General features: G+C 40.8%; 1 protein-coding gene, 2 long non-coding RNA genes and 1 other non-coding gene across 6 annotated transcripts; 3 read left to right on the forward strand and 1 right to left on the reverse strand.

The window, feature by feature from the left end:
- The first annotated feature begins 84,111 nt into the window (after nucleotides 1–84,111).
- On the forward strand, nucleotides 84,112–84,302 carry LOC138750047 (U2 spliceosomal RNA). The gene has a single exon (XR_011349039.1). It is a non-coding gene; the product is annotated as a U2 spliceosomal RNA (small nuclear RNA).
- Nucleotides 84,303–86,373: 2,071 nt separating this feature from the next.
- On the reverse strand, nucleotides 86,374–91,538 carry LOC138749651 (uncharacterized). Its single transcript, XR_011348803.1, has 2 exons — nucleotides 90,737–91,538; nucleotides 86,374–87,234 (listed from the first exon to the last, which is right to left on the reverse strand). It is a non-coding gene; the product is annotated as an uncharacterized lncRNA (long non-coding RNA).
- On the forward strand, nucleotides 91,202–101,423 carry LOC138749650 (arrestin domain-containing protein 4-like). Its single transcript, XM_069911329.1, has 8 exons — nucleotides 91,202–91,582; nucleotides 94,376–94,445; nucleotides 94,538–94,685; nucleotides 95,412–95,514; nucleotides 95,596–95,852; nucleotides 96,467–96,629; nucleotides 98,589–98,743; nucleotides 99,353–101,423. Exons 1-8 carry the CDS (start codon nucleotides 91,222–91,224, stop codon nucleotides 99,410–99,412), a joined length of 1,317 nt encoding a protein of 438 aa, XP_069767430.1. The 5' UTR covers nucleotides 91,202–91,221; the 3' UTR covers nucleotides 99,413–101,423.
- Nucleotides 101,424–129,127: 27,704 nt separating this feature from the next.
- On the forward strand, nucleotides 129,128–240,031 carry LOC138749294 (uncharacterized). 3 transcript variants are annotated; one of them, XR_011348542.1, is made up of 5 exons: nucleotides 129,128–129,219; nucleotides 140,542–140,628; nucleotides 181,745–181,840; nucleotides 234,161–234,239; nucleotides 239,904–240,031. It is a non-coding gene; the product is annotated as an uncharacterized lncRNA (long non-coding RNA). The 3 variants fall into 3 exon arrangements; XR_011348543.1 differs by lacking the exons at nucleotides 234,161–234,239; nucleotides 239,904–240,031 and adding an exon at nucleotides 183,071–184,028 and having other exon boundaries at nucleotides 181,745–181,845; XR_011348541.1 differs by lacking the exons at nucleotides 234,161–234,239; nucleotides 239,904–240,031 and adding an exon at nucleotides 183,071–184,028.
- The last annotated feature ends 3,762 nt before the right edge of the window (nucleotides 240,032–243,793 follow it).

Below are 243,793 nucleotides of genomic sequence, written 5' to 3' on the forward strand. Positions count from 1 at the left end.
CACATTATTTATTACTGAACATTTATCTTTTGAGTATTTTCACAGTTAATTTGCTTACATGTCTTTCTTTGTTGAATTTTTTCTCTTTTGTAACCATTTCTTTGTCTTGAGTATAGTTTGCAGAAATTCCGCCCGGCCTGCAGGAGAAATAATCTCAGGGTCCTATGTGACATCATGGATGTGCTCCGACCATAAATTTGAACACTGTCTTTGAAGCATCCCATCCCAGGTAACATACCCAGCAAATCTCCTCTCTCACCTTTCAAATGCAATCACATCTTTCCTCTGACTAGATTTGAACTAAGTATTCCAAACCGGTGGCCAAACCAATATTTTACAAAGAAGTACCATAACGAGGTGAAAGGAGGTTGAGTTTTCTCTGCCTTGAAGGACCATTGTAATTAGCTCTATCTTCATTTTAAAAAATGAATTTACTGGGATTGCTTAGAAACTGCTTTAAATCGTGTAAGGTGATGGAAACCAAACATTGTGCTGGAGGTCCAATTAAAAACATAGCAAACATGATTCACTCCAGGTTAAAAGTAGTTTCAGTGTTATATGACGCAAAAATCCCTCACTATTTAAAGTTAATAGATTTTCTTTTTTTATCCCCCCTCTAGAAATGAATTCCACACTTTGTTTGCTTCCAAAATTGCCTTATTAACCCATTTCTGTATTTTAGACCACAGAAATTAGGCTCTTGAAAAAATGTTTTAATTTAAAATCCATTCCATTCTGAATTATTTATTTGAGAGAACACTAATCCAATGTAAAACTTGGTAGTTTTTAGGGCTAAAAGAATTTGTTCAGCATGAATTATTAGTTCTTAAACCACTAGATAAATCAGTATATTTTCACAACATTTGACAGTAACTATTAGCTCATAAGTATCTTACATTCACATCAATTTAGCTGATTTACCTTGATTTTGTCAGAGAATATTGTATATGGCAGGGTATGGGGAAGTGGTGTAGGCAGATAACTTCAAAATTTTCAATTTAACTGAGGCATGTGTGGTAATCGGTCTTGAGATAATCTCAAAGTTGTCAGTTTCAGACTGCAGTATCAGTGCTCACTGATAACGTTAAGTCCACAGGATCTGGGAGGGTTGTCAAGTAAAGATTTACTTTATACGACTGGTGACGATGGTATAATATATGGGTTCAGGGTCATCATACAGGTGGTCCCCTGCTTAGGCTGGTCCGACTTACAATTTTTCAAAGTTACAATGGTTCAAATCCATACTTTCAATTTGAATTCTGATCTGTTCCTGCGCTTGTAATATGCGATACGCTACGCTCTCATGATGCTGGGTGATGGCAACATTGCACGAGGAAATAGTACAGCAGGGGTCGGTGGCCCAGTACCTTCAACAAGTGTCAATGATGCAGTGCGTTCTAGGAGCTGTTCTCAAGCATCCTCAGAAGAGTGAAATTGATGACCCTGTCATGACCCGAGCATCCTCACCATCCACAATTTTAGTTCAACGCTTCAAACATTCTTCATCCCCAGTGTGCTTTCAGCTGTGTACGTTAATAGTTTTTTTCAGTATAGAATAAAGGTATTCAATATTTAATTATTAAAAAATGGTAGGTGCAGTATTCTTTTGACTTAATGATTTTTCTAACTTACAATAGGTTTGCCTGAATGTAACCCCATCATAAGTTGAGGCGCACCTGTACCTATCACTGATCTACAAAAATTTAGATCCGCAATTGGCGTGGGATACCGATGATTCTTTCCCATTGAAGGCCTCGAAGAAGGGCTCAGACCTGAAATTGTATCTTTACCTCCCGAGGACACCGAGACCGGCTGAGCTCCTCCAGCATGTCTGCGTGTTTTTACTCCAATCACAGCGTCTGCAGACTTTTGTGTTTCACTCCAAACAATTGGGACAAGGCCATACATGGCATGGAGGTGAGGGAGGTACCTACAGACGCACAAAGAAATAACAGCTGGCTAAGCTGAAACTCTCGGCTTTGTCCAGCTTTCAAAAGTCTCAAAAACAATTTGCTTCTAAACATTTCTAGCAAAGAAAAGCTATCGTCATTTCTAAAACTATTGAAAATGTTTAAAACACATTTTTTTAAATATATAGAATACCTAAAATGAATGCAACCACAACAAACTAGATAAATTAAAAACAAATCTAACGCATTCAGTCCTTGCAGCCATCTCTTTGATTAACAGCAATGGAATAACTTTCTGAAACAGGAAGGACCAGGGATGGGTGATTCCAGTAAATACTCCAGAAGTGGCAGGAAACTTCCAGACTAGGCAACACTAGGATTCCACCAGAGTGTCATCAAGGAATGATCAACCAACTACTGTTTGGGAGTTTGCAGCTTCTGCCTTAATGCCCTTGCACAGACAGAAACCCCCTCTCTTGGCACTTGTGGGGGAAATCAATCATGGTTCATAGAAAATAAAACATCTCTTTGACCTTCTCCAATAAAGCTCCATTTAGAATCTTCCAACAAGTTCCATAGTTCACAATTTGACTCAAACTGCTATGCACCAACAATATTATCAGATCCAACATATTTTCTTTGAATTTATCCATAAATAAAAGAGCTCTGTGAATTAAGTTAAGGCAATTTTTCCCCATTCAGTTTCAGTTGTTGCTCTAAGAGTTTGATTTATTTTGATCTGTCACTTTTAATGACAGATAGCAAATTTCCCTGTGCTGGCAGATCACATTTGCATGCACCTTTTCAATGCAACTTTTCCTTGCCTCTCTATTTGTTCTATTACATTCAACTTTTATTGTGTTATTCTATCTAAAATTGTACACCTTCTTGTGGAATTAACAAACACCATATTTACTGAATCACAGGGGCTGGATAAAATGCGTTAATTTGTTCCTCCACAATTCAGTCCACAAGCATCGACTTAGCCAGTTTCCGAATTTGCTGGAAAGCTATTGTGTGCGAATGTCACCCATTCACCGTTCATAAATGAACTTTTCATCTTTCATAAGAACACAAGATATAGGAGCAGGAATAGGGCACCTGGCCCATTCAAAGAGATCATGGCTGATCTGATGATAGGCTCATCCCCATCTAACTGCCATTTCCCCATAATTCCTCTGTAAAAATTCTTGTCTTAAATGGATTTACTGAGGTAGCCTCCACTGCTTCAATGGCAGAGAATTCCACCGATTCACCACTCTCTGAAGAAAGCAGTTCCTCCTCATCTCTGTCCTAAATCTACTTCACTAAATCTTGAGGCAATGTCCCCTATTTGTAGTCTCACCTACCAGTGGAAACAATTTAACTACCTCTATCCTATCTATGCCCTTCATAATTTTATACATTTCTACAAGATTTCCTCATATTCTTCTGAATTCAAGCAAGCCCCAGATGACTCGATCTCTCCTCATAGGCTAACCCCCTCATCTCTGGAATCTATCTAGTAAGCCTCCTCTGCACTGCCTCCAAAGCCAGCATATCCCTCCTCAAGAAAGACTAGATTGCCAGCAGTACTCCAGATGCAGCCTCACCAGAACATTGTATAGTTGCGGCACAACCTCCCTACTTTTAAATTCAAACCCTCTAGCAATGAAGGCCAACATACATGTACAAGCTGCTAAACATTGTCTTTTTTTTTTAAAACGTCCATCTCTTAGGGCATTGCGGAGATCCAAAGAACCAATTTCAACAGCTTCACAAAGGAACTAAACACTGCTACTATTAAAAACAATTATTCTCTCTCTTTGCAGGAGCTCTTAATCCCATGATTAAATAATCTGTTTAAAACTATCACTTGAAATTGTGCTCTGTATTTTTCTATGAAATATGGGAATCACATATGGTATGATATGGAGTGGTTTAGAAGGCAGCTCATAGACAATTAGCCATAAATGCTGGTCTTATCAGCCATAATGAGTTCTACAAATTAATTAAAATAATAATCTTCTGCATTGAGCTTCACTGAATTCTGACATTTTCACAGAGCTGTAGATTACAGAGAACATAGGGAAATGGCTAGATTTGTAGTTTTCCCCATCTTTTTCTTTTATTAAATGGTGAAGTCTCAGATGTAGACTATACAAACAAATCTAAATGCAATTTAACTCCAACAATAAAATGGATACATTTTAAAAGAGTCTTAATCAAACCTGCTTCAAACCAGTAATATATAGAGTTCGAGTTAATTGGTCACATTGGTGTATATGGACAGGACAGACTCATGGGCTAAAGGGCCTGCTACCATTTCTAAATTTAAAAATAAATTTGACATAGTTAGGCTTTAATTTACATAACCGAGCATGTGTTTTCATAATGGTTAATGAATTTAAGTAATAACTTTTGTTTTATCTTTCTCAGTAAAACCTGGTAACTGAAGTGAAGTAAAAACTATATCTTGGAGATCTGTGCATCAGTTTTCCAAGATTCTACTTTATTTATGTTCACGTGCTGAAAAATTGTACCATTATTTGGAAAATATGCTGGTAGACAAATCATTCTATAGCTGAAGACTAACAAATATCCACATCCAGAAAACCATGGATCACTGCAACACAGAAACAGGCCCTTTGACAGTCTGTGCTAAACTATTATTCTGTGCAGTCCCACTGACCTGCACCCAGAATGTATCTCTCCATACCTCTCCTATCCATGTACCTATCCAAATTTTTTCTTGAAGTGTCAAAATTGAGGCTGCATTTAGCAATTCAGCTGGCAGCTCATTCCAGACTCCCACCACTCTGTGTGAAGAAGTTCTCCCCTTTCACACTTAACCCATGTTTATTAGTTTTTATCTCTCCCAACCTCAGTGGAAGTCGGTGATAAAGAAATCTGAACAAGGCTGCGACAGTTTACAGTCTTGCATTCACTGCTGCAGTAACTTCCATCTTGCGCAGGGAGGGTTGTGTTCCACAAGAACTATTTACGTACGACACTTCTACACTAAGTTATCAAAGGAAAGTATATATTGTAAGTCATTGTACTATCAAATTATTTATTTATACTTATCATAATTAACAATTTGTGAAAATTGACAAACATTTTACAGCTTTCACTTTATCTTTTTTAAGACATACAGTACTGTAAAGGCCCTCTTCTGGCCCATGAGCCTGTTCTTCCCAATTACAACCAATTAACCTACAATGCCCAGTATGCTTTGAAGGGTGGGAGGAAACTAGAGCACCTGGAAGAAACCCACGTGGACACGGGAGGACGTACAAACTCTTTACAGACAGCGGCTGGCGCTTAATAGTGTTGCACACACCACCACGCTAACTGTATGTTCATTCTTCACGCCCAATATTTGCTTCTCGCTGTAGATCAGCCAATCTCCATTCAATGAGGGCCCTATGCTCTCTCTTCCCCCATGACTCCCCCCCCCCTTCCTTGGAAACACAGCACATTCAAGGAAAAGCCTCGTTTTCTTTTCACCAGCATAATGGTCAGCGCAACGCTGTTACAGTGCCAGTGACCGGGTCTGGGCTTCTAACCCCGCTTTGTCTGTAAGGAATTTGTATGTTCTCCCCATGTCTGCATGGGCTTACCCCAGGTGCTCTGGCTTCCTTCCACTGTACAAAATGTACAGCGGGGGTGGGGATTGTAGGTCAATTGGGTGTCATTGGGAAGCACGGGCTCATGGGCTGAAAGGGTCTGTTACCGCGCTGTATGTCTAAAAAGTAGATATATATTTAATTATTTTTAAACATAGTCATTAGGAGAGAAGTGCGGAAGAAACCAACTAAATCTTCACAGGGAAGGGGGCCCATAAACGTTGAGCCGAGTCCTTGGGGGCCCGTAGCCAAGGTTGAGAATGACTGGTTACATCATCCACCTGTTTACAAATACTGCAGGTCATCAGGCAAAATAAAGTATTTGAAACCTGGGACATCAAGGCAGAAAGGTTTGAACTTCAACACAATCGTCGTGAATCTTTAAGGACCATTTTTAATTTAGTGTTCTTAGTAATATTTTTAGATTTCTTATTTCCTTTATCCAGAATAAGGTGACTGAAATGTTGATGGATGACTAAAATATAATTCAAGCTCTCCCACTCATCGCTTTGGGGCTTATATACAAGTCTAGTTCTCAAAGGAGTCCATTTCTGTACATATCGATACAGCCTGGTCACTGTTGTTGAAAATCAAGTGTATGTCTTGGCAATGAAATTTCCCTGGCAATTTTTCACAGTTATGTGTAACTGTGTTACAGGATGGGACATGACCTAGACATCTCTCTAACCTGAGGGTCAGAGGGCAGTCAGGCATATCAAACAACTGGGTACATTTTCTCTGCATCCATGACTTCATTTCTCTTCAAAAGCTTAACAGAGAGAACTGCCCAACAGCGGCCCCTGAAGCACCTGTCTGCTGATCAATACCAAGTCAGAATGCAGAAGCAGCTCCGAGCAAAGCTTCATTCCCAAACACATTCCCTGATGCTCAAACACTTCCCCAAACTGGAATCAAGGTACGCCAAATATATTTTTAAATGTACGCTTTACTCTTGATAATTGCTTCATGTCTGAACATGAGAATTGTTAAAAAATTAATTAAACAGCTAATGCCTATATATGTGGACTCCAAGACTTGTGGTTTTGATCTGCACTGTCTTGACTTGCAACAAAATAAAATTTCAGATACTTTTGCTAGAATTTATGGAAAATCATAGGTTTGAAGACAATGTTTATACGTCAATCAGTGTTCAAAATAGCTTCGAATGCATTACTGAATGGCTCAGCAGGGTTACTTAGTTTGCATCCAATCTATAGATGATAATCAGATAGTGCGGACTAGGAGATGAGTGGGAATGATAGAGGAAGTGGGATGATAGGGGTGGAAAAATGTGGTTTGGTGCAACCGTCATCACTTCGTTGATATGCATATAACAGTTGCAGTCGAAATGTATACAAATGCATCAAACCAGAATGTAAATTAAGTGTGATTTTGAGACAATGACCAACAAACCTAATGAACAGATATAAGGGAGGGAGGGCTCAGACCCACAACCTCGCTAATACATCTTTACCTCTTATGGACACCATGAGGCCAGCTGAATTCCTCCAGCAACTCTGATTTTATAATCCAATTGGTTGGATTGACAGTCTCAACATTCCATATTGAAATCTGGGGTATTTTAAGGCAACAAAAGCTCTCAAAATCTGAATGGACTCTGTGACAGTTAATCCAACCAAGAAAACTGAATAACATTAGTCCATCTGGCCCCTCAAGCCAGCCATTGAATATGATCATAATTGATCTATTTTGGTCTCAATTCCATTTCTGTGCCATTTTCTCATAGCTCTCAAAATATTTTTAAAATTGTGGCCCTGGTAGACTTGGTTTCAAGGGAAATTCATTTTTGACTGCCTACCTTCAAAACTAATTGATGTACCTACCTCTACTTGTGTCCTCTTATTACGAGCAAAGCTGGTTATAAAAAGTTGTTCACATGCTTCGTGCACAGTTCTTCAATGGTAATGCAAAATTAGCTGAACACCTTTGTTAAGATTGTGAGACAAATCTTTCAAAAATGAATCTACTCCCATTTTGAATACTTCCAATTATCTAGCCGAAAGAGTGCTGGAACACAGTACAGGTTATGTTGTTGGAAGAAGTGAATAGATTTTCCAGTGATTCCTCTCTCTCTCCATCAAGAGGGGAAAGGGTGCAGCAAACATTATAGGAAATTTATTTCTCTGGCACAACATTAATTCACTTTTGGTTGAGTTATCATAAGTCATAAGTCAGCCATATATCTTGGAACCTATTCAGTTTTGCTTGTAATGGAAGAGACAAGTGGGGAGGTACATGAAAAAAAAATGCCCTTGCAAACCAAGTTAATCAAAGTCAGGAAACAAATGATCAAATTGCTACCCTTTCTCATTATTAGCCTAGTATGGAATCCGAGTCACCAGTTTTTGTGCATCCAATCTGTGTTTTATCAAATCCAAAGGTATGGTCCGATTAGTTGAGGTAATAGAAGTAAGGATGGGGGTGGGATGCAGGAATGCTCTATTAAAAATTGGTATGACTGATTGAAATAAGGAAGAAGCCCAAAAAAAAACACATTTAAATGGGTGTCTGAACTTCAGTAGTGAGATTTTTTTGGAGCAAATTCAATTCAAAATCAACACGACTCATTCTGAGAAGATGGGGAAACGTCCATTCCTAGATCTTCCACAGTCCACTTGGTCTCTGCAATGGGTATATTTGTACAGTTTAATCTCCATTAAATTCTTCAGGCTATCAAATTTATCATGTTTGGATGGAAGGCCTCCAATAACAACAGCCATGAACTGGACCATGATTTGTAAGAGGGAATTGGGGACCAATAAAAACTGAAACAATTCAATGAAAATATCATGTTCAGAAGTTTTATTCCAGCTACAATCATTTTTATGAGCAAGAAATACTCCTTACTTCTTGAATTCATGAGGCAAAAGGATCAAACTTAAATATATCAAATGTCGCAAATATGATTCATTGCCTGAGCTTTTATAACATGCAATGCTTAAATAAAATAGTTTCTCCAACAAAACAATTGAGGATGTAAAAGTATATGTACCAGTATACCATATCAGAAATCTGTCAAATTCACTAGTTTTCAACTGGATAGGTATACTTTATAAATCAGATCCATCCTTTATTTGTCATCCATTTGCTGTGTCAATAGCGCACTCTGCTGTACAGTGCTATTGCAGAGTAAAGCGAAATGGATTCAACTGTATGTAGTCTTTAACTGTTAAACTTTATTGACCTTAAACAGAATGCAAAGACTGCTGATAGATGCTTGCAAGAGATGGAAAGGACCATCTTAGCCTGCAATAATAGTTTTAGTCTTTCTGACTAATTATTCAAACCAATTCCATATGGCAGAATCCAGACACTTGCATCTCTTTCAAAATGACAACTGAATAGCAAGCACTGAATTGAATTGAAAAGACTAAGTCAATTGTATTTTTCCAGACAGTAACAGAATCTTTAGTCAGACAAAAAAAACTTTGATATTGTTTCTCATTTTCAATACTTTAGTGTGAAGAAAAGACTTCATTTTAGCAAAGATGCAATGTGATGCAAGCAGATTTTCTGTATCAATGGAATGTCTAATCCATGTTACAGATATGTCTTTTCTTCCTTCTGTTAATTCTTCTGTGATTTTATTCACATCCAGGAAATAACAAGAGTTCATTTATAGAATGCTAGAGATCTCCATGGTTACAGTTCATAGATGTGGTAAAAAGCAATTAAGTTCAAACAGCCAGGAAAATATGTCTCTTCATCAGTATTCCATAACAGCTGTAACTACACTAGAGCACCATAACAAATGAAAAATTACTGAAAATCATTGAAAATGAAACACCAGAACAGTGCGCCATAATACTTCATTAAATAATAATTATTTCACATTTATAATTAAATTTTGCTTTTGAGGATGTTCCAAAAGATTTTGATTTTATTTAATAGATCAAAATGAACTGATAGAATAACAACAAGATTAATGTGAATGATGTCATTAATGCATAAATCATTCAGCAATTTATGAAAAGAGAAAAGTTCGGGGTTGCCACAAATTGCTGAACAATTTGGATCACACCACCATTAAACTTGTGAAGGCAAGATCTCATTTCCCAGCTCTGTGGGAGCTTCATTTGCAGTTACGCCCACCACAGAGAGGTAGGGCAGCCATTCACAGGTCAAGGACAGTTTTGAAGAGGTTTTTCATCAACATCTTTAGCAAAGGAAAGGAACAGTCAAAATTGTAGAATCTCATTTAGGTTAGTTTATTTTTTTTAAGATCCAACTTGTTACATCCATCTTCCTTTTCTAATCTGCTCTCTCTTTCACTCTCTTAATCCAAACTTTCTTTAAAAAATCTTTTTACTTATTTCTCTTTCTGTCCCCACTGTCCTCCTATTTCATTTCTGTCATTCTTTTTTTCCATTTTCAACTTAGAAGAGCACGCAAAATCATTATTAGCTCACATTTACAGCTCACATTTTAGATTTTATTACACTTTTCATTGGTTGTTTTTTTTGTGAAAACAACATGGAAATCTAATGTCAACATATTTATTATCTCAAACATTCAACAAGTAGAGGTGAGAAAACCTATTTTCAGAGAAAAATTTCGGTCAGAGAATAAATGTTATAAATTTACATTTAGACATTCAGCATGGTAGCAGGCCCTTCCAACCCATGCTGCCCAATTACACCCAATTGACCTATAACCCCTGTAGATTTTGAAGGGTGGGAGGAAACAAGCATCCAAAAGAAACCCACGTCGACACAGGGAGAAGGTGCAAGCGCCTTACAGACAGCGCCGGATTCAAACCCAGGTCGCTGGAGCTGTGATGGCGTTGCACTAACCGCTACGCCATCCACGTTGCCCTAGTCCTCTTTCAATGCCTGCAACTTCTGGACAAAGCCTGGTCCCCTGCATTGATTAATATTATGATTGTGAGTGAGATTATGTTAAGATCAATAAGCATTTTCATTTTAATTAAGTGGAACTTGTTAATTTGTGCCCTGATGGAAAAATAACCATTAGAGCTGATTTTTGTTTGACTTTTTTTAAATTCAGCATATTTTCAAAGAAATTTATCCGAATGAGTACAGTTCCAAAAGCAGGCAAGAAACCTAACACCACCCAGAAAAAAAACAGCCTGTTGGATGGAGTAACAACTTCCTCCTTATATATTCACACACTCTACCATTAGCACACTTTGGCTGCAGTGAACACCAACTGCAAGGACACACACAGAAGTCTTTTCTGGGCCAAACCTCAACCATTGTTTTAATCCCCCCACGCCCCCCCCCCCCCCTCATGATGCTGCTCAACCTGCTAAGTTCTTCCAGCACCAGCCAATTATTCTTTTAAATATAAACAATAAGTTTTCCTAAGCTAACAATGCTAATATTCCAAAAGTAATAAATTTTTTTCACAAATTTTGCTTCCTTTCAACTCCCTAGTTTTCTGCAATCTGAGTTGCACTAGGTTATAGCTAAATTTTCTCGTCAGTTTCCCAATAATGAAGATAAAATCAGAGGCTGCAAAAAATCAGTTTCTAGAAGAGGAGGGGACAGAACATCATCCCTCTGTCCCACCTCTATTTAAGACTAGATATAGGCAGGTTTGGCTCACAACTAGGAAGTTTCACCATGTCACCTGTCCAAACTAATCCTCCATTTCATCAGGAAGTAAAATTCTTTCAATGCATTTCCAAGTCTTAATATATATTGTTAGGACTCAAGAGACAACTTGATTTTTATATCCTTAACCTTACCTGCTTGGAAAACAATCGATATATGGTTGCTTAAGTTTAGTAATTGTCCATTTATTGGTTTGCTATTAAAAAAATCTATACAATAAGTTAGAACGCAAGTCATAGTCTTCGAGAGTATTACAGTAATTCTTCCAATTTTATGAGGTCAAGAGAATCAAATGCAAATGTGATATATCATGCAAGCTAAAATTCAGTGAGAAACACTTAGATCCACTGGATATACAATGTGCAAATAACAGCATCAGAATGAGTCACTGTCCACAGGTCGGGAATACAAGGCTGCCTGCATAATTCTTCCAGTATTTAATATTATTTAGTTCTAAAATGTTTACACTCTTCTTAAATATTTTACTCAATAGATATGTACATACTTACAAGTGAGCACAGTGAAAATTGTTTGTATTGAATTATATGCAAAGTTCATAGCGCTAGTTTTATGTAAATATCCAATTATTTAATGTTGGATCATGCATTTTGCATTACATGCTTTAGCATAGAAATTACTTTTGGCTGTGTCACTTGAATGCTTAACGTGTTGACATGATATTCCTTTCTCTGATGTGTTAGTAAAGGTGCCAGCCCGTTTATAATAAATAGGTTAATGCATGGGTTTAAGTTACTGGAACAAAAATGGCAAACCAAAGTAATCAAAAGACATTTATTTTATATCAACATAGTAACTAACGTGAATTTTGGTAAATTATACCAGGTGTGTCAGACATCGTGTTTGCAAGAAATTTTACCATATTCATTGAAATACAGATCAGGCAAAGTCCCACAGAACCATCACTGATTCAAGCATTAATCTAATTAAAATGCTCTCACTAGTTTTTTTTTTGTTCAAGTAGTTTTGACGCCCTCTGACCCTACTGAACATTTAAGGTAGGAATAAAGAAAAAAAAATTCTGTTAAAGTCTAACCCAATAAAATATTGTTAACAGCACCTATAAGAACTTTCACTGTATTTGGCCATGGCTGGAATCTTCTGACATTTCAAGGATATTGGGCGCTGGCGATTCCCAGTCCTTCTGAAGAAAAGCTGATGGATCATTCAAATATTTCCCAGGGCAGTTAAAACTAGGCCTCACAACAATGGTTTTGACATGACGATTAGATGGAGAAAGATTGAAAGTTCTTCTAAGGTCCTTTCAATTTTTAAGGATGGGCATTGTTGCTTTTCACCTTGCAATGTCCAAAGTATATCCCCTGTCACATGATAAAAGCAGTTACAAGAATAACAGACTACAATGATGAGCTATCAGAACAAAACATTGGTAAGAATATGTGAATGTTTTCCAGTGCAGTTAAACAGTTTAAGGCTGAAGTAAAGCTTCAGACAAAGGAAATGCTCCTTCTCAGATGTGAACCAATTGCATTCAAATATTTGATGAGGAAATGTGTTTTATATTCTTTCCATTGGCAGAGATGTTGTACAATTACACTTTGCAAAAATGGTGGTGCACAAAGCTCTTTTAAAATGGGATATTTTCTTGGAAACAGCGCCCTCTTCAAATTGGCAACATTGAGCTCAAATCTCAGAAGTTGCTTTCCACAGATTATAACATTCATTATTTAGCTGTGAAAGAATTAGGATTACCAAATATAAGAAGCATCCATCACTCTCTGTATTTATAAAAATGCATCTCGTAGAACCATTTTAGTGTGCAAGAGACTTTAAGATAGATGCATGAATATGTAGGAAATAGAGGGATATATATCACATACAAGTTTCATTACAGATTTGACATCATGTTTGGTTTAGACATTGTGGGCCAAAGAACCTATTTATGTTCTGTATTATTTTGTGTTACATGAAACAGGTACACATTCAAATGATGCACTCCATGCCCTAACACTTCTGCTCAGGCATGTAACTCATGAGTTATGGTGAATTCATACTTGTGGTAAAGATATGCTGTCTGGCTGCCCCATCACACCCCAATGCCAAGCAAGCACAAAGGAAGTTAGCGCACGTGGTGATCAAACTAATGCTGGGGCACAGAACCCAGAGAAGTCAGAAACTGAAGAAAGAGGATAATGCAAGTATTCAATCAGATTATCATCTAGACTTTGTCCAGTGTAAATGATCCAGGATACATTAGAATTTCTGGGCCATGAGATCTTCATGAGCTCAGTTTTCCCCTTCCATTTCTTCTCCCTACAAAATGAAGTTGTACGTGGCTAGAGTTGTGCAGGAAGAGTAAAGAGTATATTGCCTCCATCAGGAGTGCATATTGAATGGAAGGTGTGATACAAGGTGAAAGTTTAGGGATATTTCATTTCTCAGTTTATGAGCAGGTCATAACCAGAGCAAAATAAAACCCTCTCAACAATGGCCAGTCACATCTTCAAGTTTACACAGGACCTGATCAAACAATAAATCTATGTTGTGTTGTAATGTAGTAATATGCAAAGGGGAAGGGTCATTCCCTGGGTACAGTGATACAGGACATATGATTTCTGGCCATACGAGAGCTCAGGTCCTCACATATTGACCAGGAGGATGATTGGTGACTTTGCTTGTTGTGTCTCAAGTTCATCTGTTCAGTGCTTAACAATTCAAGTCATTTATTGTTTACAGATTTTTTCAACATTTGTAAAGGAAAGAATCAACATTCTTCACTTAAAGAGAAAAACACAGGCAGGGTTGCTCAGCATTGCAATTATGGCATTTCTGTATTTATCATTAAATGGTATTGTCCATTCCTCAATGCCACTTTGCTCTTTCCAGAAGTTTCAACTAAGAAAAACTCTCTTCTCTATTTTTTAAACCTCTGAAAAACTTACCTTTTATACTTCACTGATCAAATCCTCCTTTAAACAATCATTGTATTGGTACCCAAGTCAATCAGTCCCCCCCTGCCTTCCACCTAGTGCAGAGCATCCCTTTAGTTTTCTCTGCACCTCTATCTTCTTGGCTCAATTCAAAACTTGCTTCATTTGTAACTTCTCAGTTCTGATGAAAGGTCATCTTTCGCTCTCCACTGATTGTAGAGCGCGTGGAAAGAATCAAAGACTTGCTGACCCAAACCAGGGATTTTATTAACTAGAAGACTGGAGTGTATCACATGTAGGTCGACCAGTCCAGAATGATCTGGTCTGGCTAGGAGCAACCCTTTAAGACCTGCCAGTAGGCGTGGCTACGCTCTCAGCCAATCACAGTCATCCTACGCTACAATCTAGACATATACACATTGGTGATAGAATCTGTCCTATCACACTGAGAATAGAATGTTTTCTATTTCAAATTCCAACACATGGATCAACGCCAAAATGGCACCTCTTCAATAGTAAGGACGTCTCTTGACATCCAATTTTGCTTTTGGGTATCAAGAGAACTCTGCTTTTATTTTTAAAAAATGTCACCAGATCCAAAACATCCACCACCATAACTAAAGCAGACAAGCAGAAGAGTGCAGGTGACTTTGTGACCAGCTTGAAGTACATGCTTGTATGACCACAAATATATGCATGGTTTACCAAAGAAACTAGCTTCTTAGCTTCCTGAATCTAGATCAAGACATTCTTCAGTCAACACTTGATATGAAAACAATTCACCTATGGGCATTTTTCATCTTCAAAATGGACCAGAAGCAAATCATTGTTTTTGAAGGCTGAGATGGAGGCAGAGAAGAAAGAAAAGCCAGGGTAAAACTAACAAGATAAATTATGACAATGGTCAAACTGAAGTTCTTTCAGTTTAACGTAACAAGCAAAGTATATCCATTCACAATGACTTCTGCCACTCCAGGAGCCTCTCCATCATCAGCCTGTGATTGGGGAATAAGTTTGAAACAATTCCAAAATCATTGAAGATTATGGACTACAATTATCTGGCCAAATAAATATTCAACATTTGATTTTCCTTATTGAATCATTGCTTTATCGCCAAGGTTTTATTCAATAGTACAGAGAGGGTGAGCAGATTATATCAAGATTATTTACTGCAAATACTGTCAGAACATTTTTGCTCCTCTTTTTCATTTTGCTACCTGTTCACAAAAAGGCAAATCAGACAAAATATGGAGTTTGTCTTTTTTAAAATATAATTAAGCATGAGGTTTGGGTATTGACAGGGCTTGAGTGCAGCAGAGTTGATGGCTCAGTGAGCAATGAAGTGCCCAGCTGGGTTATCTGAGAAACATTTTCGGTCTCTGTTCCCCTTGACTGTCTCATTCGTGATTATTGAGCCATCTTACAACTGCTCTCCTATACAAGCGTCAAGTTAGCAGATTGTGAAATCAGCTAATAGAGTGGTGAAATTTGGTGTAGGTCTTGTCCCTTGAATATAATTCAACAGCCATGTACACGCAAAGCATTAATGATCTTAAGAACAACGAGGATATAATTCCAGCATGATTTACAGTCTCCATATCTCAAAAAAGTGGCATCAAATTCTTGGAATGGTTTCCCCAGACATTGCATGTGCTGACAACATGGGGTGCTCATGATCAATTCTGCCTTTGTACTTGCAGCCAAGTTGTGTTTAATTTTACTTGTCAGACTTCTGCACTGCTCTCTTTTGACGAAGCATGCAATTTCACTGAAATGGAAAGATGTTGCCCTGCCTACTCACGATCGGTGGTTGTGTGACATCATGTCTTATTTGAATATGGAAAAATGTTATTCAATTAATAATTCAGATATAAAATTTCAGACGTTATGGGGGGTCATTTATGACTCGCTATCTTATTTTAAAATTTTACTCCAATGTAATTAAATTTTCTGATGCATCTTTTCCACGTTCTTTATATTCATTTTTTTAACCATCATTTTTCTTTTAATACCAATCGTATACAGCATCTGGCAACACGGTTAGGTAAGAGGGTTAAGTTTTTCTCCTTTCTATTTTCTCCTTTCCTTGAGAATTTTTTTTTCCTAAAGGAATATAGTATTTAGAATTAAGGATACAATCTACAATTTATGTAAGCTATTGTTAAACGGAATGTCTTATTTAGTTTGTGTACCTGTTCATGCTATCTTACTGAATTGTACCTGCTTTGTTGGTATAAAAGATTTTTATTAAAATCAATTAAAAAATATTTTAAAAGAAACCTGCTCTACCATGACCATTTTCAGAAAGAGCTAATGACTGCTGACCCCCCACTCCCATCACAGGGAAAGTGAACATTGGAAACTGAGGGGGAATTATACAAGTGCAAAAGCTTGTCCTGAGAAAGGAAAATTTCGCCAAATCTTGAAATTAAAACTGGCTCCTAATATCATGCCTGGTGACTTCCTTGAAGCTGCAGATTCCACCAGATCTTTGCAGGTTGCTGATAGAGAGTTTATACACCTATCACAGAGATCTCCCTGATTACCAATTAAAGGTTAGAATGAGCGAAATAAATGAACGTCAGTTCATTAATAAGATGCATATAGCCCGTACAGAGAAATAGCCAGACATTACACAGCTAGAATTTGTGCTAAGAACAGAGTTGGGTTTCTATAGACATTGGGCTGACAAAATTCTAAATTTCAAAGGAGACAAAGATTTTATAAGTTTTGATAAGGCCAGGATTGTTACCAACAATTTTAATTCAAAATGGACTCTGTGGTTAGAGCTTTACATGTTGAGTTAAACTTTAGGCCTTTTTTATAGTTTAAAAAAAAAAGCGAATGTCCTTAGACTTTACACCGCTTTACTCCGAGGGTGGATTCAGCAGGAGAACTCCCATCCAACTAGAGGATCTACTCAGAGGTGGAGCGAGATCACTCCACCTCCTCCATATATGCACTCGGCAGTGAATGTTGGGCAGTTGATCTGCCTGAGTCCTAAGACTCCTTGAACCAATCTCCACCAGCACTCTTACCTGTTCTTCAGTCGCCATTTCTGGTATAGGTTGGTTTCTCTTCTTTCTCAGCTCTGGAAGATGGCTCCTGACACAACTCAGTATGAAGGAAATGCTGGATTAGCCTTATAGGCCTTCTCCATAAATTCACTTTTTTTTTGTTGAGCTGGCTTGCAGGATTTTTCTGGTGAACTGCTCCATGAGCCCAGGATACCAGCCTAACCGCATTTTCGAACATTTCCTACTGCAATAAAACTCTAATAATTAGGCATCTGATTGCTCAGAAATCCCAATGGGTCGCTCATTAACCCAAAACACGAGGTGCGGACCATAGAGGGCAACCTGCATGTGCAGAATACTCGAACTGTGAAACCCAGGTAATACCTTGGGCAGAATCCAGATCTGGATCAAGAACACCAAGAATCAAGAAAATGATGGATTTGGACCCTGAGCATGTTTAACATGCAAAACAAAATGAAATTAATGCATGTTTGAGTATTATTAGGATAATATCCAATAGCGAGGAAAATCTGCTAATCCGGTGCTACCAAGAGCATAAGATTATGGGAGTTTTATTGTATTATCTCACACACTTCCCATCATCAATGTTTCTTCGACACCAGTCTCACCTGCTTCACATTTCAGATTTACATGCATGACATCACATACAACCCTGGTGTTCCTTTACTGCAGGGAAGGCAGAATTATCACTTATTGGTCATGCAAAAAAAAACTGTACACCATGTACACATGTAAACAAATGTAAAAATGTAATACAGAGAAAAATAATCAATAAAATGCATAAGTAAGGCTCCTTAAATTGAGTTTATTGTTGAGGAGTCTGATAGTGGAGGGGGTAGCAGCTGATCCTGAACCTGGTGGTGCGAGTCTTGTGGCACCTCAACCGCTCTCCTGATGATAGCGGCGAGAACAGAGCATGTGCTGGGTGGTGTGGATCCTCGATGTTTGCTGCTGCTCTCTGACGGCCCGCCCCCAAAAAATTCCCCTTAGATGAAGCACAGAGTGCGAGGTGAGATGGAGACCAATCAAGATAATAGCTAGCAAAATGATGCCGATTTATCTATTCTTCCTTCCTTTCTTGTTCAGCGATCAAAGAAATCCAGGAGGTATTGTTCTGTGCAGCAGCTGAGGAGAAGATTGTCACATATGCAATCTAGCTGTCAGATCTGCCACATTTTGGGAGATTCACAGTGATGTTGGAACCACGAGCTGTCCGCTGCTTAAGCTGTTTTTCTCCTTGGAGTTGTTGGGGTTCATTTGCAGCTTAAATCTAAATGCATTTTCTAGAATATAAAAATGCTTAAATGATTGCTTAGCAGTTGGTTTTACAACAAATTATAACATTCCTTTTTGTTTATTCAGTATTTTAGAAGGTGCATCAGACACTCAAATTTAAAATTCTGAAGTGAGCATCCATGGCAAAATGAGCTTCAATATGTTCACACTACATAATCAACTCTATTTGTATATCCTGTCAGATAATCAAACAGTTGCACTTTTGGCGTCAATGCCAAAATGGATTTGCATTTTGAGCGCAAATCAGATTACTCTCATGTTTCTTAATGAAGCTTTGTAGTTTAATCACACAATGTATGATAATAATTCTCACATTCTTTTAAAGTTGCTGAGAGGTTATTAATGTTTTCCCGCCATAATATTTCCCTCCTGCATTAATTTGGATATTCTGCCACCATGCTTGAGAAATGAAATGTTAAACTTATTATTGAGCATCAACAGACTATCCATGTGTAGTAGTCATACAATTAAAAGCAGCAGCCACATTTTTACTTTTCTAGTGGGGTCATTGCACAAGCAACTTTATTATCTGAAGACTTTGCATCTAATGCCAATTTCTCTAGCATTCTTTCAAATGAAATAACTCAGCACAAACAGCCATTACTAACAGCCACAATGTTGGCCAGCCAATTCAAATCTTGCTAGACCCAAAGGCAACTTTTAAGAGCCTCCTTATTGTTTAGTAAACAACCAGTGGTTCTCAACCTTCTTCAGTCTCAGGTCCACCTGGCTTCCAGCCTAACACGCCATGGCCCAATAGTGGCAATGACTGAGCGATCTTTTCAAGCCAAAGGTAGGAAACACATCGAATTGGCCCACTGGTTTAGAATGACTGGAACTTTAGCCCACACATTTCCAAGCCATTCCTGTTCAGCCCGCACTTCACTTGCCCAAAAGTTGACTAGTCCAACTATTGCCTGTTCCAGGAGAGCAACATCAAAGAGGAATTAGGGGATATGGGGAGAAGGCAGGTAGGTGGAGTTAGGCCATAAATTAGATCAGCCATGATTGGCGGTGCAGGCTCGATGGGCCATTTTTAGCCTACTCCTGTTCCTACTTCCCATGTTCCTATTTGGTCATGAAGCCACACAAGTAGATAGTGGAACAATGAAGTGGACATCAAGGCAATGCGATCAAAGAGATCTATTTCAAGCAATGTATTACAGAAGCGTAATATCGTGGAAAGGCTTCAGGATGGAATTTCAGCCTTTTCAGTTGAAACTGGGAACACAAATTGAAAAGGACTTAAAAGCGAGGATGGTCAACAACAAAAATCATTGAAGAGCAAGGGTTCGGAAAGGATTGGTAAAGGATGTGCATTTCACAGTCAAGTCTGGGAGCTAAAGTCATTAACAAAAGCAGAGTTAAATTGCGATAATGTCAAAAGAAAATAAAATGACGGAAGCCAGCCAGGGGTGCATTGCAACAGTCAAACTGAGGAGGTAATAAAGCCGTAAACAGAAGTTTTAGAAACAGAGGAGATGATAGACTAGCATAATTATGCATGTGGGCTTAGCAAAGTCAAGAAAAATTACCTTGCCTTAAATATCATATCACTGATGCATATACACAAGATCCATCTTAATGTTTTGAGACATGCATGAGATTATGACATGGAAATGTCATTTTTCTTGATTTCCAAAATTCGATAAACCATCTCCAGCCTTTGAACAAATGGGCAGTGAGATTAATATACATTTCCAAAGTTTATTTCATATCATAAAGGAGAGTGTCCAAGGAACTCAAAAAATGCAAATATTGCACCGACATGGAAAGAAAGAATTGAGGGATGGAAAAGTATAAACCAAACAATTACAAATGAGTCAACCTTGAAGCAATTATGGGATAACTTTAAAAGGCAAAAATACAGATCAAATTCAAGATGCCCATATAATAAGTGGGTTAATAAATGAAAGTTAGAGTTACTAAAAATATTGTTGATCAAATCCTCAAAAACATGTAAAATTTGCACTGCATAAGGGTGATTATGCATAAAGTGTAATGTCGATTACAAAAACAAAAAACCAGAAATGCTGGAGGAGCTCAGCAGGTCTCGCAACATCAATAGGAGAATTTAAGTCTCTGGCCTGAGCCCTTCTGGAGTAAAAAGTGGGAAGGTGCCTGAATTAAGAGGCTGGACAGAAGGGAAGAAAGGGGAGGGGGGGGAGGAGCGCAGACCAACAGAAAAAAGGTGACAATTGGACCTAGATTGGAGGAGAGGAAAGGTGAGAATTGATCAGGGGAGGGGCTAGCTCTGCAAATGGAGAGCTGGAGGAAAGATGACAGAGGGAAAAGGAACGAGAGAGAGAGAGTGAGAGAGAAAAGGATAAATAGGGATACATGGGGGGTGGGGGCTAACAGAAACTGGAGAAGTTGATACTAATGCCATCTGGTTGGAGGGTGCCCAGATAGAATACAAGGTGTTGTTCCTCCAATTTGCAGGTGGTCTCAGTCCAGAAATGCATGGGCCCATGGACAGACTGCATGGATCCTTTGATCCCCCCCAAAGGCCTACAGCCAGTATAGTCCTTCCTCACTGGTTCACTGCCATATTTACATATTAGAACCATATTCACAAATTAGAAAAACAGTGATCTTAAAAGAATGTATTGACAGAATATACAAATTACACAAGACTTATTTTATAATAAAAATAACACACAAGACATTGGCGAGGCCAAATTTAGAGTATGGTGTTCATTTTTGGTTATCTAATTACAAGAAAGGTATCAGTCTTGCCTAGACATCAGGAACTGAGTTACAAGGAAAGGTTAAACAGGTTAGGACATGGAGCATAGATGAATAAGGAGAGATTGGATAAAAGTTTTTTTAAAATGACAAGAGGTATAGACAGCGTAAATGCAGGCAGGCTTTTTAACAGAGGGTAGGTAAGATATAAATCAGAGGACAAGAATTAAGGGTGAAAGGGGAAAAGTTTAGGGGGAACTTCAAAGAAAGAGTGGTGGGTGTGTGGAAGAAGCTGCCAGCTGAAGTGAATGTGGGTTCAATTTTAACATTTAAGAAGAATTTGGACAGGTACATGGATGGGAAGGCTATGGAGGACTATGGACTGGGTGCAGGTCAGTGATACTAGGCAGAAAAATACTGACTAGAAAGCTAAAGGACCTATTTCTGTACTGTAATATTCTACAGTTCTGTTGACAACATCCTTCTTCACATTTTAATATCTACATTTTTCCTTCTCATCTTGTATTCCTCGTTATTAAGTATTTCAGCTATTGGGAATATTCCTACTTGTGTGCTGGTTAACCTTTCATCACATTTGGATGTGAGAACACTGGCTGTTGTGCCAAATGAGCTTACTTCGTTCTGCCTGAGCACTTAAGGTTATCTCTTTCCTTTCACAGACAGCAGATGGAGCTTTGAGTGCTTTGAAGAAGCACTTGGCCCATATTAATCATGACCACACTCCTTTTATGATGGTCATTTCAAATGGATGCAGGTCAGATGAAGTTGCTTGCTTGACTAGGTGGACATTGCATTTCACAGGATTGATCTTCTAAGGCTGTAATGGGAGAAATCTGAATTTTATGCATTTCCCCACAATGTTCCTTGGATTTGTCACACCACATTAAACACAAATCATTTGTTCACAGGCTACTTTATATGCAAAAAAAACCCTGCAGATGGCAGTGTTCCTGAGTTCATTCTTCCACTATTTGCCTTTTTACAAACTGACTCCTTTTCTGCTTTATTTTCCGCTTCTGAATCATTGGGCCCGGTGGGAACTTTCAAGTCAGTTCAAACTTCTTGTCGTCATAACTGTTGACTGGTGGTCGTGTGACTGACCTCACCGTATGTGGAACACCAAGCAGCATAACACTCTGGGATAATGGATATTGCAAGTGTGGAACTGAAAATTTACTAGAAATCTATGTGAGCAAATTATATGTCAGTTATGAGCAGATCTATAAAAATCAAACGTAATGGTTAGCACCAATTTGGCATCACTGGTTGCATGCTAGATATGATTTTGTTGATCGAGACCACTCAATCCCGAGAACCATATACTTTCCCTTAAAATCTGTAGTTTTCGCAAATGCTTGAGTGTTTTTTGTGTGATGTTTCTATTCATGACTGTGGGTACTCATGAACGTAAATACTTTATTGCACCAAGTCAGAAGCAAGCATAACCAGGGGTTCTATACAGGCGATCTAAAAATCCTTGCATCAAAAGAGGTCAAATTTTAAGTTTCCACAAGCAGCTGATGATGTGCAACAAGAGCGCGAACTTGCAGCTGTGATTTTACTTTGTGCCTTAATTTTAATGTCTGCATTTGCACTAAATCAGCTAAGTGTTCAGTAACTTAGTGGCCTGGTGGGGTCATTGGAACCTCAGTAATCCCTGCAATGTAAAGATTGTGATGTTATCAAAACTCAAAAGAGTATCACAAGCAGTTGAGATGATATACATGATAAAATGTCTGGTTCTGAATGTTATTTACAATGAAAATTCTTCCAGGTTTCTCAAAGGAGTAATGCAGTTTTGAGGAAATATCCTGATGCTGCCTCACCTAGTTAAGGTAGAGCAACAATGAAGTTCATTCACAATGATCAATGCAATTGTGAAAACCCATACAGGTAGACAAATAAAAGCCACATTCACAAGTTGCAGATGTTCACATCTACCTGCAATGAAGAGGCAAGGTGGCGTAGAAGAAAGACGTGTATTCCACGCTTCCCCAGCTGGATTACTAAATACCCGGTTTTAAAAAAGCATAAAAGTGGCTAAAATCAATATTTACAGTTGTTTAAATAACAGTGATTTATTATGGCAACTAATTTGAAAAAATCTAAACCTCAACTTCAGAAAAAATTACCATACAAAAGTGTAGAAGAACTGAGGCCTACCTGCATAGCTGAATCCACGGAATCGTCGTTGGGAGCCTCCAAGCCGCAGAGGACTCCAGACCATTCGAGTTTGACCTCGACGCCGATCCTCCCTCCGCAAGATGGTGCCGACACTTTGGTAAGTTTGGCCATTGCTGACCCGCATTCATGTGAAGCCGTGTGCGTGGGCGGCACAGCCAACAAGGGGACCCGCGAACCCGCAACCTGGCTAGGCGGCCTGGGGATGCGCAGTGTAATGTTGGAGGACGCTCCTGCGCGTCTGGCTGCTTTGCCTGGCTTGCATGGGGCATCCCACGTCCGAGAATTGCTGGACAAAGTATGGGCTGTGGGGGAGCCCGAACGCCGGTGTTGGGTGTCCAGACCCGCAGCCGTTCAGCTAAAGGATTTACGATGACTGACGAAGAAGACGAACTTACCTTATTGGAATTTGCCCAGGAGGAGGAGCCTGTAGTTAAAGAAGATAGACCTCAAAAAGTGGTGGTGGAATCTGGAATGGATTAAGTGTTCACTGTTTTGGAAGGGATTACTTGTCAAATGGACAATATGTCAAAACAATTATCAACTCAGATGAACCAAGCATTTATGGAGATGAAAATAAAAATGAATACCTTGTGTGATGAAATGTCAACTATGAAACAGGAAATGACTGTAGTTAAGAGTGATATAATAGATGTATAAAATCAGTTGATACTGTGCAAGATAATTTTAAGAAAATTGAAACAGCCTTTTCTGAGTGTCAAAATCAGGTGGAATGTAATAGAGAAAAAATGGAAAAAGTGGAAGGTTCTTTTGTAGATTGGGGATTCAAAGAAGAGACTTATTGAAGAAGATTGATTCATTGGAAAATCAAAGCCAAAGGAATAATGTGAAAATAGCTGGACTTCCAGAAGACATTGAAGGTTCCGATCCTATAAAAAATTTTAAGCATTGAACCCAGAGGTGCTGGGTGAACAGCTTTTTCCTGAAGGCTTGGAATTGGATCAGGCTCATAGAGCTCTGAGAAGAAAACCACTTCCAGGACAAACACCGATGGCAGTCTTGGTTCATTGTTTAAAATACCAAGACAGAGAAATTATTCTATGTATGGTGGTACAGAAAGCATGGCAGAGTCAGTCTCCATTAATGGTTCAAAATAACAGAGTGTTTTTGTATGCCAAATTGATCCAAGAGGTTATTAGATGATGAGAATTTAATACAGCTAAAGATGTTTTGTGGTGAAAGAACTACAAGTTTGCTTTTCAATTTTGAAGGATTTTTATGGAAATTTTCAATCTCAATTCTTTGAGAATGATCAGGATGCTTTGGTTTTTGCTAATTCTTTGCCGGAACTGCAAAGAAATGGGTGTTCTCCTCCCTTGTCTCCTAAGAGGATGGTAAATAGAAATGGAAATGGGTATGGAAAGAACGGAAAGAAAGACGAGTTGACACAAAGTCTTCTTTATGTTGAAGATCCGGAACAGTTGTTGGGTTTGGAATCATTGGATTGAATATATGGATTATATTTGATTAATTAAATAATAAATATGTATCTGGCTGGGAGGGTGGATGACACTGAAAACTTTGATCGTCATCTGCTGCTAGTGGGTTTACCACACCCAGATTTTTAGGGTATTACTACCTTTGGGTGTTTTATTTTGTGTTTTTATGGGGTTTTTTATTTTTTTTGAGGGGGGTTTCTTTCCCCTTTTTTTGAAGAATTATAAAGGGGAGCATTATTTTATAGTGTGTAAATATATTAGTAGTTAAAAAGGTGTCTAAGTTGAATTTTGCAACTTTTAATGTTCAGGGATTAAATAATCCAATTAAGAGAAAGAGAATATTGGCTTATATTAAAAAAATGAAAATTGACATTGCCTTTTTACAAGAAACACATCTGACTGAAAAAGAACATTTGAAATTGAAAAGAGATTGGGTTGGCCATGTTTTTTCTTCGTTTTAATTCTAAGGCAAGAGGAGTAGCGATTTTGATTCATAAAAATTTACCATTTGAATTGGAATCTTCAGAGGAGTATGCTGGCAGAGTATTAAAAGTGAACTGTAAAATTTTTGGTGAATCTTGGACTTTGCTGAATCTTTATGCCCCTAATATAGACGATGAGCAGTTTATTTCAGAAGCTTATTTACTGGCAACTCAAGTTAATGAAAATGTCTTAGTTGGTGGTGATTTTAATTGTGTTCTTGACCCCTTATTGAAGAGAAATCCAAAAAGTATAAGGAAATCAAAGAGAGCAACACAAATTAATGTGTTAATGAAAGATTTAAATTTGATGGATATTTGCAGAAAAGTTTATCCTACAGAGAAAGATTTTTAATTTTACTCTTCACAACATGATTCATTTTCTAGAATTGATTTATTTTTGGTATCAACACATTTACAAGGTAGAGTATTATGAGCTGAATATAAAAGTAGAGTTATATATCATTCATTATTACTTTTTTCTTGTGAAATTTTGGAGGTAGTACATCCGTCAATTAGATGGAGGTTTAACGCAATGTTATTGAAAAAAAAACAGAGTTTGTTGCTTTTGTTAAAGAACATATCTCATTATTTTTGACCAAGAATGTTAATTCTATGGAGAGTCATTTTGTAATATAGGACACTTTAAAAGCTTATTTGAGGGGGAAGATTATTAGTTATTCTACAAAAGTTTAGAAACAATATATGGCAGAGAGTTTAGAGTTAGAAAATCAGATTGCTGAGTTAGAGAAAGATTTTCAGAAAGGTGTAACAGAAGATTTTTAAAAAGCCGCATTAGCGAGGTTGAAATGACTATATAATACTTTACAAACTTATCAGTTTGAGTGCTTAATTAATGTTATTATGAGTTGGGGAAAGAGCTCAAGGTACTTGCTTGGCATTTGAAAGCTGAACAGGCATCTCGGTCTATTAATGCTGTTAAGAAGAATTCAAAAGTTACATAAAGCTCAGGAAATTAACAACCAGTTTTATTCAATTTATCTAAAATTATACACTTCTGAGGGGAAACAGGATAATGGTTCTATTGATCTTGCATATCTAAATTAAAGTTACTGGTATTAGATGAGAATGATGTACAGGAATTTGAATCTCCATTTATGGATTTTGAAATTAAGGAATCTATTCAGGAAATGCCTAATGAAAGTCCACAGGGGATGATGGATTCCCTGTGGAAGTTTATAAACATTTTTTATGATGATTTCTCTAATGTATTTGGAGAAGTGTTGAATCAAGTTACTGAAGATCAGAAGTTATCAGAATCATGTTCAAGTGCTTTAATAACTGTTATTCCAAAAAAAAGCAATGCATTAAAAGTGTCTTCATATAAACCTATTTCTTTATTAAATGCAGATTATAAAATTATAGCGAAAGTATTAGCTAATAGACTTGCTAAATATTTACCCAAATTGATCCATATTGATCAAACAGGTTTCATTAAGAATAGAAATGCATCAGACAACATATTTCAATTAATTACTTTGGTCAACACATACAGAAAGCAACCTAACTATTAGATGCAGAAAAAGCTTTTGATAGGGTTGAGTGGGATTTTTTATTTAAAGTGTTAGAGAAATTTAAATTTGGCCCTTTTTTTATTGGTTGGGTTAAGGCTTTATATACGAACCTGACTGCTAGGGTGGTGACAAATGGAAAGATTTCTTTACCATTTAAATTGACTCATTCAACTTGGCAGGGCTGCCCATTTTCACCAGCCTTATTTGTGCTGGCTATTGAACTGTTAGCTCAGGCTAGTAGACAAAATGAAGAAATTAGAGGGATGAGGGTTAAAAATGAAGAATATAAAGTTAACTTATTTGCAGACGACGTGCTGATATACTTTACGGAACCGGAACGATTGTTGTAACAATTGCAAGTGTGTTTGTCAAAATTTGGAGAATTATTGGGATATAAAGTTAATTGGGATAAAAGAGAAATTTTACCAGTTGGAGAGGGAGATTATTCTGAATTTAAAACTATTACAAAATTAAGGTGGACAAGTAAAATTAAATATTTAGGTGTGTTTATGGATACTAATTATCAATCACTATATCAATTAAATTATGAGCCTATATCAAGATGGATTAATGCAAATTTGATTAAGTGGAAAGATCTTCCATTAACTTTGATTGGTAGAGTTAATTGTATTAAAATGAACATTTTTCCTCGAGTTTAATATTTATTTCAGTCAATACCTTGTTTACTTCCAAAGGGTTTTTTTTCAAGATTTGAATAAAGCAGTGCAAGAGTTTTTATGGAAAGGTAAATTAGCTTGAATGGCATAGCATAGACTTACATGGACGTATGCACTGGGCGGACTACAGTTACTATATTTTCAAAATTATTATGAAGCAGCCCAGCTGAAGTTTATTAGTAGATTAATGGATTTAGATCAGCTTCCTAGCTGGGCTAAAATGGAGATGGCATGAATTTCTAGGGTTGACATACATTGATTTATATTTCATTGGAATTTTATTTTATTACAGCAATATGATATACCGATATTGAAACATTTGTTAAGATTTTGATTTAAAAAACAGGGTGATAGGGTCTAAGGATAAATTATCAATTCTAACTCCATTGTATAATAATCAGCTTATTCTTTTTTGATGTTTAATAATCATTTAAAGATTTGGGACTCTAAAGGTATAAAGACAATACAAGATTGTTTTGAAGAGGGGAAATTTCTTTCTTTTAATCAATTGAGAGAAAGATTTGATATACCTGTAAATTCTTTGTTTGTGTATTATCAACTTAGAGCTTTGATAAAAGATAATTATGGTAGAGAGATGATTTTACCTACTTTGTTGAGATTTGAATCTTTGATTTCCTCTATACTGAAAAAGGGTTATATTTCAGTTATGTATAATTTGTTACAAGGTAGTATGGATAAGTCAGATTGGGACAAATCTAAACTTAAACGGGAGAGTAATTTAGTATTTATTTTTCCCGAAGATGATTGGGTGACTATGTGTCAGGACAATGTAATTAAATTGACTAATATAAGATATGGAATGGTTAATTATAATTTTTTACATCAATTATATTTGACCCTGGAAAAGCTAAAAAAAAATGGGTTTAGTAATTTGGTTTCTTGTTTTAGATGTGGCTCATGTATTGGAACTTTTCTACATGCCGTTTGGACTTGTGTTAAAGTTCAATCATTTGGCAAGGAATTAAAGTAGTTTTGGAAAAATTATATAATTTTATATTACCATTAGATCCAACGATTTTTTGTTGAAAAATTTGTATTCATTAAGGGGAATGGGATTGGATAAAATTCAAATTGCTTTTGTACGTTTGGTGTTATCAGTAGCACATAAATGTGTTGCTAGTACTTGGAAAGATGATACTGAGATTAATATATTATGCTGGCACAATGAATTGAAACTGTGTATGGTCATGGAAAAAATTACCTATAATTTACATGATAATTATTCTTCTGTTAGTAAGTGGTCTCTGTATTTGAAATATATGCATTTAGATATACTTTGAAATGTTATTAACATTTATATTTTCTTTTTATATATACACACATATATAGATATAAAATCTATTTTTTTTTGCTCCCCTTAAGGGAGCTGACTGAAGGGGTGGGAAGGTGGGGTGAGGTTTTTTTTTCCCAAATTTTTTAAAATCATTTTGGGTTTTTTTAAATATATCTTTGTAAAATCATTTTTTGATTATTACTATACTGTATGTTATGTTTTTTCTATCTTTTAAATAATGTTCAAAAAAATACGAAGAGGCAGGAGGAGTATGGTGGATAACAAATGCTTCAAGATCTTCAGAATTGCTTTCGACCTTTGCATTAGCTTCAACACTCATTTCATCCCTTGATGCACTTTCCTGGTGAATGAAAAACATGCAAGGAACTGTTGAATTTTCAACATGGCCTATGCCAATTCTCCACACAGAACATTCCTCTTTGTTTGCTGGTTGCCATCAAAACCAGTGCACGGTTTTGATTTCTGTATATCTCTGTCCTGGTGTGATATCAGCAGAGCACAGGAATATACCCTTTGGCCTACCTGTTCAACCCAATACCCAAATCAAACTAATCTCAACTGCTTGCACTTGATAGATATCCCTCTGCACCTTTCATACTCATGTGTCCACCTATAAGCCTTGATGCATTTTCAATAATCACAAAAGACTTACTAAGATGATGTTTTATTAACTATAGGCTGGAATAGCCATCAACCTCCGATCAAGGCAGAATTGAATGGGGAGTATGCAAAGGGCTATGGGTAGGATTTCTCTCAGGGGACTTGTCCAGCCAGCAGCAGCCAATCATAGCATAACCGTGGTTTACCATAAGCCTCACAAATCCAACCATTGTATCCGTTTCCATTTACTACTTCTGGCTGCCTTGAGTGGAAAATTTGGTCCTGGTGTTAATGTTATTTTCAGAGTGATTTGATTTTCTTAGAGGAGTGGAATATTGATCCTTTCATATCTAGCTTTATGCAATTGGAAAATTGTCCATTCAATTAAGGTTTTGTTCGTTTATAGGTGCGCTTCAACTTATGATGGGATCATGTTCTGGAAAGCCCATCACGTCAGAAAAAGGAATTCAAGAAAGAACACCATTAAATTCGGAATACCTTTATCCTACCTTGAAAAAAACAAGCACACTGGGCATGAAGAATGTTTAGAAAAATTAATGTGGAAATTTGATCAGGATGGATTAAGACTACCAAATTTTAAGAATTATTTTAAAGCAGCTCAATTGAGGTTTTTGTCCTCCTGTTATCAATGGGGTGACAAACCCAGCTTGGATTCAAATTGAAATGAATAAAATTGGTGAAATTATTCCAGAGCTATTTTTGTATAAATGGAAGAGTGAGTTGTTTAAAGGAATTAAAGATTTTTCTGTATTGAAACATTAAAAATATGGAATAGAATTCATATTGAAAGAGGAATTAAAAACGATCAAACACCAAAAATGTTGTTAAATCAAAATCAACTTCATTTTACTTTGAGTAATTCTTTATTTGACAATTGGTATAGTAAAGGTATACAGAGAATAAAGGATTGTTTTTTCAGGATAATTTTTCTTAACTTTTGATCAACTAAAAGATAAATATAATGTACATAATACAATTTTTGCATATTATAATTTAAAAATGTATTCAAGAAAGAGACTAGGAGCAGATTTGAGACTCCATAAACAAAGTAAATTTGAAGACAAGATACATTTATTGTTAAGAAATTTATTACTAATATGTATAAAAATTACAAGAAACTGGAAAGAAAAAATGTATATAAATCAAAAATTCTATGGGAGAAAGATTTAAATATACAAATTAAGGAGGAGTTTTGGTCAAAATCATATTATGAAAGTGTTAAGAATGCAATAAATGTTAGATATCAAATGGTTCAATATAATTTTCTTCAATATTCTCAACCTCCTTTTGGCTATGGCTCCCTTAGGACTCTGCCCTTCTCTGTGAAATTATCAAGTTTTGTTGGTTTATTCTATACTCTCTCCTCCCGACTACACAAAAAAAATAACATTTCAGTCTGTGGACCCCCAGGAGGGGGCCATCAGCCCCCATTAAAAATACACTCTACAAAAGGCATTAGGTTGCATTGGGCATCCCAATAGAATGCAAGGCAATAAGTGTTTATTTAAATATATACTTTCAGCATGGTTTGCATTTAATTTTTTTTATTTTTAAATTTAGACATATAGCATGGTAACTGGCCATATCGGTCCACAAGTCTATGCCACCCAATTAACATACAGGGTAGGAATCCAGAACAAGTAACAACAACTGGATACAAGGGATGAGGTAAAAAATTATCATGTTTGTTTGAAATGATACTGAAGTGAGAGACAGGGCTAGGGGAAGGTGATGGGAGAAGAAGTGAGTTGGGTAACAAAAGCCAGAGAAGTTGATATTAATTCATCTGGTTAGAGGGTGCCCAGTCAGAAGACAAGGTATTGTTCCTCCAATTTGCAAGTGGTCTCAGTCTGGCAGTGCATGAAAACATGAACAGACATGTCAGCAAAAGATTGAGATGGGGAATTGAAATGGGTGGCCACTGGGAGATCCAGGTTATTTATGGTGGAGAGACCCAAGGTACTTGTAAATTCCTACCTCATCCTTTATCCAATCAACACCTTTTGTTGGTCCAGATTCCTCTCCTATTTTTTTTTTTAAATTCTGCACCTTTCTGAGATTTCCTGCTTCTGGCTTATTCCTTGAAGCAGGGCTCAGGCCTGAAACATCAGCAATATGTATATGTAGCTGAGATCCTCCAGCATTTCAGCATGTTTTTACTACAATCAGACTTTTGTGTTTACTGAAGTTTTTAACTTAAATGTGCTCCTGGGGGCCGGGACAGGGGTGTTAGAACCCCATTGAGAATAGCTAGTGTAGAGAATGACCAGGATGTGTTGAGTCTTTTAATATGTTGGCTGCTTTTCCAAGGTTGTGGGACTGATAAGATAGTGGTCAATGGAGGAAGGGGTTACAAGTGATGGCCTAAGCTACATTCAAACCCTATGCAGGTTTTTTTTGACATCTTGGGTAATGCCTGTACCAAGCAGTGATACATCCTATCAATAGTACACCTGCAGAAATGGGAGAGAGACTGAGAAAAAAGGTAAAACAATGGAGAGATTTGAAAGACACTGTTTGAGAGGGTGGATAAGCAGAGTTGATGGAAAGCATCTTAATAAATATCTGTAATGGAAACATTTTCAGTGTTGCAAGAGCAAGGGTGTGGGATGAATAGAAAATCTCTGGCTCAGTTCAAGCACCATGCACAAAATGGCCTCCATCCATTATTTACCTTAAAGCTACTTCCACTCCAATTAGTATCTGCACAAAAACTTTTGTTTGAAAAACATCAAGATGATGGAGTTCCATCCTGCGAAGATATTTGAGATTCTTAAAAACCTGTTCTTCTCTCCATGTTTTCTTTGGCTTGGCTTCGCGGACGAAGATTTATGGAGGGGGTAAAAAGTCCACGTCAGCTGCAGGCTCGTTTGTGGCTGACCAGTCCGATGCGGGACAGGCAGACACGATTGCAGCGGTTGCAAGGGAAAATTGGTTGGTTGGGGTTGGGTGTTGGGTTTTTCCTCCTTTGCCTTTTGTCAGTGTCCATGTAGAAAGCATCAAAAATGCATGAGCATTCTATTAATACTAAGGTTACAACTGCATAAAATACATGGGCATAAATAACACTGGACAATGAAAATTTTGCTTTCTGAATGTATTTTATGGATTTTGGGATGCTGATCACAACAATTACCTTAAAATTTTCCTATCAGATTGATTTTTAGAGTAGATTTGTCACTCTCTTCATGGGGGCTCCAGGTTCAGCACCAATAGAGAAAGAAGGCAGGGACTACAAGTTGGAAATCATCAGCAAGTCAGGCCACAGCTACGGTAAGAGAAATGGTAGTACTAAAATCCTTCATCAAATGCTGAGCTATTATTGGGAATTATTGGGAATTGAAACCTGTTTCCACTCAGTACTTGTCCAGATGACAGCTAGTGTCAAAGGTTGACATTATTTGGAAACTATACTCCCCTACTTTCAGATATCCCACTATGGGAAAACATTGGCCAAGGATCCATCTTATTTATTGCTCATCCCCTCCAAAATGATCGAATACGTTTCACTTCGCATTGCTTGAAATTCCTGTGAGCACAGGCCCAACCTTCTCTAATACACAAATCTCCTGTATCTCCTTGTGAACCTTTACTGTGCATCCTCCAAAGCTGGTACAGCCTTCAGTAAATACAGAGGTTAAAATTGTATGTTGTATTCCAGATGCAGCCTCACCAGGGCCCAGTGAAGTTACATCACCATTTTATATTCTATACCCAATGTTTCCTCCAATTTTTAGTAGTCAACGTGCACAGAAATCCTAGGCAGTATTTTTTTCTCTGTGACAACTCTATGTGCGCACTGAATGCTTGAGAAAATGTAAACTTGAAATTGTTTCAAGATAATTTTGGCACAGCCTACCTCTCATGGCTAATAAAACTGTATTTGCACGTTTTGATATAATGATTTGTAGGGGCAGCTACACAGCTCCTGCAATAACACACGCAACCAGACGGGTTGAGCTCAGTGAGCAGACTAGTTTATTGCAGGCTGCTGGGCTGCACTTATACTCCCAGCCTGGATCTGGCTGAGAATTGCACTGGAGGGTTCTGACGTCACCCAGGTGTCACGTGGGCCCCAAGTGCGGGTTTCTGAGCCCTGAGCTGGAAGGAAGGGAAACCCCCGACAGCGCCATTTTGGCCAGCTGCCCCATCACGTGGTTTATAAGCGGGGCCGGTTCGCCTGGCTTGTGAACCGGCACCGATGTCCTTTTTTTGCCAGGCAGCCTCACTTCTTGGGCTGGGCAACAACCACTGGCTCGGTGGGATCCAGTTGCGCTGGCTTCAGCCTGTCCATGGTAAACAGCTCATGCCTGCCACCCAAGTCCAGCGTGAACATCAAGCCGGAACACTGTATAACCCTGAACAGACCCTCGTATGGTCGCTGCAGACATGCCACGGTCGGGCCCCGCCGAACAAAATTGAATTCTGCAGAAAGCAGCTCGCCAGGAACATGAGTGCCATGTCTGGGTGGCGGTGGGAGTTTGAAAGAGTCCAAGCGTGCCCTGAGGTGAGGAAGTAGTTCGTGCGGCAACCACTGGCGATTGTGAGGTGCGTTGACGAACTCACCAGGTAGTGCCAGTGGCGCACTGTAGACCAGCTCAGTTGATGACACCTGCAGATCTTCCTTGGGAGTGGAGTGGATGCCCAGGAGCACCCAAGGCAGTTCATCCATCCAGTTGGGGCAGTGAGGCAGGCCATGAGCACCGACTTAAGGTGGTGGTGCAGACGTTCGACCAGTCCATTGGCCTGCGGGGGTAGGCCGTGATGCGGGGTAGCTGTATCCCCAAACTGTTGGCGAGCTGTGCCCAGAGCCCAGATGTGAACTGGGCACCCCGATCGCTGGTGAGGTAAGCTGGGACGCCGAACCAGGCGACCCAACCATGCAACAGGGCTCGGGAGCAGGAGTCGGTGGAGGCGTCTAGCATGGGGATTGCCTCTGGCCAGCGAGTGGTGTGGTCCACCACCATAAACAGGTAATGGTTAACCCGGGAAACAGGTAAGGGCCCGACGATGTCCACGTGAATGTGGCTGAAATGTTCCCGGACGTGCTCAAACTCTTGTACGGGCGCCCTGTTGAGCATGTGCACCTTGGACGTCTGGCAATGGGTGCATGTTCTGGCCCAGCCCGCGATCTGCTTCCGCAGCCCATGCCATATGAACTGTTCTGCCACCATCCGGACCGTGGACCAGATGGACGAATGTGAAAGGTCGTGGATGTGACGGAAGACCTGCCTGCGCCACTGCTGTGGAACCACTGGCCACTGGGTCCCCAAGGAGATATCGCACAGGACAGTGCCTTTGCTGTTCAGAGTCGGGAGGTCTCGGAACCCCAGGACAGTGATGGCGATCTTGAAGGCTCTCATCTCCTCATCAGCTTCCTGGTCCCGGGTGAGCTGGTCGAAGTCGAGGCGAGGCATCAGCGCGCAGATGGCCAGTCGTGAGAGTGCATCGGCAACCACATTGTCCTTCCCCGCCTTGTGCCAAATGTCAGTGGTAAACTCCAACACGAAGGAGAGGTGACACTGCTGCCAGGCTAACCAGGGATCTTTTGCCATCACAAGCACCTGGGTGAGGGGTTTGTGGTCCTCCCCTCCAATAAAACAGCAGAAATGCCACACCGCCAGGTACATGCCCAGTAACTCGCAGTCAAAGGCACTATACTTGCGTTCCAGCAGGCGGAGCAGGCGGCTGAAGAATGCCAGCGGTTTCCAATGCCCATGCATCTGCTGCTCCAGGACGACACTGACGGCTGTGGCAGAGGCATCGACAGAGAGTGCCATATGCAGGTCAGTGTGTGGTTGGGTGAGCATGGCGGCCTTCACGAGGGCACCCTTGGTGGCCTCAAACGCAGTGCATGCTTCTGGGTTCCAAGCGAGCGTCTTGTGCTTGGCTGTGATGAGGGCGAACAGTGGCTGAATGATGGGCGCAGCTCCCGGGATGAAGCGGTTGTAAAAGTTTACCATACCCGCAAACTCCTGCAGCCACTCGAGGCTGTTCAGGCGTGGGAACTCCCTGATAGCAGCAACCTTCACAGCGGTGGGCATGGCTCCTTCGGCCATGATGGTATGGCCCAGGAACTGCATGGACTCTTTCCCGAACTGACACTTGCAGAGTTGATGGTATGGCTGAAGTCGGCCAGCCGAGAAAAAAGGGCATATAGGTGGGCCTTGTGTTGCACCCGGTCCTTGCTGGCAACAAGGATGTCATCCAAATAAATAAAGACAAAATCCAAGTCTCTGCCCACAGAGCCCATGAGGCACTGGAAGGTCTGAGTGGCGTTCTTGAGCCCGAAAGGCATGTGCAGGAATTCGAACAGGCCAAAGAAGGTGATGATGGCCATCTTGCGTATGTCCTCAGGGTGCACCGGGATCTGGTGATATCCACGCACCAGGTTAACCTTGGAGAAAACCCTCGTGCCGTGCAGGTTGGCTGTAAAGTCGTGGATGTGAGGGATGGAGTAACGGTCAGGAACATTTGCCTCGTTGAGCCATCAATAGTCTCTGCAGGGACACCAGCCACTGGAGGCTTTCAGGACCAGGTGGAGTGGCGAGGCCCACGGGCTGTCGGACCGACGAATGATTCCCAGCTCCAACAGGTACAAAAATTCCTCCTTTGCTACCTGGAGCTCATCAGGCAGGAGCCAGCGTGCCTTGGTGTGAACTGGCAAGCCCTGGGTGGGGATGTGGTGGAACACCCTGTGGTGCGGCGAGGCAAGGCAGTGGAGAACTGTGGCTTGAGGAGTGTTGGGAACTCTGGGCATGCTGATCGTGACCATCTGTGGTTGCTCCGAGCTGGAGGCATCGAGGCAAATGGTCTGGAAGGTACAGGCGTCTACCAGGCACCTACCTTGAATGTCCACCAGAAACCCATGTGCGAGGAGGAAGTCTGCACCAAGGATGGCAGTCGGGAGGAACGAGACAGTGAACCTCCATGCAAAATTCCATTGGCCGATCTGGAAGTGGACTGTCTTGTCTCCATACATCCGGATTGCCATTGCGTTGGCCTCACGGAGGGGAGGTCCACGAGGTTGGTTCCTGGATTCGATGGTCATGGCTAGGATAATCCTGATCTGGGCTCCAGTGTCAATGTGGAACCGCTGGCCACTGACCGAGTCCCGCAGATAGAGAAGGCTGTGTCCTTGGCCAGACCCTGAAGCCATTATCAGCGGCCAGCCTGGTCGTTTCCCTGGAATGAGCAGGGCTGATGACACTTCCGAGCCTTGGCTCCCCAGTACTGGTGGAAGACGCAGAGGCCTGAATCGGATGCTGTGGCCTTGGTTATGCTCTTGGGGCCCCCTGCAGGGGCCAGGTGCTCTACCGCAGCACTAGGGGAAGGCTTAGCGTGCCTCGTGACCTGCTGGACCACTGAGTATTCCGAGCCCATAGCTCTTGGGCATTCTAGGCGACCTTCCTCAGTTCAGTGAAGCTCTCCTGAACCAGCAGCGGGCGGATGTCCCCAGGCGTAAGTTGAAGGAAGATGCACTTGAAAAGTGGGCAGTGGTGTGCTCACCCATGAGCGTGAGCATCTCGTCCATCAGTTCCATCGGGGAGCTGTTCCCCAGGGCGTCGAGGTGCAGCACCCGAGCGGCATGCTGGTGTCTGGATAGTCCGAGGGACCCTGTAAGCACTCGCTTGATGGTCTCATACTTGTCCTTGGTGGTTGGGTGCTGAACAAGGTGCAGCACGTGTCTGGCGGTAGCTTGGTCCAGAGCAGCGACCACATGGTAGAATTTGGTCGTCTCAGACGAAATCTGGCGGAGGTGAACCAGGTCTCCGGCTCCTGAACCCCGAATTCAGGCAGTTTCACGGCTATAGCGCTGATCCCAGGCTCGCTCATGATGGGTTCAAATATGTTTGAACCAGTCAGGGTCACCAATTGTAGCAGCGGCTACACTGCTTCTGCAATAACACACGCAACCAGACAGGTTGAGCTCAGTGAGCAGACTAGTTTATTGCAGGCTGCTGGGCTGCACTTATACTCCCAGCCCGGACCTGGCTGAGAACTGCACTGGAGGGCGCTGACATCAATCGGGCATCACGTGGTTCCCAAGCACGGGTTTCTGAGCCCTGAGCTAGTAGGAAGGGAAACTCCTGACGGCGCCATTTTGGCCTGCTACCCCGTGGATCGGTTTGCCTGCCTTGTGATGAGCAGCCACAGATTATTATATTAAATCTTAACTAAATACAATATTTATGATTGCATTCTGTGAAGTAACATATTTAGTTTAGATTTTATTCTATACTTTGAACTACTTTGTTCAGTTTGTTCCATTAAATAAAACATCAATGAGTATTTCTTATTTTTATGTGATGAAATATCTAAATAAGTTAATAACAATGTCTAAATTTAAAAATAAAAAATAAATAAATGCAAACCATGCTCAAAGTATATATTTAAATAAAACATTCAATTACAAAGCTAGTCAACAAACTATCCAGATCCTTAATATAAAACAGTTTATGTAGGTTTCTTTGGCTTGGCTTCACGGACGAAGATTTATGGAGGGGGTAAATGTCCACGTCAGCTGCAGGCTCGTTTGTGGCTGACAAGTCCGATGCGGGACAGGCAGACACGGTTGCAACGGTTGCAAGGGAAAATTGGTTGGTTGGGGTTGGGTGTTGGGTTTTTCCTCCTTTGTCTTTTGACAGTGAGGTGGGCTGTATAATTATTAACTATATTATTTTAGGTAACTAACTTTTTGTACGCACCTTCATTTCCGTTGTACACACAGCTTAGAGGGAATAACGCCTATACCCCATGCAATAATGAACAGCATGCTATTTGCTTTTCTGATTGCTTGCTGTGTCTTGTATACTATTTCTGAGCATATGGATTCCCAAGTAACTTTATGTCACCAAAAGATACACATCAAAGTCTTCCTTCCAACGTGATCATCTCACATTTTCCCTCGTTATACTCCATTAATATTAACTACTTATTTAACCTTTGCAGGCTCTTGGCATACAAAAATAAATAAGTTAGCAAGTGGTGAAGAGTATCAGCAAATTTGGCTGCCGTGGACTGGTTCCTTCATCCAAGTCCGCAACGCAGATTGAAAACAACGGAGGTCCAAGAGCTGGTTTCTACTAATTGAGTTACAATTGGAAAATGACAAATTTATCCTGAGTTTCTGCAAGTTCACCGTTTCCCTATCAAGGCCGATGCATTACAGCATATTACCCCCAATCCCATGTTCTCATATCATTCATGGTAATCTTTCATATGGCACCTTAGTGAATTTCTACTGGAAATCCAAATATTTTGTCCATACTGTTTGTTACCATCTCAAATTACTTTTAGAAAATTTGTCCAATATGATTTTGCTTTCATAAAGCGATTGCCTTACAATTTTTTTTATTTTATTTTATTTTTTTTAATATATATATAAATGTCCTGTTATCAACTCCTCAAAATGGATTTCAGAAATGGCAAAAAATTAGGTTATCCTGGTCTCTTTGGCCCATTTTTCTTGAACAATGGAGTGATATTTGTAGTTTCCTAAACTGCTAAGACTGCTCCCGGACTCAGAATTGGTTACAAATTGATTATAACTAATCAGCATCACTTCCATTAAATTTAAATTTTAAATTTAGTCAAACAGCGCAATAACAGGACTTTTCGGCCCACAAGCTCAAGCTGCCCAATTACATCCAATTAACCTACAACGCCCAATACATTTCAAACAGTGGGAGGAAACCAGAGCCCCTGGTGGAAACCCACGTTGACACAGAAAGAATGTACAAACTTCTTACAGACAGCGCGGGATTTGAACCCCAGTCCTGATCACTGCACTGCACTAACCATAATGCAGGACCAGATGACCTGCCGGCCTTTGGCACTATTAGTTTGCCGAGTACCCTTTTAGAACCATAGGACACTACAGCACAGAAAACAGTCCATTCAGCCCTAGTACTCCGAGCCAGCTAGTCCCACTGACCTGTTCCCACTCCATAACCCTCCAGACCTCTCCCATCCATGTATCTATCCAATCTATTCTTAAAACTCAAGATCAAGCCTGCATTCAACACATCAGATGGTAGTCCATTTCACATTCCCACCACTTTCTGAGTGAAGAATTGTCCCTTAATGTTCCCCCTAAACCTTTCCCCTTTCAGCTATGGCCTCTCCCCCAATCTGTGGAAAAAGCCTACTCTAGCTTTACCTCTCATAATCTTGTAAGCTTCTATCAAATCTCCCCCCATTCTTCTTTACTCCAATGAGTGGTTTAACCTGTTTAATCTTTCCCCGTAACTCAACTCCTGAAGACCCAACAGTCTAGTAAATCTTCTGTGCATCTTTCAATCTTATTGATATCCTTCCTGTAGCTAGGTGACCAGAATTGCACACAATATTCCAAATTTGCCTTCACCAACGTCTTAAACAACATAACATCCCAACTCCTATACTCAATACTTTGATTTATAAAGGCTAAGTGCCAAGTACTTTCTTCGCTCCTCCACAGTCCTCAGTGTCCTACCATTTACTGTGTACATCCTACCTTAGTTTTCCCTTCCAAAATGCATTACCTGACATTTGTCTGCATTAAACACCATCTCCTATTTTTTTGGCCCATTCTCCCAGTTGGTCCAGAAACCTCTGCAAGCTTTAAAAATATTCCTCACTCTCCACAGCGCCTCCTATCTTTGTGTCATCAGCAAACTTGCTGATCCAATTTACCGCATTATCAACCAGATCATTGATATAGTCCACAAACAACAATGGCCCCAACACAGATCCCTGAGGCACACTACTAGTCACAAGCCTCCCTTTTGAGAAGCATCCATCCACTACCACTCTGTTTTCTCCCACACAGCCAATTACCAATCCAGTTTACAACCTCTCCATTGGATACCAAGTGACTAACCTCCCATGTGGGACCTTGTCAAAGACTTTACTAAAGTCGATGTGGACAATGTCCACAGCCTTTCCTTCATCTATCTTCTTGGTAACCTCGTCAAAAAACTCTCAAGATTTGTTAAACACCATGTCGTGCTGACTGTCCTTAATCAGCCAATGGCTGTTCAAGTAACCTATATATCCTATCTCTTTGAACTCCTTCCAATAATTTACCTACTACTGACATCAGGCTCACCAGTCTGTAATTACCTGGTTTATTTTTGGGGCTTTTTTTTTTAAAAAAAAACAGGACAACATGAGCTACTCTCCAATCCTCTGGCACCTCACCCGTGGCTAAGAACATTTTAAATATATCTGCCGGGGCCCCTGTAATTTCTACACTAGTCACCCTCAAGATCCGAGTGAATATCATATCCAGCCTGAGGATTTATCTGCTTTTATTCGCTATGAGGCAGCAAGTACTTCCATCTCCTTGATCTCCATATGTTCCATGATCCTTCTGTTTGTTTCCCTTCCTTCTTTATGCATTACATGCGGTTTGACACTTAGTTGACCACTCCGATCCTCTAGGGCAGGGGTTACCAACCTTTTAGTTCCTCTGTACCCCTTGGGCATTTTTATAGGTTCCAGAGTACCCCTAAAAATTAAGAATTAAAAAAAAATGACATTGTGCAATCTGACTGCAGATTACAATACCATGTATTGTACAGTAGTGGTTATTCTCTCAGACCCAATGTACCCCCTGAAAAGTGCAAATGTACCACTGGGGGTACATGTACCCCAGGTTGGGAACCCCTGCTCTAGGGGACCAATTTTGTCCCTTACTATCCTTTTACTCTTAATATACTAGTAGAAACCCTATGGGTTTACCTTCACATCATCTCCCAAAGCAACCTTTTGCCTTCCTGATTTCCTTGAGTATTTTCTTACGTTTTCTGTACTCTTCAAGCACCTCATCAGTTCAGATATCTCACCAACTGCTCCAACATTCTTAATCCCTCCTTCTGCAAATCTAGTTTAAACCCATCAAGACAAGATTATAAAACCTAGCCACAAGGATATTAATCCCCTTCCAGTTCAGATGCAATCTGCTCCATCGGTAGAGATCCCACTGACCCTGGAACAGAGTCCAATGATCAAGAAATCTGAAGCCCTCCTTACTACTTCATGATGCCAGCCACAAGTTAAGCTGCCTTATTCTTCTATTTCTAACCTCACCAACATGTGGCACGGGAAGCAATCTTGAGATCACTACCCTGGAAGTAGTCTTCAACCTCGCGTCCAGCTCCCTGAACTCATGGTGCCTTCATGGACCACGGTCATCCTCCCACCTAAGAATGTCATGAACTCCATCTGAGATATCCAAGACCATGGCACCAGGGAGGCAACAGATCATATGGGTTTTACAATCTCCTCCACAGAACCTCTCATCTGTCTTCCTATGGTGGAAGACCTATCACTACAGCTCACCTCATTTTACTTCTTCCTTTCTTAACCACAGCACCAGACTCCATGCCAGAGGCATGATTGCCATGACTTGTACCCAGTAGGTCATTGCCCTGAACAGTATCCAAACTTGTTTTTCAGGGGGATGCCTACCAGGGGGCCCTGCTCTACCTGCCTGTTCCCTCTCCTAACTGTGTATCCCATCTACCCTCTTCCTGTCTCCTAGGTGTAATAGTGTCCCTGTAGCTCCTATTTTTCACACCTTCTACCTCTTGAATGCTCTGGAGTTTCTCCCACTTCTACTCCAAAGCCTTAACACGGCTTGTCAGGAGCATCAGCTGGATGCACTTCTTCCATTTATAGTAATCATGGAAACTACCAACTTAACTAACAATCCACATCCAACAAGAGGAACATTCCCCTGCTCTGGGCTCCATGTCCAACCACTCCCCGCTATGCTGGTAGTGTGGCTCCTGGGGGAGGCAACAAAAAAAAAAAACAAATAAAACACCTGCGGCAAATTTCAGGAAAAAAACTTTGGAAAATTTCTCAACAACTCACCAGTGGCAATTGAGAAAAGTTCCAGGAGATCACTGAAAATAGTGATACACTACCAGCAATACTATTTCTGACAATTTAGACCAATAACAAAAAGAAAGACAAAGAATGATTGACTGAGTTTTCTGCTCGCCCCCACCCCTCCCATGATTAATTTTGGTAGTTATCTCGAGTTATGCAGCAAGGCCAGATCAACAAGATAAAATTACCACTGTGAAGTTAGAAATTCACCTTCACAAACCCCTAAAACTGATCCAAATATCCAACATACAACAAACATAAAAGAAAGTGCTATTTAAATGTTTCAATTAATGATAATTTCAGTAATTAGACATAAACAGGTAGAAATCATGATTAGGTATGCCCACATGAATTCTGAAATGATTGAAAGAGTAAAAATGGCTTACGCATGTAGTATTATAGTAACACACTGTGCTTAGACCTGCAAATTTGTAATTGTTAATGTTCTAACATTTATTAGTCTCTATTTCAGTGCATTAAGAGATTTGCAGCAACTTAATTGTTTTTTTCCACTTTATGGTGATTAATTCTTGAAAAGATGTACTGAAACTATAAAATAGATTTTTTGGATAAAGGTGTTTGGCTCCAACTGAAAAAGAAACAATACACAATACATATTCCAGGATTTGAAAAGATATTGCTGAACATAGTTTCCAGTTATGTAAAAATGTAATATCCAGTTGTGACGCACGTAATATATTTTACCATGTTTCTCAGTGCATTCAACTCTCAAAAATGTTACATATTCAAGAACCACTGGTTTATAAAGGAATAAAAATCTGTGTGCCAATAATAAATCATAAAGATATCAAAGAGGGTAACAATATGAAGATAGTCTCAAGATAATACAGATAAACACTACTCTCCAAGGGAAGACTTGCCAGTTTCCTGCAAATACTCTGATTCTTCCTTATCCAACTTCATGGCCCTGTACAGATGCTAGCCTTGAGGCCATAAAGTTCAGTATTTCCATCACTCCACCAACCATCGGCTCTGTGAAGGGAAGATTGTGCCTCACTAGTCTCATTGAGTTTTTCCAAGAAGGTAAAAAAAGAAATTGATGAGGGTAGGGCAAAAGATGTGGTCGACTTGGATTTTAGTAAGTGGAGATCACTTAAATCAGTATGGACTAGAGGAGCAGAGATGGCCTGTTTCCATACTGTAATTGTTATACGATTCTATGGCAAGAGCCCTCATGAGAGGTTCATTCAGAAAGTCATGAGGCATGGGATGTGTGGCTGTGTGGATAAAAAAAAATTGGCTTGCAAGTAGAAAGCAGAGAGTAAGAGTGGAAGAAAGTATTCCGTTTGAAGGTTGGTGGCTGGTGGAGTTCCACAAGGATCTGTTCTGGGACCCATGCTCTTTGCGATTTTTATAAATTACCTGGATGAAGAGGTAGAAGGATGTTTAGAAAGTTTAAAGATGATACAAGGTTGAAGGATACAAGGTTGTATCCTTCATGATACAAGGATGAAGATGAAAACTGTCGAATGTTACAAGAGGATATAGACAGGTTGCAGAGTTGGTTGGAATAGTGGCAGATGGAGTTCAAACTGAATAAGTGTAAGGTGATGCATTTTGGAAGGACAAACCAGAAGGTTGAGTATAGGGTTAATGGTCAGTTATGTAAGATTGTGGATGAACAGAGGTACCTTGGAGTCCAAATCTATATATCCCTCAAGGTTGCTGCACAGGTTGATAGAATAGTTAAGAAGGGCTATGGAATGCTAGGCTTCATTAATAAGGGGATTGAGTTCAAGAGTAGAGAAGTCATGTTGTAACTCTACAAGTCTCTGGAGAAACCACACTTCAAGCATTGTTCAGTTCTGGTTAATTCATTACAGGAAGGATATCGAAGCTATGGAGAGAGTACAGAAATTTACCTGGATTGGAAAATAAGCCTTGTAAGGCAAGGTGAGCAGAGCTGGGACTTTTTCCTTTGGAGTGTAGAAGGATGAGAGGAGACTTAATAGAGGTCTACAAGATTATGAGAGGACAGCCAGCACCTGTTTCCTAGGGCAAGAATACCAAACATGAGAAGACATACATACAAAGTGAAGGGAGGGAGGTTTAGGGGCTTACATCATCAATAAGTTTTTTTTTACTCTGAGTTGTGGGTACTTAGAATGCCTTGCCAGGAGGCTGAAACATTAGGGGCATTTAAGAGACTCTTAGGCACATGAATGGAAGAGGGTTATGGAGTAGGGAGGGTTTAGTATGCTGTAGATTTCTATGTTCTATGTTTTAGCTCCGTCTTGTTAGGAACCAAAATAATAGTTACATTTTTCACTTGTTTTAATTGAATTCACTTAAATGTACTTGTATTAAAATCTTCTGAGTGAGCAATTTAACTTATTTTAGTTCTACAGGTTTCAATAAACTTTAATGTTTAGAATTTCTAATTCAAAATAAGGGGACCCAGATTCATTTGAACATTAATGTTTCTTCATTTTTGACCATTGAAATATCCTAATTTTTCTGGTTTGTTCACCAAAGTGAACGACATCACTTTTTTTAAAATAAATCATTCCATCAGCTAAGGTCTTGTCCCACTACAAATTGTGCATAATCACTTGAGGTCTCTCTTCATCTTGCACATGGTTATGGATCCCAGCGAATTATCAGGATTGTTCACAGAAACAGGTGTTTTGGTTCACCATCATGTGCTACTTGTTTTAAAATCTACACCACTCAGTTTAGTATTGTTAACAATCTTGTAAATATGAAATTTGATTCTCTCATTCAAACTTTTTAAATACTTTCCATCAATCAGATTCATCGCAGCTTGCCAACCCAAGGAGCCCATTTATTCACAACTCTTTAGTTTGTCTATTAATCAATCTCTCACCCCAAATCCAAATTCTCCAGTTCCGTTGATGAACTGTTCATGTGAGACTTTATTTAAAGTCTTTTTAAACACCTAAAAATGCCTCATCCATTGATCCCTCTCATCTATTCTATAGGCTACATCCTCATGGAACTCAAATAGATTTGTCAAACATAATTTTTCTTTCATAAATCCATGCTAATTCTGCTTAATCCTGTGTTTTTCTTTTGCTTCACTTAGAAATGTTACAGATTGTCCTTTGTTTTTAATGTTATATTTAGTTTCCTCTTTCAAACGGGGTCACATTTGATCTCCTCAAATCTGCAGGAATCATTCCAAATTCCAAAGAATTTTGTATGATTTATCAATGATTCCACTAACTCGTTCAAAATTCAAGAATTTTCTTGGGTCCTTTGTACCTCAAACTTCCAATTTCCCCTTTGTTCAACTGATACCAGTATTTCTTTCTTTCAGTTCTTGGATGGCGCAGCCTACGTAGCTGTTAGTGCAATGCTATTACAACACGAGTGATGTTGATTTGAATCTGGCGCTGTCTGTAAAGCGTTAGTTCGTTCTCCCCATAGCTGCATGCATTTCCCCTGTGTGCACCAGTTTCCTTCCCACTGTTCAAAACATATGGGGATTTGATGTTGATTGGTGTATTTGGAAGGGCCTGTTAGTGTGCTGCATATCTAATTTAATTCTTCATTCTCACTGAATTATTTTATCTTCATATTTCCAAAAGGTTTATGTGCTTTACATTTTGATTATGGCTTAACAACATATCCCGTCACAGATATTTTTATACATTTTAGGCTTTAGTAAATAGATTCTAAATGCAGTTGCAAATGTTTACACATCACTGTTTTATCTTTTATTCAGTATCTTGCTTTTGTTTACAGTAGTATTTTTTTTTTCTTTCCTGACAGATTAGCTATAATTCTGCATGGTCTATTCTTGCAAAATGCCAATGTTGGAAAGGTCCAAAACCATGTTTTTTTTTGTGCGCTCCCTGTCAATTGGTCCAAGGACAGAAAATGGACTTAGAGGAGGCACTGAATGTTTGACAGTGCAACGGCTTTTAACATTCTATTACCCACACTTGCAAAGAGATCTGCTCCTGCCAATTACAGAACAACCTCCTAGCTTTTACACGAAAGGCTCTGAAAATTAAATTTAGAACAGAACAGCAAACAAACAGACTTACAAGACCACAAAGTTTACTCCAAATATGGTGCCTCATTAAAATAAGTCTCTTCTGTCTGTACACGAGCCATATCCATCCATTCCTTGCATATTTGTGAGTCGATGTGGAATCTCCCCAAATACTACTATTGCAACTGCTTCCACCAATACCCCTGGGAATGCATTTCAGGCACCTACTGCTCTCTAGATAAAAAGAATTTGCCCTGGATGTCACCTTTAAACTTGCCCTTTCTCATCTTAAATGCATGCCCTCAAGTATTTGGCTTTTTTTAACCTTGAGATAAGTGCTCTTGCCAGGAACCAACTTCTGAAAGGAAGTCACCTGATCCTATTTAACAATCAGGTATTGTTACTCGCCAAGGCAAATAGCGCCTTTGGAAGACTACACAAAAGAGTCTGGAAAAACAACCAACTGAAAAACCTCACAAAGATAAGCGTATACAGTGCCGTTGTCATACCCACACTCATGTTCGGCTCCAAATCATGGGTCCTCTACCGGCATCACCTACAGCTCCTAGAACGCTTCCACCAGCGTTGTCTCCGCTCCATCCTCAACATTCATTGGAGCGCTTTCATCCCTAACGTCGAAGTACTCGAGATGGCAGAGGTCGACAGCATCAAGTCCACGCTGCTGAAGATCCAGCTGCGCTGGGTGGGTCACGTCTCCAGAATGGAGGACCATCGCCTTCCCAAGATCGTGTTATATGGCGAGCTCTCCACTGGCCACCGTGACAGAGGTGCACCAAAGAAAAGGTACAAGGACTGCCTAAAGAAATCTCTTGGTGCCTGCCCCATTGACCACCGCCAGTGGGCTGATCTCGCCTCAAACCATGCATCTTGGTGCCTCACAGTTTGGCGGGCAGCAACCTCCTTTGAAGAAGACCGCAGAGCCCACCTCACTGACAAAAGGCAAAGGAGGAAAAACCCAACACCCAACCCCAACCAACCAATTTTCCCCTGCAACCGCTGCAACCGTGTCTGCATGTCCCGCATCGGACTTGTCAGCCACAAACGAGCCTGCAGCTGACGTGGACATTTACCCCCTCCATAAATCTTCGTCCGCGAAGCCAAGCCAAAGAAGAAAGAGGTCCACTCTATTTGCTGCCAGCAATGTGAATCCCTCCATATCTATGAAACCACAGCTAGACTTAGCAACGATTTTGCAGAGCACCTGCTGCAATGGTCATCTTGAACTTCCAATTGTATGTCATTTCAACTCTCCTTCCTATACCCACATAGATCACCTCTGCTGGCATGGAGGCAAAATGCAAACGAAAAGACCAATATTTTGCATTCTATTTGGGTAGCCTGCAAGCTAATGGTATGAATAGTTTATTTTCCAAAATTAAACAAGTCTGCAGATGCTGGAAAGCCACACAAAAGAAAAAATGCTGGAGAAACTCAGCAGGCCATGCAGCATCCATAGAAAGCAATAAGCAGCTTAGGTTTCAGGCACGAGCCCTTCATCAGGCATTTCACATGGCAATCATTTTCAGGAAATTAACCCAAGTCTACCCAGCTGTCATTCAATTTTGTGTTTGTCTCTTCACCAAAAAGCCATCTGTTAAAAGTTAAAAACTGCCTCTTGGTTTTATCACTCCAAAAATAGTATATTCCCCATCAAGTTCAAGGGTTCAAACATTGTTCTATCCACTGCTCCACACAACTCAGTTTTCTGTGCTCCACTTTTATCCCCATCACGTCCTGAGAAAAGTCAGAGCTGCTCCAGATTATTAATGCTAGTGCAAGATGTTGCGACTTCCGACCCTCCTCAATGAGATCATTACTCATGATGGTTTGGAACCACTCATGGAGCAGATCATCAAATGGAGGTGCACAGACTCAAAGAGACACACAACCCCCCCCCCCCCTCCATGTTCCCCCACTTCTATGACAACCTTGTATGCTACAGTGTTTTGATATGCATGAGGAATATTCTTCCAGATGGTTCACCTCTGACAGCCAAGAACCCTGCAAGGAGCTGCCAACCGAAATTCCAAGGTAATATTTTTGGGGCACAATGTTAGATGTGTTTTTCATCAATTTCCACCATTTTTACTCCAGTAAGATTGAGGGTCACATGCAGCACCCACTAAAAAATAATTTGGGCAAAAATAACCAAGAAACACTAACAAACACCAAAATGAAGGGAATTGCTGTTTCAGTCCAAGATCTACCAGGTACAAGACTAATGCCCATAATTCCCAACGTAATTGCTGAGAAGCATCTACCATTCATTTCTCACCATTACCGTTACTCTCCAGGATAACTCCAAAGCCAAAACACAAATATGATAGCAACCAGAATTTGGGGACTTCCACATTATTGTGAGTGGCCTGGACAGTCAATCTGGCCTTCATTGTCTACCTCACATTTATTTTTATTCATACAATATGATTTTTTTCAATAATGCCTCTCATATGAATCCTATTCTCTGGTTGCCTATATATGTACCTTCTTTGCAACGGTGCTAATTTGTATTGGAATTTTATACTTTAGTCATTCTTCAAATTAAATTTGAATGCCAAAAAATCAAAATTAACAAAGCATTCTCATGCATCATTTTAAATGGAACGTTGATTGTGATGTCACAATAAAAAATATTTTAATGATAATCCAAGACTGGGTAAACTTTAAAAATGCAGACAATGCATTTAATTAATAAATACAAGAATCTATAGTATTAAGACAAATTTAAGTGATAACTAATCAGATTTATGTTCATTAACTCATTTACTCAGTTACAATGTTAAGCTTACCAACCATGATTAAAAAGCATGCAGAAAACTAAGACAACACTGAAAACATTGCAAGTTACAAATTGCAGGATTAACAAGATATCAACATTGAAAAATAGTATCGCAATACAATTCAGAGAAGATTTCAATGACAAAAACTAGTTCAAATTTATCATCTGATTGCACAAGTTCAACCTGATGAAACAGCATTCTCCAGTCCTCATGCAGACACACAAGACATAACACATACATAAAAACATTACATACACAGGACAAGTACATAAAGTCCCTGGTATCTGGAATTCAAGCAACTGGCAGTCTTAAGCAATCAGCAAAAAGAAAATAAAAAAAATAATTTATACAAACAGCACAGTAACAGGCCATTTCGGTCCAGGAGTCCATGCCACCCAATTAACCTACACTCCTAGAACATTTTGAACAGTGGGAGAAAACCCATGCAAACACGGGGAGAAAGAACAAACTCCTTAACAGGGTGGGATTCGAACCCTAGTCCCGATCGCTGGCGCTGTAAAGGCATTGCACTTACCACAACACCAACCATGCCACCTCTTAAAAATTTAATTTTAAATTTAAAAATTAAAATAAATAAAATAATAGATAAAAAAAACGCAAGTTTAAAATTGTAAAAGTAAATGTTCTCTCAAGTAACACAAATTTAGTGAAGATGGGTACAAATATTCAGCTAGCGGAGTGCCTTGATCGTGCTTTGCTCATAGCAACAGTTTGAATAAAGTTGTGTGAAATAGCAATGGTGTTACCCAGGATGAAGCACTGGTTGATACTCCACGCTGTTGGGGTGATTCACTTAAAGCGTCTCCTTATCCCTGCTTAGTAAGTTGTCCTGCTCAGAGATTTTATCTGTAAACTGGTTGGGGGGGCGGGGGGCAGAAATTATCTATAATGTTATTGTTCATCTTTCTGTGGAGGGGAGGAAACCTGCAGTTACAGCGATAGTTAAATGTTTTCAAAAAATGTAACTGAAAATAAAATAAAATGCTTTAAAGTTTGTGTATTTCTGCAAGTGGAGTTTGATCACTGCAACTACAGTGTAGAATGTTTGTCTTTTAAACTGTTTATTCCTACTGCAGATGTATTAGTTCAGCATTGTTAAGTGCAAGTCTCAAGCAACCAGAAAATACCGATCCAGCATCTACCAATCCCCAGAGGTGCCAGGTACCAAGTTTATTGTATGCAAAAGTAAATAAATATCTATATATACATGACTATCTCAATCTACATTCCCCCCCCCCACACCAAATCAAGCCAAGTTAAACATAAAAATTAATTTCATAATTTTAATAAACCCCCCCCCCCCCCGGTCCTTAAATAATGAAGCAGTTATAATTCTCACTACAATATGTGAACTCAAGCACAGAACATGGTTGAAGTAGGCCATGTATTGATTTTGGATATTCAAGTCCACAATCATTACAGTCACAGATGCAACTTCCAGAGAAGAGGAACTCTAAAGCTTCCCAGGAGATCTCAAAATTCTTGAAACATTTTTAACCATGCTGCCATTTACAACAAGGTAATCAGAGCAAAGTAATGGAATCTGCACATTGAAGCTTACCCATAATTCATTAGCTGTTTCTAGCATGAGGATACATCTTTTCAATTTACTCTAAAAATCACTATCTGAAGGGCATGTATTATCTTTTCTTCTAGATTCCAATTGTGAAACTGAGTTCATCTTTCAATAAAGTAAAATCGTTCATTTATTGTGTCTCACGTTTCCATTCTATTCCTAATGCTAATTAAGTATTACCTGAAATGTGTGGGAAAGCTCATTACCCTCATTTTCTGAGATGAAAAGTATAACTATCACTTATATTACTCCCAGGGACCCACACATAAAAATACATTTCATCAGTTGCTAATAGGTTAAAATGGTGACCAAATTATTAAATGTGGTTTGCATGAAAATTTGCAAAAAAAATTAAACAACATAAATTGCACAGATAGCACAATTTTGCTTTCAAGTGGAATGGATAGTTAAATTGATAATGTTTTGTTAACAAATTATCCATAATTACATGTTTTATATGCTGTAAAGTATCCATTTAACTGAAGCAATGCATAATTTATTGTTACACTACTGCCAAATTTTCATTATTATGTCATGTCTGATTATTCAAACAACTGTTTAATCATCTGTGAATTTTGGGAGCTAAAACTATCAAATGATGAATTAGTGGTTCCCAAGCAGAAAAAGTAGGTCTTCTTAAACAAAAATAAAGCAATTTCAAGTAAGGTTATGGGAGCGAGGTGGTCCGTCTCCAAATCACCTACCTGTGTGACATGCAGAGCTCAGTGACAGACACATTAAAACACCATTAAACTGTGAAATAGAAAACAGCTTGAGAGTACGTTCAACCTTCACAGCTTATTGATTTTTCTTTCCTTGCTTGATTTCTTGGACAACTGTTTTATAATAGGTTTTACTTATTTTCCTGTTGCTTTCCAACTTCATCAGAAGCTGCTATTATTTCTAAGAGCTATTGACAGTCTGAGCAAGCTGTTTCTTCATGATCATTCAGGTTCAGAATGTTTTGCCAGTTGATTCGGTAAACAGGAACCCATTTCCTGAAACCACAGAATTACTTCTAGTGTCAGTCACAATACAGCTGCAAACCTTCGGTTCGGAAACACTCAACTCCATAAAGAACCACAATGATATTGAATCCCAAGCATACAACAGGATACATTTTTAACATTATGCTTTTGCCAGGCTCAGCAAAACATGTTATAGCAACAGTTGACACTTGTGAGATTAGATATCTTTGATCCAAAGTTTTTTTTTTAATATAAAAACATTTCCCTTGCAATTTCACCTCATTCTTTCAAGCATTGTTTCTGATAAGTTCAAAAATCTACACAGTACATGGACAATACACACATGCACAATGATATAGTAGTCCTTTTAAAAAGTCCCCATTTTCACTCCAGTTTTATAGTTCTAAGGTGATGATGAGGTCAACTGCGAACTGCAGTCTCTTTCTAAACACCTACTTTTGATATTCAAGAACAGTACAATTGAAAAATCCCACACCATCAGCCAGAATACAAATGCCATTGCAAACAGAGAAAGACATACTAGGCATCCTGTGGCAAGTGAGATCAAAAAGCCTGTCCTCCATCTACATGACACCAGAGAGTAAGAATAGTTTCCACCTACCCAGACGAGTGCAGTCATAATCTTCAAGAAACTTTCCACCTTCCAGGACAAAGCAGGATGCTTGTTGGTTCCACTAGCCATCTAAAAGTTAACTGGGATGGCACGGTTGCCGATCTATTAGGGCTTCTACCCCTCAGTGCTGAGATCAAAATGCAATCCATTCTTGGTGTGGAGTTTACACACTCTCCATATGGGTTCCCTCCACGTCCCAGAGATAGCTTAAATGGCAATCATAAATTGCCCCTCATAAACAGGTCAGTGGAAGAATCAAGGCATGCTAGTGAAAATGATGAGAATAACATGGGATGCATGTTATAAGAGTTCATGTAGAGTTGCAGGTATAAATAGGCGGGGCTGATGTGCTTTTCCTGTGCTTACTTCTCTGTGCCTTCCCATAACTCTATTCCCTCCACAGAGAGTTCTGTAATACTCACTTATACTACTCCAACATCATGTCAAATTTGTGACCTCTTGCGCAAAAGGCAACAGATAAATAGAAACAACACAACCAGCAAGTCCCCTCCAAACTGCATGCAATCCTAATACGGAAATATCAGCTTCCCTTTATCATTACGTTTACTCCACAAACTTCTTCCCCAACAGCACAGTGAAATCATCCTGACAAGAAAGAATGCAAGAACTCAAGGCTCACTACCACTCTCTTAAAAGGCAATTAGGAATATGCAATAAATATTGGTCTTGGAGAGAAAATATACATTTTATTTAAATAAAAGTGACATTTGAGGACACTAGCCTGAGGAAAGAACATTTGATAGAATACCAGGAAAATTCCCTGCACAGATTCAAATGTTAGGATATGAACTGCACCATCCAACTAAACTGCCAGATGGGGACATCACTAAAACTGCATCTAAAAGAACAGCTCCTGAACAACATGCATTTATATGTCATAAGTATCACAACTCCTGAAATTGATTTTTCGTGAACTACAAGAGATGCAAAGTGCAGCACTTCAAGGAGAAGGCAAATCAGAGAAAAGTCAAGTAACAGGGAATCATAGCCACATTGCTAAGACAGGTGTATAAGTTGTGGTCATTACAAATTATCATATGTAAGCTGCTTCCACCAAACCCATTTTGTAACTGCAATTAGTCACAAGGCCTTTAAGAGCCAGAGCCGAGCTCTTCACAATATTAGATTTGTTGCAACGTGTACGTTCCATTATAATGGAATTAAAAATGTCAACATTTTCTCACTTTCAACAAAGTTCTGACTCCAGTGGAAAAATTCTTCTCATCAACAATTATATCACTTATGTAATGCAGCACAACCTTATCATTGCACTTCCATCAAAAAAGACCATTTTTGCATTGTCAAAATAGTTTTATTTTTAATCAGTACATTATAAATAACATGACAATTAACAAAGAGATGTTTAGTCAGATCATTTTGGATTGAAATTGAAGAGCAGGAGTTTGCACTCTGTCCAGAACAAAGGTGAGGCAATCATAAATATGATGAGAAAATGTGCCAAAGACCAAACATGTTTCAGGTATAATTTAGTATCACTTATGGCCCCACAAGTTTAAAAAGGATACCAATATATGGCTACCATAAAAGTTTAAAAGGTGTGGTGGAAATGTACGCTCACCAGGGTCCCATTCCCATTATCCTTATGAAGATATTTAGACTCAGTAGATCAGGGAGATAAAGTCTGGTGATTTATGTGAATTACTATCCAGATTTCTGAAAAATTAGCAGATTGTCCAAGGTTTTTTGGTCCTTCATCAGCTGTAAAACAGTAATAAATGCATCACTGCCTAATACAATGTAGGATTGGTGAAAAAGTACTCTAAATATGGGTATTATATGGTCTGTTACTTAGTTCAAAGATGAGCAACATATGTTAAATAACACACCATTGCAATCAAGTAGCAAAGTAATCAAAAAAACTCATCTAGAAATTCAGAGGCCTAAAAATACCAAAGGTACAAGGAAATTTGTTCAAATCTCATCATGCAATATCAGTATTTAAATTCAGTTGATTGAGTAAATCTGGATTAAGAACTGGCATTAATACTCCTAATACAGTAAAATCCCCAGTATTGCAGAAGCTGGATATGAAAATTTTCCGATTTCCTGAGACATTTTAAATGCCTAATACACCTTCATTAAGAATAAACAGTTTAAAAGACAGTGCAAAATATAAAGTTTTTTTTTTTTAAAGTCAATGTTGTATTCCTTAATTATTTAAAGTTCACTTTAATCAGGTAATTCCCGTAATTTACATTTAAATTTGAACGCCAATCGCTGGCGCTGTAACAACATTGCACTCACTGCTAAGCTAACCATGCCATCTTTATAATTAACCCTCCCCCAAGTTCACAGATAAAGCCCTACTAATATATTTGATACTAATAAAGCCTCTTACTAGGCAGGGATAGGGAGACACTGAGTCGCCCCAGTGGCGAGAGGCCTTGGCCAGCTCTTCATCCTGGGTGCCGTAATTTTATTCAAACAACTTTATTCAAACTTCTTTCAAACAGCTGCTGAGGGCACGACCAGGGCACTCCACTGGCTAAATCTTTGCTCCCATGTTCACCAAGGAGTGGGGTGTTGCTTCAAGAACCATTAACTTTTACTATTTTAAACTTTTATTTAAATTTAAACAATTCAGCACGTCAACAGGCCATTTTGGCCCACAAGTTCCTGCTGCCCAATTAACCTCCACCCCGGGGTAGGTTTCGAACAGAGGGAGGAAAGCAGAACCTCTGGGGAAAACCCACATAGACAAGGGGAGAACATAGCAACTCCTTAAAGGCACCTCAAACCCTGGTCCCAATCACTGGTGCAATAAAGGCCCTGCGCTAACTTCTACACCAACCATATTCATTCTTATTTATTTATCAATTTTTTTTGTTGACTGCTTGGGTTGCTGGTTGCTTGAATTATGGATTCCAGAGATTTTACTGTATAACTCTATGACTATCGTTCATCTAAAAATACATCCACTTATCCCTCTAGACCTACAGCAATGAGGATGACTCTTAACTGCCTTTTGTAGTCAAGTCATTGGGTTAAGGGGCAATTAAGGATAAGTGCTTGGTTTGCCAGTGATGCCAACATTTTGTAAAAATGGCACATTTCTGCTCCACCTGGCAAAAAAGGTGTCATCAGAGAGTCTCTGGAGGAGGAAGGTCAGAAGGAACAAGGTTCCACTGAAAGGTTTGGGAACAATCTGAAGAGTCATGAATTTTTCACTAAAGGAAAACAAATAGACTTACAAACGAGGCCACGTTATTAATGTGTTGAATGGCTTCTGTGCCAGCTACCAGCAATAACTTCACTTAGAAGCACAATTCTTGAAGCTCTTTTTCCGTACCACAAGTTAAAACTTATTACCTAGATGGTGTAACTACACTCAGAGCACCAATATCAATGTTATTACAAGCTTCTACTGCACATTCCAGCCTGAAATCATTTCACTAGCGCAGAGAAGACTGCCCTCTCAACTTTATTTTGCTGGTTCAGTTTACCAGAGAATGAAGAAACGTTCAGGTGCTATTCTACAGGTAATCAGTCAGATATTAATGAGATGTTATGCCATATTACAATGTGGGACGTACACATCTGAAAGGATTCAGGGGTCCTGCTTTCTCAAGCACCAACATCTGCAACCATTGCTTTTACATGGTTCTGCCCTAACATGAACATCAAGAAACATGCAAGCAATAGGTGGCTGCCGAATTATCAATAATTATATTAAGGCTGCCATCAATGGGCTACATTGATATCTCAGGGGTTAACAGGTGGACCCTCATGTTTGAAATTATCCCATCATGGATATGCCTTTACTGAGCTCCTCCATCAATGATTGAAGCAATATTGCTCTTGTGACAGATCCTAGTTTGAAGTCATCTTACCTTGGGTGTGATATGCTTTTAGAAGATAAATTGTGGGGTTTTTAGTTGGGCCACACACAAACATTTCAAAACAGATCTCATTTAAGATGCTGGAGCTCTGCTCAAGCCAGACAGCCCAGGCTCCGAGTTCCTTTGCAAAAGCTTTGAAGAATGCCTATGAGGACTTCACAAGTAGGTCTTAATTGGACATGCCATGCAGTAACGGATTATTGTTTTGGAAAGCAACAGATGAACCAAAAAATTGGATCCTGTGCCACAGTCTGAGTGCAGTTTGTTGTTCTAAGAGGATCATGTGGTTGAGGGAGAGGGAGGACTGTGAATCAAAGAACTTTTTTTGAATTTGTATACACATTACATACACATGCACTTAGAATCAGAAGTGGGTTGAGTCATGTTAAGTTAATAGTAATAAGTTAAAAGCTGATCCTGTTTTCATATTTAAAGATAATTAAAAGCAACTTTTGTTGAAGTACCCATTTGTCTTGGTGAATTTCTACTGCTGCTGGGTTCTGGGGTCCTCTGGGCTCATAACACTTTTTAAAATTAACATAATCACATCCCAAAATGAGGAAAGATTCTTAAAGGGATGAATAAATGATGTTTGCAGATATGTATGAAAGACATCCTAGTTTGAAGTCATCTTACCTTGGGTGTGAAGATATGAATGTAGTTATTCAATCCCAATGCTGGCTTGATCCTGTAAAATTAGAACATTGTGATTTTAAAAGAAAATCAATTTGAATATCATTCTAATTTAATGGTAAAATTTCCAATACCATTCCAGTTTCATCTCTAAAATACAACATCTTTAATAAAACCTTCTAAAACCTTGAGTTTGCCTTTAACAATCGAAGTAAATAAATCATGGAAACTTGACTGAGGTCTACCATGCGCACAATTCACGTAATCGGGGTTTATTGATGGGACAGTTAATGATAAGGCCTTGGACAATTGGGCCACAAGTGGAATAATACTCAGCCTCTTTCTCCAACAGCCTATGCGAAGAGGTCAAGCAGAGGCAGGGATTATTTTAAAAACCATTGAGACATTTTAAAGCTAAACTTGCTGTAAACTGTGGAAGTAAATCAGCAGTGATTTAAAACACAATAAGCTGTAAAACATTAAAATAAAATAAATTATAAAATTTAACAACATTATAAAGTGCAAACAGAAAATGCTGGGGGAACTCAGTAGGTTAGGCAACATCTATGGAAAGATTAACAGTTAATCTTTCAAGTCAGGAGCTTTCATCAGAACTGGGAAGGAAAGAAAATAATTACTTTCAGAAGCAGGCAAGATGGCTTAGGACAAAGATGAGACCCAATTCTGGTGATACAACCACTACTATAGCCCCACCCCTTCTGCTGTACCTGCAGTGAGGCAACCTGGGTCAATCACCGGCCCACATAAAGACTCAAGCTGGCCCCTTCCTAAATCAGTCAGGCACGTGGAACCAGAGACTACACAGACCTGGTATTCAACTTTAAGCTGATTAAACTGTGGAACCTGTAGTAGTCTTCGAGTTTTGTGTTCATTTGCTGTACCACACCAATGGGTAAATGTAGGGGTTAAGAAGCTCTCAGGATCAGACTGGAATTGTTTTTCGTCTGTTTGATGGGTTACCAGATAAAATATTTTTTTTTTTAAAAAAGGAACTGTGGCGGCTCACCACAAGGCAGGTGAACCGGCCCCACTTGTAAGCCATGCGGAGGGACAGCAGGCCAAAATGGCTCCATCAGGGATTTCCCTTCCTTCCAGCTCGGGGCTCAGAAACCCGCACTTGGGGACCACATGACGTCCCGGTGACATCAGCGCCCTCCAGCGCAGTTCTCAGCCAGGTCCGGGACAGGAGTATAAGTGCAGCCCGGCAACCTGCAATAAACTAGTCTGCTCACTGAGCTCAACCTGTCTGGTTGTGTGTGTGTTATTGCAGGAGCAGAGCAGAGAAAAGATAGAAGAAAAAAATATTAAAAAAGAAATGCTCCAATAGTGTTTCCAGCTGTGATACATGATTAGCATTGAAAGAAAAAAGTAAAAATATATATTAAAAGAACATGGAAAAGACAGCATCTGAAATTTTATATCTGAATTATTAACTGAATAATGAATCTTTTCCATAGTCAAACAGGATGTGATGTCACGCAACCAGTGATCATGAGTAGGTGGGCAGCATCCTTCCATTTCAGTAAAATTGCACATCTCACCTAAAAGAAAGAGCATGACTCTGGTCCCAAGACAAAGAAGAATCATTCCCTCCCATTAACCCAAAAAAGGTCTTTTGAAAGTCAAAATTGTTTCTGTGTCTATCAGAGCTGTGGCCAGCTTGTTTCATATACCCGAGTGAAAAAGTTGTCCAAATCATTCCTTTAATATCATCCCCCTCCCCAATCTAGTTTTAGACCTGGGGAAAAGACTACCCTGGGGAAAAGACTACCCTGGGGAAAAGACTACCCTGGGGAAAAGACTACCCTGGGGAAAAGACTACCCTGGGGAAAAGACTACCCTGGGGAAAAGACTACCCTGGGGAAAAGACTACCCTGGGGAAAAGACTACCCTGGGGAAAAGACTACCCTGGGGAAAAGACTACCCTGGGGAAAAGACTACCCTGGGGAAAAGACTACCCTGGGGAAAAGACTAATGATTCACCTGATCTATGCCCCTGAAAAGTTTGTATGCTTCCATTACAGTGGTTTTCAAACTTTTTGTTTCCACTCACATACCACCCAAGTAATCCCTAGGCCATAAGTGCTCTGTGATTGGTAATGGATTACTTAAGATGGTATACGAGTAGAAAGAAAAAAATTAAAAAACACTATTTTACTTGTACCTAAGTGATGTTATGAGCACAGTTTCATAACTCCAAAGGGGCCAATGACAATTTTTCTCAGGCAAAATATTTCAGTAACAATTGGGTCTAGAGCAGTGATTCTCATCCTTCCACACCACCCCCCCCCCCCCAAACACATACCACCTTAAGTAATCCCTTACAAACCACAGAGTACTTAGGACTACTTATGGTGGTCTGTGAGTGGAAAGAAAAAGTTTGAAAACCTCTTCTCTATAATGTCATCTTTCAACCTTCTATGCTCCAGGAAAAAAAAAGCCACACTTTATCCTGCTCTATTTATAACCAAGCTGTCCAATCCCGATAAGATCATAGATTTTTAGCCCCAAATTATTTTCACTTTAACCATTCCCAATTAACAGTGAAATGCATTTCTTGGTTATATTGGTGTGCAACACATTCGAATAAAGTACTGCACAAATCAAATAACAATAGTTTCCCTCTTTTTCCTTCTGAACATTGTTTAATTTGGAAATATCAAAACACTGTGCTCCACACAATGAGGCACATTTTTATCCTGTTGATTGACTATGAAACAAGCATTGTGGATTGATCACTTAGTATAGATGGTAGGGAAGGAGGAATAAAGTGGTGCAGAGGAAGAGCTGCTACCTGACAGCATGTGTGGAGTCTGTTCTCTCTGTGATCAGGTAGTTTATCTGCAAGGGGTTCTGGTTTCCTCCCACCTGCAATGAGACTTCCTGGAAATAAACATCTAGTATTGCTATAGCCAAGCAATCATGCATTGTATCATTCTCAAATAGTGAAAATAGGGCACTGGACCTCTCCCGGACAGGACCAAGCACATTGCAATTACACTCCAGGGCTTATTCATGCACTGAAAGTATAAGAAGGCGGCCAAGTGCTACAGACAAATTCGAATAAAAGGTTTCATTGGTTTATTTTGTTAACTTTGCTGTTGATCAGACATGCCACAATTAAGAAAGGTATTGGGGTCAGGTCCACGTGAAGATATGCGACCAAGATGAAAAATTAAAACATTTTCAGAAAGACTTTTATTGCTGTGAGTTCAACAATAAAATTGGGAGGAAATTTTAAATGATTATTATGCCTTCATTAAACAGGAACAGAATAAGAGGATAGTGACCTATTAGGCAAATCCAAAATAGACCAATGGAATTGTGGGTACAGGGGTTGCAAATTACCCTAACTCAGTACTGAATGGCAACCTCATTCAGAAGACCTAGGATGTCAAGTGACTGGGAAAATGGCACAAGTACATTAAAATCTCAGATTATTTAAGTAGAGTGAAATAAGTCTTATTCAGTGTCAGCAGGATTTGAATGCGTTAACCATTAGCACTAAATGGCTGAATTGGAAAACAAGTTCTGCATCTGACAAATGTTACTCTACACCCGAGTGACCATGAAACAATTCAAGATGAAACATAAGACACAAGGCTGGAGTTGCAAACACCTGCCAAAATAAGGAATATTTTCAGATAAATTGTCATGGATGGTTATAAAAGAACTTGCACAGATCTACCAGTACTGCATGAGGAGAGAGACTTGCGATTATATAGCACCCTACGCGAACTCAAAATATCACAAAATAACATAGAATGGTAAAGCACAGGGCCTTTGGCCCACAACTTCATGCTAAACACGTCAAAATTAAACTAAAACTCTGCTGCTTGGCCTCAAAAGATATCTCTCCATTTCCTCCCTGAGTATTAATGTGTCTATTTTGGGGTCTTTTAAATGTTACCATTATATCATTAACTCAGAGGACCTTTCCTGGACCCAACACACTAATGGCATCATGAAGAAAGCATCTCAGCATCGTCAGAAGTTTGTGGAGATTTGGAATGACACTGGAAACCCAGGCGACTTCCTACAAAAGTGCAATGGAAAGTATGCTGACTGGCTACATCAGTCTGGTAACGGGAACAACAATACCCCCAAGTGTAAAGCCTTGCAAAATGGAGTGGTCACAGCCCAGAACATCACAGCCAAACCCTCACCACCATCAAGAACATCTGCAGGAAACACTACTGTCAAAGAGCACCATCAATCATCAAGGATCCACATCACCCAACATATGCTCTGTTCTCACTGCTGCCAAAAAGAAAGAGGTACAGGTACCACAAGACTCACACCCCCTGGTTCAGGAACACCTGCTCCATCATCAGGCTCCTTAACAACTAAGTCAATCAGAGGATTATTTAAGGACTTTTGCATTTTGTTGTTTTTCTCTATTAATTACATTGATAAAGAAATGTAAACAAACTGACTATCTGGAGTACAATATTTTTAACTGCCTATAAATGGCAATTTTGCTTCAACCTCAGGAAAAATCTCAGGATTATGTGAATGTTATGCAAGTACTCTGACAAGAAATCGGAACTTTAAACTCTGCTCCTAGCAGCCCATTCCAGGCACACACCATTCTCTGCATAAAAAACTTTATTCCACAAATTTTCTTTAAACTAACCACAAACCTTACCTTAAATGCATGCCCTTTATTCTGTGACATTTATACCTTAACTGTGCAATTTTATAAACTTCTAGCAAATCTCTAAAGCAAAAACAAATTTATCCAATCTTTGGTGCTCTTTCCAAACCCTTCCTGCAATGGGGTGATCAGAATTCCATGCAATGGAACATGGTGTAACAAAAGTTTTACTTGATTGCAACTTTAAGAACATCAAATTATACTCAATGCCTTGCCCAATTAAGTTGTTGAAAAAAAAATTAACTAGTTGTAAATTTCCTACTCATTACTACAAGTACTGTGTGGAACTCCAATCAATAGAACCAACTCCCCATACTCCTGAGTTGAAATTAATTAATACCACCCTTGTGTCACAAGATCACTTGATCTCTATTACCCAATCAGTTTCCTGCTGATCTGAGCTTTTCAACTCCAAGTGTTAAGGCTCTGATTGGATAGTTGAATACAGGTGTGAGAAAATGTGACAATTGTTTAGGACGGTACAGTAGTTGTGTTGATAGATTTAAGGTTACATAACAGGAGGACTAGTTCTGGTAGTGGTCAGAGAAATTGTGTTTTTGTTTCTCAGTAACTGAGGTGAGCTGCTTGCTTGAAGCTGGGGAAGTAAGACGAGGTAAGGAAGTTTGTTATCCAAATTAATGGAGTCAGCTAGAGTTATAGATTGCTCCAGCTGTGGGAGATCTGGGATGGTATATTTGTCCCAGACAACCACACCTGCAGAAAGTGTATTTAGTTCTGGCTACTTGCAGACTGAGTTTGGTAACTGGTGCTGGAGTTGGATGAACTACAGGTTATCCAGGAGGCTGAGATGGTAATAGAGAAGAGTTGTCAAGAGGTAGTTACCCAACAGACAGGATGTAGTTAACTAGGTGACTATCTGGGGAAGAAAAAGGAAGACACAGGTGTTGCAGAGTACTCCTGTGGATGTTCCCACTGACAATAGGCACACTGTTTTGGATATGTTTGGTGGTGAAGATCTACCAAGAATTTGTCAAAGTGGACAAGTCTCTAACACAGGCTGGCCCTTTTCCTTAGAAGGAAAGGGAAGGGCTGAGAAGAGGAAAGTTCTTGTGGTAAGTAATGACATTAAGTCAATAAAAAGGACTATAGAGTCAGCAGTTGTAGAATTATTTTGGGTTGAATTAAGAAATGACAAGGGTAAAAAGACCATATTAACAATTATAAACAGCAGCTATGAAGTGGACTGAATTGTAGCTGGAAATAGTCAGGAAATGTCACAAGGACAATGCCAAAATAGTTATGGGGGATTTTAACATGACAGGGGATTGGAAGGGCAGGAAATTACTGGATCCCAAGAGAGTTTGTAGAAAGCTTAAGGGATGATTTTTAAACAACTTGGTGATATTCCCACCAGGGTACCTACAGGTCTGGGTTGGATGATATGCAAATGAACTGGAGGTCATTAGGGAATTAAAGGTATTAGAGCATCTAGGAAGTAGTGATCATAACATAGTTGAATTTATTTTTTCCTTTGAAAAGGAAAAGATGTTATTGGGTATATCAATTTTTTCAGTGGAATAAAGGAAATTATGGTGGCATGAGAAAGGAACTGGCTTATTGACTGGAAAAGAAAACCAGTGGGAGGGACAGCAGAGCAGAATTGGAAGCTTTGTTTAACAAGTAATTTAAAAAATGCAGGATAGATACTCATTAGATACTTGGACTAGAAAATCAAGCTGCTCCTCAGGACCCACAATTTCATTTTCCATTAATATTCATCTAACATTTGTGGAAGATGGTCACAAACCTTTTTTCTATTGATAATAGAAGGTTCATTGGTTTCAATGAAAATGAGATGATTTTTTTTAAATTCTGCTCTTAATGATGACCAGCATTGTCTTAACAATAATGGGTGTTACCTGACTTAAAAACAATGCTAAACAACAATGATTCTTCAACGGTCAATTTCTGTAGACTCCACTTCTTTCCAAGATAATAATTAACATTTCATAAAATATCTTGCTATTTTGAGGGACATTCTTTCTTTCAGAGAGCTATCTGGTTTAACTGTCTCAAGAAATAAGTACTATATACTTTATAAAAAAAAAAAAAAATGCATGGCCAAATTGAGCTTCCTATTCAGAAATTCACTTAAAGATCTATCTGCAGCACTCTGATATCATCCTGTGATCATTTTGTTAAAGATAGCCATGTGTTCCATGGAGTAATCCTGAAGGAATATTTCAAAATATTTTTCCACTGTTGAAGCAAGAATTGCTATTTAAAATTCCCAGCAGGATATTAGTTGCTTTGCACGCATGGGTTTGGTAAGAAGAATCAGAATAGGACATCCGTGGTAAATGGGAGAGCATTGATGAATACAGAAGAGCAGAAAGATATAGGAGTAACGGTACATCGTTCCCTGAAGGTAGAAACTCACGTGAATAGGGTGGTGAAGAAGGCTTTTAGTATGCTGGCCTTTATCAATCATTGCATGGAATATAGGAGTTGGGAGGTGATGTTGAGATTGTATAAGACGTTGGTGCAGCCTAATTTGGAGTTCTGTGTGCAGTTCTGGTCGCCTAATTATAGGAAGGATATAAACAGAGTGGAGAGAGTGCAGAGAAGGTTTACCAGAATGTTACCTGGGTTTAAGCATCTAGAGTATAGGGAGAGATTGGACAGGTTAGGTCTTTATTCTTTGGAGCGTAGAAGGTTGAGAGGGGATTTGATAGAAGTATTTAAGATTATGAAAGGGATAGACAGAGTGGATGTGGATAGACTATTTCCGTTAAGAGGAGGAAAGATTAAAACAAGAGGACATGAGTTAAGAATTAAGGGGCAGAGGTTTAGAGGTAACATGAGGGGGAACTTCTTTACTCAGAGAGTGGTAGTCTTGTGGAATGAGCTTCCGGGAGAAATAGTGGCGGCGGAGTCAATTGTATTTAAGAAAAGGTTGGACAGATATATGGATGAGAAGAAGATGGAGGGTTATGGGCATTGTGCAGGGAGGTGGGACTAGAAAGGGGTGTTTGGTTTGGTGCGGACTAGAAGGGCCTAATGGCCTGTTTCCGTGCTGTAATTGTTATGTTAAGTTCATTGATATCCTGAGAGTTGATCAATGAGAATGTTTCAGTAAATTAACCACTTGTCAGAAACATTAAGAGCTTTCTTTCATCCTCCTAACCGACTGAGTACTATTCCACTTACTTAAATATGTACAAAGGATGAAGTAAATGAAAAGAAAAACACTTACAATAATCCCAAATTGCCTCAGTTTTGAGATTACTGTGGAAATTTCATTCCAACCATTAAACCTTGCAAGAAAAATAACTTGCTACAATGATTTTACGCGCCCTGATTTAATTTAAATTCAGATATAATGCGATGAGTCATTGGACTCTGGCCTCGGGCTCCCAGCAGGGGTGGGGACTTTGGGCTCCCCGGGCAGGAGTGGGGAGCTCTGGAAAGAAATGGCAGTTCCAAACACCGACGCACACGGGTTTATACTCAGATACTCCGATGTAAATCCTTATTTGTCCTAATTTCCACGTAGAATAATTTTTCAGAGATGGTCATTTGGCCACTATTATCTTCATTAGAGGATGGCTTGTTTGTACCCCTTTCTTTGCTTTCTGATGTAATCAGGTTGCTTTCTTCTTTGTGCACATATAATTTTTTTCTTAATGTCCCTCTACAATCTGGATGTTCTTATCCTTCAGTCGTCATTGAAAATATTATTATTTGGAAAATATACCTGTACTTCAATTTTCTGCTTTTTCAAGATATTCTACATCACAGTCACTGAGGACTTGAGAGCACTTATTTCCATGGGAAGCAATAAGGAAACAGATTCTCCATACAGTAGTCCATACTGTGATATGCAGGAGATTAGAGATGCCAGAAACTGAAGTAAATATAACCTGCTGGAGGAACACGGCATCAATGGAAAAAGTAACCATGTAAATCAACCCCAAATATTTATATTTATGTGATCATTATGTACTGTGCATTGTGTGTACACCGTGGTCTGGGGAATCACTGTTTCGTCAGGGTTTACATGTACATTCAGATGATACTAAACTTGAAAGAAAAGACCCGACATTTCAATCCAAAACCTTTTGTCAAGAGGGTTTCAGCTTGAAGCCTCAACAGACCTTGGTATTCATTCCTGTAGTCTTGTCCATCTGATTTGTGAAATTACTAAAGTAATTGGTAAATCATAATGAAATTGTGATGAGCAAACATCTCTCTCATGATGCTCCCAAACAACAGCCACACCACGATCACACACTAGCTCCCTTACCTCCATCGTACCTCACAGCAATTTTACCAATTGTTCCTGAAACATGCCAATGCCTCACTCAGTTGCTTATTTTCAGGGTTTTCCAGATTCATCTTCTCCAGTAAAATCCAAACCATCGAGTATTTGGTTGCTTGGAAATCCTGACTGGTTTTAGTGTCCAGTTCAGATATTATTCTGCAATGGGGTATTGATGTCCCCATACTAGGCCACGATGCAGCCGGTCAGCACACTTTCCATTACCCATCTGCAGAAGTTTGCCAAGGTTTCCCAGGTCAAACTGAAACTCTGCAAAACTGAGGAAGTAGAGCTGGCATGCATTGATGACATTTGTGTGGTGGGACCAGAAAAGGTCCTCTAAGATAGTGACTCCCAGGAATTTAAATTTGCTCACCCTCTCCATCTCTGATCCCCTAGTGATCACTGGATCATACACCTCGGGTTTTCCCTCCTAAAGTCCATAATCAGCTCCTTGGCTTTGGTAACATTGAGTGGAAGATTGTTGTTAGTACACCATTCAGCCAAGTTTTCATCTTCCTGTATACTGACTCATCGCCCCTTATACAAACTACTACCATAAGCAAATTTTTAAATGGTGTTATTGTCATACCGAGCCACAGTCATAGGCATAAAGCCGAATTGCATTCTTTAGATCAAAGATGGCAGAGAGATCTAATGGAGGTGCAGAATTACGAAGAGTTGTGTTAAAAGATATAAAGTAGGCATTCACTACACTGAACTTAACAGCAAACGAATCATCTGTGTTTTTCCACCACATCCAATTTTCTTTTTGATTGAGGTTTACAGAAAACATTATTGGGCACGTTGCCCATGCACATTCTGCGAACATTAGTTTCTTCCTCAAACAGTTTTGTCTAATAGGCCTGAAAATAAACAGAGCAAACCTGTTAAACAGGTGAAGCAGAGAAAAAGACAGTTTCCTCTATGTTACCAATAGTTATGGTCTGGAATACATGACCGAAAAGTGAACTGAAAGCAAACGTAGATAGAAATCCTTGAAGGGATAATGGAAATGTACTTAAATGAGGAAAAAGCACTTATGAGATTAAGTGGATGGGATTGTCAAATAGCTATAAAGAAAGAAAATAACCGAGGAATGACGTGATGGAGTAGTGGCTGGTAGGGTAAAACCAGCCCTCTTCAGAAAAGAAGAAAAAAAGTTAAGAAAAGACAAAGTTCAATAAATACAAAATATAAGAAATAGAAGATAAAGTTGCAGAGAAGAGAAAGAAGATGTCACCTAAGAAGGAAAAAGTAAAAGCTATGGGGGAAAAAAAAAGAAAAGCCACCGGAAAAGAAAGGACAAGGCCTTACCTGCACCAAGGAACAGGGAGTCGTGGTCAAGAGTGCCCAATCTCCGAGGATGGTGTTAGCCCTGTGGAGTCGCAACCCCCCGACCGGTGGACTGCAAAACTGACTCTCTGAGCCAAACAAAAGTGCGCAACTGCGCAATCTAAGGTAATAATCTAAGGTAAAGGAAAACACCGACGGGAAGGGGGCTCAGCCGAGGAGCAGGCAACCATGGTGCGACCAGCTGAGGGATGCCCGATGCCAGGGCTCTCAGCTGGAAGATGAGGAAAGCAGCAGGAGAGGGAGTGAAGTACCAGGTGAGAAAGAAAGTCGACGAGGTGAACAGAAAGAGGAACAGCAGCAGGAGGTAAGACAGAAGAGCAGCTCAGAAGAAGAGGACAAACAGGAAGAGGCCAAGCAAGAAGAGACCCGACAAGCAACTCATCAGGAAAATCAGAAGAGACACAGATACAAAGAAGAGAGGAAGAAGACACAGAAGAAGAGGAAGAAGACCACCAAGATTTTCACAGAGATAGAAGGTTAAAAAGATGGACAGAATATAGATAAAGCTTTTTTGAAGAACAAATGAGAGCATTAAAAGAATGGTTGTCATTAGAATTTAGTGCAATTAAAAGAAAAATGAAAAGAACAGAAGATGAAATGCAAAGATTAGAACTAGTCATGACAGAAATAGGGAAAAGAGTAGAAAATGTGGAAGAATGAGAAAAGGGTGCAGAAATGGGAGTAAACGACTTGAGAGGAAAATTGGAAGAAAGTGACAAAAAATTAGACACTAGAATTGTTATCTCAGAAAATTGATATGTTGGAAAATTATAGTAGGCGAAACAACATAAAAATAGTGGGTCTGAAGGAGGGTGAAGAAGGCACAGACATGAAGGAATTTATAGAAGGATGGATCACAAAGGTCCTGGGAACAACAGAAATGCAGGAAGGAATGGAAATAGTAAGGGCACACAGAGCACTAGCTCCGAAACCACAGATACATCAAAAACCAAGATCCATCTTGGTAAAATTTTTGAGATATACAAGAGAAAATATACTGGAACGGGCAAGGAATAAAATTAGAGAAGACAATAAAGCATTGGAATACAAGGGTCAAAAAATATTTTTTTTACCCAGACATAAGTTTTGAACTCTTAAAGAAGAGGAAGGAGTTTAATGCAGCAAAATCGATCCGATGGAAAAAAGATTATAAATTCATGTTAAGACATCCAGCTGTGCTTAAAATATTTATCCCCGGGGAGTAAAACAGGCTGTTCTCGGATCTAGAGGAAGCACAAGAATTTGCAGAGCGTTTGCAGGATAGAAGGTGAGTTGAAGAGATGGAACAAGAGTGAAGAATGGCGATTAAAATGCATATAAAGATGTAAAAACAATATATGTAAAGAACTAGAGGGAAAAGAGAAGGGAAGGAAGGGGGGAAAAAAGGGAGAACTTTGTTATGTGTTTTTTAAAAAAAGTGTTTTCTGGATAGAATAACCATCACTTCGAAATCAGTTGACGCTTTGAGCAGGATTGCAATCCAAATGGAAAGGGGAGTTGTGGTTGCCTGGCAAAGGATAATGGGCAACTCGGGGGGGGGGGGGGGGGGGTATTTGGGGTTAAGGTAACATTGGATGTGGGAGTTGTTGGAGTATATTATGTTTTAAATGTGTTGTCATACATTGAGTTTAAAAAGGGAAAACTGAGAGATAAAAATGGGGAAAAAGGGGATGGTGGTGGTGAGGAAGCGGAAATGAGGTGTAAACAGGATATGAGATGGCCACGTTGAACTATATGACTATAAACATTAATGGAATACATAAGCGAATTAAAAGGAAGAGGCTATTAAATTTACTGAATAAAGAAAAAATAGATATAGCATTTGTGCAGGAAACGTATCTAACTGAAGTGGAATATAAATTAAAGAGAGACTGGGTAGGACACGTAGCGGCAGCATCATATTAATTTAAAAGCAAGAGGTATAGCTATATTAATTAATAAAAATGTACCAATCAAAAGAGAGGAGGAAATAATAGATTCAGCAGGGAGGTATGTAATGATAAAGTGTCAGATATATTCAAAATTTTGGAATTTGCTCAATATATATGCACCAAATGAGGAGGATCAAAAGTTCATGCAAGATATCTTTTTGAAGATTGTAGATACTCAAGGAAATATATCGATAGGAGGGGATTTTAACCATGATTTGGATCCAATGTTGGATATAACTGGACAAAAGACTAGTAAAAAGAATAAAGTGGCCAAATGTATGGTTAAATCAATGCAGGAAATGAAACTTATGGAATATATGGAGGAGGCAGCACCCAAGAGAGAAAGAATACTCATATTATTCAAGTAGGCATAAAACATACTCAAGGATTGATATGTTTTTGTTGTTGGCCCATATTCAAGGGAGAGATAGGAAAATTGAATATAAAGCTAGACTACTATCAGATCATTCACCCCTGTAATTAGCAATAGAACTGGAGGACATCCCACCAAGAACATATAGATGAAGGTTTAACTCCATGCTATGTGAAGCAATGCTGCGTTCTCGCACCAACCCTCTTTTCAATCTTCTTCAGCATGATGCTGAACCAAGCCATGAATGACCTCAACAATGAAGACGCTGTTTACATCCGGTACCACACGGATGGCACTCCCTTCAATCTGACGCGCCTGCAAGCTCACACCAAGACACAAGAGCAACTCGTCCGTGAACTACTCTTTGCAGACGATGCCGCTTTAGTTGCCCATTCAGAGCCAGCTCTTCAGCGTTTGACGTCCTGTTTTGCGGAAACTGCCTGGAAGTCAGCCTGAAGAAAACTGAGGTCCTCCATCAGCCAGCTCCCTACCATGACTACCAGCCCTCCCACATCTCCATCGGGCACACAAAACTCAAAACGGTCAACCAGTTTACCTATCTCGGCTGCACCATTTCCTCGGATGCAAGGATCGACAACGAGATAGACAACAGACTCGCCAAGGCAAATAGCGCCTTTGGAAGACTACACAAAAGAGTCTGGAAAAACAACCAACTGAAAATCCTCACAAAGATTAGCGTATACAGAGCCGTTGTCATACTCCTGTTCGGCTCCGAATCATGGGTCCTCTACCGGCATCACCTACGGCTCCTAGAACGCTTCCACCAGCGTTTTCTCCACTTCATCCTCAACATTCATTGGAGCGACTTCATCCCTAACATCAAAGTACTCGAGATGGCAGAGGCCGACAGCATCGAATCCACGCTGCTGAAGATCCAACTGCGCTGGGTAGGTCACGTCTCCAGAATGGAGGACCATCGCCTTCCCAAGATCGTGCTATATGGCGAGCTCTCCACTGGCCACCATGACAGAGGTGCACCAAAGAAGAGGTACAAGGACTGCCTAAAGAAATCTCTTGGTGCCTGCCACATTGACCACCACCAGTGGGCTGATATCGCCTCAAACCGTGCATCTTGGCACCTCACAGTTCGGCGGGCAGCAACCTCCTTTGAAGAAGACCGCAGAGCCCACCTCACTAACAAAAGACAAAGGAGGAAAAACCCAACACCCAACCCCAACCAACCAATTTTCCCCTGCAACCGCTGCAACCATGTCTGCCTGTCCCGCATCAGACTTGTCAGCCACAAATGAGCCTGCAGCTGACGTGGACATTTACCCCTCCATAAATCTTCATCTGCGAAGCCAAGCCAAAGACTTAAAAGGCAGGAATTCAGAGAGTTTATTGAATGCAAATTAAAACATATTTTGAAATAAATACGGAATCAGTGAAAGACAAATTTATATTATGGGATGCAATGAAAGCTTTTATTAGAGGGCAGATAATAAGTTATGTAACTAAGATGAAAAAGGATTACAATCGGGAAATAGAGCAGTTGGAAAGGGAGATGGTAAGTACAGAAAAGGAACTAGTAAAAAGGGATGATCTAACGAAAAGGAGAGAATTGGCAGACAAAACAATAAAATACAAAACATTACAAATGTACAAGGTGGAGAAGAAAATAATGAAAATAAAGCAAAAGTATTACGAACTGGGAGAAAAAAAACAAAATATGCAACTTAAAAAAGAACAAGCTAAAAGAACTGTATTGGCATCAAGGTGACAAACAAATTACATATAACCGAATAGAGATTAATGAGAACTTTAAGGAATTTTATGAACAATTATACCAAACTGAGAACGAGGGGAAAGATGATAAAATAGAAGAGTTTTTAGCTAAAATTGAACTGCTAAAATTGCAAGAGGAACAAAACAAACTGATAAAACCAATTAAAATAGAGGAAGTACAGGATATATTGAAAAAGCTACAGAACAATAAAATGCCTGGAGAGGATGGATTCCCAATAGAATTCTATAAAACATTTAAAGAATTATTAATTCCTCCTCTACTGGAAGTAATGAACCAGATAGAAGAAACACAAAACTTGCCAGATTCATGTAAGGCAGCAATAATTACAGTAATACCAAAGATGGGGAAGGATCCATTAACACCAGCATATATAGACCAATATCTCTACTTAATTCTGATTATAAGATGATAGCAAAATTATTATCTTACAGATTAGCTGATTGTGTACCAAAAATAGTAAAACAAGATCAAACTGGATTTATTAAGAAAAGATGAACAGCGGATAATGCCTGTAAACTTATTAATCTAATTCATGCAGTTCAAGGAAATAAGAAGCCAACAGTGGCTGTTGCTTTAGATGCAGAGAAAGCATTTGACAGAGAAGAATGGAATTATTTATTTAAAGTATTACAGAGGTTCAAACTACCAGAAAAATATATTAATTTGATTAAAGCATTATATAATGGACCATTTGCAAAGGTAACAGTAAATGGATATGTATCAAACCAATTTAAATTAAGTAGGTCAACTAGACAGGGATGTTCATTATCCCCCTCATTGTTCACTTTAGCAATAGAACCATTGGCAGAACTGATAAGAACAGAAAATAAAATAAAAGGGATAAAAATAAAGGAGTACAAAATCAGTTTATTTGCAGATGACATCATAGTATACTTAAAAGAACCAGAAATATCAGTAAAAGAACTACATAAGAAATTGAAGGAGTATGGCGAAACATCGGGGTACAAGATCAACGCAAATAAAAATGAAGTGCTGCCAATGAGTAACACGGATTACACAGAATTTAAAAAAAGAATCACCATTTAAATGGCAAACACAAGCAATCCGATACCTAGCTATTAGGTTAGATAATTACTTAAGCCACCTGTACAAACTAAATTATCAGCCACTAATAAAGAAATTCCAGGAAGACTTAGAACATTGGAAAGAATTACCGTTAACGTTGATAGGGAGGGTAAATTGCACTAAAATGAATGTCTTCCCAAGGATACAAAACTTATTTCAATCGTTGCCAATTCCTTTAACAGAGAAATTCTTTAATGAACTAAAGAGAATAATAAGGAAATTCTTGTGGAAAGGGGGAAAACTGAGGATTGTGTTAGATTTGTGTTACATAAATTAACAGAGGTACAACCAAGGTGGTTTGCAGTTATCAAACTTTAAAAAATTATTATCGAGCCGCACAATTAAGGTATTTATCAGATTTTTACCAGACAAGGGAAAAACCAGACTAGACTAAGATAGAACTAGATAAAATAGGGGAGAAGGTACCGGAACATATACTTTATAAGTGGGATGACAAGCTGGTGCAATATAAAAGCTCCACAGTATTGCATAATTTACTTAATATATGGAAGAAGATCCCCTTAGAAAGGAAAAAAATGAATTACCAAATACCAAAATTGTTATTGACACAAAACCCACTAATCCCTTTTACAATAGATAACCTTTCCTTTAGAGAATGGGAGAGAAAAGGAATCAAAAGAATAGAAAATTGTTTCTTGGGAAATAATTTATTAACATTTGAACAGTTGAAGTACAAATATGGAATAACTCATGGTACAATGTTTGCATATCATCAACTGAAAGCTTATTTAAAGGATAAATTGGGAAACAGACTGAGATTACCAGAAGGAAGCAGCTTTGAATATGTGATTACAGACACAATGATAATTAAGATTTATAACGAACATGTACATGAAGCTGCAAGGAAAATGATGAAATAAGCTATACACCCAAACAAAAGTGGGAAAAGGATTTAAACATAAAGTAAAAAAAATGAAACATGGGAAAAGTTATGTTCTGGAACTATGAAGAATACAATAAACACAAGATTACGCATGATACAGTATAATTGGTTACACAGGTTATATATCACACCCCAAAAGTTTTTTTTTAAATGGGATCCAGCATTATCAGATGGATGTTTTCGCTGTAAGAAGGAAATGGGAACAACAGTACATGCAATTTGGCCATGTAAGAAAGTGAAAATGTTTTGGGAAGATCTGAATCAGATATTAAATAAAATCACAAAAAGTAACAAACCAAAAAATCCAGAGATCTTTCTTCTAAGTAATATAAGAAGTAAGGAATTAGGCCTCAAATTGGATAAAGCGCCAAAAAGTTTCATTATGATAGCCTTAGCAGTAGCAAAAAAATGTATAATGTCAACTTGGAAAATGGAAGAGAGCCTGAGAATACAGCAATGGTACATGGAAATGAATAAATGTATTCCATTAGAAAAAATAACATATAATTTGAAAAATAAAGTCACATTATATGAACAAATTTGGGAACCATACATGGAACATAACAGAGAGGGCTTGCCTCGGACCTTCATCCCCTAAAATGATAAGAAGACAAAACGACTTGATCCAGTGTGTAAAAGTAGATGACACATTTTTCTTGTTTATTTTTCATTGTGTTAATGGTTTTATTGTATATGTTGAATATTTATTGGTTTTGGAGGGGGGAGGGAGGGTAGGGGGAAAAAGGGAGAAAATGCCACTGTGTATATTTAATGAGAAACGTTTGTCTATATTATGGTTCACATTGTGAAAAATAAAAAAAATATTTAAAAAAGAAAATAACCTCCTTTTCTGCTATAACAGACAAGGCAGAATGCACAATGAATTGGAGTACAAAGTACAAGGGAACTTTTTGGATTTTTGTGACTACTTCCTACATTGCACTGCATTGCATATATTTCCAACACAGATTGTATTTATTTATTCACTCATTTTTAGTTCTGGTGCATGTTTCCTTCAACAGTACAGTACAACTGAGGAAATTCTTATTGATTCATGGAAAACATTAACAGACACCTGCTGCTTAACTCAGCAAAAGCATTGGCTGTTATTGTGAAGTACCATTAATAAAATGGTAATCATTATTAATGTGCACGTTAGCCTAGATCGAAATGTACAGCAAAATTCTGTCTTTAATAGCATAATAATATTTAATGGCATGACAATTAAAAAAGTAAGCTTGTTCTTTTGGAAAAGATGCACATCCAAACAAAATTGATTCTATCCTTTTGCCATCAGTCATTATTACCTCAACAAAACTCATTGTAAACAGAATAAAAGAAGATTAAATGCAAGCAAAATATAGATTAAACCAAGCTTTATCAAACTTCTACACTGCCAGAAAAACTCTAGGTAATTACTCACCATGCAAGTCAGAATGAAAATTAAACCAAGATTTTCCAATAAAATTTCTTCTCATGGATCTATCTGCCAGATAAAAATCTGCTGAACAGTAATAAAGTTGGTAAGCTTCTACTGGTGTGGATTCATCAAGTAGTAACTTGATGAACTACAGTTTGTCATGAATAGGATCTAATGATTTAAAGATGCAGATTTGAAAAGTCTGAAGCAAAAAACTAATTATTCAAAATTTGCAAAGGGCAGCCTGGTTAGTGTAATGGTTGGTGCATCTCTATTACACACCACCAGCAACTGGGGACAGAGTTTGTATGTTTTCCCCATATCTGCATGGGTTTCCTCCAGGCGTTCTGGTTTCTTCCCACCATTCGAAACATACTGGGAGTTGTTGGTCATTGGGTGTAATTGAGAGATATCGACTCAAGGGCCTGTTACCGTGCTCTCTGACATGCCTATATAGTATTCTTGAAAGATGCTTCCATTCTTGTTCATTTCAGTATGACTTTGTCAGAAAAGAGTCAATCCTAAATGGGAAACTCCTTAATCACAGAAACATACTTTACACAGCTTTCACACCCTCACCCCCAGACAACCAGAGCACTGTATCCACCCATCCAAAATATATTTAACTCAGTTCAGTATTCTTGACTCACAAATTGTGAATTCAAATCCTGCCATGAAATATAATTAATTAAAACAAATAATCTGTGAACCAACAGCAGAAAACAGCTTTGAAACATACTGCAAAGCTTTAAAAAAAATATTCATGGAGGTCCTACAGGGAAGGAAATTTATGATCAATTCTCAATCCAATTTACATACCCTATATGTTTGAATCTAAATTACCCTTGGGCAACTAGTGTTAACAATCAATCCATGGCTTGCATCACTGGCCTCTTCACAAGAATAAAAGACTTGTGGCAGAAACAAATATTTATCATATCAGATAGCGTGGCATGGTTGGTGGTTAGTGCAAGAACTTTACAGTGCCAGCGATTGGGACCAGGGCTCGTATCCCGTGCTGTCTGTCAAGGGTTTCGGCCAACGAATCCGTGTCGCCCAATTGACATCCAATTAACCTAGAACCCCGATACATTTTGAATGGTGGGAGGAAACTGGAGCCCCCAGGGAAAACCCACACAGGCACAGGAAGAACATAGAAACTCCTTACAGACAGTATGGGATTCAAATCCCGGTCCCGACTGCCAACCGTGTCATTCACTTACCATGAGAATATGAACAACAAAAGGTTAAATGCAAGAAAGAAATATTTCCTCTGACAAACTCAGGGACTATCTTCTGCCTTCCACTCCAAGCTATCCCAGTGTATGCAAATAAACTGGAGACAAGTGCCACCCTGTGTCACAATCACACTTAAAGATGTGTGCACACTGGAATGAATAGGCGATAAGAAGCATTTACAATTGTATGGGCTCTTCAGTTAAAATAAGATCCTTACGTGAGGTGAACTCCTTGACTTGGCGAGATAAGAAATAATTAATCATTGTTACCTCAAGCACCACTCAAAGCAGAACACAGATTGTAAGGCCTTTTCACACTGCCATGGATTAACCGGGCAATTAACCTGGTTAACTACTATGGAATCGTGTGGTGTGTAAAGGTCAGACCGGGCAGGGCTGGACAAAATCGACTAGGCTCTGAGACCTAGGTCAGGGGTAATGTCAGAGCTTGGCTAAGTTCACCCACCAATCCCCTTCTGGCAGCGTGAAAACACAAACGGCTTACCAGGTAAGCTTCGCGACGTCAGCGCTTGCGTGAGTGCGTCACATGAAACCCCTGACTGATTCTGTGGCCTTGGACAGATGAAAAAATTGCACACAATTACCAAAATACTTTAACCTCGCTTATTCTTATAGAAACGAACTTTAAATTTCTTGATTATGTCTTTTACTAGTAAGAATGGTGACCACATTTCTTTAAAACTTCAGAGCATCCTATACTTGAAAACAGATCTATTTTAGGGGCAAAGTAACGACTATGGCACTGCATTAAAATCATTTAAATGTGTGCATCTCAAGAGCAGATTTTATGCATGTACACGAATATATTTTGAACTTCAGCCACTGGATCCACCTGACATGATGGCCTGTGGATTGGATTTCGAGCTTGTGACTAGTGAAGATTATCGTTTGTAATGGGTTTGAAAAAAACGAGAGAGCGAATGTCCCACTTTGGAGGCTCATATCTGTCCAGAACAGAGCCCGATATCAATAAAAGAATGTCAGAAGCTTTGCCTCACACAGATTGGGCTCATATCTGTCCAGAACAGAGCCCAATATCGATAGAAGAATGTCAGAAGCTTTGCCTCATGCAAATTCAACTTCTTGTAGTGAAACATTGGTATTAATCGAATGTTAAAAAGAAGTGAAAAGTTTAGTAGGGGAAGCCTAACCATAAATGATTTAAAATTAAAGAATTACCATTTAACTTAAATGGTTCTGGTTAAATAAAACAAGCTGATTACATGATTTCTGTGGTATATTTTGATTAATCCCTGTCGCCACATAGCGACTGATCAGAAACATGAGCAACAAGATGAACCTTGAACTGTAAATGTTCCCAAACGTCAGGGCAATGTCTCCATTCTCACTGTGGTTTGAGGTCCCTCCCTACGTTAGACTGATGTTTACAATCATCTAAGTAAAGATCCATATAAGCTTTGACCAATGGAGATAAAGTTTCGTGAATATGGACATAAATCAGCACTTTCCATGAAACAAAATATGCAATGCTATATTTAAACTGACAGCAGAGGTACTGCACCAGAAGTGGAGGAGTGAGTCCCTGTGGGACTTCCTGTGAGTGAGTAAGGCATCACTCGCCATGTCATCGCTGAGGCCAGGACCCCTTTTAAAATGCCCGGTTGCCGATTTTGCAGGTAAGTAAGTCTGCGGTGTAAAAGTATCATTTACTTCCGTGATGTTTGTGAAACTTTGCTCTTGTAGCTATACTTCAATGTTGGTGAAGAACTTTGGAAAATGCTAGGTTATATGTTAAGACATGCTCCATCTAATAAAACGTGCAAAATGTAACTCCGACAGAATGTTTAATTTATCATAAACATGATGAGACTGTCAAGTATCCCCTTTGCTTCCCTACCACTTCAATCATTACTGAATGAAATGTTCAGCATTAATGAGATATTGTAGGTAACCAAATATCAGTGTAACCAAAACAAAATATATTATGATTGCAATATCAAATTCTGAACTTCCAAATTGAATCCAAGCAAGCAAATTACTGTGTCATAAATATTAATAAGCATTACTGTTAGAACAGTGAGATTTGATGTGTACGGTTCAACTTGAGAAATCACTATTTCCATGAGTGTTAAGCACCTGCAACAAAAACTATTATTTAAATGAAAAACAAAACAAAATTAAAAGCAAAATTATAATTCATTGGTAATAGGGCAAAGCATCATTTAATAAAATTAAAGAGCAAGGATTTCTATAATAATTAGGATCAGCTGAACATTTATTTTTCAGTCTTCTTCTGAAGGCAGTCACGTCAAAGGAAGCTCGTGTGTCTGGGGTGGAGTGCAGTGACCAAAAGGTCCGAAGGCGAATTTATTTACTGGGTGCTTTCGCTAGGACAGATGATTATTGTTTTAAAAGTAAATGCTGGAAATCTAAAATTAAAAAAAGAAGCATTGAAACACCCAGAAGGACCCAGAAAAGATCCAACTCCGGTGACCTGAGCCATTGTGTACAAGTTTAGCCTTATTTGTCACACAATACCCAATTCTATGAGAAGGATTCTTCTGCGAACAAGCTAACAGGTTATCTTGAACATATGTGAACAGCATAATTTACAGAGTACAGCATTATAATGAAAAGAAATTCCTTGCATAGATGCTGCCTGACTTTATATGTGTTTCCACCATTTTTGGCTTTTATTGTTACTTTATTGAGGCTCACAATATTGGTTTGTGGCCTGCCTGGGAGATCCCCTATAAGTTTTTCCAGGAAGAAGCTTCACAAGTGTAGTAAAAGCCTTATTCTGCACAAGCACGTTATTCATAATTGAACAGCCCTGGGCCATCCATGTCTTACATGTGAGGCGCATGAAGGACTGAGTTAGTTTTTTGTTAGCATTTGTATTCATAGAATATGATTCTATCTCATCCAACTCTCAGGTAATTTTCTTTCGAAACAAAATCAGTTCCCACATTCTAGCCACTAAAAAAAAAAATGCATGTTAAGCAACTGATTTCAAAACATTTCCTGTACTGAGGCCATGTAATTATGTCATAACTCAGCATTCAAAACATATTCTCTCTGAGGGCGAATGGAATGAGGGCAGTTTGAAAATCGTCCCTTTGGAGGAGGTGTGAGCTATTCCATATGTGACCTAACCTCCCAGCAAGTTGGAAGGTGATGAACAAACTCAGCAGATAGTTCCTCAGTAACCAAAAATCTTTTAAGGCGATTGGATTCGTAAAGTTTGGACTTTGTTTTGTGTTTTTTGCCAGAGATCTGAGGTTTTCCATGAGTCTGAAAGCAAGGCAGATTTATGAACATTCACGACAGTTACTGGCCTGCAAAAGAGCAGTGACCACCAAGCAGTGGCCACCAAGCAGTGGCCACCAAGCAGTGGCCACCAAGCAGTGACCACCAAGCAGTGACCACCAAGCAGTGACCACCAAGCCTCCAAGATAAACTGTGCCGAGGTTAATGATCACAGCTGCTATGTGTGGTTCCTCCCATTTCCTGCACTCATCCTCTCCCTGATCTCCAACTCCCTTTGATCCCATGACCTGCCACCCTACAATGCTATCACATCACTCACTTCCCCTACATAATATCTCCACATCCACCAGAAACTTTCACACAGCCCCCATCTCTAATTTGATCTTTTCCCTACTAGTTTGCTGCCTGACAGATTATTGATTAATCTGGATGTGAATCGTGAAACGAGTTGGAAAAAAATGTAAATGCCAAGTTTATTAGAGCAAATGCCAGCGTAACCTAAAGGGTAATTCAGGCTTTGTTATTCTTGTCACGAAACTTCAGTTACTTGCTACAGAGGGAGTGCAGCACAGGTTTACAAGGTTAGTTCCCGGGATTGTCATATGCAGATAGGTTAGAAAGACTTGGACTATATGCGATGGAGTTTAGAAGGATGAGGGGAGACATGATTGAGGTATTTAGGATTATCAAAGGGCTTGACAGGGTGAAATCAGAGCATAGCTTCCCAATGATGGGAGAGACTAGGACTAGAGGGCATAGTTTAAGAATACAGGGAAGGGCATTTAAGACAGAAATGAGGAGAATTTTTTTACCCAGAGAGTTGTGGGTCTGTGGAATTCATTGCCACAGATGGTAGTAGGGGCGGATTAGTTGGATAGATTTAAGAGAGAGTTGGATAAGGCTCTTGGGAGCAGGGGAGGTAAGGGTTATGGGGATAAGGGATATGGGGATTGGTTATTGAACGGGAAAGATCAGCCATGATCCAATAAATGGCTGGCTCGAAGGGCCAATTGGCCTACTCCAGAACCTATTGTCTATAGTTACTGAGAGTCAGTGTGGGGAAAATGACAACTTCAATTCACAAGAATCGTCTCATCTAAACATTCTCTCTCACTCTCAGCAAGGCCACACAGTAACATGCTATAAAAACAAATTGCACTTAATCAAATCATAATCCTGTTAATCCAAATGAATGAGCCATGTGAAGTTCTGACACATTTCCTGATTGAACCTCTGCTTTCATTAAATAAAAACATCAAGCGGAGGTCCTTCGACCTGAAACGTTAACGCTGATTCTCTTTCCACAGATACTGCTGATTGTTTCCAGCATTTTCTAATACTATTTCAAACTTGTCTGCAGATTTATTTATATATATATGTATGTGTATGTGTGTGTGGAAACCATATTACACATTAAATGCATTTGAAAGGTATAAAGTAGTGAAAGGAATGAATATATTCAAGAGATTTTCTGCATCAGTGACCTGAAACATGAGTATATACTACTCAATATTTATATCAAGAAACTAAGCAGTGAGTCTTCTCCTTATCTTTATTTTAATGGATGCAAAATATTTTTTTCCACATCAACACTGAAGTGAAAAACCTTGCCTTAGGGTTATTAAATATTATTTGCAGTAATGTGAATCATAAAATCTAATGCCATTGATATTTGGAACTTGTGGCTCTCATTTTTGGGATAGAAGGTATTATTTTCTATAGATCACGCAAAATTTCAACCAAACACTTCAGAAGTTGGATATCGAATGATTTAAGTGTCTTCATTAACTGACAAGCTTCTTAACGTGTAATAGCTATTTTAAATATTGTGTCCATATCAAATGATTAAACGACAAAAAAATTAATAGAGAATTTAAGCAAATCCTTTATTGAATGAATTCAGGATTAATAGCTGGAAGTTTTAACTGCTTGTGAGATTATTCAAACATTCAAACTAAATGTGAATGCTGATAAAGAAAATCAACTGGTAATATTTACTTAGTAGATCCATTATCTGCTGGAATCTAAAACTTCTAATCAAAGAAAATAAATGGAAATGGTGATAAATTGTGTGAAGAAAAAGGGTGAAGTATAATGCCATTTGTTTCATATAAAACCATGTCCTTTCTGCTCAGTAAAGCATTCAGAACATAAACTGGGCAATAAGAAATCTTCTCCAGAGATCACGTGGAATATTTAGAGTTTGTAATTCAATTGCCTGTGGGAGAGCTTTGTCAGCAGTGAAATGAACCTGCAACACTTTGTACGCGCATGAGATGGCACCAGTGAGCTGCTTCCCACGCTGATGCATTCACAATCCACCAGATGGTGCATTTTAACAAATGAGAGGTAAAAGTTACACTGGACAATAAAGATATTGCTTCCTGAACACTTTGAGGTATACTTTATGCATTAAGGGGAGCTGATCACGAAAATCACCTTAAGAATGCCCTATCACGTACCATTCTTTTTCAGATATATCCTATTTTTGTGATTTCCTGTCGTATTTTAAGTCTACTGGTATATCGCCCACAAATCAAGTAGTTGTAGTCAGTCCAAGCATTGCTGGGCCTAAAGTCAGTCCAGATGCTATGCAAATTCTGGGCATAATTGGAAGGCATTTAAAGATGTTGTTGAGAATTTTCATGCCAACTACAGAGGACTAAACTACTTCCAGCTGATTGGCCACATGCTTAAAGCATTACAACACCTTGAAGTTCAACACGTTCATCGAAAATTCATTTTCTGCATTCATATTTGGACTTGGTCCCTGCTGATCTTGGTGCCGTCAGTGACGAACAGGGTGAAAGGTTTCACCAGGATATTGTGACCATGGAAAAGTGGTGTCTGGGCAATTGGAATCCATCAACGCTGGCCGACTGTTGTTGGACACTGACACAAGAGCCAACAGATGCTGAGTACAAATGAAAATCAGCAGTGAAACCCTTTTAGGTCATAAGAACAGTGTCAGTTAAACGTGCTAAATTCAAATAAAAGTTAATGTTTCTTCAACTTCCTACGAAATATAGCAAATCTGAAATTATCTTTGTGTTCAGCTTGAATATATCTGTCATATTCCCCATTTTTTTTATCAGGAAGTGTTATTATTTGAGCAGCAGTGGGAGCTTCAATTCTTGATCTGCCAATACGATGTGCAGAAGATATTTTATTTCAAATAGAAGAATAAAAACTCTGCCCTCATTTTGTGCCTGGGTTATTGGGAGTTGTATGTCCTCTGGGTCCCTATCTGAATCTTAATATCCCAATTTCATCTTTAATTGCTCATGGGACTTTCCACCCCAGCCCATGACCCAATCTAACCTCAAGTCCTCCAAGTGCATCACTCTCAATCTGTTCTTCATAACCCTAAGTTTACCATTAAACAACCTTGTGGAGACAGGATGAGAGTTCCTCAGACATTTGCTCCTATCTATCTTTAGACCAGGAACCTATTAACCATCATCAGGATACTATCTCCCAAAACATCAAGGGCTTCACCACTTCAGGTCATCTCCCACCACTGCCTCTAACCAGATGGTTCTATAAATCTGTGCCATCTGCAAATCAGTGCCACAGGCAGAATTGTCACAGCAGACCCATTATTTATCTCCGTTCCTACCCCACAGGGGGAGCACAGTTGGTGTAGTGGTTGGCACAACGCTGTTTCAGCGCCAGCGATCAGGACCTGGGTTCGAATCCCGCGCTGACTGCAAGAAGTTTGTACATTCTCCCTGTGTCTGTGTGGATTTCTTCAGGGTATTCTGGGGGGTGGGGGGAGCACTCTGACCACAGTGCATTAAAAGGTTCAAAAAGTAAATTAGCATTGAGTTTTAGCCTTTTACGTTTATTGATACAGTGAAACTTCGTTAGAACGCGATTTGTTAATCTGCGGAATCGCTTATAGTGCGGGTGTCAGTGGACCCCAAACTGCTAAGGGGGGTACTGATGACAATCAGCTGGCGATCTAATTCCCCACACCTGACAGCCCCCGTCCCATTGCCTGACAGCCCCCTCCTCGCTGCCCCTTCCCCTGGCGCGGGACTTCAGGGCAGGGGCTGTGGCGCGGAATGACTGGGCAGGGGCGTCCTGTGCCGGCTGCCTCTGCCCCTACATCCTGCACTGGCTGCCTCTGCCCTGAAGTCCCGTGCCTGCCGCCCCAGTCCCAACGACCCGCACTGGCAGCCCCAGTGCTGCTATCCCACGCCAGCAGCCCCGCACTCTGCCATATATGCATCTGTTCCATGACTTGGCTGTAACGCGGTATGAAATCTTAGACCTCCAACTACTACATTCTAACAAGGTTTTACTGTACATGTCAGCTGATTTTATGAAAATGTTTTTGTTGCTATAACTAACTACAGGGATATTTTTATTTAAAAAATTAATAAATATCTTCTAAAACACTGGCCCAAAAATTTTATAGACAGTAATTTTGGTGTCACTCCTTCTGATGGTATCACCCGGTGGCACGGTCCGCACTCCCCTAATAACATCAGTGCGTCTCTCCAAACAATGGTGCATTAACAAAAACACACAACTCACAGGACAAGATGATAACCTAAATAATCAAAATAAGTATATGTAATATTTCAGATGATTGTCACAATGACAGAATACTGTTCATCAATGCCACGGGCTGCAGGAAGAAGTCTGTGAGACGAGCATGACTACATGACAACCACCTGTTTTTTTTTCCCAACAATGCTAAAGTTCTGGAGATCCCCACTGCCGACCCCCTTGTACTTTTCCAGGAAATGCCACGGCCAGTCATTGCTCTTTTCTACGGAGGCTGGCCACCGTAACAGCCTACTCTACGTCTAGGACGAACTCTCCAAGCGCAAATTTCTAGTCAACACAGGTGCGGAGGTTAGTGTCCTTTCTCCTTTGGTCTTTGACACCTGTACCAGGATTGTCACTACGGTGAATAACGGTTCATACGTACAGCACACGGACCATACCGCTGAAATTTGGTGACAATAAGTTCACATGGAAGTTCATTCTTGCTGTTGTGTCCCAGCCATTGCTGAGTACCATATTCCTTAGAGCCTACTCACTTGACTTAAAAGGGCAGCAGTTGGTGAACACCACAACGTTCCTGACGCCTTGGAAAATCGCTTCTCGGCCTTTTGACTAAGATCAAATGTAGTATCTGTTCTTATCAGTTTAATATCTGATACGTCCCTTATCTAAGGACCATATATTAAATTGATTTTTGGAACAGGGAGATGGAATAGGGGCTTGCTCCGTCCACTCCACGCATCGACCCAGTATTGCAGTGTCTTTGGGAACGGTGCACCAAATAAAAAAAAGGAAAAGCCAAACTGCCTGCCCTTAACCTAGACACCGTGGAGTATTCGAACTTCTTGTGGAGTTTCACTCCCTAGTTCTCCATTGCCACACCCAAACATGGCATCACACACTCACCCAAGAACCTCCTCTACATGCCCGAGCCTGACACCTGCCACTCGACAAGTTACGGCTTGCAAATCAAGAATTCCACAAACTGGGGGAACTTGTGATCGTACGCGGGTCCAATAGTCCCTGGACTTTCCTGCTATGGTGATATTTTAAATGTATTGTGGACCGCGCAATACCATTTACAGGATGGGCAGATTGTAGAGGAAATTAACCGAGCAAGTGTCTCCATTATGGACAACAAGAAGTTATCTTGTGAGTGAACTTGCGCTGACATTACAATGAAACAGGAATGGGTAGATGGCTGTGACCTATTGCAACAGTTTTGGAAAGGTATTCAATCTATATTTAATAGATTATATAATATTTGTGTTGTATTAGATTCTGATATATTTTTATTAGGGAATATGCAATCATTAATTGATTTAGGATTAAATGATTATCAGATTTCTTTTATCTATTTAGCTTTAGCAGTGGCCAAGAAATGCATAGCGTCTACTTGGAAAGATAGAAATATACTAACTTTGGACAGGTGGTATTTAGAGATGAAGTCTTGTTTAATTATGGAAAGGATATCTTTTTCAATCCAAGATAAGATGTATTTTTATAAGTTGAAGTGGACTCCATTTGTTAAGTATATGCAATTAAGTTTGATTTAAGTATGTTCTTAGATGTGATATTTTAGATCTGATAAATCTTTTTTTTAATTATTTTTCTTCACTCTTTATTTTGGGAGAGGGGAAGGGTGGGTTTTTTACATATATATATATATAGAGAGAGATTTTTAGTTCTTGTATATGTAGGGGGGGATAGATTGAATTAAGTTGGGTTATTAATGTTGTATTGTAACTAGATTATTTTATTTTATATCTTTTCTTTAAATGTAATTTTACTTTGTATTCCTGTGATAAAACCCTTAAATAAAGTTTTTTTAAAAAAAAGGAATGGGTAGATGGCGTCCTGAAAGATCATGGCGTATCCTGCGGAGGCGTAGAGACAGGAACAGAGCCCAAATGGACCTGAAAGGAACGTGGCACCCTGCTGCTCAGCGGGGCGGAGCGGACCTGAAAGGAATACAGTCCTCGTGGCCGAGGCGGACCATGCAGGGTGTAGCAGTGAAAGGCGGGGAACGTCGAGTAAGGTAACCAAGTTACGTGTAGCTATTACAGGCGGCAGCGGCGGGCAACGTGAGGAGGGGTCGGGGGGACTGGCGCATCGTCTCCGACAGACAGGAACACAACTGCCCATCAAAGGAATCCTGCTGTTGGTTGGTGAAACCGACCCGACGGGGAAGGGTGGGGGGGGGGGTTGGGTGGGGGGGAGTGATGCAGGCGGACCTGCGAGGATGACGGCGGCTGAAGCAGACCGTCCCAGCGGACCGCGGAGGGCGAAGCGGGGAGGGGATGGGCGGGGCGGAGAGGATGCGAACGAATCAACGGGCAGCCGTCCTCGCCGGGGCCAATGAGCTGAAAGGCAGGGGGGTGGGGGCGGAGGAGACACATGAACATCTTTATAGAGACATGATCGCACCATCAGGGGGGAGGAATATCCTTGGAACCACAAATCCAAAGAAAACAACAAATTGTTTTGCATTTTTCATTTGAATCCAGCTCCAGTGAGTGTTTCACAGGCATTTTCTTCTTACTTCAGAGAATGGCAAGCAAAAAGCCTTCTATAAATGTAAACACTTGATTTAATTTGTAATTATTATGACTTTGGGAGCCATTTTGCGAAGAATGCTACTGAGAATAATTTTAGTACCTTCAAGGAATGATACAGAAACTTACCTAACTTTACTGCAGACAGGATAAGTTAATTTTGAATGACACACTGTATCTACACTCAAGCATGTGGAAATACAGTGCCCTCCATTATGTTTGGGGCGAAAACATTTTTTTTCTTCATTTGCCCCTGTGCTCCACAGTTTTGCGTTTGTAATCAAACAATTCCCATGTGATTAAAGTGCACATTCCAGATTTTATTCAAGGCTATTTGTATACATTTTTGTTTGATCACGTAGGAGTTACAGCACTTTTTATACATAGTCCCCTCATTTCGGGGCACCATAATATTTAGGACATGGTATTAGCCATGTTTATCCCTTGACTGCTTGAAGTCTATGATTCATGGACATCACCAGGTGCTGAGTATCTTCTCTGTTGATGCTCTGCCAGGCCTCTACTGCAGCCAACTTCAGCTCCCACTTGTTTCGTCTCCTTGAGTTTCCTCTTCAGCATATGGAAGGCATGTTCATTGGGATTTAGATCTGGCTTAGCCATTCAATAATTTTCCAGCTTTTAGCTTTCAAAAGCTCCTTTGTTAAATTGAGCATGTGGTTTGGGGTCATTGACTTGCTGTAGGATACATGCTATTCTTGGTCTCATCTGTCCACCTTTTTTCTAGAATTCTCCAGGCTCTTTTAAGTACTTCTTGGCAACCTGTAATATGGCTATCTAGTGGTTTTCATCTTGCAGTGTAGCCTCTGTATTTCTGTTCATGAAGTGGTCTATAGACAGTAGTCATTCACACATCCACACCTGCCTCCTGAGGAATATTTCTGATGTCAGACAGGCGTTTGGCGACTTTTCTTCATTATGTTGAGAATCCTTCTGCCATCAGCAGTAGAGGTCTTCCAGTTGATATTGGTCATCCAAAGGTTTGGTCAATGTCTCTTGCTGTTTGATTTTTTTTTTGTTTTTCAGCCTTATGATAGCTTCTTTGACGTTCATCGGCACAACTCGTCTTCATGTCGGAAAAATGGCAATTACAGACTCCAAAGGTGATCCAATGCTTAGAAGCAAGCCCAGCTCTATTATACCTGCAACCAAGGAAGAAATTAAACATACCTGAGAAATCAGAAAAACCTGTGAAGCTAAATGTCCCAAACATTATGGTGTCCTGAAATGGGGGAAAAATGTATAAAAAGTGATGTAATTTCTACATGGTTAAATGAAAATGTGTACATATATCTTGAATAAAAATGTAGAATGTGCACTTTAATCACATGTGAATTATTTGACTGCAAATGTAAAACTGGGAAAGGAAAAAAGTGTTTTGTCCCAAACCTCATGGAGGGCATTGTACAGGATTTATTTATTCATCCATTGCAAATCCCGATAACAATCTGCATTGCAAACATACATTTCTGAGAAAAGGATACTTAAAAAGTTATTATGTACAATAAATCAAGTTCTAGACTGTTGGTAAGATCATGCTTGTTATGATTCACAGATTGTTTTGCTTTCATTTTGATCTATTGAGTCATAGTGCACAGATTGATTTTATTGTGTTATTTTGAATGGTTCAAACCCAACTGCAGAAAGCAGAGTATTAGTGTCATAAAGTACACAAGCAATAAGGCCCAGAACATCCTTGACGATCAGTAGGAACCTATCTGTATTAACCCCATCTTCCAGCATTTGGCTGGTTGCCTTCAGAGCCTTGACAATTCAACTGCTCATTGAGACAGTTCTACAATGTGGTTAACGATCCTGCTTCCACTATCTCAGCAGTAATATATCCATGTACTTGCACGGTCCTGGTGAAAAAGGTTCCACTCACACCCCTTCTAAATCTTGCACCACCTTCCCTAAGTTGCACAGTTTGTTTACATTTCTTTATTTGCTTACTTGACTTGAGTACAGTTTTTTTGCACGACCAATAAGTGGTCATTCTGCCTGCAAGAAAAAGAATCAGAGTTGTACGTGATGTCATGTATGTCACTGGTCCAAGATGGCGGCATGGCAGCAGCCCACAGCGGCCTCTCTGGACCTGCTGGTCCTGTATCTTTTTAAGTAAGGCACTGTGCACAATTTTTAATTGGAAAAATTGGACCAAGCAATAACAAACCTTTGGGAAGAACCCACAAAGCCTCAAGTGCTGTGGGGGCCCAGCCTCTGCCGTGGGGGTCGCTTCTTGCTGGTGGCCGAGATGGGGAGGACGTGGCGTGTCCCACGGAGGGGATACCTGCGTCGTGCGCCTGGCTCTGGGGGATCGGGAGGTTGCGCCGCCTTACGGGCGAGTTCGTCTGAGGAGGTCGTCGGTCCTCCCGCCCTTGCTTTTCCATCATGCAGCATGGTGGGGTAAACGACACGCGTCATCACGTGGAGTCTTCTTTTTCCCCACTGCCATTGGCATGGGCTTCAAAGCTCCCGGGCTCCTCTGGATTGTGAACTGTGTGGCAGTTTCCTCACTCAAACTAACATCCAGAGGCTATTATGTGCCCATTGTCTCTTCTTTTTTTCATTATTATCTTGTTTGCACTGTTGTATTCACCTTATGTATCTTTGTATAATCATGTTGAGGAACTTTGGGGGACATCCGATGCGCTCTAGTATTTGCCAAAGCCCTTTCCTGCTCACGGTGTCGAAGGCTTTGGTGAGGTCAACAAAGGTGATGTAGAGTCCTTTGTTTTGTTCTCTGCACTTTTCTTGGAGCTGTCTGAGGGCAAAGACCATGTCAGTGGTTCCTCTGTTTGCGCGAAAGCCGCACTGTGATTCTGGGAGAATATTCTCGGCGACACTAGGTATTATTCTATTTAGTAGAATCCTAGCGAAGATTTTGCCTGCAATGGAGAGCAACGTGATTCCCCTGTAGTTTGAACCCTTCTCCATTAACAATGGCGTGAAGCAAGGCTGTGTTCTCGCACCAACCCTCTTTTCAATCTTCTTCAGCATGATGCTGAACCAAGCCATGAAAGACCCCAACAATGAAGACGCTGTTTACATCCGGTACTGCACGGATGGCAGTCTCTTCAATCTGAGGCGCCTGCAAGCTCACACCAAGACACAAGAGAAACTTGTCCGTGAACTACTCTTTGCAGATGATGCCGCTTTAGTTGCCCATTCAGAGCCAGCTCTTCAGCGCTTGACGTCCTGCTTTGCGGAAACTGCCAAAATGTTTGGCCTGGAAGTCAGCCTGAAGAAAACTGAGGTCCTCCATCAGCCAGCTCCCCACCATGACTACCAGCCCCCCCACATCTCCATCGGGCACACAAAACTCAAAACGGTCAACCAGTTTACCTATCTCGGCTGCACCATTTCATCAGATGCAAGGATCGACAATGAGATAGACAACAGACTCGCCAAGGCAAGTAGCGCCTTTGGAAGACTACACAAAAGAGTCTGGAAAAACAACCAACTGAAAAACCTCACAAAGATAAGCGTATACAGAGCCGTTGTCATACCCACACTCCTGTTCGGCTCCGAATCATGGGTCCTCTACCGGCACCACCTACGGCTCCTAGAACGCTTCCACCAGCGTTGTCTCCGCTCCATCCTCAACATCCATTGGAGCGCTCACACCCCTAACGTCGAGGTACTCGAGATGGCAGAGGTCGACAGCATCGAGTCCACGCTGCTGAAGATCCAGCTGCGCTGGATGGGTCACGTCTCCAGAATGGAGGACCATCGCCTTCCCAAGATCGTATTATATGGCGAGCTCTCCACTGGCCACCGTGACAGAGGTGCACCAAAGAAAAGGTACAAGGACTGCCTAAAGAAATCTCTTGGTGCCTGCCACATTGACCACCGCCAGTGGGCTGATAACGCCTCAAACCGTGCATCTTGGCGCCTCACAGTTTGGCGGGCAGCAGCCTCCTCTGAAGAAGACCGCAGAGCCCACCTCACTGACAAAAGGCAAAGGAGGAAAAACCCAACACCCAACCCCAACCAACCAATTTTCCCTTGCAACCGCTGCAATCGTGTCTGCCTGTCCCGCATCGGACTGGTCAGCCACAAACGAGCCTGCAGCTGACGTGGACTTTTTACCCCCTCCATAAATCTTCGTCCGCGAAGCCAAGCCAAAGAAGAAGAAAGATGTATCTTTGTATAGGGTGCAGTCTAGTGTCTTGCATAGTAATAGTGTAGGCTTGTGTTGTTTTACGCTGTTTTTGTGTCGTCTGGTGTCATTTTATGGATTTGGAGGGACTTTGTCTCGTTTCCCTCCCCCCACCCCCCACTCCACCCCCCACTCCACCCCCACCCCCCCACTCCACCCCCACCCCCCCACTCCACCCCCACCCCCCCACTCCACCCCCACCCCCCCACTCCACCCCCACTCCCCATTCCACCCCCCCCCATTCCACCCCCCCTATTCCACCCCCCACCCCCCATTCCACCCCCCACCCCCCATTCCACCCCCCATTCCACCCCCCACCCCCCATTGGGTACTACATTTGCAATTTGGTTTTAAAATGGCAAATAAAGGCTACTTGAACTTGTATGCACTCTGACAGTCAATCTAAATACATCCATCCATCCCCCACCCCTCCCCCCGCTGCATTTGTGCGACCCCCACAACCCCAACACGACCCGGCTAACCTTTGCCCGTGCATCCTCCGCCCCGAACCGAGCGCCATCGCCAGGCAGCTGCGCTCAGCACCACCCGGGCCGCCGGTTGCCCGGGCGACGGCGGCCCAGCTGACCACCTTGTTTACGCCGCGGCGTGCGGGAAGGTGGTTGGGGGGGAGGGCCCCCGTGGACTCGGGCGGCGCTCGCCTCCCATTGGCCCGCCGGCTCGCCGCCGGCCAATGGCCGCCCTGTGCACGTGCGCCGGCCCCGGCTCCGATTGGTCAGCACGCGCTGATCAGCTGGACAGCGCCGAGAGGTGAGTCTGCGGCTCAACCAAGCCGATGGGAGGAGGAAGGGGGGGGAGGAACCCCGCTGCTTGAGAAGCAGCCGGCTGGACCAATCAGAAGGAGGAAAAGCAGCGACGCAGGCAGCGGGGGCAGGTAATCGAGCGCGGGCGGCCAATAGGCGCGAAGAGGTGAGGTGCTTTAAGCAGAGGTGGGCGGGTACGCGGCGGCATGGTGTTGAACCGCTGCGGGGAGTGGGTGACGGCGGCCACTCACTATCTCCTGCTGGGCCCCGGAGCGGGGGCTTTTCGCTTGTGGTTCCCCCCCCCCCCCCCCCGACCGACCGCGATGGCAGCGAAGGTGAGGACGTTGCGCGTCGCCTTCGACGGGGACGAGCTGAGGCGCTATTCGAGCGGCGACCTGGTGGCGGGACAAGTGCTGCTGGAGGCGGGCGACCGGCTGCCTGTGGCCGCCCTGCGCCTGGAGGCGAAGGGCTGCGCCCGCGTCCGCTGGGGAGACGGCTCGACGGCGCCCGGCTGCCGGGACGAGGTGGTCTACCTGCAGGAGCGGCTGGTGCTGCGGCAGGCCCCAGGTAACGCGGCTTCAACGCCCCCCCCCCCCCAACCCGGGGAGACGGCTGGCAGCCCCCCCCCCACCCCATCCCCATCGCAAGGGAGGCTCCCGGTCCAACCTGCGACCACCCCCCCCCCCCTCGCAGGGGAGGCTCCCGGTTCAACCTGCGACCACCCCCCCCCCCCCTCGCAGGGGAGGCTCCCGGTCCAACCTGCGACCACCCCCCCCCCCGCAGGGGAGGCTCCCGGTCCAACCTGCGACCACCCCCCCCCCCCGCAGGGGAGGCTCCCGGTCCAACCTGCGACCACCCCCCCCCCCCTCGCAGGGGAGGCTCCCGGTCCAACCTGCGACCACCCCCCCCACCCTCGCAGGGGAGGCTCTCGGTCCAATCTACGACCACCCCCCCTCCTTTCGCAGGGGAGGCTCCCGGTCCAACCTGCGACCCCCCTCCCCGTGTCACCATCTGTTTTCCTTCCATCCATGGGCCTCGGAGTCTCTTAAATGTTTCAGCCTCCACCACCATCCCTGGCAAGGCATTCCAGGCACGCACAACTCTATGCAAAAACAAAACACGCCTCAGTGTCGCCTCCCAACTATCCCTTTTACACCTCCTTCAGCACTTTTCCCAAACTTTGTATCATCCGCAAATGTTCTGACCCATCCTTTTGCTTCTTCATCCAAGTCATTTAGTACAGATGTCTTCTGGTGTTTGTTACTCCCACCCTGGGGAAAAGGTGCTGGCTGACTACCTTATCTTTGCATCTCAGAATCTTGTCAACCTCCTAAGTCTCCTCTCTCCATCTCTCCAAAGACAAAATTCCCACCTCTGCTAACTTTACCTCAATGCTTATTTTCCCCTCCAGGCAATAACCTCGTAAATTGCCTTTGCTCCCTCTGTAATGAGGTGACCAGAACTGAATGCACTGCTTGCTCCAAGTGTGGTCTCACCAGAGATTTGTAGAGTTACAACATGGCCTCTCAATTCTTGATGAAGCCAAGCATCCTATAGGCCACCTTAACTATCCTAGTGACCTGCGCAGCCACTTTGAGAGATGTATGGGTTTGGGGCCCCAAGGTCTCTCAGTTCCTCCACACTGTTTCATCCATTGACCCTGCACTCAACCTTCTGGTTTGCCCTTCTAAAGTGCACCCCCTCACACTTATCAGAATTGAATTTGATCAGCCACTTTTCTGCCCAACTCTGCATCCTATCTATATTCTTTTGTGACCCACAACAACCTTTAGCAATATCCATAATTCCTCCAACCTTTGTATCATCTGCAAACTTGCTGACCCATTCTTCCGCTGCTTCATCTGGGTCCCTTGTATATATTTTTTTAAAACCACGTCAAGGCAGTCCCCGGGTTGCGAACAACCCGTACTTTCAAATGGGCTGTTCCCCAATTTGCGCGTGTACCCGATTGGAGCGCGTGCCTATAATGTTAGCTTATGAATGCTAAATAAGAACCATAAGTATCTGTTCTGCCTTGTGTACAAATTTGGATGATGGACAGACCCAGGTAATGGAACTTGTTTGTAACTTGGGGCTGCCTGTTCTTGATCCTCCAACTGAACCAGCACCAAGGACGTAGATCCACGTGACTACTTCCCAGTTGTTGCAACAGTCCTCTTCCTCGACAAAAGCATTAATTTTAAGAGATGGCGTTCTGTGAACAACAGTGATTGTGCTTAACTTTTTCCCTTCCATACATCTTTTATTGGTCTGCACAAAGTGTTTTTTTTTAAACCTTTGATCACCAGGTTCTAATTAATTTTAACTTGATTGAGCTGAACTATAAATTTATGCAGATGATATCACCAACAACGTTCAGGAAATAACTCCCGAGATGGCTTCGAAGAGCAGCAAAAAGGAACAATTCTCACAGAAGCAGAATTGTGCTGCATATTGGGAATTTAAAATAAAAGCAAGATGCAAGAAAAAAAATTTTCAGCGGGTGTGGTGAAAGGAGCAGTTACAAACCAGTGGCTTTTCATCTGAATCGTCTAGTTCTCCTACAACTTGGAAAAATCAGTTATCTGAAGGTGTTAAATTAATTGGGTCTTGAAGATTTTAGTCATGAGAGGCTGTACCTCAAGCTTGCAGTGAAATACATTGGAATTAACAAGAGACTGGGTGCGGATGGGAAAACCTGCGATTAACTTCTGTAGTAAATTTCCTACTATTGTTACGAGCCCAGAGGACCCCTAAACCCAGCAACAATAGATATTCGCCAAGATAAATGGTTACTTAAACAAAAGTTGCTTTTAATTATCTTTAAACATGAAAATAGAATCACACTTTAACTTATCACTAATTCTAATTAGTTTTCTAATTCTAAGTGCACGTATACGTAATATGTGTGTAAGTTCAGAAAAGTTATTTGGTTCACAGTGTAATCTCACTTCTCATTCCTCCAAGATCGCAGGCAATTCTTATACTGTGTACAGAATTTAACATGGATAAAGTACACCAGGCTTTGGTGCTTGAGGTAAATATTTACTGCTCAGGAAGGCTCTTGTTGGTTTTCAGAGAGATTTGTTGTTCCAGGACATCCACAACTGATTCCTTTTTAATCAGCCACTCCAGGGTCTTGCTAACGAAACTTGCCCCTTTCAGGGCTTTCCAGATGATGATCTTTCTTTCAGGTCACCACAGATTGCCTTTTTGTTTCTCTGATGCAACCCTTGTCTCATTAAATAAGTTAATGAAGCAGTTTAGCTTTTCAAATTACTAGCCTATTATTTATTGCTGTAACATTAAGATTTCTTGTGAATGTAATTTTACTTTGTGTTGTAACTTCATTCTTTATAGCTGGTCAAGGATCCTTCACATTACATCCTGGGAAACATGAATTTCCATTCAGTTTTCATCTTCCACAAGGGTAAGTGATCTATTTACAAAGTAAAAGTGATTTGTGCTTTCAAACCCAATGGCAACAAAGTTCTATAATGCACTTTAATTTCTAAAACCTAGACCATTGGTCACATCCTTCAGTGGAAAATATGGCAGTGTTAAATATTGGGTGACTGCAATACTGGAGCGTCCTTGTGCCCCAAATCAAGTTGTGAAGAAAGAATTCTCTGTCACAAGTCAAATTGATGTAAATGCACCATATTTCTTGGTAAGTTCTTCCTTTTTAAAATATTTTTAATGATATGTAAACAATTGAATGGTACGGTTATACAATGTACACAAAATTAGAAAAAAACATTACAAATATGATCATAATTAAAGAATCCAGAGCACATGCTTAATAATAAAATAAAGCATAACAACAAAAAAGAAAACAACTAAAAAATAAATTTGATAAGTTGATTTGTATTTTTGTAAACTTATTTAAACTGTCCAGAGGATCTTAGCACAAACATTATATCTTGCATGATGGTCAACCTATAAACAGAAATAGTTACGGATAAATGTAAAATATTGAATAGGGTCCATTTAAATGAGTTTGCATTGTACCTGAGTGATACCTTTAAATGAATCTGGTTAATTTAGCAAATGACTATCAAGGCAATGTTTCAAATAGTATACCAACTCTATTATGGCCATTTGAGTAGCAGATTCTCCTTTCTAGAATTCATAAATCCCACAAATTTGATATACAGAAACAAATTCTCTTGGAATTGATGTGGGGGATAAAAAGTAAATAGTTTTTAAAACTCTAATTTCTTGATGTATGCATAGATGATAGTTTCATGTTATGAAAAACTGTGATATAGACTATTTTCTAAGCAGTGGTTTTCCCCATATTGCAGTGGCCAGCTACACAAAGTGCTAATTAATTGGAAATTGTTGATTTTTATAAAATTACTATTTGGTCAATGCTGATATTTTCATCTTTTAGTATTCTGTGTCAAAGAGTAAAGAGAAGACGATTGGTTGTTGGTTTTTTACCTCTGGACCAATATCACTAAGTGCCAAAATTGAAAGAAGTGGGTTTTGTAATGGTAAGTGTTAAATTTTTTTAAAACACTGAATTTTTTGGGAATCTTATTTTTCCAGTGCTAACTATGCAATTTTTTCTACAGGTGAAGCAATCCCAATCTATGCAGAATTTGAGAATTGTTCTTCTCGCCTTATTATGCCAAAAGCTGCTATTTTTCAAACCCAGACTTATCTTGCAAATGAGAAAACTAAGACTTTTAGGCAAATGGTTGCAAATGTTCGTGGAAACCACGTTGCATCTGGTAGTACAGAATCATGGAATGGAAAAAGTCTCAAAATTCCACCAGTGAACCCATCCATCTTGGACTGCAGCATTATCAGGGTGGAATACACTTTAGCTGTAAGTATGTTTGTTGCATGTTAATACCTGGGCTATTTCTTAAGAACTCTCAACAAACTAAAGCTGTATATACTGGTATAGGACAATCCTCAAAACTTAAAAATGTCACCTTAACATCAGGGGTGGTCTTGAATGCCATGTCTAAAATCCAAAACTTGACAACAAAGTCTCAACACTGCTGTCATCTTCCTACTGGCTCCAACACAATCTTCCACGTGTCCTAAAGTCTCAGTGCTTCCCACCCAGGGCCCAACTGTAATTGGCTCAGTATAGGCTTTATTTTAAAATATGCTAATAAAATTAAAACCTTTACAGGGTAATTTGGTATTAAAATATTGTGATATGCTTTTATATGCATCCACTGGTTAGAAGTAAGTGCCAGACCTTATTTGGGGGTGGGGGGAAGGGAGGGAGTCTTTTACAAAGACCTACATTCCATGGTGGTCCTATGCACTGGTATATATGGTAGCAGTAAAAATTATTTAACATGCTACCCTTCTATTGCTAGTTGAACACCAGTAATTAATGCATAATTCTGAGAATTTTTTTTAAAGATTGTAAAACATAAAATAGCAATGTATTTTCAAATGGATCTTTTTTATATATACATATAGGTCTATGTACATATTCCAGGTTCTAAAAAGTTGCTACTGGAGATTCCTATAGTTATAGGAACAATTCCATATAATGGCTTTGGAAGCAGGACATCTAGTGTTTATAGTCATTTCAGTTTGGATATGAGCTGGCTTCAACTTGCCCTTCCTGAACAACCTGAAGGTAAATGCCCTTTCACAATATCTCTTATGTACAGTGAAATTAAATCTAATTAACAAAACCAGAATTGCTGGATTTTGGAATTGACAGTGAAGCAATTGTCATCACTGCTGATCTCCAAAGCATCCCAGAATTGAACAATTTCATTGGTTTTTTGGCTTTTCTGATATGTGGCTGTTAATGGTTCATTCTAGGGTATCTTTGATATTTGACAACTGTTTTAATTGAGAAAGCTGAGCAGCGATAAAGAATTCCCAGCAATAATACATTTTTTAAAAATCCTTGCTATTTTAGCCTAATTTTAAGTTTTTACATTTTAAATTTTATTTACAACGTGGTAGAAGCCGATTCCAGCTATTTATGCAGACGTGGGGAGATTGTACAAACTCCTTGCAGATAGCGTTTGATTCTAACTTCGGTCATTGGCGCTATAATAGCGTCGAACTAACTACTTCTCTTACTGTGCCACTCACAGATGTTTTATAGATTTGTACAATTTGAGGTATCAACTTAACTATCTCAAACATTAATGAAACAATTCATTTAAAATATCTGCACAAATAACCTTTTAAAATGTTCTGTGAATTGTGGGTTTTGTAACTTCAAACTTTCTCTATAAATTAATACAATTATAACATTTTGAGTAAGTTATATTTACAAAAGTGAATAATTAATACATTGCTTGACAAAACAAAAGCAGCAATTGCTAGAGTATCCTATAAAAACGAGTTTTGGAATAGTTGTCCAGTTAGCCATGATCTGTGGAGTGAAACAGTGATAGGTCAGACCTGGTCAATAAGGGGAAGAGAGATGATTCATAAAAACAAAGGAAAAAAGGAAGAAAAAAATTTGTATTTTTGAAAACTTATTTAAACACCATCTAGAGGATCTTGGTACCTGCATGTTGGTCAATCTATAAAGAGAAATAATTACTGATAAGTTGCTTGGTTTCAGAGAAGATGGAGAGATGGATAAAGTAATGAGCATCTCTGTGAAAAGATGGATTCAGGATTGTCCAAGGAAGGGGTTAATGAGAGCATCTGGTCAGTTTGTTAAGGGGGTGTTTAGACCAAAATACAGAGAGCAGAAATAGACATTCAGCTCATTGAGTCTGCCCTGCCATTCAATGATAAGCTGATCAATTTTCCCACTGCCTGGCCTTCTCTCCATCACTTTTGATGCCCTGGCTAATTAAGAATGTTCCAATCTCTGCCTTATATATACCCAATGACTTGGCCCCACAACTGCCTTTAGCAACAAATTCCACAAATTTACCACCTGTAAATTCCTCTGCATTTCTGTCCAAAGTAGACACACTTCAATCCTGTCATACACTCTTGTTCCAGACCAGTGGTTCTCAAATATTTGTTTCCTCACTTATTAAGTAATCCCTTAATAGCCATAGAGCACCTATGGCATCCTTTTTTCTGCCAAAAGTGCATACTGTACATTTTCTGTCATTTAATTTGCCACTTCCCTCCCCATTGTCATAATCTAAGTGCAGCTTTCCTGTTTTCTCATTGTTACCTGTTTCTCCACCTATCTTCATCAAAAAAAAATTGACTATAAAGCCATAATCATTATTATACAATATAAAAAAGAAGTGGCCCCAACACCTATCTCTTTAGAACACTGCTAGTAACTGGCAGCCAACTAGAATATGATCCCTGTATGCTCACTCTGGTTGCTGACAATCAGCCAATCTTCTTTCCACACTGTTTCCTTTATTTTGTTAATTAGCCTCCTATGCGACACCTCGTCAAAGGCCTTCTGAAGATCCAAATATGTTACATCCAATGCATCTTCTTTATCTTGCCAGCTTGCCACTACTTCAAAGAATTCCAATAGGTTTGTAAAGAATACAGAGAATACAAAGAAAGGAACAGGAGGTTGAGTTATGTCTTCTAAAATTGACAGATTCAAATTAAAAGCTCTCACTTGTTTTTTTTTTCTCCTGCAAAGCTCCACCCAACTATGCTGATGTTGTGTCTGAGGAAGACCTTGCCAGGTACTTTCCATCTCTTCCACAAGCTAATGATTTGGAGCACGAATTTGGAAGCCCCATATTTGCTTATATCCAAGAGTTCAGATTTCAGCCACCACCAGTTTATTCGGAGGTTTGAACAAATTTTTTTTTGAATAATCCTACTTGTGTATGAGGTCATTTTTATCATGACAAACTATTATTATACAGTACAACTCTGAATATCTGAAATGGGACCAGGCCTTTGTCGGATTAATGTTTTTTCAGATAACTGGACATTTTTTAAAAACAGCTGAGTAGCCAACAGCAAATCATTTGTAACAGTGTTGAAACAGCAACAAACAAGGAATAAAAATAATGTACAATTCTCACAAAAAATGCTGGCCATTCTCCTTGATGATGCTGAGACAAGGGATTCTTCCAACCACTTGCAGCTGGAAGACGATGACAACAGTTTCAGAAAGGGAGAGTGAAAGAGAAAACTCAATAGGGGTAGGTAAAGAAGAAATTGATCAAGAGAGGGGAGGGAGTTACCCGAAATGAGGACAATTGTTCTAGTTTCATAACTGGTGAATTTTTATTTTAACCTGAGGTCAGTTTGGCTCTGGATAAAGGAGGATTTTGGAGAATCTGATCTCGGATAATCAAAGTTGTTCTTTAATTGTATTGCTTTACATCTCTTCCCTTTGAGGAGATTTGTTACAAATTTCAAAATAATTACATTAATTATTTCCCTTTCTAGGTTGATCCCAATCCTGCCTATTCTGAAGAGGTGCAACATGAAGTATCATTTGAAATTTGATTGCTATTACATAATCTATAACATGAGATTAGTTCAGAGTGGAAGTATAGAACACATCAGAGGTGCAAGAGGAACGTTTGAAAGGAAGTAAATTATGAAGAAAGTTGTGAAAAGGTGCTGAATAATCTTTTGGTTACATTTGGCAGGAAGATGTACAGATGTTGATCCTGAACTGAGGCGGGGTGGGGGGGGAGAAAGGGAAGTAAAAGGGAAAATGTAATCAATGCAAATGCTACAGAACAATGGAAATCTCTACTTTCCAGAGTTGTGAGCACCCAAATACAATGGATTTCAGAATTGCTGTTTATAGTAAGACAATTTTTTTTATATTTGGATAAATAATGATGGATGATGATGCAATATATATGTAACTATATCTGTCAGTGAAGGGAGGATCGAAGACTGACCCTTGTTGGCAGAACCAACAAACTTGTGTTTCTGTTTACATTTCTCTCCCAAAACACTTGTGCTTCCTTTTAAGAGGATATTTTCTGGTTATTAAAATTACTACCAATGTTGCTTTAATTGCTGAACAAATTAATAGTGCCATATTTTGTTTGTAGTTACCAAAGACTTTCAGTTATCAATTTGCACTCTTGTATTTGTTCTACAGAATCATCCATTTATTGTCTTGATTAATGCAGGCCAGCTGAACAAGAGAAATGTTTCCTAAATGCTATCTGGATAGCTGTCGCAGATAGGGGACTGTGTGGTGGTGCTAAAGATAATGGAAGAGATACTTGGGGTAATTGCAAATGCTGAAATTGTTCTATGAACTGGCTTTAATGCCATGTATTTTGTTTTCAAGCATTTGCAAGAGTTTTTTTTAAACTGTGACGCTTGCCATTTTTGACAAAGAACTTGAATAGGGAGTGTCTGAATTCCAAGGCAGTATGCTAAATTTGCATGCAAGGTGTATCCCGAAATCAACAGCATGTATTGGAAACTCTGGCAACTTGATGTGATAAATGGAAATCTTCAGCAGAGAAATGTGACTGTTTTTCACTTGGTTGTGTTTGGAGTAAAGGAGCACAAAAGATTGGGTGGTTGAAATTTTTTATGTACTCAAATCACTATAGTTTGGGTTTACTTTGCAGAAAAACACTTGAGCGTCGCCCCTGCATTGAATGTACAGTAGTTATGGAATATAGCACTTTAGTATTTACCATGGAAGTGATAACAGGAATTACAGCTCCTTTTTTCTCCAGCATACTGTTGATTTCTACTGGTTAAGATCCCCAGTTTAATTTTGGATTTGGAAATCTAACGGTGCAATATGTTTCTCAGGGCTTTGACTGTAGTGCACACCTATTTCTTTTGGTACATGGTACTTTGTTATAATTCCTGATTTGTTACTTTGAAGTTCTTCAGTCATGTCAGTTGATAGCACTGAAAGCAAGGAAAACATTAAATTCCAAACCACATTCTCAAATCAAGAAGTGGGAACACTTTGCACATATTTTGTCAGCAAAAAAAGTTGCCTTGTTTTTCCAGTATGAATTGTATTTTGCATTTTCTAACACTAGACAAAATGTTTCTAATTGTTTGAATCTTGTGTGGAAATTCTGGAGCCTGGTCAAGGTTAAAATTCTACTTCAAGTATGCAATAATAATGTCTTAAGCCTAATATAAAATAAACAATGCACTTGACTATTTGAAATGTAAACCTTTGAAAATGGCTGCAGAATTAATGGCACGGCAGCGTTTTAATGTTGTACATCTCCTTGTAGTTTTTTTCCTGTTTGTTAACTGTGGTGGGAGTTTGCCATTTGTTTGTATTCCTAATTGTTTATTTTAAGCCATGGTTGATTGTGTATTTCAAGTGAAATGCAAAATGAAGCACAAATGCATTATTTTGTGATAATTATACTATAAGCTAAATGTGGTTTATCCTCTGCTGTTAAAACTGTGACGGATTCCATTTCTTTGCACCTTGTTACAAAGGATTGGGTATTTTGTACTATTTAAACAATTTAAAACAATGTTTTAATAAACTTTTTTTGAAAACTAATTCTATCTTTCAGACACTTTTGACTTAATATTGCCATATTTGTTTCCATCAGCCGAAACACTATGCAAACCGTGACTGTTTCAAACTTTCTCAACCTGGTCCTGTTTCATCATGATGGTGTGTCAGTTTACCGAACATCTCTTCACATTTCCCAACCTCTTGCTAACACCCCATTCTCCTTGTTTGGCCAAGCCATTGATTATGGCTGCATGTAGCTCGGTTATTTTCCCTGCCCATCCTTTCCCTGGTTCACCCTCTGCGGACTACAGAACATTTGCCTCAGCAAAAAAGAGTGTATTCCTTCCAGGTATGCTTGGACTGACCTCCCCATCAACAGGTTGCCATCTTCCATTCTGGACTGTGTAAGTCTACCCCTGCTTCATCATATCTGGTGCACTGGCTCATAACTCTCTCAATCTCATTCACCCACTGGCCATGTAGAGTTTCCTTGGTCCACCTCTTCTAAGTTTACCTTGCTCAGTTACCCTGTCGTCTTTTAGTTCCATGTGCCATGCTTCTTTCTGGGCCGACGGTGATGCCCCTTCCATGTCTCCTTCAGCAACATGCTGCCTCCTTTCAGAGATCAGCCTGAGTACGATACAAGCCCTCAACTGATTTTGATTTTATCGTAATTATGTTTAATTCACCCAACATCTCTGCACATTGCCTGTCCACTTCAAACACTATTTTCTTTGCTTGGCCTCATCGACCATAACAGCTGTGCACTCCTTGTTTATTCTGATATGAGAGGTAGATGAATATTGATATAAATTTAAGGAATGTGGTGCAAGATGTATATGTGAATACTTGTCCTAGGTAAGTTTTGACTGTTATGTCTGGTTTTGTGTCTGCATAGTTTGCAGCGAGGACCGGAGAACAGTGCTTCATCGGGTTGTACTTGTACGAGTGTCTGGTGGTGTAACTGGATGGGTAGACTGGGTTAGTTAGCCTTGGTAGGTTAACCTTGCCAGGCCTACCATCTAGAAGGACACTCCGATGTAACGGCTAAGACCTGAGGACCTCCATATCGCCATTCCCGTGTGCTAGACCATGGCAGAAACAACCTGGCACACACTGCACATCACCTTAAAACAAAATCCATTGTGCAGGCTCGAAGGACAAGCCCATGTCTACGATCCTTCCTAAATCTTTGTTTGTGAAGCCAAGCCATGAGAGGCAAGCCATGACTTGTCCGATCATATGACAAATTTGACTTCACTTGGTTACCAGCCAAATGCTGAATTGTTAGGACTAATGCTGATAAGATTCTACTGGGTCATGCTGTGTGACTTTATGACACTGTGACTCAACCTTCTACTTTCTGGTTTGAATCTTTCCAAAGTAAATTCAATAACAATAAAATCAACTCACAGTATGACTCAAAAGAACAAAACTAAAAGCAAACTTATCTTTAAAACTACTATGCGCATATCTGTGAATCACTAGCAAGTATGATTTTTACCACATGCCAGATCCTGATTTATTTTCAGTTTAAGCCCGCAATAACTTTTCATGATTTTGTAAAGTACCAATTTCTCAACCCCCTCCCCAGAAAAGTATGACTGTAATGCAAGCTGTTATAGGGATTTCCATGGGATGAATAAATGAAACCTGCATTTCGCCATGAAACTTGAGGGTAGCAAAATTCAACTGGAAGTTACCTGACTGCACCAAGGTTAAGTTAAATAGGGTGTGCAAGTTTATGTATCCGATATAGTTTTTAATTTGTGCTATATTGCTTTCTTCGCAAAATGCCCCCAAAAGCCATAGGACATTAAGGATTACAAACTAAAGGAAGTGATTAAATTCACAGAGGGGTCGCCATTCATCACCTGATGTGATTCCCTGGAGACAGATTCAAATGGACACAACTGCCAATATCAAATAGATGGATGTCTTCTTTGGATTTGTGGTTCCAAGGATATTCCTCCGCCCTGATGCTGCGATCATGCCCCCATAAAGATGTTCATGTGTCTCCTCCCCCCCTCACCCCGCCCGTCAGCTCATTGGCCCCAGCGAGGACGGCTGCCCGTTGATTGGTTCCCATCCTCTCCGCCCCGCCCATCCTCTCCGCCCCGCCCATCCTCTCCGCCCCGCCCATCCCCTCCCCGCTTCGCCCTCCGCGGTCCGCTGGGACGGTCTGCTTCAGCCGCCGTCATCCTCGCAGGTCCGCCTGCATCACTCCCCCCCACCCCACCCCCCACTCTTCCCCGTCGGGTCGGTTCGGAGACGATGCGCCAGTTCCCCCGACCCCTCCTCACGTTGCCCGCCGCTGCCGCCTGTAATACCTTACTCGACGCTCCCCGCCTTTCACTGCTTCACCCTACACGGTCCGCCTCGGCCACGAGGTGCGTATTCCTTTCAGGTCCGCTCTCCCCCGCCCAGCCCCGCCGAGCAGCAGGGTGCCGTGTTCCTTTCAGGTCCGCTATCCCCCGCTGAGCAGCAGGCTGTTGTTCCCTTCGGGTCGCCCTCCCCCGCCCAGCCGTGTTCCTTTCGGGTCCGCTCTCCCCGCCCAGCCGTGTTCCTTTCGGGTCCGCTCTCCCCCTCCTAGCTGTGTTCCTTTCAGGTCCGCTCTCCCCGCCCAGCCGTGTTCCTTTCGGGTCCGCTCTCCCCGCCCAGCCGTGTTCCTTTCGGGTCCGCTCTCCCCCTCCCAGCTGTGTTCCTTTCAGGTCCGCTCTCCCCCTCCCAGCCGTATTCCTTTCGGGTCCGCTCTCCCTGCCCAGCCGTGTTCCTTTCAGGTCCGCTCTCCCCGCCCAGCCGTGTTCCTTTCAGGTCCGCACTCCCCGCCCAGCCGTGTTCCTTTCAAGTCCGCTCTCTCCCGCCCAGTCCCGCTGAGCAGCAGGCTGCCATGTTCCTTTCAGATCCACTTGTACTCCACCCCTTACCGTTGGCCTGAACATCCTGCAAGCCATGGCCATTCAGGATTCCTCCACCCATTTTTGTTTCATTGTAAGGTCGTGCCCTTTCACCCAACCTTTTCACATTGCTAGCCCCCCCTGTTCTCCTTGCTTGGCTATCGTCTCCCCCCCACCCCGCCCCCCCCCCCACCCCGGTTTGGTTCATTTGCTCCATGCTCTGTCCATCCGTCCCCTGCGGTCCGCTGCATATTTACACTTTCAAGTCTACCTCATTAACAAGAACCGCATTCCTTCGGGATCCGGTTGCGCCGTGATCTGCCTTTCACCACTGCTAAGCAAAAGGCTGGCATCTTCCATTCCGGACAGTGTAAGCCTACCCCTGCCTGGTTATAATGTATACTCCATGTAAGCCTCTCATTCTGTGGTTGTGTATAGTTTCCCTGGCCCTCAGTCTATCTGTTCTCCCTTTAAGTTCACCTGTCCCACCACCTTTTCTGGTCTGCTTCAGCTCCATGTTGCCATGTTCCTTTATTCCAGGCTGCTGGTGTTGCCCTCTCTCTTCAATCTCCACTTCAGCAACAGTTCAGATCAGCCTGAGCACCATGTAAGCCCTGACCCATTCAATGGTGCATCAGTTCACTCAACATCTCTTCACGTTGCCTTTCCAATTGCAAACACTCTTTCTTTGCTCGGCCTTACCGTCCATAATGGCTGCACATTCCTACGTTTTCCCCATAAGAGAGGTATGTAAATTTAATGAATGTGGTACAAGATTTACAAGGCATCTGAGGGGTGTAGCGTTCATAACCCTAACCTTAAACTAACATGGAGAAGAACGACACATATACCAAAGCCTTGGAAAACGAGATTGGTTTATTGCTTTGGCAGTCACATTTATATGGGCCCCAGGTGCTGACATCAGGGCCCCGCATCATCAGAGTGCTGGACTAGGATTGGCCAGTGGTCCTGCCAGAGTTCTCCATCTTCCCATCATGTGGATGTCACCTGGGTCCTCACGGTTGCTGTGCTCGCCGGTCATTTTGCGGGCCGATCCGTGTCCCCATGTGCGGACCGCTACACGACCCCACCCCCCCACCCCCAGAACCGGCAACTGGACCATTGTCTATAGCCTTGGTTGATCTGCCCCTGCATCATGGGGAGGAGCAGAGACCGGCTCATTGTTGTCCAGATATACCATTTTCAGGCAGTTAATGGTAAAAGTCTCCTTACCGCCAGTGTCAAGGACAAAGGTTGTCCTTGATGACCCTGTAGGGCCCCTCATAGGGACTCTCAAGTCTTTAAGTCCCTGGGGATGTTATGTTTGGGCTGGCCATAAGGTGGGGGTTGCTGAGGGATCAAGGACCCCAGTTTTCACTGCAAGATCTCGAGGGTTACCGTGGGGTCTTCCGGGCATTTATTGGGGGGCAGGAACTCCCCAACAATTATCAAAAGTGTGCCCTAGACCATCTCCGCCACCAAGGCATTGAAGTCCTCCTTCGGCACGGTATGAATCCCCAACAGCACCCAAGGCAGTTCATCCACCCAGTTGGAACCCTTGAGCCGGTTCATCAAGATTGCTTTGAGGTGCCTGTGAAAGTCCTCCACCAACCCATTGGCCTGAGGGTGGTACACCATGGTGTGGAGGAGCTGTGTCCCCAAAATGTTAGCCAGCACTTCCCAGAGGTGAATTGTGCCCCCTGTCTGAGGTTAGGTGCTCTGGGACCCCAAATCTGGACACATCTATGTTGATGAGTGCCCTGGTGCAGGTTTCTGTGGTGGTATCAGCCAGTGGGACCGCCTCAGGCCACCTTGTGGAGCAGTCTACCATGGTCAGGAGGTATCTTGCCCCACCGGAAACTGGTAACGGCCCCACTATGTCGATGTGGACATGGCTGAACCTGCGCTGCACTGGTGTGGGCACACTTGTGTGAACCTGCACTTTGGAGGACTGACAGCTCATGCAGGTTTTGGCCCACAGGCTGACCTGTTTACAGAGGAGGGCATGCCAGACAAACCTGCAAGCCACCATTTTGACTGTGGCGTGGATTGTGCGGTGTGCCAGATTGTGGATGGCATCAAAATCCTGGCACTTCCATGCAGCTGGGAGGATGGGGCGGGGGCTGCCAGTAGAGACTTTGCATAGCAGTGTCAGGTTGTCTCTGAGTGCGGGCTGCCACGAGGAGAGTGGCAAGTACACAGTGAGATGGTGGAAGCAGGATCATATAAAAAGTACTGTCATTTCTGCATGGTCAAACCAAAACGTATTCATATAAGCTTTAATTAAATATCTGGAATGTGCACTTTAAACAAGTTGATTGTTCAATCACAAATTTAAAACTCTGGAGGACAGAAGAAAATAAAGTTAGAAAATATGTATTTGTCTCATTGTGGAGGCCACTGTATCTTTAAAGTTATTACATTTGTGAATCAAAACAAGTATAGTTTTACCTACAATCCAGATCTTGACTTATCCACAGCATAAGTACACAAAAACATTTTTCATTTGCCTTCTAAACTTTATGTATTTTTTAAAGAAATAGTATCTGTTTGTAATGCACATATTATAGGAATTTGCATGGGATGAATAAATAAAATGTGTACATCGCTATGCCTTTTCCCATCACCGATGAAACTTGAATGTAGACAAATGATAATTTGTCATTCAACTGGAAATGAGTTTATTCTGTAAGGTTCAGCTACAATCAGAATGTGCAAGTTTCTCTATCATTCGTTGAAGTTGCAGAAATAGTATTAAAATTGTTCTAAATAGCATTCTTTGCAAAAATGTCTCCAAAAGCCATAGAACAATAATGATTACAAATTTAACCAAGTGTTTAATTTAAATTTACAGAAGGGGTCTCATTCATCACCCAATGTGTATCTGGATGTGTTAGGAGTATAAGAGACACAGGAGCCGGAATCAAATGAAAAAGGTAAAACAGTTTGGATTTGTGGTTCCACAGATTTTTTTTCCCTGTTTGCTGGGGTCATGCCCCGGAAAGGTGTTCATGTGTCCACCCTGTCAGCTCATTGGCCTCTCTCCGGTCCCGGCGATGACAGCTGCACGTTGATTGGTTCGCTTCTTCTCTACCCCGCCTATCCCCTCCCCGGTTCACCCTCCGCGGTCCGCTGGGCAACGGGCTGCCGTGTTCCTGCAAGGTCTGTTTCAGCGACCAGCCGCCATCATCCCTGCAGGTCTGTCTGCATTGCTCTCTCTCTCCCCCCTCCCCCGGGTCGGTTTCACCAACCAACAGCGGGATTCCTTTGAGGGGCAGTTGTGCTCCACGTGGCCGCGCTCCTGTCTTTCGGCCTGAGCCGTGATGTGAGCCGTGACCCACTCATGACCTTCTCAACCCATTCCTGTTTCACCGGTTCACCCGACCCCTCCTCACATTGCCCGGCAACATGCAAGCGCCTCATTTTTATTGCTTGCCCCTGCCGTCTACAATAGCCACAAGTTACTTGGTTACCTTACTCTACGCCCACCCCGCCATCGTTTCACTACTTCATCCTACACAGTCCACAGTACCTTTACACTTTCAGGTCCGCTCATGCTGCTATCGCCCTTCCAGCCCCGTTGAGCAACAGCTCCACATGTGCGCCATGCTCTTTTCTATCAGCCTGCATATATCTTCCTTTTCAACACCTCATCTGCCCACCATGCCAACACAGGTTCACCTGACCTTGCTCACACATTTTTCTCCTCGATTGCCCTTGCCATCCATAATGGTCACACTTGCTTGGTTAGTTTTCTCCACGCATTGACCTTCCTGTAACTGGTTCATCCTGTGCGGTCCGCTTAACACTTACACTATCAGGTCCACCTCAGCAGCGAGGTCCATATTCCTTCCCAATCCACTTGTGCTGCTCTCTCCCTTTCAGGCCTTGCGCACTACCAAACCGAGGCCAGCTGCAAATTGGAGGAAAAACTTGCCGGCAGTGGCCACTACATTTTCTTCTTTTTACCAGATCTACCTTCTCCCTATCATTTTTCAGCTTTTTTCTACCCTCTCGCCCTTATCACTTACTACGTCATCAGTTAGCCTGGTTTTTTTTTCCCTCTTGGGTTGCTGGGATCGTGCCCAAAAAATAGGAATAAATTAGTTCTCTCTGGAGTCACTTTTGGCTCTCCCTGGTGCTCTGGTTTCCTCTTAAAGATGAGCTGTTAAGTTAATCAGTTGCTGTAAATTTCCCCTGGACTATGTGGTGCCATGGAGGACATAGGCAGTAAACGTCTTGCAGAAAAACAAGTGATGGTGTCGTTTTGAGTGCTAGCATTTGCTCACGGCCTCCGTCTGTAACATATAACATTTTCTCAGTGAACGCCGTCTCTCTCAAAGTAGCAAATCCATCCAGGAGTAAAAACACTGAAATGCTGGAGGAACTCAGCTGGTCGGTTCAACGTCTATGGACGTTTCGGGCCTGAGCACCTTCAAAGAAAAATCAGAAAATGCAGAAGCAGGATACATCAGAAAGTCTCAGAATTCAAACAATGGGGGAGGAATCTAGATCAACAAAATATGTTAATTGGGTGTGATAAGGGACTAGGTAGAATTTATCACATCTGTGCGAAAGGAGACAGAGAATAGAGAGGGGGGGGTGGGAAATGAAGGGGATTAACGAAACCCAGAGAAGTTGATATTAATGCCATAATTTATGGGTGGTCTCAGTCTAGCAGTATGAGACCATGGACAGAAATGTCGGTAAGGGAATGGGATGGGGAATAGAAATCGGTGGCCACTGGGAGATCCACGCTATTGCGGCGGACAGAGCGGAGGTGCTCAACAAAGCGATCTTCCAGTCTACGTTCCATTGTAGAGGAAATCCATTCAGGATTATCAGTGTTTGGATTGTGCTGTGGGAGAACGGTGTGAAGGGTAGGTCCTTCTTTGAGGGTTGAGAAGGAAGAATTGAAGATGGGAAATCTCTAACTAGTTGGGTTGGGGACTTTGGACCAGTCTCTGAGTCAGGTGATGAGAGGTGACAGATTAGTTCTTGCATTTCCAGGTAGAACAACAGATCAATTAGTAAATGTAAGTAGCAAACATAAAAAATCTCAGGGTTTAAATAGTACAGTAAATAGAATTCCCTGGTATCTGGAATTCAAGCAATTGGCAGCCTCGAGCAATCGGCAAAAAAAAAGAGGGAAATAAATTAAAACATTTAAAATAATTAAGAATAAAATAATAGATAAAATATGTAATTTTAAAATTGTAAAAGTTAATATTCTCTGAAGTAACACATAAACATTTGGTGAAGATGGAAGCGAATATTCAGCCAGTGGAGGTCCTTGGTTGTGCTTCTCTCGTAGCAGCTGTTTGAATAAAGTTGAGTGAAACAGCAATGGCGTCACCCAGAATGAAGAGCTGGTTGATGTCGTTCGCCGTTGGGGTAACTCTCTTAAAGTGTCTCCTTATCCCTGCTTAGTAAGAGTCACCCGGTCAGATGTTTTATCTGTAAACTTGAGGTCAGGGTGGATGGGGTTAATTGTTTATCATGTTATTGTTTTGGGCATCTCCGTGGAGGGGTAGGTACCTGCAGATGCAGTGACGGTTAAATGTTTTCAAAGAATGTGACTAAAAATAAAGAAAAATGCTTTAAAGTTTATATATTCATGCAAGTGAAGCTTGTTCAGTGCAAGTGCTGTATGGCTTCTTTGTCATTTAAACTGTTTATTCTTATTGCAGGCGTATTTGTTAGGCATTGTGAGATTTAGTCTCAAGCAACTAGAAAATACACTTATCTGGTATCTACCAATTCCCATAGGTGTTCGATACCATGGGTTTTACCGTTACTCATTCCACTAACGAGGCTGTTATCTTGTGTTTCAATGTGCTGCTTTTTTATTTTCTTCTTGCTTTATCTGATATTATAAAATAATTTTTTAACTTGACAACTTTATTATTGATCCTAAATATTCCACTTGTTCTTGTCACGCTCTGAAACTTAACTAACATTGAGTCATAATTTTTAAAAATCTGATGAATAATCCTTGCAGCATTTTCTCTTTTAATTTCAGATCTCTAGCTACGAGCTTATTTTCTCTCCAATGCACAGTATCTTCTTAGCTTGTGTTCACAGTGATGAACATATCCAGTCTTTATAACCACACATCAGAGATGACCAAAGTTGCACAAAATTGCCGTTCTTGGGTGAAGGGATTATTTGTTGCAAGTTGCGTAAAAACAACTGTGTAACTAGGTCAGTACTGTCAGAATGTGGCCATTTATCTGCTCTGTTACACCATAGGATGATAAAATTAGATTTCCGATTTCAAATTTATTGTCAGAGTGAAAACAAGATATTACATACAATCCTGAGATTATTTTTCCTGTGGGCAAGGGACAAGGAAGAATTTATTGGTTGTGAAAAAAAACCTGTACACAACTTACATGTGAAGAAATATAACCAAACTGATTGTGCAAGATTCAATTTATTGTCATGTAATAAAAACAGTGCAATATTACACAGGATTTGTTTTTGTCGATTTGCCATCGGCAGAAATTGCCTGAAGCGACTCTTACAGTCAGAGAAAAAGAAGCAAGAGAGAGTCCCTTCAGAGTCACTGGTGTCCGTGGATTCGCTTCCAGCCGTTCTGCGGCCCCCGCAGCCGCAGAGAGTTCAGTCCAAACCACCAACAGCCAGAGTTCTAGATCAGAACCTCCAACATGATCAGGACACCCTTGGCACCCTCTCACATCCAATATCTTCTATTCAACCAGTCTCCAACAGTCTGCAGCCCGATGTGAATCCTCGACCACAGTCGGTAGCAGCCTACAGCCTGCGTGTGTTCCATGTCTTGAGTCTCCCACAGCCGTCGCCACAGTCACTGTCCAGTGGGCCATCCTCTCTGTTTCTCCTCTCAAATGGGGGTTGTTCTTCCTGTTTTCTGGTGTTCTGTGACAGTCCTCTGCAACCCCTCATGGCTGCTGCCAGTCATAGCTAGCACCATCTTGGATGCAAAACCTGCAATTGCTGGATTTTTAAATAAAACCACCATCGGCTACATTTACAGGCCATTTAAAGCCTAAATGGGGTAGAGAACACAGAAAAAAAAAGTACTGTATAAGTAAAGTGTTGTATAAATAAGAGTCCTTAAATAGGACCCTGATTGAGTTTGTTGTTGAGGAGTCTGATGGTGGAAGGGGAGCAGCTGTTCCTGAACCTGGTGGTGCGAGTCTTGTGGCACCGATACCTCTTTCCTGATGGCAGCAGCGAGAACAGAGCATTTGTTGGGTGGTGTGGGTCTTTGATGGTTGCTGCTGCTCTCAGACAGCAGTGAACCCTGGAGATGTTCTTGATGGTGGTGGGAGGGGTTTGCCTGTGATGTCCCGGGCTGCATCCACTACATTTTTCAGGGTTTTTCTGCTATGTTGTTTCTATACCAGACTGTGATGCAGCCAGTCAGTACACATTTAAAATTTAAATCAATCCTCACTGATTGTGGTATGGAGGTGAGGAAATCCAAGATGTTGAATCCCAGTTCTTGGAGTTCACTGATCAGTTTTGAGGGGATGAAACTACTCGATGCCTTTACAACAATGCCTGAGTGATTAAAATGACTGTGAATACAACATGCAAAAATAGCAAGAAAGTTTTTAGAGCCAGTGAAACAAACTGCATCTCTCAGCAATGCCTGAGAAATAAACATCATTCCCTTCTTTCCTCGGTAGATCATGTGGTTCTGTGATTAAGCGTCTTCTGAAAGTTATCCTCAATGTTCTGTTAATCTAAAATATCAGACAATAAAGCTATTTCTCCACTTTATCCTCTTAATGATCCATGTATTCTCATAATAGATGAGATACACTGTGAGTAATTAAGTGGCAATGATCATTTTCTTCTTCTGCATTAATCTGTGGAAGCAATCTGCATCATTCTCAAACACTTATTTCGTAAAAATGTGCTGTAAAGCAGCAGTTCTGGATATTTATAATGGTACTTCAGGCCAATAATCAAGGAAAGTCTGTTTACCATTGCTGACATTCATTTTCTGTGATGTTCAATTCAAATTTGCAGCTGAGTTCTGCCTGTTTCATTTTCAGCAGAAAATTTATTTTGGCAATCTAAGCAAATTTCCAGGATAAATACTCTCAGAATTAACACACGTAAGTACAACTATTCGAATAGTTATGGCACTTTCTTGAAAAGGTTTCTTTTGCTCATTAAGTAAAATCAATTCCTAGCACGGTATAATTATAATGCAGAAGGTGGCGTTGAACTTTTATTTTAATAGTCTTGAATTTTGCTGTTTGGGCCTGAGAGTATCGTCAACTGGAGAGAACTTTAATAGCCTGCTAAGCCTCGCCCTTGCCTTTGCTGGATGTCAAATTTGTCAGGGAAAAAAAAAAATTATTTTTAATATTTCAGGATTTTTTGGGAATTGCGCTTTTACGAGTAAAAAAAAACCTAGATATAAAACAAAAAATAATAAAGTAAAAAGACGTGAGTGACCTAAAATGTACCTCCGTCCAATTTCCCTCACTCCCCCTTCACCCATCCCATTTGAGAGTCACAAAGGGTGTGACGCTGGAATCTTGAGGCAACAGACCATCTCTGGAGGAATTCAGCAAGTCCAACAGCTTTCGCGGACAGAAAGAGTCAGTGATTCAGGTCTGAGCCCTTTATCGAGATGAAAAGGTTCTTTACAATTTTGGGGGCAGATTTACTTGAATAAATAATAGTTCCTAATCTATTTTTAAAAAGGCAATTCTGCTTTACAAAAGTTAATTATGTGTGAGCAAGATATACGACACATTGACTGTGTCTGAACATGATTCAGTTTCAATATCATTTGGGTGGTACCAGGACTTTAACAAATAACTCCTATTAGTGAAACCTATGACTTACTGAAAAAAGCCTGATATTCAGTCCCACGGTTTGATTGAGCACTCTCTCACCCACATACTGATAAGGAAAATCTCCCGCTGTCAAATCAAAGCAAAGATTTGTTGCACCAATAAAAGAAACCTTGCCTCATGCATCACGTGATAGGTTTAACACTTCACACTCCAAACCTCTGCAAGTTATTTTCGCAGCCTCCTAAATGAAAACCAGTCACTTTTACCATTGCACTCTCAATGGCCTTCAAACTCCTCGCCCTGCCCACCCCACCCCCCACCACCATTTTGTTGAGGTGCTTGCCTACATTTTTTTCATACCTTGATGAAGGGCTCAAGCCCAAAACGTGAGTAATGTATCTTTAACTTTGGTATACAAGGTACACTGTTGACCAGCTGAGTTGTCTCCAGCACTGTATTTTTACTTGTTCACTTCCAACTTTATGAGCTTCTGTTCAGGAAGACCTGGTTTCAAAATTCAGGAATTCAAGAGGGCGCAGGGCCGTGGGACTAGGCAGGAAAATATTTCAGCACAGATTAGAAAGGTTGAAGGACCTGTTTCTGTACTGTAATATTCTAAGGTTCCAATTATAGGTCAAATTGTTTCTCAAATGGATGAAGTTTCTCTTGATCCTGGGAATGGTAAGACTTAATGTTTCAACCTTATTTTGAACTTTTAATTTTGATTTCACTGATTAGTAATTCTCCCAGTACAATCCATATGTGACCTGTGGCATAAAATCAAGTGTGAATCATAATTAGAATTGAACCATTTTGAGTCAGAGCAGTTTAAAAATCAGAGCATGAGAATAATTCGAGATTCCTGTTATTGTCATGCAATAATATAGAAAATGTAATATTACGCGAAATTTCCTTTCGCCTACTGTAAGACAAATAAAGTCGCCTTGAGCATTACCTGCCGTCCCTAATAATAAGGGAAAGAGAAGTAAAAGAGAGTTCCTTCAGAGACACCAAGTGTTCTTGGATTCACTTCCAATGGTCTGCAGCTACACGAGCCCCCTGTTCAATCCATTGGCAACCCGAGCTCCAGATCCAAATGTCCAATATGATCAGGAAGCTTTCAGAAACCCAAGGCCCTTCGAGAGCGCTCCTCACCTTTAGTGCTGTCTTAAATCCCAGATCTAATACCTGGTTCCCAAGAACCAGTCACCAGCAGCCTGCAACCTGTGTGGGTCATTCGACCGCGGGTCACCAGCAATCCGCACCCTGTGTGAGTCCTTCAGCCTCTGGTCTGCTGCTGTGGTCACATCATCCTGTAAGATGGTCTCCTCTGCTTATCTTTATCAATGGGAGGGGAATTCTCCTTGCTTCAGGTGCCCTGTGCTGGTCTGCTGCAGCCATGAAGTCTGTAACCCCTCTTGGATGTTGCCCATGTTACAAGCCCAGAGAACCCCAAAACCCAGCAGCAATGGATATTCACCAAGACAAATGGTTACTTAAACAAAAGTTGATTTTAATTATCTTTAAACATGAAAACAGGATCAAACTTTAACTTATTACTATTAACCTCCTTGACTAACTTAACCTCCTTCTAATTCTAAGCGTACATGTACTTAAGTTCAGAAAAGTTCTTTGGTTCACAGTCCAATCTCACTTCTCATTCCTCCAAGTTTACTGGTTGCAGACAATTCTTATACACCACAGAATTTAACATTTATGAAGTTCACAAAACTTTGGTGCAAGAAAGGTAAATAGTTAGGAAGGTTCTTGTTGGTTTTCAGGGAGAGATTTATTGTTCACTGGACACCCACAAATGATTCCTTATAACCAGCCACTTCAGTGTCTTGCTGAAGAAACTTGTGCCATCAGGGTTCTCCAGATGATAACCTCTTTCTTTCAGGTCACCACAGATCCTTTTAGTTTCTCTTATTTCAAGTGAAACATTAGGCAGCCATTCCTCTCCTCTTGCATGAACCACAAGGGCTTTGACAAGGCTGAACTAAGCAGTCACAACCCATCTTCCAAACGGGATTTTCCATAAAGTTGCCAATTTGTCCTGTTCCAGTCGCAGCTGCTGCTGTTGACTAGCAGCAGAACTGAATCCCCCCCCCCCCCTTTCAGGAAAAGCCTGTTTGACTCTCTCTGCTTACAAAATCACATGACCCTCTTAGAACAGCAAGTTCTACTGCAGTCAGCCTGAGGCTCCTACGAGTTCTTTCATCTGTAGCCTTTTTGTAAACAATCCACTAGTGAAGTCCCTTGGGCTCTCTCCAAAGCTTTTGAAAAGGTTCTTGGCGCCAGCAGCATGAGCAGAGCTCCAGTATTTTAAATGCGATCTGTTTTAAAGTGTTGTATGTGACCTACAATAAATAAACCTGCCCCAATTTATCTCCCAAAAACACATCTATTTTTGCCACAGATCCTGCAGTTGCAGGATTTTTAAAAAAATACATTTTAAGCCTGTGCATTAGAACCGGGCCATAGAACCCTGCAGAGCAGTGCTGTGTCTCCACTCCTTGCTCTCCTGAGTCTGCACCTGTGGCAGCGCTGCCATTACAGAAGCTCCGGCAGCACCGCCAATTTTCTAGCGAGCACCATCCTGTACAAAGCACTCAGCTAAACAAGAGGTATGGCATTCGATAGACGGCGAGCTTAGAATGACCTGTTCTAAATGTTCAGACCCATGCACAATAAAATTTTGCAGCAGAAGGCCACCACCAACCACTTCTATTGGCCTTAATCAAGAAAGTCTGCAGACGCTGGGGGTCAAAAGCAATACACAAATGTGGTGGAGAAACTCAGCAAGTCACCTAGCATCTGAGGAGTAAAGGGTATCCAACATTTCAGGCCTAAGCCCTTTGTCAAGGTATGGGACAAAAAATACATAAGATGCCTGAATGATATCTGATAGGAATGGGTGGGAAGAAGAGAAGACTGTGGAGGAAGGGGGAGGAGCATAGGCTAACAGGTAAGAGGTTACATGTGGATACAGGTTCAAAGATGAAATTTGTTGTCAGAGTACGTACATAACATTACATGCAACCTTGAGTTTCCTTTTCTTGCAGGCTAGGCAGAATTTCTAATCATTGGTAACTGCAAGCAGTACTCAAAGGAAGAAAGAAATGCCAACAAAAGAAGGAAATGTAATCAAACTGACTGAGCAAATAGAAAAGTATAAATATTCAGAAATAAATAATGAGTAAGGAATGAGTCCTTAAATGAGTCTCTGTTTAGGGGTCTGATGGTTGAGGGGATAGCAACTATTCCTGAACCTGGAGGTACGTGTCCTGTGACAACTTAACCTCATTCCTGCCTGTTTTGCCTGTGGTATACTAGGCTGTGTCCATTACCTTTTAGGATATTGGTGCCCCCTAACCAGGCCATGAAGCAACTGGTCAGCACACTATCTACTACACACCTGAAGAAGTTTGCCAAGGTTTCCAATTATAAATCGAACCACTACAAGTTCCTGAGGAAGTAGAGGCACTGACGTACTATCTTCACAATGGCATCAGTATATCCAGGACAGGTCCTCCAAAATAGTGAGCCCCCCCCCCCTCCATCTCTGATCACTCAATTATCACTGGATCGTGCACCTCTGCCCCTCCTCTCTTAAAATCTACAATCAGCTCCTTGGTCTTGGTGTCATTGAGTGAGAGGTGATTGAGTTGGTACACCATTCAGCCAAGTTTTCAATCTCCTTTTTGGTAATTCATCACCCCATTTTATACAGCCCACTATGTCAGCAAACTTGTATATTGTCATACTGAAACGCACAGTCATAGGTTTAAAGTGAGTAGTGCAGGGAGCTAAGTACGCTCCGGTGGAGATGGAGGTAGGAGGGTACTTAGAAAAAAAAATCTGAGAGGTGATTTGAAGGGAAATGGGGAGCTGGAGGACAGGGGAGAGAGGGATGAGGAAAGGGGGAGACTCAGGAGACGTGTTTAATGGAAACTGGAGAAATTGATATAAAAGTCTGGTTGGAGCATGCCCAGATGGTGTTCCTCCAATTTACATGTTGCATTGGTTCGGCAGTGCGTGAAGCCGCGTTGGTGTAGGAATGGCACGTGGAATTAAAATGGTGGGCCACTGAGAGGTTCATGCGATTACGACAGGCAGAGCAAAGGTATTGAACAAAACGATCTCGTAGTCTGTCAGGACTGGACAGTAGGTCTGTATACATGAGACGATTTTGCAGGGAAGGTGATGGCAGAAGAAGTTGGTCACTTTGGATTGGACACAAGGTGAAAGTCTATGTAGTAGTGAAGATACTTTATCAGTAGATATGCCTAAAAATGTCATGCGTTGTAGAATCAGAGAGTGTGTGGATGGCAGAGGTAAAATAAATATACCTTCCTCTCCTTTAGAAAATAGAACACTTCAGCCCTCGATGTTGTGCCAACTCTATACTCCGACCAAAACAAAATCAAAACCTTTCCGACCTGTTAACTCTCTATTTTTCTTTCATCCATGGGCCTGACTGAGAGGCTCTAAAATGCCCCTAATGTTTCAGCATCCACCACCAATCCTGGCAAGGCATTCAAGGTACCCACAACTCTCTGCATAAAAAAATACCCCTGATATCTCCACTAAACCTTCCTACCTTCATTTTGTAGAGATGTCCTCTGGCGTTTTCTACTTCCGCCCTGGGAAAAAGGCATTCACTGTTTACCTTACCTATGCCTCTCATAATCTTGGAGATCTCTTTAAAGTCTCCTCTCATCCTTCTTGGCTCCAAAGAAAAAAGTTCCAGCTCTGCTAACCTTGCCTCATAAGACTTATTTTCCAATCCAGGCAACATCCTGGTAAATCTCCTCTGCACCCGCTCCATAGCTTCCACATCATTCCGATAATGAGTTGAGCAGAACCTTCATGGGATTAATGATTGATTGAATTGATTAAAGGATAGAACAGAGTCCAAAACAAAGCTAAAGGGTAATATTGCACTTGCTGGCACTTGACAATGTGCTGGGCAACCCTATTGAAGAGAGAAATATATGTGAAGTTTCAGATGAATGATGCTTTTAGAATGAATAATGAGGCTACGTACTTGAGACAGGAAAAGAACGAAAGCAAGAGATCCTATAACAGAATGAATGGAGACTAATGAGCAAATGAGTTAATTGTGCTGTTTGAATGAAATTGAAGAGGTGACAAGTACAAACAAAATATTTATTAAGAGCTTAAAAGTATCCTTTAAATGCTACCAATAGAGGGAGTTCTTTATGTTTGTGACTGGGAACAATATAACAAGTTATTATGGAAATACCTGTACAGAGGGAATATTTAAAGTGTAACAGATGTGTTCTCAAGCAATATCTTGAAAGGCTATGTAAATTTGACACATGCTCTTGCTAAACCTAAATTAAAGCTTGTGCCAAAAGAATCACGCAACAAGGAATGTTGTACCATCTGCTGACAGTCTTGACTCCAATAATAGTAATTAGTAAGTTTAACCAGGAGAAGGAATCAGCCAAGTACCCAATGGGAGGGAAGATTAAAGAGCATGCAAACGACTTTTCACTTAGGTGGGGCTTTTCGCTGAAAGGAATTGGGGTATTTTCCTTGTGACTTATCAGGAATTCATCCAGCTCTAAAGGCAAAAAAAAAAGGCGCAAGAGCCTAAAGACGAGCACTTTAACTGTACAAGGACAGCTTCTTCCCCGTTGCCATCAGATTCCAGAATTTCTATATGAACCAAAGGCACTGCCTTACTTTTTGTGCACGACTATTTTTTAAGAGCAATGTTGTGAGATGGTTATAATATGAATGTTCGCTCGATGACGCTGCCACAAAACACCGAATTTCCTGACTTGTTCTCGACAATAAATTCTGATTCTGAAATCTGATTCAGGTTTTTCTGGGGAAAATCTGGTAGCTCCCAAAGAGATGATCCCTTGATGCAAAATCCTATACATTGGTAATTCTCATCAGAATATAATGATTCATCATAAAAGGTTTGGATTTCAGGAGATTGGTTATCTATTCAAGTTCTCGACCATCTGGGTGAATATTTCTCTCTCTCGCTCCCTCTCTATTTTTCAGCAAAGTCTATGAATTCAGGAAATTAAGTCCATTCAAAGAGCAATTAAAATAGAAAAGGTAAAGGTTCCATTATTGTCATGTAATACTACATTTAGAATGTAACACCTGGTGTTCCCAGGCAGTCTCGCCTCCAAGTACTGATCAGTCCTGAGCCTGCTTAGCTTCCGAGATCAGACAATCTCAGGCTTATTCAGGCTCTTAGGCGCTGTGGATAACAAGATCATCCTCAATTTCTCCAGAAAAGTTGCAGTGAATGGTGTATAATTGCAAATGGAGACAGACTAGAGACAATAGATGCTGAAATCTTGATGAAGTGATCTTGGGTCTTGATGAAGGGTTCAGGCCCTAAATATTGACCATTCTTTTTCTCCCACCGATACCGCTTGGCCCACTGAGTTCCTTCAGCAGATTATTTACTTTTTGTAATAATTGCAAATACTTTAAATGCAAAATAACTTAGTGTTTTACTATGATGCAGTCACCAATCTTGAATGATTGGGGTATAAACCATCATTTCATATTACAATTATATAGAACCTTAGTGAAACATCTGATCAGACATTAGTAAATTTACCAATCGGTTGCTTAACACTAATGAACTAGAAAGCTTGACCTATATTCACCAAATCAGGTAACATCAGCATGGCTTTGTGTAACGCCTTTGAATGCAAATGTAGTCAAACAGGAATGGAGTCTCAAACATCTGGAGAAGAAATTTAAATTGTGTAAAATTGACTTGTTCTAACACGCTTTGTGTACTCAAAATATTCCTGGATCAAAGGCTTGTACTTGGACTTAATTTCCCAAGGGATGCAATGCGTGATGGTTGGATAGTTACAGCAAATTTTATTTCCTTTCTTACTCATCATTTCCATGTGTACTGTTTTCTCACCAACCATCAATCTCTCACCCACAGCCACCACCTCAGTCCCTCAAACCTCCTCCACCCATGTACGCAATCCTTTTGTCATTACTGTATGTCCTGGAGGCATCTAGAATGTTATTGCGTTCATCTTGAATGAGGAAATCAATGGCTGGATCATTGGAAAATACTCAAGGGCCTTACTGCTTGAAATGATAGATAGTGATCTCTGAAAGGAGTAAAACACGAAGGTCTGCAGGCACCGTGATTGAAGTTAATACACAATGCTGGAGAAACTCAGTGTACTTTATAGAGCAAAGATCAATGTTCTGGGATCTTGAATCTCTTAAATGGAAAATTTCTCAGTACTTCTCCCATCCTAGCAATAGACAAAATGATGGAGGAACTCAGAGGGCCAGGAAGGATCTATGGAAACCAATAAATAGTCAACGTTTTGGGCCCTAACCCTTCATCAGGAACACAAAAAAAAGAGGGTAGAAACCCAAAGAAAAAGGAAAAGGGAGAGGAGGATTATGAGCTGACAGGTAACAGAAAGGGTGAGGAGGATTATGTAAGGGAGAGGAGGATTATGAGCAGACAGGTAACAGAAAGGGAGAGGAGGATTATGTAAGGGAGAAGAGGATTATGAGCAGACAGGTAACAGAAAGGGAGAGGAGGATTATGAGCAGACAGGTAACAGAAAGGGAGAGGAGGATTATGTAAGGGAGAAGAGGATTATGAGCAGACAGGTAACAGAAAGGGAGAGGAGGATTATGAGCTGATAGGTAACAGAAAGGGAGAGGAGGATTATGTAAGGTAATAGGTGGGAGGAGGAAGAACTGGGAAATAGAAGCTAGGAAGTGAGAAGACAAAGAGGCAGAGGGCTAAGGAAGGTGCAGTATGATAGAAGGACTGTGGAATGTAGGTCAAGGTATAAAGGGGCGGGTAGGAAGGCTGGGTGGCAGGCAGGTAGAGAGGACAGGGTACTGGAAAGAGAAGGAGGAATGGGGCCTCAGCAGTGGTTTTCATACTTTTTCTTTCCACTCGCATGAGATTTAGATATCATTAATTTGCTAAACTGTAATTACAAAATATTACTCAAATATTACAAAATCAAGGCTCATAAAATGTTCCATTAATTCACATCTTGACTGGAACACCTTGTAAAAACATAATGTTGGAAAAATTCAGCAGGTCAAACAGTGTACTTTATTATAGCAAAGATAAAGGTACATAACCACCGTTTTGGGCTTGAGATAAAGGGATCAAGGCTGAAATGTTGATTATGTATCTTTATCTTTGCTCTGTAATGTCCACTGTTCGACCAGCTGAGTTTCTCCAGCGTGGTGATTTTACTTCAACCAGGGTGTCTGCAGACTTTCATGTTTTACTCCTAAATACTGCACCTACTGACTTTGACAATCCTTGAAAGTGTGTGAAGAGTCGCGTCTGAATCTAAATTTGCAAACCTCTCCAAAAATTGAAAATCAAAAACGTTGCTATGGAACCCAGTCTCTGATATACAATAATCTGCTTCAGTCATAGTTGAACATATGTAAAGTAATACTATTCCTGAAGCAATTTGTGATCCCTTGCTTGGCTTTCAGTGTATTTTTCAACACCCTGCACCTTGTTACACATAACCTGCACTCTAGGACTTACTGCAACATCACATTGTGCACCTGCATTTTATTACTGTGCTATCTGCTGTACCTCAGAATGAGCTGACGCCCACAAAACCAAGCCTCTTACTGTAGCTCATTCACGTGACAATAAACAAACAAATTAACTCACAGTCTTGATGGGTATTAAGTTTAGAGATGTGGTTGGATGAGCTGACAAAGCGTTTCTGAAAGGACTGCTCGAAAGTTTATGGGCGCCCATCCCAGTGAAACAGAAAGTTTAGTTGGTTTCTTCCCTACTTCTCTCCTACCAACTACGTAAAAATGCTTAAAGAAGACCAGTCCGTGGCCCACTTAAATGTGCTGTGGCTCCCGGAGTTGGGGGTGGGGGCATCAAGCCCCTGTTGAGAATGGCTGATTTAGAGCAGGAAGGATCTGCCCTGAACTGGGAGGCAGTTGAGGAAAACTGCTCCACCTCAGTGTATGCAGGAAGGGGATTAATGCAAATGCTCCTTACTTGTTTCATGGCTTTGCATCACAAATATGGCACCTTTTGTGATTTGGAAAGTTCTAATGTGCTTTATATCTGATGGAAGTAAATTTGCATTGCTTTATCATTTTGCCTTTCACAAACATTGAAAGATATAAAGCGTCTTGTACTCACCTCGATCATTAAAAGTGGAATTACTCCTAGAGCTGCTGCCTTGTGCGATCGGTGTTCAACTTGGCTCTCTGGTGTTATTTGTGTACAGCCTGGACATCACTCTGTGACCCCCCCCCCCCCTAAGTGCTCCAGTTACCTTGCAAATCCCATGTAAATTGGTACTTTTATTTGTATGTAGGCTAGTGATGGAATCTGGAGCAAATTGATGGTGAGAGGAGCGAATAAAATGGGATTATTGGCAGGTTAATTTAAAATGGCTGCTTAATGGTTAGCACAGACTCTGTAGGGCAATGAGTCTGCGCCAATGTTGTATGTGTCTATGCCTTTAATTTAAAAAACACTTAAAATAATTTTATTTAAATACATTTAAATTAACTCAATACATTTTAAATATGTTAGCTGCCTGAAATTTCCATCAGAGCTGTACCCCTTAATTGAAATCAATGAGTTGCAGAACGCAGCTTCAATGCACAGATTTGCTGGTAGGGCCTCCACAAGAGACTGCAATGATCCAAGATCCTGGTCAAGGGAAATTGTGGCGGGGGGGCGGGGGGGGGGGGAAAGGGGGGGGAGAGGGGGGGGTGGTGTGGACAATCAATATCAGCCTTGCCAGCATATCTCCACACTTGTCAGGAAGGTGGAGCAGCAACGACACTTCCTGAGAAGACTGAAGCGGACAAGGCTGCCGGCCACCATTATGTCAACCTTCTACAGGAGCGACCTTCGCAGAGAGCGTCCTGGCCGGCTGCATCACAGTGTGGTACGGTTGCTGCAGAGAAATGAATTGGAAATCAATCCACAGAACCGTAAGAGTGGCAGCGAGGATCACTGGGGTCTCCCTCTTCCCCACCCCCCCATCAACGTGATCTACCAGAATTGTTGTCTGAAGAGAATGTGCAAAATCATTGAGGACCTGTTCCACCTTGCACACAGCATCTATCAGCTGCACCCTTTGAGAGTTTTGAATCATTAGCGTGAGCGGTTCCTTTGGTCGTTCAGCGTTCTCACTGACCGTGGGAAGAAGCTGTTCCTCAGCCTGGTGGTGCTGGCTCTGATCCTCCTGGATCGCTTCCCCAACGGGAGCAGCTGAAAGATGTTGTGTGCAGGTTGGAAGGGGTCCTCTACAGGTAGTCTTCCTGCTTCAGTATTTTCAGGAAATGCTGTCACTGTGTTGTGCCTTCCTGACAATTAAGGAGATGCTGAGTGTCCATAATAGGTTCCTAGTTATGTGAACTCCAAGGAAACAAGTCCTGAAAGTGATGTTTAGGCCAAGGCATTCTCCTTTGTTTTGTGTTCTTGAGCATTGGAATGGTTTGCTGGACAGGAGTCACATCAATCCAGTAATTTCATGATCATTATGTTCCCCAAAGACCATGGAGAGATTTGAACACATGCCTCTAAGGATACAATACAGAGGTTCAACCATTCTACTGCTTTACCACTGCTGAGTCTGTTTAACAATTGTTCATCCCACTTGAGGAAGGAGATTACTCCTGAATTTTTTATTCCTTAGATTTGGCACAAATGAGATCAGTTTCCTAACTGTGCAGAACCTGGAGACCTTCCTCTGTTGTCCATTTTGTGGCATATTATTAATTTCATCCAGTCCAACACAACCACTCATTTGGCAAACTAATGAATGTTTGTTTCCCTGCCCTTATCTGTATTCCAGTCATTAGGCAAACTTCTCTGGCAATGGGTTTTTTGTACTCTGAGTCAGAGAACTGAAACAGATGTTCGCTTAGATATTGTGACCATCAGGGAGTCAAACGGGTCAGTGTTTAACCCATTCAATGATATGAAATGCTCATGGTACTACAAAGGAATATCAATGAATGGCGTTGAGACAAAAGCTCAAAGAGAAAGAGCCCTTGGTGGACACAAATGGGCTGTTGATCTCAGTGGCAACAGTGATTCCGTAGAGTTATCTCTGAAGCGCTTTGAGGTGTCTTAAGTTTGTGAAAGGTGCAAGTCCTTCTTTCATTTATTTTCTACATTCTTCCTTTGCCATTTCCCATAGGACAGCACAGTTAGTGCAGTGGTTTGAGCAAAGCTTTTGCAGCACCAATGAACCAGTTGGAATCCGGCACTGTCTGTAAGGAGTTTGTACGTTCTCCTGTGCCTGGGCGCTCCAATTTCCTCCCACCTTTCAAAACGTATGAGGATCGTAGGTTAATGTTTGAGCGGAATGGTCGACGCAACACCTTTACAGCACCAGTGATCGGGATTAGGGTTTGATTCCCATGCTGTGCATAAGGAGTCTGCAAATTCTCCCCATGTCTGCGTAAGGGCTCCAGTTTCTTCCCACCTTTTGAAATGTACAGGGGTGGTAAATTGGGCGGCACAGAGTTGTGGGCCAAAATGGCCTGTTACTGTGCTGTACATTTAAACTGATATTGGAAAAAAATGAAAACAAAAACATTTGTCAAGTGGCTATAGAGCAGATAAGGGTAAAAGCCTCAAAGTTATGATTATACTTTAGAGGAAAACATGAAAGAGAATGGAATCGAGTTAACCATGATGGTGAGAATTCCAAAGTTTGGAGCCAATGCAACTGATGGTGAGGTGAAAAACCCCAGGGATCTACAAGTGGAGATAGAAACATAGAAAATAGGTATAGGAGGAGGCCATTTGGCCCTTCAAGCCTACACAACCATTCATTTTGATCATGGCTGATCATCCACTCAATACCCTGTTCCAGCTCTCTCTCCATACCCCCTGATCCCCCTAGTCACAAGTACTAAATCTAACTCTCTCTTAAATATAGCTATGGAACCAGCCTCAATCACTAGAATTCCATAAATTCACCACCATCTGAGTGAAAAAATTCTTCCTCATCTCAGTCCTAAAGTCCCTTTATCCTTAAACTGTGACCCCTGGTTCTAGACTTGCTCAACATTGGAAACAATCTTCCTGCATCTAGCCTGTCAAATCCCTTAAGGATTTTGAACGTTTCTATTAATTCTCCTCTTAAACGTCTAAATTCCAGCGAGTACAATCCCAGTCGTTCTAGCCTTTCTTCATATGCAAGTCCTGCCATCCCTTGTATCAATCTGGTCAACCTTTTCTGCACTCTCTCCATGGCAATGATGTCCTTCCTCAGATAAGGAGACCAAAACTGAACACAATACTCCAGGTGAGGTCTCACCAAGGCCCTATACAACTGCATCAATACCTCTCTGCTCCTGTACTTGAATCCTCTTGACATGAACGCCAACATACCATTCGCCTTTTTTACTGCTTGCTGCACCTGCCTGGCCACTTTTAATGACTTAGTGTAGCCAAGTTTGCAGATGACACCAAATTGAGTGGAAGAGCAAATTGTAATGAGGATGTGGAGAGTCTGCTGAGGGATATAGTTAAGCTGGATGAGTGGGCAAAGGTCTAGCAGATGGAGTACAATGTTAGTAAGTGTGAGGTTATGCATTTTGGCCAGAAAAATATTATTTAAAGGGTGAAAAACTACAGCCTGCTGTTGTGCAGAGGGACTTGGGAGGGCTTGTGAATGAATCACAAAAAGTTAGGTTGCAGGTGCAACAGGTTATTAAGAAGGCAAATGGAATGTTGGCCTTCATCGCTAGAGGAATTAAATTCAGGAGTAGGGAGGTCATGTGGCAACTGTATAAGGTACTGGTGAGACCGCACCTGGAGTACTGTGTCCAGTTCTGGTCTCCATATTTGAGGAAGGATATACTGGCTTTGGAGACGGTCCAGAGGAGGTTTACTAGGTTGATCCCTGGGATGAAGGGGTTGACTTATGATGAAAGATTAAATCGTCTAGGATTGTATTCGCTCGAGTTCAGAAGAATGAGAGGAGATCTTGTAGAAACATATAGGGTATGGATAGGATAGATGTAGGAAGGTTTTTTGAGCTGGCCGGGGAAACTAAAACGAGAGGACACAGTCTCAAGATTCGGGGGAGTAGATTTAGGACAGAGATGAGGAAAAATAGTTTTTCCCAGAGAGTAGTGAATGTTTGGAATTCTCTAACCAGGGAAGTGGTTGAGGCTGCCTCATTAAACATATTTAAAATTTAGTTAGATAAATTTTTACATGATAGAGGAATTAGGGGATATGGGGAGAAGGCATGTAGGTGGAGTTAGGTCATAAATCAGATCAGCCATGATCATATTGAATGGCGGAGCAGGCTCGATGGGCCATTTTTGGCCTACTCCTATTCCTACTTCCTATGTTCCTATGCACAGCGACACCCAGGTCTCTTTGCATCTCCCCTTTTCCTAATTGGATACCATTAAGATAGTACTCAGCCCTCCGATTCTTTCCTCCAAAGTGGATAAACACACACTTATCCACATTATATTGCATCTGCCATGCATTTGCCCACTCACCCAACCTGTCCAAGTCACCCTGCACACTCTTAACAGCCTCTACACAGCCTACAATCCCACCCAGCTTCGTGTCGTCTGCAAACTTGGACATGCTGTATTCTATTGATGACAATGGAGGGGATCTACAACTGGGATAATGGAGGTTTGGAGGAGTTTAGAGAGAGAGAGTGAGGGTTAAAGTTGACAGTGATTCAAAGGATGGGCAGCCAAAACTTGATCAGCGATGAATTTCAAATATGGTTTTCAAGTGGAGAAATGCAGGGCTTAATTAGCCGAAGGCACAGCTCTGTGATGGAGTGAAGGAAGCTAGGAAGTGAGGAGGAAGCCAAAATTGGACACTGAGGGCAAACCGACACCTTGAACAGTCAGCAGGCCTGAGGGTCCAAGTAGCCTAGTCCTGCTTCTATATTTTCCACCGGCTCTCCACCGCCAACACCAAGGGCAGTGCACAGTGGCTACTGGTGGTAGCTAGAGATTAAAATTAAGTTTATTTTCAATCCCATTAGCACTTTATCGGCCCAGAGTTCCCAGAGCAAGTCAGAGATGCTGGCATTAAGACAAGAAAAGATTTATTTCCCATTAAATCTCATGAATGTCCAAACCTCTCCCGTAAATGCACAAATTGCAGAAACTGCTGTGAAAGGTTTCATGCTTCCCTTCTGCAGGAAAACGGCTCATTTTAAATCCAGATCAGATCAGGCCAGCCAGAACACACTCTCTTCAACTGCTACGAACGGCTATTGTGAATACTAGTTTTCACATGTTTTATAACATTATTTTATGATTATTTGATGATTGTTCAATGTCCTTTAAAAAGTGACTTGGTAACGCTTCCTCGTAGTAATTCATCAGCCACCAGAATTATATAAAATGCTAAAGGAAAATAAACCACTAGAACTAGAAGGAACCAACTTCACCTTTGTTAATGAGCAGTATTTGACAGTATATGATACCCACAGACATATAAGTCCCCCCACCCCCCCCACCATTTCAGCAGGGAATATTAAGAAATATTTTAGTCTATTTACGGGTAAGCTGGCGAACAGGTTCCTTCTGCAAGGACCCTTGTAGATGACGCGTATGTGTGTGCCTTCAGTCACCTTGATGGAAACACTCCAGCCGAGACACCGAAGCTGAATTTGTCGGTCCACCGCTCACTGGAGCTCTTCGCTGTGTTGGGCTGAGACAGATCGCCACCCATGCTTGCTTGTGGCCTGCCGCCGGCCTCCTTGCACACGAGCAACAGCAATCACATGTCCTTCTGCCCGCCACATGCCAACGATCAGGCCACTACCCCCCCCACTGAGCAAACGCCGATTGATTGAGAGGCGCAGGATCTGCGATCTGTGGACAGGCGAAGGTAGAAGGGAGAGAAGCAGATCAGCAGGGTAACAGGCAAGGCCCACTTTCGTGGGCAGCAAACAATTGATCACTTGCTTTGAGGGGAGCACTGGACCTCAGTGATCAGGCTCCATGCTGAGCCTTTGTTCGACAAGCACAGCCCCCTGAGCAAATTGAATGAGATGCAGGGCCGGGTAGCAGAGAGCGAGCGGCCTGTTGAGCTGAGCAAGCAGTCGATCGTACCATCACCATGTACTACAAACACAGCTGTGGAGCTGCTGGTGGGAGCCGCTGTGGTCGGCCTTCTCACCAGCAGAAGTGAGCAGCGGCGGAGGCACTGGAAAGTACAGGCTACCCAAAGGAATGTAGAACATGAAGCTCCAGTCCCACTTCCTGGACAGCTGCAGAATCTCTCTGGGCTTCTTGAAGCTGGCCAAGTAGCCAGCGAACTGCTCAATTTCAACTTTGCATGCAAGACCCAAGGGATATTTTTGAGCCAAATTTTAGGGAAAAAGTGAGTCTTGTATGCCATCAAATATGACAGTTTCCCCTAACAAATATAAGAGCATCATGTGTAACATGACAAGATATCCCATATCTTACACAGCAGGAACTTAAACCATTGAAGGCTGAATTAACTATAAGAAGGAGAATGCACCTATTTAGAAACTGTATTTCAAATCAAGTCAGTTTATCGTCATCTGATTGGACAGGTACAACCCGATAAAGCAGGGTTCTGCTGTCTTCAGTACACCAATCCAAGCTAATCAGAGCTTTCAGATATCATAGAGATTCCAATATATGTCTCAAGTCTCAGTTTGCAATCTACATTCCCTTTCCTTGTGGATAGCCATGGATTTCAACATTTTCCGGGACATTTGCTTTTATTTCGCAATATAGACTCATATGATTAAGATGAGTTCAGTATTTGTTCATCGAAGATCTGTGTCATTGGTCACACAGATTCACTGCTAACATTTGTATGGTTTTATCTCTGACGGTGGTAATGAGGAGTGACCTTTAGAAGTTCAGATGTTTTGGCATTTGGCCTATGAAAGACCAACAAAATGACTGCAAATTGTTCTTTAAATTCTCCACGGGTTGATCAGTCATAGAGTTTGCTAAAGGTTCTAATTCATCACTTGATTCAGTGGAGTCATTGATTTGCATTCGAGTTAGAAAGTTGTGGTTTCTGTTCCTCTCCAGATCTAGATTGACTTCCACATTCTTTTCTGAAGGAATTGTGTCTTTTGGGTAAGAGATTAAACCAAAATGCTGGTTGTCTTCTAGGTGGACACTATTTCAAAGCAGAGCTGAATGGTTTTATAGGCATTGCTTAATGCTAAACCAGAATTACTGAAACAGAATATTAACTCTGCTATTTGAAGGGTGGTGGGTGGGGGGGGGGGGGGGGGTCATGATGTGCAGATTGGGTTGCTGGATTACAACAGAACTATTCTTTAAAAACACTTAGAGGCACACTGAAGGGAAACAGTTCACTTTGCCCAGGATGGGAATGTTGAACACCAGAAGCTATCTATACTCTACACAATTTCCATTCATTTGGGACATGGTGTTGCAAATGGTAATGTAAGACACTTCTTCAGTGTAGCTGCCTTTATGACCTAATCAGACAGTGCAATCCAGATTACAAAATCCCTTCTAAATCTCCAACCCCTTTGGTCATAGACATCTCTGCTGAGGATAAACGTTTCTCACTGTTTATCCTATTTATTGCCTTCATACTTTTAGAACATAGAACACTACAGCACAGTACAGGTCCTTCAACCCTTGATGTTGTGTTGATCCATATATTTCTTAAAATACATTTGTATTCCTCAATCATGTGCTCACTTTGTGAACAAGTTAAGAAGATATTTTTAGGATATCTAGCACTTATTGACGTGGAAATGCTCCAGTGCCCCCATGAAATCGAGCAGAGAAGGGGAGTTGGCTCTGTTTTCTCTCTGCAGAGGCTGCCTGGCTTACTGACTATTTTCTGGTTTTGTTTCTGATGTCCCGCACCTGCAGTTTATTGCTGTTCAATCATTTCCCAGTGCTGTAACTCAGTGTTTCTGTCTCAATAGGCACTGCCCTACCTTCTTGGTTTTCCCAGCATCCTTCTGTATTTTGGATTTTCCGCGTCAAAACGCTGACAAACATTCTTTTTTGTTTGCTTCTCTCTGCTCTCCATCCTGTCTCTACTTACACCTTGTCTAGTTAAAATATGTTGCCATTTGCGACTCTTTGCTACACTCATTCAGGTGATATCAATCTGTGACATTCATTTTCTCAACTCCATCACACACACTCCCTTTGTTCTCCCTTTTCCTCTCCCTCCTCTGCAATTTTTAATGTGCCTGTTTGCTAAATTTTACTACTTCTGATAAAAAGTCAATGATCTGAATGATTAGCCTGTTTTTCTGTCTTCATAGATTCTTCCTAGCTGACTGACAATTTTCAGCAATTCCAATTCCTAAATCCAGCTGTAGTTTATTTAACACTGGGACATCCCCATTTGCAAATTTCCAGGGTCATTTGATTTGCTCCCTCTCTAATACCATGGAAATGATCTATTTCTACAATTCATCATGGCCCAAGCCTTCTCAAGCGAAGTTGAACACGGTGCCTTGTAGCTCTTCTGCCCTCTCAGAACTTTTTGTAGTTGTTGGCAGATAGTGATGCCAATGCAAATCGCGGAACGCCATGCAGGGTGACTGTTTTGCGAGGTCCTCCCAGTCAGTATGGTTGACATAGAATGACTGAAGATCACGCTTGATTACGTCTTTGTACCGAAGACATGGGCGGGGAGCATCTGGTAGCCCACCATAGAGGACACCTTTGGGCAATCGGCCGTCCTCCAATATGGACAATGTGGCCAGCCCACCGCAGGCGGCGAGAGCGGATGATTAAGTAGAGGTCCATACTTCCAGTCTTCTCCAGGACTTGGACATTTGTGACTCTGTGGTGGCCATGAGTAGCCTAGGATGGATCTGAGGCAGTGGAAATGGAATGAGCTTAAGGCGGTGTTCTTGCTTTCTGTATGTGACCCAGGATTCCCAGCCGTGGAGAAGAGTGCTCAGCAGGCAGGCCTCGTAGACTCGGATCTTCAACTTGGTGGCAGTTATCCCACACAAGGGCACGGAGGCATCCGAAAGTAGTGGGTGCTTTTCGCAGGCGTGTGTCCAGTTCTACAATTGATGCCCATGACTATCAGACAATCATAAGGAAATCAAATTGTGATTTCAGAAGTGTCTTCTTTACCTGGAGAGCAATTAAATGTACGGGCAATAGTACGCTTGTAGTAGTATGCTACTAAAATTAACATTGGAATCAAAGCTTGCAAGCATAAATCTTTGTTGGAATGTTTGAGACTGAACATTTCAATTGTTAATACAATAACCAAGCTTACTTCTGCATATAAATTCAATTGCATCATACTGTAAGCAGACAGTAAATGGTTTCCCTCATGTGAACTAATTTTTGGGTTGTTTTACGTCAGATTGTCATGAAATATTGTTGAATACCCGACATATTTAAGGATGTCCAGGTCAACATGGTGTTCACACCAAAGGGCTGTCCCAGGAAGTGTTTAAAGTAATTCTTGTGCCTTCCCTCCCCCACCCTCACTGTACCACTTGGATGTCTAAGCAGCCATCAACTCATTCTGAAATCTAACCCTACTCCGACCCCACATTGCCCCTAACTCACCACCCCCCCCATCTTTACTGCAGGTCCCGATTTCCCCCACCCAACGATCTTCCAGCCTTTCGATCCCCTGGGACACTGCCAGTTCCTGCGGTTCCCTCGTCATGTTCCAAGCAACCTGCCAGCCTCCCGTTCCGGAACCCTCTGAGCGACCTGCTCGGCTCTCCATTCTCCTGCCCATCCCTAAATAATAATCAGTCAGTCTTCTTCATTCCTAATACAGGTACATGATCCTTTATCCGACATCTAAAATCTGGAAACTCCAGAATCCGGCAAGTGGGGAGAGAGACGGCGGGTGGGAGACCGGCAGCACGAGTCGGGCGGGCGGGGGGTGGAGGGTGGGGGAGACCAGCAGTGTGAGTCGGGCAGGCGAAGGGAGGGGGGAGACCAGCAGTGTGTCGGGCAGACGGGCGGGGGGGTGGGGTGGGGAGCGTGACTGGAAGGGGGTGTGGGTGGATATGGCAGCACAATTCTGGTGGTTTTAAATCTGGCTTTCCAAAATCTGGAAAAATCCGAAATTCAGAACACACTGTCCCCCAAGGATTCCGGATAAAGGATTGTGTACCTGTAATTAAACTCCTCTAATGGATTTGATCTGATGCCCCTCCTTGATAAGTTATGGTCAGGGCTTGTCTTAAGCAAGAAACACCGAGTGGCCCATTTTGAACAGATTCAACACCACACTTATGACAGCTGAGCCAAATGATCAATGGACTCTTGTGCTTTATTAGCCTATTTTTTGTAAATCAGAATGTTTCAATGAAAGGATGGATGGGAAGAATTGACACCTCTTTGGACATAACTGGAGCAAAACTTTACCCTGGTTGACTGTCTAATCTCCATTTAATATTATCCTTAATACCCTACTGCTATCAATTGGAAGTCATTAGATGATTTGTTCAGATCAACATTGCAATGGATCGGACAGGAATGAAAGCAGAGAATGTCAGAAACATTCAACAGGTCAGGCAGCATCTGTGGAAGGGGAAATAGAAGAATGAGGTTCTTCATTAGAACTGGACTGGACTGGACATGTATGTCTTTCCTGATGTGTGGTTTGCAATGGATTGATGCAGATTTTCGTTCTGCCCACTGCCAAGGGTAAATTATGGAAGGCAAAATATCTGCATTTCAAAGGGTCTCACTAAAATTTATATAAGACTGAGCATGAAGTCTGGTAAGAGGTTTCTGCTGAGAGGTTGTAGTATTTTAAAAACATAATATCAATTTAACATGAAATGATAATATCATAGAGAGAAAGAAATGTCAAAGTATTGGAACAGGCAATCTTCTCTTCCTTACACGAAGATCATCCTGAAACCTCCCTGCTTTCTTTGCAAGGCTAAGATCTTTCCCTGAATGCAGTACTCAAAGAATGGGCTAATCTTTGCAAACTATTTGAAACTCAAAAATGAACTACACAGATTCTACAATGCAAATCAACATTCTATTGAACATTAATTTTGACAAGGACATGCTCAATGTTGAATGGATTATCATTTCCAAGGGATTTAAAGACAAGATAAAAATTATGTTTGTTTTCCTAGTCCTTCATGGACTTGTAATTCCCTAACTCGAGTACCATGACCCTGCAATTTCTCCATACTATCAGGAAAGAGATACAGGAGGATCAGCGCCAGCACCACCAGGCCGAGGAACAGCTTTTTTCCACAGGCAGTGAGAATGCTGAATGACCAAAGGAACTGCTCACACTAACCATCCGAGATGCTCATATTCATGAAACATTATTAATTTGTTTGTTTAGATTAGTGCTTGTGTGTGTTAGGTCTGCATGTTTTTCAGCGAGGACCCAAGAACCCTGTTTGGTCGGGTGGTACTTGTATGATCAGATGACAATAAAATCGACTTGGCTTGACAATGCATCTCATTACTCTTGCTTTCAGCCTGCTGAAAGTACTATGTTTTGGAATTCTCTGAAGATTTTTCACCGACCTACCTGTTCTTATTTAAGACGCTCCTTAAAACAAACCTTTTTGATTACCTATTCCATTATTTCTATATTCAAGTACCTTCGCTTGATGCCAATTTATTTTTTGTGATAAAACCCTGATAAAGACACATTTTACTAAATTAAAAGCAGTATGTAAGTCCACATTGCTTATGTGGTTAGCAAGACATCTGTAACATAAGCATCAAGGTTACACCTGACACCTTAACTCCACTCCTATGTCAGGTCACTCTGAGGCAGTAAACATTGGTGACGAAGACATCTGACACAGAGATGAATTTGTGAACAATTCCAATGTCATGCTGAGCAGAGTTGGAAATCCTCTTGGGTAATTTATCACCGTCCGATAACAGAGGCTTTGATAGCAATGTGTCACATTCAATAGATGCTGGTCCTGATGGATAGTTTAAGAGCAGTCAATAACAGATTTAGCAACGGGTGAACAGAAGTGATTGATCTATCAGACACCAAGTCCCTTTAGGAATTTCAGGACCTAATTTTTTACCACTTCAATTATGAAGGCCAAGTTTAATTTACGTTGTCTGCTACCCATTCAAAATACCAGTTTTAGTTGCATATTTGTTATTTTACAAAAACATTACCTATATTTGGCATTTCTCATTTCTTATATTCGTAGATTTATAGAATTACATAGCACTGCAACAGGGCCTTCAGCCCACTGAGTCTGTGCCAACAATCAAGCCTCATTTACTCTATTCCTATGCTCAACCATTTTGTTCTTCCCGTATTCCCATCAGTTTATTCCAGATTCTATCATTCACCTACACACTTGTAGTCATGTGTAGTCACCAATTAACCGGCACGCTTGCACATCTTTAGCAAGTAGGAGGATATAGGAGTACACGGTCACAGGGAAAAATGTACAAACACTAGAAAGGATCCACACTACCCAGCATACACTTTGTTCTCGCTGCTGCCATCAGGAGAAGAGGTATCGGCGCCACAAAACTCGCACCACCAGGTTCAGGAACAGCTGCTACTCCTCAGACTCCTCAACAACAAACTCAGTCAGAGACTCATTGAAGGATTCTTACTTTTTGCACTTTATTGATTTTTTTTCTCCCTGTGTTGCACAGTCAGTTTGTTTACATTTCTTTTTTTGCTGGTTTTGAGTCTGAATAAGTGGTAATTCTGCCTTGCCCACAGAAAAAAGAATCTCAGGGTTGTGTATGTACTCTTGACAATCACTCTGCAATCTGAAGTCAGCAAGATCGGTCAGGATTAACTGCATCGTTGCATTATCTTTATTCGTTTACAGGTTTTACTTTTTTATTGAGCTATAACTCTTAGAAATAGCATTCTCCGAATTCCAAATGCTGGAGGAACCGCACTCTTTGTATCGCCACTTTTCTTTCCTACAACTGTGAATATTAATTGTCAGCTACCTTTTATACTAACCATCTCTTTTTAATTTAATATACCTGTTTGACCATCACAAGCAAGAAATTTGGTGCTTATGTGCGCTGTAGAATGTATTTGATGATATATCTCTAGGCATTTCAGTTTTGGCAAGATGTTAGGTAGGGCATGTGTAGTGTGTTCAGAAATCCCTGTCCCAATTAGAGTCTGGAGAGTATGGCCATTTGGTTTGCAAGTGGTGTGGGGGTTACTATAATGAGGATTGATTGTTATTTATTCTCAAGATATTGAGTCTGGAGGTTGAGCCCAGAGATAGTTAGTAATACCCTGATTATCAAGTGAAGCATGAATATTAATTGATTAAATTAATCCCCATAGAATGCGAGCATTATCTGGTCCACCATGCAAGAATCGGGAGTAATAGAAATTAGAAACTAACCTCTAATTTAGGGAGACAACCGGTTGTCTCGACCAATGAAAATAAACTGCACAAAATTGGGCAAAAAATGCATTGACAATATCTGTATAATTGTTACCCTTCATATTCTATATATTTCCAAATTAACTAGTTAAAAGACATTTTAGACATGGAAAATAATTTAAGCACAGGAAAGGTCCATTTTGTATGTGCATTCTTTGAACTCAATGTTGAAATATAGCACGATTCTGCATTTATACCTTGAATAACTTCTTGCAATGGAATGTCACCGATGCACCATCAATAACTCCAGAAGATGAGAAGTTATGTAAAACTGATGGGCTTTTATTAGCAATAGAATGGAGGCACATCCATGCTGGTCGACTGTCCTGAACTGGAGAGGGGGCTGTGGGATAGTCACCTTTATTCAGGAGTCTGTGGGAGGAGTCACAGGTACAGTCAGTCTAGACGGTTAAATATACATACAATGGTTTAGCACATTCCCCCCCCTGTTTTAGAAAGAGTCTGTGGGATGAAGTGAATTTGGTGTTATTACAAATTAAGTCTTTCAGTGGTCTGGTCTGCTGCTACTACCATCATCGTGGTGCAGCTATTGGGTTCTGGACGGTCTGGGACGCTTGTCTGTAGTCGTCAGCATTGGTTTGGTGGATGCGCGGTGATGAGTCTGGCGTGCCATCTGCTGAGGAAACACACCATGGCATTGGTGCATCATGGGTGACGATAGGTGAGGTGGGTGCGGGGTGATTGGTAATGATCTCAGGAACCCCTGAGGGTGCCAGGTCCCCATAGCCATCAGGGTTCACCACATAGGCGTATTGGGGATTGGACCTTTTTGATCAGTGGTTCAGACTTAGGGCTCCTCACGTGCTTTCGGAATAGGACCAGCCCTGGGGACATCAGCCAAGCCGGTAGCGTGGTCCTTGTTGCAGACTTCCTGGGGAAGGAAAACATTCTTTCATGTGGAATGGCATTGGTGGCTGTACATAGGAGCAATCTGATTGAGTGGATTGCCTCTGGGAGGACACCTTGCCATCAGGAGGCTGGAAGGCTTCTAGACCACAGGGCTAAAAGGGTGGCCTTCCAGACAGTGGCATTCTCTCTTACCACCTGTCCATTTCCTCAGGGGTTGTAACTGCTTGTGGCAATGCCTCTGGCCAGCAGGTACTGGTACAGGCCATCACTCATAAAAGAGGACCCCCGGTCGCTATGGATATAGCAGGTGAACTCAAACAGCGTGAAGAGATTGTGTAGGGCCTTGATGACTGTGGCAGTTGCCATGTCCAGTCAGGGGATGGAGAACAGGAAATGTGAGTACTCATCAATGATGTTGAGGAAGTACACAGCGGAGGCAGAGGAGGGTAGGGGTCCTTTGAAATCAATCAATGCTCAGGCGTTCAAAGGAATGGGTTGCCTTTATCAGGTGTGCTGGTTGATAGAACTGCAGTTTGCACTCCACACAGACTTGGCAGTTTCTGGTCATAGACCTGATCTCCTCAGTGGAGCAAGGCAGATTGCAGTGGAAGAAGTTGGTGACCCCAGGGTGGCAGAGGTAATTGTGGAAGGCTTGTAATTGGTCCAATTGTGCGCTGGCACATGTTCTGCAGGATAGACCATCTGAAGGGTCATTGATCTTCCTGGGCCGGAACAACATAACATAATTGTAGGTGGAAATTTCAATTCTCCACTTCAATATCTTATCATTTTTTGATGTTACCTCGCTGTTGATTATTGAACATGAAAGCAACTGCATATTGGACAGTCAGCAAGGTAAATCGTGTGCTGAGGAGGTAGTCTCCTGTGCCATACCACCTCGACAATGGTTTGGGCCTCCTTCTCAACAGAGGAGTGTCGAATTTTGTGGCCTTGGAGGATGCAGGAAGAAAGGCTACAGGTCTGGTTAAGGGTGGCATCCAGAGCGAAGTCAAATGCATCGCTCTCCACCTGGAACGGGGTGGATTCATCCACAACATGCATCGTGGCCTTAGCAATGTATGCCTTGATGTGACTGAAGGCCTCACAGGCTTCTGACGTCAGTGGAAAGGAGATGGATTCAATGAGGGGCGGGCGTTGTCCACATAATTGGGAATCCATTGGGCATAGTTGGGGAAGAAGCCAAGGCACTTTTTCAGGGCTTTGAGGCTATGGGGGAAGGGGGAGTTCCAAAAATGGGTGCATGCGATCCAGGTCAGGGCCAATGACTCCATTCTCCATGACACAGCCAAGGATAGCAAGATGGGTTGTGCATAATAAGCATTTAGCCTTATTGTATGTAAGCTTAAGGAGTTTGGCAGTCTGGAGGTTGGCGTCATGATCCTGCAGGTCAAGGCCGTGTCCAGACACGGAAAAGTGGCCTGCAGCTCATACTGGTTTACCATTCACTCCACCTTCTGCTGGAAAGCTGAGACCCCATTGGTGATGCCTAAGGGAACCCTCAGGAACTGGTAGAGTGCCCATCTGCCTCAAAACCAAAATATATGGTGGTCCTTCAGGCGGATGGGGAACTGGTGGTATACTGACTTCAGATCTGTGGTGGAGAATACCCGATATTGCGTGATTTGGTTTGCCATATCAGATATGCGGGGAAGAGGGTATGCGTCCAGCTGCGAATATCTGTGAATGGTTTGTCTGTAGTCAACAACCATTCTGTTTTTCTTCCTGTTATATTGTCAAGATAATGTGAACTATTTTGTAACTGCATAAGAATACACCTTTCTCATTGTAGTAACTCTAGTGCACTACTGTGGGATGTATGTATATGAGTGTGTGTGAACAGTTTCCTGACATGGTGGAAGACATCAGTAAGTAAAGACTCTTCTGTTATTTGAATCTTGCATATCTAAATATTGAAGAAGCCTCCCAAGTAACTCAGAGACATAACAATCCCCATTCCTCACCACCATCACTTGGGTTCTCCATGGGCTGGTGCTGGCTTCAATGATCCCATCATTGAGTAGCCGCTGCACCTCCCACTTAGTAAAGACCCTGTCCCCGGCACTGAACCGCCTACCTTTGGTGGCAATGGGTTTACAACCAGAGGCGAGGTAGGTGAAAAATTGTGGAGGGTGATCTTGAGAGTTGAGAGCCTGCAGGTTGTGTGCAGTGGGCAATCTTCGGGTTGCTAGCCAGAAATGGTAGGGGAAGAGGCGTGGTGGGGGGGGGGGGGAGGGTTTGCTGGTGGAGCACAGTGGGCAGTTTAAAAACTACTGGTCACAGTCAGTGAGGGGGTGGTGGAATGGGGTCCATCATACTCCATCGTCACACTTTTAAGGTTGCTTTGAAAATCCAGCCTCAGTAGCATGGCAGCGTAGAGTTGTGACATCACCAGGGTTTGTCTGTGCCCCACACAGTAGCCACGGATGGGACTTAGAGGCCAAAGAGACTTTGGCAGTGATGCCAGTGGCTGAAGTTGCCAAATTGAAACAAGACAAATGTCACAACTAAGCTCAGAGGGAGGTAAAGTTGAACAGAATGATGAGTCAGAGCAGAGATTCCACTGTCACAATTTCTGTTCTGCAGCTCCACCTAGTGAAGGCTATTAATCTAAGTTGTTCGTGGCTTTCTTCCTTGTTGATATTCTAATTCCCAAATGAAGCGGGAACAGCCTATCTGAACAAAATCTTACGCTGCATTAAGCAATTATTACAATTCACAAGAATGCAGTTTGAACCCATCCATTTTAAGATCCAATAATAATTGTAAAAATTTAAAGGTAAATGTTGCAAGCTAAAATCATCATTTCTTCTACTCTGGGCTCAGGGAGTAGCCCTCTTCCCTCCGAGTCAGAGGCTGTAGGTTCATATCTTATTTCTGAGATGGAAAAAAATAAGAGACTGGTACCAACAGACACCAGCTTTTAGGTGAGATGTTAAACTGCTCCTCAAGGAACTACTTGAAAGGATCCAGGTAGAAAAAGGGTGGTGGTTACTCAGGTCCTCTGTCCAATATATATCAGTCAACCATTAGATTATTTAATTAAATTGCAGATAATGAGACATTCCTGCCTGATTAATTTCTATCAACAATATACTTTATAATTTACATTTGTGGTGTTCAGTTCATATGTCACAAGATAGCGCATTGCATTTGCTTAGGAGAGGCATATTTGATGTGGTGTCCTTTTTTCTCTTGCATAATTTCCATCACCAATTGATTGAGAGGTTTTACATGAGTTCCTGTTCCTCTGTCTGCAATGGCAGGAGGGCATTTAAAGGCCTATACAGTGGCAACAATTCTACCCTTCGCTGTGAAGGAGTTTGGGAAGGCTTTCCTTTCTCTCATTCCTTAAAGTGGAAACAAATTCGTAATCTTTAGAAATGAAATTATTTGTGACGACAATAGCAACATTGTTGACAATGTGCATTAAATCCTATCCTACAACTAAAGATGAGAGTAAAGAATAAAATAAGTCTTATTTTACATTACTATTGATTTAAAATGATGGTTTATTTTCAAATACGGCTACTTCAGGGAATCATAACAACCTAATGGCCATATTTAAGGAAGGTTTTGCTTGGAAGATCTAATTATACATTTAATACTTCATTGGTTGTAAAGTGCTTTGGGATGCCTGAGGTCAGAAAAAAAATGTCTTCCTTTCTTCTCTCTTTCATTCTTCAAAGGCAAATCAAACTCTTAGATAAAAGAGGCAATACTATGACAATGGGAGAATGTGCCATTATCAACAATATCCATTAAACTCTACATTGTAATAAAAAAGCAAGTCATTCAATAAAGAATGAAGAAGTCTTATTTTACACAACCATTGATTTAGAATAATGGGTTATTTTCATATGCAGCCAGTTCAATTTGATGAGCATTTTTGGTGAAGATTTTGTTGAAACACCTCACCACTGATTTAATTCTGCATTTGAAATCTCTATATAAACGCCTCTCATTTCTAGAACTTGATATAGAATATCCAGGCATTTGCAGACTTTTGTGTTTTACAGCCAGGTAATTGAGACTGCATTATTGATGAGCCAAGGTATAGACTGCACAATAGGGTTGCAATAACCAGGGCCCATATTTGCATCAATTACACTCACTAACACTGCTCTACTCACCTTTTTTTTATTAATAGGAAAAATTGTACTCCAAGTTTGACAGTGCCTTGAGCAGAAAAAAAGATGGGATTGACAGTCAATGTGACCTTTCAGAGCCAAAATCTGTAAGTTGTGCACTAATAATGTGTTCTGACTTATGAGTGAGTCTTCCACAAGAGGTGAATAACCTGTTAAAAAGGAGGATTCATTTAAAATATTTGTGATGCCTGCCATTTGTGAGATCTCATCCAATCTCTTTATTGGGTATAAGTGCTCCCCTGTAAACAAATAGCTCAAATGTCATTAAATGACAGGAGAGGATTTTGATAGATTGGTATTTCTGATTGTAAATGTGAACGCCAGTGGTAAAAGCAGCAAATAAAATATTTTCTTCCTCAAATGGGAAAAAAAAAGCTTTTGGGCAAGCTAGTCAATTAAATCCGAAACAACTTGCAGTCAGTTAACCGATTCAGGTGAAGAAGTCAATCAACTGGAGGATAAATTTCGACGACAAAAATTCTTAAAATAACCATAACTTTCACATAAATATTATATTAAGGTTCTAATGTGCACTGTGCCTTGATATGATTGTTGAAAAATGTTCTTGAATAATCATAATCTGCAATTAAATATTGATTGATTAATCAGCTTTTCTCTTATTTAACAGCATGCCCTTTGCATTACATGGAATTGATAATCATATTTCCATTCAATTGGGAATTTAATGCATAGGACACAATGCAGGAATTGTATTTCCCACTTTTGAAATGTATTCTGTCATTCACAATGAATATTAGTTGTGATCCATTAAAACTCATAAAATTTAAAATTGTGATGTTACCCATCATTAATGATATGGAAGCGATGGTTTTGGTTTGATGCTGTTTTTCATCCTGACCTGAAGAACATTAGAGCACAAAAAAAACAGTCCCTTCAGCCCTTCTAGCCAGTGCCAAACGATTACTCTACCCATTCCATATCCAGCTATACCCCTGTACCTGTACAATTTTTTCTTAAATTGAGCCCATACTCTTGTGTGTGAACAAATTTGCCCTCATGTTCCCCCTAAACTTTTCCCCTTCCACTCTTAACTCGTGACCTCTAGTTTGTATCTCACCTACCCTTAGCGGAAAAAAAAGCCTACTTACACTTACTCTATCTATACCCATCAGAATTTTGTTTACTTCTATCTGCATACCTGAATCTGTTGCATTCAGTCCATGTAGGCTAGATGGAGACTGAAAATATTCAAGACTGGCATTCCTCGAATAAGTGCTGTCCTACCTTTAATATCATTTGACTAAGGTGTGTTTCAACTGGAGGAAATGCGGTAAAGAAGCAAATCATTACATAGACATAGATTAGAGAATAAACTGTTTCTATCATTGACTGGTTTGTCGGGCCTGCTTTTTTTTCAGGCATAATAAAGTCATTTAAATAGCAACGATGGCTTATTTGAGAGAATCACAGCCTCAAATTCAGAAGATAATACATGCATGTTCCATTTTACGATATTTAATCCGATATCCTTATTGTACTGAGGTACGCGTTTAACCTTTGAAGGATACCACATGGAAACAGATCCTTTGACCCCACTAAGTCCACACACACAAAAAAATTAAAGCACCTATCTAACCCATTTTATTTTCCCCTCATTTCCCACCAACTCCCTTCCAAATTCTTCGACCCATCTACACTCGAGGGACAATTTGTAGTGGTGAATTAACCTTCCAAGCTCACCTGTTCAGGAGGTGAGAGGTCCTCGAGGCCACAGGGAGAACCAGCGAGTTCCACGTGGACTGCACCGGAGGTCAGGCTGAGGCTGGCTGTATCACTGTGTGCCCAAAAGTGAGATGTTAAACTGAGGTCCATCTGCTTTGTTAAGTGGATATAAAAGCAACTCATTATATTATGTTATAGAAGAGCATCAGAAAAAGTCTTGGTGTTCTGGTCAATAGTTATTTATCATTTAACATAATTTAAAAAAAGAATAACTGCCTTCCTTTAAAGTTTTACTTTCATCTTTATGTTTAGAGCAGGTGTGTCTTTCTTTCAATGAGGAGCATTAATTTGCATTCAGTACTCCAACTGTGGTCTTGACAATGCCCGAAATGAGCAAAACCTCCCTACTTTTCTCCTCCAATCCTTATGCAAATAAATTTCAGCAATTCAACCCTTGATATGTTCTTATAAAAGCAGGTCGCTGGAATTGAGTCAATGAATAGATCAGCCATGATCTTATTGAATGGCAGAGTAAGCTTGCCAGGCCGGAAGGCCTACCCCTGCTCCTATTTCTTATGTTCTAAATTCCCCAGGAATATAAATCCTGCTCTTGACACCACTGCAAGTTTGTGACCCCTTTATCTCAACCAGCACAAGTTTGTTCTGGGATATAATACCTTTATGAGCTAAAATACAGTAAGCTTCTTGGGTGGCACAGTTAGTATAATTGTTAGCACAATGTTATTACCGCACTGGCGACCCGGGTTCGAATCTGGCACTGTCTGTATTTATGTCCTCCTCATGTCTGTGTCGGGTCCCTCTGGGTGTTCCAGTTTCCAAAGACGTATGGGCCCAGCAGGTTAATTGATCACGTGGGTGTAATTGGGCAGTGCGACTCGTGGGCTGGAAGGGCCTGGAACCATGCTGGATCTCTAAATTTTAAAAGTAGATAATAAGAAAAAGGCCGTGCTACCACTTTATAAAACATTGGTTAGGCTACAACTGGGGAACAGTTCTGGTAAGGGAAGATTCAGCAGATGGATTGTGCCAACTAGTGTATTTGTTGTGACAGGGTCGACTGAGTTTGTTTCTTTGGAGTTGAAAAAGCTGATAATGGACCTAGTAGAAGTATACAAAATTATGAGGAACACAGGCAGGGTTGATAAACCTCTCAGCTTGACAAATGTTCACAATCAAAGAAAGGCACTGTGGCAAAAGAGAGGAAATTAGAGGGAAAGACACTGGGAATCTTTTCACCCAAACGATGGATGGGATCTTATAGTGGAGCCAGGTACTCTCACAACATTTTGGAAGTATTTATATGAACACTTGAAATGGCTTGGTACTGAAGAATGAGTGCAAGAAAATATGGGGCTACTGTGTTGTGTAACAATGAATCCAAAATACCACCTTATTTTTACTCGGCCTGTGGTCAGTGGAATGCATAGGCAGATTCTTATTTTTGATTATTGAAAGAGGCAGGAATCAATTTGATCATTCTCTCGTGATGAACCTTCTAGGGCTTTAGGTGTTTCAGAGAAACAAACAGAACTGGGATGTACTACAAAACATACAAATGACGGAAATATATAACGAGCTTCCTGTCCTTTAACTGAACCATAATAATAATTTAAAGGCTTTGGAATCATCCAACAATGAGAAGGGCCAACTACTAAAGTCTAAAATCTAAGTTACAGTGCAAGATATTTCTTACACAGTAAAAGTCCAAAACTCTGGACCACCTGGAGGGTCTGGATTTTTTGAAAATTTACCTCTTCCTCTCTTTATTTCTCCTTAAATTTGAATTTTAAATGTACTGCCCATGAATCCGGAAAATCTGAAAATCTGTACAGACCCAATGCCCGAGCAGTCTGAATTTTAGGACTTCTACTGTATAATATATTCCAAATCCTTGCTTCATCTAGTATCATTCAAATAGCTGAAATGCATATTTGAGATAGTCAAAAGCAAATAAACTTAACAGAGTTACTGCTTTTCAATATTATTTGAACGTTCCTTCAAATGAAGTATGACATTTCCATGTCATTTCCAAGACCATCATCTCTGGTTCATACCGTTGCCTCTGGAGTGAAGAGCAGAGTATCTGAACCTGGCCTCTGCTGAGGGAGCATAAATAAGATGATGACTGTCCTGAAGAAAGTGAGGTATCACTAAATCGACTTCACTGATGGAGACAGGTCCCTCAAAACTGACCCCAATGAAGGAAATGGTGTCACTCCACACTGACCCCAGTGAAGGAGACAGCGTCACTCCACACTGACTCCAGTGAAGGAGATGGTGTCACTCCACACTGACCCCAGTGAGGGAGACAACGTCACTCGACACTGACCCCAGTGAAGGAGACAGCGTCACTCCACACTGACCCCAGTGAAGGAGACAGCGTCACTCCACACTGACTCCAGTGAAGGAGATGGTGTCACTCCACACTGACCCCAGTGAGGGAGACAACGTCACTCGACACTGACCCCAGTGAAGGAGACAGCGTCACTCCACACTGACCCCAGTGAAGGAGACAGCGTCACTCCACACTGACCCCAGTGAGGGAGACAACGTCACTCCACACTGAACCCTGTGAGGAGGACAGTGTCACTCCACACTGACCCCAGAGAGGGAAGTAGTGTCACTCTACACTGACCCCAGTGAAGGAGACGGCATCACTCCAGATTGACCCCAGTGAGGGAGACAGTGCCACTCCACACTGACCCCAATAAGGAAAGTAGTGTCCCATTACACTGACCCAGTGAAGGAGACGGTGCCACTCCACACTGACCCCAATGAGGAAAGTAGTGTCCCACTACACTGACCCAGTGAAGGAGACGGTGTCACTCCACACTGACCCCAGTGAGGGAGATGGTGCCACTCCACACTGACCCCAGTGAAGGAGACAGTGTCACTCCACACTCCACACTGACCCCAGTAAGGGAGACAGTGTCACTCCACACTGATCCCCGTGAAGCAATGTCACTCCACACTGACCCCAGTGAAGGAGACAGCGTCACTCCACACTAACCCCAGTGAGGGAGACAGTGTCACTCCACACTGATCCCAGTGAAGCAGTGTCACTCCACACTGACCCCAGTGAAGGAGACAGTGTCACTCCACACTGACCCCAGTGAGGGAGACAACGTCACTCCACACTGACCCCAGTGAGGGAGATGGTGCCACTCCACACTGACCCCAGTGAAGGAGACAGTGTCACTCCACACTGATCCCAGTGAAGCAGTGTCACTCCACACTGACCCCAGTGAAGGAGACAGCGTCATTCCACACTGATCCCAGTGAAGCAGTGTCACTCCACACTGACCCCAGTGAAGGAGACAGTGTCACTCCACACTGACCCCAGTGAAGGAAGTTTAATACATGTCAAAATTTCCATAATTTTCTATTTTCGATTTTCAGTATCTGTGGTTTTACGGACTTTTATTTATTGTTTCCTCTTAAATTATAATCCCTCGCTTTGTGCATAAGCGTTTGTGAAACACTTGCGAAAAATTGCTTGAAGCCAATGTTTTTAACCATCAGATGCTTTATGAAGAATTAAGCATCCATTGGTCCACTCTTTGCCAAGACTTGAGAAGAGGCTTGAAGATTTAAAAGGTTATTGAACCTTTTACATCTTCATGCAGTTTTGTTGATATCGAAATAGTCATTAATATCAATGTTTTTGGTGGACCCACACATTGGGATGTGCTCTTTCCTCCCTCTCAATACAAGTTGAAAGGAGGTTTAATTCTTTCAGCCAGTTTTAATTCACCAAATGATGCGGTGCTGATGTCAGCCATACTAGGGTAAATTAGGGGTTAATGAAGAGAGCAGCAGTAAATGAATTTTGCTTCCAAGTTCTTATTGCTGTCTGCTGGTATTAGCAACTGTCATCTAAAGCCTACATGCCAGAAATATAAGCCAGAAATGTCATTTTCCATGTGTAATTGAACTGGAATTAAATGAAAGTAAAATGACACTGTCTAATTTGATCAACATGTGGAATGCTATTTTGACATGGAAATTACCCCTTTCTTATATACTGTAGATATATATTTTTCAAATTACACTCTCCCCATCTTGTTTTTCCTCCTGTTTAATTCACATCTTAAACTCCTATCTCTCAATAATTATACCATCATTCTCCTGTTCCCATCACTGCATATTTTATATGATGTGTCATTCATTATTAACAGAAGTCTCTATGTTGATATTATTTTCATTCAAGTCAAATATATATGTTTCTAACTTTATGCAGATTTTGTAAAATATTTATCTTGTGTACCTTCAATAAATATTGTGGGAAATGAGGAACATTGGAAAATTCTGGGCAGATCTTCTGATGACCTGAAATCAGTGTTTGCTTCATAATGGCATCCAATCCAATCTTTCTCCAGGAGCCCAGCTCCGAGGACTAAGGTGCTTTGGAAAATGAGAGAGATTTTTGCCACAATTATATTTTTGACAATTGGTGACTCTTCTCTCCCAGTTATTCAATTGACCTGATGGTGTTTCATTCTCACAAGAATCAGTATAACTGGACTCTGCTTAACAAAAATGTGAAAGTTTTATTTTAAGTCAGAAACTAAAAGAAAAACAATTAAAACTATCAGAAAATAATTAAATAATAATGCAGCACGTTTCTCCCCTTTCATTTGAGTTCGCATGCTCATTTAGGCCACCCTTCAAAACATATGCGGGCTGTACATTAATTAAGTGTGATCGGGCCACGCAGGCTCGTGGGCCGGAAGGGCCTGTTAAATTTAAATTCAAACTTTAAAGTCTGAGACGATTTGCGGCGTCCTTTTGGAGCCCAAGAGAGCAGCACAGCATCAGCCGTAGCCGCCTTAGGCTCAAGCTGATGCTGGAAAGCAGGAATTCTGCAGACATTTTGCAGAAAGACTCTGTACAAGCACTGGCATAGCTTTGAAAAATTCACCCAATTTTGTTACGAGCTCGGACATTACAAATCTTACTGTTCCAGAGACAGTGAACAGTTGGAATTTCAATGTGTCTGTCCATTATAGTTACATATATGACAATAAACTCTCATTGGACATTGAACCTGGTATTAGATGAGAAGAGTTTAGTATTTTATTGATTACTTCTGTAATGCATCACAAGTGAGAGAGGTCTCCTTTCAGAGGAAATCAATTATTTTCTCACATACTTAAATTGAGTTTTTTTTTAAATTTAGACATACACCACAGTATCAAGCCATTTCGGCCCTTGTGTCCAGCCGCTCAATTAACCTACACCTCCCCAGTACGTTTTGAACCGGAACCCCTGGGGAAAACCCACACAGATGGGGGGAGAACGTACAAACTCCTCACAGAAAGCAGGGGATTTGAACCTCTGTCCCGATCGGTGGCGCTATAAACGACTACCGTGCCATCCCATGATCTTCATATATGTTCTCAGTGTCCCATAATAAACAGAAACCTTACGAGATGAGCATAAATTAATGCAGATAGCAAAGAGCAGGCCCATCAGTAATTGCTGCCCATCATGAAGAGGATGCATTGAAGGTTGAACAGATCCTGCTGAGAGAAAACATGGGGATAAGGAAAGAAAGACAGCTGTAACATGATCGATACAGTATGCCATTCACACACATGTATAAAGCATTTGGAGATGGTGGCCACTTAATCAAGTTTTCAAGAGAATAAAAATAGGGAAATGTGCAGATGGAGTAATGATGAATTAAAATCGAAACAGTTACATTTGAGATCATTATTGGGCTTTCAGCTTTATCCTGGAATTTCTGCTCAACTGTCCTGGGATTTTGGTGCAATTCTCCCTGACATCAGAGCAAGAAATTACAGAACTAGAAATGTGGAAGGCCTTCACCACATGTTGAGTCATTACACTGGTTTTAAAAACACTGCACTGACTGTGGTCCCACCAGGAAAAAAAAACTGGGTGTTCTATGAGTGAAATAAACACTATTGAATGTTAATGCCCTATTCCACTGATTTACAATCATTTATGGAAACCTAAAACTAAAATCTTGAAATATGGTGTGAGAATAGCCTGACTCTAGACCTGGACAAGACAAAGGAGAAGATTGTGGACCTATTTTTCAGTTTTCACAGGGTGCAACTGTGTTGCTGGACCTAACAATATATCAAGAATGATTAAACACTTAATATTTCATCCTTTTTATGTTTAGCCCTTCCTGCCCCACACTTATTTAGGTATAAAAATGCAAATGGATTTGAATTCAGAGAAAGGTGAAAGAAGTTCAACAAGGGGGTGGATAACAATTTGAATTCTGTGAAGGATGGGAAGCCTTAGGAATGTATTAAAACAGATCCTTAAAAACCATAAGACATAGGATCAGAAATAGACTATTCAGCCCATCGAAACTGCCCCATTAGCTGATCCATTTTCCCACTCAGCCCCACTGCCCAGCCTTCTCCCCATAATCTTTAATGCCCTAGCTAATCAAGAACTTATCAATATCTGCCTTAAATACTGTTGTGTGTGAAGGGAAAAATTTGATGGGTTCAAAGAGCCCACAGAGGCAGAACATAGGAAGGATTTTTATTATAACACACTTAAGAGGATCGCAACAGAAATAACAAACAGAAGTACTCTCAATCATACAGTATAATCAGTCACATCAACTTTACACTACCAATACTAGCAACTGCTTTTACAGACTCATCACAACCAAGGACTGCAATACGCTACTTGTCATTTCTTGCCAGCGTGGGCAAGCCCCAATCCCTATGTAGCACACACCTTACCAACGACTCCTCCAGCGTTGTCCACAGCAGGGTTCATTCCAGGGCAAAAGAGGAATAGCTACTTTATAGTATAGTAAGCTGGAGGGCCTGGGCCAGGTAACTACTAGGTGGTTAAAGGGGCCAATGGGTGGGTGGGCAGAGTCCAATCTTAATTAACAGGTGAAGCAAACTCTGAATTGATTCCAGATGGAGAGGTCACGTGACCCTCCATGATTCACATTCCCATTAGGTTCCAGAAGGAGAGGTCACACGACCTTCCACAATCCATGTTACACATACACCCAATAAGTTGGCCTCCACAACCATTTGTGACAACAAATTCCACAGATTTACCACCTTCTGGCTAAAGAAATTCCTCAGCATCTCTGCTGACACCTTTCAATCCTGAATTTGTTCCTTCTTGTCCCATGGAAAACAACCTTCCTGCCTCTGCTCTGTCCACGCCTTTCAACATTCAAAGTGTTTCAATGAGGTCCCCCTCATTCTCCCAAATTCCAATGGATACAGGCCTCGTATGATAACCCTTCCATTCCCGGAATCATCCTTGTGAACCTCCTCTGAATCCTCTCCACTGTTAGCACATCCTTTCTTAAATGAGGAGCCCATAACAATGCCTTATAAAGCTTTACCATCACATCCCTGCTCTTATATTCTATTCCTCTTGAAATGAAAGCCATTGCATTTGCCTTCTTCACCACCAACTCAAAATAAAGGCATTAGGACAGGCCAATAAAAAAACTTTACTCACCAACGCATAGATGCTTAGTAGGGATGCCATGCTTGACGTTTATTCAACATGTTCACTGATAATAGCAGAATGTTCAGAATCAATTGTGATCCATCAGTCCACATCCAAATGCAACAAGACAATATCCAGGCCTGACCTGATAGGTGGCAATTAACTTTCAGTCGCACAAGTAATGTCAAGTCAAAATCCAACTATCACTCCCTGACATTCACTGAAGGTCAAAGGTAAACATTCCATTATTTTCACATTTAGAATGTAACATCCATGAAATTCTTTAACTTTGACTACCGTGAGGAAGACAGGGAGTCGCTACTTTGTCCAGTGCCCCTCACGGAAATGAGGACCCAGCGAGGAACAAATTTGCGACCCTTGGTTTACAAGACCAGTGCTCTAACCACTGATCAATACCCCAGGGGTTGCTGTTGACCAGAAACTGAATCGGAGTAACCATATGCAGTGTGATTCAAGAAGACCCCATCTCAAGGGTAATTACAGATCAAAAAGTAAATGCTAGCTCAGCCTAAGCCCACATCCTTTGAATGAATAATAAAAAAAGAATATTAACTCAGCACAGATTGAGCACTGTGCAGTGTTCATTACTGGAAAGATTGCAACAGAGAGGGTGCAGAGAAGAGGATACTGGCCTGGCTGGAGTCTTTCCATTCTGAGAAATGGATGGACAAGCACAGTAACAGGCCCTTTTAGCCCAATTACACCCAATTAACCTGCAATCCTTGGGACATTTTGAACGGTGGGAGGAAACCGGAGCATCCGGAGGAAACACACACATACATGGGGAGAACGTACAAACTCCTTTCCAGCTGCTTTCAGGTGCTCGGATACAAATAATGCACCGGCAGACGCGGCTGGGGGAGTGCAGCTGGGATGTTCAGGTGGCCACGGAGAAGATGGCTTTCTGTCACCTGACCGTGCTGGCTGAAGGAGAGCCACGTCCAAGCAAACGCCGGCTCCTGTGGACTGTCTGTGTCCTGTGAGCATATTCAGGAAACTCGCTTCTGTACCTGGAGAGAAACACTTCACTGATCTCAGCCCTTGACACGCACCCAACAAGGAGACAACTTTAAGAAAGCATGCACGAATACATTTGCAGAAAGCAAAGGATGGCGAAAGAGACATTCTTTAAAAAAAAGAAAAGGCAAACTTCGTTTGAAGTGCTGGCTGGCGCTGCGGATGGGAAAATGGTCACGGCTGCCTCTGTATTGGGCATATCAGAGTACTTCTGTTAGTGTGGTAATGAATGGATGGCCATCACTAACGTAAGTAAATCAAATTACATTGTAGAGAGTTAATAATTTCTTGCCTGTTTTCCTAATTGCGTTGAAATGTCTTGTACGTACGTGCACTATTCGTAGACCCCCAGGTTTCTGCAGTCACTGCTGCATTCACGTTCAGGTGCAACGGGGGAATTCTCCGAGCTGGAGAATATACCTACCCGAAGAGGGTTAGGTAAGTGCCCCTCGGGGCCGGGTTCTCCACTTTCAGGTTGTCAGCCACATTGGGGTAGAATAGGCGGCTTTACAGTCGGGTATTCAGGCCACCTGAAAGCGGCTACAGATGGTGCAGGATTCGAAGCCGAGTCACTGGTGTCATGCTAACCGTCATACAATCCGTGCTGCTAATTCTCTTTGGAATAAAAAGAAACAGAAAGATTACTTAATTGAGGTGCATTGCATTATGAAGCCCCAGATAGGTATGAAGGAGGAGAGAGGCAAAAGCCAGTAAATATAGATTTGAATTAATTAATAAAAAGGTTAGGGATTTGGAACATTGCCAGAATGGACAGTGAATGTAAAAACAACATATTTTAACAGGATTTGGATGTGACAGGAAGAACTATGAACTGCAGGATTATGGGCTTAATGCTGTAAAGTGGGATAAGACTAAAGATCTCTTTTTGGACTAACATGGACAGCATAAATTGAATGACCTCCTCTTGTGCTGTCAGTTCTCTATGATACTACGGCCTAGAGCACCTCAGGCAGGACACAGAAGTTCCACCAAAGTGGGCTTCATATGACAGTCAAATGAGCAGGAAAGAAAGGGATGGGATGAAGTGAACTCCAGTGGCGAGCTTCTTCCCATGGGCAGTGGGTCTGCTGAATGTCTGAGAAACTGCTCACACGATCCCTCCGAGACTCTAGTATTTATTTAACAATATCTATTTATTTTGTATATGTACTGCCTGCACTGTAAATCACTTGTGTGCTGTGTCTAAATGTGTTTGCATGTTTTTACATCGAGGACCAATGATCGCTGTTTTGTCCAGTTGTAATGGCATTAATAAATGTGAATAAGGTGGGAGAGGGTTTTGTTGAGCATTAAATACAACATTGTTCATTTGGCTAAATAATCAATTTCCGCATGCTAAATGTATCACGTAACCGCATAAAGTTGGCTTGCTTACAAGAAATATATTGTTTTATTTTATAGTCCCATTATGTGGAGATGTCAATGCTCTATTTTGCATGCAATGTATTATTGTAATAATACAGATCCTATTACAGCAGCTTACATGGTCAGTGAATGACTTACAATTACATCCCAAAGTGATCTTGATAAACTGACACAAAATGGCATCAACTTCTTTGTAAGTAAATCAAACATTTGACCATTTCTTGCTATCGCAGAAATTAAATGGTGGATAGAGATTGGGAGGCTTTCCAAATCAGAATTCAATTGATGACCCCATAAATAGTGTGCAAAGAAGGAATCCATAGCTCTCAGTGTTTCATTTCACAGAACATTTACTCACCAAAGGTGGAAGTTGCAGGGAGCAATCAATATTTGAACAATAATTATTGACTAGATGATATGAAATGCTAATCCAATTAACTGTGATAACAGATGGCCCAGAAATTAATTCTAAATATTGAAAAAAAATAAACTAAACTATTTTGTGAATGTCAAATATTTGTCCCTAGTTCGATCTGAATTCGTTTTTTTTTAAGAAAACAGATTTCTAGTAGTAAAATACAACTGGTGAGTAAAATCTCGACACATTTTTGCAAGATATTGACAATTGAAATCTAAATCTACTTAGGTTTAATCAAACTGTTGAAATGCTTTGAGAAGTTGGTCATGAGCAGAATTAATATGTACCTAAGCAAAGGACTGGACCCAATCACTCTACAGTAGACATAATTTCACTGGTTCTCCACTCACACCAGATCATCTAGAAAACAGCAACTCATACATACGGCTGCTCTCATTGACTGCAGCTCAACCTTCAACACCTCAGTGCTGGTGAACAAGCTCCAAACTCTGGGCCTCTACCCCCCACCCCCCGCCCCCTTCAGCAACTGGATCCTTGATATCCTCATTGGAAGACCATAGTCAATACGAATTGGAAACAACACCTCCACCTCACTGATGATCAACACAGGTGCACCTCAGATGCGTGCTTAGCCCACTGCTCTACTCACTATACACCCATGACTGTGTGGCCAGGCACAATTCAAATTCTATGTACAAATTTGCTGATAACACCATGGTTGTCGGCAGAGCCACAAAAAGCAATGAGGAAGTGTACAGGAGGGAGATAGATCAGCAGTTAGTTGAATGATGTCATACCAACAGCCTTGCAGTCAATGCTGGCAAAACTCAGGAGATAGTTGTGAACCAGGAGGAAGTTAGGAGATCAAAAATCAGTCCTCACCGAGCAGTGGAAAAGGTCAAGAACTTCAAATTCCTGGCTGTCAACATCTCCGAGGATCTGACCTGGAGCCTTCATGTCGACACAATCACAAAGAAGACCGACCAGCAGCTATACTTCGTGAGGAGTTTGTGGAGATTCGGTATATCACTGAAGACTCTCAAAAACTTATACAAGCGTACGATGGAGAGCTGGTTGCATCAGTGTTTGGTACAGAGGTGCCAACACTCAAGACAAGAAAACTCCAGAGGGTAGTTCGCTCAGCCTGCGACATCACTCCATCAAGAACATCTGTATGAGGCAGTGTCTTAAGAAACCAGCCTTTATCCTCAAGGTCCTCCACCACCCAGGCCATGCCCTCTTCACTCTGCTACCATTGGGAAAAAGTTACACGAGCCTGAAGATAAGCTCTCAACAGCACAAGGACACGATCTTCCCCTCTGCCATCAGATTCTTGAATGGACAATGAACCACAGACACTGCCTCACTTTGACTTTTCCTTGCACTATTTTTTATTTATTTTGTAAGATGGTTTATATAAATGTTTGCTCTGTGACGCTGCCTTAAAACAACAAATTCTGTGACATGTTCTTGGCGATAAATTCTGATCCTGCTTCTGAATCTGATTGGAGTTCAGAACTGCATGAAACTATACCCAACACTCAAACCCCACTCTAAATGATGTAGTGAGGTTTGTATTTCAATGCCATTTTGGGTGAGTGGCATTCTAACACAAGTGCTGGTTTGATTATTCATTAATACAAGCCCTAAAAAGCCTTCTCTGTTTAATATATCAAACCACTATATTCTGAACAATTTTAATTCCAGGTCATGACTGAAACACAATACTTTTGCTGTCATATTTCTGTTTTTGGGACATGTTGTCATGTTTCCAATATCACGATAATTATTACACTTCGAAAGTACTTCATTTGCTGTGGAGTTCTTTCCTGAGAGGCATATTATGAATTTAAATTCATAATGACTTTTCCCAAAAACATTGTATGATCCATTTTTCCAAATATTAATGGGCAATTTTTGAATTGTATTGAACTGTTTAACTAAGATTACATTTACTAAACTTGTTGCATAATGTGCAACTTCAAGAAAAAAAGTTTGCAGTGCTGGTAGCATGAATTACAGCTCAAATATCGGAGAGCCTTTTCTGAAGCCAGCACTTTGAAACAACCATGAAAAACAGAATTGGATATTTTGGCATCCGCAGTTTGGCGCTCGATATTTTGGCGCTCGTGTTTGGCAACGGACGTGGCATTTCATTTATTATATTTTTAATATAATGAATACAAAATAATTAATTTATTTCAATTTTAATTAGGGTTAGAGTTAGGGTTAACTCTAACTCCCGTCTCCCCACTGTGACATCTCCGCACTCCCCTCTCCCAGCAGTGACATCTCCACAATCCCCTCTTCCCTCAGTAAAATCTCCGTACTCCCCTCTCCCCGCAGTGACATCTCTGCACACCCCCCACCTTGTGGTGACATCTCCACTCTCCCCGCAGTGACATCTCAGCACTCACCTCACCCTGAGGTGAAATCCATCTAACTGTTAGCACCAAAATGCCCAGGGCTAAACTGTGGAGGTCAAAATGTCCAGCACCAAAATGTCCTACACCCTATGAAAAAGGCACAATAAAGCATCTACTTTTTGAATCTAAGGAGATTAGGCATGTTGCCGAATGCTTTATCAAACTTTTACTGGTGTACTGTGGAAAGTATAGTGACTGGTTGAATTCTGGTTTGGAAACTCAAATGCCCAGGAATGCAGACGGCTACAGAAAGTGGCAAACCTAGCCAAGTCTTTCATGGGCATTGACCTTCCTTCCATTGAAGATATTTATATGAGGGGCCTCAAGAAGGCAGCCAATGTCATAAAGGATCACCATCACCTTGGTTGCAAACACTTCTCTCTGCTACCTTCAGGCAAATGTTAAAGAAGCCTGCTGCAGCACCTCCAGGTTCAAGGACAGTTTGATCCAACATCTCGCAGGGTTTTGCACCTCACCATAAACTATTCTGGCACCATTAAAAGATACAACTGCCCTACTGAAACAACACTTTATTTTTCTTGCACTGACTGCATCTGTGAATATTTATCTATCCTTTTACATTTACAATCTCTTTTATTCTGTCTTGGCATGTTGTGGTTAGTTAATGTATATATTGTATCTGGTGTATCTTATGTACAGATTTTTACATATTTGACTGCAGCAAGTAAAGATTTTGGTGCATCTGTACATTTTTCTTGTGCTTATAACAAACTCTCATTATTCAACTTCTCTTTGCAAGATTCTTTTATTGTCACGATATAAAGACATTGCAATATTACACGGAATTGGCTTTTGTCTGCTGTAAAGCAGATAGATTCGTAATACAGTTAAGAGAAAGTAAAGCAAAAGAGTCATCAAGTCATGGCTTTGCCTCCAGCACTGCCACAGCCTCACCATCAACCCAAGCTCCAGATTCGAACCTTTGATATGATCAGGAAACCTTCAGCGCCCTTGGCACCCTCTTGCATTCCGATTCCAATACCCAGTTGTGGTGATACACCACTAGCCCTCTGCAGGCGGCAACCTGTGTACCTGCAGAAGGCAACATCTGGCCGGCTGTCAATCAGCTGACCTGAATGGACCAAACCCCACCCGGTCAGCTGCCAATCACCTTCCGGGATATAAGTTAGATCCGACCCCTCGAGGTCAGTCACAGCCAGCTCTGTGGAAGTTTATGTGGAATAAAGCCTGTTGAACAGACTTAATGTTTTGTGCCTGCTTTCCTGCTTGATAGCACATCACACCGGTACCCATTTGGCCAGGCTTGAGCCAGTCTCCAGCTATATGCCACCAGGAGTGAATCCTTCAACCGCAGTCTCAAGGTGGCCCGCTGCCTGAGCAGGTTCCTCGCCTCGAGTCGCGTTCTTCCGCCAGCGACGTGGTCACCTTCCCGTGGGTCATCTCCTCTGCTTCTTCTCAAACAGGGCGTTCTTCCTGTTTTCCGGTGCCCTGTGCCAGTCCTCTGCTTGCCCGGAGTCTGCAACCCCTTGTTGCTGCTGTCACTCATCTGGGGCCCCGAGGTAACAGAATTTTTTTTAAAAAACCCACTGTTGTCTCCATTATCAGGCCGTTTAAAGCCTGTGTGAAGCTGACAGGGAGTCAGACTGGTCAGTTGGAACCCTTCCCCCCAAACACAGGAACGCTGTGTCTCCGCTCCTTGCTCTCCACGGGTCCACACTAGTGACAGCAATGCCAGAGGTGCAGTAATGGCAGCGCTGCCATTTTTCAAAGAAAACTCCCCTAACCCTAAACATAAATGACACCAGAACCACCTAAAAATGACCACTTTGGAAATGCCACTTTCTTTTTGCACTAAGTACAGTTGTGAATATTTATGTATCTATCCTTTTATATACATTAGCTCTTTTTCAGTTTCATGGCACATTGTTATTGTTGTTTGTACATCTTACTTGCTGCAGTGACACAAGTAAATAAGAATTTTGGTGCATCTGTACCGATCATTGAGCTAAGGCCAAGAGTCAAGCAGCAATATCAAATCTTAGTGTACAGGGGTAGATGGACCTGGGTTGTAGGACTCAGGCCCAAAACATTGACTGCATTTTGCTTCTTATGGATGCTGTGTGACTTGCTGAGTTTCTCCTGCACTTTTGTGTACTACACTGGATCCCAGCATTCGCAGGCTCCTTGTTTACATTGCACACGATCATAGGGTCTCCATGAAATAATCTAACTGGAAACCTCATGGTGACCTACCTGGAAGAAGTCTGCACAGTATCATTTACATTTACATGAATGCTTCATTTGAATCCTGCAACTGAAATTGAAATTTCATATCTAGTTAATGTCATGAATAGAAAACACAATAAGAACCAGTTGGAAGAGGTGTAAATCTTATCTTGTTTACCCAGACGGCATGGTTAGCAACGTTATTACAGCACCAGTGACCTCGGTTCGAATCCAAACCCTCTGTAAAGAGTTAGTATGTTCTCCCCATGTCTGTGTGGGTTTCCTCCCACCCTTCAAAAACATGCGGGGATTGTAGATTAATTGATGTATGTGGGGGGGCACAGGCTCATGGGCCGGAAGGGCCTGTTACCATGCAGTATGTTTAAAAATCTGTAGTGCTGGGCATAAACCAGTTGTGACATAAAAAGACAGCCTGTAGCGGCAGCTACGAGGAAAGAGACTCTCCACCACCACGTTGTGAGTTTCAGTGGCAGTTTAATTCAAAACCTGTGCGAGCCCCCTTAAGGGCAGCGTGAGCTCTGCCACCAAGTGGGCAGAGACATCATCACGCTGCCTGGGGTGCGCGCTCAGCTCCAATAATGAGGTCCCCCGACGGCACCCTGTACTCGCATCTGCCTCACCAGCGTGGCAGGTCAAGCGGGGCCGGTTCATTACGAGTAAGTGCGCTGTCACAAGCCCATATTTTGATATTAATCGAATCTATAGAAAGGGCCTTTGAAAAATCTTTAAAATACTGCAGATATTGGAAATCTGAAAGAAAATCGAAAATGTTATGGCCAAGAGGCAACATTTCAGGTCATGGACCCATTTGCCAGAACAGAAATACCAAGCAATGTTTGCAAGCAATAGCCAAAGATCGTCTTCAGCTTGGTTTAATCTTGCAAAAGTTCCTGTTTCCATTTTTGAATAGGAATAAATAACAGATAGTGTTACAGTCCAATTTGTTCCTCTCTGTCTCACATTTCTAATTATGCCTAGGGCACGTGCCAGTTTAGAAACAACCAAAGTTAAGTGTCAGGGATGCAAGAATAGGCAACCAAGCCTTTCTTTTATCAAAGCTGAGTCTGCGTGCTATGTTGTCATCTTTACTGTAACCACTTCATTTTCTTGGAACCTTTCCATGTCACACTGTCCACTAAATAGATTGACCATTTAGCATCATTTTTTCAGAATCAGAATTTATTGTCGGGGCAGCACGTTTGGCACAGGGGTTAGCGCAATCAGGACCCGAGTTCAAATCCCGTGCTGTGAGGAGCTTGTACGTTCTCCCCGTGTCTGCGAGGGTTTTCCCTGGGGGCTCCAGTTTCCTCCCAAGGTTCAAAACGTACCGGGGGGGGGTGTAAATTGGGTGGCATGGACCAAAATGGCCTGTTACCGTACTGTAAGTCTAACATTTTTTAAAAATCAGAACGTCTGCTGCAAAATTTGTTCTTTTGCGGCTGCTTCACAGTTCCAAAAATTGTTATGAATTATATTTTTTTTAAAAAGAAGAAAGAGTGAAGTAGTGTCTGTGTTTCATTAACCATTCAGTACACTGATGGCTGTGTTTTTGAACCATTGGCTGTTTATCTTCAGGCTCCTGTACTTCCTTCCTGATGGTAGCAGTGAGAAGAGGGCATGGACTGGGTGGTGAGGGTCCTTGATGATTGAGGCTGCTTTCTTGAGATGCCACCTTTTGTAGATGTCCTAAATAGAGTGAAGACTAATGTTCATGATGGTACTGGCCTTGTTCACAACTCTCTGTAGCCTCTTTCATTCTTGTTCATTGGCACCTCCAGACAGTCATTCAACCAGTAAGAATGCTCTCCACAGTGCACTGTAGAAATTTGCAAGAGTCTTTGGTGCTATACCACATCTTTTTAAACTCCAAATGAAGTATAGTCGCTGGTGAACCTTCTTCATGATTGTGTCAATATTAAGGCCCCAGGATAGATCTTCAGAGATGTTGACACTCATGAATTTGAAGTTCTTTACTCTCTCCACTGCTGACCCCTTGTTGAGGACTAGTTTGTGTTCCCCTGGTTTCCCCTTCCTGAAGTTCACAGTCATTTCCTTAGTTTTGCTAACGTTGAGTGCAAGGTTGTTGTGATACCACTCAATTAGCTGATCTTTCTCACTCCTGTACACTTCCTTATTGCCATCTCTAATTCTACCAACGACCATACTGTGATCAACAAGTTTGCAGATGGCATTTGAATTGGGCCTAGCCACACAGTCATGGGTATAGAGAGAGTAGATCAGGGATGTGGAGAGGGTAGATCAGTGGGCTAAGCACTCATCTCTGGGGTGCGCCTGCGTTGATTGTCAGTGACGATGACTGCCGCTAAAATCAATCATCTCTGAAAATGGCACTAGAGTATTTTGCTTGAGAAGATGTAACAAGGGTGAGAATGTAAAAGTGGAAAACTTCTATGGATTATTTCTCCATATATTTTGAGGACTGAATAATTTCTAAAATTGAAGCCGATCCAGGAGGAATGAAAATGTAACCTTTGATCTCCCTTCTTTTCTTTGTGTGATTTCAAGGACCTACCTTTCCAATTTTCAGCAATACCTTGGAACCTCTGGCTCAAAGCAGTCTCACGGGCCTCTACTTGAATGACCTGCACACCCATACAAGAGTCATTATAAATTGAGGGATCTGGACCAGGTGGAAAATGGACTGAAATATGGCAGATGGAATTTAATGCAGACAAGTCTGAGGTGTTGTATTTTGGAAGGACAAACCAAAAAGGACATACACAGTAAATGGTAGGGCACTGACAAGTGCAGTAAAACTTAAGGATCTGGGAATACACGTACATAATTCCCTGAAAGTGGTGTCACAGGTGGATAGGGTTGTAAGAACTTTTGGTATATTGGCCTTCATAAATCAGTATTATGTAGAGGAGTTCGGATGTTACGGTAAAGTTGTATAAGACGTTGGTGAAGACAAATTTGGAGTATTGTATGCAGTTTTGGTCAGCTAACTACAGGAAAGATATCAATAAGTTTGAATGAATGCTGGGACTTCAGGAACTGAGTTACAGGGAAAGATTAAATAGGTTAGGCCTTTATTCCCTAGAGCATAGAAGAATGAGGGAGATTTAATAGAGGTATACAAAATTATGAGGGGTATAGATAGAGTAAATGCAAGAAGGCTTTCTCCACTGAAGTTAGGTGAGATACAAATCAGAGGACATGGGTTAACGGTGAAAGTGGAAAAGTTTAGGGAGAACATTCGGGGGAACTTCTTCACACACAGAGTAGTGGGAGTGTGGAACGAGCTACCAGCTGAAGTGGTGAATGAGAGCTCAATTTTCACATTTAAGAAAAATTTAGACAACTAAATGGATGGGAGGGAATATGGAGATCTAAGGACAGTACAGGTCAGTGGGACTGGGCAAAATAATAGTTCAGAACAAACTAGAAGGGTCAAAAGGCCTGTTTTCTGTGCTGTAAATGTCCTATGGTTCTATATGCAGAGTTCTCTTTGTTCTAAAATAAAAACTATTGAATTTGTGAAGTTTGCACTAAGATCCCCGAATTTTAATAACATTCAGTTTATATTTGAAATTGTTTGGTGCACAACCTCATCAGTGATCCCATTTCCAGGCCTATGTTTTGTGTATATTTCTAACCTCCTTTGCATTCTTTCCTTCTCTGAACCATTTCCTTTGTTCTTTTCAAACAAAAATCTTGAAATCCCATATATTGTTGGAAACATCGCTTTCTGGATACTTCTCCAATTTTCTGAGATAAAAACATTTCAGATTTTTCTAATAAAACCCATAAATCTGTATAGCAGAATTTGTTTTAAAACATCATAATTGCCTGGTGCAGGACAGCTCACCATTCATTAGTGGTGATGTAGTTTGTGCCATAATTTACCTCATAACCACTTACGCAGTAGGTCACTGAACAGCAAGACCTTGTTCTCAACTGGATATGCCCCATACATCATTATAGCACAGCAATAGCTGCAGTCATTTACATGATATATTAGACACAGTACTTCACAGACTTGTTAACAAGACTTCAGGATAAAATATTCAAATTTACATATAAAATTATACAAAGGTAATGTTGCTGCCATATCAGAATAGTTGGATTAATAAAGGGCTACAAATCACCGCTGTGGTTTGAAAAAGGAAGTGAAATTATTGACAGTGAAAGATTAAAAGTGGCAGTTAAATTTAGGTAACAAAGGGGCTATTAGCAGTGCCATTAATGCAATATTTTGTGCATGCATTCTCAAAAAGGCATCACAAATCTTTATTTCTTGATAAATTCCTGTAATGCTCTATTAAGTACAGCACTAGTTTGGCTGAAATTATATGATTCTTCCAGCTCCAGGTTTAGAATGGAAGAATTGTGGAACAGCAGATTCTGTTAAGAATGATTGAAAGATTAGAATAATCCAAGGTGAAGTGGGAATTTAACAGAAGTACAATGGTTTATCAGAGCACACAATGGATTTTCAAATTGACCTATAGTTGAAGTAAAGAATGCAAGCTTCTTAATAGAAGTAAATCTTGCATTTATAGAGCACCTATCACAATCCCAGCGTATCACAAGGTACTTCACCCACAATAAAATATTCTGGAATTGCAGTCATTGCAATGCAGGGAAATACAATAGCTATTTTGTGCACAGCTGTTTTTTTTTAACACAAGGTTTGCTTATTGGAAAAAAAGTGGACATTATGATAGGGAACTTCAAGATTCAGATTTGCTGTATCACTTGGGAAGTTTGAGAAACATTAAATTAACATTTATTGAATTTAGCATGTTTAATTGCATACTGACGCTGACACGTTGCATTAGTTCAACTGACCTAAAAATATTGTGCCATTGATTTTCATTTGTGCTCAACATCTGATGCCTCTCATGTCAGTGACCAACAATAGCTGGCCATCATTAATGGATTCCAATTGCTCTGATATCACTTTTCCTTGGTTGTAATATCCTGGTGAAACCTTTCCCCACATTCGTCACTGACTGCACCAAGATCAGCAGGGAAGAAGTGCAAGTGCGAATGCAGAAAATGAATTTTCAATGACATGTTACACTTCATGCTTGAACCAGGTTGAACGTTTGACGGGAAATTGCAAAAGTATCTAAAAAACAGAACGTGATAGGAAAATGTTTAGGGTGACTTTTGTGATCAGCAGCCCAAAATCCATAAAAATGTCCAGAAATCAAAATCTCCAATATCCAGTGTTATTTGTGAATTGATTTAAATACTAGCTGGGTTGATAGAACTCTCCTGCTTTCCTTCATGTAGTACATGAAAGACCTCAACAATGAAGACACTGTTTACATCCGGTACCGCACGGATGGCAGTCTCTTCAATCTGAGGCGCCTGCAAGCTCACACCAAGACACAAGAGAAACTTGTCCGTGATCTACTCTTTGCAGACGATGCCGCTTTAGTTGCCCATTCAGAGCCAGCTCTTCAGCACTTGACGTCCTGCTTTGCGGAAACTGCCAAAATGTTTGGCCTGGAAGTCAGCCTGAAGAAAACTGAGGTCCTCCATCAGCCAGCTCCCCACCATGACTACCAGCCCCCCCACATCTCCATTGGGCACACAAAACTCAAAACGGTCAACCAGTTTACCTATCTCGGCTGCACCATTTCATCAGATGCAAGGATCGACAATGAGATAGACAACAGACTCGCCAAAGCAAATAGCGCCTTTGGAAGACTACACAAAAGAGTCTGGAAAAACAACCAACTGAAAAACCTCACAAAGATAAGCGTATACAGAGCCGTTGTCATACCCACACACCTGTTCGGCTCCGAATCATGGGTCCTCTACCGGCATCACCTACGGCTCCTAGAATGCTTCCACCAGCGTTGTCTCCGCTCCATCCTCAACATCCATTGGAGCGCTTTCATCCCTAACGTCGAAGTACTCGAGATGGCAGAGGTCAACAGCATCGAGTCCACGCTGCTGAAGATCCAGCTGCGCTGGGTAGGTCACGTCTCCAGAATGGAGGACCATCGCCTTCCCAAGATCGTGTTATATGGCGAGCTCTCCACTGGCCACCGTGACAGAGGTGCACCAAAGAAAAGATACAAGGACTGCCTAAAGAAATCTCTTGGTGCCTGCCACATTGACCACTGCCAGTGGGCTGATATTGCCTCAAACCGTGCATCTTGGCGCCTCACAGTTTGGTGGGCAGCAACCTCCTTTGAAGAAGACCGCAGAGCCCACCTCACTGACAAAAAGCAAAGGAGGAAAAACCCAACACCCAACCCCAACCAACCAATTTTCCCCTGCAACCGCTGCAACCGTGTCTGCCTGTCCCGCATCGGACTTGTCAGCCACAAACGAGCCTGCAGCTGACGTGGACTTTTTACCCCCTCCATAAATCTTCGTCCGCGAAGCCAAGCCAAAGAAAGAAACTGTAGTGGAGCAAACTGTTGAAGGCAAGTTAAATAAATTATTTTGAAAAATATCAGCTTCTCCAGCATTGCAACTCAGAACAGTTGAAATATGGCTTCAAGTCAGTGAGGATTAGTCCACGGCTGCCCTTGGAGACCTGCTTGGATCAGAGGGTCGCTGATCAAATGTCTGGATAAACCTCTTGAGGGTCAGGAAATGAATGGACAGCACTGCACCCTTCCTGCTGTTTATGGAATCCAGGCCAATATATTTAAGCTTAGATTCATTTCCTCCAGCAGCTCACCATATTTCAACAAGTTAAGATGTTGAACTTTCTGGCTTAATCAAGTGAAGTCAAGTTTATAGTCAAGTACCACCCGATGGTGCAAAACACACAGGTACACAACCAGACATAACACACGCATAGACAAACAACACATGCCATAAAGGAGTGTAACAATAAATAAAGAAGCCTTGTTTTGTACTAATAAGAGTCTCAGATGGTTAGTGTGAGCAGTTCCTTTGGTCGTTCAGTGTTCTCACTGCTCGTGGAAAGAAGCTGTTCCTCTTGATGGTGCTGGCCCTGATCCTTCCCTATCACTTCCCCAATGGGAGCAGCTGAAGGACATTGTGCGCAGGATGGAAGGGGTCCTCAATGATCTTGCGCGCCCTCTTCAAACCATGATCCTGGTAGATCACATCGATAGGGTGTGAGAGGGAGACTCCATTGAACTTCTCTGCTGCTCTTATGGACGTATGGATTGACCGCCAATCCATTTCTCTACAGCAATCATATCACGGTGTGATGCATCTGGCCAGAACACTCAATAGAGCTCCTGTGGAAGGTCGACATAATGGTGGCCGATAGCCTTGCCCGCTTCAGCCTTCTCAGGAAGTGCAGTTGCTGTTGTGCCTTCCTGACAAGTGAGATGTTGAGAGTCCATGATAGGTCACCAGTTAAGTGAACTCCAAAGAACTTGGTGTTCACTACACCATCATTTGATGTTTTTCTTACTTTGACTGAATGATTAACAGCCATTCTATCAGACGTATGCTTATGCCTTGGCTTCAGTCAATTTCTTACAGTCATTAAGCGACTTTTTAAAATTCATGCACAGAATACGGCATTGCTGAAAAGGCAGAATTTATTGTCTGTCACGAGATGCTCCCAAGAGGTGAAGGAGAGGCATCATTGCAATGCAGTAGTGAAGGTACATCCGTGGTTCTGGGATATAGAGATTTCAGGGAACTGGATCCATTGTCAGTGGCATTTCAGTAGAGTTCAATTCAAGCCCAAATTTATTATCATCTGACTGTACGTACGTATACACGTGCACGAGACAAAGTAGCGTATCTTTGGACCATTATACATTTCTCATACAGCACATAATACACATACATACATAAAAATATAAAGTAAATATGTATGTATTTTGAAATAATTTACTTTCTTTCATTTATAAGAGATCCAAAATTTCATCAATCTCACTGCCTGTGGGGGGTGATCCCAATGATCTTCTCAGCCATTTTAACGATCTTCTATATTAACTTCTTGTCTCATGCTTTGCAGCCACCTTACCACACAACGATCGTGCTCCTGTAAAATTTCATCAAGATAGGGGCTGATAACCTTGCCCTCCTCAACCTCCTTAGGTGGTGTTGGAGTTTCTTCAGTAGTGAGGAGGTGGGGGTCCAAGATACAACAGTATTTGCTCTGGAGGAGAATTGCAGATGGTAGTGCCCCATGGAATCATACAAGTCAAGCAGCAAAGAGTCATGGCCTTATTTCCACTAAGTCAACGTCAACTTTTATTACTATCTTATCCTTCTGCATTTTGGAAGAGTGAGAGAAGAACCTTGATGAGTTGCTTTAGTGCTCTACAATAATGGAGTTGATCAAAGGCGTAGAGGAATTAATGTTTCTGTAGACATAGTGCCAATTTAGTTGGTGGATTGTCCTGGATAGATTTGATGTTTTTGAGTATTATTTGAGCTCAGGTGCATAAAAACTTGGCTGAAGTGAATGATTAGTAGGTGCATATTTATTGTCAGAGTCAATACATGACATCACATGCAACCCTGAGATCCTTTTTTTTCCTGTGGGCAAGGCAGAAATACCGCTTACTGGTTGTGCAAAAACACTGTACTCAATAAGGTATGTACACACGTAAGCAAATATAGAAATGCAAACAAACTGCAATACAGAGAGAGAAAAAAATCAGTGAAATGCAAAAGTCCTTAAATGAGTGTCTGATTTAGTCTGAAGGTGGAGGGGGAGCAGCAGTTCCTGAACCTGGTGGTGTGAGTCTTGTGGCACCGATACCTCTTTCCTGATGGCAGCAGTGAGAACAGAGCATGTGCTGGGCAGTGTGGATCCTTGATGATTGCTGCTGCTCTCCGACAGCAGCATTCGCTGTAGATGTTCTCGATGGTGGGGATGTGATGTCCTGGGCCGTGTTCACTACCTTTTGCACGGTTTTCCACTCAGGTGAAGCCTCCGGTCTACACACTTTTCATCACACAGCTGTAGAAATTTCTGATGTCATACCAAACTGCAAACTCCTGGGAAGTAGAGGCGCCTATGTTCTTTCTTCACGATTTCACGAGTGCTTTGGGTCTAGGAAAGATCCTCCGAGATAGCGACTCCCAGGAACTTAAATTTGCTCACCCTCTTCACTGTTGATTTCCCCCCCCCCCCCCCCCCATGATCACTGGATCATACACCTCAGGTTTCCCTTCCTGAAGTCAACAATCAGCTCCTTGGTTCTGGTGACATTGAGTGTGAGGTTGTTGTTGGTGCACCAGTCAGCCAAGTTTTCAATCTCCCTCCTGTGTGGTGACTCATCAAATATTTCATTTACATTCTATAGAAAAAATAAACTTTGTTTCTACTCTGCATTACTTTAATTCTGTAAATCCCATACTTTATCTCCTCCTCATCAATCTCATGGTTCCTTTTCACAAACTTACTTCCTGTTAGAAGTGAGTTTCCAGTAGATGAGAAGATAACCACAGATTTATGGATAATCAGAAAGAATATTAGCCTTTTTTCATGCTCTGTTTCCATTGCTAAATTGGTGCAGGGTCAAAAATTTAGTGATTTATCTGCTGAAGCTGGTGACTTCATATATTCCAGGGTATCAATCTGAAATAGACATTATTCCCCTTGACATGTCATGGAGAGAAAAGGATTTCCATGCTGCAACATTCTATAATTTTATATGAACCTCACACACTCCTTTATGGCATCAACCTTTCTCAACTTTGAATTAGTGATGGTCAGATATTGATATAAATGTGGGTGAACTTGACATTGTACAACCTGTATCAAGGATAGCAGGTGTCAGGGTGACTAATGAATCCTTTTACTGCTAAAGTGTGCTCTAGAAATCATATTGATACCACCATCACTCCATCTAATGTCAAGCACCACAATGACAGGCGGTCAGTTCAGACTAATGAACTAATATTGTCTAATGAATTCATTACTGTAGATAGAATTTCAAGCAAAAGCAAATTTAGCACATCAGATTGAGATTGACTCAAACACCTGACAATTCTGTGCCATCTTTAACTAAAGGTTCCAAAGGTTTATGAAGTTCCTCCTTTAATTTGGAAAATGTTTCCTTTAAATCAAGTTTCCCATAGAGGGACATTTCTTTAAGTGAGCCATCCATTCTTAGAGTGTGAAAAGGAATAGAACCATCAGCCGCTGATCTCTGAATTTAACTTTTCCATGTGACAACCATGGGTTTTCTCCCAGTTACCCTGGCATTAGCCCCTCACATGAGAAAGACTTTTGGCACTTCTAGAGAATTATTTTTCATTTCGGAAGACCACAGACAGTATGAATTGGAAACAACATCTCCTCGCTGACGATCAATGCAGGTACACCTCAAGGATGCTTACCCCACGGCTCTACTCATAATACACTTATGACTGTGTGGCCAGGCACAATTCAAATGCTATCTACAAGTTTGGCGATGACACCACGGTTGTCAACAGAATCACAGGTGGCCATGAGGATGCACACAGGAGGGAGATAGGTCAGCGAGTTGAGCGGTGTCACCACAACATACTTGGTCTCAACATTAGCAAAACCAAGGAGATGATTGTGAATTTCAGGAGAACACAAACTAGTCCTTATCGAGGTGTCAACAGTGGAGAGGGTCAAGAACTGCAAATTCCTGGATGCCAATATCTCTGAGGATATGTCCTGGAATCTCCACGTGATGCAATCATGAAGAAGGCTTACCAGCGGTTATACTTTGTGAGGAGTTTGAAGAGATTCAAGATGTTACTGAAGACTCAATAACTTCTACAGGTGGACCGCGGAGAGAGTTCTGGCTGGTTGGAGGTGTCAACGCTCAGGATGAGAGAAAAAACTCCAGAGGATTGTTAACTTGGGCTGTGACATCACAGACATCAGTCTTCATTCCATCGACGACATGTACATGAAGTGGTGCCTTAAGAAAGCAGCCTCTATCCTTAAGGACACCCCAGGCCATGCCTTCTTCACTCTGTTAGCATCAGGATGAAGGTAGAGGAGCCTGAAGACAAGCACTCAGTGGCACAAGGGCAGTTTCTTCCCCGCTGCCATCAGATTTCTGAATGAACAATGAACCAAAGACACTGCCTCACTTTAATATTTCCTTTTTCTTGCACTTTTTATTTAAATTATTTTACTGGATGTTCATATAACTGTTTGCACTGTGAACCTGCTGCAAAACGATGAATTCATGATAATAAATTCTGATTTGGTAAAAGAACGGATATAAAACATTATAAAGTCCTGCAGAACTAAAGCCGGCAATTCAGCCCATCATCTATCAGCTACCTGGTGACACTAATCCAAGTTATCTTCTTGAGTGATGCAGCTCAATGGGCCGGATGGACTACTTCCTGCTCTTATATCATGTTCACATGCAGAGAAGGGAGAGGGTCAAAGAGGTGAGAGAATATATGTGATAGTTAAAAACAAAGAAAAGCTGAGGAAACTTAACAGGTCTCACAGCATCCACAGGAGGAAAAGATAACGTAATCGACATTTTGGGGCTGAGCCCTTCTTCCAGGTTCAATCACAGCATCTGCAGATTTCTGTGTTTCACTCCTATCTACACAAATGGTGGGTGTACGAGCTGAGAGAAGATGGGGATGCTTTGCTAATTGCAGCTTGGAGGAGGTGTAAATGGAAGATATATGAATGAAAATAGCAGTGAGAGAAAAAAAATTACATAGCTGGAACTGTGTGATTGCAGGAAATCTGAAATAAAAATTAGGGACCATTTGTGGAAAGAATAAAATTGAGCGAATATTAAAAGTTAACTCAAAGCTCATCACAACTGGTCCAACTGGAAAGTTTGGTCACCTCAAGTTATTGTACTTTATGTAAAGCTCTAAACTTCACAGTGGTTTTCAAACTGCCCCTCCTATCACATTCCACCTTAAGAAACCCCTATATCATAAGTGCTCTGTGATCAGTAAGGGATTGCTTAAGGTAGTATCTAAGTGGAAACAAAAAGGTTTGAAAACCACTAGTCTAAAGGTTGTAACATGGTGAGTTAGAAGATAAGATGTTGTTTATTGATTTTAAGTTTCATTGCAATAGAGACCTGAAGTATGAATTATTTTTCTCTGTCCATCAATGCTGTATGATCTGTTGAATATTTCCAGCATTTTTTATTTTCAGGTTTGCCGTACCTGCAGTATTTTGCTTAGTCACCCTCTTTGATCAGAATCAGTTGTCTCCCAGAAAAAAAATCACCAAATGGTTCACAGTAGCTGATTTTAACATTCCCATTCTCAAGATCAAAGCTTGCAATGGTTCTCACCCCCATCTAATTCAGTAATAATCCCCAGTGCTGGTTCTTTTACCCTCTCAGAACTCTGGTATCCCGTGCCATAATTCCTCCCAGTCCTGCAGCTTCTTCTTTGTGTAATAACTCCGCAATTGATGAACATGTCTTCAGCATCTTGGCCTATGCTTGAGAATTCCTTCCCAAACCTCCCGGTATCTTGGGGAAATGTTCGTTATCCCTTACTTCCTGCAGATGCTGCATGACCTGCTGAGTTTCTCCAGCACATTTGTGTATTGGTCTCTTCACTTCTCTTTTTCCCCTTGTAGGCACTACCTAAATCCTTATCCATATACAAGCACCTGATGACTTATCCCAATGGGTTGGCATCAATTCCCACCTAAATGCTTTCCAGTAATGTGTCCTGGGGACATTTAACCACTTTACCAGGTGCTATATAAATGCAAATGCTCCTCGTTGTAATTAAACTATATTTACTTCCCAGCAGTATGCTTTGCATTCATTCATAATCTTAGATAAAGTTCAGAAGAATATGTTCACCATTTAATAAAGAAAATTATGCTGTAATTGCATTGTACTTGATTTACATTTCACCAGGGAGATTCAATTTTATTTAATGGAACTTATGGCGATTCACCTTTCTATTGCTGCCTTGTTATTTTTCTTCTCATTTAATCTACTTGCTTTTTGCTATCTGAAATTGATTTAAGATAGATGTGATGATCATTGAAACTGATATTTTAAAGTCTAAAATAAGACAATTGGATCTGATATATCAAATACACAAATATTCAGTAATGTACTGAGAACAGCTGGATATTTGTTAAACAGCATTAAGAATAGATTTTGGGGATGAATTAATCTATGCTGCAGATGATTACCAGCTGAATTATCAACATGATAAATTGCCATCTGTTTCTTTATTTGAAGCATATGCATATGTATCAAAGAAATAATGTGATTTCATCTGGGAAGTTTTCCAAGAGATGTTATATATGTGTGGGAGATAAGTATTTGCTTTAGATAGTTCAAGCAGTTTCACAAAACCTGAGATTTTTGATGGTAAACTACAATCTGCTATCTTTCAAATTATTCAAATTTCCTTAAAAGTCATGTTCTTTTAATATCATTTATATTGTTTCATCCCAATAATAAAGAACCATTCAGTCCATGCGATGAGCACCATCTTAAGGAAGCAGCCTCTTTCCTCAAGGAATCCCATCCCCACGACCCAGCCCATGCCCACTTCACACTGCTACCATCAGGAAAAAGGTACAGGAGCTTGAAGACGAGCACTCAGCGGCACAAGGACAGCTTCTTCCCCTCAGCCATCAGATTTCAGAATGGACAATGAACCACAGACGCTCCCTCTATTTCTCACATTTTCTTGGACTATTTATTTATGAAATGTGATTTATAGCAATATTTGCATTCTAATGCTGCCACAAAACAACAAATTCCATGACACGTTCATGACCATAAATTCTGATTCTGATAGATATAGAGAAGTTAGTAAGGAATGGAATGTCTCTTTGAATCAGAATGGACTCAATGGGCAGAAAAGCCTGTGTTGCAAAAAAAAAGAGAAAATTAGGCATTTTAATGCTAATCTGATTTTGAAAGTACACTTTTGACACTTCTGACCATTCTTAGTTCTTCTTAGAAATCACCACACAAAAATTGACTTCCATATAATGATCAATTATATGGAAGCAAATTGCTGATCTATGTGCCTCCTGATTGTTCATACAAAAGATAAATTTTCCTTAAGTCATTTTGCTACTGATCACATCAACTTACATGAATAGTGCACCAGGACCTTCATGCTATGCCCTGCTTCCCGATCAGAGAACTCTCCCTTCTCCCTCCTTCTCTGCAGCCTAGGGAGCTCCAGTTCTAACAGTCTTTGTCGTGAAAGGTAACTCGGTTAGACTTACCACAGATGTGGCCTGACCTGCTGAGTATTTCCAGCATTTTCTGCTTTTACCCACTGAACAGATTTACCTTAAAAATAATACATTTACAGCAAATCATCCTCATGGAGAAAAGAGCAACTTTTGCAGGAACATTTATTGAATGGTTGTTTAAAGATAAATTATGTGGATTAAATCAATCTGTGCCTCTGTACCTCCTTTTGGACCATGGCAGAATTTGGATATATACCCTGAAATTAAAAAGAAAACATCTGTGTCAAGTTCCACACCAGGTTTAGTGAGCTCCCTTATAGGGGTACAGTGCCGCCAGAGCTCACCGGAGCACTGCTCCAGGACCTCTGTTTAAAAAAAAAGGCAAAATAAACAAACAGGGAATTTTAACTCATGGGGAATTTAACAGCGGCTCCATATTAAATACCAGGGATTTTAACAGAAACGGGTGTTGGGGTTGGGGCTGGTGGGGGGAGAAATACCACTAATAACATGAGGATATTTGATCATTTATGGTGAAATTCTGGAGCTGTGACTGTCATTTAGATATTTGTGAAATTCCTCCTCGCACGACCCCTTGACCTAGAAAGCTGGAGTCCCATATATCTTTTTTGTTTCTTATCTGGCTCCTCAGCTTCATGTATCCTGCCCAAGTCTTATTTATCCGAAGGCCACTGGCCTTCATTATAAAGGTAAATCTGGGTATTTTTTGCTTCAATGTATATTTATGCTAGTAGTTAATTACATGTGGTGTCATCTGTTCTAAGTTCATTTATAACTTCTAAATAATTTTTTAAACTTTTTTGCAATCTTTTAAATTTAAGTCACTTTTTCTAGCTGCTTCCAATCCTCGGGAGCAGATTTTTGACACCTTACGGTGCCAGAAGGCCATCATGGAGGCCTCACTTCCTGTTGAGCATAGCCTAGTTGCCTCTTGACGTTCACGGCACCTCAGGGTAGGGGTACCATAACAACTGAGAATTGGATGCAGTGCATCTAAGTTGGATTAAAGACCATCCAGCCCACTGGATACCTGAAATGCCTGTCTCACCAATACAGTGAACCTGAGCATTCTATTCCTACACTACCATCTACTGATTAATATGTGCTAGTCCATTTTATTCTGAATCAGAGCCATTCACCAAAGCCTTAGAAACAAGCAATAACCAAAGTCAATCACTGAGCAAAATTATGATTAAATACCGCTTTTAGCAGATTCACCTCAAAATGGCATAGGTTAATGTGCCTGTATCTCTTCAATGTGCAATCAGTGGCTTCCAATCCACAACTGCAAAATCCTAATGTTTACTTTATCTATCCTTATTTTCATATTCTAGAAAGACACCGTCACTAGAAATTTATCAAAACGGGACCCCTTTAAAGGGTTTCTCACCTTTTAATAAATTTTAAACCCCAGACATTTCTGTTAGTGTGATGTGTTAATATTGGTCTGTCAGTATGTTCTGCTAAGGTAAAGCAGTTTTAAATGTCAATTCATCTCCATCCATCTCGCCCCATTTAACCTCTGTCAACACATCACTTCCTCCCATGATCCCTTGAGCAAAAACTGACTGAGGACTTTGACACTAATCTACGCAATGCCACCTTTACTAATTAATGGCTTTGTTATTTGCTTTTGACTGTTAAAAATGCAAAAGGCCATTCGCAAAGGCAGAAGCTGTGAAAACAGGAAGTGATTAAGATGAATGTCAGTGCAAAGTTCAGAAAGACTGATTCAGATTGAAAAATGCAATTTAGGAATCTACAATGTGTTGAAGGTTTGAAACTTGTTTATTTATCTACAGTCTCCAACATAGATTTCTAGTTAGCAGATAATACTCCAGTTTATCACATAGACATGGTGTTATTTTCTGCCTCTTCATTAATTCAGATACTGGGTCAGATTGTACTCAATCTAACATATCAGCTGGTCACAATAAGATTTTGAAACCATATAGTTAGAAATGGCTTGAAGGACTCTGGTCCCTGGACATTCCAGAGGTGGAAGTGGGGGGGGGGCGGTGCAGAGCAAGAAACTAAAGGACATGCTGTCGAATGACACTCACAGAGGGAAATATTAATCCTAGTCTCCAGTTGCCCTGTGGCCACATTCCATCATGGCTTTAGCGGTCTTTTTGGCTTTTCAGGCCCTTTGTGACCCAAGAATTTCTCCCTTGTGGCTTTGTACAATTATATGAAGAAAGCCTCTACTTCTTCAGGAGTTTGCGGAGGAGTTAGTGGAGTTGTTCAAGTGAACCGGTATGGACTTGAAGGGCCTGTTTCCGTGCTGTATATGGTTATATTCTGATAATCAAGGACATTTAAAAACAGATGAAATTAATATAATTTTTCATTCCAGAGGTGTAGGGGGGGGGTTGCCAGAGCAAGAAACTAAAGGGCATATTCTTATAATCAAGGACATTTAAAAGCAGATGAAATTAATATAATTTTTTATAAATAACAATTATTTAAAACACTAAAACACATTCGCCCACTATTATTTAATTATTTAAAAAATCTGTGGAGTAACAAAAGCTAAGCTGTACAAGTTCAGCAAACCATTCAAATTAATAGAACATTACAGAAAACAGTACCATGATAATGTGCCAACCCATATATACCTACCAAAACAAAAACAAAAAAAAACTAAACCCTCCCTATCTCAGAATCCTCTTTTTTTTTCATCCATGTGCTGGTCTGGGAGTCTCTTAAATGACCCTATTTTTCCAGCTCCCAGCACCACCCATGGCAATGCATTCCAGGCGCTCACTGTGTAAAAAAAAATTATCCCGATGTCTTCCCTAAACTATCCTCCCTTCACTTGTCCTCTAGTGTTTTCTGGGAAAAAGGCACTGGCTCTCTGCCTCTCATAATCTTGTAGACCTCTATTAAGTCTCCTCTCCTCCTTCTTTACCCCATAGGGAAAAGTCCCTGTTCTATTAACCTTGCCTCACAAGACATTTTTCAATGCAAGCAACATTCTGTAAATCTCCTTTGTACCCTCTCCATAGCTTCCACATCTTTCCTATAAATGAGGTGACCAGAATTGAACACAATATTCTAAGTGTGGTCTCACCAAAGTTTGATTAAAAAAAACTATGACAGGCCTAATATTGAGGGGTCCGATGCAAAGTGTATCCATCCCCTCTTTCCTTCTAGATATGAAACAACCACATACTCAACAGTGAAGCAAGGGACAGAGTAAGAGCTCAGATATGTCCTCATCTTTACTTTGTGTACGATACTGTAGGTTCATGCTGCAGTACACAGTCACATGTGTAAGGAGCATGTTAACATTAGCCGTGAGTGTAATCAATCCAATTGTCTCCTTTGCTTAATTTACTGCACATCAAAAAAATAAAAACAGCTATCTCCTTCAGGCCAGACTGAGACGTCGCTGCTTCTCGCAAGACTCAGGGAGGGAGTCTGTGCATTTATATCAACACGACCTGGAGCACCATTGTCTCTGTTGCAAAGACCTTCTGCTCAGCGGAGAGTTCTGGTGAAATGCAGACCTTTCTATCCACCCAGGGAATTCTTGGCCATGCTGATTGCCACAGTCTATATTCCACCATTAGCTAAAGAGGGTGAATCCATGAAGGAACTTAACGATGCCATCTATGAAGCCCACTCTGATGGTGCCATGATTGTTACTGGTGACTTCAATTAAGCCAACCTGAAAATGGTCTTACCATGGTTTCAACAGCATGTGAACTTCACTACCAGAGGGGAAAATACCCTGGATCGGGTGTACACCAACATCCCTGATGCGTGCAAGGCTGCACTTCTCCCCCACCTTGGTTACTCAGATCACATATCTGTCCTGCTAATCCCAGCGTACAGACCACTGGCAAAGCAAACTAGGTCAGTTTGCAGGGAGATCAGGAAGTGACCAGGAAGGTGGGCACAGCAGTGCTGCATGACTGCTTTGCGACCACAGACTGGAGCTGTTTCAGGGAAGTGGCCACCTACAACAGTCACTTAAACATAGAGGAGTACACGAGCTCAGTGACTGGCTACATCACCAAGTGCGTTGGGGTTGTCACGGAGATCGAATGCTTCACAACCAGGGCTAATCAGAAATCATGGTTGGATGCAGAGATCTGGAACCTTCACAGAGCTTGTGATGCTGCCTTTAGAACAGGGTGTAGGGTGGCACTAAGATTTGCCAGGGCTGAACTCTCCTGTGCAATTCAGAAGCCAAACCATGAGTACACATTTAAAAAAACAGCTGTTCGACACCAATGACACGAGGCCAATATGACAAAGGATCAAGACTATAATGGAGCATGTCAACCTTGCAAATTAAGGGCAATGATGCCTCCCTTCCAGACAGATTGAACACCATCTAAGCATGGTTTGAAGGGAAAGAAAGCCCTGAGACCCCCTGTTGAACGGAACCCCTGCATAGCCATGGCCAAGTTGAGAAGAACTCTATCCACGGTGAACCCACACAAAGCAGTGGGTCTAGACAACATACCTGGTCGGGTACAGAAGGACTGCACAGACCAACTGGCAGAGGTCTCACGGACATCTTCAACACCTCACTGCATCAGTCCATCATTCCTGTAGGATTCATCATTATGAAATGCTTTGAGATCTGGTGATGGAACAAGTCAAAGCATACCTCCAAGAGATGCTGAACCCATCTCATTCCACAGATGATGCTATAGCCTTGTCACTTCACTCTGTCCTTGGCCCATCTGGAAGACAGTGCCTCATTCGCCAGGCTGCCGCTCATTGACTTCAACTCAGCATGTAATGCAATCATTCCCCAGAGGTTGGTGGAGAAGCTGTCCTTGCTAGGGCTCAACACCCCTCTCTGTAATTGGATCCTGGATTTCCTAACGGAAAGACCACAGTCTGTCCAGGTCAGTAGCAGAATATCGAGCACCATCACGCTGAGTGCACTGGCGCACCTCAGTGCTGTGTGCACGGCCCACGCCCATTCACGTGACTGATCCAGCTCAAACAGAGTCATCAAGTTTGCAGATGACACTTCAGCAGTTGGCCCTAATCAGCCACAGCAATGAATCGGACAACAGAAATGAAGTGAAAAATCTGGTGAAATGGTGCAAAAGTAACAACCTGAGTCTCAATGTGGACAAAACAAAGGAGATGATTGTGGACTTCAGGAGGACCAGAAAGGACCATCCTCCACTACACCAACAATTCTGTAGTGGAGACCACCAAATTCCTTGGTGTTCATTTAACTAGTGACCTATCGTGGACTCTCAGCATCTCACCTGTCAGGAAAGTGCAACAGTGACTGCACTTTCTGAGAAGACTGAAGCGGCCAAGGCTTCTGACCACCATTTTGTCAATTTTCTATCAAGAGTGTCCTGGCTGGCTACATCACAGTATGGTGCGGTGGCTGCAGGGAAATAGATCAGAGGTCAATCAACAGGACCATAAGAGGGGCAGAGAGGATCACTGGCGTCTCCGCCCTCCTTATTGACGTGATCTACCGGCATCATCGTGTGCAGAGGGCACTCAAATTAATTGAGAACCCCTTCCACCCTTCATCCGGCATCTTTCAGCTTCTCCCCCGGGGAAGAGATGCGGGAGGATCAGAGCCAGCGCCACCAGGCTGAGGAGCAGCTTCTTCCCACGGTCAGTGAGAATGCTGAACGACCAAAGGAATTACTCACGTTAACCGTCCGAGGCTCATTTGTCCAAAACAATGTTTATTTATTTTTTTAATAGATGAAATATCTGTCCTAAAGATGTATAATTTGTCATTATGTGTGCTTTCTCTGGTTGTGTGTCTGTCTGTTTTGCACCGAGGACCAGAGAATTTTGTTTTGTTGGGTTGTACTTGTACAATCAGTGACAATAAACTTGACTTGGACTTGAACTTGGTAAGAAGCTTAAATAACGTGAATTGCTTCCCCCTATCCTTGAAGGTCCAATTATCATTAACACTCTGTGAAACTCTAACACGGAAAAATTCTTACAGCTACTGTTTGTACTTGAATAACGCTGTCAAATCAGTAGCAAAAGATATTTGGGGAGTGAGTTATTTAAGAATAATTTATATAACAATGGGCTTGAGGTAATTTTATTCTCCAATTAAGTGCCAGCTATGCTGAATTCAACCTGTCGGGTGAAACACGAAAGCATTCTAGTTGCTGGAATTCGGATATAAGAACAGAAAGTACTGCCTCTACCCAACCAATCAACCAGCATTTGCAGGAAAGGAATCATTCAAATGCAGACTTTAAAATAAATTTTAAAAACATTAAACATTTTGGGATGTGACATGGTGAAAGGTATTTAAATGCAAGTTTTCGTTCACTCTATCACCCGACATGATCTACAGGGATTGTTGTCTGAAGCGGACGCGCAAAATGATCGGGGATCCCTCCCACCCCGCGCACAGCATCTTTCCGGTGCTCCCGTCGGGAAAGAGATACAGGAGCATCAGAGCCAGCGCCACCAGGCTAAGGAACAGCTTCTTCCCCCAGGTTGAACGACCCAAAGGAACTGCTCACACTAACCCTCAGAGACTCTCATACTTACCAAACGATATTTATTTATTTGTTTGTACATGCGAGTGGTTGGCCTGCGTATGTATTGTTCGTCTATGTGTGTGTGTTATGTTTGGTTGCGTGTCTGCGTGTTTTGCACCAAGGATTGGAGAACGCTGTTTATTTGGGTTGTAATTGTGCAATCCAATGACAATAAACTTGATTTGACCAATTTGCACATACCTTGATGAAGGGTTTAAGCCTGAAACATTGGTTATATCTTTGCTATATAAAGTACACTGCTTGACCTGTGAGTTTCTCCAGCATTGTGTTTTTACTTCAAAGCAAACCTTTGAGTCTTACTCTTGACTTGACTTGACCTTACTGTGGGAAACAGAATGCTTATGTGCCCTGATCCCATCAGTTCCCCTGATATTACTTCCTGCTGTTCGAACAGTGGTTCTGTCCAGTGTCACGGTGAGGGAAAGGTGGTTGATGGCATCCAACCAGCAGATTTTGAATGATGTAAAGGAGACAGCAATTGGCCTTGGCAGGTAACCTCGAGTGGCTCCAGGCTTTGAAATTCTGGCTATTGTGTGCACACCTCAACAGGAACGACAGGAGGCTGACCTGGTTGATAGGACATCGTCAGCCAAATGATGGGGTGAGGGGTTTTGTTTAGGCATGAATCACAAAAAGCTGGTTTGCAGGTGCAGCAGGCTATCTTGAAGGCAAATGGAATGTTGCCCTTCATTGCCAGAGGGATTAAAATTAAAAAGAAGGAGCTTGTCTGCAAGTGTACAAGGTACTGGTGAGGTCACATCTGAAGTAATGTGCAAAGTCTCCTTACTTAAGGAAAGATGTGCTTACTTTGGAGGTGGCCCAGGGGAGGTTCACCAGGTTGATTCCAGAGATGAGGAGATTGGCCTATGAGAAGAGATTGAGTCGCCTGGGACTGTACTCACTGCAATTTATAAGAATGAGAGTGGATCTTTTAGAAACACATAAGATTATGAAAGGCATAGGTAGGATAGAGGTAGGTAAGTCGTTTTCTTTGGTGGGGGCGAATAGAACTAGGGGACATAGTTCAGGATAGTTGATTTAATGGAGATGGCGAGGAACTGCTTTTCCCAGAGGGGGGGTGAATCTGTAGAATTCGCTGCCTCTTGAAGCAGCAGAGGCGACCTCAGTAAATTTATTTAAGACAAGGTTGGATAGATTTTTACAAAGTAGGAGAATTAAGGGATATGGGGAAAAGACAGGTAGGCAGAGATGAGCCTATCATCAGATCAGCCATGATCTCATTGAATGGGGGAGCAGGCTCAATGGGCCAGATGGCCGACTCCTGTTCCTATTTCTTATGTCCTTATGTTCTAACAAGGGCAGCCTTTCTGTACAAGTGGCTCAACATTCCATGGGAGCTCTGCTGATCCCTGGGAGTAACATCTGAATGTCCCATGTAATCTGTGAGGTTCAGATTGCTGTAATGTCACAATGCTCTGCAAGCACTGGTGAGCCAGTTCACCCATAGTGATGGCAGCAGCAGTCTGAAGTAGCAGTGATGATAGGACAACGATTCCTTCTGCGTTGGAAGCCACAGCACTGACCAAAATAAGGTGCTTCCCAGGTGCGTCCACTCATGGGTGGATATAGTGGGCTGTCACCCTAACCCTGAACACTAAGCTCTGCTCAAAATACCTCTCCATCATCATGAGATTTCCAACGGGTTTCCAAATTCACCTACAATTTCATTGTTAATGAAGGTTATCCTATTGAAGTCAACCTTCTTGAACTCTTCACTGGTAGGAATTTCCTTGTACCCAACCAACTTGTCCCTGGTATCTCGGCTCCTGTAATCCAACTATATACTAATCTTTGTATTAGGGATATAGTATCAGCATTTGAGTACATAATTATTGGCCAGAATCAGAATTTATCGTCCTGAACATATCACATAATTTTGTTGTTTTGTGGCACAGTGCAAAAATTTCAAATAAATAAAAATAATGCAAGATAAAGAAAAAGACAAGGCGAGGTTGTGTCTGGTTCATTATTCATTCAGTAAACTGATGGCGGAGAGGAAGAAGCTGTCCTTGTGCTGCTGAGTGCTCGTCTTCAGGCCCCAATGACCTCACGAATATAAACTTTAAAAATTTAGACGTACAGCACGGTAACGGGCCATTTTGATCCACGAGTCCAGTGCCGCCTAATTAACCTACACCCCCTGGTACTTTTGGAATGGTGGGAGGAAACAGGAGCCTCTGGCAAAAACCCACGCAGACACGGGGACAACATGCAAGCCCCTTACAGACAGCCGGGGTTTTGAATCACTGGCGCTGTAAAGGCGTTATGTTAACCACTATGCCAACCGTACCATGTCTTCAATGAATGGGAGGTCAGACCCTGTCTTGGACTCAGCTATGCTTGCTACCTTCTGCAGTCCTCTGCATTCCTTGGCATTCAAATGCCCAAACCAGGCTGTAATGCAATCAGTCACTATATTTTTGCCTGTAAGATCTGATTAAGAATTCGACGACATGCCAAATCACCTCAGGCTTCTTAAAAAATATAGGCATTGCTGTGCCTTCTTCATGGTTGTCTTGATCTGCTGGCTCCAGGAGAGGTCCTCCAAGAAGTAGACCCCTAGGAACTCTACCTCTCTACCTCTGACCCGTCAGTGCAGACAGGTGCATGGCCCCTTGACCCGCCATTCACAATAAGCTACTTGTTCAGGTTGCTCTTGAAAGCAAGGCTGCTGTTGTTCTGGGCACCACCCAAACTGACTCTGAATCCCTAATCTGTATTCTGGATCATAATTTCCTGTTATTAAAATACAAAGATAACTGTGGGGTTAATATGAAAATGTGTTAATAAAGGGTAAAAAAAACTGCGTCGATTTTATAATCTCCAGTTCTAATTTTTATTGAAGTCAAACCCTACTCCAACAAGTTCAAGAAGTGAGGTGCATCGTTTCCACTCGTTGCAATGAATAGATTAAGTAAATTTGCCTCTTTTCCTTTGAGTGAATTCTGACAAGATCATCAGAATCCTGAGTTGGAGGAGTTACAAAGGCTGGCAGTGAACGTAAGCTGAATAATCATGCACTGTTCAGCCTGCAGCTTTGTAATTAATGACTTGCATCAGGGCTGGTGTCAGTTCAAATCTCTCACACTGTTATAATTTTAACGATGCAGCCTGATAGAGGGCCCTTCCGGCCTACGAAATCTGTGGCACCCAATTAACCTACAAACCCTGTACATTTAGGAGGGTGTGAGGAATCCAGAGCACCCAGAGAAAACCTAAGCAGGTAATGGGGCGAACGTACAAACTCCTTAGGGGCAGGTCATGGGGCGACTGTAATAGTGTTAAGCTTTTCTCAGCCAAGCTAAACCCTCAAGTACTTTTACATTTTTAAAATTTAAATTTGAATTTTTAAAATTAGGCATCCCTCATGGTAACAAGCCCTTTCAGGCCAAGAACCCATGCCGCCAAATTACACCTGATTGACCTATACCCCCAGTAGGTTTTTGAAGGCTGGAAGGACTCCAGAGCACCTGGAGGAAACCACGCATTCCTTCGTGTGTACTCCACCTTTCTGCTTGTTGACTGCAGACCAACCTTCCAATCTCATAACCCTTGATATCCAAAAATCTATATCACCTTGAATATAGACGAGGGCAGCACAGTTAGCATTGAGGACGGCAGAGTTAGGGCAACGTTGTTATAGCAGCAGCAGCCTGGGTTTGAATCCAGTGCTGTCTGTGAGGAGTTTGCATGTTTTCCTCATGGGTTCTTCTGGACGCTCCGGTTTCCTCCCATACTGGGGTTAGAGGTCAATTGGGTGTTGTTGGGCTGTATGGGCTCATGGGACCCATACAGCCACCGTGCTGTATGACTAAATAAAATAAAATATATTTAACATCTGAAGGATGTAGCTTTCAAAGCTTATATCGCCAACAACTCACCATCCCCTTATTTTTACCACAGAAAAAGGCAAAGATTAGCAGTGTTACAGCCACATCACTTCCTGACTTCCCTTCAAGTTACTGGTGATCCTGACGTGACTACAGCAGGAACAACCAGGTAGAGTAAGTAAATGTGGCCAGTACTGTGAGTGGAAAAAGTGCAATAAAAATTTCATTAAAATGTAATACAACTGGTAACTTATTTTAAATAATATGTGTTATACTGCCTTCAATTAAACTGCCTTCAAATATTATTAAGGATATATGAAAATAATGATCAATATGTTGGCAAAACTGCATTAACAATAAAATATTGTCCAGAGTACACAGTTAAAAGTATGCCATGGATGTTGACTACAAAATAAATCCCAACTACAAAGGAATTGACAAGATGAAGGGTCAATATGGGACAGTAATGGGGATCTGATAAATGAGGACAAAATATACTGGCCTTTTTAAGCCGCTGCAGTCTATATATCACTGTGCTGGTTTCTCTTTCATTGTGTTTTTTTATACATTTGATTACATCATTTGGTCTGAGACTGCTTTCTGCCATGGCTAAAATATAGCAAGTTCTGCATAGCTGGCTTGTCCTTGTCAGATATTCTGATCTAAGGTCAGTAATTTTAACTGTCCGGATGAAGATGACTGTGAGGGATAGGGCAGGCTCCTGATGTATGGTAGTAGAAACTTGTTTTGTGACACTGAATGGCCTGTGAGAAACAACCACCTCCCATTATCCCTGTCAGCATCTGGTTTCAGTACGTCGTTAGAACCAGCATTACCTCAGTACAGATGAGAAAGTTGAATTTCTGCCCTCTTGTGTCTATACCTGATGCAGACAATGGCAAGATCTTGTTTTCAGCTCACAGTTCGATCACACATTATATTTTCTTATTGTGCAATCTTTACAGGGTTTTCACCTCTTACCCATTTAACTGAAGGCCCATAATCTGATCTTATCCTTTCTTTGCCATTTTAATTATTTTTTTAAATGACAGAAAATTTTAAAAATCTTTAATTCTGCTTAGGAATTTTCTCCTCCATTCTTCAAAGATTTGTCTTAAATTTCTGAGACTCTTGGCATTCCTAGAAAGCTGATAAATTCATCAGATGGAATATAAACAATTATTCCAAAGTTCATCTTTGATCAATCTACAGCAGGGGTGGCCAACCTTAGATGGCCACCTTGGATTAGATGGACAAAAAGGATAGTATAGACATGATGGGCCAAGGGGCACATTTATGACTATGTTTTTAGGTTTATAAAAAAAGTACCTGTCTTATTATGGGGACGTTCAAACTTTCACTTCCAACATTAAATTTGCAAGTTTCATTTTTCTCTCAGGAGCAAGAACTCTTCCAGCAGAGACTGGCACCAAGTGTGGGCTGAAGCACAGAAATCGTTTTCATTCTTGTTTATATGCTTGAAAAATTATGTGGAAATATTCCTTTCAGCTCTTAAAATTTGAGCAGGAACTTCACCAATCAATCAAGACTTCAATGAAACTCTTAGGTTTCAGTCAGGACATTTAAAATACTAATTGCAAAATATATCAGGGATTATTGCTTGGACAGGAGCTGGTATAAGAACATCCTCAGCTACTAATAAATGTGCTCAAAATTCTAAAATTACAAACACTGCACCTTAAGATGCCTCTTGTAACTTTTGAACATAACTCAATAACGAGACTGCATGAAGGTAGGTTGTGTGTGTGTGTGTGTGTGTGTGTGTGTGTGTGTGTGTGTGTGTGTGTGTGTGTGTGTGTGTGTGTGTGTGTGTGTGTGTGTGTGTGTGTGGCCACTGAGTGTTAATTACCAGGCATCTCTTTGGCTTAGGTACAGCTTGCATCCAGAAAATTAAGGAAAAATGTTTCGCTTTGAGACATACAATGCTACAGCTTACTTAATACAATGCTGAGTAAATATTCCTTTTAAATAAATGTAGATACCGACATCCTCAATGCATCTAAATTTGTGGACAATTTTATTATGGATATGACCATTATGTGTGCCCTATATACTCTTATAAACATAAAATATATTGACATCAGCTGTATTTCTATTATAAAATTGGATTGTTGTTATGATTATTAGCTTTGCAGCCTGTTGTTTATTTTACACGTTTTCAGATTATTTACAATATTCTCTTCCGGTCGGATGTATTTGGTAGGACAATGGGAAACACTTTTTTCTAACTTAGCACATTTCAACCACCTCGACCCGTCTGCTTGGCATTCAGAGCAGAAGAATGCAAGAACATCAATCAAGGATAGTGTTTATTTCCTGAAATTGTTTGAAATTAAAGAAGATATTAAGAGGTGAAATGTACCCCATAAAAGGCAAATAAAATTAAACATAATTTTTGATGAAAGATATCAGGAAGTACTTTTATGAAATATGTGCTGAGGAATTCATTGCACAAATGTTTTTTCCAGTTGTTGAACTACCCTCAACAACTGGAAAAACTGCAATGAATTTCTCAGCTCATATTGAAATAATTTGAAGTGGGTCTGACCTACTCTTGAGGGCCACATATAGCCTTGGAGCATGAAAACTTGGCTTGCTAAGTCCATGCGTACCAGTCACATTTTCTTGTCTGATGCTTTGTTGCGTTTGAATTGTGTGGACCTGAGGGCTCAAAAAGAATGTTTAATGAGACTGTTGCATTATTGGTTAATAACTCAAAAATCAAAACACTGAGATCCGTTGGTGACAGTGAATTAATGAGAAGCAGGAGTTAAGGAAAATGTCCCTAAGGGCACATTATGACCCAAAATGACAGAAGCTCATTATACGTAATATAATATGAATAGCTTGAAAGCTCAAGAGATGAAGAAAACACTATGAACCTTGGAGTGGCAGTGAGAGGCACATTGAATAACTTTGTGAACCTCCACTCTTCACATTGTCTCATAATCAGTTGACACAATTGGACCAATATGGTAAGATTGGAAGTACAAACTTGGCGTCAAGTCATCCTAACCCCATTCTGGTGGCCCCCATCAGTCATGCTTGACCATGGATACTACACCTCTGATGGTCACTGTGGAGTGGCCTCTCCAGGGCACAAGCCAGGGCAGAGTTGATAAGTAGATCCAACTGTTGCCCATACTATGAGAATCCCCCCACCCCCCACCCCCATGCTAATGACAGGTCCAAAGGAACAACAAAAGTCGAGACATTTTGATATACCATGAGTTACAAAATAATTATGGATAAGGATGGGCCTGTTCCTCAGGTTGAGATTCAAAATTGGAGGAAGGCCAATCTGAGGAAACGAGAAAGGATCTAGAAAGAGTGGATTGATTGGGTGAGGTTGATTTCTGGAAAAAATGTGCTCGGTAAGTGGGAGGCTTTCAAAGGGGCAGAATTTTTATGTTCCTGTAAGGATTAAAGCAAATTTAACAGGCCTAAGGAATCATGGTTTTCAAGGGATATTTAGGATCTAATTAAGAAGATGTATAACAGGTAGAACAACAAAGAGCAAATGAGGAGCATAAAAAAATGCCAGGAATAACTATAGAGTGAAATCAGGAAGACTAAAAGAAAACATGAGGTTGCTTTAGCAGACAAGTTGAAGGAAAATCCTGAGATATATTAAGAGTTAAAGGATAATAAGGGACGAGATTGGTCCTCTTACAGATCAGAGTAGTCAACTATGTATGGAGCCAGAAGAGGTGAGCGAGATCTTAAAATGGTTTTTGCATCAGTTTTCACTCAGGTAACTGGCATAGATGCTAGGAAAGGGAGGCAGCAAGGTCAAGGACCCTATGCAGATTAAAGAGGAGGAGATGGTTCCTGTCTTAAAGCAAATAAGGGTGAATAAATCCCAGGGCCTGACAAATTATTCCCTTGGGCCTTGAGGAAGGTTAGTGTAGAAATTGCAAGGCCCTGGCAGACGTATTTAAAATGTCCTTAGACACGGATGAGGTGCCATAGGATTGGAGGGTAGCTCATATTGACCCATTTTATTTAAAAAAAGGCTCCAAACACAACCCAGTGGCCTGACATCAGTAATTGGAATGTGTTCTAAGAGATCGCACATATATATTTGGATAGTCAGGAACTGATTAGGGATAGTCAATGTGGAAGTTGTCTACATGGACTTTAATAAGGTCTTTAACAAGGTCCCACATGGAAGGTTAGTCAGGAAGGTACAGTCACTCGGTATTCATGGTGAGGTAGTAAACTGGATTCTACATTAGCTTTATGGGAGAGACCATAAAGCATGATTGCTTCTCTGACTGGTGCACCTCAAGAATCGGTCCTGGGTCCATCGTTGTTTTTCATCAATGATCTAGATGATAATGTGTAAATTGGATCAGTAAGTTTGCAGATGACAAAAATGTTGGAGATGTTGTGGACAGCATGGAAGGCTTTCAAAGCTTGCTGGGGGATCTGGATCACCTGCAAAAAAAAAAATGGGCTGCAAATTGACAGATGGAATTTAATGCAGACAAATATGAGGTGTTAATTTTGGAAGGACAAACAAAGGTAGGACATACGTGGTAAATGGCAGGGCAATAGGGATGTGGGAGGTCTGACACAGGTACAGATTTCCTTGAGAGTGGCAAAACAGGTGGATCAGGTCATAAAGAGAGCTTTTGGCGTACTGGCCTTCATAAATTAAAGTATTCAGTATGTATCTAACGAACTGGCCTCAATAACTTTCTGAAGTGAAGAGTTCCACAAGATCACAACTCTCTGAGTGAAAACAGTTCTCATCTCAATCCTGAAGACCTTCTTCAGACTGTGACCTGGACTTCCCCGATATTTCTGCATCTAACCTGTCTAGTCCAGTCAGAACTTTATATGCCTCAATGGGATCCCTCTCATTCTTCTAAATTCTGATGAGTAGTCTATCCCATTTTCATAATTCAGTCCTGCCATCCCAGGGATCAGTCTGTTGAACTTTGCTGCACTCTCTCTATAACCTGATCTGCCTCACTGACAAGACACCTTTCTGATAGCAGAGCCTTGCAAAACTCTCTTCATTCACAAAACCCAATTTCATAAGATTCAGATTCAAGATTCCTTTATTGTCATGTCATCATGCAGAACATGTAATATTACACAAAATTGACATCTGCCTGCCATAAGGCAGATAAAGAGTCACCATGAGTGTTGCCTTACAGTTTAAGAGAAAGAGAAGCAAAAGTGAGTCCCTTTAGAGTCACTGAGTGTCCACGAATTTGCATCCCATGCGCCTGCAGCCTCGGCAGCCATACAGATTCCTGTTCGATCCATTGGCAGCCCGAGCTCCAGATCCAAACCTCTGACACGATCACAACGTCTTCAATGCCCAAGGCTCTTTGGGAGCCCTTCTTGCTCTTTCCACCTTCTTGATTATTGGCTCTGAGACCTGGTTCCAATGACACCCAACCGCAAGTCACCCATATGTGGATTTTACACCTTCCGCAGCCTTAGAGCACACAGTAAGATCCCCCAAGGTACAGTCTGATAATAACTGTAGATATTTTTTTTCTTTTATTTTTCCAATGACACTAAAACCTGAACACTTAGCTGTATGGATGGCATGGAGAGCTGCAGCTGATGGAGCTGATTATTGTTGGTGCTTAACTGCTCAGAAATGATTGTGCTTTGGTAGTTGTGGCCTGGCAGGCAACCTCGACCTTTTCAATGGTGACTTCTCGTGTGCAAATTCCTAACCACTTACCATTTGGCAGCAAGAATATGTGGATGTGCTTAATGTTCATCTGCTCCACTTCACCATTCGACATCCATCCATTATTGCGCATTGGCAGTTTACCCTTCCTAAATGCAGTTCTCCACATTTTAAAATTTATATTTAGACATACAGCATGGTAACAGGTCCTTTCAGCCCAATTACACCCAATTGACTTACAGCCACTTCCTAAAGTTTCTGGGGACATTTTGCTGAAGTGTTATTGATAGTTCGGGATAAACTTATGGAAACAAACAGTGAAAACTGGTTCACTTACAGAGTACAACTTCAATTTGAATTCCACGGCTGCTTTCGCAGCCCTGAGTATGGTGGCAGACTTTTCTGCTATGCTCCCATTCTAATGAGCAAGCATTTGCACTGCTTGAGTACTTGCAACTTTAATGTCAATGACTAAATACACAGTTTTAAGCACCGAGCTCTTGTCCATGCCTGGAAGTTGAATTTTGGATGTGACATTATTTGAATGGTTTGATGGATTAAGAACAATCTCATGCTAGTTTGAAAAAAAATGGAAGGATCACCATGGTAACCTGCCTAATGGGGAATTGTTATGTGTGCTTAGAAGTCTGATGGAAGGGTTTGTTCTGGGTAATTTTAATAGCAGACTTTAGAGTGTCATTTCTTTTTTTTTCTGGGTTCTGGATGAATTAGAAGTTACTCTGTATTCGAGGAGAGCGTGCTTCCATAATGATTGATTGGCATTCATTTCTGTCAGAGCATTAAAATACAAGAAGTTGCAAAACTCCTTCAAATAGAATTACAAAGGTAAAATGATGGTGTGCAAAAGCTTTTGAGAAGCAAACTGAACAATTTGGTATCTTTGGCTTTATTTAAATTTCAAGTTGAATATTTAAACGTATATCTCTTCTCCTCCATATTATGCAAAGAGATTTGGATAAAATGGAAAATAAGACAATAAAAATGGATCCAAGTGAGTCAATGTTGTTTATCATGGCTCAACAGTAAAAGAAGGAACTGAAGTTATATTGCCATTTTACAAATACTTCCCCGCATATTCTTGTATCTTGTGAATGAAGTCACTGTGGTAATGATGGAATCATAAAGCTAATTGACACACCATGAGGTGTACAATCCCCATACAAGTACTAACTTCTCCTTCCTCCTGCTGTTTTGCCATAACCCTGTGATTTCTTCTACTCTTTGTACCATTGCTGAATCTACTTCCACCTTCCTGATAATACATTCCACATCCAGCACTCTTTCAGGTAATGAATCCAAGAATGGAAAAATCTCTCATGTAGAAGCACCAGCCAATTAATGTAGAACAAGGTCCCACTAATAGTGATCTGGAATTCTCTTTCTACAGAGAAAAGGTACGAGTTTGCTTCTACCTGCTTTCAGAATCATCAGAAACACAAAATAATTCAAAGATTGTAAGAGCCCGCTTTGCACCTTTTACTGATTACAATGGGTCAAAAGAAATGGTCATTTTCTACCTCAGTAGACAGAGACCCTTTTGAAAACAACATTTGAATTTGTTCAACGCTGTCTTGTTCATTGAATAAGAAATGAACCGTTCCTCGTTTTCTCTGTTGAAGCAGACCTCTGAGAGATTGGTGCATGTGCCCCACGCCTGGCAGTCCCTTACACCAGATGCTTGGCTCCCAACCCTACTTCATGGTTCTTTGCAGCTGAAGATTGTCAGTTCAGAGAACAGTCTGAATTCACACAACAGCTATCATAGTCGGTGAACTGCCATTACCTCTCTGGTTCACTAACAAGTGCGCCAAGTTTTTTTTTTACATTCTGGAACACACGGTAACAACTTTCAAAATAATGTCCACAAAGTTAAACATATAAATTTTAACATTTTGAGTGCCACACTCACACATTCAATGAAAATAAGTCAAAATGATGAATTTGACAAAAGAATAAGGAATACCAAGAGAATGTACTTTTTCCTGGCAGCTGAGCTCTCCGAATGTGAATGCAGGCTGCTGGGCTAGAATCAGGTTGAACAGAGCCTCATTGGTCTTGGTTCCCATCTCAGAACTGGGCAACTCTGGAATTTGGCAGCACTTGGTGGCAGGGTGAAGATGCCACTGTGAATTGAAACTCAGTATTGACATTGGTATGGTATAGATGCAAAGTTTCAGAGTGAAATATATTTGTTTCAAGGGTGCTAATATTTCCATAAAACAGAGTTTGTGTTTCAAATGGAGCTTATGACTGACTTCTGGTAACCATTATTGAATAAGGCTGTAGGTGTTGAACTTGCACTATTTTTATTTATTTACATATTTATTTTAAACTTTGGTTCATAGAAAGGTTTGTGATGCTGTCACAAAACAACCAATTTTGTGACATGATACCATGATAAATTCTGATTCTATAGCCCCTTGAAATCTGCAAACTGGAAATTGCAGTCAGAGGTTCTTCAAGGTATTACGTTCAGAATTCAGTCTGACTGAAAAAAGCCATAACAGCAACAGTATAGCTATGCTTTAAAAGAGATGTTAAATCACCACTTGTCAGGGTGACTGTGCTGTCCCCATCCACCTGCAAAAAACTTGCATGTTTTTCCCATATCAAGGATGCTATAGAAATGCAAGCTCTATTAATTGACCTCCACTCTCTGGCTGCATGCTTTGAATGTACTGCTTAGTATCAAAAACCCAGAAAGCAATATGTGAAGTGCCAGAGATAAAGATTGTGACAGACTAGTGGACTGTTCTTGTCCAGGTGAAGTAGTTTGTCAAAGTCATCATTCACAAGGAAGGATCATTATTCTCATTGTTTTGCTTGTTTAGTCTTAAAAATAAGCCTTGTTTGAGTATATATCATCTAATAAGTCTTGTACAGATTTAATTTCTCATGGGCTCAATTTGTATGCTTGCAAATTCCAATGATCAACACTTAGTGTTTTCTGTGCTCAATTAAGCTTCTTAATTAAACATTATTTTCATGTGTTCGTCGATCCATATTAAATTTAGACATACAGCACAGTAACAGGCTATTTCAGCCCAGGAGTCCGTGCTACCCAATTTATACTCAATTAACCTACACCCCCGGTGCATTTCAAATGGTGGGAGGAAACTGGACCCCCCTGGGATAACCCACACAGACATGGGGAGAATGTACAAACTCCTTACAGATAGCATGGGATTCGAACCCTGGTCCTGATTGTTGGTGATGTAAAGGCGCTAACCACTGTGTCAACTGCATCTTACTACATTTGTCAGAATGCATTTTAAAAAAATAAATTTCAAAAAGCTTTCAGTTATTCAAGGAGCCATATTTTAGAATTTTGAAAATAGTCAATCAATTTCACCATCGTAAATTATGCTACAAAGCAACATCAAAATCATGATTAAAATTTAATGTTGCTATGATTTGAATTTCTGCACCTTGAGTGGATTTCTTGAGCCAATATAATTGTATTTGAATCAGAGGAGAGCAATGGCCATCTATTATTGGTTGGTGTCCGCTATTAATTGCACATAGAGTCATTGAGACACATACAGCTCGGAATAGGCCCTTCCATCCAACTCTTCTATTGACAACCAAGCTGGAACTCTGTGCTAGTTTCATTTGCTTGCAATTGATCCATGTTCTTCAAAGTCCCTCTTGTTAATATATCTGTCCAATGTCAAAATGTCAAAAAAACCAAAATGGCAGCACTGCCAGAGCTGCGGTAATGGCAGGGCTCCTTCTAGAGTGGACTCAGGAGAGTGGAGTCACAGTGCTGCTCCAAAAGGTATAACCGTCTGGTCCTAATGCCGGCATTGAACAACCCGTCCAAGGAGCTTTTAAACTAAAATCCTGCAACCACGGGTCATTGCGCAAGATGGCAGCACCTGTACTCAGCAACGACCAAGAGGGATTGCAGATGTTGGGGGAGTAGTGGACTGGCGCAGGGCACCAGAAATGGGGAGGACGCCCCCTTTTGTGGAGAAGCGGAGGAGATAACCCTAAAGGAAAATGACCCCAGCGGCAGGCCAGCGAGGAGCTCGGAGGCTGAATGGCCCACACTGGCAGCGGGTGATTGGGCAGTCAAAAAACCCACATCGGCTGTGGGCTGCTGGAGACTGGCTCTTGGGGACCAGGATTCAGAACCGGGATTCGAGAGGATTCTGAAAGCAAGAAGGGCTCCCAAAGGACCAGGTTCGGGGTCTTTTTTTGGGGGGGGGGGGAGAAGAGTGCATTCATGGCCCAATTCCCATCCCCACACACCTGCAGCACCAGCATTACTAAGGGGCTGCGGACCACACCGGGTGATGCCATCAGAGGGGTGTTATCAAAATGAATCACTTGGTTTCATCTCCACACGCTATAAGCACACGCGTTTGTCTGCAACACTGGAAGGAGAGGGGCAGTGTAACAGCACGGCGGATGGAGGAGGCCAATGGCAGATATGGCCCCCGCTCAGCGATTTATTGAATGGCAGTTTGTGCCCTGCCCCCAGTGACACCCCCCACCCCGACCCCATTAGATCTCCTCTGATGCCGAAGGACCTTGGTTCTGGAGGGTTCCTGATCATGGAGGAGGTTTGGATCTAGTGCTCTTGTTGTCGAAGTATTGAACAGGGATCTGTGTGGCTATGGGAGCGCTGGAGGTAAATTCATAGACACTCAGTGTCTCTGAAGGGACTCTCTTTGAGTTTTCTTTCTCTCGTACTGTAAGTGGAGCTAGGCAACACTAATGGCAACTGTCTGCAGGCAGAAGACAATTTCATGTAATATCATATGTTCTTTCTTTTTCAATCTTTTCATTAAACATATTATAAGTAAACAATACATGAAGAGAATAGAATACAGAATTGAATAGTCAAAACACCAATATATTGCAATACATAATATAACATTAAAACATATTGAACAATATTGTTCCTCTCTCCTCAATTTGAAATATTCAAAAAAGAGAAAAGAATATTAAAACCCCATCTAACTTACCAAAATAAACAAAAAAACCCAGAAAAATAAAATGTCTGAGCAGCCTAAATAGAGTGTTCACTACAACAGATCAGTATAAACTATCTGGTCCTTGCCAATAAAAAAAAACCAACAGAAATCCAGAACAAATTAACTCATATGGAAATAGGACGCCAAGTCTCTTCAAACTTAACAGAGGTATCAAAAGTGCAACTTCTAACTTTTTTCTAAACTTAAACATGACATAACTTGAGAGAGCCATTGCATCAAAGTAGGTGAATTAGGATCTTTCCATTTAAATAGAAATGACTCTTCTGGCCATCAGTGTAGTAAAGGCTACATCCCGATGTGCAGACGTGGGAGCTTGACCCACCTCAGGAACTATAATTCCAAAAATAGCAGTCAATGGATTAGGTTGCAATCTAAGACCCAGTATAATTGACCAAGTCTTGAAAATATCTGTCCAATACAAAGCAAGACAAAAACATATGCATTAGTGTGGCTATCTGTGATTTATATCTATCACACAGAGGACTAACATTAGGAAAGATACGAGCCAATTTATCTTTTGGCATATGAACCCAATTAACCACTTCACATAATGAATCTTTATATATATATATATATATATATATATATAATCATTCCAAATATCTCTACCCAAAGTTCCTCTGGGAGAACTGACTGAAGTTCCAATTCCCAAGCTCATCTAATGTTATCATTACAGATCAATTGTAATTTTAATAAAATTATTGTAAATATTACCTATTAAACCCTTATGGGAAGGATTCAAATGAAAAGGACTATCAATCAAATCAGGTTGATATGATATTACATATTAAGTCATTTAATATCTTATTCAAAAAACTTCTAACTTGAAAATATCTATAAAAGTGTGACTTAGGTATATTATATTTGTTAGATATTATCTCAAAACATGTTCTGTATTATGACATGACAATAAAGGAATTTTGAACGGCCCTGGCTTCCTCTGGCAACTCGTTCCAGATACACATAAACAAATAACGAAATATAAATAAACTGACTGTGCACTTAAATGGATGGATCTAATAGTAACTTAAACTTATACAATTTTTCCAAAATGTACTTAATTTCTTCCCAAAATGATTGTACATACATACAGGACCAAACAGCATGTAAAAAAGTTCCAACATATGTACCACATCTAAAACAGGAATCTGAATTACTAAAGCCACATTTTTTCAATTTCATAGGAGTTAAATATAACTGATGCAAAAAATTGTAATTAACCATTCCATATCGTACATTCGTCAATCTAGTAACACTATCATGACGTATATCCGTCCGATATTCTTCAGGAAAAACAAAAGTTAAGTCATTTTCCCATTTTAGCTTAGATTTCTCCCATTCCGGCTTATCCATATTATCTTGTAGTACTTGATACATAACAGAAATATAGCCCTTTTTTGGCATAGAAGAAATCAAAGACTCAAATTCCGACAATACAGGTAAAATCATCTCTCTACCATACATATTTTTTACCAATGATCGAAGTTGATAGTAAACAAACAAAGATTTTTCCGCGATATCAAAACGTTCTTTCAATTGATTAAAAGAAAGAAATTGTCTTTCTACAAAACAATCCTGTAATTTTTAAATCCTTAAAATCCCAATTCTTTAAATGACTATTAAATAATGAAAAAGGAATAAGCTGATTATTATATAATGGCGTTAAAATAGATACTTTATTTTTTTATTGGGTTATGTGATTCCTTTAAAGGGATTGGGGTTGGATAAATTTCAAATTGCATTTGTATATTTAGCATTGCCTGTAGCTCGAAAATGTATAGCAAGTACATGGAAAGATAATATAGTGATTAATATAATGCGATGGCAGAATGAAATGAAAGCTTGAATTGTTATGGAACAAAATACATATGTTTTGCATGATAATTACTCTTTTTTTGTTAAAAAATGGTTACCATATTTGGATTATATGCATTTAGATATACTTTGATTTATTTTATTTTTATTTTCTCTTTATATATTTTTTGGCTCTCCTTAAGAGAGCTGGATGAAGGGGTTGGAGGGGGGTGTGGGAATTTAATTTTGAAAAATCTGTTTTTTCTCTTTTTATTTTCTTTTTAAAATTTATATATATATGCTATTGTCTGTATTTTGTATGATTACCAATAATTTTTCAAATAAATAAAGTTTGAAAAAAAAAGAGTTCTTAAATGAGCCACTGATTGAGTTTATTGTTGAGGAGTCTGATGGTGGAGGGATAGAAGCTGTTCCTGAAGCAAGTCGTGGCATCTCTACCTCTTTCCTGATGGTAGCAGCAAGAACATAGTGTGTGCTGGGAAGTGTGGATCCTTGATGATTGCTGCTGCTCTCTGACGTCAGCATTCCTTGCAGTTGTTCTCGATGGTGGGGAGGGTTTTGCCCCACTTATTTGCACTGTGACCCACCTCTCAACTGCTCGCCAACTCTCTGCTGATTTTCTTATCACCCACCTACACTACAGGTAATTTGCAATAATCAGCTAACAGTCCCACCCATCTTTGAGATGTGGGAGGAAACTGATTTACCAGCAGAAACCTGTACAGTCACAGAAAAACTATGCAAACTCTACACAGACTGTACCCATAGTGAGGTCACTGGTGGAGGGCAGCAGAGCCACTTAACTGCAGCATCTTTGCTTATAAGAACACATATTGCATTAACGTTCCAGCATTAAAGATCTTACTCCATTTAAAGTAAACTTTTGAACATTTTCTTAACTAATCAATATGACTAGAAGCAGAACTTGCATTTCCTTCTCCAGTGTTCAGTCTTCGCAATCATTCCAAAGAATTGTGTAAGACAAATAGGTCATGGTCGCTGGAGTGGCACAGGTGTGGAACAGTTGCCTTATAGTTCGAGTGTCCTGGGTTCGATCCTGGCATTACTCTTATCCATTCTCCTGTGATGGTGTGGGTTTCCCAGGGGTATTCCATTTTGTTCATATGTCCCGAACATGTGCGGATTGCGAGATTAATTGGTCACTCTAAATTACCCCGGTGAGTGTGGGCTGGGTTAGTGACAAAGTAGGGAGGAATAAACTGGGTTAGGGTAGGATTTGTGTAAAAAGGTTCTCCCCATTCTCATATCCACCTGTCTGTTCTCACCCTTCTGCACAGGCAAGGTGAGGCCAAATGCAAACTAGAAGAACAGTTAATCATATTTCACCTGGATGGTCTACAACACAATGACATGAACATTGAATTCTCCATTTTCAGATCATTTGCTATTTCTTCCTTATTTTAGACCAACCAGGTTCTCCCAAACACCCTCCCCCAGCATTCATCATTTGTTCCCCTCCCTCAACTCGTTTCATCTTTCTGTCCCCCACACACAACCTTTTGGATCTCCTATCCTCTTCCCCATCTGCCCAACCCAAAACAGTCCTTTATGTGATTCCACGTGACCATCTTATCAGATTCCAGTAGCTAAATCGTCACGTCCTTGTCTCCACTTAATATTGTCTAGTCTCTTTCTCGACCTTCACCCTCACCTCCCCATCCTGGCTCCTTGTTTTTTTCTCTCACTTCTTACCTAGTTCTACCTGTCATACACCAGCTGCTGTCTCTCAACTCCACCTCAGACCCTCCCCCACCTGGCTCACTTGCCCATCATCTCCTTCCTCACTTGCTTCCACACGTCTCCTCCCAGCCCTTGCCTCACCCCTCCCTCTTTCCTTTTTATACTGGCTATTTCCCCTCTACACTCTCAAACCCCTTTTACATAGCCACTTCAGTGTGGGAATATTCCACCTTTATTGCACCATGCCTTCTGTGTAAATTTAAGCCAGCAGAGGTAGTCATAGCACCAAATCGATATCCGTGTAAAAAGGGCTATCTGGCAAGCTGGGTCCAGGACAGGAAAGTGCATGCTTTGTGTCACACTTGACGCCATAAGTCCCACCTCTTTTGTTCCCAGAATGCCAGCTTGCTGTGTAAAATGACTCACTCGTCCAACACTATGCCAGTATTGTTTGGTTCAGTGTAAAGAAGCAAAGCTGGGTCTTCTTTATGGCAGCATTGTGGGATCTCTGTGTAAAAAGGGCTTCAATTAAGCCCTGATGTCTTGACTCAAAACAGCAACCACTTCTTTGCTTCCACAGAGGTCTGACTTGCTGAGTTCCTCCAGATTCCAGCCCGCACTTTCATCATTTGTTGTTGAACAAAATAATTCACTGCCAGTTATCTTGTCATTGGTATTGCCCTGTGCACTTGTGCTCTATCCATTCAGGTTCCTCTCCATTATCCACTGAAGCAATCTCTGCTGCCCTGACCTCTATGTTTGCTCTAAACATGTCTGAGATTTTTGACCCATTATTGATTGATTAGTTATTCACAAAAAATACATTGCACTATAACGTCAGCATTTCCTTAACCAGATCAGTCAAAGAAACAAAGTTGAAAGTCAAGCGATAAGAACAAAATAAATGATCTGTGCAAAGAACTTGAAGATTGTGCCACAAGAAAGAAAATGCAAAGGTTGCAGTGAAGGAGAAGAGAACTGATTGTTCATCCAGACTTGCAATGGTTGATGTGAAAGATCATGGATCACTTTCTGCAACCAATTAATTCAAGATGGTCGGATAATTGAGAATGAAAAGCAAGAAGCAAGTACTGGAAAGAAGGTGATGAAAATCTGCACAGTGTACAAGTTATTGTAGATGAAATAGTTCCAGGGAACCCAAGCGATACAAATGGAAAAGGTCATTTTTAGATTCCTTAGAAGACAAAGAAAAGATGGTTTGAACATGGTGATAATGACATAATTGTAAGGTTAATGGAATCAGCAAATTTGAAGTCCAGGCATGTTAACAAATACCTCCAATTTTATTTAGTGCAAGGTTGATAATTGCTTGCAGTATTAAATCAAACAAATAAGATGACAGCATGCATTCTGAATGAACATTATCCAAAGACAAAGATCAGGCCATTTGGAAGATTTAAAGGAGAGTGAACATTATAATTTTATGGGATGCAGTTGAACAGATGGGGGAGAAAAAAGTCTGTACACATTTACAAGTTAGGGTAGTGATAGGGAGTTTTAATGACTGCTGAATGACCTCTGGAAAGATTCTTTGGCTTGGCTTCGCGGACGAAGATTTATGGAGGGGGTAAAATGTCCATGTCAGCTGCAGGCTCGTTGGTGGCTGACAAGTCCGATGCGGGACAGGCAGACACGGTTGCAGGGGAAAATTGGTTGGTTGGGGTTTTTCCTCCTTTGCCTTTTGTCAGTGAGGTGGGCTCTGCGGTCTTCTTCAAAGGAGGTTGCTGCCCGCCGAACTGTGAGGCGCCAAGATGCACGGTTTGAGGCGATATCAGCCCACTGGCGGTGGTCAATGGGGCAGGCACCAAGAGATTTCTTTAGACAGTCCTGGTACCTTTTCTTTGGTGCACCTCTGTCACGGTGGCCAGTGGAGAGCTCGCCATACAACACGATCTTGGGAAGGCGATGGTCCTCCATTCTGGAGACGTGACCCACCCGGCGCAGCTGGATCTTCAGCAGCGTGCACTCGATGCTGTCGACCTCTGCCATCTCGAGTTATGAAAAACCAAAGGTATCTTGGTGAAACAAAAAGAACTTTTTAAGTGAAAGTTTTCATCAACGCTATTTGAATGTTGAGAAAAGTTTACAAAAGGGCTGCATGAAGTTAAGCTAATTGAGAAGAATGTTAAGGGTTTTAAGTATGTAAAGGATAATTTGATATGGTTCAAACAGGTAATAGTACTTCTGTAGAAGATCCAAGAAAGACATTGGAAATGCTGAAAAGACAATGCCAAATGTGAAAGGAATACAGATAGGCAGTTCTGAACTGTGACCTATTCATTTTGGACCCAGTGACCTTGTTGATCATTCACAAGCAAATTCTATAGCTGTATTTGTACATGTTTTCCACCAAATCTTTCAAGTTATAACTATTCGCCAGTGCCAATAATATTTAAGCCAAAATATGTTTTCATTATCATAAAGAATATCAACCTATTTAACATAATTAAATTACATACCAACGCATTAGCAATTATTTAGATTTAAAAAATTAAATCTGAGTCAGTTAAGGAAATGTTAGGTCTTTTAGTACCTTTTAAACTCGGTTAGGTGGAGAGGTTTTAGCTAGAGTATTCCAAAGTTTAGGACTTTACTGACTAAAAGCATGGTCACCAGAGATGGGGCATTAAATCCTGGCATTAGGATGAGATTGAGTTAAAGAGTATCAATGTGTAATGGAATAAGGTAGCTGGAGAGGATTACAGGATTTTTTTTTCTCTCAATTATTATCTCTATTTACTCTTTATTCCAATTTTGCCTTCCTGTTGCCTGGTTTGACTCTAATTCAGCCTATTCATGGTCCTTCTGTTTTCTATTGAACCCTTGTACATCACTATTACAGACAAATCTATTATTTACTGCTACTCCAGGTTATTTTTTGAGCTAGTGCTAATCTGAGGCCATGGTATCATTAGGTAGATGTCAGCAAAAAAGTTTTCATTATAGAGAGCACTGGACATCTTCTGATCATTGTACTTTGCCTTACCAAAGTATGGTATTTGGTAGTTTTGTTGTCAACTGTACCATTTTCAGTTCTGACTGAAACTAAATAGGTTAAATTAAATTTAAATTTTTTAATTTAGATATTTTTAAATTTAAATATACTGCACAGTAACAGGCCATTTCAGCTCACGAGTCCGTGCCATCCAATTTACACCCAATTAACCTCCACCCCCAGTACATTTCGAATGATGGGAGGCCCCGGGGAAAACCCACGCAGACACAGAGAAAATACAAACTCCTTACAGACAGTGCAGGATTCAAATCCAGGTCCTGATCTCTGGCGCTGTAAAGGTGTTGCACTAACCGCTACAGCTAGGAAGGAGAGGGGAGAGAAGGAAGGTGAAAGAATAAAAAGCAAATTGACTTAAATTTCTATACAATCCTTTACAAGCTTTTCACTACATTTCAAGGTGCCATGATATTATGAGTCAATATTGGGTCTGGAGTCACACATAGGCTTGTTTCTTTCAGACAAAAGAAATTGAGAGAGGATGTAATGTAGGTGTTTAAAAACATGAAAATGTCTAGAAGGAAATAATTTGCTTTCATTAGTGTCAGGGTGAAGAAGCAAATCAAAAATGAGAGAGAGAGAACTGTAAATTTGGAATGGGCACAGAAGGGAAAATAATGGAAATAGATGCAAGGAAAGAACAGACAAGTTCCTTCCCTGAAGAATATTTGTGAAAACGATGGTGTTTTAAACAATCCTGTCATTGAAAAAATGCATTACACATATTGGAGCAAACAATGAGAAGCTGGAGGAACTCAATAGGTCAGGTAGTGACCACGGGCAGACATGGGCAGTCATTGTTTCGGGTCAGGACACCTTATTGAGACTGAGATGTAAAGGAAGGTGATATTCTATGTATAAAGAGGGAAAGGAGGTGGGGAGAGGCTGAGATGATCAGATATTAAATGGGTGGAAGAGGTGGAGAGACAGGAAGTGGGAAGGACATTAGGAAGGGAGGGGGAAGTTGGAAATAAAATAAGAACAGCAGAAGATGACAAAGAAATGGAAACAGTGGGACTAGATAGAAGAGAAGTTATCTAAAATTAGAAAAATCAATGTTGATGCTGTTAGGTTTAAAGCTGTTCAGGACAATTAGGATACATTGATCCTCAAGTGTTTTTGGCCTCACCTCAACAATGGATGAGATATCAGTGTGGGAATGGTGAGTCAAATTGCAATGTTTGACTACAAGGATTTCAAGCTCAGACCCACAGGTGTTTGGCAGAAGAGTTACTCAAATGACATTTGGTTGAGGAGGAAACACTGAGTACACCAAATGCAATCGATTTGGTTGGATGATCATCAGGTAAAGCTTTACCTCACTTGAAAGGTCTATTTGTGGCCCTGCAATGAAGCGAGGGAGGAGATACAGAGAGAAGTGTTACACTTTCTGCCATTGCAGAGGGATGTGACTCAGGGTGGGTGGGGTGGGGAGAACAGTCCAGAGAGTCTCGAAGAAACTGATCGCTGTGAAGAATAGAAATAAGTGGGGAGAGGGTGGATCCTAGTTGGCAGAAGCGTTGGAGAAGAACATGTCCAGCGGGGAAGAAATTAAGGGCCAAAAAGATTTTGTCCTTGTTCTGCCTGGGGAAGGAGGGACGAGGACAGAAGAAATGTAATTATACTTGTAATGCTTTGTTTGAAATTTGGGTTATTTGAATTTAAATTCCCCAGATACCATCTCTTGTCCGAACTCATAGTTCTAGATCAGAGCCACAAATGTGTGGCTCTAGCCCACTAACTTAACAATGATGTTCCTATACCCAGAAGTAAATTTAATCCCCTTTCAATAATACTCTATTTTTTTATTTTATAGACAGCCTTCAGATCCATGCACAGAGCAGAGCCACAGCTTTATTATTATTTTGCATGCAAGGACAAAAGTGACAGAAGTTTGTATTTTTATACAAAGGACAGCAAACTCCTCAGATAGTGGGAGAAGTCCCTGCCATACATCGCCTCAACAGATGAGCTCTCAAATTAGTTTAGCTGATGAAGAGACTCCACTGCCACCATTTGAATCAAAGGGGCATTCATCAAATTAATTACCAAAAGAAACACCTCTGATATCTCTTCATTTAGGCCCCTATAAATGAGGCAGGCCAGGGTTGACACAGGACTAATGCAGCCAGCTCCATTCACAGATAATTAATTGAACAGTGTGAACATGACAAATTGGAATGATGAATCTATCTACTATGAATAGCAAAGGGGAAACTGCATAATCAGTCAAGGATCTTGCTGTCTTTCCCTAACTCAAATGCACATCTAAATCCATTAAAATGAGGAAGAATCTCTCCTTTAAAGAAGTCTTGTCTTTTTATTATTGAATCTGTAACTTTGCTCTGGCTGCTTTGATTAATGCATCAGCGAGGCATGAATGTTCCTCCACAGTCTTTAGGAAAAAAGAATCTAGTTGTTTTTTTTATCAATCCTATAAATCTCACTGTGGATGGTTAGCCCCAGGTGCTGTTATTTCCCAAAATGTTCATGACTTTGTCCAATGGAACATCATTTCTGTCACAATAAAAAAGTTAGGATCCTGCTAATAACCTCCTTTATGAGCTTTTTTCGAATCAAAGTTATAGGAAATGAAGAGAAGGAAAAAAGATTTCTTCCCTGTTGAATATAAAGTCAAACACTCGTCCCTATGGTCTGAGGTGAAAAGTAATCCCTTTTAATCATCTGATAGATACTGGATGATCAATGGTTTGACTCTTCCCATATTCATGTTCATATCAGAGTGCCTCCTGTTCCAATAAATGATTAGTATGAGCAGAATGTATTAAAATGAATTATAACAACACACTGATTTCAGCCAAGTTGGCAGTGCTGCTTTATCATGGGTGACAGCTGCCTCCCCTGAGCCTGAAGCCGTACATAGTCGGAAAGTGTAGTTTGGATTTATCCGAAAAATTTCAGGGATCAGAAACTGACATCTATTTAAAGGAGAACAACAAATTGCAGACCATGGTTGGTAGGGGGGGGTGGGGGGGGGGGGGGGGGGGGGGTGGAAACTACCATGGAGGAAAAATGTACCAACAGAGAGAAAATCCAATCTTAATTGGATGAGATGAGAAACAGGAGGCCTAAAATATGTGCCAAGAGCAGTTCGTTATGTGAAGGACACATTATCCTTTTCAGTTCCCATGATTCAGCATCGTAAGTAGTCATTTTTAATAGGTTTAAAGCTTGCTGTGAAATAGTGGAGCGCCTGGTTTTCATCTGACACTATAACCTCCCTTGGGAGAGTTGAGATTGTTGTGAGCATAAAGGGGAATGTGGCAGGACATAAAGTGTAAATGCGCACTTACTTTGGATACTGCAGAAAAACTACTGAGAGCGTGCAATTAACTAAGCAAAGTTAGTTAGACCATGTCACTAATGGGATTTAAAGCAGGTCACATCTGTGCAATAGTTTTTTTTTAATTGTTGATTTGAATGCCAGGCATCAACAGTTAGGTCAGAATGACAGGCTTTTCAAAGTTGACCAAAAATTAATATGCCATACTGTTTCTGAATACATCTGTTTGCATCACAATCATTTTGACTGCAGACAGAAACTCTATTTCACAAGCCTAACTTTTCCTTGTTCCGTGTGCTTTTTCCTTTCTGCCAGTTGAAGTGATGTCATTGGTTTAATTGTTCACACTGCGGTCATCAGCTGATCAGAATGGTGTAGAAAGTACAATTACCTGGTAACGTGAGGTAAAGGAATTACAGTAAAACTCCTGTTTTCTAGAATTCAAGCCAATCTCAAGCAACCGGCAAAAAGAAATTGAGGAAATAAAATATTTTTAAAATTTAAAATAAATAAGAGTACATTAAAATTTAAATAAAAGTTTACAATTGTAAAAATTCCATGAGGTAACTCAAACCTTTGGTGAAGATGGGAGCAAATATTCAGCCAGCAGAGGGCCTTGGATGTGCTTTGTTCGTAGCAGATATTTTGAATAAAGTTGTGTGAAACAGCAATGGCGTCGCGCAGGATGAAGGGTTGGTTGATGCCGCTCCCCGTCGGGGTGAGTCTCTTACAGTGTCTCCTTATTCCTGCTTAGTAAGAGTCTTTATCTTTATATCTTATTCAGTAATTTAATTTAAATTTATATTAGTGAGACTTTATCAGTAAACTTTGGGAATGGGGGGTTAATTATGATGTTATTGTTCATCCTTCAGTCAGCTCCATGGACGAGGAGGAACCTGCAGATGCCACGACAGTTAAATGTTTTCAAAGAATGTGCTTTAAGTAAAATGCTTTAAGGTTTATATTCATGCAAGTGAAGTTTGTTCAGCGTGTAACCTTTTAAAATGTTTATCCTCAATGCAAGAATATTAATTAGGGATCGTTAGCGCGAGTAGCAATCAACAAGAAAACCCATTTAGCCGACATCTACCAATCCCCATAGATGCTGGATACTAGGGGTTTTACTGTACAAAGAATAGATATCTTGCTAATTAGTTAAGTACTTTGAAGACTGGAGAAATACTGCTTAAAGCGTGCATCAAACCAACCAAAAGCCAAGCACATTTAGTTAGACCACATCATTATTAAGACTCAAATCAGGTTGATATAATTATTTTATTATTGAATTGAATGCCATACATAGTTCAGAATGCTAGTGATTTGGAAGTTCATCAAAAATTATACTATATATGCCATACTTTATAGAGATTATGGTCTTAATTCATGCTTTTAATCTGCAATGGAAATATGAACAATGACATTTCGATGAATGCTTTGGAATAAACATAATGGGCTGAAGTATTTTGTCTTCACCAATGCTCTGAAAGGATAGTGTGGAACTCTTTCTTTCTAATCTTACTTATCTGGTGAATCTAATGAAATTACTCTGTATCAATTCCAGTAACTTTCACTTTGAAGACTAAAGTCACACAGAGTACAGTTCTCCAAACAAAATCTAATTTTGCTGCTTTTCCATTGAGGGCCAGCCTACCATTTGTTTCATCTTGTATTCATGTGTGTGAGTTCTTAGACAACACATGGAAGAAGGAAAAGGTTCTTTAAAGTTGATCTAAACAGTCCATGAGGCATTCCATGAGGCTGCAAGCCTCCATTACAGATCTCTCATACGGCAGTCTCCCCTTCTGTGTCAGCCCCTGCTGGCAACCAAGTATAATCAAACAGGAATAATATCATTAAGACCTTGCTAGTAGCAAATGCAACCATGATCACCATCATTACACCATTTTACCTTCCTAATTTCTTGCTGGATCTAGTCATAAATTCAAACTAATATTGTAAGATCCTTCAATACACCAACATTTAATATTCTCTCCTAATTAAAAAAAATACTCTTTTTTCTTTTCTTTCCACTAAAATGCAGAAGCCTACATTTTTTCACATTGCATCTTCAGGCAACTTCTCAGCCATACCCTAAATCTGCCAATATCCATTTGCAGAGTGGTTTTTTTTGTTTCTTCTATCTTTCTTTCTCATATCACCAACCAACATAGGTAAATCAACCAGTCTTTTAATCATAAGGTCTATCATAGGGTAAGTGGGAGTGGTACAGTTAAGCATAGCAGTTGGCACAACGCTTTTACAGCACCGGCGACCGGGGTTCAGATCCAGTGCTGCCTGTACAATCTCCCTGTGTCTGCGCGAGTTTCCTCCAGGTGGTCCAGTTACCTCCCACCCTTCAAAACTAAGCGAGGTTGTAGGTTAATTGGGTGTAATTGGGCTTATGGGCCAAAAGGGCCTGTATCCATGCTGAAAATCTAAATTTAATTTAGAAAAATACTGCCGATACTGTAAATCTAAAATAACAGCAGGAAATACTCAGCAGGTCAGGCTGTATCTGGGGAAGAGCAGGATCTTTCTCTCTCTCTCTCTCTCTCTCTCTCTCTCTCTCTCTCTCTCTCTCTCTTCCTACAGATAAAGATTGACTCAATGACAAACTCAGTTTTATTTCCGTCCTAGGGCACCTCATTAGCACAATTCTGCCAAACTATAATTTTTTTTTTAATTTGTACTCCCTACTTTTCTCCTTCAGCTAGTCCTCTGTGCATGCTAACATTAGCCACAACTCCACACTTCTTATTTTGCATAATATTATGTATGTAATTAAATACCTTCCAAAAAATTCAGATACATTATATTTATTGGCTTCCTCTTTATTTACTCTAGTGTTAACATCCTTAAAAATTTATCAGATTTTCCCAACATTATTTCTCCTTCATAAACTTATTTTGAATCTATCTAAACCATATCATTGTTTCCTATGTTATGACAACTTTCATAATTTTACAAGTTTAGTGGGATTGTTTGATATCCATTGGGCATGTGGTTTGATTTTGGGTCTGACAGTTAAGTTTTCCCCTTGATCTAGTGACACAAGTTCAAATCCCACTATTACATATGTGAACTTTAAATTCAAGTAATTGAGTTGACATAGAACTAAATTTTTAGAAAGTTATTTTAACAAGGAAATCATTGCAAAGTCACCTATGGCAGTAATGACCTTCAAGGCAAGAAATCAGCTGTGCTCACTTGATTTGGCTCATACGTGACTCCAGACTCACCAAGAATTCGGGACACAGAGATGGACGAAAGGTGCTGGCATTCCCAATGACAACTACGTCATCTGAATGAATAAAGAAAAAAATGCAACATTTTGTCAACAATTGTCAGGTTATAGTATTCTCCCACTCATTACATGAAAAACAGCTCCCATCTTTCCAGCATTAATGCAATATCTGCCATCTTTGTAACCATCAATGTTTGCATTCCTGGGACACATTCATGAGATTTGTCCACCTTAGTGTTTATAATTCTCTTAACACAATTTTCTTCAGTGATTATTTGAATTTTAAGCTCTCTTCAGTCACCAGACCCTTTCTAGTGCCTCAACTACTGAATAAAAAGAGCAAATGGAAAATCAAGTTAATTACCTGCTTTTATTTTACATCGTTATTACATTTGATTAAAACCTGTTGGGACACTAATCTGAATTTCACCTATTCCCATCCAACTTCAATCAAATCAAATGAAGCCATTGCCATCTAGTTAAATGCAAACACAAAACTAATGGTTTGTTATTTCTATTGGCCTGCCTGAAAAATTATTTCCTTAAATGATTTAATTTAAACTAATGCGATCCAATTATTGTGCACATTCAAGAAAGGGACTTTAAATGGATGTGTCTCGGATTACTATCAGAATATGCTGAAAATTATGTTAAACTTTGTCCTTTCTAACAGTCATCGAGAGAAGTATTTAATACTTAAATTCAAAAGGCACCAACAAAAAAAGAAAGGAAACACATTGGATATATCTACAGACATATTAATGCACAATCCAAGCTTGTAAAATACTTTATCTCCAGCATTCTGGTGCAGTTATATTGCCTCGCCAATCAATTTCTTCTCTAAATAACTCAGCCCAACACTGGAGCAAAGTCGTTCTGCTACACAGTCACAATTGGCATTTCGTATGGTCATACAAAGGAGAAGCAGACCCATCAATCCATCTCAGGTATGTCAAACTCAAGTACCCTTCTACACTCTTATCTTTCTTTGGCTTGGCTTCGCGGACGAAGATTTATGGAGGGGGTAAAAAGTCCACGTCAGCTGCAGGCTCGTTTGTGGCTGACCAGTCCGATGCGGGACAGGCAGACACGATCGCAGCGGTTGCAAGGGAAAATTGGTTGGTTGGGGTTGGGTGTTGGGTTTTTCCTCCTTTGCCTTTTGTCAGTGAGGTGGGCTCTGCGGTCTTCTTCAAAGGAGGCTGCTGCCCGCCAAACTGTGAGGCGCCAAGATGCACGGTTTGAGGCGTTATCAGCCCACTGGCGGTGGTCAATGTGGCAGGCACCAAGAGATTTCTTTAGGCAGTCCTTGTACCTTTTCTTTGGTGCACCTCTGTCACGGTGGCCAGTGGAGAGCTCGCCATATAATACGATCTTGGGAAGGCGATGGTCCTCCATTCTGGAGACGTGACCCATCCAGCGCAGCTGGATCTTCAGCAGCGTGGACTCGATGCTGTCGACCTCTGCCATCTCGAGTACCTCGACGTTAGGGGTGTGAGCGCTCCAATGGATGTTGAGGATGGAGCGGAGACAACGCTGGTGGAAGCGTTCTAGGAGCCGTAGGTGGTGCCGGTAGAGGACCCATGATTCGGAGCCGAACAGGAGTGTGGGTATGACAACGGCTCTGTATACGCTTATCTTTGTGAGGTTTTTCAGTTGGTTGTTTTTCCAGACTCTTTTGTGTAGTCTTCCAAAGGCGCTATTTGCCTTGGCGAGTCTGTTGTCTATCTCATTGTCGATCCTTGCATCTGATGAAATGGTGCAGCCGAGATAGGTAAACTGGTTGACCGTTTTGAGTTTTGTGTGCCCGATGGAGATGTGGGGGGGCTGGTAGTCATGGTGGGGAGCTGGCTGATGGAGGACCTCAGTTTTCTTCAGGCTGACTTCCAGGCCAAACATTTTGGCAGTTTCCGCAAAGCAGGACGTCAAGCGCTGAAGAGCTGGCTCTGAATGGGCAACTAAAGCGGCATCATCTGCAAAGAGTAGTTCACGGACAAGTTTCTCTTGTGTCTTGGTGTGAGCTTGCAGGCGCCTCAGATTGAAGAGACTGCCATCCGTGCGGTACCGGATGTAAACAGCGTCTTCATTGTTGGGGTCTTTCATGGCTTGGTTCAGCATCATGCTGAAGAAGATTGAAAAGAGGGTTGGTGCGAGAACACAGCCTTGCTTCACGCCATTGTTAATGGAGAAGGGTTCAGAGAGCTCATTGCTGTATCTGACCCGACCTTGTTGGTTTTCGTGCAATCGAACAACTGAAAAGTGGATGAGACATATAAGGCCTTCTACACTAACCCAAGACTAATCCTATTGGTTTTTTTTAAAATTTACACATAGTAAGAGGTCCTTCCAGCCCATTACCCCTGGCTGCCCAATTACATTCAATTAATCTATAACCCTGAACACCTGGAGAAAACCCACACAGACACAGGGAGAACATACAAACTCCTTACAGACAGCACTGGATTTGAATCCTGTGGCTGGTGCTGTAACAGCGTTGTGCTAACCGCTATGTTAACTGTGCCAGATTAAAAGAGTATCGTTTCCCGAGTGCCAATCAACTTCCCCAGATTCTACCACTGACCAACACACGAGGGACAATTTACAGCAACGTCGAAAGAAACTGAAATACCTGGAATCATAGGGAAAAAATGAGCTTCAGTCCTTAGAGCCACCCAAAGAAAATATTTGAATTAAGCCAACAGATTTCCGATTTATTGTCAGAGTACATACATGACATCACATACAACCCTGAGATACCTTTGCTATTAATTGGTAGTGCAAAAAAATAAACTGTACACAGCATAAACATATAAAGGAACTGTAAACAGATAACAAATGTAAACAAACTGACTGTGCAATTCAGAGAGAACAAAGGAAAATCAATAAACTGCACAAGTAAGAATCCTTAAATGAGGCTCTGATTGTGTTTTGTTGTTGAGGAGTCTGATGGTGGATGGGGAAGCAGCTGTTCCTGAACCTGATGATGTGAGTCTTGTGGCATCTATGACCTCTTTCCTGATGGTAGCAGCGAGAACAGAGTGTGTGCTGGGATGTTGTTCACTGTAGATGAACTCAATAGTTTGGTGGGGGGGAGGGGGGGTTGATGTCCTGGACTATGTCCACTACTTTTGGAGGGCTTTATGCTCAGGATATTGGTGTTCCCGTACCAGACCGTGGTGCAGTCGGTCAGCACACTTTCCACTACACCTCTGTAGAAATTTTCCAGGGTTTCTGGTGTCATACCAGAACAACATAGACTAAAGCTGCTGTACATCCACTCATTAAGACAGGTGGAAAGGAATTCTCTTGTTAGAATCCCACATGACATAATATTAAGTTTGCCTAAGACATTCTGAGAGCATAGCTTCCATGGCTCTGCAATCACAAATGAACTACATGATGCATTGATTTTATAGTTGCACAGTAATTTGCATTGCAAGATAGTCTCAGTCACTGTCTGCATCTTGTTTTGGAATAACTCCTTGTGATGGCCTTTCGTAAAAACCCCATGATGTTGGCAACATAGATGGCTTTAAATATCTTAATAAAACTGGACAATGAAGACTTCGCTCTCTGAACAGTTTTGGATGTATTTTATGGATTTTGGGCTGCCGATGATGAAAATTCCCTTAACATTTTCCTATCACGTATTGTTTTTTAGATTTAACCTTCCTGTCATATTTTAAGTTTACTTCAAGCATGCAAAACCATGAAGTTCAACGTGCCATTGAAAATTAATTTTCTGCTTTCACACTTGGACTTCTTCCCTGCTGATCTTGGCACATTCAGTGACGAACATGGTGAAAGGTTTCACCAGGACATTATGACCATGAAAAAGCGGTCTCAGGGCAACTGGAATCCATCAATGCTGGGTATTGTCTATCAATTCTGTCTTTCTTTTTGTATGGTCCATTTCTGTTATCTCCTTTCTCTCATATGAAACTTGTAATAGCTCATTTTTCCTTTATTGTCAGATAGATGCTACCCAAATCTCACTCAATACTTTCCTGAAATAAAAATCGGAATGAGCAAAAATGTCCAGGCATTATCTGTGGGATGAGAAATGTAATCAGGATAAAAGGAGAATTGCACAATCGCCTGCTCATCTTTTCATTAATTTAAACCAAGTCACTTGGAGGATCTTCCCATAACTTGATTCACAGATATCAGCCTCTCAATTGGCATTTCACCATGAGAAGAGAATTGTGACTCTTTTTTAAACAAATTTTGGAATGTCAACAGAATTTGACAGATTCCCAATCTTGACGGCAAGACAGCAAATAAACCATCCTTTGTCATTACACCACATGATTCAAGCTGATTATTAAAACAGGTGAATTCATCGATTAAAAAAAATCAACAGCGGAGTCGTTATCCTACAATGCCTTCATAGAGATGGGGTCAGTAAGTATAATTAATTATTGATCTCAAAGCTAAAGTCATAGTTCATTTGCTATCCTCTGCTATTATGAAGTAACTTGCCGCAACCCAAGTTCAGTGTTTCCCTCTGCAATAATACTATTCAATAGTTAGTTGGAACCAAACTTTACAATTAAAATGCGATGACTTTGGACTGGATGTGAATGTCTAAACAGCTGAATGTCAATTAAATTATCATTACATCTGTCGTGAAACATTTGCTGCTGCCTGCATCAGTAATGGCTTAGCCTCTGTGGAAATATTAATCATATTGTCTGTCCAAAGACACTACAATGGGTGTGCGCAGTGAGACCAGTGCTGCGAGAAGTACAGCATGTCAATGGAAGTGAGGAATGAAACACAAAAGTCTGCAGACACCGTGATTGAAGTAAAAACACAATGCTGGAGAAACTCAGAAGGTCAGAAATCAAGGCAGGAGCAAAATGTTGGCCCGCGCCTGAACATCATGTCTGAACATAGGAAGTAGGAACAGGAGTAGGCCAAAAATGGCCCATCGAGCCTGCTCCGCCATTCAATAATATCATGGCTGATCTAATTTATGACCTAACTCCACCTACCTGCCTTCTCCCCCTATCCCCTAATTCCCCTGTGTCCGCCTACATTTTGCTCGTACCTTGATGAAGGGCTCAACCCTGAAAGGTTGATTATGTATCTTTATCTTTGCAATATGAAGTACACCGTTTAACCTGCTAAGTCTGTCAATGGAAGTGAGTTCTTCAACTTCAAAAATGCTGAGAGATTTGTTGACTTTCCCATCTTGCATTATCTTCTATTTTTAAAGAATAAATTGGGACCATCAACTGAAATTCAACAACAAAATAAAGCCATTTGATTTTCTTGTAGAGTAAAATGGAGTTTGCCGCAACAGTGCTCAACAAAATCAACTTGTGTAACATCACTAATGCTTTTATAATTACAAGTTGTACCTCTTTGACTCGGTGTTCCGTGGTTCAGAGCTGCAATGCGAAGTGGTTCATAACCACAAGATGAAAATGTAATGGCCCTGGTCAAAATGTCACCATCCATACTAGCCAGCTCATGTCTTTGGCTACAAATATAGACAGCTTCTTTTGTTTCCTTATATCAGAACTTGCATAAGTTACTGCAAGACCTCCCAACAATTCACCTGGTCTTACAGCTTAACATGGAGCTACTTTTGTATTTCATGACACAGTAAAGAATTAACCATATGCATCAATTACTATCTGACCAGATGAGCATTTATTATAATTGTAGCCTTGTAATCACCACAGTGCTGTCGAATGGCACTCACAGAGGGAAATATAATCCTAATCTCCAGTTGCCCTCTGTGGCCACATTCCATCATGGCTTTAGGGGTCTTTTTGGCTTTTCAGGCCCTTTGTGACCCAAGAATTTCTCCCTTGTGGCTTTCTACAATTATATGAAGAAAGCCTCTACTTCCTCAGGAGTTTGCGGAGTAGCTAGTGGAGTTGTTCAAGTGAACCGGTACGGACTTGAAGGGCTGACATGGCCTGTTTCCGTGCTATAAATGGTTATATGGTTATATGACATGACAAAGCAGCCAGTGAAGGAAGGGCTCAGTGGCCTATCACTCATCTACTAGAATAATACTAGAATTATTGTACATGCTCCCTCAAACATTGAGTCTTGTGCATTCAATACAGTCTGTTTGAGCGACATCTGACCGCATATACGTCTGTGATCCCATAAGGCTAGAATAGATTATCCATTACCTATTTATGGTATGCACATTTTTATGCTGCAATTTTAAAATCAGTTTGAATTAATTATTTAATCGAAGCAAAGTAATTATCCAGTTACATCCGCTATGTCTCATTCTCCGATTGCAGATGTAACCAGATGATATGGTCTTTGCAAAATGTCCAAGTTGCATAACATCTTAATTCATAGAATGCATTGTGGCAACAGATTTAATTTTTCACACACCAAGGATTGGTAATGACAAAGGATTCTTGCAGAGCCCAATCTAATAATTGTCATGCATTTTAAATGATGTAAAATTCATACATTGAATGCTATATAAGGACTGATTAATACAGGAAAGACATGAAGGCATGGAAGAGGCTGAACATTTGAGCACTGGACATTTTTAGCAACAAGGAGTGACTAGATAAGCTAAGTTTTCTTTGGAATAGCGAGCTAATGAGGAGACCAAAAGAAACTGCATACAAATTATGAAGATGGGAAGGATATTTCCCTTAAGGGAGATGTGAAACAAAAAACAGAAGGCAGAGTTAAAAGTTGCAGATAGAAGAGATTCTTTTTTTACCACAAGGTGGTGGAACCTACATCCTGAACGTGTGTGGAGCCAAATTGTTCACCATGCTTAATCAGTTCTTGCACATACAGATAGCAGAGCCAGATTATGGCCAACTGATGCCCTAAGTGCAACCCAACAATAGTTCCCCTGCGACCCTTCCATTGTCGAACTGACATTAAGACTCAATAAGTGCTGAATGTGAATGTGAAATAATAGATTAAAAATACTGTTCTTCCAGACCCCATAAATATATTAAATATAACCTGTGTATATATATATATATATATATATATATATATACACACACACACACACACACACATATATATATATATATATATATATATATGTATAGATATATGTTTTTATTTCATTTATTGTGGGGGCCCTTTTTGTGGGGCCCTAGTTCAGCTGCTCTATGGTAAATCTGGCACTGGGAAAAAAAAACACTGTGGTGTCCCCTTCCCTTGGTGCCATAAGTATGTGCTTATTTTTTTTAATGGTTAATCCAGGCCTGACAAATAGAGATCTATGATATGCTGTGCTACAAATCAGAAGGTGAGATAAGGCTGGGGAGCTCTTTCAAAGAGAGGAACCATTTGGCCTTCTTCTGTGTTATAGATGTTCTATGGTTTTCTCTTTACGCATAGCCTTCCCTATAAACATTTACCTTTCATGTTGTAGCACCAGAAAGCCAAAACAAAAGCAACCCAGTTATTTATGAAGTCAATGTCATCAAAACGAAGCTGTCAAAGATAAAGGAGTCTTTGCGTGAGGTTTGGCCAAGAAATCACACCAGTGCCTTTACTTGCTCAGGCACATGTTTAAAAAATGTGTCCCATCCTATTCACACTCTCTTCCCCACTCATTTCAGACAGAATTAAAACACAGTCAAGTTCAAGGACAAGTTATTTGCTTCTTGATTGGACCTCCCATTAACACAACTATTTAACTATACTTTTCTCTTTGATACTTTACCCTATGCTTTGGTCTGATGTGACAACGTACCTTGCACTTTTGTTTCATTGTGACACAGTGTTTATTCTTGCATTACCTGCTATGCCACGCAGAGGTCGACTTTCACAGAATCTCAGTTCTCTGGACAATTAACAATTCAATTCACATTGGCAGTGACCCAGTTATATCACAGGGTCCAATCACATGTGGGGATTGATGACATCACTCTATTTCATAGGACTCTGAAGTACTGAACATTATGCTATTTAAACTCTGTTTTCTGCCCATTTCACCTCCACCCCTTTCCCTTTCTGCTCAAATCCATTCAGACTGCTGCAGAGTCCAGTGTGACGGTTCTCATTCACTTCCAAATGGAAGAATGTGAGAGCAGCTGGAAGATCAGGCAGCGGCTGCTTGCCTGCAAACATGCAGATCAGTTTCTAACCCCTTTGAAAAGAAGAAATCAACAACAGTAATTCCTCAAAGTGATGATATGTAGAAATATTTGTGTTTGTGGTGCGCTGTCGGTCAGAAGCAAGCACACAAAACCAAAAGACTGTACAACAGGCTTTATCCAATGTAAAACTCCACAGAGCCAGCTGTGAGAGTATGCTGCTGTGAGATCTGAGAGTGACTTTGAAGGGCCGGCTCAGGCTTATATCCCGGGGGTGATTGACACCCAACCGAGTGGGGCTTGATCCATTCAGGTCGGCTGATTGACAGCCGGCCAGGTGTTGATTTGTCCCCATGCTCTTCTGCAGTTACAGAGGTTGCCCCCTGCAGTAGGCCAGTGGTGTACACCACCACAGTGTTGAACCTCAATTTGGCAATAGGACATGTTTTCCATAGCAATAAAAAGCACGCACACGCAGAATTGACTTTCTCGATTTTGGTTGGGGTTTGACTACAAATTTTACCCCAGAATTCCAGAGCACTTGTTACCAGGTAAACCATTTAGCTTCACGTGTTAATATTGAACAATCTTCTCTCTAAAATTATATTACATGCTCCAAAAAATTAATACATTTCACTAATTGTTACCTTCTGAATGAAAAGCTAATTAGCCAAGATTTTTCTTTCTTCTCAATCACTGATGTTCTCTTCAAATTTCAAAGCATTTGCTTTTCATTTTGGATCCTTGATGAAATTTGACCATTCACTTATGTCCTGTCTATATCCTTCCCCTTTCTTATCCTTTATTAGAAAGGTACCCTTCCACCATGATCAAGTTTTCCAGGATCAATGAAATTAATATTAATAATTATGATTTGTACTTCTCAAACTAAAACAGAGCAGAAGTAAAATAAAATTTAAAAACGACAGATGTGTTAGAAAATGAACAGTGAAAAGAATCTTTTACATGTCTTATTATTAAACATAGCGAACAGATTCAACAAAATAATCGCATGATTACCTTGCACAATAAAGCAATGGTGAAATATCTACATGTCAGGCCTTTGTTATAACACTGTCTTTCAGAGCCCACATAAAAGCTACCTGGAATGGATTGTGTGTTACAGATAGTTTTTATACAGTTTTAATGAGAGAGTCTTAAACAATATCTATCAAACTGTTTCTGAGAGGAGATGTTGGGCTGAATAATTTGTTTCTTGGGGGATTGTGTGGCATACTACATTGGAGGACTTTTCTAAAAAAAAAACCTGAGCTTTCACCTTTTGCAATCCAAGTTCAAATCAGATCCAGGCAGAGATGATGAGGGTCTCTGCTTTCTGACAGTTGTCAGGTATCACAAGTAAAATGAGTCTGGGCAGTCTCAGTCTTGTTCCCAGAGGGAAAACGTCCAAGGCATAAAATTACCATGAATTTGCACTAATTGGCAGAAATTTAGCAACAACTCCGTGAGATGCAGTAGAACAGATAATATGGTAGATTGGGGTGTCAGGCTGGTTCAGCAGAATGCCTCTGGCAGGGTTGGGGTTCAGCCGTATTGTAAGGGCATTAGAGGAGTTCCTGGAATTACAGCAAATCCTTGCTACATCTGACACGTGCACACATAATATCTCCACTAAAGTTAGAGAGAATGTTACTTTTCACCTTCATCATCCATCATCTTGGAAAGCATTAACCTCCAAAGCTTCTCCTAAGTTTTTAAATCATCCGCTAAGTAATGTTACAAAATATCAGATGATTACATATGTTAACCAATGCTATAACTAACAGTTTATAACTCGTTTGACAGCCCCTTATTACGCAGCCTCTTCCAGGTGGGAATATTGCACCTTTATTGTGCCACACCATTTTGTGTAAAAGGTACGAACATGGATTGGTGGGGTAATTGTAGTCTCGCCTTTAAGCCAGCGGCAGAGGTAGTCACAGCGCCGATTCGACATCTGTGTAAAAAGGGCGATCCAGCACACTAGACCGCCGAGGCTGTTGCGTTACACGTCACGCCTCTTTTGCTTCTGGAATGCCGGCATGCTTTGTAAAATGACCCACTGGAGCAGCATTATGCTAGCATTGATTAGTTCAGGGTAAAAAAAAGGCAAAGCCGGCTTAATGAGGGGTCTTCTTTACGGTCGTATTGTGGGATCTCTTTGTAAAAGGAGCTACGAATTTTTGCACAAGTTTACCAGTTAAAATCATTCTGCTGTGTACATTGTTGCAAAATATTTAACCAAGAGAAGAAGAATGTATATGATGAAAGAAATACAGACTGCACAATAATCTGTCCAAAGTGCAGCAGGTATAATTATTCTTACTGTTGGTAAAGTGAGAACTGGATATGTTTCATGTTCCAATATGAATTTAAATATTTGTCGAAGATGGGAGAACTCAATTATCTAAGGTGCAAAAAGTGCTTACCCAACCCAGTCACTGTATGAGAAGGCCCTAATGACCACCGAGACCTTAATTAATATCGCAGGCACTAGTGTGGCACAATTCGTTCAGTGTGATTGCAACTTTAATCACCAAGGTTGCATGTCAGCGAGAATTATAATGGCAGTTGTAGCAGAGCTAATCTTTCTTCATCACATTTGTGTGAACAGGAGTCGTTGAGGTGTGACCAATAATTAATCATCTGCTCTCAGCTCCACGACCAGGTCTCCCTTCCTTTAGAAACCTGCTGTATTATTTGATTTTAATCGCATTTTTACTTTAAAAAAAAACAGGCCAGATCTTTTAGCAATGGAGCAAGGAATCTGAATATCTTTGAAGGTACATTTGCAGTTCGAAACATTGCTGCCCTGCTTCAAGTAAACCCAAGGACTGCAGTGAATATTTACTTGGTTTAATGATGTTTCCCTTGCAAACAAAATTCCCACCTCAGGAGGTTTCAGTTTTGTTCTGACTTTTCATTTTTCTTGGCTTTTAACAGCCAGTGTCTGTTCACTAATGGCCAAGATCGTTCCATGAATCAAATAATAATAAACTGGCAGATTATTGTGTTTGAGAGGAATTGCAGGTGAAATCAGTGTGAATTCGCTTTGATCAACTTTGCCTAGGTTATTAAAAATGTAAAATTTTGTCATTTTTAAATTTAGATTCAAACAAAAGCAGAGCCAAATTTTATCCCATTTTTCTTGCTGATTACCAACAGTGCTTGAAGTCTAGCATCTGCTCTATGTAAGCATCAGCGAGTAGAACAACTCATATAAACCACCTGCTACAATAGTGTGGCAGGCAGCAGTTTCACAGAAGTTGTTTTTGACTCTACTTCAAACAATCAGACCTTTCCTCTTTTTTTTAATTGGTTTATCCAACAACTGAGCCAAGATTGGTTCAACTCGGCCACAGATGTGACGGAGGTAATGTTCCCTTCCTACCCACCCCACCTTCCTGGAGGAGAGGCAGGCAGCTATTCTGCTTTCTCCCTTCCTACTCTCAAAGTGTCAATCTTTAATCTCTAGAACATGATATTCTTTGCAAGCAATGCAACAATCTTCTTTGCATTAATGAGGTCAAACATAGATGATGAGGCTGTTTTGTGGATACTTTTGTGCCTGGGACACCATTTGTCAGTGAATCATAGTTTTAAAGACCTGCAACAGAGAAACATCCCCTTCGGCTCACCAACTTCTCGCCAACCATCTATTGACACTAATCTGACATTAATCTCATTTCAAATCCTCAAATTCCCATCAATTCCAGATTCTAGCCCTCACTAAACAGCAATTTACAGAGGCAAGATACCTTACCAACTTGTGTGGCTTTGGGATGGAGGAGGAATCTGGAGGACTTGGAGGAAACCTATGTAGCCATTGGGAGAACATACGGAGTCCTCACAGAAAGGTCAGGATTGAATCTGGGTCTCCAAAACAATCCCAATTTCTTAACCTCCTGAAATCTTCCAATCAAGCTCAACGTTAGCTCGCGGAACAGCACCTTCGTGGAACTAAACTTCAGCTGGATAGCTCTAACCGCAACACAGCACATTTTGCTCTCCCACTATAGAAACATCCCCTTCGGCTCACCAACTTCTCGCCAACCATCTATTGACACTAATCTGACATTAATCTCATTTCAAATCCTCAAATTCCCATCAATTCCAGATTCTAGCCCTCACTAAACAGCAATTTACAGAGGCAAGATACCTTACCAACTTGTGTGGCTTTGGGATGGAGGAGGAATCTGGAGGACTTGGAGGAAACCTATGTAGCCATTGGGAGAACATACGGAGTCCTCACAGAAAGGTCAGGATTGAATCTGGGTCTCCAAAACAATCCCAATTTCTTAACCTCCTGAAATCTTCCAATCAAGCTCAACGTTAGCTCGCGGAACAGCACCTTCGTGGAACTAAACTTCAGCTGGATAGCTCTAACCGCAACACAGCACATTTTGCTCTCCCACTATAGAATGCCTAACCATTTAACTGCCTTCCTGCCTGTAACAAAGTTTCCATTGTGTCCCCTTGGATCTTTTTCTGCATCTTCAAAGTGATTTTATCTCCATCCTTTGCCAGTTCTGGCTGAAACATTAACTCCTCTTCTCTCCTCACTGTTCCTGCCTGACGTGCTGAGTATTTTCAACATTTTCAATTTAGTTTTGGATATGTAGCGTCCACGTTATTTTTGCTGTTGCAGCCCCTTGTAGATTCCATTTAAAGTTCTTAAGATTCAAGATTCCATGTATTAAAGACAGTGCAATATTACGCAGAATTTGTTTTTGAAATTGCCTGAAGCGTCTCTTATGGTCAGAGAAAGAGAAGCAAAAGGAAGTCCCCGCAGAGTCATCGAGTGTCTGCGGATTCACCTCCTGCACTGCCGCAGCCCCCCGCAGGCACACAGAATCCAGTTCAAACCATCAGCAGCCCGAGCTCCAGATCTGAACCTCCGATACAATCAAAAACCCTTCAGCGCCCTCGGCACCCTCTCCCATTGCAAGTCTGATACCCGGTATCCCTTCAGCCAGTCTTGAGCCAGTTTGCAGCCCACTGTGAATGCCTCGACCGCAGACACTAGCAGCCCACAGCCGATGTGTGTTCCTTCCCTTGAGTCACCGACAGCTCGTGTGTTTCTTCACTGGTTCACTGCCATGGACACCATCATGTGGGTCTTCTCCTCAGCTTCTTCTTCTCAAACAGTTCTGCACCAAACCTTTAGTATTCACAGTCCCAACCTAAACTGAAGCAGATTGATTCTGGCCACCTGCAACAAACAGCCTGCTGGAGGAACTCAACAGGTCAAGGAGCATCAGTGGGAGAAGAAGAACGGTCAATGTTTCAAGACAGAACCTTACACAATGAAAGTTCTGGCACAATCCTTTTTTCTCCCACTGATGCCCCTTGACCTGTTGAGTTCCTCCAGCAGGTTGTTTGATGCTTCAGATTTCACCATCTGTCATCTCCTATGCACCTCCAATTCTTTTCAACTGCCCGCTTCACAGTATTTTGCTCTCTATAAAATCCATGTGGTGCCACCACTGTATTGTTTGTATTGTATGAGCTGGCCTGCCCCCTAAACCTGTGATTTCTCCCTCCCGGAAATCCTTACATCCCCTCAGTACCTCCCTTCGAACCAAACCAGCAACATGTGAGATGGGTTGATGTCTTAAGGTGATTAAAGCCTATTAATCATGACTCTCTGTCTAATCGAGGGAGATGCAGAATATTTCACTGAGCCCCCTGCCAGAATGGTTGAAGCTGGTGAAACTGAGTTCATTGTGTGCCAATGTAGTAAGAAGCAGGAGGGGTTGAGTGAGATAGGAAGAGCAGGATACAACTGCTCTCAGGAAAAGGTCACAACCATCCTCAGTAGCCAACATGCAGACAGACTCATTTTTCTCCACCGATAAAAATATGTGCATGGTGAAAATGCCACACAGTATTCAATTTGTTCTGAAAACATAATAAGATAAAAGTTTCAGCAAGGGTCATATTTTATGAAGTAACAGAAAGCTTGTAAAAAGGTTGGATTAGTATGCTCGTTTTTTACAAATGGCCTTTGATATGGGCCAGAGTGGGAAATTCACGAATAACATCAAAGTCAGGAAATGGACGCAAAATGACACCAAATTGAACAAGACTAGGTGGAACTAATGGTGAGCAATGATGCTTTGGAAGCTCTCCATTGTGAAGCTCTCCATTATTCACCATTTTAACAAACAATATGAATTAACAGGATCAGCCTTGCCGATTCCAAATTTGAGAAGCTCACATTGAAATAATAGCGCCACAAAACACAGAAAGACAATAATGAATGTAAACTATCATTGTTCAATTAGCAATATTGTAATAAAGTAATTGTAATTTATGCCATTCAAAAACAAAAAATATTACTGCTTTCTTCCATTGACACAAAAACCATCGATGTAGCACCAATGATTTGGCATGATCTTTAATTTTGCCCATGGTGTTTTTGATAGAAAGACATTCATATGTTAGGTCCATGCCTCATGCACTGGTCTGTCCTTGGCATTAGGTACTGGTCTGTCCATGGCCTCATGTACTGTCAAAGCAAGACCACCCGTAAATTGGAGGAACAACACCTAATTTTCAGTCGAGGTGCTCTCCAACTGAATGGCATGAACATTGATGTCACCAGTTTCTGCTAGCCTACTCCCCATTCTCCCTCTCTTCCACATCCCTCTGTCTTCTTTCATCCAGTTCCTTTCTTGAATCTCCATACACAGATCCATTCCCCCCCCCACCCGACCCCTTGTTTGCTGTTGTGCCCTCCCTCCCTTATCCACCTATTACCTCCTGCCTGTAAGCCTGTGTTGTTCCCACTGCAACTCCTCCCCTCACCATTTATTCGGGCACCTGCCTACATTTGGCTCATATCTTGATGAAGGGCTCATTCCCAAAACGTTGCTTATGTATCTTTATCTTTGCGATAAAAAGTGCACTGTTTGTCCAGCTGAGTTTCTCTAGCATCGTGTGTTTACTTCCATCACAGTGTCAGTTTTCATGTTTTACTTCAAATGTTAGGATTTATTTGATCAGTTGAGTTTTAATAATATTAATTGTAATTAAGGCAGAACCATTACTTCACCCTAAGCAAACTGATTTTTACAAGTGAGGAGCCTTATTCTCTCACACTACAATTTTAAAAGTCAGTTGTCTTTCAACATATAAATGCTGACATCACACAGAGTCACCTGTAATCCAGTCAATGGGTCCTAATATTTATTGGCCTTCAATTCCAATTGAAGCTACAGTCAGCCATTAGCCCTTCGATAACTCGAGGTTTTCCATATAGAGAAGGATACTCATTAATAGCTCAAAATATAGCTCAGAAGTAGCCCCTTCGGCCAAATTTGTTTATGATATATATGTATGCTTTTCCCATTTCCCTGCATTAGGCCTGAGTCCCTCGACTGCATTCCTGTCCGGGTACCTGTTCTTTTAAACCCTGTAATTTTATCTGCCTCCATCACTTCCACTGACAGCTCATTCCATGTCATGCTCTGTGGTGATGAACTTGCCCTCTGGCTTTAAACTCCAGCACTCTCACAAAAATTCCTACCCTGCCAATGCCCCTCATAATTTTATAAACCCCTGTAAGCTCACCTTTCATCCTCTCATGTACCATTCTCTCCACTCTTCCCTTATAAGGAAAGCTCTCTATTCCCTGTAACAACCTGGTGAATCTCCTCAGCACAGACTTCAAAGCTTTTCTCTACATCTATCCCCATCTTCCATCTTGAACATCAGGTAGTAGGACCCAGTCCTACTGGCATTCCCAAACATTAATCGAGGGAATTGAATATTAAATTCTCCATTCAGTCATGGCAAAGGAACAGCAATGCCACTGACTTGAAATTCTTAACATAATATTTCCCCACATTCAAAGCCATTCGATAGAGCAAATAAGTGTCTGTTAAAATTTTATTAGCTTCCATTCTCACATGTTCAGCAACAACCATTAATCCTTTTCCCTCCACCACAAAATATAGGCCATCATCAGATTGATTTGTGAGCAATTGATGAAGTGAATTTCAATAAAGTCAAGAGCATTATATTATATTTCATTCAAAGAATACAGAGGGAATATCATCTTCAGGAAATGCTTATGAATAGGACGATTATTTACACTAATCATTAAGAATTGCTGGAGGTGAATCCACGGACACTCACTGACACTGGGTGGACTCTCTTTTTCTGGCTGTAGGAAGTGCCTGGCAATTTCTGCTGATGGCAAATGTCTGCCTTACGGTAGATTAAAGCAAATTTTGTGTAATATTACATCTGTTTTATTGCATGGCATTAAAGGAATCTTGAATAATGATTGAGGCTAATAAATCCAAACCAATCATTTTGTTTCATTTCTGTAGGGATTGTATTGAAAAACTGTAAAATAATGTTCAACTTTGATTATACCTTGATATGACCACAATTCTCATGTAGCAAATTGATCTAGTCTCTATATCGTAAAACAAACATAATGGCACTGGAGAAGGTAAAATAGGGATTTAGCCTTGCTAAGACAGAAGAGGGACATGTCTTCAAGAAAATGAAAAGATTTGGAATGACAGCCTTCATTCCAATTTATTGCAAAATCAGAACAGAAGTTAAAAGATATAAAATAACTAAAAGTAGAAACATGACGCTGGAGAAATTTAGCAAGTCAAACAATGTATTTTATATAGCAAAGATAAAGATACATAACCAACGTTTCAGGCTTGATCAAGATATGAAGCCCTTACCTTGATGAAGGGCTCAAGCCCAAAACGTTGTTTATGTATCTTTATCTTTGCTAGATAAAGTGCACTGTTTGACCTGCTGAGTTTTCCAGCGTTGTTTTTTTCACTTCAAACACAATGTCTGTAGACTTTCGTGTTTGACTTATAAAAAATATAAAATAGTCACATCAATCCTGCGGAAAATTTCAGGGAACTTTATTTACTCTGAGAAAATGTGAAGTGCAGAATAATCACCATGTGACCATTTGAGGCAACACATTTTTATATAAATGATAAATGAGTTTATCCAGTTTTGAGTAGAGCTCCAATGTTGTGTCCAGATGACAATCACTGAAAACAAACCTCTTGAACAATTATGGACCAGATTAGACTACTGAGCCAATTTTCTTCCACTAGCATGGTTTTGAACAGCAAATGTATTGACAGCAGAATATCATTCAAGCCAAGCTAAGTTTATCATCATCTGATTGCACAAGTACAACCCGATGAAACAACGTTCTCCGATACTTGGTGCAAAACACGCAGACACACAGCCAGGCGTCACACACAAACAGACAATCAGTACATATGCAGGACAAGTATTCATCATTACAAATATACCCAGTTATGCCTAATTAATCTACAGGGGTATGAGAGTCTCGAATGGTTAATGTGAACAGGCATATGTATCTTCTTTCCTCAGCTGATCATTCTCTTTCTGATTTAAAAATGAGCAAAGAACAATATTTACAATTAGAACAAGTTCTGTAACTAGAATTATCCTTTTTAATTGCAGTACATATCTACAGGGTGGCATAATTAGAATAGCAGTTAGCGCAATGCTGTAACAGCACCAGGGATCGGGACCGGGGTTCGAATCCAGCGTTGTCTGTAAGGAGTTTATACATTCTCCCTGTGTCCGCATGGGTTTTCCCCAGGGGGCTCCCACCTTTCAAAACATTCCAGGGGTTGTAGGTTAAATGGACGGAACAAGCTTGTGGGCTGCAATGGCCTATTTACTGTGCTTTATGTCTAAAGATAAATTTAACTTAAATTTAAAAATTATGCTTGTAGTTATTTTTATTGTCTTGATATAGAATATGCCACTTATATAAAACAGCTTTCCCACCTTGTCCATGGAGTGCACAAACTTTCAAGTCAGGTTACCAACAGCAGTCAACAGTTTTATCAAGTATTTTCAGCCAAAATATTGTTTGGAAGATTTTAATGTGAACAAGTAGGTGGATATCACATATTGATTTTATTTTTGCAAATTGCTTTTTTTTTATCTCAAGTTCACCAAATTTTCCTTAGATCAATGTTTCTCAACCTTTTTCTTTCCACTCACATCCCACTTTAAGTAATCCCCATGCCATCAGTTCTCCGTGATTAGTAAGGGATTGCTTAAGTTGGGAAGGAAAGGTTGAGAATCACTGCTCTAGACCCAATTGTTACTGAAATATTTTGCTTGAGAAAAATTGTCATTGGACCGTTTCCTTTGGAGCGATGAAACCATGCATATAACGAGTCAATTAGGTACAATTAAAACAGTGGTTTTCAAATTTTTTATTCTCACTCACATCCCGCCTTAAGCAATCCTTGACTAATCACAGAGCACCTATGGCAAAGGGAATATTTAAAGTGGTATGTGAGTGGAAAGAATAAAGGATGAGAACCACTGGGTTAGAGGGATTAGGAACATGTAGCAAACAATTAGGAAGGAGACACCAAGGATGTCTGAATATGTTTAAATTTAACCATACAGCATGGAAACAGGCCCTTCTGGCTAACGAGCCCGTGCCCCCTAAATACAACAATTAACCCTCCCTCCCCCGCCATACCAGAGCACACGGATGAAACACATGAAGACACGGAGAATGTACTCCTTCAAGCGCTGATCAGAATCTGGGTCACTGGCACCCTTATAGCGTTGCACTGACCATTACACTAACCATGCCACCCTTTCCATATGAGCCATCCATACAAATGAAAGGACAGGGTAAACTACTTTTGACCTTAAAATACTTTATGCCTGAATAGAAAAATGTGATTTTCAAACTCAGAAACATGCCTGGAAGTACTCAACACTTCTCTAGAGAGCTCGAATATTTGGTGGCATCGATTAGTGAGTCATCTACAATCCACTTACCTACTGCATCTCCCTTAACCCCATAGTAATTACTCAGGAAAAGCTATTTTAGAGGAAAAACCTTTTAGCCTGCCTGGTTTGCAAGAGAATAGGAGACACTTGACCTCGTACACATAGAGGAATGTATACTTGCATGTTATCAACCCGGGTTTCAAGTGAAATCATTCTGCAGCATCTTGTGAATGTCAAGATGCTATTTTACTGTAAACCAAACATTTTTGGAAAGGGATTTCTTCTTTTCTTATTTTGGCACCTTGTTGCTAAGATTTCACTTTCAAACTGGCAGAGGGGTAACTTTCTTTATCTTCATGGGATGTTTAAATGCAGTAACAGAAAATTGGTTCATTGATCTTCTTTCAGGAGACTCAGTATATTCTTCTTCACTGGCAACTGCCCCAAGGAAGCAGCTATACAGACGGACTGTAGAAACATTTAAGTAACACTGAACATTGAAAATATTTTCTTTATCGTGTTTTAAGCAAATATTTTGTTCCATATGAAATGCATGGGGAGGCAAGTCAAACACTTTCAAATCCTTATCTGGTTTTTGTAATTATTAAAAGATAGGAGCATAATTAGGCCATTTGGCCTATCATATCTTCTCCTCCATTTGAATCATGGCTGATGTATTCTTCCCTTCAACACCATTTTCCTGCCTTCTCTGCATAACCTTTGCCGGCCTTACTAATCAAGAGCCTATCAAGCTCTAATTATATCTGCTCAATGACAGCCTCCACAGCCGTTTGTAGAAATGAATTCCACAGATCCACTACCTTTCGGCTGAAGAAATGTTGCCTCATCTCTGTTCTTTCTTTTTAAAATATTTTTATTGATTTTAATAAAGAACTTCTGCAAAAAAAGGTGCAAATCAATAAGATGATATGGATAGTTACACAAACTTAATAAGGCATTCAGTATGACAAAAACCTATTCTAAATGATATGGTTTTTTTGGAAAAAATCTCTAATAACACAAAAAAAGAGAGAAAATAAAATAGTAAAGGATAAAAACTCAAAATCCTTGCCTAACCACACTGCCATATGCCATATATGATTAGTATTAAAAGAAAAACGAAAGTAGAAAAAAATAAACGAAAAGAACGTGGAAAAGGTACAAGTCGGACATTTTAATTACATTGAAGTGAAATTATAAAGTAAGAGAATGCACCATAACTTCTGAAATCTTATACCTGAATTATGAATTGAATAACGAATCTTTTCCATGTTCAAATAGGACATGATGCCATGCAACCGCTGATCGTGAATAGGCGGGCAGCATCCTTCCTCTGCTATAAAGGGACACCTTTTTATTCTGAGGCTGGACCTCAACTCTCCCGCTACTGGAAACATGTCCACTCTAATGGCCCTTTTAATATTCACTATGTATCAAAGAGATCCCCTCTCATCCTTCTAAACACGACGCGTACAGGCCCAGAACTGTCTTCATCCATTAACCCTTTCATCGCCAGGATCATTTGCGTAAACCTTCTCCTGGACTCTCTCCAATGCCAGCACATCCTTTCTTGGTCAGTGGTGAAGAAGGCAAATGCAATTATGGCATTTATTTCAAGAGGAATAAAACATAAGAGCAGGGGTGTGATGTTTTATAAGGCACTGGTGAAACTTCACTTGAAGTATTGTGAGCAGTTTAAAAATTTTTTAAAAATCTTTTTAAAAGTATTGTGAGCAGTTTTGGGCTCCTCATTTAAGAAAGGATGTGCTGACGTTGGAGAGGGTTCAGATGAGGTCAGAAGGATGATTCCAGGAATGAAAGGGTTATTGTATGAAGGGCATTTGACAGCTCTTGGCCTATACTCATTGGAATTTAGGAGAATGAGGGGACAGAGTAGATGAGGAAAGATTGTTTCCCATGGGAAAGTCTAGGACATAAGGACACAACTTCAGGATTGATGGCTGTCTGCTTACAACAGAGATGCGGAGGTATTTCTTCAGTCAGATGCACAGAATGCTTGGGTAAAATCTGTAATTAGTCAGGACTGTACATTTTTGTTGGTAGAAATATTCTGCGAAACCTTGTGCAATCAAAATGTTTTGCATAAGTCAAATGTATATTCTATTACCTTAAGCAAAATTATATATACAGTATGTGTGTGTCTGTGTGTATATATATTTTTTTTCTAAGTTTGAAAATAATGATGCTAATTTTTACAAACGACACGTTTCAAATATCTTATTACTGTGTACAAAATGGTTACTGTAACATAACAAACAATGCTTAAAAACACCATAATCATATTTTAATTTAATCCTAAACAGTGCTTTAAATGAGGAATTGTGATGACGAATAAAGGTTTTTTTTTCCATTCTCATAAACAGCACCTCAGGCTCTTACATTGCTATAAATACGTTGAGTACTCCGTGTAGGACGGAAATAAAATTATTCCATATATGGTTATTAGTGGATCTCCTCAGCTTCAACCTCAGGAGGGATGTAATGTTAATATGGTAGATCACTAAGGCAATGATAAATTAACTGAAAACACTATTAAGTGTAGTTTTTCCTGTAGCACAGGAACTCACTGCAATAATCCCACATCCATAAATTAAAGGAAAAACGTTTGAACGAGGAATTTGTAACAGTTACAGGCAGGTAATTGCCAGGTGGGCTATTGACTGTAGTTCAATGATGGATGAACAAATAGCAGTTTTCCATTTTGATATAATAGTAGACCGTAGATGAGTATTTATGAGCCTTGAGAATTTTGTGCAACTTTCCATGGACAAAGCTTTGGCAATTCATTATGTTTATTACAGCTGGAGTGAGCATTGTGGCCTGCTTAATGCTGAAATAAGCCTGTGAAAGATGATAAAAATACAAGAAGGTGTCTTCTATTTCCCCACTCCATCTTAATGAGCATTGGAAGGTATTCAGTTAACAGTTAAAGAGAAAGGCGTGTCTCCAAATTTCAAGCCATATATTCGAATCAAGATTCATTCTTTGACAAAACCAGAATTAGTAATACAATAAAATATGAACTTCTGCAAACTGAACATTAGTATGTTGGGCTGGAAGCTGAATATGTTTCATGGTTGGCACCTAAATCATTTTAACTTTTATGAATAGTAGATTGAAAATGGAGAGCAATGAAGGTACAGAATGCAAAGAGGAAAGATTTTGTTTTCCGCTGCCACTCAAAGATTGTGGTTTTGCAAACGGAAATAATTGACAAAAATATCAAAGTTAATTCAAGGGAAAAAGTTTTAATGCAGCTCATACAATCACGGTCATGGAGTCAAACAGTACAGATCTTTTGGCCCACTGAGTCATGTTGACAAGGGTGCGCCCATCTACCAGCACTTGGCCCATAGCCTTCAATGTCTGGGTGATCCAAGTAGTTTCTAAATAAACATTCTGAGAGTATCTCCTTCACCACCTACCCAGGCACCATATCCCAGATTCCAATCACCTTGTGGGTGGAAAGATTCTCCTCAGTTCTCCCCTGAACCTTTTGCCCATTACTCTAAATGAAGTATCTACGTTCCTCATAATTTTATATATCTACATTGTTCTCCAAGGAAAATAATGCCAGCCTCTCCAGCCATTCCTCATGACTGAATTGCCCCATCCTGAAAATCTTCTCCATGCCTCTCCGCCTTATACTTCTTAGTCTCTATAATGAATCAAAGGGTGGTGGTCAGGCTCAAGAGAGCAGTCTATAAATAAAAAGGGAACAGTATTATCTCTTGCATTTGCTTAAGGAAGTGCTTTGCAACAAGAGGTGGTCAAGGGGCATAGAAGAGCAGATCAGGAGGTTTATAAAGAGAGCAAACCTTTGAATTGCTATTAATATTAACTATATTTTGCTGCCTGGCCTGGTTTTATTTTAGAATGATCAGAATTTGAATTGCACTGATGTGGAAGTAGCAGAGACAAATGTATGTGTAGAATTCAATGGGAAATCAATATGGGCCTGAAAGGAAGTAGTTGGTACACTTTGTCTTAATGGAGGGGAGTAGACTAGATTGCTGTTACATCAAAATAGCTTGGACATGATCGGCTCAGTCATGTACTCATTCTGTGTTTCTGGCATACAAAGTTACAGTGAATATTCAGGAAGTTAGATTTCAACTACATACTGGTGGAAGAATATAAAAAATAAAATTTAAAGCAGAGAAGTGTGAAGCAAAACATTTTGATAGGAAGAATAAAAAGAACCAATACAAAACAAAATGGTACAATTTTGAAAAGCATAAACCGAGCGTGAAATGCGAAAGTCTGCAGATGCTGAGATTGTAGTAAGAACACACCAACATGCTGGAGGACCTCAGCCAGTCTTTCAGCGTCCATAAAAGGCAAAGATATATTGCAAACATTTTGGGCCTGAGCCGTCCTTCAAGGAATAAGCAGAATTGACAATATATCTTTATCTTTTATGGACGCTGAAAGACCAGCCTAGTTTCTCCAGCACTTCAGTGTGTTTTTAACTCACACAGAGAAACCATTTAACATGTTCACAAAATGTTAAGGTGGACAGATTGAGAACCGAATCCTGGCTTTGCACAGAGAGGCACAGAGGATAAAAGCAATGAAATTATGTCGAACGTTTTATAAAACGACCAGCGTCATGGATGCGCCACAGAATTTAGATGTACCCCAGAGGGGGTAGTGGAATATAATTTGCTTGAATATTCCCACTGGATTGGAAAGACTGAGACGACTTTGCCTGGAGGAAGAAAGTTGAGAGGAAATTTGATAGAAGTGTTCAAAATTATAGAGGGTCTAGACAGAGTGAATAAGAATATTCCTCCCTTGGAGGAAGAATACAGAACCACAAGTCACAGACTTAAGGTGATTGGCAAAAGAACAAAACATGTCATATGGAAAAACTTCTTCAGGCAGCCAGTAAATTTGGATTAGAAATGCTCTGCACAAAAGAATGGTGGAAGCAGAATGAATCATGTTTTTCAGACAGGAACAGGATAAATGGCAGGAAGAAAAGAATTTCAGGGTTACAGGAAAAGAGCCAAGTTAGGGAACAATCTAAATTAACCTCAGAGAAGGCCAACCAGGATCCATGAACTGAATGAACTTCCATTCTGTAACAACAAATCAATGATTCTTTAAATCGGCATTGGGTAAAATGGTGCGATTATCAGCGTTAAATATATTGTTTAATTATTGTTAAATATGTAGGTGTCCATCATTGGACTCTCACTCAAAAGGAAATAATAAAATGTCCTTTCAAAACTGGGAAGAGCATTTATTTGAAACGTCAATATCAATCTAAAGTCAAGAATCAAAAAGAATCCAACAACACCAGAGGAAAACAGAATGAAATGAAAATGATTTCCGATTATGGCTGCACAGGGCTATTGCTCCCTGTATTTAATAACCTTTCTCTATATAGAGCCATTTTTAAAAAAAAAATAATTTATATAAATCTTCCTAAAAAGATTTAGTAAAAGAATTTAACAAATACTTACTGATCCAAAGAAATGGTGTCCCCAGATCCATTAATTTAACAAGTAAAAAGGGCAACATGGTTGGCTTAGTGGTTAGCACAATGCCTTTACAGTGCCAGCGATCTGGACCGGACCGGGGAGAAAATCCCGCACTGTCTGAATGGAGTTTGTACGTTCTCCCTGTGTCTACGTGGGTTCTCCACGGGGGCTCTGGTTTCCTCCCACCTTTCAAAATGAACTGGGGGGTTGTAGGTTAATGGGGTGTAACTTGGGCAGCACAGACCCTTTGGACGAAATGGCCTGTTACTGTGCTGTACGTCTAAATTTAAATTTTGCGAAATTCCAGTGGATTCATCACACTTCACCCAACATTTCTCATATCACATTAACTACTCTTTGGAAATTCTACACATTTTAATATCAACTTTATAACTCTTAAAACTTCACCGAGTAAGTTCAACTTCGAAATTACGACATGGCTTCTTTGTAAATCTGATATGTAAAACAACGTCTTCTCTCACTGATTATCAACACAGGCACACCCCAAGGATGTGTGCTTAGCCACTGCTCTACACCTGTGTGGCCAGGCACAATTCCAGTATCATCTACAAGTGTCATCCGACGACACCACAATTGTCGGCAGAATCATAAACCAGCAATGAGGACGTCTACAGGAGGGAGATGGATCACCCCATTGAACGGTGTAACGACAGCAACCTTGTGCTCAATATCAGCAAAACCAAGGAGATGATTGTGGACTTCAGGAGGAAGTCAGGGGAACACGACCCTGTCCCCATTGAGGGCTCAGTAGTGGAGAGGGTCAATAACTTCCAATTCTTGGGTGTCAACATCCCCGAGGATCTGTCCTGGAGCCTCCATGTTGATGCAATCACAAAGAAGGCTCGCCAGGGGCTATGCCTTGTGAGATACTTGAGTCAGTTTGGTATGTGACTGAAGACTCTCGTAAGCTTCTCCAGGTGTATGTGGACAGCATTCTGGGTGGCTGCACAAACTCTTAGGACCAGAATAAACTCTAGAGGGTTGTCAACTGCGACATCACAGGCACCGGACTTCACTCCATCGAAGACATCGACATGAGGCGGTGTCTTTAAAAAAAAAAGCAGCCTCAATTCTCAAAGAACCCCACCGCCCAGGCCGTGCCCTCTTCACTCTGCTACCATCGGGGAAAAGGTACAGGAGCCTAAAGATGAGCACTCACCAAGATAAGGACAGTTTCTTCCCCGCTGCCATCAGATTCCTGAACAATCAAGGAACCAAAGACTTTTCATGCACTATTTATTAGTATAATTTTACTGTAGCGAGTAGTGAATGCAGAACAAACGCTGTCCGTGAGCTGAACCAAGAGAGATGTTTAATGGAATCTTCACAGGAGTTTAAATAATTACAGTCGGTGCCCTATCACAATCACCCAACCTCTGAAGTCATGTGCCTCCCAAGTTCTTTGTGACTCCCAGCCACCCTGTGGGGGGCGCAACTACGGATGCTAGTTTGATAATGGAGTGGGCATGATTCACCACTTTATTTTGGTTTTATTTATGGTAATGTCATAAGATGGTTATAATATGAATGTTTCCTGCCAAACTTCATGACAATAAATCCTGATTCTGATTCGTTAGGCCAATAAATTTGTTATTTCTCACATGCACTTTGGACACAAGATTTAGTTCCTCACATTGTCAATAGAATCATGTCAAGGTAGTAGTCCAACCATCATTCTGAACTTTATATCCATTAAGGGCCATTGGAAGATTAATTTCCCCTCTTGGTGACACATTCCTATTTTCAACTATTCAGGGGATGTTTTAATCCATTCCCTTAGAGTTACTTCGCTACCTCTAAGTCACTACCTCATCTAGTTTTTTATGCATTTTGTGGCATTTCGTATTTAGTAAAGATGTCCAACAAACTTTTGTCTTCAGAGGAGCAAAGCTTGTTCCACAGATTATTGATTGGACATAACGTAGGTCATCAAAGCTCCTTACCATAAAGTCACTTTATGTGCTCAGTCTGAGATAGTTCCAGTTTTGGAGCTCAATGATCGGGGAACATTTGCAAATTTGATGCCCTCAGCTTCACATGAAAGAAGAATAGCGCACAATGTCATTCAATGAAGGGGTCGCTCACCTTATAGATGAAAGGTTAATGCAAGGCAGTGCTTCATTTCTTCAAAAACTTTTTAATTGGCTTTTAATTTTTTTTTTGATGATTTGGTAGCAAAGCTTTAAGCTACCATTCTTGAAGTCCTCTCATCACTGGGACACCACTTCATCTCATGGGGTGCTAGTCAGCTGCGGTGGGATCAGCTCATCCAGTCTTCCACACCTGGAAAACTTAATTCCAATCAAGCCATAAATCCAGTCAGTGGGCTAGATCCAACGCAAAGTTCTTTCCACACATTCATCCCAGTGTGGACTTCAGCCAGAGGCACACTGTCACTGACAGCTTCAGTACTTTCTGAAAATAAAACACGGCTTCTAAAAGTAACTTCTTTACCTGAGGATAATAACAAGTCTCTATTAGTTTTGGAAAATAATCTCAATTGAAAGAATAGGAACAAGAGAGGCTACAGCTGCAAGTAGAATCAACCAGAATTAAATATGAAAGAGGTGTCCATCATTCTGATCATGAGGACAGAATCATTATTAGATAAATATGTTTATTTAAGTCTCCAATGAAAACTGGCATTGAGAACTGTGGCCATAATAAGATATGCAAATGAAGAGATTACTTTATTTCCCTTCCGTATTATATGTTACCTGTTTCTGTTGTCTAGAGTGCAACTATTTTGTTTCAGTCCTAAGTTTACAAGCCTGGCAGAATTATTTTTCAACTCACAAACTGTGCTTTTAGTGGAAAGGCAACCCTTGAGATCTTACAATTAGTGCTGTTTCGTACAAAGTGTCAGTCTGTGCTACAAGGCAGGTCTAAATACAGGGTAAGCCATGTGGAAAATATGACAAGATGTCCCCGAAGCCCAGTTGAAGGTGGTGTACTGTGCTAACTAGTGTTTCTTTATTAGATGATAAATGTACAGAACTGGCCTTATTAATGCAGTGGTCTTGATTCAGCTGGCATGCCCCATCCTTTCATTAGTCAGACTGCTCAATAAATATGGGCACACTCTAGTGATTGTACTGTAGTGATGGCAGAATACTTATTGCATATGTTTCTGTAAGATATTCTATTACAAATTACCCCTTCTAATAATGATAGAAACAATCCTGCTGGTATTGCTCTGCCTAATTATAACTGAATGATCATTCAAATTTTGTTTAATGGCCAGAATTTCCTCCTGCCTGAAGTCTGTTGGCATTTTCCTCCTCTCAATAAATATTGTTTCAGTTTATCATCTATTGTTCTGGAAATAAATAAGTGAAATTCTCGATTAAATTGCATCCCATAAAATTGAATGAAGTGGTCATGTAAATATTAAAGAAAAGTCTCCAAATGAAACTTCTCTGCGCTGAACAGAACTATGGAATGGAAAAAGAGTGGGGTAGAGATTTGTCCTTTCTTGCATGCTCTCAATGCAAAATATAGTCTACTTCTAAAATTTGTTTTCCTTGCAGTCAAATGCCAGCAAAGTATCTGCATCAAACATTTAGAGCACAGGACAGAGGATGAATTTCTGCTCTCTAGAGTGGTTGTTTCCTTTTCATCCAAATTCACCTGAAATTTGTCAAGCTACCAACGAGTTATTGTGCAATTTCAAGTACAAATGTAGTTTCCACACAAAATTTGGATTAATTTAACGTATATCACAACAGCATCCACCAAACCAGTCGTGGCTCCAGATTGACAATCGCTACTGTGAATGGCCCCTTACAAGTATTTGTTGAAGTTCCAAAAATTGTCTTTTAGACATATTGATATCAAGAGCTACCTCTCAAATACTAATTTACTGAGAAACAGTTCTGTAATACTAACGATTGTATATTTAGTTGGATTTTAAAAAGAGGTATTCAGAGGAAAGATCAACAATGCTTATTATTTACTATGAGGTCAATTTCAACAATGTTAACTGAATTGCACATTTCTCCTCTTCAAAATGTTAAAATATTCTTTCTGAAATATGAGTGGATTCATGACAAAGCTTTCATGCAAAAAAATGTGAAAAAGACACTTCTCGAAGAGATACAGTTTGTGCCTCGATTGCCAATTACATCCAAGGTAGAAATTCTACACCAACAATTCACCAATAAGCCTGTTATATCTCCCCTCCCCAAAATGCCTGAAACTCACTCCCCAAAGAAAGTATGAATAAATTAGAAAGCTTTTTTTCTGTAGTACAATAACATTTGAAACGTATAATTTAAGCTATTCTCTTCACTATTTTGTATTTCACATTTGTTCCAGAAATAAATTAGCAAAGCGACAAGAGTAGTGAAGGAAGAAATGAATTGGTATGACTCGAATGAACAAAAATCATTCTAAGGTACAGTATCCTTTTACAATGTAAATTATGCAATACAGTATGTTTCCGATTATCCAAAATGCTTGGAATAGGACCTATCTCGGTTAAGCAGATTTTTCAGATATTCGGGAATTTTCTTTAAAGCCGCCCAGAAGCATCAGGAGAATACTTGTATCGGCTGTCGCCGATCCCTGACACTTCATCGCACAGTCGCCGATCTCCAATATTTCCCAGCACAGTCACTGATCCCCACTGCCATCGCCAGACCTGCCTGAGAGTCGAGGTTTCACTTCATCTGTAAGTGGTAGGAGATAGCACAGAGATTGTCCTCCTGCAGAATTTCAGCGACCCCGCTGACAGAGGGAGCAGCTCAGGTGAGTGGGAAGGGAGCGTGGCTCAGGCGGGCAAGCGGGGAGAGAACGTGGCTCTGGCAGGTGAGCAGGGAGAAAGCGCGGTATTCATTTCAAATTCTGAGAATGCCACAATGCAATTTATCACAAACTCATGGCAAAAAAAATTGCAATTTATAAACAAATAATCAGTGCTATCGTTTCCTTCAATGTGTAACCTATGGACAAGTGTCTCCTTTGTAAAACTGATTCCCTGTATCCCCATGTTGGGTACAGTTTTTCAACTTTTTAAAAATTGTGACGTCATGTCTCACCCGAAAAATCTTTTGGATATTTGGAATGTCGGTTGATCGGTTTTCGATTAATGATGTATTGTACAGCAATTCAAAGATCCCCAACCACAGACTATATAAACTATCAGGAATTAGATATAATTTATGTAATCTACTGACAATAAACGGACAAACAATGCTTTCAACGTGAAAGTAAAGAGTCACATGGGGTCAATTTGTTTGAATTCCTGTTTCTGCAAAGAGTACTTTGAATCGAAAAACAAGCATCTGAGAGAGTATTACAAGGTTGCCCGAGTGAGTATTACAAGGTTGCCCGAGAGAGTATTACAAATGCCCGAGAGAGTATTACAAGGTTGCCCGAGAGAGTATTACAAATGCCCGAGAGAGTATTACAAGGTTGCCCGAGAGAGTATTACAAATGCCCGAGAGAGTATTACAAATGCCAGAGAGAGTATTACAAGGTTGCTATTCACTACCAGATCAATCATAAATTATGAGTTTGTAGGCTGCGCTAATTATTTAGTTAGAACATTACAACTTAATACACACCTTTCAGCCCATGATGTGACAACATGTATAAATTTGCTCAACAATCTACCCTACACACCTCACATAATCCTCTATTTTTCTTGCTTTCATGTGTCTGTCTCAGAGTCAATTAAATGTCCCTATTGTACCAGTCTAGGTAAACTGGTTGACCGTTTTGAGTTTTGTGTGCCCGATGGAGATGTGGGGGGGCTGGTAGTCATGGTGGGGAGCTGGCTGATGGAGGACCTCAGTTTTCTTCAGGCTGACTTCCAGGCCAAACATTTTGGCAGTTTCCGCAAAGCAGGACGTCAAGCGCTGAAGAGCTGGCTCTGAATGGGCAACTAAAGCGGCATCGTCTGCAAAGAGTAGTTCACGGACAAGTCTTGGTGCCTGCCACATTGACCACCGCCAGTGGGCTGATATCGCCTCAAACCATGCATCTTGGCGCCTCACAGTTTGGCGGGCAGCCCACCTCACTGACAAAAGGCAAAGGAGGAAAAACCCAACACCCAACCCCAACCAACCAATTTTCCCCTGCAGCCGTTGCAACCGTGTCTGCCTGTCCCGCATCGGACTTGTCAGCCACAAACGAGCCTGCAGCTGACGTGGACTTTTACCCCCTCCATAAATCTTCGTCCGCGAAGCCAAGCCAAAGATTGTACCAGTCTCCACCTTCACCTATGGCAATGCATTCCAGGCACCCACTACTCTGTTAAAAAAAAACATAGCAGATAGCTCTTCTAAACCTTCCTCTGCTCACCTGATACAGATATCCTATGGTATTTGCTACTGTTGCCTTGACTGTCCTAGCTATCTTGCAAGGCACTTCTACACAGCCACTGAAAAATAGAAAATGTTCTGCTCTGTTGGCAGTGTAAAAATGTCAAGACATTTATTATGTAAATTCCATCCCGTAATTTTTCCACTAGTACCCCTACATGTTTTTACGGAGCGACTCCAGTCTAAATTGACCACGGCCACTTTGTAAGAAATGGACCTAACGAATACGACATTCTCTGGACGCATAATGATGCATTCAGCTCGCGACGGCAACGCGGTGTAGAGCTCGTTGAAAAAATCAAAGACTTGTTGATCCAAACCAAGGCTTTTATTAGCAAAAGACAGGAGCTCTTCACAGGTGGCCGACCAGTCGGGAATGATCCGACCTGGCTAGGGACTCAACCCTTTAAGGCCCAGACAATAGGTGTGGCTTAGCTCTCAGCCAATCGCTGTAAGCACAGTCTAGATACAGTAACTATATACACTATGTACATTGGTGATAGATCTGTACTATCACATTCACCCCTTCTTGGAGAACTGACCCTGGGAAAAAAAAACAAAAACGAGGGAGAGAATGAAAGGAAGGGGTAGGTCAAGGACTGTAGCGGTCAGGGGGTCTGACAATCCGGTGTGACCGCCGTGGTACCGGGATTGGGGTCGCTGGAGTGATGTCACCAGCGGGCTCGTCGGGTGCGACTGCTCTGTCGCTCAATTCCCCAGTCGTGTTGTCGGCAGGGTGGCCCGGGTCGTTGGGGTGCTGTTGGTCCTTCTGTTGCGGCACGGGGCCTGGGGAATAAAGAGTTGGGGAAGGTTGGGTTGGGGGTTTTGCTGGGTCTACCATGTCCTGAGCTAGGTCCCGCACTGAAACAGTGTCCTCCCGCCCATCTGGGAATTCAACGTAGGCGTAATGTGGGTTTGCGTGGAGTAGAGTCACTCGGTCGACCAAGTGGTCGTTCTTTGAGTGCCGGATGTGGCGTCGCAAAAGGACGGGGCCAGGGACGGTGAGCCATGCCAATACAGTGGTTCCTGATTCGGATTTCCTCAGGAAAAGGAACATCCTTTCGTGGGGGGTGGCATTTGTTGCAGTACATAGGAGGGAGCGGATGGAGTGTAAGGCACTAGTGAGAACCTCCTGCCAGTGAGAGGTGGGGAGACCTTTAGACCGGAGAGCCAGTGTAACCGTTCTCCATATGGTGGCATTCTCCCTCTCGACCTGGCCGTTACCGCGTGGGTTATAGCTTGTGGTCCTGCTTGAAGCGATACCACACTCCAGAAGGTACTGTTGCAGCTCTGCGCTCATGAATGAGGACCCCCTATCACTGTGGATGGAATTGGGATACCCGAAGGTGGCGAAAATACTGTGAAGGGCCTGTATCACTGAGGTGGCAGTGGTGTCTGGGCAGGGCACAGCGAACGGGAAGTGGGAGTACTCGTCGATGGCCGTAAGGATGTAGGTATTATGGTTGGTCGACGGTAGGGGCCCCTTAAAGTCTCCGCTAAGACGCTCAAAGGGGCGGGTGGCCTTGATAACGTGGGAGTTATCCGGACGGAAGAAGTGGGGCTTGCATTCAGTGCACACCGAACAGGCTCGGGTAATGGAGTGGATCTCCTCAACTGTATAGGGTAGGTTGCGCGCCTTCACAAAGTGGGCAAACCTAATGACCCCTGGATGACAGAGCGCCTCATGGAGTTTCAGTAGTCTGTCCATCTGTATGCTGGCGCACGTCCCCCTGGAGAGCACGTCAGGCGGGTCGTTGAGCTTACCAGGCCGGTACAGGATGTCATAGTTAAAGGTGGAGAGTTCGATTCTCCATCTGGCGATTTTGTCGTTTTTTATCTTACCACGCTGGGTGTTGCTGAACATGAAGGAGACCGCGCGTTGATCAGTCAACAGTGTAAAGCGCGGGTCGGCGTCCATCGCCGTTGAGAGAATCAAAGACTTGTTGATCCAAACCAAGGCTTTTATTAGCAAAAGACAGGAGCTCTTCACAGGTGGCTGACCAGTCCGGAATGATCCGACCTGGCTAGGGACACAACCCTTTAAGGCCCAGACAATAGGTGTGGTTTAGCTCTCAGCCAATCGCTGTAAGCACAGTCTAGATACAGTAACTATATACACTATGTACATTGGTGATAGATCTGTACTATCACACGCGGAACTTGAAGGCGTGCAGGAGACGCAGGACATTATGGTTCGTTCGCATAAAACTAAGTAAATAGCTACCATCTTCGCAATTGTCTGAAAATCTGGAGATATTTCCACTTCTTTCCTGAGGATCTTTTGGTCGCAGGTTATTGACGACTGTTACAATGTCCACGCGATGACAATGTGCGACAGATGAACACGTCGATGTCCACCCATGTTTGTCGGAGGGTCCACCCAAGTTCACCCTCCGACAAACTCCGCAAGACAGGAAGGCTCTGTAAGAGTGTAAACGACCACATCGGAGCACGTATGCTAATTTATTTCTGAATAATTCAGCCTTTCTGTGTAAAAATGGCAGTAGACCTCCGTTGTCACCTCTCATCCTTCCTCGTTCCAAACAAAAAAGCCTTAACTTTGATAACCTTGTCTTATAAGGCACGTCCTCCTTTTAGTCTCATCTATATCTCCTGTACTACTTTGGACCAATGTTATTTTCATTCAGTTCCTTATTCTCACTAAACTCGTTCTCTCGTATTCTCAGGAGGTTTTCTAAGAAGACTGGCACAAAGTATTTGTTTTATTTCCCTGCCATCTCTCATTCTAATTTTTTTTTCTCTCTCTGTCCATAAGCAACTCACATTTGCCATCATTAGTCTTCCTTTTTACAAAACTTTACCATTTCATAAATTCTGTTTGATGTTATTCTCATATTGCATCTTTCTTCATTATTTTCATGGTCTTCCTTTGCTCTGTTCAGGTGTTCTTTCTGTCTTCCTGCAATTTCTGACAATCATCTGATTAACACTTGATCCATTATTATTTTTTGGGGATATACCACAACATTGACTTTGGGTTTAAAACTAGACAAATTTCTAATGGCATTGATTTGGTTAGCTTTAGCAGTTGCCAGGAAATGTATAGCGATTACGTGGAAGAATAAAATTGAATTAAATATCCAAAGATGGCATACTGAATTGAGATTTTGTATTCCCTTGGAAAAGATAACTTATAATTTGCATAATAATTATTCTTTCTATATTAAAATGTGCAATCCGTATTTGAAATGTGTAGGTTTGGAAATATAATGGTTTTTGTTAGATGGGATTGGCATCATCTGCAACATCAAATTATTAATAACTATGTATTTTTGCTCCATTTTTTATATTTTTGGGGGTTAGATATTGGGGGTGGAGGATAGGAGGGATAGAAGGGGAGGGGGAGGGGTATATAGGGAGAAAATCCTGTATTGTTATATTTTGTATCTTTTTGTTCAATAAATAAATAAGGCGACTTCAGTAAATATATTTAAGAAATGGTTGGATAGATTTTAGAATAGTAGTGGAATTAAGAGATATGGGGGAAAGGCAGGTAGGTGGAGATTAACCTATCTCATTGAATAGTACAGCAGCCTCGACGAGCTGTAGAGCCAACTTCTCCTGTTTCTTATTGCAAGAGACAAGGCATCAAAGGTTATGGGGAGAAGGCCAGGGAATAGGGCTGAGTGGGATAATGGATGAGCTCATGATGGAATCGCAGGGCAGACACAATGGGTGAAATAGCCTAATTTTTGCTCTTACTCACCTCACAGCTTCAGGATCAGAAAATGGAGACACAAGAGTTTGCAGATGCTGGAATTCAGAGGAAAAAATAAGTTGCTGGAGGAACTCGATGGGTCAGGCAGAAAGTATTGAGGTAAAGGGGCGGTTGACACTTCAGACTGAGACTGTGCATCAGAGAATGTGTGCTTTCTTTTGTTAATGACAGAAAAAGAGAGAGCACGTAAATAGCTCTATGACGTGTTTTGATAAATTAATGAAACATTCTGCATTCCTTCAATGTTCATGTCCAAGTAGAATTGACTCTGACAAAAACCTGTTGGCAACACACGCATTCTGCAGTCTCTGAGAGACCTCTGCCGATGGAACATCTGTTCAGTCTCAGAAGAGACAGGACTACAAACACCATCCATTTTATTTCATCAGACGTTTCTTGGACAACATTCATGAAGAAGGGCTTGCTGCGATTAAAAGGGCTTTCTTCATCAGTTAGAAATACACTTAATCAAAGGCGATGCCAGGTGCTTTTCACATGCAGTAACTAGTGAACATTTTGGGATTCTTTTCATATAAATAGTTTAGTAATCTGATATGTCAAATGTATTTTGAGAAATGACAAGATTCAACCATTAGGTGTCAGAGTGAATTCACCAATTGCTGAAGAGATAATCAGTATGGTTTCAAGAGCAGTCTTAAGACTATATTTTTTTAAAACTTCTCTAAATTCTCATTTTATTCATAATAATCACAACTTGTTTTTTAAAAAAGTAAAATGCTTAAATAGATAAAGTCTTGGTGAAATACAAAGAGATCTTGAAACACATTTTTGATCCTGGGAGAGAAAAGTTTTGCCAATCCCCCATTACCAACAGTTACAGGAATCACTGGAAATGACTACATTTCTCCATCAAAAGTACATTTCTAATCTTCATCGTTGGCAGTCAACAGCAGCAGATGCAAGATTTTGGGTTCACTGAGTTAATGGACAGATCCCCATAATAACGTTCGAAAAAAAAATAAAATTAGAAGTTACAGAAGTGCTACTAAACATTAAGGAAGGATAGGACCTTGCAGGGCCACTCCCCTGCCCTACAAATTGCAGCCATCAAAACTGGGAATAAGACCTAGATCCTCAGTGAATAGATACAACTCCAGGTGACACAATTAATGGCTGCACTTGGTGGCCCACATCATTGTTATCAATTTCCAGTGTCAAAGTGCCATATACACACAGTATTCTATGATTCTTAACTTGTCTGTAACACATTTCCTGGGTGTAGTTGTCCAGAAAAAGAACCACAAAAGCAAGATAGATGCATGCAGAAATTGGAAAAATCAGAAAATATGGATCAAGAGAGAAAATAGTCCGTTAAATTAACAAGATAAGCCATGAGGAATCCAATAAAGAGAGAGGTCCTTAATGTTCTGGAGAAGGGTTAGAATCTGGAACATCCTACCACATGTGACAGCTGAGGTTTACTGTTTCTGGTTTAGTTAAGGGGAAAGGAGATACATAAATGAAGGGGAAGTAGAATCTGACAGGATTTAATCTAATAGAAGGAGAGTCTGACAGGTTTGGATGAAGTAATGTTCGAGGAATACTATGTAAAGGCTCCAGTACTGTCACATAATACTACATTTAGAATGCAACATACATAAAATAGTGTAACTTTGTCTATTGCCACTTTGTCAAGCACCCCTCACAGAAATAAGGCCCCAGCAAACTCACAACCCCTGGTTTACAGGATCAGTGTTCTAACCACTGAGCTATCGAAGCCCTGTGGGCCATAATTCCAATTGAGCTAATGGATTTAAATTATGCAAAACATCTAAGCCATCTTAATTAATGCAACCACCCCCCTCCCCCTTATAGAGTATACTTTTATATATTAATTAATATCAATTTTATGGTACTGTTTAAATTTCAAAGAATACCATAAACATTAATCCCTTTTGCACTCACTTTTTATTTTGCATTAAATAGATCTTTAGCTATGCATTAATTCGGTCTGCAGTAAAGTACCTCTCCTTGTGCATTCGATGCTGTAATATGGAGCCAACAGACATCTTGTCCCTCTTCAAATAGTCAAGAAGCTTGCACTGGGTACTGTAATTATTGATTGGATTTGTACTTAAAACCAAGTTCCCTGAGTCCCCATGTTGATGATGGGAACTGACAGTCATTAAGTGGGTTGTCAGAAGATTATAGGAGCCAGGTCTGCAATTTTTCTTCCACAGGCTTCACTTAGAGGATGCAAGCAATATGTCTTCAATATTTCCATCAAATCCTTCTGTTGCTGTTAACAATCTATTCCCAGATGCATGATTTATTTTGTACTGCAATTGGTTCCCCTATCTGTCTCTCCATGGTCATTTCAATGAACTAAAATGAAGTTGCATGAAGGTTTAATCCTTCATCTCTTCTGAGATTAAATTCCATTTCACTTCCAGTATAGGAATACAAGTACGGTAAATTCTTTTTTTCTTACCATATGGAAGAGGACAAGTTACAGATCTAATTGCATAGAATACACCAGTCTAACTTCCTTGGTGATGCACGTAACGTTGATGCCAAGGTGAAGAGATAGTCCTTGACTCACACTTGTATGGTACAACTGTCATCAGTCCAGGCCTAAAATGGGAATTCTAGATTTCCTCACAAGATGAAACCCTGACAACCTCCCTCAAGATTTTGTATTTTTCAATCATGTCCCTTCCGAACTTCAGTGGATGCAAGGCTAGCCAGACAACCTTCCTCATAAACCAGCTTGCCCTTTCCAGGAATCGGTGTTGAAACCCCACTCTGAACTGCCTCCAATAAATTAACATCCTTAATACTAAAGTGAGGAGACCATTGCTGGCCAGAGTTCTCTGGATGTGGCCATAACCTTGAATTCAAACCTCTTTGACATTCTTCTGGATTTCCTAATTGCTTGCTGAAGATTTAGTTTCGTTTTCCTCATTCTTGATGAAATCTCTTAAATTATTAAGCGGAAGGAATGGATATACACTTGCAACAATAAATCTAATATCTTGTGTTTCCACTCCGGAATATTTTACTTGAATTAACATTTCTTTTCATTCTCTCCATATTGCAGAGCCAGTTTCTTTAAATTCCTTTATCTCCTTACATTTCTTTATTTGCTTACACATGTACATTGAATTACCAGTAAGTTGTAATTCTGCCTAGCCCACAGGTAAAAGAGTCTTAGAGTATGTGATGGGGTGCATGTACCCTGACAATAAATCTGAAATCTGAATTTGTTTAATCTAAAATAAGTGAGGGGGAGGTTTCCAAGATCAGTGTCTTTGTGTGAAAAATTGGCAGAAAACATTGATCGCAGCAACTACTGGAAAGAGGGAACTATGCCTATGTGGAGCACATCTGATTATCCATCCAGTTCACAATAATGATAAAGTCCATTCAATTCAAGAATCCACACGACCCAGCTCTGTTCTCACTGCTGCCATCAGGAAAGAGGTGTAGGTGCCACAAGACACGCACCACCAGGTTCAGGAACAGCTGCTCCCACTCCACCATCAGACTCCTCAACCACAAACTCGATCAGGGACTTGTTTAAGGACTCTTACTTCTGCACGTTATTGATTTTTTTTTAACAGTCTGTTTGTTTACATTTCTTTATTTGTTTATATATGTACGTTGAGTCTTTTTTTGCACTTCCATTAAGTGGTAATTTGTCTGGCTCACAGGAAAAAGAATCTCAGGGTTGTATGTGATGTCATGTATGTTCTTTAATAATAAATCTGAAATTTGAAATAGAGTCTTTAGTACTAGAAAAAACATCCAGTATCAATTGTCAACCAAAATTTATCACCTGCGTATCAGGCGAGGTAAGAAGAAAAATCAGAGATGCATTTAAAGGAGCATTTGAAAAAGCGTCAGGGAGAGGTTTAAAAATCA

This window comes from Narcine bancroftii, chromosome 14 (assembly GCF_036971445.1).
Source record: "Narcine bancroftii isolate sNarBan1 chromosome 14, sNarBan1.hap1, whole genome shotgun sequence".
Taxonomy (NCBI): Eukaryota; Metazoa; Chordata; class Chondrichthyes; order Torpediniformes; family Narcinidae; genus Narcine; species Narcine bancroftii.

Excerpts from the sequence above, each read along its gene's own strand:
- LOC138749650 (XM_069911329.1), top strand. The coding sequence starts at position 91,222 with ATGGTGTTGAACCGCTGCGGGGAGTGGGTGACGGCGGCCACTCACTAT. Across the intron at positions 94,446-94,537 it reads AGTTTTCATCTTCCACAAGG|ACCATTGGTCACATCCTTCA; the intron begins GTAAGTGATCTA and ends TCTAAAACCTAG. Across the intron at positions 95,853-96,466 it reads GGGTGGAATACACTTTAGCT|GTCTATGTACATATTCCAGG; the intron begins GTAAGTATGTTT and ends ATATACATATAG.